Raw genomic sequence first — 288,358 nt, 5'->3', positions numbered from 1 at the left:
AAGTGTTGACTGTGCAGACGGCACTTCCGAGCGCCAACTGGCGGTGTTGGAGCTCAGGGATAATACTGAAAACAGAGGAGCCAGAGGTGTAATTGGAGCAACTTTAAAATCTGTAGTAGTGAGAATGTGGACAGAGCAGGAGAAATTGCCGTCCGCACAGCAGGGGAACAGCTGACGTTACTGAACCCCAATAACATGGTAGCAAGTGTTGACTGTGCAGACGGCACTTCCGAGCGCCAACTGGCGGTGTTGGAGCTCAGGGATAATACTGAAAACAGAGGAGCCAGAGGTGTAATTGGAGCAACTTTAAAATCTGTAGTAGTGAGAATGTGGACAGAGCAGGAGAAATTGCCGTCCGCACAGCAGGGGAACAGCTGACGTTACTGAACCCCAATAACATGGTAGCAAGTGTTGACTGTGCAGACGGCACTTCCGAGCGCCAACTGGCGGTGTTGGAGCTCAGGGATAATACTGAAAACAGAGGAGCCAGAGGTGTAATTGGAGCAACTTTAAAATCTGTAGTAGTGAGAATGTGGACAGAGCAGGAGAAATTGCCGTCCGCACAGCAGGGGAACAGCTGACGTTACTGAACCCCAATAACACGGTAGCAAGTGTTGACTGTGCAGACGGCACTTCCGAGCGCCAACTGGCGGTGTTGGAGCTCAGGGATAATACTGAAAACAGAGGAGCCAGAAGTGTAATTGGAGCAACTTTAAAATCTGTAGTAGTGAGAATGTGGACAGAGCAGGAGAAATTGCCGTCCGCACAGCAGGGGAACAGCTGACGTTACTGAACCCCAATAACATGGTAGCAAGTGTTGACTGTGCAGACGGCACTTCCGAGCGCCAACTGGCGGTGTTGGAGCTCAGGGATTACAGTTCAGGTGGTAGAAACATGAACAGAACAGGAGACCTGGATACTGTTGCCAACCAATTATTTATTCTGGAAGAGGACTGGCAAATTCATGAGAGATCCAGGCCTTGTTCATTTTGAGAAAAGTAAGCCGGTCAACGTTATCGGAGGATAGTCGCATGCGACGGTCTGTTAGTACACCACCTGCGGCACTAAAGACGCGTTCCGATAATACACTAGCAGCAGGGCAAGCTAGCACCTCCAGTGCATACTGACTAAGCTCTGGCCATGTATCCAGCTTACAGACCCAAAACTTGAAGGGAGAAGAGCCGTCTGGGAGTACACTAAGAGGGCAAGACATGTAGTCTGTCACCATCTGACGGAAACGTTGCCTCCTGCTGACTGGAGCCGTCTGTGATGGTGTAGACATTTGTGGCGGCGGGGACACAAAACTTTGCCACATTTCGGCCATACTGGTCTTGCCTTGTGCTGAGGCGCTGCTTCTGCTCCCTCTTTGTGCAGAGCTTCCTCCACTGCCTCGACGCACTGAGCTGCTTTGTAAAGCACTAGCAGCACTGCTCTCGGTTGGAATGGAGAACATGATGGAATGCACCAGTGCATCTTGGTACTCCCGCATTTTACGCTCCCGGTTCAACGGTGTTATGAGGCTTTGTAAGTTGTCCCGGTAGCGAGGATCTAGGAGGGTGGACACCCAATAATCAGCCGTGTTGAGAATGTGGGCGATGCGGCGGTCGTTTCTCAGGCACTGCAGCATGAAATCAACCATGTGCTGCAGACTGCCAACTGGCCAAGAAACGCTGTCCCCTGCTTGAGGCGTGATCTCTGCCTGCTCTGCATCACCCCACCCTCGCTCTAGATACTGACTACTAGAGCATTGTGTACCTCCCTCCTCTGGACAGATGTCTTCCTCATCCATTGACTCCTCCTCATCCTCCTCACAAAGTGTCCCCTGCCTAGGCCTTTGTGAGGAACCACGTTGCGCAGACTGTAGAGAAGCAGATGGCATTTGTGACTCCTCATCCTCCACCTCTTCCAAAACCTCGTCCCTTAGTGCTTGCAGTGTTTTTTCAAGCAGGCAGATAAGGGGGATAGTCATGCTGACTAGTGCATCATCTGCACTCGCCATCCGCGTGGAATAATCGAAGGCACGCAAAACGTGGCAAATGTCCTTCATAGAGGCCCACTCAGTGGTGGTGAAGTGTGAACGGCGCGCACTGCGACTTGTTTGCGCCTGCTGCAGCTGGTACTCCATTACTGCTGCCTGCTGCTCACACAACCTCTCCAACATATGTAACGTTGAATTCCACCTGGTGGGTAGGTCACATATGATGCGATGTTCCGGAAGACATAATCGGCGCTGCAGAGCTGCAATGCGTGATCTTGCATTGCTGGAACGCCGCAAGTGAGCGCACTCTATGCGGACCTTGTGAAGCAGTGCATCAAGATCCGGATAGTCCCTCAAAAAACTCTGCACGACCAAGTTGAGCACATGTGCCAGACATGGGATGTGAGTGAGGTTGCCTAGGCCCAGAGCTGCCACCAGATTTCGGCCATTGTCACACACTACCATGCCTGGCTGGAGATTCGCTAGCACAAACCACACGTCACTCTGCTGCTTGATGGCATTCCAGAGCTCCTGCGCTGTGTGGCTTCGATTCCCCAAAGAAATTAATTTTAATACGGCCTGTTGACGTTTGGCCACGGCTGTGCTCATATCGGTCATCATAACAGGTAACCGTTCACGGGTCGATGTGGAGGTAGACCGTGACGGCTCCTGCAGCGCTGATTCAGAGGAACTGGAGTATGAGGAGGAGTCAATGTGTACAGACTGGATTCCTGCAATCCTTGGAGTTGGCAGAACACGTACAGCGCCACTCTCAAGATCTGTACCCGGCTCCACAACATTTACCCAATGGGCAGTGAGGGAAAGGTATCGTCCCTGTCCATGCTTACTGGTCCACGCATCAGTGGTCAGGTGGACCTTGCTACTGACGGCGTTTTGTAGCGCATGTTTAATTTTTCCCTCCACATGATGTTGCAGGGCAGGGACGGCTTGCCTGCTGAAATAAAAGCGGCTGGGCACGTTGTATTGTGGGACTGCCAATGCCATAAAGTTACGGAATGTGTCAGTCTCCACCAGCCTGAATGATAGCATTTCAAGGGCCAGTAGTTTAGCAATGCCAGCATTCAGAGCCTGTGCTCGGGGGTGGTTTGCCGAGTATGGGCGCCTTTTCTCCCATGCCTGTGCTAACGATGGCTGTAGACTGGCCTGGGAGTGTGAGGATGACTGGGAAAGTGGTGCTGTGGGTGGAATTACACTGTGTCTCTGTACAACAGTGCCAGAGATTCTTCCATGGCGATCCTGTGAGGAAGCCGAACCAGCTGTGTGTGAGCTGGAGGAAGAGGCTACAACACGAGCTGAAGAGGTGGTAGGTGGCGCTGTAGGTTGGCCTAGGTCTTCAGTGTGTTTGTGTAACTCCACCACGTGCTTGGTCCGCACATGTTTCCACATATTTGTGGTATTGAGGTTGCTGACACTTTTCCCTCTTTTCACCTTCTGATTACACAGCTTGCATTTGACAAAGCAAATATCATCTGCAACTGTGTCAAAAAAGGACCAGGCACTGCAAGTCTTGGGAGCGCCCGCTTTGGATTTTGGAAGAGCCATGCTCCTAATGGGTGCCGAAGTGGAGGCTACAGGCAACCAAGTCTGCCCCCTCCCTCTCCCTCCTTTTTGGGCCGTTCGGGGAATCTCTTCCTCAGAGCTGCTCCCACCACCTTCCTGTCCCTCACGCCATGATGGGTCAAGGACCTCATCATCTACACCACCCTCTTCAAACAACTGCTTCTCCTGGGTAGTCTCGACAGCACAGTACGCACCAGAAAGTGGCACCTGAGTCTCATCATCAGATGCGTACTGAGGTGTGCTGCTGACCATAGGCACTGGCCCACCCGCCTCTTCAGATTCAGAGAGACAAAACGGTTGCGCATCACTGCATACTACCTCTTCTTCAAATTCTCGAATTCTGCTTGGCTGGCCCCCTCTTTCCAAGCCAAGAGATTCAGAGAACAGAAGTAGAGATGGCTCCTGTCCAGGGCTCTCTGACTGCCTGGGCAATTTGGCAGGTGGTGAAGAGACAGATGGGTGCTCTTCAGTGCTCAGGACCTGAGAGGATCTGGAACTAATTGAAGTCGATGCGTTAGCTGCCATCCATCCGACAACGGCTTCAATTTGGTCCTCGCGCAGCAGTGGGGTACGGCTAGCTCCTACAAAGCTGCGCATAAAGGACTGTTCCCTGGTAAAACTGGGGGATGCTGAGTCACTGGTGCCCGCAGCAGGCACAGAATCCCCACGTCCTCTCCCTGCAGGCACAGAATCCTCACATCCTCTCCCTGCAGAAACTCCACGCCCACGCCCACGACCACATGCCTTACTCCCTGCCTTCTTCATCTTGGTAGACTGATAAAGATAGGCAGAAAAGTACTAAGGGCTTAGTGTGCTTATTCCTGAGCAGCTGCTAACAGGTATAAGAAACACTAATTTTATAAAGTGTGGACTAGACTTTAATATGAGCTAATGTGGCCTACACAACTGTAAAGTGGAGTGTTTGGTGAACTTTATTTAGGTTTTTTTTTGTCACAAAAAGACACTGGATGTGCCTAAAGATGTAATAACGATAGTATCACAAACTTTTTGTAGCTATTACAATGTAGGAAGGTAACCTACAATGCAATAGATGAGGCTGCAAAAAATAGGCTAATACTAATCTGGCTGGGGCTGCAGGACCCAATGCTGCAGAAAGGCTCCTCTATCTACTCCTATATAGTGTGTTTGGAATCAATTTAGCTGAATACGGATGGAACCACCACACTAATAGGAGATATCAGGAAAAATTATGAATTGGCAATAAAGGACAATGTATGAGGCAGTGACACACACTGAGTGCACTACAACCAGACGGGGTTGAAGCACACACTACAAGGTGAGCTGCACTCACACACCAGACCTTGCAGACAGCGGTGAACAGTACAGATGCAGAGCACTGTGCACTAGCGCTGCAAGACCAAAAAAATTTCTCTATCTACTCCTATATAGTGTGTTTGGAACCAATTTAGCTGAATACGGATGGAACCACCACACTAATAGGAGATATCAGGAAAAATTATGAATTGGCAAAAAAGGACAATGTATGAGGCAGTGACACACACTGAGTGCACTACAACCAGACTTGGCTGAAGCACACACTACAGGGTGAGCTGCACTCACACACACAGACCTTGCAGACAGCGGTGAACAGCACAGGGAACTGTGCACTAGCACTGCAAGGCACAGTGATTTAGAAAGTAGCTTGGGTAAAGCAGTATAGAGCAAATAGGTAGCTAAAACTGTCCCTCAGAACAACAGCGTCCTATCCCTAACTGAATTCACAGCAGAGTGAGCTCAAAATGGCGGCGGTGGCTTTTATAGTGCATCATGACATCATTTCAGCAGCCAATCACAGCCATGCCATTAGTTAAGATGCCTACATGCCTAACAGGATGTGCCCACACTTCTTAGGATCCTCATTGGCTGAATAAAATGAAAATGTCTCATTGCATTATGGGAACTTCCGATTCCGGTATACGATATTGCAAAAGTATCGGAATTAAGTATCGGAATTCCGATACCGCGAATATCGGCCGATACCCGATATTTGAGTATCGGAATGCTCAACACTATTGATGGTGAGGAAACGCGTTGGGAAACTTCTGTAGGGTCTATGTAGGGCTGATCAGATCTTTAGGGTCAGCTGTGGACTGCCCTTGTTAGGGCGGGAGCTTTGGGGTCCTAGGGACAGCATATGAGAACAGGGCATTATAGGGTCAGAGGTGGATGACCACTGGATTAACCCTGTGCTACTCTGTGGAGAAATCCGTGCTGCAGGACCGGTGAGATTGTTCCTTTTCTTTCTATTTATGAATTTCCACTGTTTGCATATGATAGTCTCTCTCTACTATTAAGGAGTAAACATTATTGTAGTAAATTAAGGAACATATATCTCCTGTTGTATTTTCTGAACTAGTCCACCCCACTGGGTGAATAACATCCCTATTTATGTTTGTTTGTGTGTATCTAGATACTATTTTAGATTTTAATTATCCCTTTAAAAGTTATATTTTAATTCTGCCATTTTTTGCTGTATATGCAAGTTCAGGCCTACAGCACGAGTTGAAGCCTAGTGAGGGCCCTGAGTGTGGCCGACGGCAAGGAGGAAAGGAGAGAGGAGTTGAGGGGGCAGAGGAGCGTACCAGGCTCACCCCGAAATATACACCGGACACCGGGTCCTCGCCTACAGGGTCCTTTACACCCAGTAGGGACCACCGGATACCTGGAGGACTACAAGTCCCAGGCCGACCAACACTGACTACTGTATCAGGGCTAGGAGTCACGGAGGCCCCAGCGTCCAGGGAGAGTGATCTCCAAGAGAAGGCCCTACCACCAGGTCAGCAGGTGCAAGAAAAAGAGACAGTAATAAAGCCAGGCCTAGCTCCAGGCAGGTCAGAAGCTTAGCAAGTGAAAGCAACGGATCAGGAGGCCCCACAACTGCTCACTGGGGAGAGTCCAGAAGTGCATCCTGCCTACTGAGTACCCTGGATCATACCTGCATCTACATCAGTAAAGGTACCGAAGCGAACCCCCGTGTGTGTCCGTCATTTCCTCCTCAACCATCCTGGCCCTCTCTCCCCTGTACCACCATCCATTACCCCACACTGCCCTGAGGCCCGCTCCACCTGTGGGGAGCCGTTCCATCACAAGCTGCCCTACCACCTGCCTCAGAGGACTGCTCCGCAGCGGCGGCTCCCTTTAGCCGCATTCCACAGGTGGTGTCACGAACACTTTACAAATCCCCTATAAATATTCCCCCTTTTGGGTGACCACCCTGGGCCACGGACCGAGTCAGCCACCGTGATATCCCCCACCGGCATCCAGAGGCCCGGCTGCCGAGTACCCCACGGCCCTGGGGGCGCGTCATCTTCTGGTGTCACGAACAGGATTTCGTTCCCGTTGCCACTGGGTACCTGCACTTTAAAAGACTGTAACACTCACTGTGGTGAAGTTTTCCGGCCAATTGCCGCTGTTTCCCGCCATTGTCCGCCATTTTCCTGTCGCCGCACGGGAAGAAGAGGGGCATAACTGCGGGAACCCGAGAGGTGCGACTGTGAAAAGCGCGCGAAGCCCAGGACACGCCCCGCCCCTGACGTCAAACCAGAAAGCATCATGTCCTGGAAGGAGTCCAGAGCATGCTCTGATGTCAGACGCGAGCGACGCAAGGTCCTGGAAGAAGACCGTCGCCCGCGGAGCTGCGGCCTACCTGATAAGAAGTGAAGAAGGTAGGCTACGGTTTACTAGGGGGGCGCATCCATGGCCGACGACCAGCAAGCCGCTGGAGCACCGGTTAACGCTCCTGATGCCCAACTTGCGCCCGGCGCTGCACAGGCCAAAGCGGCCGCCCCACCACCAGGGGTCATGACTCGGTTGATATTCATGGCCCTGCCATATATCCCTGGAGCGAAATGGCTTCCCCAGTATGATGGCAAACCAGACACCCTGTCTGGATTCAAGAGAAAAATATGCAGTGTACTGGACATGTATTCTATGACTGGTAAGCAGAGAGCTGGGATGTTGTGTTGGGATAATTGACTGGTGCCGCAGAGCGGGAAGTTGAAACCTGGCCAGCCGCAGACCAGGAATTAGCATCCATCATCCATCATCTTTAAGAGACTGCAAACTGTCTTTGAAAACCGCACTGAGACAGATCTCCGGATGAGGTTCTACCACTGTGTCCAGAAACCTGAGGACAGTATCCGGGACTATGCCTGGCGCTTACAGGAAGCCCTGCAGGCCCTAAAACAGGTCAGTCCAGCCAGCATACAGGATGAGAATAAAATGGTGACGAAACAGTTCATCCGGAGATTGAGGTCCCAGGAGGAGAGCCTTAGATCATCCAAATGCCACCTTTGACACCCTGAAGGACATGGCTGTTAAGGGTCTACAGCCCCTGGAAACATCAGGGACTGCTATCCAGCACTACCAGGGAGGACAACGCCACCCCGGAGGAGGACAACGCCACCCCGTTCGAGGACCAACGACCAACGTCGCCCTCCAGGATACTTCATCTGCTACTGTTGCCACAAGGCAGGCCACACAGCGCGGAACTGTCCTTTAAACGAGCAAACCCTGGGGCCGAGGGCCGACACCCAGGAGTAAATCAACCAGGCCCATCAAGCTGGTACCACCGGTTCGTAGGAGGGAGGCCTTTCCTGTCCATCGTGCTGGACAGCATTGCTACACCTGCATTACTGGACACCGGCTCACAGGTAACCATCATACCTGATGTCCTCTACAAAAGGTACTGGTCCATAGATGAACTCCGCCTGCCAGCCCTGAACCTCTCTGTGTATACCTCTAATGGCCTTCCTCTTAACCTAGTCAGGGTTAAGGACGTGACAGTGAAGGTGGGGAGAGTGGAATTAAAGGACCAGGGACTAATTGTCATAGAATCTAACCCTGGTGATACAGACTTGTATATGATACTTGGTACAAATATTGTTGGTAACTGTTTGGGAGAAGTGTTGTTTTTACTCCAACAGATTGCTGACACTGCTAAACCAGGGCAGAGGAAAGTGCTCCAGAGAGAGATTTGAGCCCTCCTGTACCAGCAACAGGTAAAGCTAACAGGTGGTGAGATCGGTAATGTACGGGTGACAGACCCGATACCCATTGTGATTCCCCCAATGAGTGAGATGCTGATTTGGTGTAGGGCAGCAATAGGTCTCAAGGGACAGAACTACCAGGCGGTAGTGGAGCCCATTAGCTCAGAGCACAGACCTACACTCTTGACTGCTAGAGGGGCAGTTGATGTACGCAATGGGAGGGTACCCATACGTCTCCTAAATTGTGGGGAGGAGGAAGTTAAATTACCAAGATACGCCACTGTTGCCAGATTGTATACTGTGAATTATGATGCTATACACCCAGTGGAATCCTTGACCCTACCAGATACAGTGGAGGACAATGACGCCGAAGCTCAGCTGGAGGATTGGTGTCAACAGCTCCATGTTGGGACTGACGCCACTCCTGTCCATCAAAAACAAGGTGTACACAGGGTGGTCCAGGAATACGAACAGGTTTTCAGCAAACACCCACTTGATTTTGGGAGGATTAAAGGGATACAACACCATATACCCACAGGTGACCATCTACCCATCAAAGAACGTTACAGGCCGATACCACCAGCACACTACCAGAAAGCGAAGGAAATGTTGCATGACACGAAGAAAGCAGGGGTAATAAGAGATAGCTGTAGCCCCTGGGCAGCTCCCCTGGTCCTGGTCAGGAAAAAGGATGGAAGCATGAGGATGTGTGTAGATTACAGACAGGTAAACTGCATAACACATAAAGATGCATACCCTTTGCCCCGTATAGGGGAATCCCTGGCTGCACTAAAGTCTGTAAATTACTTCTCTACCCTTGACCTCACTAGTGGGTACTGGCAAGTAGCAGTTGCTGAGGAGGACCGGGATAAGACGGCCTTCACTACCCCGACGGGACTCTGCGAGTTCAACAGTATACCGTTCGGACTCTGCAACGCCCCTGGAACGTTCCAGAGATTGATGGAGCTTCTTGGGACACCGGAACTTCGAGACCGTGCTACTATACCTGGATGACGTGATAGTGTACTCCAAGACGTATGAGGACCATTTGAAGCACCTGGTGGAGGTATTTGAAGCATTGTCCCAGTATGGGATGAAATTGAAGCCTTCCAAGTGCCACCTGCTCATACAGAAGGTTCAGTACCTGGGGTACATCGTCAGTCCAGAAGGAGTAGCACCAGACCCGGAGAAGGTCACTGCCATCCAGAAATGGCCGGAACCGAAGAATCTCAAGGAGGTACGTCAGTTCCTGGGAGTGGTCGGGTATTACCGGAGATTTGTAAAGGACTACACCCAGAAGGCAGCGCCTTTGCAAGATCTCCTGGTAGGACAGTCCCACAGAGGCAAACCCCCCCACTTCCAGTGGGGTAAAGAGCAGGCTGAGTCCTTTGCCGTGATGAAAGAGATCCTGACTGGTGAAGAAATCCTGGCCTACCCAGACTACAGCCAACCATTCCTGCTGTACACTGATGCCAGCAACGAGGGACTAGGAGCTGTGTTAAGCCAGAAGCAGTATGGAAAGGAGAAGGTGATTGCCTATGCCAGCAGGAAGCTCCGTCCTACCGAGCGGAATCCAGAAAACTATTGCTCCTTCAAGTTGGAGCTCCTGGCCTTGGTCTGGGCCATCACTGAACGATTCAAGCACTACCTGGCCTCCACTAAGTTCACGGCCTATACTGACAACAACCCCTTGACACATCTAGAGACAGCCAAGTTGGGAGCCATGGAACAGCGTTGGAGGCCCGACTGTTAAACTATCAGTTCACCATCAAGTACCGGGCAGGCCACAAGAACGCCAATGCCGATGCCCTATCCAGAATGCCTCACCAGTCGGACACTGAAGAAGAAGTGGATGACCTGGTGGAGATTGAGCTACCTGCCTTCCATAGAAATGGGATGGTCCACGAGCAGCGCACCTCCAGGAGGTATCGTGGTAAGACAATAAACCCTTTACCTCATCACAGTTGGAAGGAGACCCAGGACTGCGACCCGGTTGTCAACCGTATCAAAGAACTGATAACCCAGGAAGGTTCCTCCCTGGAGAAAGATGCTTCTCCACAAGCCAAGCAACTTGTAATACTATTGTAGGAACTCGAGGATTCTGATAGCGTGGGGCAATGAACAAGCAGAGACGGGTTTCTTTAATGCAAATAATGTATTTGTGCAACAGCAATAACACCCAAAAACAATATACAGATAACCCGTAGTGACATACAATGAAATAAGTCCAGCGATATTAAGTCTTTGGAACCTATATAGCAAAGTCTGCAATGTTCTTACGACGGAGTCCTCACACAAATGTGATCAAAAGGAAAGTCTGACACACTGGTGACGTGGCCACAGGGAAGTCCAAGAACAAGTTCACAAGTTAATCCTAGATGAGGCGTAGATTCAGGGAAGTCCAGAAACAAGTTCACATTTAAGTAATATTCCAGTAAATAGTTCCCAGAGGGAGTGAACGAAGGGTTAAACAACAACACAGTTCAGAAACAGTTCTTACTGGGTAGAGTGAGCCAAGGGTTAAATTCCAAAGTCAACAGGTTAATGATAACACAGTGAGTGTAGCTTACATATGCAGAGAATGTCCAGAGCCACAGGTAGAAGCTCGCTGCTGCTGCTGCTGCTGCTGCTGAGAAACACCTGAAGGTTAACCTGGTAAATACACAAGAGATCTGGGAGATAATAGTAAGGCAGCTGGACTGAAGGGAAACTGAAGCAGAATACTCCAGCAAGGAAGCCAGCACCCAAGCAGGGTTTTAAACAAACGAACAGGAAGTAGGGCATACAAAAACAGCAAACTCCATCTTAACAAAAGGGCAAAATCATTCACAAGGTTACCTAGAAAATTCGGAATACTGACATTACTCCCCCCCTAAAGACGGCCTCCGGACGGTCCAGGACCAGGCTTGTCCGGGTATCTCTGATGAAACTGAGCGACCTTCAGGGGAGCATTGATGTTACTTACTGGTTCCCAAGAATCGTTTTCGGGAGAGTAACCTTGCCATCTGACTAGATACTGAAGCCGGTTCCTATGAAGTCTCGAATCAACAATATCCTGTACCACAAATTGCTCTTCACCATCAACCAACACTGGTGGAGGGGGAGATACGATACGTCCCTGAAACGTGTTAGGAGAGACCGGTTTTAATAAAGAAACATGAAATACTGGGTGTACCTTTAAAGTCCGTGGTAGCTTCAGCCGACAGGCAACAGAGCTCACAATCCCAGTGATCTTGAATGGACCGATGAATTTCTGTCCCAGTTTCTGCGAAGGAACACCCAATCTTAGATTCTTGGTAGACAACCAAACCGCGTCTCCTACCTTATACATAGGTGCCGGTTTCCGGCACCTATCGGCCGACTTCTTGTAACGCTCCTGTGCTACGGTCAGGGTGTCCTTCAAAACTTCCAGATTACGTTGCAACACCGCCACTCTATCTTCGACCGCCGGTACCGAAATAGCAACCGGAGACCTAGGCAAAATATTTGGATGATATCCCAGATTGGCAAAAAAAGGCGTTACCTTCGTAGAACTGCTCTGAGAGTTGTTGTATGAAAATTCCGCTAAAGGAAGTAGCTTCAGCCAATCGTCCTGCAAATGACTGACGTAACAGCGTAGATATTGCTCCAAGGTTTGATTTGTCCGTTCAGTCTGCCCGTTGGTCTGAGGATGGTATGCAGAAGACAAGCAAACATTAATGTGGAGCGCAGAACAAAATCCTTTCCAGAATCTAGAGGTAAATTGTATTCCCCGATCAGAAATGATCTCATCTGGTACCCCATGCAGCCAGAAAACGTTCTGGATAACCAGATCCACTGTCTCTGTAGCTGAGGGAAGACCGGTACACGGAATAAAATGAGCAGCCTTCGTTAAACGATCTACTACCACCAAAATAGAATTTTTACCGCCAGAGGTGGGTAACTCCACAATAAAGTCCATCGAAATAGACCCCCAAGGGCGAGACGGTACAGGTAGCTGTTTAAGAAGACCAGTAGGTGACACGCGAGGAACTTTGTACCGGGCACAAACCTCACAAGAGCGGACATAGTCATTCACATCTTTCAAACAGGTAGGCCACCAAAAAAAACGACTTAAAAATTCCTGCGTCTTCTGTACCCCCCTATGACCAGCCAATACAGAGTCATGGACCAATTTGAGAATTCGAAGTCTCACAGCCTCCGGGACATAAATACATCGATCTCTAAGCCACACACCATTCCGAAGGACAAGATTCACGTTGTCAGGTGGAGCAGCAAGAAATACGTCACCGTCATAGGCCAGCTTGATCTCCTGCCACAAGTCCCGGTCCTGGAACACTCCTACGAAATTGGCATCAGACAAGATGGTCTTAGACGGGGTCCCAGGCACGGAGTCCACCGTATGGATTCGGGATAATGCGTCAGCTTTCCCATTACGTGAACCTGGGCGGTACGAAATAATAAAATTAAACTGGTTCAAGAACAAACTCCACCTAGCTTGTCGAGGAGAAAGACACCTGGCAGACTTAAGGAATTCCAAATTACGATGATCCGTGAGTACTACTACCTGTTGAGATGCTCCCTGCAAATGATGTCTCCATTCCTTAAAGGCGGAAATAATTGCCAAAAGTTCCTTATCTGCAATATCATAGTTCAGTTCAGCAGAAGATAACCTACGAGAAAAGAAGGCACACGGGTGCAGCAAACCTTTGTCTCCGGTACGTTGTGAGAGGATAGCTCCCAATGCACAGTCAGAAGCGTCCACCTCCACGATGAAAGGCAGTGCAGGATCCGGATGCATCAATATCGGAGCCGTGGTAAAACAAACCTTGAGGCGATCAAAGGCTCCCTGAGCTTGCGAAGACCATACAAACTTCTTCCCCTTCTTGGTGAGGAGAGTGATGGGACGGACAACTTCTGAAAAATTTCGGATGAAACGTCTATAAAAGTTAGCGAAACCAATGAATCGTTGTACCTCTTTAATGTTTCCTGGTACCGGCCAGTCTAAGATTGCCTGGATCTTGCTAGACTCCATATTCAATCCCTGAGGAGAAATAATATAGCCTAAAAATTGGATTTCGGAGCAATGAAATTCACACTTTTCGAGTTTGATGTGCAAATGGTTATCTCTCAAACGTCTAAGCACGGTCTTAACATGTTCCCGATGTTCCTGTAAGGAATCAGAGAAGATCAAAATGTCATCCAGGTAAATTACCACATATTGGTCCAATAAATCCCTGAAAATATCGTTGGCTAAATATTGAAAAGCAGCAGGAGCGTTACAGAGTCCGAATGGCATCACCAAATATTCATAATGTCCATACCGGCATCTAAAAGCTGTCTTCCATTCGTCTCCGGGACGTATACGAAGTAGATTATATGCCCCGCGAAGATCTAATTTGGTAAATACTTTGGCCTGGCGAACTCTTTCCAACAATTCCGGAATTAGCGGCAACGGGTGCCTGTTACGAATGGTTACCTTATTTAACTCCCGGTAGTCTATGCAGGGTCTTAGAGTCCCATCCTTCTTTTTTACAAAGAATATAGGGGCTCCCGCTGGTGAAGAAGATGGTCGGATAAACCCCTTGGCTAAATTCTCATCTATATATTCTCGTAATGATTTTAATTCCGGAGCCGCCAGCGGGTAAACATGGCCGAAAGGAATCGCTGCCCCAGGAAGCAATTCTATGGGGGAATCATACGGTCTATGTGGGGGAAGTTGATCTGCCTTCCTCTTGTCACAAACGTCCGAGAATTCCTGGTAAACCAGAGGGAGAGTGGGTACCTGTATTGCCTCTTCCAAGTTCTGGGTGACTGGAACCGCTACCGTTGGACTGATGGTAGGACTACACTTCGGGAGGAAGGATATCTCCTTGGTTTCCCAATTGATGTTTGGATTTTGTGACCGTAACCAGGGAATTCCTAAAATTACAGGAAAATGAGGAGAAGATATTAACATGAATGAAAGTGTTTCTTGATGGTCTGGTTCCATCTTACACTCCAGAAGCACTGTCTCCCGATCTACTGGTCCAGAAATTAATGGGGAACCATCCACCGTTTCCATAGTGACTGGTGAAGCTCTTAGTTGCGTCTTTATACCATGTTCCCTGGCAAAAGAAGAATCCATGAAATTCCCACCTGCTCCAGAGTCTATCATGGCAGAACTTGATATCCACTGTCCCTCCCACTGAATCTGAATAGGAAGAGAACAATGTGAATATTTCTCCCCTTGGTCTTTAGAGGAAGTCGGCATCAATATAGGGGGAAAAACAGCATCTAGATGTAGACTGGTCTCCGAAACTTCAGACTCAGCGTCAGTGTTATCATAATCCCCTACTACCGCCAACACCTTGTTGGGTCGCCTGGGACATTTAGGACAATTGATAAGGAAATGGTCTGATTGGCCACAATAAAAACATAAGCGCTCACGGAGACGGTATTCGCGGCGTTCATTACTCACACGTTTTTGTAGCGAGTCCACCTGCATAGGCACCTCCTCGGCCTCCCGCAAGTTTTTGCCTGTGGTTTCCCTAGACGGAAGAGAGAAATTAGTGATACGATTTACAGCTGCCCATTTTTCTTGTCTGCGTTCAGTTAGACGGATATCAATACGTACACAGTGTTGTAAAAACAACTCAAACTCCTGTGGAGACTCTGAACGAGCTAGCTCATCCTTGATTGCACTAGACAAACCCTTTCTAAAGATTGGCAATAAAGCATTGTTATCCCAGTTGGTGTCCACCACTAACCTTTTAAATTCAGTAACATATTCTATGACTGAACGTTTCCCCTGGCGTAAGGAAAGCAAGGCAGATTCAGCGGTAGCACGGTGGTTGGGATCGTCGAACATTTGAGCCATGGCTGTCAGAAAATCATCCAAATTATTTAGACGGGTATCATGACTTTCAACCATAGGATTTGCCCAAGCCAGTGCCCGTGATGTCAACAACATGATAATACATAGAACCTTAGATCTATCAGACCGGTAATAGGAGGCATGTACATCAAAGAATAATATACATTGGTTAACAAACCCACGGAATTGACTTCGGTCACCATTAAACCGGAATGGAGGCATTTTGGGCATACTAGTGGATGATGTAGGCTCAGTAGGTAAGGCCTCCCGGACTTCTAACTTAGTACGTAGATCTTGGAGAGCCTGACCAAACACCTGTGCGTTGTGGTCAACCTGGGATGCCATGTCTCTAATCTTATTGTGTATAACCTCTATCTCCTGCTGCAAGGAGTTAATTATGGTGAACAGCTTGTCTGCCCGTGTCTCCGTCATTGCCCCAGCAGAATCCTCCTTTTGGGCTGGAGTATCCTGTAATACTATTGTAGGAACTCGAGGATTCTGATAGCGTGGGGCAATGAACAAGCAGAGACGGGTTTCTTTAATGCAAATAATGTATTTGTGCAACAGCAATAACACCCAAAAACAATATACAGATAACCCGTAATGACATATGTAGCACCCTGAGGATTCGGCTGCTACAGGAGTATTGCACCTCAACCCAGAGGTGTGATATTCCACTCCCGGGTAAGGATGGAGTGTGGAACTGAGCTCGGTAGGCTGCATGCACTACACACATCCCATTTCCGAGGAACAGGCCGACGGTACTCCCACTTAGAAATGTGCAGGTACGACCGAGTCTGTTCCTGGCTGGAGTGGGAGGGGGGTGGAACATCCCAAGTAGTGTAGGGGCAGATAGGGGGAGCAGCCTGGGTAAAGATAGGAGCTCATTGGGTGCTGGTCACCTGAGCTCACACATAGAGGGTGTATATAAGGTGGGCACCAACTAAGATCAGGGTCAGATGCAGAGAACAAGACAGCTGCAGAGGAGCAGACAGCAAGACAGCTGCAGAGGAGCAGACAGCAAGCAGAGAGGAAGTCAGCCTGCAGCAAGAGAGAGACCCTGAGTGAGAGAGGAGCAGAGAAGGAGTACCCAGAGGGGAAAACAGAGAGGACCCAAGAACCCAAATTAAAGCACTGGGTGAGGAGTCGGCACAGGGTACCGGATCCCAAGCTGGTGGGGGCAGAAAGCACACCTTAGCCAGGAACCGGAGGTCGTGGGCAGGATTGATCTGCCACGATCACCCACCACATCTACCCTGAAGGCATACCACGTGGAGGGTCAGGGAACCCAAGGCCAAGGGTCTCCCAACAGAAGGCCCGAGGGAGCTGGACCTAGGTAGATCCCTGGTGGGGACGGCCAGAAGACAGGACAGAAGGAGAGCTCAGGGTCACGCTCCGGACTTGCTTGGGGGTTGGCTGAATCCAGGACCTGGTGGACGCAGCACGGCTCGGGTGGTCACTTGAAGCTGGAGTGACCGGAACATCAGCAGTGAGTAAATACCCTAAACTGCACAACCCGACTCTGTCTTCATTTAACATCTATGCTGCACCACCACAACCCCCATCCTCTGCACCTGACCCCCTGAGGCTATACCCCACCCGTTGGGGGTTATACTACCAAAAGCTGCACCAACACCATCAGCCTCAGCGGACCCTGCTGCAGCGGCGGCCATAGTGACCGCAATACAACGGGTGGCGTAGTCGACATTAAGAACTTTATAACATCTGTAGGACTGCCACATACTCTGAGCTTGACACCCTGGGCACGGACCGGGTCACAGCCACTCGGAAGACTACAACCCCCATCTGATCCGGCTCCGGGTATTCCCCTAAAGAATATGGCCCAGGGGGCGCGTCAACTTTGGCGTAGTCGGCAGGATTACGTGCCCGCAACACCCGGGTACTGCGTGCCTGAAGAAAAGTGCAAGTTTACCTCAGAAAGAAGTCTCCCGCCGGTTCCGGAGGGTCCACGCCATCGGACTCCATCACCAGTCGTTTCCCGCCGATTGTCCGCCATTTCCAACTTGTTCCCGCCATCTGCAAAGTTTCCCGCCACTGGGCGACGCTTCCCGCCAAAACCGCAGATTTCCCGCCTTGGAAGAGCAGCGGACGCCATTATGGGCGTGCCAAAGGAGGGCAAGAGGCCACCTCCCATCGTGGGCCAGGACAGAAAATGGCGCCAAAAGTGGAAACCGCCCCCACCAACAGAGACTGTGATGCTGGAGGTGTCTGTCAGCGTGAAAGAACTACCCCTGGAGCTGACAGTCACCGAGTTGCCCCGGGACCGCCCTCGAAGTGGGAGGAGACGAAAGAAAAGAGCAAAGATGGGTGCCGCCTGGAGCAGTCTGGAGCGAGCGCACCCGGAGGCAAGAAGTCTAACGAGGAGTAGCGGAGAAGCTTACCCGGATATGGAGAGAAAGCAGAACAGCACCGGCCCGCTGGCCAGGAGTCTGCTAAAGACCGAGGAAGGAGAGCAGAGCAGCACCGGCCCGCTGGCCAGGAGCCTGCTGGAAGAAGAGCAGAGCAGCACCGACCCGTTGGTCAGGAGCCTGCTGGACACCACGACCCCACTAGGCCTAGTGGAGGTCCTTGCACAGCTCCCCCGAGACCGGGAGTGTGCGCAGACTGCCCTGGAGGGCCTCGCACGGAGGATGGCCCGGGTACAGCGCGAGATATTGGCGGAATGGAGCCGGGAGATGGCCCAGCAAGCTGAAACCAAGACCCGGAGCACGCCAGCTGAGATGAGGAAGGAGACCGCCTCTGAGGATGGCGCGGGAGGACCCAAGGCCGGAGACGGCGCCGAGGAGGGAGCCGAACGCATGGAGGCAGGTAAAGGGGACGCCTATACCCCAAGCCGTGACACCGCTTACCTGCCCCAGCTCCCCGTCGCAGAGCCCGAAAGTCCCCCTGCTGTGCCCGAAAACGCCATGTCACCGACGCAGACTAGGCCCCAACCGGAAGCCGCCGCCGCGACCCCTGTGACGTCACACGCCTCGACCCCGAGCGTGACCAAGCAGGAAGTACCACCAGCCTGGTCGCAGGGCCTAGAATTCCCGGGCGCCGCAACACCAACAGCGCCCCCTACCTCCGCGGAGCCTCCGGCCTGGCCGCAAGGCCAGGTAGCCCAGGGCGCCGCCGTCCTAACGGTGCCCTTCACCTTCCAGGTGCCCCAGGCCTGGCCGCAAGGCCTGGGCAACCCGGGCGCCACCACCACCGCGCCCGCACCCGTAAAACCAAGGGTGCCGCGTCTGGGAGAGGACTTGTTTGCCCAGCACACGTGGCCGGACGGGCAGCCTTTCATCTGGCCCCAGAAGTATCACGAACTGGAGCACCAGAGGAGGGTTGGGGCCATGTGTGCACCCCTGATTCCGGCTCCGAAGCCCGTAATAAGGATCTCGCCCCCGCTAGCGGAAGCACAGTTTGAGTGGGACCCCACCGGAGAAGATCTAATGGGGTTCACTCAGGAAACTAGGGCAGCTGCAGCAGAGCGTGCGGAGTGCTGCCGCCAACAGCTCGAGGAGTTTGCGAGGGAGCGGAGAGAGAGGCGGGTCCGGGAACAACAGGCCCAAATAAGGAGCGCCGAGCAAAAGAGCCGGACCAGGAGGGACCCCCGTGCAGCGCACAGTCCCCGTACCACCGGGACTGTAATCAAGTTTAACCAGCAGCACGGGTGGGGCTTTATCAGAGACAACAACACCCTCGGCGACGTCTTTGTCACGCGCAGAGACGTGGAGTCCCATCTGCCGGAGGGGCACAGAGGTCGTGACCTCTACATCGGAGATGAGGTCACCTTCACCCGGCACAAGTGTGCCAAAGGACCTTACGCCCTCCACGTACACCGCCTGACGGAGGAGGAGTTGCGGTGCGAGGAGGAGGAGCAAGAGGACCCGGACGGGTCTGAAGTAACAACCAGCTGTAAGCAAAGAGCAGGAGGAAGACGCCGTTGAGTGCGGCAGAGCAAGTGATGTAAAAAGTTACCCGACCGGGTACCAAAGAAACTGTTGATATATATATATATAGTCCCCGTTGGGACCAGCAAGTGTGAACTGTTTACCCGTTTACCCCTTAATCCCACAGGCTGAGGACTGTGAGCAGCCATTCCCTTCCCTCTACCTGGCCGAGGACTGAGAGCGGCCAACTTCCCCTGTATATAGTTGCGCTTCCTAAAGCGCCCCCTACCGGTTTTATAGGAAAACCAGTTTTTCTAAGAGACTGTCGCACTTTTCCCGGACACACGTTGCACAGTGTCCGGAGGAGGAACCTGAAACAAGAAACGACTACGAGAATGTTTATATGAAAAGTTTTATATATATAATGTTTTATATGTTTTATTATGTTTATATGAAAAAAAAAATTTTTGTATGTTTTGGTGTTTTTGTCTTTACAGCCCGAGGACGTGCTGTGATTTACCAGGGGGGAATGTAGCACCCTGAGGATTCAGCTGCTACAGGAGTATTGCACCTCAACCCAGAGGTGTGATATTCCACTCCCGGGTAAGGATGGAGTGTGGAACTGAGCTCGGTAGGCTGCATGCACTACACACATCCCATTTCCGAGGAACAGGCCGACGGTACTCCCACTTAGAAATGTGCAGGTACGACCGAGTCTGTTCCTGGCTGGAGTGGGAGGGGGGTGGAACATCCCAAGTAGTGTAGGGGCAGATAGGGGGAGCAGCCTGGGTAAAGATAGGAGCTCATTGGGTGCTGGTCACCTGAGCTCACACATAGAGGGTGTATATAAGGTGGGCACCAACTAAGATCAGGGTCAGATGCAGAGAACAAGACAGCTGCAGAGGAGCAGACAGCAAGACAGCTGCAGAGGAGCAGACAGCAAGCAGAGAGGAAGTCAGCCTGCAGCAAGAGAGAGACCCTGAGTGAGAGAGGAGCAGAGAAGGAGTACCCAGAGGGGAAAACAGAGAGGACCCAAGAACCCAAATTAAAGCACTGGGTGAGGAGTCGGCACAGGGTACCGGATCCCAAGCTGGTGGGGGCAGAAAGCACACCTTAGCCAGGAACCGGAGGTCGTGGGCAGGATTGATCTGCCACGATCACCCACCACATCTACCCTGAAGGCATACCACGTGGAGGGTCAGGGAACCCAAGGCCAAGGGTCTCCCAACAGAAGGCCCGAGGGAGCTGGACCTAGGTAGATCCCTGGTGGGGACGGCCAGAAGACAGGACAGAAGGAGAGCTCAGGGTCACGCTCCGGACTTGCTTGGGGGTTGGCTGAATCCAGGACCTGGTGGACGCAGCACGGCTCGGGTGGTCACTTGAAGCTGGAGTGACCGGAACATCAGCAGTGAGTAAATACCCTAAACTGCACAACCCGACTCTGTCTTCATTTAACATCTATGCTGCACCACCACAACCCCCATCCTCTGCACCTGACCCCCTGAGGCTATACCCCACCCGTTGGGGGTTATACTACCAAAAGCTGCACCAACACCATCAGCCTCAGCGGACCCTGCTGCAGCGGCGGCCATAGTGACCGCAATACAACGGGTGGCGTAGTCGACATTAAGAACTTTATAACATCTGTAGGACTGCCACATACTCTGAGCTTGACACCCTGGGCACGGACCGGGTCACAGCCACTCGGAAGACTACAACCCCCATCTGATCCGGCTCCGGGTATTCCCCTAAAGAATATGGCCCAGGGGGCGCGTCACATACAATGAAATAAGTCCAGCGATATTAAGTCTTTGGAACCTATATAGCAAAGTCTGCAATGTTCTTACGACGGAGTCCTCACACAAATGTGATCAAAAGGAAAGTCTGACACACTGGTGACGTGGCCACAGGGAAGTCCAAGAACAAGTTCACAAGTTAATCCTAGATGAGGCGTAGATTCAGGGAAGTCCAGAAACAAGTTCACATTTAAGTAATATTCCAGTAAATAGTTCCCGCAGCCCTCCCCGGAGGGAGTGAACGAAGGGTTAAACAACAACACAGTTCAGAAACAGTTCTTACTGGGTAGAGTGAGCCAAGGGTTAAATTCCAAAGTCAACAGGTTAATGATAACACAGTGAGTGTAGCTTACATATGCAGAGAATGTCCAGAGCCACAGGTAGAAGCTCGCTGCTGCTGCTGCTGCTGCTGCTGAGAAACACCTGAAGATTAACCTGGTAAATACACAAGAGATCTGGGAGATAATAGTAAGGCAGCTGGACTGAAGGGAAACTGAAGCAGAATACTCCAGCAAGGAAGCCAGCACCTGAGCCAGGTTTTAAACAAACGAACAGGAAGTAGGGCATACAAAAACAGCAAACTCCATCTTAACAAAGGGCAAAATCATTCACAAGGTTACCTAGAAAACCCGGAATACTGACACAACTGTAGAATGAGAGAAGCCAGCTGTTCATCTATAGAGAGAAGCTGTGCCGGAGGTATGTTAACCCCAGGACCCATGAGATGGTATGGCAGATCGTAGTGCCCAGGACAGACATCCAGATGGTGTTGGAGGCCTACCACGATCAAGCGGGGCACTTTGGCTGGAAGAAACTGGAAACTCTCCTGAAGAGTCGGTTTTATTGGGTTGGAATGCGGAGTTCCATAGAGAGGTGGTGCCGGGATTGTGGATCCTGTAGCCTCAGAAGAAAAGACTACAGAAGTCAGAAAGCACCCTTGCAGTCCATCAAGACAACCCAGCCCCTGGAGATCGTCGCCCTGGATCACGTCAAGCTGTCACCCAGCAGGTCAGGCTACTCCTATGCCCTGACCATGGTGGATCATTACTCCCGGTTCCTGGTGGTAGCCCCCGTCAAGGATCTGACGGCAGAAATTGCAGCAAGGACATTTCAAGCATACTTCTGAAGGCCCCATGGATACCCGGATAAGGTGCTGACAGATCAAGGCCCTGCCTTTGAAGCGGGGATGTTCAAAGAGTTTTTCCATCTGTACGGGTGTAAGAAGATTCGGACTATGCTGTACCACCCTCAAACCAATGGTCTATGTGAAAAGATGAACAATATCGTCATAGACCTGCTGAAGACCTTACCTCTAGAAGAAAGGAATCAGTGGCCAGACAAACTACCTGACCTGGTAGATCTCTACAATCACATACCTGTGAGTTCCACCAATTGTTCTCCAGCGTACGTCATGAGAGCAAGACCCGGAGAGTTGCCCATGGACCTGGAGCTTGGAGTGGTAGAGCCAGAAGCAGACATGTCCACTGAAGACTGGGATGCGACTCGACAGGAGCAGTACAAGAGTGTACAGGCCTGTGTAAAAGACAGTCTAAATGCAGTAGCAAAACTGGCTTAATTAAATGTAAATATCAATACTAATTAATTAAAATACTAATTGTAATGAAATATCCGCAATAAAACACTTGAACGTTAAGATTTTGTGGTTTCGTTGAATTTGTAAAGATTTTTTTTGCCGGCACTGTAGTAACATACATAGTAACATAGTAACATAGTTTTTAAGGTTGAAGGAAGACTAAGTCCATCTAGTTCAACCCATAGCCTAACATGTTGATCCAGAGGAAGGCAAAAAAAAAACATGTGGCAAACACTAAGCTCCACATTGGGGAAAAAAATTCCTTCCCGACTCCATACGACAATCAGACTAGTTCCCTGGATCAACGCCCTATCAAGGAATCTAGTATATATAACCTGTAATATTATACTTTTCAAGAAAGGCATCCATGCCCTTCTTAAATTTTAATAGTGAATCACTCATTACAACATCATGCGGCAGAGAGTTCCATAGTCTCACTGCTCTTACAGTAAAGAATCCCTGTCTGTGATTATGATTAAACCTTCTTTCCTCCAGACGTAGAAGATGCCCCCTTGTCCCCGTCTCTGGCCTCAGAGTAAAAAGATCAGTAGAAAAGTCTTTGTACTGTCCCCTCATATACTTGTACATAGTAATAAGAGCACCCCTAAGCCTTCTTTTTTCCACAGTAAATAACCCCAAGTGTAATAACCTGTCTTGGTATTGCAGACCCCCCAGTCCTCTAATAACCTTGGTCGCTCTTCTCTGCACCCTCTCTAGTTCAGCTATGTCTTTCTTATACACCGGAGACCAAAACTGTACACAGTATTCTAAGTGTGGTCGCACTAATGACTTGTATAGAGGTAAAATTATGCTCTCCTCATGAGTATCTATGCCTCTTTTAATGCATCCCATTATTTTATTTGCCTTTGCAGCAGCTGCCTGACACTGGCCACTAAACGTGAGCATGTTGTCCACCAATACACCCAGGTCTTTTTCAGTTACAGTTTTGCCCAGTGTTTTACCATTAAGCATATAATTATACATTTTATTTCCTCTGCCCAAGTGCATTAACTTACATTTATCCACATTAAAACTCATTTGCCTTTTATCAGCCCAAGCTTCTAGTTCACATCATCCTCCTGTAATATAAAATTGTCCTCCTCTGTATTGATTACCCTGCAGAGTTTAGTGTCATCTGCAGATATTGAAATATTAATCTGTATGCCCCCTACAAGGTCATTAATAAATATGTTAAAAAGAAGGGGGCCCAATACTGACCCCTGTGGTACCCCACTGTTAACTGAGACCCAGTCTGAGTGTTTTCCATTAATAACCACCCTTTGTTTCCTATCACTGAGCCAATTCTTAACCCACATACATATATTTTCCCCTATCCCCATTGTTCTCATTTTATGTATCAACCTTTTGTGTGGAACCGTATCAAAAGCTTTTGAAAAGTCCATGTACACAACATCCACTGCATTACCTTGGTCCAGTCCAGAACTTGCCTCCTCATAAAAACTGATCAGATTAGTTTGACAGGAACGGTCCCTCGTAAACCCATGTTGATATTGGGTCATGAGGTTATTCTTCTTCAGAAACTCTAGTATAGCATCTCTTAGGAAACCCTCCAGGATTTTACCCACAGTAGAGGTTAAGCTTACTGGCCTATAATTTCCAAGTTCGGTTTTTGTCCCCTTTATGAATATTGGCACCACATTTGCTATACACTAGTCCTGTGGTACAGACCCTGTTATTATGGAATCTTTAAAGATTAAAAGTAATGGTCTATCTATGACGTTACTTAATTCCTGCAGTACTCGCGGGTGTATCCCATCCGGGCCCGGGGATTTGTCAACTTTAGTGGTTTTTAGACGCCGCCGTACTTCCTGCTGGGTTAAGCAAGTGACATTTAATGGAGAATTTTTGTTATCACTAATCATGTTTTCTGTCATGCGATTTTCTTGTGTAAATACGGTTGAAAAAAAATCATTTAGCATATTGGCTTTTTCCTCATCCTCATCCACCATTTCACCCAGACTATTTTTAAGGGGGCCAACACTATCATTTTTTAGTTTTTTACTATTTATGTAGTTAAAGAATATTTTGGGATTATTTTTACTTTCTCTGGCAATGATTCTCTCTGCCTCAATCTTTGCTGCCTTGATTTGGTTTTTACAGAATTTATTTAATTTTCTATATTTATTTAATGCCTCATCACTACCTACTTGCTTTAGTTCTCTAAATGCTTTCTTTTTGTCACTTATTGCTCCCCTTACAGCTGCATTTAGCCATAGTGGTTTCCTCCTATTTCTAGCATGTTTATTCCCAAAGGGTATATATTGTGCACAGGTCCTATTCAGGATGTTAATAAATGTCTCCCATTTGCTTTGAGTAGCTTTATGTCTCAGGATATCGTTCCAGTTTATTGCACTAAGATCATCTCTCAACCGTTGGAAATTTGCCTTCCTGAAGTTTAGTGTCCTTGTAACCCCTCTACTACACATCTTATTAAAGGTTACATGAAAACGTATTATTTTGTGATCACTGTTACCCAAGTGACCCCCAACTTGTATATTTGATATGCGGTCTGGCCTATTGGTTAATATTAGGTCTAGCAGTGCACCCCTTCTTGTTGGGTCCTGAACCCGTTGTGAAAGGTAACTATGTGTCTCATACTTGTCAAAAACCTATTACCTTTGCTTGAACTACATGTTTCTGTCCCCCAATGTATTTCAGGGTAGTTGAAGTCTCCCATAATAATGACTTCTCCTAAAGTCGCTGCTTCATCTATTTGCTTTACGAAGATATTCTCCGCTACTTCCATTATTTTTGGAGACTTATAACAAACCCCTATCAGTAATTTATTATTTTTTCCCCCTCCCCTTATCTCCACCCATAGGGACTCTACATTTTCATTAGATTCACCTATATCCTCCCGCAAGACGGGTTTTAAGGATGATTTTACATATAAACACACACCCCCCCTCACTTGTTTGTACGGTCATTTCTGAACAGACTACTGCCCAGTCATGGCTCTTGTCCAGCCACGTCTGAGATATCCCTACCATGTCATAATTATTTTCCAGCAAAATGAATTCTAATTCCTCCATTTTGTTGGTGAGGCTTCTGGCATTAGTGTACATGCATTTTATGTATCTCTCTGTACCTCTATTCCTTTTTACTTTATTGACTGTTCTAACCCCACCCCCCAATTTCTTTATTTGTGCCCAGGTCACTATCTGCACTATCTTCCCCACCTATAAAATGAATACCCTCCCCCCCAATCCCTAGTTTAAACACTCCTCCAACCTGCTATCCATTTTCTCCCCCAGCACAGCTTCACCCTCCCCATTGAGGTGCAGCTGGTCCCTAGCGTAGAGTCTGTAGCCAACTGAGAAGTCGGCCCAGTTCTCCAGGAACCCAAATCCCTCCTTCCTACACCAGTACTTCAGCCACTTATTTATCTCCCTAATCTCCCGTTGCCTCTCTGGCGTGGCACGTGGTACCGGTAGTATTTCACAGAATACCACCTTGGAGGTCCTTGCTTTCAGTTTGCAGCCTAATTCCCTGAAATCATCTTTAAGGACCTTCCACATACCTCTAACTTTGTCATTTGTGCCAATGTGCACCATGACCGCTGGGTCCTCACCAGCCCCTCCCAGTAATCTGTCAACCCAATCAGGGATGTGCCGGACTCGAGCGCCATGTAGGCAGCACACTGTTCGACGATCCCTGTCTTTGTGACAGATTGCCCTATCTATTTCCCTAATAATTGAGTCCCCCACTACCAGCACATGCCTGGCCTGCCCTGCTCTCCTATTTCCCTCTTTACTGGAGCTGACACTCCTCCGGCTTTCAGGGGACATGCCTTGCTGCAGCAGTGCTACCCCTGTACCGTCACTCCCCTCATCTGCCAACTTTGCAAACTTATTGGGGTGTGCCAGATCAAGACTAGCCTCCCTGGCACTCTTCCCTCTACGCCCCCTTCTAACTGTCACCCAACTAACGGCCTCACTGTCCTGCAGCTCCCGACTACCACCCTCCCCCACATCTACCCCAGTGAGCTGCTGCTCAGTGAGCAGCGGACTCCTTTCCATATTGTCAATGGATCTCAGTGTTGCCAGCTGCTCATTTAGATCCAGTACCTGGGCTTCCAAACGCACAACGTGCACACATCTCGCACAGCAGTAAGCAACCTCGACCGGCTGTTCAAGGAATGCATACATGTGGCAAGATGTACACTGGATAGCATTGTCAATAATGGAGCTCATTTCCTAATGGGGATTGCAATAGACAGAATGTTAAGTAAAAAGAAAAGTAAAGAGTTAATAAAATACAGACAGCAATTCAGTCCAAAGTCCTCCCTTCCAAACTCCCTGAATCCAAAGTCACTGAAAAACAAGTCACACACTTACTTTCGTTCGCACTTAGGCTCCTGTCACACTCAGCTCGTTCACACTCGCAAACTAAGAGATTTAAAGAGTTTTTTTTTTCCCTTTTCCAGCAATGCACCCTACAGCTCAATGCACTTCCAAAGGTGAGAGATAAGCAGGAAGCACAGTACAACAAGAGTGCACCCGCAGAACCCTTAACACCTGGAGAAGTTGTGCTGAAGCGAAGAGAAGAAACCACAAGCTTGACGACCAGTGGGAAAGAGAGCCTTAAGGTACCGTCTCACAAAACGACGCACCAGCGATCCCGACAACGATGTGACCTGGCCGATATCGCTGGTGCGTCGCTAAGTGATCGCTGGTGAGCTGTCAAACAGGCAGGCTCACCAGCAATCAGGGGAGCAGCGACATTCTGGAAAGAATCTTTCCACGATGTCCTGCTCCTGGTTAACAGCCTGCTGCTGAAGCAGGATCAGGCTGGTAACCATGATAAACAGCGGGTTACTAGGGGCACACGCGCACTTAGTAACCCGCTGTTTATCATGGTTACCACTCTGCTACGGTGAGCGGGAGGTTACCGCTCACCGTAGCACAGTGGTAACCATGATAAACAGCGGATTACTAAGTACGCGTGTGCCCCTATTAACCCGCTGTTTATCATGGTTACCAGCCTGATCGCTGGTCCCGCTGGTCACACACAGCGATGTGTGATGGCCAGCGGGAGGGCAAGGACCAAAAAATGGTCCAGGACACTTTGCAGCGATCAGCGACCTCACAGCAGGGGCCTGATCGCTGCAAAGTGTCACACATAACGACATCGCTGGTGAGGTCGCTGTTGCGTCACAAAAACCGTGATTCAGCAGCGACGGGGGCTTTTCACTTTGTTGGATTCCAGGTTCGACAATAGAAAAACCTGTCTAATCAGTAAAGATGGAGGTAAGACAGTTGCAACAGTCTCAAGAGACCACTTGAAGTTGTGCCCAGGTCTATTGAAGCCACGGGAAGAAGTACCTCCTATCGTGACTGAAGAACCCAAAGAAGATGTACTCCATACTGTCTTAGGAGATTTCCCGGCAGATTGGCCTCAACTGGATGGAGCCGTAATAATACCTGTGATGCACTTCTACCAACAGCCAGAAGACCCTCCAATGCAAGTAAGACCTGTAAGTGCCCCAGAAGAGCCTGCTCAGGAAGAATCCCCGGAAGAAGGATCACCAGTAGAAGCAGAGCCAGTAGGCCCAGTAACCAGTGTACTTGCCAGTCCCATCGAGAGGTTAAGACAGTTCTACAATTTGCCCACACGTAGATCTGATAGGGTAGCGGACAGTGCAAACACAGACATCAACAACACCCCAGTACTACGTAGGTCAACATGCAGTACAAAAGGCCAGGTCCCTGCCAGGTATAGGGAATAAGAATGAAGTGCCTACCATGTAAATAGTTACCCAGTAGGGTATTGCTACTGTTATTGTTTATTGTATAAACTGAAATATATTTGTTAACCTGTTTTGCAAAAATGCTTCAGTCCAGGAGTACTGAAATGTACTAGGGGGGAATGTGGCGCCCTGCAGTACACAGGTGCCACAGAACCCAGTAGGGTGCATGGATGGACTTCTCCACAAGAGGCCCTCATTACATTCACACACCTTCACCCTACCACCTAAAACCAGCAGAGGGAGCCTGTTAGGGATATATATAGGGAGGGTGGAGCCAGGCAGCTCGGTCACGAAGTTAGTGTGCTCAGAGAGAGAGCAGCACGCAGGCTGCTGTGTGAGGCAAGTTCAGGCCTACAGCACGAGTTGAAGCCTAGTGAGGGCCCTGAGTGTGGCCGACGGCAAGGAGGAAAGGAGAGAGGAGTTGAGGGGGCAGAGGAGCGTACCAGGCTCACCCCGAAATATACACCGGACACCGGGTCCGCGCCTACAGGGTCCTTTACACCCAGTAGGGACCACCGGATACCTGGAGGACTACAAGTCCCAGGCCGACCAACACTGACTACTGTATCAGGGCTAGGAGTCACGGAGGCCCCAGCGTCCAGGGAGAGTGATCTCCAAGAGAAGGCCCTACCACCAGGTCAGCAGGTGCAAGAAAAAGAGACAGTAATAAAGCCAGGTCTAGCTCCAGGCAGGTCAGAAGCTTAGCAAGTGAAAGCAACGGATCAGGAGGCCCTACAACCGCTCACTGGGGAAAGTCCAGAAGTGCACCCTGCCTACTGAGTACCCTGGACCATACCTGCATCTACATCAGTAAAGGTACCGAAGCGAACCCCCGTGTGAGTGTCCGTCATTTCCTCTTGAACCGTCCTGGCCCTCTCTCCCCTGTACCACCATCCATTACCCCACGCCGCCATGAGGCCCGCTCCACCTGTGCGGAGCCGTTCCATCACAAGCTGCCCTACCACCTGCCTCAGAAGACTGCTACGCAGCAGCGGCTCCCTTTAGCTGCATTCCACAGGTGGCGTCACGAATAGAGATGAGCATTGTTCTACTCGAACTGTTCGCCAATCTCAAATTCGAGCTGTTTTGAGCGGTGTTCGAGCCGGTCGGCGAACACGAACAATTTGAGAAAAATTCGGCTGTTCGAGGTTATGTTCGATAACTGTTCGTGCACCAAAATCATAACTGGATTTTTTCTCAGTAATGATGAAAATTAATGTTAATACGCAGTTTGAGTGTACAGCGGGGTGGGGGGAGGGGCAGGGGATGGATCTCTGCAGGAACAATGAAGATCTCCATTTTTTTTTCTCTTTCCCGCATTTGCAGTGGGGAGGTGCAATCTGTCAGCCTATCAGCAGCGCACACACGGAGCGAAGTGCTTTTTTTCACACAAGCAAGGGCATGTGTGATTGGCAGTGTATGTCACATGTCCTTGCCCTATAAGACCAAGCCATTTTCCCCGTCGCCACCATTTTCTCACTGCTGCAGCTGCGTGTTAGACGGCACCGCTGTTGCTGTGTGCGCTATACCTTGTTAATTTCAAGCCAATTTTCGCACAAATATACAGATAGCTTGGGAGTAGGGAATAGTTGTGATTGCAGTCCTTTTAAGGACTAGGTTACAGCATTTCCTACGACTTTTATCAGGCAGGTCTGTGCTCTTAAATAGATAGATTGTGGGAGTAAAGACTAATTGTAATTGGAGTCCTTTTCAGGACTAGGTTACATCAGTTCCTATCAGTTTTTGCCAGGCAGGTCTGTGCCAGTGCTGTGCAAGTTTTTTTCACAGCATTTGGCTGAATCTAGCAAAGCTAATCCTTTTTGGCCTATTGCAGAGTGTGTTAGTCAGTGGAGTAGCCTATCTGTGTTGCAAGATATACCACCTGTGTATAGAATACCAATTTTTTTACTGCACCTAGTGAAGTAAAATCTTTTGGGCATAGCATCATTCTATTAGTCCATCTATACTGACCTCCATCAGGTTGCAAACTGAATCTAATTTTTTTCTGCATCTAGCTCTGAAAAAATATTTGGGCTTCTAGCAGTGTGTGGGACTTGGTCTATTAGTCCATCTATACTGACCTCAATCAGGTTGCAAATTAAAAATAATTTTTTTCTTCATTTAGCTCTGAAAAAATATTTGGGCTTCTAGCAGTGTGTGGGACTTGTTCTATTAGTCCTTCTATACTGACCTCCAGCAGGTTGCAAATTGAATATAATTTTTTTCTGCATCTAGCTCTGAAAAAATATTTGGGCTTCTAGCGGTGTGTGGGACTTGGTCTATTAGTCCATCTATACTGACCTCCATCAGGTTGCAAATTAAAAATAATTTTTTTCTGCATCTAGCTCTGAAAAAATATTTGGGCTTCTAGCGGTGTGTGGGACTTGGTCTATTAGTCCATCTATACTGACCTCCATCAGGTTGCAAATTAAAAATAATTTTTTTCTGCATCTAGCTCTGAAAAAATATTTGGGCTTCTAGCAGTGTGTGGGACTTGTTCTATTAGTCCATCTATACTGACCTCCATCAGGTTGCAAATTAAAAATAATTTTTTTCTGCATCTAACCCAGCCAATAGTTTTGGCCTAATACCACAGTTTGGCCACTCAGCTCTGCTCGGTTACCATCCATTGTTTTTTTGTGCAAACAACTCCAGAGTTGTGAATTAGTTAACCACCAAAATGAGTGGAAAAAGGCCTGCTGCTGGTGGAAAGGGGAATAGGCGTGTTGGGAAGGGGAAAAAAGGTTGTGTCCGTGGGGTAGGTGCAGAAGAAAGACCATCTTCCAGCCAAACTAAAATGTCTACTTCTTTTAGCGGACAATGTGATAAGATCCCTTTCTTACGGCCACGCCAATCGCTACAAATTCCAGATGAGGCACAAAAACAGCAGGTGCTTCAACGGATATCAAGTGCTCCTTTAAGTGGGCTCTCCTCCACATCAACTTCAACATCACAAATACTCCAGTCCTCAAAGGTGTCACCCAAATCGCACTTGCTTCCTCACAGCTCCCAAATCTCCAGCTGCCCGTCTGAGTATGAGGTAGAACAGATGGTTGAGTCTGCAGAGCTGTTTACTCATACTATAGCCTGGGAATCAGAGGTCGACTCCAGCGCTTCTGTGAATCCAGACGAGGAAATGATCTGCACTGATGCCCAGAATCTTTATGAGTCGGATCCAGGACCAGACGCAGAAGGTTCCGACCATAATGTAGACCCTCATTCCCAAACTGTAACTCCTGTTGGTGGAGACAATGAGGAAGACGATGATAAGACTCAAATACCTGATTGGAGCGACAACTTTAGTTTTTTGTCAGGGCAGGAACAGGTTGGCTCTGAGGACGACGGGTGTGATAACGCACAGGGTGATGATGATGAGGTCGGAGATCCCACTTACTGTCAACCCACAGTCAGCCAAGAGATGAGGTCAGCAGAGGAGGTGGAGGAAGATGCTAGTGACGACGAGGTCAGGTTGCGCCTTCCTGGACAGAGACGTAGTACTGGAAGCACGTCAACAACTGCATCCTCAAACACAACTCTGCCTCTCACCACAAGTCGTGGTGGCTCTTCAGGTCGCATGGGTGCTAAGCCTTGCATAGCCTGGGCATTTTTTCAGATCGATAAAGATGACCCAACTCGTGTTATCTGTAACATTTGTCAGCAAAAGCTAAGTAGAGGCCAAAAAATACATAGTTTGAGTACTTCATGCATGAACCGGCACATGGACATGAAGCATAAGTTGCAGTGGGAAGCTCAGTGTGCTACAATGCGGTCTAGCCGGCCGGGCCAACCACCGTCTGCCATATCTTGTGCATCCGCGGCCTCTTCATCCTCTGTGACTGGGGGGACAGCAGTCACACCTGTTTTGGGGCGCAGACCTGCCACCTCTTTACCCGCAACAGCCAGCGTGATTGGCAGGTCATCATTTTCTTTGGAGGTGGTAACACCAGCTGGTCTTGAGCGCTGTCCGACATCGATAGCACCACCTTTGGATCAAGGCAACCTAACATGTCCGCCTGCATCTTCCTCACAGACCGGCAGTTTGCCGGGGACACCCTTATCAACCCCGTCTAAGCACAATAGCCAGCCCTCGGTCCCTCAGATGTGGACAAGTAAAAGACCATTTCCTCCTAGCCATGAGAAAGCTAAGAGGTTGAATTTCACCATCTGCAAGCTCTTGGCTACAGAAATGCTGCCTTTCCGCCTGGTGGACACAGAGGATTTTCGAGACCTTATGTCCGTCGCAGTGCCCCAGTACCAGATGCCCAGTCGGCACTACTTCTCAAAGAAAGGTGTGCCTGCGCTCCACCAGCATGTCGCACACAACATCACCGCTTCTTTGAGAAACTCTGTGTGTGACAGGGTGCATTTCACCACAGACACTTGGACGAGTAGGCATGGACAGGGGCGTTACATGTCGCTGACTGGGCACTGGGTAACTATGGTGACAGCAGGACAAGGGGCTGCTGTCCAAGTCTTGCCGTCCCCACGAGTTGTGCGTCAATCCTCTTTATGTCATTTTTCCTCCACTGCTTCTGCCTCCTCAACCTCCTCTCGGTCTTCCACCTGCACCCAAAGGCTGTCTGGTCATGCCACAAGCTTTCTAACTGCGCAGAAGGGATCCTGCACACCTCCTTACTATGCTGGCAGTAGGGCTCAACGTCATCAGGCGGTTTTTACATTGAAATGTCTGGGAAATGTGAGTCACACAGCTGAGGAGTTGTGGTCAGCTCTGGAGAACCAATTTCATGAATGGTTGTCTCCACTGGACCTGAAACCAGGGAAGGCCGTGTGCGACAATGCTGCAAACCTGGGTGCGGCCCTTCGCCGGGGCAATGTCACACATGTGCCTTGTATGGCTCACGTGTTGAACCTGGTTGTCCAGCAATTTTTAGCCCACTATCCCAGACTAGATGGCCTTCTGCAGAGGGCACGGTCGCTGTGTGCTCACTTCCGCCGTTCGCATCCCGCAGCTCAGCGACTTACATCTCTACAGAAGTCGTTGGGCCTGCCACTTCACCGGCTAAAATGCGATGTGCCTACCCGGTGGAATTCAACTCTGCACATGTTGCAGCGACTGTGGCAGCACCGACAAGCCCTGGTGCAATACGTTCTGACGTATAGCCTGGGCCAACGAGATTCAGAGGTGGGGCAAATCACGCTGGAGGAGTGGTCTCAGATCAGGGACCTATGCACCCTTCTGCACAGTTTTGAATTGGCGACGAAGATGTTTAGTGCTGACGATGCCATTATCAGCATGACTATTCCGGTGATTTACATGCTGGAGCACATGTTAAACAGAATTCGGAGTCAGGTGGTGGCACAAGAGGAGGTGGAGGAAGTAGAGGAGGAGGAGTTGTATGCGGAAGGGCTAACATCTGCAAGGTCCAGACGGTCGGCAGCACCAAGGCGGCAGGCATGTGAGGGTGGGGGAGATGATTTTACCAGGGCGCATGGTAGCAGCCAAACTAGTGAGGAAGGTGCAGGAGCCCAGGAAGAAGTGGAGGACGAACTGATGGAAGACTCATCAGATGAGGGAGACCTTGATCACATTTCTGTTGTGCGAGGTTGGGGGGAGAGGACAGAGGAAGGAAGCATGATTGCTACCTCGCCACCAACACAACAGGGACTTGGTGCTCCTGGATGCGCAACACACATGAGTGCCTTCTTGCTGCACTACCTGCAACATGACCCTCGAATTGTGAGAATTAGAAATAATCCTGACTACTGGGTTGCCACACTGTTAGATCCCCGGTACAAAAGTAAATTTGCAGAAATTATTCCTGCCATAGAAAGGGATGCACGCATGCAGGAGTATCAGCAGAGACTGTTGCAGAATCTTACATGTGCTTTTCCACAAAATACCAGTGGTGCACGTAGTGAATCTCACAGTTCCAACTTGCCAACCGTGGGACCGTCAAGTGTTCAGCACTCAAACCGTAACAGAACCACAGTATCTGCTGGTAACATCAATTTTGCGGAATCATTTCACCACTTTTTTAGCCCATCCTTTGCAAGGCCACAGGAGACAAGAAGTCTGACACATAGTCAACGCCTAGAGACGATGGTACAGGAGTATCTCCAAGTAAACATTGAAGCCACGACTGTGTCACTGGACCCTTGCTCTTTTTGGGCTTCCAATCTGGATAAATGGCCGGAGCTAGCCACTTACGCCTTGGAGATCTTGTCATGCCCCGCAGCCAGCGTTCTGTCTGAACGTGTGTTCAGCGCTGCTGGTGGTGTGCTGACAGATAAGCGCACGCGGCTCTCCACTGATAATGTAGACAGACTCACGTTCATAAAGATGAACAAATCATGGATCCGAAACGACTTTTCTACCCCTGTGTCATCCTGGGGAGAGTAAAAGCTTGATGATTGGTTAAAATCACCCTACCAACCGTTTTAAGCTTTCAAATTACTAATCATGTTTATCTGTATCTTGACTGGAAAATAATTTGGGCTTTGTAGCAGTGTGCAGCACTGATCCTATTAGGCCATCTATAATAAGCTTCACCAGATTTAAAATTAAAAATAATTTTTAGCTGCATCTAGCCCGGAAAATAATTTTGGGGCTCCGAGATGCGCAAGACACATAAGTGCCTTCTTGCTGCACTACCTGCAGCATGACCCTCATATTGTCAGAATTCGAAGTAATCATGACTACTGGGTTGCCACACTCTTAGATCCCCCAAACTTTTCGATCAACCTTTTCATTTTAATAAAGACCAAAAAAATGGTCATTTTTGAAATTATAAGCATTAGCAGGTTGTTAGAAACTGAAATCAAACAGTTTTCAACTCAAAACTTTATTCTAGGTGATGTTACATTTTCACATAGGACCCCTTGTTCGAAAGGAGCTTCTGAACTCTCTCGTCCATTGAATTTGTCAGGTTTTGGATGGTTTCTGCTTCAATTGTTTTGCATGAGGACAGAATACCCTCCCAGAGCTGTTGCTTAGATGTGAACTGCCTCCCGCCATCATAGACACTCCTTTTAATGATGCTCCAAAGGTTCTGAATGGGGTAGAGGTCAGGGGAGCATGGGGGTCACACCATAAGTTTGTCCCCTTTTATGCCCATATCAGCCAGAGATGCAGATGTTTTATGTGCAGCATGAGATGGTGCATTATCATGCAGAAAAATGATCTTGCTGTGAAATACACGGTTCTTCTTCTTGAACCATGGCAGGAAGTGCTGTTTGAGAAAATCCACATACATTATGGAGTTCATCTTTAGCGCCTTCAGGGATCCTAAAGGGGCCGACAATCTCTCTCCCCATGATTCCAGCCCAAAACATTACTCCACCTCCTCCTTGTTGGCGCTGTAGCCGTGTTTGCGTGGGGTGTCCATCAACCAGCCATCCTCCACTCCATTCATCTGGACCATCGAGCGCTGCACGGCACTCATCCGTGAACAAAACAGTTTTGAAATCAGTCTTCATGTAATGTTTGGCCCACTGGAGCCGTTTCTGCTTGTGTGAAGTGGATAGAGGAGGTCGACAGGATGGCGTATGCACAGCTGCAAACCTCTGAAGGACCCTGCATCTTGTTGTTCGGGGGACGTTGGAGGCACAAGCAGCTTCAAAAACTTGTCTGCTGCTATGACAAGGCTTTTTTGCCGCTGCTGTTTCAACCTGACGTAATTGCCTGTAGGAAAGAGTCCTCAATTTGCCCTTATCAGCACGCACATGTGTGTACTGTGAATCAGCTACATACTTCTTGATTGCCAAGACACTTCATCCTGATCATCGCACAATGTTGATTGTAGTCATGCCTTGACCTAAACACTCCACAATTTGTTGCTTCTCAGCAGCCGACACATCCTTTTTCTTTCCCATTTTGGCAGAAAATGTAGGCTGCTTAATAATGTGAGAGAGCCTTCTTAAGTAGTCTTGCCTTTCATTGGACACACCTGCCAAACTAATTAGCACAGGTGTCTGCAATTGCTTACAGTGATATAAAGAGCCCTGACACACATCACCATCAATGAGTTTAACTGACAAACAAACAAATTCTTCCCTTATCACTCCTAAACACTTTTTGCATAATAATTTGGAACGCGGTGTACATGTGCTTTTCCACAAAACACCAGTGGTTCACGTAGTGAATCTTACAGTTCTAACTTGCCAACCGTGGTCTGTATGGAATTGTTCAATAAAGGGCCCAAAATTAAGATAACATAGATGGGAGAGGTCTCTATGAATAGGAATTCCTAAGTATTTGATACCCTGTGAGGGCCAGGCAAAGGGAAAGTTGGACTGGATGGAATCCTATATGGATTTAGGGAGGGAGACATCGAGGGCCTCAGACTTCGCTGCATTGATTTTAAAATTTTACCATGTAACAAAGTGATCTATTTCAGCCATAACAGCAGGGATGGATATATGTGATTGAGTGATATATACTAGGACATCATCAGCAAATAGAGAGCACTTGTACTCGGTGCCTCCCACCTCAATCCACCTAATATTGGGGTTATGGCGAATTGATGAGAGCAGGTGCTCCGTCACTAGGATGTATAAGAGAGGGGACAGAGGACATCCCTGCCTTGTCCCATTGGTGATTGTGAAAGGTGATGAAAATGTTCTGACGCACCCCCTGGGCCTTGGGACACCCGGAGCCGGACCCTTTTTGGTGGATGCTGGTGGTTGTAGTCTTCGTGGCGGCGATCCGGTTCCGTGGCTCAGGGCGGTCATACCAGTGGCGGAACTATTTATGTGGTTTTGATGTTTAAATGTCCGACTACGCCACCCGTGGATTGCGGTCAGAGTGAACCGCCGCTACAGGGCAGACCGCTAAGGCTGGTGTTGTGGGTGCAGCAGAGCGTAGCATAACTCCCCACGGGAGGAGTATAGCCTCAGGGCAGTGTATGCGGAGGATGGGGGTGATGGTGCAGGGCAGCAGCAGTAACGACACGGAGTCAGTGATGCAGTTCAGGGCCTTTACTCACAGTTCTTATTATCCAGACCACGTCTGCAGGTAACGGCTGCCCACGTCGTACTGCGCTCACCAGGTGAGGGGCTCAGACAACTCCCAGATAACTTTGGAGCGCTTCACAGGACCCCCTTTGTGTGTCCTTTGTCTGGCCTTTCTTACCAACACTTCTGTCCGGCTGCCTCGGGCCTCCTCTTGGTAAACTTGGCGCCAGTTTCCCTGACCCTATGTGGTGCCTTCCTAGCGGGTGGAGCAAGGGGCTGCGCCACATAAAATGTCAGAGCCTCCGGTTTCTAGCTGAGGGTCGTTTCCTGCCTCCACTAGTTCGGGGACCGGTCTCCCCCTTTGGCCTGACCCCTCCACGCAGGTGGATTCGGGCGTGCGGTGGCGACTCGCCCGTCCGCACCCCTGGGATCCCTTCATTCCTCGTTCCTGGAGCCTTCTCCGCTCCTCTTCCTTCCTTCTCCCTCTTGCAGGCCTGGGCCTCTGTTACTAGGCCCGCCTCCGGAGCAGAGCTCATGCAGAGCCCCTGCTCCCTGCCACTTCTGCTCAGACTTCTCTGCACTGAACTAAGATGGTGCCCACCTTTTATACTCCCTTCTCAATGCACCCAGGAACTGCTTCCTCCCTGCTCCTGCACTGCAGGGTTCCCCTTCCTCAGTGTTCCCTCCCCCCACTCCAGCCAGGGACAGGGACTGTCGTGCCCATCTCAGGGGCATATTGGTCGCCCTGCCCCACGGCAATGTGGTGTAATGCATGCAGGTGTCGGGTCCTGATCCACACTCCATCCTTATCTGAGAGTGAGATATCACACCTCTGGGTGAGGTGCAATACGTCTGTAGCAACCGAGCCCTCGGTGCTACAGTTCCATTTATCTTCAGCCTAGGTGACGTATTGTGATACAGGGCCGTGATTTTGGCTATAAAAGGGTCCCCTAGACCCCTACCCCAAGCTTTTTAAGAGAATCATATATGGCGTGCCAGGAGACTCTATGGAATGCTTTCTCAGCATCCAATGAGAGTATCTACTTACAAATTTTTAACTGCATCTAGCCCAGGAAATACTTTGTGCCTAGTAGCAGTGTCTGCTAGTCAGCGGATTATCCCGGCTGTTAAGCAAGCTACACCACCTGTAGTTTGGACACTTAATTTTTTCAAAGGAAATGCTTCGGGACCACGGGATACTTAGTGAAGAGCATCAGGAGGCACCCCAAGGCATAGGGGCTGGGACTGGCACTAGGATGCCTTGCGGTGGACAGCCGAGCTCGATCCTTATAAAAGCTTTTTAACTGCAGCAGCTTTAGTGGACGCTACTGGAGCTGGAATTACGCGGCTGCTGGCATGAGACTTGCCCTCCAATAGATCCTTGTAAATGGATTTAAAGTGTATTCATTCAAATTAGAGGGACAATTTAAATTAAAAAGCTTAGAGCTGCCTCCACCACAGGGGGGCTCTCTCGACCCACCAGCGGACAGGCACCAGTATTGGGAGAGGGGGGCTGGCCGTCAGGGTTCACCGCGGCTCTGGCACAAACCCGGCGACACGGAGGTGGCACGGGCAGGAGCGGACTGGCCGTCTCGGCTTCTCACTTTTTGGATTTTAGAAGGGCATGACATGCCTATATCTGTGTCTCCCCCTCCTTTTACTCCTCCACCTCTTTTCTTTTCGCATGACTATATGTACTTGTCACTTTTCCATGTGTTAGTTGTGTCTTCTGAGCAGTTTGTCAGCTTTTGGACACCTTTGAAGGTGTTTTCTATGTGTTTCTATGTGTTTTTGTTTGCCTGCCATTGGTTTTAACGGTGTTCGAAGGTGTTCGACGAACAGTTCAACGAACAGTTCGGCGAACACACGGGTGTTCGACGAACCGAACCGAACTCGAACACTACGGGGGTGGCTCAACACTAGTCACGAACACTTTACAAATCCCCTATAAATATTCCCCCTTTTGGGTGACCGCCCTGGGCCACGGACCTGGTCAGCCACCATGATATCCCCCACCGGCATCCAGAGGCTCGGCTGCCGAGTACCCCATTGCCTCAGGGGGCACGTCATAGCAAGTGAATCAGCCTGTGTTATAATGCAAATAATTAAAGATTAAATATCGATGATAACGATTATAGCACAATTACAGCATAACATGATAAGTATTAGAAGTTTAAATTAGAAAAACAAATTATTTATTGATAAGTTTATTCACTAATTTCGAGCTCACGCACACGGGCATATAGGTCAAACGTGTGCTGTCTGATTTTTAATCGAATAGCACCCGGACAGCACACTGACCCATGTTATTCAATAGTGCTGCCAGAGATAAACCATTTATTTTCTTGGTCTTGAAAGAAATCGCAGCATGCACTACTTTTTTTCGAGTCTCGTATGAGACTTACCCATTCAAACCTCCGGGTGCGGAAAAAAAAAACGGATCCCACATGGAATATCGCAGTGGCATCAGATTTTTACGGATACATTTCTATTATACAGTAAAGCTATAAAACTGTATGTGATCATTTTTTAATGTAGATGTTTGAAAACAGATCCCATACGGATGACACACGGATGAAAATCAGATGTAAATTTGAAAAAAATTGTCCAAATTTTCTGGATAAAACACAGAGAATTTCTCATACGCTTGTCTGTAGCTGCCCTAATTCTGATATATCACAAAACAAAGGCTAATGATTTGTATGGTCTGTATCGTGGTAATAGATTTAACACTTCAATTTATTATTATTATTATTATTATTATGTTTTATCTTTAACCCCATAGTGCTCAATGACGGACACTGCACGGCATGAGCGGGTGTAAGTTACCGCTCCTTGCTGTGCAGTGTCCGTCATATGTTTGAACAGTTCAGTGCCGACAGCTGTCTGTGACTGCTGAGCGTCACGAGAAGGGGTGCAGGAACCCATGCCATCGGTCCCTGCACCCAGATCGCTGCGATCGGTCAGTCAATCTGACTGACCGATCACAGTATGATGGAGCAGGAGACGCTGAAATTTCAGCGCCTGCTGCTCTATCATTGCCAGAGCTCAGCGCTGCCAGTGGCTGAGCTCCGGCACTAAACAACCAGGAGCGGTGTCAGCGTCGCCCCTGGCTGTTAACCCCCTGAATGCTGCGATCAAGTGCGATCGCAGTGTTCAGGAGGCAGGCAGAGGGTTAGGAGCTTCCTCTGCCTTCAGGTCGGCGCCCCCGTGACGTCATCGCGGGGGCCCTACGTTGCCATGGTGACCAGTGGTCGTCATGATGACCCCCAGGTCACCAAGCTACGGAAAGCTCCTGAGACCAATGCACAGCATAGTCTCAGGAGCTTTCAATATATGTATAACGTATTGTAATGCAAGTGCATTGCAATACATTATACCTATGAAAAAAGTGAAAAACGTGAAAGTCCCATAGTGAGACTAAGTAAAAAAAGTTTAAAAAAAATAAAAAATAAAATTGCAAAAATGTAAAAAAAAATGTAAAAAAAAAATTAAAAAAGACACTAATAAATACAGATTTTTAGGTAAAAAAAATAAAAATAAAGAAAAAAGTACACATATTTGGTATCGCCGCATCCGGAGCGACCCGATCTATAAACATGTCACACTAGTTAACCCTTTCAGTGAACAGCGTAAAAAAAAACAAAAAACACATGAGAAACTATGACTTTTCATCATACCGCTGGAAAAAAGTGGAATAAAACTCGATAATAAAGACAGAATGGTTCTCGCTGGTATCTTTATTACAGGATGGATGTCCTCCCAGATGCTTATGAATATAACTGATACTAAAGAATTAACTTGTATTAAACCTACTTACACAATGTAAATAAGTAGGGCTTCTTGTTTATAATTCTTGAATATAATTTTTCTATATAATCTGTATATATGTAAATATGTGGGTGTTTGTAAACTCGTTTCTTATTGAATGTCTCTTTTTCTTCACAGAGACAGTATGAATAAGACCCTTGGCAGGGTCGAAACATTAGCACATTTATTTTTTGTCACAATTTTCCTGCACCTTTTTATGTGCAGTGATCATGTCTTTCTCACTATTTGTGAAATAAACTTTTTGCAAAATTGAAGAAAAGAATGTGTGGTGAGTCACTATCTACTAGTTCCCACTTCACCAGCACCTCGCACTAACCAACTAGAGTGCATGCCAATCTTATTCTTCTCTCGATGTGATATTGATTGACAGCCAGTTCTCTGCTGCCTAAATGCGGGAGTCAGGGGTGGATTAAGAGTAGCAAGGGCCCCGGGCAGTTTAGAAGGCGCGGGCCCCCCCCCACACCTGATTTATCACGTGACATGTCACATGGTCCCCTGTGATAGATCATGTGATAGTTCACGGGAAATTAATTTGGCACAATATTAATTGTGCTGCCTCATCTGAGAGCAGCACAATATTGGGGCAGATACCCTGATTCCAGCGATGTGTCACTTTTTCAGCTGCTTGTTGTCATTTTGAGAAAATCACCGTTTTATCTGCTGCAGATCTAGCAGCTCTCTGAATGCTGCGCTCTGTATAGCCCCACCCACACCACTGATTGGCAGCTTTCTGCCCATGCTCAGTGTACACAGAAATCTACTGATCAGTGATGGGGTGGGGTCCTACAGAACTTACTAGTCATCTAGTGATAATTACCTTCTGACAAATCAATGATTTTATCAAAACAACACTAAGCAGCCCAGTAAGTGACACATTACTGGAATCAGTGCCTCTAACCCTACATTATGCTGCTCTCAGATTAGGTGGCAAAAACCTGATGACAGATTCCCTTTAAAGGAGCTGTAAACACAAAAAAGTTTGTATTAAAAAAATACAAGCCATTTGTGAAATTAACTTTTTTTCATTGTTAATTCACATTAGACTGTATCTTCAACACTTTTGTCAGCAGGTCTTATTACAGACTCTGAATAGGGCAGCTCTCTCCCTCTCCCTCAGCAGAAAGTCACAGCATGGTTAAAAAAAGGGATCTTTTATGATTTTCTCATAATAAATAAAAAAGGACATGCAAGTCCTCCAAACTATTTTCCGTTTCTCTATAGGGGAGGTCCAAAATCTTTCTTGTTCTTTAGTTGATCACATGTCAAAAAGGCAAAGCATTTACTATGAACTCGCCTAAAAAAATATACACTTGGAGAGTAATATCATCATCTGCATGTAAATATTCCTTGACTCTAAGGGCTCGCTCACACTGTCATATAACACGGCCGAATGCTATGTGATGTCTTATCGGACTGGACTCGGTCCTATGTTATACTATGGGACAGTGCAGATCTGCGATTATTGGCATGAGAAAATAATCTCATTCGATATTCGGACCATGTGCACCCATACAAGTCTATGGGTGCACATAAAACATTAGACTGCACTCAGATGTCATCGGATGAACACTCACAGAGACTATGGAGAAGATGGAGAAAGTAAGTTCTCCATCTTCTCCATATCTGTGCTGCGAGAGAATCGGATCACACTCAGTTGAAGCTCTGACAGAGTTTGAGCCGAGTGTCATTAGCATAATTGGCCCTATTCTCTTTCATGAGAGAATATATGGCTTAGTGAGTGCCCCTAAAACTGAATAGTAGTGACGGACAGGCACCTCACAAGCGGGATCCATGTAGCTCTCAGATGTCATGTAGGTAGGGCTTCATTCCATGTGGTAGGGCTTAATTTCAAGGTATATAAAAAAAATGGACTTCACATAAAAATTAAATGAACACGAAAAGCACTAATTGAATTATTTTTTTCGTATTTATGTTTGCAGCCCCTTTAAAAACCCTTTGAGGACCAAGGCACATATATGTCCCATAGTTTTAAACTGGAAAAAAAATTGATTGAATAAAATTTAAGGTCCTCGAAGGTTTAAGTAGGTCATAAATTCAAATGAATACTTGCTCATACAATTGCACATGCCAAAAGATGAAGAAGAACAGAATCAAAAATATGACATTAAGTGGAGCACTTACAGGTATTCAAGGTGAAAGAGATCAGCAAAGGCATCGTCTCGAATAACAGTAAATGAGATAGAATTCAGAAAGCTGAAAATGAAGACAGCAGGTTAGAAGCGAACCAAACTTTATGGTGCTCAGAATTAATCAAGCAGAATTTATTGACTGCTCTTGCAAAGCACTGAGACTCCCGCTGTGTATAGATGGCGCCGTGCGGCCTCCCACTGTGTATAGATGGCGCCGTGCGGCCTCCCGCTGTGTATAGATGGCACCGTATAGATGGCACGTGCGGCCTCCTGCTGAGTATACGTGTATAGATGGCTACGTGCGGCCTCCTGCTGAGTATAGATGCCGCACAGCGCCCCCCCCAGAGACAGCAGGAGGCCGCACAGCGCCATCTATACTCAGCGGGAGGCCGCACGTAGCCATCTATACACAGCGGGAGGCCGCACGGCGCCCCCCCAGAGACAGCAGGAGGCCGCACAGCGCCATCTATACTCAGCGGGAGGCCGCACGTAGCCATCTATACACAGCGGGAGGCCGCACGGCGCCCCCCCCCCCCCAGAGACAGCAGGAGGCCACACAGCACCATCTATACTCAGCGTGAGGCTGCACGACGCCATCTATACATAGCGGGAGTCCGCACGGCGCCCCCCCAGAGACAGCAGGAGGCCGCACAGCGCCATCTATACTCAGCGGGAGGCCGCACGTAGCCATCTATACACAGCGGGAGGCCGCACGGCGCTCCCCCAGAGACAGCAGGAGGCCGCACAGCGCCATCTATACTCAGCGGGAGGCCGCACGTAGCCATCTATACACAGCGGGAGGCCGCACGGCGCCCCCCCAGAGACAGCAGGAGGCCGCACAGCGCCATCTATACTCAGCGGGAGGCCGCACGTAGCCATCTATACACAGCGGGAGGCCGCACGGCGCCCCCCCCCCCCCAGAGACAGCAGGAGGCCACACAGCACCATCTATACTCAGCGTGAGGCTGCACGACGCCATCTATACATAGCGGGAGTCCGCACGGCGCCCCCCCAGAGACAGCAGGAGGCCGCACAGCGCCATCTATACTCAGCGGGAGGCCGCACGTAGCCATCTATACACAGCGGGAGGCCGCACGGCGCTCCCCCAGAGACAGCAGGAGGCCGCACAGCGCCATCTATACTCAGCGGGAGGCCGCACGTAGCCATCTATACACAGCGGGAGGCCGCACGGCGCCCCCCAGAGATAGCAGGAGGCCGCACAGCACCATCTATACTCAGCGGGAGGCCGCACGTAGCCATCTATACACAGCGGGGAGCCGCACGGCGCCATCTCTACACAGCATGGGGCTGCACGGCACCATCAATACACGGCGGGGGGCCGCACGTAGCCATCTATACACAGTGGGGGGGCGCACGGCGCCCCCCCCCAGATACAGCAGGAGGCCGCACGGCACCAACTATACTCAGCAGGAGGCCGCACGCAGTCACGCACACACACAAACATATACATACACGCATAAACACATTTGAAACACAAAAATACATATAAACAGACATGACACAATGATATCTGCCCACACACACACAAACAGACATCACACAATGACATCTGCCTACACACACACACACACACATACACACACAAACAGACATCACACAATGACATCTGCCTACACACATACACACACAAACAGACATCACACAATGACATCTGCCCACACACACACACACACACATACAAACAGACATCACACAATGACATCTGCCCACACACACACACACATAGAAACAGACATCACACAATGACATCTGCCCCCCCCACACACACACAAACAGACATCACACAATGACATCTGCCCCCACACACACACACACACAAACAGACATCACACAATGACATCTGCCCACACACACACATACAAACAGACATCACACAATGACATCTGCCCACACACACACACACACACACACACACACACACATACACATACACACTCACCATCCCTCGGCTCGGCTCCAGTCCTCAGGCTCTTCGGTGCAGCACTGCAGGCCGCGTGCGCACTGCGTGACGTCACAGCTAGGAGACACGGCCGAGCACAGGGCCGTGTCTCCTAGCAGTGATGCGGCCGGGCCAGCACAGGGAAGTTAACTGCTGCAGTGCTGGCCCGGCCGATGAAGAAGTAGCGGCGACCGCTGCTGGGGGAGCGGTACGGGGCCCCCCCTCCCGCCACTGCTACCGGTATGTGCCGCAGCAGCCCGCACATATAATGAGGGCAATCCGGCATTAGACACCCCGCCGGGAGCCGCGGGCCCTCTGCAGGCTCGGGGCCCCGGGCGGTCGCCCGGATTGCCCTCATTATAATCCGCCTATGGTGGGAGCCAACTGTTAATCAGCATGATGTCGGCAGTTATACCCCATCAACAGAGCAGCCCGGAAGAGGTACAGCTGCTCTGTTGACATGAGGTCAAATGATGCAGCAGAATTGCAGGCAGTAGCAATCTGTGACCAGTCTGCCGATGCCCTGCAGAACAGATAGGTAGTTAGCAACTATCTGCCTGTCAGTTCTTAACCCTATAAGAAAAAAAATAAAATTGTCCCAGATAACCCTTTTAAAAGGCATATTTTCAATTTTCACTCTGCAAAATTCACTGCACATAAATTTCTGCAAAACACCGGTGGGGTCAAATAAGTCACTACACACTAACATGATTTCCGTGAGTGTAATTTGCAAAATTGGATCACTTTATGGAGATTTCTGTTTTGGCACCATATGGGCTCTGCAAATGGTACCCATAAACTACTCCAGGAAACTCAGTGCCCCAACACCAAATGGTACTCCTTCTTTTGTGAACCCTTCCATGTGACCAAGAAGTAGTGAATGACCATATATAAAGTGTGCTAAGCATAAATGAGTACACCCCAACAGATTTGTCATAAAACTTTCCGTGTCCTTTCAGAATCAACATTTCTTTGGGATACTATACTACAAAATACTCCCACAAATGTGGGACATTAATTGCAAACAAGATTTGTTATTTTGCACACCCATAAAAGTAATTTTCCTAACAAATTCATTCCTGTTGCAAAAATGGGTACACCCCAATGAAATTTTAGGAGGAATTGTGTCATCAACAAAGGAAGTCTGTCATTAGGCCCACGCACATAAAAACCCGCCTACAATTTGCCAGAGCCCATGCAGAAAAATATGAAGACTACTAGGACTCTATACTCTGGAGTGATGAGACTAAGATAAATGTTTTAAATGTTTTTGAAACTAATGGCTTCAAAACTGTATGGCATCGCAAAGGCGAGGAGAACAAATAAAAATACATGGTGCCTAAAGTGGTAGAAGTGTCCTTATGTGGGGCTGCATGAGGGCTGTGGGTGTTTGGGAGCTATATTTCATTGATGGTATCATGTATTCACAGATGTACTGCTCTATATTGAAAGACAAGATGCTACCATCACTCTTTGGCCTTGGTAGACATGCACTTTTACAACATGACAATGACCCAAAACACACATCTTAGGCCACTGTTGCATTTCTGAAGAAGAACAGGGTGAAAGTGATTCAGTGACCAAGTACTGCATGTCTCCTGGTCTGAACCCAACCGAACACCTATGGGGAATTCTGAAGAAACAAGTTGAGCATCACTCTCCATCCAGCATCCAGGCTCTAAAAGAGGTCGTTTTTGAGATGGAAAAAGATAGATGTTACAATATGTCGCCAACTTGTTCTTTCCGTGCCTAGAAGACTTGGTGCTGTCCTTAAAAATGATGGAAGTCAAACAAAATACTAGCTGTAGTAGATTTTGATATGGGATGTATTTATTTTTGCATCAACAAATTTGAGTAAAACTGAAAATTGTGTAATGAAACTTTTATTATTAACCTTACTTTCATTTTATGGGATAAAAAATGTTCTATGAAACTCACTCTTGGGAAATTTTTGGAAATTGTTCTTGTGTTCAGTGAGATACTGATTAAAATGTTACTTTTAAAAGGGGGTGTACTCATTTATGCTGAGCATTGTAGGTTATTGCTGCAGTCGGGAACAATGGCGTAATAAATTATGGTGTCCTTTTTTCTTATTAGCCATGATAAAAATGAAACATTTTGATCTAAATCTACTTATTATTGTAACAAATGTAATTTTTCCTTATCACACAGTTCAACATTTACGAAATTGGGTGGGGTACCACCAGTGGGGTAAAAATGCTCATTACTCCCATATATAAATTCCCAGAGGGGTGTATATTTTCCAAAATGGGGTCACTTTGTGGGTTTTCTGCTGTTTTAGATTTGGAAGTTTCATCTATTGATGAAAATTTTCCCCATCAAAAGCCAACTAGCAATTCTTTCCTTTTGAGCCCCGCCATGTGAACAAACAGTAGTTTCCACATATTGAACATTTCCACATTCTGGAGAAATTGTTTTATAAATTGCAAGGTCTATTTTCTCCTAGTACACCTTGTGAAAAAAAATTGGGGGATGAAACAGCATTTTAGTGGAAAAACATAATTCTTAGTTTCCATGACCCAGCATTATAACATTTGGTAAATCACAAAATGTTCAACTCACCTCTTGATAAATTCCTTGCGAAGTGTAGCTTCCCGAAATGTGTTCAATTTGTGGGGGTTTCTGATGTTCTGGCACCTTGAGGTCTCTGAATGTGGCACCCGCAAATTATCCCACACAAATTTGCTCTCCAAAAGCTAAATAGCGTTTCTTACCTTCGAAGTCATGTCATGTGTCCAAACAGTAGTTTGCGATCACATATAAGTTGTTTTACATTCGGGAGAAATTACTTTACAAATAGAGGGTACCAATTTTCCTGTTACTCATTGTGAAAATGAAACATTTGGAGCTAAAGCATCACTTTGGTAAAAAAAAAGTATAATGTTTAATTCTTGCATCACACTGTTATAAACTTTTGTATAGCACTGGTGGGTCCAAAAAGGTCTCTACACCCTAGATAAATTTTTGATGGGCGCAGCTTCCAAAATGGGATTGGATTGTTGGAGCTGTTTTGGTGCCTTGGAGGCCCTTCAAATGCGACATGGTGCCCACAATATACTCAAGCCAAAATTGCACCGTAAAAGTCAAATAACGCATAATTCCTTTCTGCGACAATAGTTTCTGACCACATATGGGGTATCAGCGTATTTAGTAGAAATTGTTGAACAATTTATACAGTATATTTTCTCCTGATACCCTTGTGAAAAGAAAAAACTATTGTGAAAAAAAATAACTTTTCATTTTTACATCTCATTATTATAAACTTATGTGAAGTACCCGTGGTTCAAATAGGGTCACTACACCGCTAGATAAATTCCTTGTGGGTTGTAGTCTCCAAAATGGAGTCATTTGTGCGTGATTTCTGGCATTTCGGCTCTTTGAGGGGCGCTGCAAATGAGACATGGCATCCACAATCAAATTAAGCCAAAATAGTGCTCCAAAACTCAAATAATGCTCCTTTCCTTTCATGCCATGCCATGTGCTTAATAAGTAGACTCTGATCACATACAGTGAGGAAAATAAGTATTTGATACACCACCGATTTTGCAAGTTTTACGACCTACAAAGAAAGGAGAGGTCTGTAATTTTTATCGTAGGGACACTTCAACTGTGAGAGACAGGATCTAAAAAAAATCCAGAAAATCACATTACATGATTTTTACATAATTATTTTGCGTTTTATTGCATGAAATAAGTATTTGATACAATAGAAAAACAGAACTTAATACTTGGTACAGAAACCTTTGTTTGCAATTACAGAGGTCAGGCGTTTCCTGTACTTCTTAACCAAGTTTGCACACACTGCAGCAGGGATTTTGGCGCACTCCTCCATAAAGATCTTCTCCAGATCTTTCAGGTTCGGGGCTGTCGCTGGGCTACATTGAGTTTCAGCTCGCTCCAAAGATTTTCTATTGGGTTTAGGTCTGGAGACTGGCTAGGCCACTCCAGGACCTTGAAATGCTTCTTACAGAGCCACTCCTTAGTTGCCCTGTCTGTGTGTTTCAGGTTATTGTCATGTTGGAAGACCCAGCCACAAACCATCTTCAATGCCCTTACTGAGGGAAGGAGGTTGTTGGCCAAAATCTCGCGATACATGACCCCATCCATCCTCCCTTCTATACGATGCAGTCGTCCTGTCCTCTTTGCAGAAAAGCACCCCCAAAGTATGATGTTTCCCCAACCAAGCTTCACTGTTGGGACGGTGTTCTTGGGGTGGCACTCATCCTTCTTCTTCCTCCAAACATGGCGAGTGGCATTGATACCAAAAAGTTCTATTTTGGTCTCATCTGACCACATGATCTTCTCCCATGCCTCCTTTGGATCATCCAGATGGTCATTGGCGAACTTCAAATGGGCCTGTACATGTGTTGGCGTGAGCAGGGGCACCTTTCATGCCCTGCAGGATTTTAATCCATGGCGGCATAGTGTGTTACTAATGGTAATGTTTGAGACTATGGTCAAAGCTCTCTTCAGGTCATTGACCAGGTCCTCCAGTGTAGTTTTGGGCTGATTCCTGACCTTTCTCAGAATCATCCTTACCCCACGTGGCGAGATCTTGCATGAAGCCCAGACAGAGGAAGATTGACAGTCATCTTGTGTTTCTTACATTTTCTAATAATTATGCCAACAGTTGTTACCTCCTCACCAAGCTGCTTGCCTATTGTCCTGTAGCCCATCCCAGCCTTGTGCAGGTCTACAATTTTATCCTTGGTGTCCTTAGACAGCTCTTTAGTCTTGGCCGTGGTAGAGAGGTTGGAGTGTGATTGATTCCGTGTGTGGACAGGTGTATTTTATGCAGGTAACAAGTTCAAACAGGTGCAATTAATACAGGTAATGAGTGCAGAGTAGGAGGGCTTCTTAAAGAAAAACTAACAGGTCTGTGAGAGCCAGAATTCTTGCTGGTTGGTAGGTGATCAAATACTTATTTCATGCAATAAAATGCAATTTAATTATTTAAAAATCATACAAGGTGATTTTCTGTTTTTTATTTTTAGATTCTGTCTCTCACAATAGAAGTGTGCCTACGATAAAAAAATAAAAATTACAGATCTCTCCATAGATGGGAAAACTTCCAAAATCGTCAGTGTATCAAGTACTTATTTTCCCCACTGTATGGAGTAACGCTGCATTCAATAGAAATTGCATAACAAATCTGTGGGTGCGTTTTCTCTTATTAGGCTACGTGCCCACGATGCGTTTTTCATGCGTTTCCGCTGCGAAATTTCCGCAGCGGAAACGCATCAAAAACGCTTGGTAATCCGCACCACATGGTCCCCAATGGCATTCCGCAATGTCAATGCACATGCTGCGGATTTTTCCGCAGCGCTCATAAATCCGCAGCATGTTCATTAATTTTGCGGAAGCGCAGCAGAAGCGCCGCCATTGACTTGCATTGAGACGCATATAATCTGTGTCTGTACATTTGTACACGTGGATAATATGCGTTTCAATGTGCGTATGGTACCCAGTTCTGGAGGAGAGAAGACTCTCATCCAGACCTGGGTACCATTGTACCTGTAAAAAAAAGAATAAAATAACAAATAAAGTTTATATTCACCATTTCGACGGCTCTCTCTGCATGCTGGCAGCGCTGAAGGACCTTCGGTGACGTCACAGTCATGTGACCGCAGGCCATTCACCGCTGTGTCTCGCGATATGCCGGCAGCCAGGAACCAGACAGGAACGAGCGCTGCAGCCACGCCGGGGCATCGGGGGTGAGTATAGCTTTATTTTAAGCATCGTTTTCGGTCACACTATATAAATCCATGCTGTTTGCATGGATTTATATAGTGTGACCTAGTTGTCAAGTGACGCGCCCCTGGGCCTGTGTCGCGCTGCGTTGCGCACGCGGGAGCTTACCTGGAGCCGGATCTCTTTAGGGTTGTAGTCTCGTGGCGGTGATCCGGTCCGTGCCCAGGGAGTCAGACTAAGTGGCGGTCTATGGCAGTAGATGTTAACTTGATCGACTACGCCACCCGTTGAGTGCGGCTTTGAAGCCGCCGCTGCAGAACAGTCCACTGAGGCCAGGTGTATGAGAATGTGCAGCGTGGTGGTATAACCCCCAACGGGAGGGGTATGGCCTCACGGCAGCAGGGATAGATGATGGGGGTGATGGTGGTACACGAGCGCAACAAAGACAACTCGGGAGTCTTGGTGGTGCAGTTCAGGGTCTTTACTCACGGTTACTCGGTTACTGCTCCAGGCCACCGCTGCAGAGGTGGCCGCCTGTGTCGCGCTGTGCTCACCAGGTGAGGGGCTCGGTTAACTCCCAGGTCTTTCTGGAGTGCTTTGCAGGACCCCCTTTATGTCCCCTGTCTCTGGTCTTCAACCCCACTAGTGACCACGCTTATGTCCAGCTGCCTCGGACCTTCTTGGTGGGCAAACGTTGGCCTGCGTTTCCCAGGTCCTACGTGGTGCCTTCCTAGCGGGTGTGGTGAGGGGCTGCTCCACATGTAATGTCGCAGCCTCCGGTTCTTAGTTGAGGGTAGTTTCTCTCCTCCACTAATTTGGGATCCGGTTCCCATCTTCTTGACCTGACCCCCCTACTCAGGTAGCGGCGGGCGTGTGGTGGCTACCAGCCAGTCCACACCCCTGGGGTCCCCTCTGTCCTTCCTGGAGCCCAGTCTGCTCCTCTTCCTCCTTCTTCCCTCCTCCAGGCTCAGGCCTCCTGACAGGGCCTGCCTGTGGAGCAGAGCCCATAAAGCAGCTCTGCTCCCTGTCTTCTCCTCTCTCAACACACTCCCTTTCCAAGATGGTGCCTCCCTTTATACTCCTGTACAGAGTGCACCCAGGATCTACTTCCCCCACGCACACACTACCGGGTTCCCTTCTCTAGGTGTTCCCTCCCCCCACTCCAGCCAGGGACATGCTCACTCGTGCCTGCATAACTAATGGGAGCACCGTCGAGCTGTCCCCCGGAAATGTGGTGTAGTGCATGTGGGTGTTAGGGTCCTGAGCCACACTCCATCCTTACCTGGAAGTGAGATATCGCACATCTGGGTGAGATGCAATACCTCTGTAGCAACCGAACCCTCGGGGTGCTACACAAGCACTTTCCAAGTGATGCTAATCGCCTGGAAAGCGCTTGTCAATCTGCATGTGGAAACGCACGTGAATCCGCATGTGAATCCGCATGTATTCAGCAGGAAAAACGCATGCACAATCTGCATGCGTTTTTTCTGCCAGGGAGATGCAGAAATGCTGCAGAAATTTTCTGCTTCATTTCTGCATCGTGGGCACATAGCCTTACAACTTGTGAAGATGAAAAATTTGAGACTAAAGCAACATTTCAGTTGAAAGAGTATAATTTTTCATATTTTTCCATTTCACTTTGCATTAATTTCTGTGAAGCAACTGAATGGCTAATCAACTGCATGATTATGGTTCTGAATAAGTGTAGTTTTTAAAATTATATCACTTTTCACTGACCCTTAAACTTGTATTGGCACTTTTCATCCATGATACTGGAAAAAAGTGGACATGTCTCCGTGAGTTTTGCAGACACAGTGTGGGTAAAAACATGGACATGTGAACAACCCCATAGACTATAATGGGTATGTGTTGTATCTGTGAAAAACATTGATAGAACACGCATGTGCAATACAGATGTCTGAATGAGGGCTGCTTAGAAGGGCATAAAAATTCAAAGTTTGAAAATTGCTAATTTTTCTAAATTTTTGTCAAATTTCCAATTGTTAATAAATAAATGAATATGGTATTTACCTAAACTTTCCACTATCATGAAGTACAAAGTATCTCAGAAAAACGTTCTCAGAATTGCTGGGATTGGAAAAAGAAGTACAATATAAAGCTATACATGTCAGATTTGAAAAATGGGGCCCTGTCAGCAAGATCAAAAATGATTATGGTGACAAGGGGTTAATATATATTTGTAACTGTCCTCAATAAATTCCAATAATAAAAAAAAAATGAAAATAACCAATACATATTTGGACACTATGTGTTTGTGCACACGTTCAGTATTTGCAGCAGAAATATCTGGGTAGGTGCATACTAAAGATTTTGCCAACAAATTAAATAAATGAATCCCTGCCTTCATGCCCACTTTACTTTATAACACATGCCTCCTACTTGTGAGTTGCCATTTACAAAGCAATAGATGGGACAGACATACTAAACTCATCGGAGTAATCTGTTAAATTTGTACATTTCAGAAGAAAAAATAATTTTCATGAATTTCAAACTAATGGAAGAACAAATATAAAAAAATAAAATAATTCATGGCATGTTAATTTACTTGTGAATACTATAATTTCATAAAGGTTCGCTTTTTGTGATACGCACATGTTAATCTGGCTAATAAAGGACGTGATGTAATTAGACACAACAGAAATATAGCATAACGTTCCTGGACCCTAATGCAAAATTTGTAACACCCCCATTCCCCCCATCTGGCATGTGCCATTTATTGTGCTGTTGCCCTTTGCCCATTGAGGCACTGGATCCTGGTTGCTCACACCTGTGAATCTGACACTGAAATGAATAAATCTATAACTTAAAGGCTTCTACATGATGAGCACATTTCCACAACAATAGATCTGTGCCCTGGTCGGAAGCTATAGGTTAATTAGAAAATTGGAATTTCAATTTGCATGGGCAGGATAGTGCACACCACACATATTATAAGTTCTATATAAAAAATGGAGAAATGTCTGTACACCCCCACCCCTAAAAAAAAACAATATATGACCCGAAATCTAATCATCTGAATGAGGCTTCATGTGACTATGGCGGTCTAAACAATTTCATAACAAAATTTTTATTGCTAAACAACATATATATAAAATGTATCATGTAGAAAACTATCGTATCAAAGTAGCATCATAAGATTAATATTTATTCAACAATTTGGAATATTCATCTAATACCTATTAGCAAGAAAAGTTGGCTAAAATAAGTTTTTCCCTTGTGAGGATTAACCCCAGATATACTGGATCACTGGTCACTTGAATGTCAGGAAGTTTAGTCTTGTCCTTCCTCCCTGTTTTCTCCTGGTGTTGGTAATATCAGTACCCCCTGTTGTGGTCTGGTAGTTATGTGTCAGAATCAATCAGAGGGCAATGAAAAGGAGGGGTTTTAACTCACTGTGTTAGGTCGCTATGTGCCATTCACTATTAGACAAAGGGTCTCCTCAACAGATGTAAAGTTAAGTGAAATCTGTCATCCTGCATAGAATAAAATGACCAAGAGGAGGAGGGAGAAAGAAACAGGAGGTTAGAGCCAGGGAATTTATCGGATTGCAAAGGATAGGGGGGAGTGGGGGTGAATTGGTGCCAATTAATCCTGTGGGATTGAGAGGAAGGTGGAACCATCTCTAAACACGGCAAGGGGCATGTCCAGGAGCTTATTGGAGCTGGGGCGCAACATAAAAACCCCCTGCCTGGCACTGACCTCTTATATCCTTCAGATCAGCCTGGTAGTCAGAAAAGAGAAAGTTAACTTATCCCATATTCATACAGTCATGACTGGGCGAGATGACATCTCAGAGGGCAAATCAAAAGTGAAGATCCTGGCCCCAAGTGCGGGAAATGAGAAATCGGGACGTTTTCATGGACCTGCAATGAGATCCAAAGGCTTTGCTATCACTGACCTGCTTGGTCTAGAAGCGGAGCTACAGCCACCATCAGTCTCTCTTCCCAGCTGTGAAGGTCCAGGAGGAGGTCTTGGTGGGATCTCCATGGCTAATGGCTCGCTGCCCCTTGGGTTGGGCTTTCTGTGTGGTTTTGCCTCTCAACAACCCACTGGGACTACTTGTCTTCTCCCAACTCACATACCATTTCTACAGCCTAGACCTGATCATCAGTACATCCACAGCTCAGACAAGCACAAGGAAAATATCTCTGGTAACTAAACATTTATTGCATATAATATATCTATGTATGTCATACTAAAAAGGGGTAAAAATTATGTTACATGTAAACTGTGAATAATATATATTAACATTTCTAATTTTGGTAATATAAATTGGAATATGCTTTTCAATGGATAAAGAATGTTATTATTCTATCCGCCAAAACAAGGAGAAGTTCCTACAAGACGAATGTTTATGGTCTTATGCTGTAGCCGTTCTGTATGGTCACTTTTAGTGTAGAAACATGTAGTTGCTGGTGTGCACTGCTTCCATGTGTGACAGCCGCTTGAGAAAGTGATGGTTGGAGATAACGAGCCCTGGATCAGAGAGCTGTCCAGCTTGTATGACCTTTCTGTGGTGCTGAATGGCAGGTAGTAAATACATCATACAACTTTCCCCTTTAGCCTGAACTGAGCTTATGTTACCAGCTAATGAATTGCTGTGTCCATATGTTGAACACTAGAAATATACAGTTGAACATGAAAGAAAATGTACATTTTTCTGTAAATTTTTATAATCTATTATTGTTTATTATGTTCTACTTGTACTGTTGTATAATGCATGGAGAGCAATAGTGAAGTCTATCTTTGCATTTCTAGATGATGACAGCCTCCTAGGAGATAAAAGTGATTCGAAGGCATCTGGATCACAAGCAAAAAGAAAGAAGAGAAGACACAGGTAATTTACATATCTTTACTTTATGACCCACAATGGCTACTAATATATAATTAGTAGTATGTTGTCTTGTAAATCCAGAGAATGACACTGACTGTAAAGATAATATGCTGTATATCGACACTCAAGAAGAACATTTATGACCATCGGTACAGGCCCGTATGGAGTATTATCATCCTTAACCTGTAATAATAAGATGATTGACAATCATTTTACACTTCAGAAAATGTATAAATTTGGACCCACCTTGAACACTAACATAAGCCAGGCAACTATATATATCATGGCCAAAAGACTTTAGGATCCAAGCCCCAGAACCTGAGACTATTATTTGAAGTTATGGCTTTCTGGTTTATGTTGTCACCAGAGTGATACTGGTGGACTAGGGGGTTATCTATTTTGGTCAATGATGGCAATGGTCCATAATCATATATCTATATCTGCAGGACTGTATTTACTGCTCATCAGCTGGAGGAATTAGAGAAAGCCTTCAATGAAGCTCATTATCCTGATGTGTATGCCAGAGAAATGTTGGCTCTCAAGACAGAACTGCCTGAGGACAGAATACAGGTAACATATAAGAAACGTTATATACTACTCCAACTCCAACTTCTGACATATGGGGTTCAGATGTTATTGCAAAAACGAATAAGAAAGAGAAGGTGGCAATATATTTTTGTGGATCATTTTTTATTTAAAGAACCTAAATATCATTACTTTTTTAAAGTGTCTGTCTGCTTTAACCATCACTTTTTGTAATGCTGATCACATTTTGCTATTGTGTATTAAAGGTCTGGTTCCAGAACAGAAGGGCTAAGTGGAGAAAGCGTGAGAAGTGTTGGGGTAGGAGCAGTGTCATGGCAGAATATGGGCTGTATGGTGCCATGGTGAGGCACTCCATCCCACTACCTGAGTCCATCATCAACTCGGCAAAGAATGGGCTTGTTGGCTCCTGTGCTCCATGGCTATTGGGTGAGGAAGCTTTTCGCAGTTCATACCTTAAAACCTACGTATATTTATAAGGAAAAGGTTAGAGCAAATTGTCTGTGAACATTTTCTAAAATTAGTCCAAGATTTTTAACACTTATTTTTAATGCTGAGGCTTTCAATAAAGTTTTCACAAATGGAAATACATCCAATTATTCAATGAAATACAACAATCTATTTCACCACTTGTTAGCAGGTGTAATGTTTTGCAATTAATGATCTAAAATATTTATTTTTTTACTTTTTAGGCATGCACAAAAAATCTGTAGACATCACCAGGAAGGCAGATGTGGATGAACAAGCACCAGATATTTACAGGGGGGAACATCATATCGATAATTTATTATCCAGGCCATCAGAGTCCCATAGGAACATACAGGACAGAGGCAATAGTATGGACATATCTGAAGAAAGAGCCATTGACCTCTCAAGCACAGCAAAACAAGAGGCACCATGCAATATAATAAGGCATGGATCCAGCAGAGACAGTCAAAATGACACCACAGACAGTGAGCACTGAGCCGACTGGTTTTAGTTCAGAGGAGAGAGGCTGGTAATGGGGTTCGGAGGGGGTGGAAAGGGAAATAATGGCAGGGCCAAATACAATCACGGACAATTATTGCACATGTATTTCAATCAACAATTTCTGAAAACTTTATTGCAGTTTTTTTCTTTTAATTCTTCATCAGAGCATAAGCTAATAGTGTAATTGTGTAAATTATTGACTATTTTCTTAGCTTTTTTTATGTAAACCAGAATAGGTAATATGTCATTTGGATTCTCTTGTACAAATCAAATTTTTTTAAATATTTTTTTTCTATAAATAGGCAATATGGTGACTACAACAGATGCTATTGCAGTGTCACTGGGTCAGTACAATAAAATATATCACCAAAACTCACTGTCATTTTGGTAAAAAAAAGTTAGACTGTGATAAATTCAGCTTCATAAATGTTCTAATTTTTTTTTATTATGAAAGAATTAATGTTCACAGACATAACTCACCTCCTTTTGTTCATCAAAAATAACATTTTTACCTTCTGGAAATAATTGTTAGACAGTATTTAAAATATTCTTCTATTCTATGTTCCACCTGAAAGAGGTTCAAGAAATACTGTATATTCCTATACAAATTTTACAGCTTTTTTTTTTTTTAAAGCTTTTATATAGTATTGGAAACTTTCATTATTAAATTAACGATATAAAAAAGATATTCCCATGAATTAAAATTAAATGAAAATCATATGCATATTAGTATGTTTAAAATAGTTTATACTATCCATATCTCAAAAAAATGAGACATTAATAACTTTCTATATATTATCGTATGGACATTAAAAAACGCAAAGTTCCAATAAGTTCACTATATTACAAATATTTGTATGCATTAAACGAATCCAAATGATTTATGGATTTTATGGTAAAAGCAAACAAAATAAGTAACAAAAATTGAATGCAGATTTTAGAATCTAAACCTACATTTATAAAAAAAAATGTTAACATTCCTTTAAAAATTAGCATTTAAATGATTTTTTATTTCCCCAATAGCTCAAATATAGCATTAATAAATATTTTTTTCACCGTTTTGAACAACAGAATCCCTCTAGTGTAGGTTAATATGAAACATTAAAAACTATTACCGGTAATTGGGTACAGAATTGTTCATTTTTTTCAGGAAAAATGCGTTGTTTTTTTTCAGCCATTTCTAATCCACGTCTATTAACCCAAAAAATCTGTAATATTTCTGGTCACTCGGACCAAGGGTTTAAATAAGTGTTTATCCTTGGATGTATCTGCTTATGTTAAACATTTAGATGAAGGGTCAACTTTTCATTTAACATTTCAATTTATGAAAATTGATAAAAAATCAACAGCCTTATACATATTCATTGTATATTTTGTATATAAATATAAACTTTTATAAGCTCGGATAGACAGAACGAGCGTGTTCCTCACTTATCTATGCATAGAACATGAAAAATATATTTTGTGAAAAGAAAATAGTAAATGTTTGTAATTATTTGAAATGTCTGTAAATCTGTGTTCTTATGTTCGGCTTGTGTCGCGGACATTTTATATTTATGTATTAAAGCACTTTGGTAGCCAGGGGTTTTTAAATTTGTTTGTTATATTTTATCATATATTTATTATATACAAACCAATAAAGATTTCTGTATCTTTTAAATCAGTTGTGTCTGTTATTGGCATGTGATCAAAAAGGCAAAAACTGTGACTGCAAGACGATATAAAAAAAAATCAAAATGTCTAAGAGCTAGGACAGCCATGTCAATACATTGTACAGTAGAAGGGCTTATTTGTATGGAGGCCATTCATTTTCACGTATCTCTTCTATATATTTTGATTTAAAAAACAATTTAAATCAATTCAAAAAAAGTGTTCAGATTTCCAGGGTTAAAGGGGCTATTTGGTAAGGTAAGAAATCATTTAGTTTTTAAAATTGAAATTACCGTAATTGATATATTTCAATTATGAAAGTTTCTCCGTTGGCCTGACTTCAGTCACTGACCCGCCTGTGTTAACTTAAACAGACTTAGAGAGTTTCTTCCCCTCTCTGTGTATTGGCACATGATGTTGCGGGCTGTCTGTCATCCTTAACTCATTAAGCCAGCCTCCTTCTCCACATGACTGATGCAGAGACAGAGAAGGGGGCTGACTTAGCTTTAGAACTGAGTCAATTAGCCCTGTACATCATGTGCAAATAAGCAAAGAGGAGCATGAAAAACCCTCTAAAGCCAAATTCACACACTCAGTATTTGTAAGCCAAAACCAGGAGTGGGACAATCAGTGGAGAAGTATAATAGAAACACGTCACCACTTCTGTATTTATCACCCACTCCTGGCTTACAAATACTCAGGTAAAATACTGATCAAATACTGAACGTGTGAACATGACCTAAGACATAAATGAATCTCCTTGCATGGCAAATGGACACTGAAAATGAGGCAGCATTAGAACTAGTAGAGGAACTAGTAGAGACAGTTGTTGAACTTGTCTGAAGAGTCACTCAAGCATAATGGTAAGCATTCATTGAGCCACATAAAAGTGGTTCAACTTCAATGAAGCAGACAGGGGGTAGCAGTTTAACAATGAGGCACATACAATTAGCAATACACACAGAAAGGCACAGCACTTAAAGTCATTAGTTGAACTTTTTGCAGTGTAGATAAGCTCTGTAGTTGTGACTTCCCCTTTAAGACAATTACAGTTGTCAGGTGGTTACACTGCATTTCCCTTGGATAAACATGGGGAGCATGCCACAGGAAGCATGCCTAGTGCAGGGAGCATGCCACATTAAGCATGTCTAGTGCAGGGAGCATGCCACAGGGAGCATGCCACAGGAAGCATGCCTAGTGCAGGGAGCATGCCACAGGGAACATGTCTAGTGCAGGGAGCATGCCACAGGGAGCATGTCTAGTGCAGGGAGCATGCCACAGGGAGCATGTCTAGTGCAGGAAGCGTGCCACAGGGAGCATGTCTAGTGCAGGGAGCATGCCACAGGGAGCATGTCTAGCGCAGGGAGCATGCCACAGGGAGCATGTCTAGTGCAGGGAGCATGCCACAGGGAGCATGTCTAGCGCAGGGAGCATGCCACAGGGAGCATGTTTAGTGCAGGGAGCATGCCACAGGGAGCATGTCTAGGACAGGGAGAATGCCACATTAAGCATGTCTAGTGCAGGGAGCATGCCACAGGGAGCATGTCTAGCGTAGGGAGCATGCCACTGGGAGCATGCCTAGTGCAGGGAGCATGCCACAGGGAGCATGTTTAGCGCAGGGAGCATGCCACAGGGAGCATGTCTAGCACAGGGAGCATGCCACAGGGAGCATGTCTAGCGCAGGAGCATGCCTAGCACAGGGAGCATGCTTAGTGCAGGGAGCATGCCACAGGGAGCATGTCTAGTGCAGGTAGCATGCCACAGGGAGCATTCCTAGCACAGGTAGCATGCCACAGGAAGCATGTCTAGTGCAGGTAGCATGCCATAGGGAGCATGTCTAGCGCAAGGAGCATGCCTAGCACAGGGAGCATGCCACAGGAAGCATGCCTAGTGCGGGGAGCATGCCACAGGAAGCATGTCTAGCGCAGAGAGCATGCCACAGGGAGCATTCCTAGCCCAGGCAGCTTACCACAGGAAGCATTCCTAGTGCAGGGAGCATGCCACAGACAGCATGTCTAGCGCAGAAAGCATGCCACAGGGAGCATTCCTAGCACAGGGAGCATGCCTAGCACAGGGACCATGCCACAGGAAGCATGCCTAGTGCAGGGTGCATGCCACAGGGAGCATGTCTAGCACAGGGAGCATGCCACAGGGAGCTTTCCTAGCACAGGGAGCATGCCACAGGAAGCATGCCTAGTGCAGGTAGCATGCAACAGGCAGCTTGTCTAGCGCAGGAAGCATGCCTAGCACAGGGAGCATGCCACAGGAAGCATGCCTAGTGCAGGGAGCATGCCACAGGAAGCATGTCTAGCGCAGGGAGCATGCCACAGGGAGCATGTCTAGTGCAGAGAGCATGCCACAGGGAACATGTCTAGCGCAGGGAGCATGCCACAGAGAGTATGTCTAGTGCAGTATTTTTCCTGCCTCTCTCCCTCTTTCCCCACCCACGCCGGCCCAAGATCTTGCACAAGCGTTATCATTTCTGGGAGCAGCGCATATGTAGGACTTTACAATGCATGTGCTGTCCTGGGAATGATGGCGCTTGCATGAAATCTTGGGCATTAGAGCAGGTCACTGGGAGAATAGTGACCTGTCAATACCAAATTTATAGAGTATTTTTTCTATTACTACATTTTCACAATAAAATCATTTTTTTTTAAAAAAAAATATTCATTTTGTGGCAGTATATTGTGAGAGCCATACCTTTAATTTTTCTGTCGATGTAACTATGATAGGTTGTTTTTTTTGTTATTCAAGCTAAAGTGTTCATTGGTACTATTGCAGGATATCACATTTTTATCACCTTTTATATTAGGAAAGTGATATCAGCAAACAGAAAAAAACACTTATCAGTTGTCTGCTTTTGTTTTGACATATTTTGAGTAATGTTTTACTTTATTTGTAAGCTAACTGAGCTAGCTGTGTAAGGCTTGTTTTTGCAGGATAAACAGTACTTAAAAATTGGCATCATTTGAGGTACGTTACTTTTTTAAATCACTTTTCAATCTATTTTTGGGGGCTGGTAGAACAAAAGGCAGAAATTCTTTATTTTTTTGTTAAATGGGGTTTGGTATAATTGGCAAACTAACTTTAGTCTGCAGGTTGAAAAATTTCAGTACATATTAAATATATATTTTTTTGGTTTTCACATATTCTGAGAGCCATTGATCATTTTGATCAAATTCTATTCAGTTTTTGGGAGGTGGGCATTCCAATTTATCACCATTTAAACCCTATGCAGGGATCTGGCCTCTGCTGGTGGGGCTCCTGGGTTGTGTCTGCGGAGCAGCTGCTGGCCAGTAAAGCGAGCTAAGGGATTAAATACAACATGCTGGATCAGTACAAGAGAGACAGGGGCAAGGATAAAAGTAAATCCAAATGCATAGTCAAGGAATTCAAGAGGTCAATCAGAAACAATAGACCACAAGGTATCAGGTTGTTTAAAGGTGAAACCTGTAAGAGAAGCTGGGTTAATTAGGAGAATGGTCAAGAATACAACTAGATCTGAACAGAGAACAGGTATAACAAGTATCCTATGACTGACATAGCTCATGAGAAATTTACTTAGAGCACCCAGAGTATTTATTGGCCACTTAACCTGCCACTTGATTGGCCTGCTGACTAGCTCCAGTGATTGGTCGGTCTGCCAGACCACTTGATTTTCATAAAGAAAGATCAATCAAGCAGGTTGGTCTCCTTTGGCACTTGACAGAGACAATTGCTGCTTGATCGGAGGCAGGTGAATTGAGAACTAATGCTTGAAATTGTTGTTACATACTTGTTATGGTGCCCCCCTTAAGGTTCTTGATTTGTTTTCTAAATCGGGCAACCCAGACAGTTGTGTGTAATAAATGTGCTTCCTGGTCTGTTACGTCGTATCTCGCATGCAGAATTATCAATGGTAGGTTTAACGATTGGATGTATGTCAAGAAGTAACAGTATATACACTATATAGTGACATATCTTCTATTACGCATCTATCTACCAGAACAGCCCATAGTCAGAGGCACAATCAGGACAGGGTATATATTAGAAAGATTCATCCCATCCTATATCCTGCCCCTGTAACAGCATTGCATATTACGATAAAGAAGACCCCTTAGGTTTATTTGTGAGATGATTAGAAAAACGAGTTCCATAAAAAACAGCCACAAAGTGCCTTGTTATCCAGGGGAAAGCAATGTGTAATTAGACTGACAGTACAATACAGGAGCCCTGAAACATTTCCAACAGAATCTGCTGGCCAACTTGTACATGAATAAAGGACAAAAGCTTTATTAATTGAAATCTGGGTAATTCCCATTTGGAATGAATCCCAAAACAATTCCACACATGACCTGCATGTTAATAAGCTGACCCATCTGCCTTTAGCTTTCTTCACTTACACAAACAGGCATAATTTATGGCTGCTAATTGTGTTTATATTGTGCCACAGGAGCTACAGTTTTGCTCCAGAAATTACCTATTAGAAGGTTGATTAAAGAAGAACTCCTCCTCCTCCCATCAAAATTGTTATCCTCTTAATATATTACAAACATCATATTATATAGCACTGTGTAGTTACAATTGCTCATTTTACCTTTCTACCCAGTTAATTCTTCTCTTTTCCATTAGGTCTATGACATCACGTGATTAAAAACTGACTAGCTGAATCCTTCTAAGCTCTATGGAGAAACAGGAGGTTAATTCTGTCTGCACAAGTCAGGAGTCACTGCAAAAGTGTATGGCGGGGGGAGGAAGAGCTGCTAGGTCAGAATTTGAAGAGAGGGATGATAAATGCAGGGACAAGAGACTTCCTGTTTCTACATAGAGCAGAGAAAAGAGAAGAATTAGCTGGGTAGAAAGACAAAATGAGCAATTGTCAGTACACAGTGCTATATGATGACTGCAATATATTAAGAGGATAAAAACTTTGATGGGAGGAGGAGTGCTTCTTTAATTAGACATTGGTCACGCTACTCAAGAACAAGCTGGAGAATATATACCTGGGCAAATTGCAATCCGCTGACCACATCCGGCACTTTGGCTGCCACTGTCCAGGGCAGATCCACATGTCACATGCATGAGGCCCAAATAGCTTTTATTACAGTATAAGTTGCACATCATAATATGGAAACCCACCCTTAAAGTTGTTACTGGACAACCTTTTCTAAAAGTCCCTAGACTGCTGAATTTAAAAAAAAGTGTACTTACCTCCTGCCCATGTGTCGTTTGGCCTCTCCGAGGCCTGTCTCCTCCGCCATTCTTATGACATATACAAGAATATTACGAAACGATTCCAGTTGTCACGTGACATTGCTTATATCACAGGACGGGCCGGGAACATGACGTAGAGTGGCTGCAGGAAGTAAGTACACTTTTTTTTAATTGAAATATGTTTTCCAGTTATAGGTTTCTGGTCTCCACGAGTCCAGCGCTGCCTTTCCTCCCGTCTCCGTTTACTGTCTGCAGTACTGACATCACCTCTGCAGCCAATCACTAAGCTCACTCAGCAGCTGTGTCAAAGTAAACAGCATGAGCCATTGAGCATAGTGATTGGCTGCAGAGTTGATGCGCTCTGTAGTTGTGCTGTCATGGCTGCAGCCAGTAAACACAGACTGGAGATGCGCTTTACTCAGAGAGGGTGAGAAACATCCAATTTCATTATTGTAGCCCAGCGGTGGCTATTAGTGGCCAGACACCTACACCCAGAAAACACTCATGCGGCAATACTTTTCTATATGAAGTACATGATATATATTTACTGATTCATAGCATATCATTACGCGCCTACCTCTCCACTAGACACAATGATGTACCCACATCCCATTAATACAACCACATACCACATACAACAGTTCACTAATCTGCAGTCTACACCGTAGAGGGTCACTTGGTATGACTAGCGCCATCAGTACTACACTACTAGTGCTATCACCAAAAGTACGTAAGACTTCTTAGGGCCATTGGTTGCTAAGGACCAGCACTTCCTCACAGGCCGCTGCCACAGTGTGATGATTCAATGTATTCTCCTGTAGTTTTTTCACAGATATTGAATGTAAGTCCACAACACAACTTACCTTTGCAGCTTGAAAAAGCGAACACACCATGCACTGTGGTCTATATTCAGTTCAGATTGGTCCTTCATACAGCAGTAAACCAGTTATAATTAGCAATAATTACCCAATGGGCAACACCATCAAGGGTTCTCCCCACATGAAATCAACCAAACCCAAAAGAACATACGGGAATAAGAGCCATAAATAAAAATCACAAAGAATCTTTATTACATACACTGCTCAAAAAATAAAGGGAACACTTAAACAACAGAATATAACTCCAAGTGAATCAAACTTCTGTGAAATGAAACTTAGGAAGCAACACTGATTGACAATCAATTTCACATGCTGTTGTGCAAATGGAATAGACAATAGATGGAAATTATTGTCAATTATCAAGACACCCTCAATAAAGGAGTGGTTCTGCAGGTGGGGACCACAGACCACATCTCAGTACCAATGCTTTCTGGCTGATGTTTTGGTCCCTTTTGAATGTTGGTTGTGCTTTCACACTCGATGTAGCATGAGACGGACTCTACAACCCACAGAAGTTGCTCAGGTAGTGCAGCTCATCCAGGATGGCACATCAATGCGAGCTGTGGCAAGAAGGTTTGCTGTGTCTGTCAGCGTAGTGTCAAGAGGCTGGAGGCGCTACCAGGAGACAGGCCAGTACACCAGGAGACGTGGAGGGGGCCGTAGGAGGGCAACAACCCAGCAGCAGGACCGCTACCTCCACCTTTGTGCAAGGAGGAACAGGAGGAGCACTGCCAGAGCCCTGCAAAATGACCTCCAGCAGGCCACAAATGTGCATGTGTCTGCACAAACGGTTAGAAACTGACTCCATGAGGGTGGTATGAGGGCTCAACGTCCACAGATGGGGGTTGTGCTCACAGCCCAACACCGTGCAGGATGCTTGGCATTTGCCACAGAACACCAGGATTGGCAAAGTCGCCACTGGCGCCTTGTGCTCTTCACAGATGAAAGCAGGTTCACACTGAGCACATGTGACAGACGTGACAGAGTCTGGAAACGCAGTGGAGAGCGGTCTGCTGCCTGCAACATCCTTAAGCATGACCAATTTGGCAGTGGGTCAGTAATGGTGTGGGGTGGCACTTCTTTGAAGGGCCGCACAGCCCTCCATGTGCTCGCCAGAGGTAGCTTGACTGCCATTAGGTACCGAGATGAGATTCTCAGACCCCTTGTGAGACCATATGCTGGTGCGGTTGGCCCTGGGTTCCTCCTAATCCAGGACAATGCCAGACCTCATGTGGCTGGAGTGTGTCAGCAGTTCCTGCAAGATGAAGGCATTCAAGCTATGGACTGGCCCGCCCGTAACCCAGACCTGAATCCGATTGCGCACATCTGGGGCATCATGTCTCGCTCCATCCACCAACGTCACGTTGCACCACAGACTGTCCAGGAGTTGGCGGATGCTTTAGTCCAGGTCTGGGAGGGGTTCCCACAGGAGACCATCCGCAACCTCATCAGGAGCATGCTCAGGCGTTGTAGGGAGGTCATACAGGCACGCAGAGGCTGCACACACTACTGAGCCTCATTTTGACTTGTTTTAAGGACATTACATCAAAGTTGGATCAGCCTGTAGTGTGTTTTTCCACTTTAACTTTGGGGGTGACTCCAAATCCAGGCCTCCATTGGTTAAAAAATTTGATTTCTATTGATGATTTTTGTGTGATTTTGTTGTCAGCACATTCAACTTTGTACAGAACAAGGTATTCAATGAGAATATTTCATTCATTCAGATCTAGGATGTGTTATTTGAGTGTTCCCTTTATTTTTTTGAGCAGTGTATATCAAGAGTTCACATAAAAAACTTTTAGAAAAGGAGAGTGTCAGACATAGGCAAAACCATACCAGTAGGTCATATAAAATAGAAGTACTAGTCACTAAATGTCTCAGTGTGTATAAAAAGACAAGTTCCACACCGGACAATTATTACAATTATGAATATATGGTGGAATAAAATCCTACCTAAAAAGAAAATGGAGACTAGCAGGGAAAGAAAACAATATCCCTAAGGAACATCTCTGCCAAATAGCACATGTGTGGGCCAAGTAAGGTGAAAAATCACCATGAAATATATATGACCTGTATGACAGCCAAAGGAGCACCCCTGATGCGCGTTTCGCATATTGCTTCCTCCAAGGGGTCTCCATTGTTTTCTTTTTAGGTAGGATTTTATTCCACCATATATTCATAATTGTAATAATTGTCTGGTGTGGAACTTGTCTTTTTATGCACACTGAGACATTTAGTGACCAGTACTGCAGTTTTATATGACCTACTGAAATGGTTTTGCCTATGCCTGACACTCTCCTTTTTTAAATGTTTTTTTATGTGTTCTTTTGATATACATTATGTAATAAAGATTCTTTGTGATTTTTATTTATGGCTCTTATTCCCGTATGTTCTTTTGGGTTCAGCTATAGTTAGCGCTGATGAGATCCTGCTACTTTTGGTCCCACCAGGCTTCCGTAGTCCATTCAGTGTCAGTGGTGTCAACCATTCTCATTATTAGCTACATACCATGTTACCACCTAAACCATTTCTCACCACATGTGCCATTACAAGACATACCAAGCTTTCCATAGCCACTCAAATGTCAGGCAGATAGTCCTTGCTTTCCCACGCAGATTTGCCAACATGACAGTTCGTTTTTATTGATTTATCGAATAAACGCTTGCCTCTATATTTTCCAGAACTTTTTAACGTTGAAAATATATTCTTTTTGTTTTATGAATCTTTTATTCTATTTACCCTTTATTGAAATTTACAGCCGTCCTTGAGATATTAACACTTTTCTTTTGCTTACAGCTCATTACCTAGGAGACCGACCACTCCTACTGTCTAGCTTGAAAGCACTGAGCTGAAACTGACCAGGATCAGAAGGTAATGTGCACTCCAGCAATCCTGGCCAGCTTCATAGCAGTGCTTACAAGCTTAATGGAAAATAGCTTGTAAGTACTGTGCATGTTTTGCTGTCTAGCAGCAGTGGACGATTTCCAAAGCAACGAGCAGTATATATACACTGCTGAAAAAAATAAAGAGAACACAGAAATAACACATCCTAGATCTGAATGAATGAAATATTCTCATTGAATACTTTGTTCTGTACGAAGTTGAATGTGCTGACAACAAAATCACACAAAAATCATCAATGGAAATCAAATTAATTAACCAATGGAGGCCTGGATTTGGAGTCACCCCCAAAATTAAAGTGGAAAAACACAATACAAGCTGATCCAACTTTGATGTAATGTCCTTAAAACACGTCAAAATGAGGCTCAATATTGTGTGTGGCCTCCACGTGCCTGTATGACCTCCCTACAACACCTCGGCATGCTCCTGATGAGGTTGCGGATGGTCTCCTGTGGGATCTCCTCCCAGACCTGGACTAAAGCATCCGCCAACTCCTGGACAGTCTGTGGTGCAAAGTGACGTTGGTGGATGGAGCGAGACATGATGTCCCAGATGGAGGGGACCGTAGGAGGGCAACAACCCAGCAGCAGGACCGCTACCTCCACCTTTGTGCAAGGAGGAACAGGAGGAGCACTGCCTGAGCTCTGCAAAATGACCTCCAGTCGGCCACAAATATGCACGTGTATGCACAAACGGTTAGAAACTGACTCCATGAGGGTGGTATGAGGGCCCGACGTCCACAGATGGGGGTTGTGCTCACAGCCCAACACTGTGCAGGACGCTTGGCATTTGCTACAGATCACCAGGATTGGCAAAGTCGCCACTGGCGCCCTGTGCTCTTCACAGATGAAAGCAGGTTCACACTGAGCACATGTGACAGACGTGACAGAGTCTGGAGACGCCGTGGAGAGCAATCTGCTGCCTGCAACATCCTTCAGCATGACTGGTTTGGCAGTGGGTCAGTAATGGTTGTGGGGTGGCATTTCTTTGGAGGGCCGCACAGCCCTCCATGTGCTCGACAGAGGTAGCCTGACTGCCATTAGGTACCGAGATGAGATCCTCAGACCCCTTGTGAGACCATATGCTGGTGCGGTCGGCCCTGGGTTCCTCCTAATGCAGGACAATGCCAGACCTCATGTTCCTGGAGTGTGTCAGCAGTTCCTGCAAGATGAAGGCATTGAAGCTATGGACTGGCCCGCCCGTTCCCTAGACCTGAGTCGGATTGAGCACATCTGGGACATCATGTCTCGCTCCATCCACCAACGTCACGTTGCACCACAGACTGTCCAGGAGTTGGCGGATGCTTTAGTCCAGGTCTGGGAGGAGATCCCACAGGAGACCATCCGCAACCTCATCAGGAGCATGCCCAGGTGTTGTAGGGAGGTCATACAGGCATGTGGAGGCCACACACAGCACTGAGCCTCATTTTGACTTGTTTTAAGGACATTACATCAAAGTTGGATCAGCCTGTAGTGTGTTTTTCCACTTTAATTTTGGGGGTGACTCCAAATCCAGGCCTCCATTGGTTAATAAATTTGATTTCCATTGATGATTTTTGTGTAATTTTGTTGTCAGCACATTCAACTTTGTACAGAACAAAGTATTCAATGAGAATATTTCATTCATTCAGATCTAGGATGTGTTATTTGAGTGTTCCCTTTATTTTTTTCAGCAGTGTATAAAAAAGTGTTTTTATCTCAATAAATAAATTATTAAAAAACAGATAACATTTTTAATAAACAATAAATAGCAAAATTGCTTGTTTTTACAAACATTATCCAACAATACCCATCTATGAAGTTGAGAATAATCATTTAAATCTATAATGCCAACATCTATACATGATGTCTTATCCTGATGAAGGGGGTCTGACCGTCCCTTAAACATGTTGACGTATACATTTTCAATAAAGACCCTTCTTCGTGTCTTCTGTGACAGAGGATCATTTGTCTGTTGCAGGACAACTGTCATATATGTCCTGTTCTTGCATCCATCCACAAGTTCTGCGCATTCTGCACTTGGAAGGAAATGTCGCTTTAAGAGTTATTTGCATTCTTCTTTATTGAATAGCTCTGTACTATTTTGTACAACCATTTTATCTCATCTTGATAAGCTGCTTTAGATGGTAAGATTACTATAACATACTGTAATAGATTTACAATAGGTGGTGCAGTGCGCCCTCTAAGGGTAAATCAGCATATTTCAGTAGCAGCAATGGAAATGAGAGTTCAAAATTTAAGAATTCAATTGACAGCAAAAATTGACAAATTGAATATTGAAAATCCGCAATGTAGGTCAATTAATACTGCAGATTTTTTTTACTTAATTTACTGATATTTTTTTCCCACAATGCTAAAACTACCCCTTCAATCTGCAGCAGGCAATCAACTGTGTATTCATTATGTGTGAACATACCCTTGTACTTTTGTGGTGGGACTTTACACATGGCAGGACATCTAGAAATCTGGGACTGAATTCTAGTGCTAGTTTACCACTCCAGTAAAGGGGTATTCTCAAGTTTATTATGCTTATATAACTATCGTATCCCACAGCGCTTTACACACATTGTCATCACTGTCCATATAGGGGTTCAAAATCTATATTCCCTATATAGTGTGGGAGGAAACCAGAGAACCCGAAGGAAACCCACCCAAACACGGGGAGGACACACAAACTCCTTGTAGATGTTGTCCTTGCTGGGAATTGAACCTGGGACCCCATCGCTGCAAAGCTACAGTGCTCACCACTGAGCCAGCAGTTATCCCCCATCCCTTGGGCATAGTCCAGGACATAGCTGAACTTCAAACATTTCAAGAATCTAGAAAGAAATCTGTTAGAAATGTAATTAAAGAAGAAGCTTCAAGTTTGGAAGTCCAAACTCTACAGATAGGGGATAACTTCCCGATCACTGGGGGTCCTTCCACTGGTGCCCCCATTGATCCCGAAAACCGAGGCTATGAAGAACCCTGTGTGCATGGAGCTGTCGTGGATTATGCTTACATCTACACCATTCATTCATTTTAATGGGAGTGCCGAAGACCAGCCAAGCGCAGCTCCCTATCTATCCCTTTCAAAATAGCAATGGATGTTTAGCAATCCAACGACAGGTATGCCATGTGTAAAATATCGTATGCTGAAGTAGGAATATCTGCAATCCTATGTAAACTACACATAATATATTGCAATATCAATTGTGTTAATTGGCAAATTCAATATTATAAATAATGTTTTTAGGGGTCAAGAATGTGGTAAAGCCATACTGACATATTCTACCATAGGAGCAATTTGAGTGTTGTATAATTTGATTCACTAGGGGGCGTTGAAGCACCTGTAAAGCGCCCGGCTCTAAACGCATGTATTCTTTTAACTGATATTCACTAATTGTCTATTTTTTTCTTTCCGTACACCATGACCAATTTACTAAGCTTATGGGATCTGATACAAGATATAGGAAAAGGTGATTTTCATTCAAAATTGGCCAAATACTAGTAAATCAGAACATAGAACAATAATCAATATTTGGTGACAGTGTCTTATTTACTTACAGAGATACTGGCCATCATCAGCCATTATTATTTTGGAAAGGTAGCAGTGCAATCAAATAGATTTTGATCTTTAAAAGGATTATCCTGCACTGCTCACTTCTGCATCGGAAGGTGAGCGGTGACAATAATCAAATGTCTACAGATATCTGCTAGGTCGTGTGTGAGTGTCAGGTGTCTGTAGATGACACCAACCCCACTCACCTTCTGATGTGGAGCTGAATTACCCCTTTAATTTATTTTCTCAGGAAAAGATACCCTGTAAAAAATAATACTAATAAAAGATAATAGTGACCAGACTGATACCCAGAAGCAAGATTCACATGGCATGATATGTAGTTTGAGCAAAGTTCTGGTATGTCAGGTATCAGGTGGCTGTCGTGCAGCCATATTGTAGTTGCAATACCTGGATTTTCTGTGTTTCTTCGGAGTTGAACTTAGATCACCAATAGATCCCTATGTTGATGTTTGGTTCTATAATTCCACAGAAAGTCAAGGTATTGTAAGTAACATGGGTGCTAAAATATAATATGATAGGCAGCATCAGAAATGTATCTTGAACGTCTTAAAAGGGTGTTCGAACATACAAGGTAATTTTCTTCCTAAATTACGATCTATTTAATGCCATCATTTAAACTAATTTCTAATATACTTGAATTAAAAATTCCCTACTATACCTTAACTACACTAACTGCTTTTCTTTTTTTTTTTTTACTACTTCCTTTTTTGATGACACTTCGTTTGAGAATCCCAGTGCATGCTGGGATACGTAAACAAAGCGTCATCAGTGACGCTTGTTTCAGAGGTTGGGCTAGTCCCGGCAATGTGCACAGTGACAACGCACTCTCTGTTGCTGGCTCAGATCAGCAGTAACAAGCCGCCACCAGAATAGAGTGCACTGTTAGTGTGTATTCTGAGACTACTCGGTGTGCAGAGACGAGCAAGTGACACCACTTTTGGGGGCAGCACTGGTCTCTGTATGCCGGGTATTCTGACAACGTGTTCTGTTGCCAGCTCGTTACTGCTGATGTGAGCCAGCAACAAAGAGTGCGCTGTCACTGTGCACATCGAGCAGGGATTAGCCCAGTCCCTGAAACGAGCGTCACTGATCAGGGTGCAAGAACTACAGACCTGCCCCCTGATAACGCTTAGTTTGATTTTCCCAGCATGGGATTCTCAAACGAAGCGTCATCAAAAAAAGAAATAGTAAAAAGAAAAAAAAATGCAGTTAGATAGTGTAGTAAGGGAAGGACAGGGAATTTTAAATTCAAGCATATTAAAAATTAGTTTATAGCATGGCATTAAATAGATAGGGATTTAGGGTGAAAATTTCATGTTCAGGATGCAGATACCGATGAATATAATGATGGAATAGGGAGCAGTCAGCTCTCTCTTCTTCCATTGGGCCTGTGCGTCTGAGAGCGCAGCAGGCACTATGACATCACTATATTATGACCAGAACAGCGGGAGAACAGGGTTAGGTGAGTAGTTACATTTTTTTAAATGTCAGTACTTGTGGAAACATCATACTGTGTGGAGACATAATACTTTGTGATGGGCTGTGGGATGACATCATACAGCGTGGGGGACTGTGTAGGGACATCATACTGTGAGGGGTGTTTTGTGGAGACACCATACTGTGTGGTAGGCTCTGTAGGGACATAATACTGTGTTGGTAGCTTTGTTGGGATATCATACTGTTTGAGGGGCTGTATGGACATCATACTCTGTTGGGGGCATCATAATGTATGTAATGTATGGGGGACCTGTTGATCAAGGATGAATAACAGGAGGAGTATGATTTACAGTTTTGTTATAAACTTTATTAATAGCAGTGAATTATATGATTTTGATTAGCTGCTACTTATAACAATACATGTTACAATAAGCCCTCTAGTGAGTCAACAGACTAAATTCTGCTCAATATTAAGTGATAAAAATGAATATAAAACAATAATAATAATGATCAGAATTAAGTTGAGTCTGTTGGTTCAACTCTCCATAACAGTCACAGTCTCTCATGTGGCCCCCTCTACTGAATAGTATCTGGCACCTGTGAGAGTGTGTGCCATCACTGCGATGGACCATGACCACAAAAGCTATGCTCATGTGGTCAAGAAGAATGTGGCTGCCAGTCATAGCTGCACTTCCACTCCAGCAATAGAGCTCTGATAATTGTTATTACAAGTATTTTTCCCATTTTATAAAGTTACAAGAATAATGTATGTATGTGAATCGCAAAGTGCTGACCTGGTGCACACCTTGTCCTGAAAATGCATGACCTCACAGCTATGATGGAGAAAAAAATGTGGTTATAACGGTCTGAATGTGGGAAAGCAAAAAAGCAAAAAAACTGAAAATTTTTCAGGTCCTGAAAGGGTCAATAATTTGATAACTAATGAGAAAAAATTTACATTTTATTTTATATTAAATTAATTTGTCTTAGTAGTTTGTAGTGACTTCCAGTGTCTTCACTTTAGTAAAGTAAGACTGTTGTGTGTGGGCACAAGATGGAAGATGATATGACAGTATGAGGACCTTGATACATTCGTCAGAGAAGGGGTGTAGGTGAATTTTACTAATTTTATAAATGAGTATACATTTTACATTTATAAGAAATCTGCAACTCTGTATTATGCTCACATGAAAATTATACCAATGAACCAAACGAGGCAATATGACAAGTACAGGATTTAAGTTTTCAGCGAGTTATCTAAAGGCCAAAATATCCTAATGGAACCCACAAGCACTCCGTAAGAGAAGGATAAGCAAAAGTAAGTTTTTTTAATCACTGGAGTGAGAAAATAAACAAATGCCAGTAGCTAATCCTGTGATCATCGAGGCTTTTAGTGGTCTAAAGTCTTTAACCCAGATAGACTTGAAGAAGGGTTCACTTTAATGGACGTGATCTCTCCGTACATCCGTTGATCTTAATAATGCCTTGAACTATTTTCAGTTCTTTTCAGCTGTTCCTGACCAGTATCCTATAGAGACACTCAGTGACGGCTTGGGGGGATTTCAATTAAGCCTTCATGTGTTGATTCAATCAGGAAAACTTAAGCTGTCCGATTGCAGCCAACAACTTTGACAAATCTCCTTTAAATGCACCAACACGTAGATAAAATGGAAAAAAATTCAATTAAAGTTTGTATACTTCCAAATTATATATACTTGAATGATAACCAAGCTGTAACATTAAGGAGGCACCTAATGAATAATTATTTTTACAATTAAAAATGTTGTTTTGGTTCAAAGTGTTAATCAGCTGAACGCTGCGGATATCTCGGAGAAAAACACTATATTAGCCACATCTAAGCATACATATGTCAAGGTGGTCAAGCAGGAGTAATGTAGCATTATATGGCGGCCATTCATCCACATAGACTTAATTATGTATACAGTTTGTATTGTGAAATCTGCTGACATCTGTTTTAAAGTAAACCTGCTCTCTGATTCAAGCTGCCCAAACCTTGAGCATAAATCGAAGTCTGGCTGCATAATTGCATCCAGGAACATCTCTCTGTGAAACAATCCAAAAGTTTAGAGAAAATATACTTTGAAGGGGTTGTCCGGTCAAAAGTGATAAGTCTGCAGTTGCTCTGGGTGACTGCAGACTTATGAATCCCTCCAGTGCAGGTACTGTGCTCTGCTGGGATTCGCAGATATGAGACCCGGTAACGGAGAGTATGTATGTGTTATACATATCCCTGGCCATTCAGCGCCGCCATACTCCCTACACTAGTAAGTGATGTGAATCCAGAATCTGTACCTCAAGTCCATGTAGATATTGGCCACTCGACCCTCTGCACATGTGTCACCCTGGCCTGGATGCCACAAGTGTAATTAAAGCTGTGTCTGAGAGCAAGGGGGAGGTTCTCTGGTCAGGGGAACATTAGCATGCAATGCCTCCTGTCTCAGGCCAGTAGGGGGAGCAGGCTGCCCCTATAAAAGCTGGTGCTGGGGGCAGGGTTGGAGAGAACTGGATGGCCTGTCTCAGCACTGAGACGTGTCCCAGAGTGGAGCAGGGACAGAAAGTTGATTGCACCTAAGAGGAAGTGTGGCAGTAGGAGAGCCACCAGCCAGAGACGAGAGGCGAAGAGAGCCTGTCTTGGCAAATCAGAGACTGACCTTACCAGACTTTGGTGTCTGAGGCTGGAAGGATTCCACATCCCCCAGCAGAGAACCAGTCCGCAAGGGACTGTATATTCCTTGGCCTAAGAAGCCTGGAGGCCCTGCCACAACAGAAGGGACCAGTAAAGCCGTACAAGGCTGGGAGCAGAAAGGAACCCACGTCGCAGGCCATACAGGCGAGAATTACACGGAAAGCTTGGAAACGTGGGCTGTTACCCTATAACGAGGAGATAGCCAGAAGGAGCGCAGAAAGCACGGTAGGCCTACACCCTCACCTTGACCAGGGCCAATTTCCCCGTTGCTCTCAGACATCCAGGTCCCCTCCTAGCCGGGACTGTTTATGGGTCAGTTTACCTGTTTCAGTAAAGACCCTGGACTGCAACTTGTTGTCTGTGTGCTCCTTGCTCCTCCAGCACTATCAGCACCGGGACTCTCACTACCATCACTCCTAACATCCACTACACTGCCCTGGGGCCGCACTCTTCCCGTGGGGAGTCACACCATCCCAGCTGCACACCTCATCATCCCCAGCGGTCTGCCTTGCAGCGGCGGTACCTAATGACCGCAAATCCACGGGTGGCGTAGTCGGACATTATCAGCAGAACATAGCAGACTACCATTGGCCTGACCACCCTGAGCCACGGAACCGGGTCGCCACTACTACCCCCATCGTCTCCCTATTGCCCGGATCCGAGTGCCCCACGGCCCAGGGGGCGAGTCACACACTTGCAGGCTTCGGTCAGAGCATACAGTTCGGCCTCTTGAGCTGACACCGTTGGTGAGGACACCACCGCATATCCAGTATGGTAAGTTCCATATTCATCTGCTTATCTGGACTTGTCAGTATCGAATCAGGGTATTCATGGTCTTCTGAGGACCCCCCTAAGTCTACAGAGCAGTCCCCCCTTGACAGAGGAACAGAGTGGAGGGGTTCAAGACAGTACATCGCCGAATAGCTATATTTTCTGGTAAAAGGAGCTCACATTGGATTCTGACACAACGTTGCATAGATAGATGGTTGTGCTGGTTTTGTGCAAGAATAGCTTTCAAATCATGAGGGGCCAGTATAGTTGTAGGATGGCCAAGTACAACATCTGCTGTTCTGTGGAGGAGTTCTGTAGCTGCCAGCACTGCTTTGAGGCATGTTGGAGCTGTTTGCGCCACTGGATCCAATTTCCTGGAATAATATCCGACGGGTCTCATGTGGCCTCCATGTTTTTGTGCCAGAACTCCTGAGGCATGGCCACACGCTTCAGAGACAAATAGAAAGAATGGAAATTCATAGTTGGGAATCCCCAGTGCAGGGGCTGAAATGATGAGTTCTTTCAACTGGTCCATTGCATCTTCAGCTTCTTGGTCAAAATGCAGGTCAAGCTCAGAAGAGTGGACCCGATCATATAGAGGTTGCATGAGAACTGACGCGTTAGGGATCCCCTGCCTGTAGTATGTGATCATTCCCAGGAAAGCTTGGAGTTGTTTGACAGTTCTTGGGTACGGGATGTCACAGATGGCAGTTTTCCGCTCTTCAGTGAGATGCTTGGTACCTTGGGATATGCAATGACCCAAAAGCACAACTTTGGTACAACACCATTGTAGCTTTCGCAGAGTAACTTTGCATCTGATGGTGGCCAGAAATTGGAGCAAAGAATAGCTGAACCTGTGGCAAGTTTGGTCGTCGGGACAACAGAGGAGTAGATCATCGACATATTGTATCAATGTGACTTCAGGGTTCTCACTCTTCCAGGGTTGGAGACAGGTAGGTAAGGCCAGTGTGAAGTGATGAGGGGAGTTCTGAGCTCCTTGAGGCATAACGGTCCAGGTGTACTGTACTCCTCTGTGTGTAAAAGCAAAAAGATACTGACAGTCTGGATGCAGAGGCACACTGAAGAAGGCGCTTGCCAAGTCGATTACTGTAAAATGCGTTGCCTCAGGGGAATTTCACTGAGTAATGTATGTGGATTTGGCACCACTCTGGTCTCCAGGATTGTAACTGCATTCACATCTCTCAGATCTTGCACCATCCTGAATTTAATTCTCCTCCTGCAGTTTTCTTCTTCACTGGAAACAATGGAGTATTAGCAGGAGAAACACAGGGAATTAATGCTCCTTTCTTGAGTAATTCTTGGATCTGGGCATCTAATGACACTTCTTGGGCTGCTTTCAGTGGGTACTGTGGGAGTCTGGGAATCCGTGGACCTTCTTTCAGGAAAACTTGGACTGGCGGGACATGCAGCCGGCCTATATCATCAGGACCTTGAGACCAGAGTTCAGGTGGTATGCCGTCAAGATAATGCTGTGGTATGGCGGTTGTTGCAAATTGGATGACACACAATGGGAGGGCATGTACCTTTGTTTGTTGCTCTAATGATAACGGAGTAGAGACACCTAGATGCATTCCATTCTCATCATATGATATTTGAGCATTTAACTTCTGGAGAAGATCTGCTCCCAACAAATTAAGCAGGCAGGTGGCTGAAACTAGCAATCTGGCCAGCAGCTTCTGTTCTTTCCCAATAGGCAATGGAAATCTTAGTTGGGATGAGTGTGGTTTTCCATCCACTCCCACACATGAAAGGAAATCATCAGATATAAGCGATTCATAGGGTAAATCTCTTGAGCAGGTGCTGGAACATGCCTTGGTACAGCATTCAATTGTTTCTCTATAGCTTTAGCAATAAGGAGTACCTTCTGCGAGGCCATATTGTGGCCTATATTCCGGGTGCGCCAAGATTGCCGCCACCGGAAGGAAGCACACTACAGGAAGGGTGCGCCAAGATGGCCGTCACCGAAAGGGACATCTGGTCAGAGGCCGGAGGTGATGCAATGGGTGTAGCAACATGGCTGCTGCAGGAAGGGTTGGAACTTTGGGCGGACATAGGTATAACAGATGAGGATGGGGCACTAGGAGTGGCTTGCGTAGTAGCAAGGGGTGGGCCTCCTGGATGGGGAGCGTGACATGCAACACAATAATCTGCTGACAATGGATTCTGCTGGCCACAATTAGAACACACCCAACAATTCATTGCGCCGCCATTATAGGGCGGTGGCGGAGGCATGATGGGGAGGGGAGGAACAGTGTGAGGTCTGGGACGTGGTGCCCCGCATGCAAGACAAGTATCTCTATTATCAGGATTCTGCTGACTGCAATTTGTACAGGTCCATCCCCCCCCGTCCTCCATTATCGGGCGGTGGCTGGAAAGCAGTATCTTTGTAATACACATAACATGGCGTCTTTCCCTTATTGTCTGTATTTTCTTCCTCCACCCACCCTTCTTTTGACAAATTCTCTGCTGTTCTATACCAAGCCAAAGCTGTTTGTAACAATCCTTTATCTTCTAGCTTGCCCTTTTTCTTCTTCATAATTTCTTTCCATTCTAGCAGCTGCAACCGGCCCTTATCTGGTAGCTCGCATATTTTAGCTAACTGCTTAAGTTTCTGCACATACTTTTTCCCTACTTTAGACAAACTCAGCGCAACTTTTTTCCACATGTATGCACTTTGCAACAACCCATTATCTTCCAGTTTTCCCCTGTTTCACAAATTGCTGCATTCAACATCTCATACTGTAATCTACCCCCCGTGAACAACCCACACAATGACATTACTTTTTCGGTTTTCTCTACATATTTCCTTCCTTCTCTTCTAGTAACTATATCTTTGGGGTCCTGTCGCTCCTGATCAAGCAACCCCTGTGACACAAAAAATGTCTTTAGTTTTTCCATGATTTTGGCTCCAGGCGTTCCGTCCCCTTAGACTTATGATCAGACCAGGCAGCTGATACACAAGTAGAATTGTAAGAGGTCCCTACGCTCCCTACCAAGCACTGAATTGATTCTTTTACGACTTAATAAAGCACTGAACACCCCGCGCACCCGCGTCCTAGTGATGTCTTAATATACGGCTTAACGATGCAGTCGGCTCCCCGCGTATTCCATGTCTTAATAGAGGATTAGTTAACCCCGCGTGCCCTCGCCCTAACAACGTCTTAATACACGATTTATCAGTAACAACGTCACTCCCAGCGTGCCCGCGTTATAAACAAAGAAATTTTCCTAAATTCTCAAGTGTATACTTGTACGCCCCTGTGTACAAAGATCGTTCTAATGGGACGGGACACCTAAGATACCACAGAGCAGCAGTTAGCCAGGAGCGACTACACACCAGAGTTATTGGAATCACACATCGGGGACCCGCCCAGTCGCACGGGCTGTCCCTAAGGGCCAATCTAGACACCACAAACTCACGAGAGACCGCTCAAAATACGAATAAGCACTACGGATTCAAGACTTACCATATTCAGTGATGAGAGTTGATCATGCTCTCGCTTTGAGCAGTCCCGCCTCATCCGTAGGTGGTCCGGTGATGGGCACCCCGAGACTTAGAGGCCCCTTGAGTGTGATCCGAGTCATGGCACCATTTGTGGAGGTTTCACCAATTTAAGATACACTAGGTAACTGCTCTCCTCCAAATTAAAGATGTCCAAGTGCATGCAGAGAAGCTAATTAACCAAATCTGCTAATCTGGTTGAAAAACTTCACTCAGAGACTGAACCACGCAAAATGGCATACTTTATTGCGTAGACATGGGGTTAAATAGTATTCTCCTTCTAGGTGGGATTAGTAAAATTCCTTGCTCTTTCTGATAACTCGGCACACTGCAATTTGCTCATCCATGTATCTCTTGGTCTGAGTAACGCCTTAGGGATTCCGATGGGAGGGGGTGAGTTTGCCTCTCAGCGCAATCTTTGCCAACTCCACAAGAATCTCTCTGATATCAGCCATGCACATGCATACGTCATTCTCAGGAAATCATTTAGTTGGTCGTGTCTACAATAAGAATAGAAACTGTTAGTTATATATTCATTAACTATTAACATAATCCATGTGTATATACACTTTTGCATACATACATACACATAGATTATTCCATCATCACTATATTGATTCACACTGATTAGGTAATCTATTAAAAGAAACTAATTGATTTTCTATAATATATATATTTTACCTTGACACTACTACTCCCCTCATCCGACCGCCACTGATAACAGCGAGAGCGGCGCAGCTGAGGGGAGCAGTAGTCTCCTCAGCCGAGCCGGGACTTCGTGCGGGAAAAAAAACAAAAAAACCCTTATTCTTACCTGTCCGATGGCCCCCGGTGCTCGCGATGTACCCCAGCGATGCCTTCAGCCTGGCGGCCGGCGGTACACTGTGGGGCTGCCAAGACCTGCGGTCACGTGAGCTCTCAGCTGAAGATCAGCTGAGAGCTCACATGACCTCACTTTATGGCACCGGTGTTGCGTGGGAACATTCTGAAGAATGTTCCCACCAGTACTGGTGCTGAGGTCACTGGGGCTGATCAGCTGATCTACAGCTCATGAACTCCAGTGACCTCACTCTTGCAGCAGCATGTACACTGACAGGAGTGATTTTACACTCCTGTAAGTATACAGTGCTGTCTTCTACAGCAGTGACATCAGTGATTGCTGATATCACTGCTGTAGAAGTGACCCGGATAGCTGAGGGACAATCGTGATGGCGGTAATCGTGGACTACGTTGTGACGGCAGACAGGTGAGGGATATGGTTGTTTTTTATTTTACTTTTCTTTCAGAAGATCAAGGGATTCGGGGACTGAGAGTATAATAAAAAATTTTTTTAAAACTGTGCGTTTTTTATTTCATTAAAATACTTTATTCTGGCCATGTATTTATTGAAAAAGCGGCAAAAACTTTACTACGCGGTTAGTAATGGGGGTGTCTTATAGACACCCTCCATTACTAACCTGGGCTTCACGTTAGCCGCTAATACAAGGCTGACATGAACCCCAACCCCACTCGCTACCGCTACAGGGCAGTGAGAAGAGCGGAGCCTAAGCGCCAGATCCATAAAATGCGCCATTTCTGGGACTGCTGAGGGGTGATATTATTAGCCACGGAGGGGGCTAGTATTCATGGCCCCTTCCCCGGCTATTAATATGAGTCCGCAGCTGTCTGTTTAGCCTTTTCTGGTTAGATTTTATAGAAGGACCCTACGTAAATTTTTTTCTTGGGTCCCCCTGTAATCTAGCCAGTAGAGGCTAAACAAACAGCTGTGGGCTGATATTAATAGCCAGGGAACATTGTTGGCTAATGGCCCCTTCCCCGGCTACTAATATCAGCCCCCAGCAGTCGGCTTTCCCTCTGCTGGTTATAATAATGATTCGGGAACCCACGCCATTTTTTTTTAAGGGGCATTCCCATCTCCACGATCATATCCCAATATATAGTAGGTATAGTAATAATATTAGGAAATACCTCCAATTAGAAATGTAGTATAGTTTTTTTGATTAGCTAGGTTTCTTTCCTCATGTGCAGGCATTTCAGTACCTTGGGTATCCATGGTTATGACCACTAGCTAACTGTCACTATATCAGTGGTCATAACCATGGATACCTAAGAGCCTGCACATGAGGAAAGAGCCATAGTGAATCAGGAAAACTATACTACATTTCTAATTGGAGGTATTTGCTAATATTTTTATTATTACACCTACTACATATTGGGATAGGATCTTGGAGATGGGAATACCACTTTAAATTTTAGGTTCTGTGCCCATGATTTGGACATAGCAGCACTTTTCACTGAACCATGCGGAGTTATCGCATTCAATACTTTCTAATGGTCAAATTTCTGCTGCGAAGACTAGCGACTCCGCAAGAGAATTTGACATGCTGCGGTCCTGAAAGACGCGCTGCATGTCAGTGTCCATGGGTGATTCGCAGCCTCTGATGCATGCATAGTGGACATGGGATTTCTAGAAATCCCATCCACTATGCTGTAACATCTGGACACTGCGGGTTTGACGCTGTATATACATGCAGCGTCAAACCTGCAGCAGCTCCTGATCATGGCCACGTACCCAAACTCACTCGCAGCATGTCAATTTCTGTAGTGGACACGCCAGTCTCTGCTGCAGATTTTGACCGATTGAAGTGTCATTTTATGAGGTGGATTCACATGTACCGACAACAAAAGGGCAGCATTAGAAAATTGCGTTTTGGATGCAGCAAAAATACGCTGCGTTCAAAACACTGCTTGTTGCTGTTCGTGGGGACGTAGCGGCTAGCGAAACAGCTGTGAGCTGTTAATAATAGCCAGGTACCATGTTCGCCTAATGGCACCTTCCTAGGCTAAAAATAGCAGCTCATAGCTGCCCCAGAAATAACATGAATGGAAATGCTAATGAAAATTGGGTGAATGGAATTAGTTGACACCTAGCTCTTTTGTTTGGCGATGACAAGGTGTCAATCAGACCCTTTCTTCACCAAACATAATTAAAGTAAAGTAAAGTAAAGAGTTAAATAAACACACAGACACAGAGTAAACACTTTATTTGAAATACAACAGACACATTCTTTAATCATTTAAATTAACCAATATACTCACCCTAATTCTGACGGTAATCCAAGGGTTAAAGCAATGTCCCACCAAAATAACTTTATTTAGCTCCAAAAAGCATTCATTGATGTAGAAAAACGCTTAAAAAAACGCATAAAAAAATGTGTCAAAAACGATGCAAACGTTTTTTCCGCAGCATATTTCCAGCCGAGGAGATGCAGAAACGTTGCAGAAATTTCTGCTTCAAATCCTGAACGACGTGCGCACATAGCCTTTCTTTGAAAATACATGTCAGAATGGCTGTATTATCAGGATATTTGGATGAGCTGAAGAATAAAATAGAGTATGAGATCAAGTGTATTAATACCCCGCCCACACAGTCTGACTGACAGGTGCAGCTTGAACTGAGCAGTGTGAGATCTGAGCAGGGAGGAAGGACAGAAAAGATTTTCAGTCAAGCAAGGCAGGCAGAGATTGAATTAAAGGGAACCTGTCATGTCTGATAACGCTATTAACCTCCAAGCCTGGGCATTTTGACTCCATAACGCTATTAACCTGCAGATTAATCCCATATCTGAAGGTCTGCTGATTAATAGCGTTATCGGACCTGACAGGTTCCCTTTAAACTTTCATAATAGATTATAGAGACATTCTGATGGGATTTCAAATTAATCAGATCTAATAAATCCATTTAGCAATGTATACAGTTTTTATTGTGAAATCTGAGGAATTATCTGTTTTACACATTTAGATTTTGATATAGGATCTCATTTGTACTTTGGATGAAGCACTTGTGTTAGCTTTCTCACCCATGTGATGTTTACTCAATGTATCCTCATTGCATCAATTTGCTCAGTGCTGCTTTTCTTACATTTATGCTATATAAAATTCATCTGCAATCCAGCATGCAGAGTGCAGTAACCTTTCAAAATAAGTGTCCTACGTATAGACTATCAATTTATAGTCACAAAAAAACATTTAAATGGATTCCGTGTCTATGTTTGTAAAATGTGCCAGCAAACAAGAAGAGAAATACAAAGATCTGAAACTACAGTTGTCCTATCTTGAAACCGAGTCTATAAAGTCAGTACGCTCAGCAATTTATGCGATAAGTCCAGATAATAGCAGAATGGCATTTAAATTACAGCATTAGTTTTATTATGTCTTACTACTATTTGAGATTAACAAAAAGCTCTGTATTATACAGTATATTCTGAAATACACCTTTCTGCAGAACTTTTTTTTGTTCATTTGCTTCCTAAGTAGTAATTATTAAAAAATGTTCTACCAATTTGCTATCTAGAGCAAAAACAAAACAAAACACCCTGGCAGGGAACTATATGCCAACTGTAAACTGGAACCAAAGCTCAGGCAAGGTGTGGAGGGAGGAGCTGCCTAATATATCGCCTGTTGGCAGGGGATAGGTCAGGGAAGCTAATCTCTGTAGGACACAACAGGGTTAAATTCCTGCAGAAACAGGCCATGCCTCCCCATAGCTAGGTGGAGACAGCAGGAAGATGCAGCAGTGATGGAGAGTGCTGATAGAGGCAAAGTCAGCAAGACTGCGTGACACGAGGAGAAGCAGAGCGGTGACCGTAGTGAGTAGGAGGATGCTGAGAAGACATGCGAGTTACTGGCATGACAGTATACCCCCCTCTTATGCCCCCTCCTTTTTTGTCCAGACCGACAGAAAAACCTCAAGAATGGTAGGGGCGCAGATGTTTTCAGCAGGCTCCCAAGACCTTTGCTCAGGACCAAAGCCTTTCGAAACAATCAAGTAGAAGGTCCACCCCCGAACCCTCTTATAATACAGAATGCTCTTTACTTCAAACACATCCGAGGGACCCTCAGGACCAGAAGTAGAGGCAGGAGCATGGAGTCTAGAGAAGAGATTCAAGATCAATTGGCTTCAGGAACAAGACGTGGAATGAGTTCGGAAGCCATAGATTCACCGGGAGCTAAAGCCTGTAGGTCACCGGATTGATTAGTTTGAGAATCTTGAATGGTCCAAGGTACTGAGGGGCAAATTTGTAGGAGGGTACCTTTAGGAGAATGTTTCGGGAAGATAACCAGACCTTATCTCTGGGTCAGTAGATAGGTGGAGGACTTTTCTTCTTGTATGCATGAGACTTTATCCAAGAAACGACCTTAAGGAGGGAGGCCCAAATTTACTGCCAAATCTGGAGGAATTTGCCATAACTGGAGTCAGCTGCCTGTGCCCAAGAGAAAGCAGATATAGGTGAGGGCACTTAAGGATGCTGGGAGTATACAACGAAAAATGGAGATGCTTCGGAAGACTCCCCAACGTGGATGTTGCAGGAAAACTCCACCTGACAGGCAGAGATAAAGTAAAGTAGGTAGTTCTCAAGTACCTGATTGACCCACTCCACTATCCCATTAGTCTGAAGATGGTGCGCAGAGGAGAAATCCAGCTGGACATTTTGCAGCTTGCTAAGAACTTTCCAAATTTTTTATGTGAACTGAACCCCATGATCAGAGACAATGTGGAGTGGAAGACCATGGAGACAAAACACATGCTGAAAGAACTGTGTTTCGAGCTTGGGAGCAGAGGGAAGACCAACCAGGAGAATGAATTGAGCCATCTTGGAGTACCGGTGCACCACAACCCAGAGGTCTGTGATGAAATTCATGGCAATATGTTGCCAAGGGAAGGAAGGAACTTGCAGAGGCTGAAGGAGACCAGCAGGCTTTATCCTGGAGACCTTGACTCTGGTGCACTGTGGACAGGCAGTTACGAAGTGCCAAACATCCTTGGTCAGCGAAGGCCACCAGAAGCGTCAAAAATCTGCTCAGTGGAATTAAGTATGCCCACAAGGCCGGCTAGCTTGGATTTGTGTCCCCAGGACAGAATTATCCGCCTGCTATCAGCAGGAACAAAGGTTTTATCAGGGAGAATGTATTTTACAAGAACAGGAGCTGCTTCAACAATCCTTGCCGGGTTAATGATGTGCTGCAACTCGTCCTCAGAATCAGACATGTCAAAGGATAGAGACAAGGCATTGCTTTAACATTCTCTCTGCAGGACGGAAGTGCAACTCAAAGTCGAAACGGGTGAAGAAGAGTGCCAACCTGGCCTGACGAGGATTTAACCGTTGGGTGGTCTGCAGAAAGGTGAAATTCTTATATTCCATGTATATTATTACCGGGGTGCTTGCACCTTCCAGTAGATGTCGGCATTTTTCAAGCGCCAACTTAAAGGCCAGTAGTTCACGATCCCCAATTCTATATTTTCGCTCAGCTGGCAAAAACAGTTTAGAGAAGAGACCTCAAGAGACAGACTTCCCCAAAGAAGTTCTTTGCAGAAGAACTGCCGCAGCACTGATAGAGGAAGCATCCACTTCCAGGAGAAACTGTTTGTTAGGATCGGGATAGTGCAGCACTGGAGCTCTCACAAAGACCTCTTTCAAGTGCTAGAAGGCCAACAGGTCCGACTCAGGCCAGATTCTTGCATTAGCCCTCTTCTTCTCCTGGATGAAGCATTTCAATCGCTGGGTGTGGTGGGCCCCTGGTCTTTGATCTCTCCTTGACTGATTTTGCCATACATATACGGGTACTTGGAGTAGTTTGTTAACTGCTCCGGCCATACATTCTACTTTTGAGATTTACCTCAGCACATATATATGAATTGTGCATGTACAACTATATAGTGTTTTATTAAATTATTACCCAGGCTTTATTTATTTATTAATCAGTCTGTATACCAAATTTGGCCTTTTTTTTATGTATTTATATATATTGATACCAGGTGACCCCTTTTCTTACCTGTGTTGTTTAAATATTATTGTATGTCATTTTTGTTCTATTTTTGATATTCTAAATAAACATGATGTTTTTAATATATTTTGGCTTGCATTTTTTAAAAATTTGGGTTATTAGCCCCCTTCGAGAAGTGTAGAATAAATTGTCTGTAGAAGATGACGAAACCCATGAACCGCTAAATGGCATACAAGCCTTGGGTACGAGGCCAGGAGAGAATGGCAGAAACCTTCTTTGGAAACAATGTGGCTGGAAACATATATAGCCGAGGAAATGCAAGGAGGGTTTTTCAAAGAAACAATTGGACAACTTGGTAAACAAATTGCTCTACAGTAGACGCTGCAGAACCTGACGGACATGTCTTCTATGGGTAGGTAGATCAGGAGAGAAAATCAGGATGTCGTCCAAATACACAACCATGGAAACATAGAGAAGGTACCGGAAGATGTTATCGAATTCCTGAAACACGGCAGGCACATTTCAGAGACCAAGAGACATTACGAGATACTCATAGTGACCGTCATGGGTATTAAAGGCCATCATCCATTTGTCGCCCTTATGGGTTCAAATCAAGTTATAAGCCCCTCGTACATCCCATTTGGTGAAAATATTTGCCCCACAAATTCTGTCAAATAGTTCAGAAAGCAAAGGCAGGAGATACTTGTTATTAATGGTGATCTTGTTAAGGTCCGATAGTCAATACAGGGATGTAGGGATCCATCCTTCTTGGTCACAAAGAACAAGCAGACACCGGCAGGAGAGGAGCTCTTACAGATGAATCTTTTGGGTAAGTTCTCTTGGATGTACTCCGAAATGGCATAAGTCTCTGGTAGAGATAAAGGATATACTCGGCCCCGGGGTTGAGAGGTGCCAGACTGAAGATTGATGGGATAATCCTAAGGTTTTTGGACGGGCAAACCTTTACCTTCTTTTCACAAAAGACGTTTGCAAAGGCACAATAATTGGTGGGCAGAGAAGAAAGGTTAGAAGGCATGACAGGTGGAGACGTAGGCAAAATCTTGGCAAGACAGTTGGTAGCATAACATGATCCCCACTGAAGCACCTGGCCGGTGGACCAGTCAACAACCGGTGCGTGTAAACGCAACCATGAAAGGCCCAGGAGAACAGAGTTTACGGATTTAGGTAGAATGTAGAAAGAGATTCTTTCAGAATGCAGGGCTCCAATCTGAAACGTGACGGGCTGCATGATATATCGGACAGGCTTTGCCAGGGGTTGTCCATCAATGGAGGCTATAACCAAGGGTTGATCTAATTGTTGTGTTGGAAGCTGAAGTTGGAGAATCAGATCCTGATGGATGAATTTGGCAGCAGATCTGGAGTCTAAATGGGCTGCCGCAGAGAGAGACCTCTCCGCAAGTCAGGGTGACCTCAGTTAATAGTTTTGGAGAGCAATCTTTCTCACCTACGGTCATCTCTCCTACCAACCCTAGGTGCTGGAGTTTACCTGCTTTACTGGGCACAGACGAACATAATGTCCTTTGCATCCTCAGTATATGCACTCGTTCTCTCTATACATTCACTGTCACTCTTGTACAGAAAGTTAAGCTCACTCTACTTGCTTCAGCTTTGAAGCCGGAGGTGTGGCTTGCAGCAGCAAGGGGTACTGGAAGGTTGGAGCTTGCCTGGGTGGTCTTCTGATGAGTCTAAATGGGCTGCCGCAGAGAGAGACCTCTCCGCAAGTCAGGGTGACCTCAGTTAATAGTTTTGGAGAGCAATCTTTCTCACCTACGGTCATCTCTCCTACCAACCCTAGGTGCTGGAGTTTACCTGCTTTACTGGGCACAGACGAACATAATGTCCTTTGCATCCTCAGTATATGCACTCGTTCTCTCTATACATTCACTGTCACTCTTGTACAGAAAGTTAAGCTCACTCTACTTGCTTCAGCTTTGAAGCCGGAGGTGTGGCTTGCAGCAGCAAGGGGTACTGGAAGGTTGGAGCTTGCCTGGGTGGTCTTCTGATGCGTCAAAATGTTTGACTTTGTTCTAGAGCTTGCTCATGGAAACGGAGATCGATCCTAGTAGCCAGGTGTATAAGGGCATCCAGGGAAGATAGAAGATCTCTGCCATGCCAATTCATCCTTAATACGGCCGGATAGGCCTTGCCAGAAAGTGGCCAACAGAACTTCTTCATTAAAATCCAGCTCCGCAGCCAGGGTATAGAAGCTTAACGCATACTGAACCACGGTGTCGGCGCCTTGTCTTAATGTCAAAAGGGATAAGATGGCTGAGGAGGTGCGGCCTGGTTCCTCGAACACTGTACGGAACATCACCAGAAACTTCCTTAAATCGCGAATCTCCAGCATGCTCCCAAATGGCATTTGCCCAAGCTTGGGCCTGTCCGGATAGTAGAGAGACCATAACAGCAATCTTGGTTTGGTTTGATGGAAAGAGATAAGCGTGGCATGAAATGGATTTTGCATTGGTTTATGAAGTTGTGGCTCTCCTTCGGATCTCCATCTTAGCGGGATAGGAGTGGAAGCTGGAGCTTAGCTGCTCCATCTGAAACTGGAGCCTTAGGTGGTTCCCCTGGAGAGGATGCCAGTCCATAAGAAGGATGGTCTGACATGGAAGAGGTGCAGGACAGGGTGGAGACTGAGGTGGACAAATCTTACAGTTGAGTTGCCACCACACTGATCGCCTGTATCAGCTGGTATTGACGCTCATGTTGAGCATGGACTTCCTCGTACAAGCCTTGTACATTAAATTTGGGGTCTCTGGGTCCCGATTTGTCAGCAGGGTCCATGGGCTGAGCTTACTGTGACGGCAATGGGTGTGGACCCACTGTGCGACTGGCCGGGCTTCTACCTAGTCTTCACTAGAGCCTCTGTTGGTGAGGTTAAATTTGGACCTTTACTGAAGCCACAAGCTGACACTCTAGGGCAGTACCTGGACCTGAATCACCTGACCAAAGGGTCAAGGCAGAAATATGAGGTACAGACACGTAGTCAGACAGTCCGAGGTCGGGGCAGGCACCACAGGTTCAAATACGTAGCTAGGGTCAGGCGCGGAGAGCTCAAAACGGGTATACAAGCCAGGTCGGTAACGGGAGAGAAACAAAACTGGAAGCAAATTTCAAACTGGAACCAAAGCTCAGGCAAGGAGTGGAGGGAGGAGCTTCCTAATTGTCATGGCTCAGTTTGGGGATTTGATCCGGTGACCTGTTGCGGCATGGTCAGTTCCCCTGTCTGCTGAGCTATTGCCTTTTCTTCCCTGTTCAAATGCTGATGATTTCTATTGTCATTGTTTTCCCTTCTTGATCCTCTCCAGGTGTTTCTTAATTTCACATTTTGGTTTGCCCTATCACATTCTGGGTGGTGTTTTATATGTTCACTCTTCACTGCACTGGCTTGCTGGATATACTTCTACGTGGATTTGTCCTAAGGCGTTCCAGCCCTTCAGTTATGTGTTTTTCCCTGCTAGGCAAACACTGTGTGTATTCCTGCTGAGTGTCCGTTTGTCTACCTTCCCAGCACCTTTTCCTTTGACCACAGTTAGAGTTCTGGGAGGTTGTTCTTGTTTCATTTATTTTTGGTTCTCCTTAGTTTTCCTTCTCTCCCCTTTATGAACTGTGACAAAGTCACTGGCAGAGTGTCAGAGGGGAGATATGTTTCACTAAGGTTAATAGCCTCAGTGATATGAAAAATGAAAGTGGCTCCTGCATATTAGGTGCAGAGAGGGTTAATGAGCCAGGTTTACAAGGGTATGTTTTTAAGTGGATGGCTAAGTGCAGGGCGGGAAGCCATCCACCATATCTCCACTCCAGGGAGTGGCCTGGGCTTTAAATAGCCAGCATTTACACTTAGGTATGTTCAGTGTCTGGAAAAACATGCTCCAGAGAGAAGCCTGCACGTGTTGTGCTGAACCGTGTGTGCCTAACCCTGAGTGACTGGACCCCGGCAGATATACGGACTGTGCTGCATCTTTGTATTTTGTTTTTCCGTTAGGCCAAATGGGCCATGTCTACTTTATGGACTCCAGGTTTATTTATGATGTTTAATAAATCAACGTGAAATTTAAAGAGACAGTGTACCTTGTCTACCTCTGCATACAGCCAAGCAAGCCGTTCTACCACAGAACGTATCTTTAAATTTTCTCACCCTAGGTCTTATTGTCCACCTCCAAATTTTTCTCTCCCCTTGTTAGCAGTATGTAGCGGCCCTTCCCTCTGGTTCCTCAGGAGGTACAAGAAATCTCTCAACAGCCTATTAGGGAGTCAGGTCTGAGGTGGTGTTAGTTGGGCAGATAGGGAGTGTCTAGTCTGTACAGGGACCAGTAGGATGTGGGTGCATCTTCTCTCTGTAATAGGTCTTCCTTATTCCTGTTATCCATGTGTGTATGTGTCACGTTCATAACACTAATATATCCCCTGCTGGCAGGGATAGGCCTGGGAAGCTAATCTCTGCAGGACACAGCAAGGTTAAATTCCTGCAGAGACTGATCGCTTCTCCTTATAGCCAGGTGTAGAAAGCAGGAAGAAGCATCAATGCTGGGGAGTGCTGCAAGAGGCAAACCTAGCAAGCCGGCCTGACATGAGGAGAATCAGAGCGATGACGTGCTGAGAAGGCGTACAAGTTACCGGCGTGACACTCACCTCTTTGTCCTTTTGTGTTCTTCCAGGTTTTTAACCTCAATCCCTTTTAATATTTAGTAATAGATTTTGATATATTTTTACATTACCTTAAAGCTTTTAAAGAGAACTTGTCGCCATAATTATGCAGTCCAATTTGCTTGCATCATGTTAAAGAGCAAGGGCAGCTTGATATACAGCTTTGTGAGAAAAGTTCATCATCTGCTCTTTCTGGGTTTTCGGTCCAGTGGTTGTGTGGCACCCTGCTACTACAGGTACCACAGGACCCAAAAGGGTGCATGGACAGACTTCTCCACAAGAGGCCCTCACTACAAACAGATACCTCCACCCTTCCACCTCATACCACCAGAGGGAGCCCTGTTAGGGATATATATACTGGAGGGTGGAGTTAGGCAGTCAGTCTCAGTCTGAGAGAGAGTGTGCTGGCACTTAGACCAGTGAAAAAGCAGCACGTGAGCAGCTGTGTGTGTTGAGGGCCCCGAGTGTGGCCGAGGCAAGAAGAGAGGAGAGAGGAGTTGAGGGGGCAGAGGAGCATCACAGGCTCACCCCAAGACACAAGCCGGACACCGGGTCCGCGCCTACAAGGTTCTCTACACCCAGTAGGGACAACCGGCATACTAGGAGGCTACCAGACCCCTGGTCATCTTGAAGCTACCAGCAATAACAGGACTAGGAACCAGGAAGGCCCCGGCGTCCAGGGATAGTGATTGCCAAGGAAAAGTCCTACTACCAAGCGGTCAGGTGAGATAGCAACACAGCATAGAAGCTAGGCCAAGTTCCAGGCTGGCTAGAAGCTTAGAGAGAGGAAGACACGGATCAGGAGGCCTTATACCCGCTCACTGGGGAGAGTCCTGAAGTGCACCCTTCCTAGCAAGTACCCTGGACCATACCTGCCGTTACACCAGTAAAGGTACTGAAGCGAATCCCCCTGTGTGCATGTCCGTCATTCCCCCTGACCCGACCGGGCCATCTCTCACCTGCATCCCTTCTATCAACCCTGCCCCGGGGGCCCGCTCCGCCTGTGGGGATCAGAAACATCCCAGCTGCCATCCCATCACCCCCCGGAGGTCTGCAGCAGCGCTGGTAACCATTACCAGAAACCACAGGTGGCGTCACGAGACAAACTGTTAACAAAACCCCTTTTAAAGAGTGACCCAGAGGACGGGCCCGGGAGCCGACTGCCGTGAAATCCTACAAAGAAGGTAAAGGCCCAGGTACCGAGTCTCCCCCATATATCCCCCTGGGCGAGTCACACTCTTTCCTGGCGTCACAAACAGGATTTCGTGCCCGTTGCTACCGGGTACTGTGTGCCGTAATTGAACTATGTTTAGACTGTGGTGAGCATCGCCGCCATTACAGCGTCGCCGCACGGGAAGAAGAGGGGCGTAACCGCGGGAACCAGAGAGGCGTGACCGTTGGTAGCGCGCGAAGCTAAAGCCCCGCCTCGCGCTCTGACACAGCACCAGGAAGTGTCAGGTCCTGGAAGGAGACCGTCGTCTGCGGAGCTGCGGCCTACCCGAAAAAGGAAAAGAAGGCAGGCTACGGTTTACTAGGGGGACGCAACCATGGCCGACGACCAGCAAGACGCCGGAGCACCAGTTAACGCTCCCGATGTTCAACTCGCACCCAGCACTGCTCAGGCTGGAGCGGCTGCCCCACCAGCAGGGGTTGTGACTCCAATGATACCCATGGCCCTGCCGTATATCCCCGGAGAGAAATGGCTTCCCCAGTATGACGGCAAACCAGACACCTTGTCTGGGTTCAAAACGAAAATATGCGGTGTACTGGACATGTACTCAATGACTGGTAGACAGAGAGCCGCTGTTGTGCTGGGACAATTGACTGGTGCCGCAGAGCGGGAAGTTGAAGCCTGGCCAGCCACAGACCAGGAATCAGTATCCATTATATTTAAGAGACTGCAAACTGTCTTTGAAAACCGCACTGAGACTGATCTTCGGATGAGGTTCTATCAGTGTACCCAGAAACCTGAGGACAGTATCCGGGACTATGCCTGGCGCCTACAAGAGGCACTGCGGGCCCTGAAACAGGTTAGTCCAGCCAGCATACATGATGAGAACAAAATGCTGACAGAACAATTAATCCGGGGGTTAAGGTCCCAGGAGGAGAGCAGAACTGTACGGTGGTGGGCCTTAGATCATCCAAATGCCACCTTTGACACCCTGAAGGACATGGCTATTAAGGGCATTCAGCCCCTGAAAACATCAGATACTGCTATCCAGCGTTACCAGGGTGGGGCCACCCCAATGGCCACAGCACTCACTGCCCCTTCATTAGCGGCTGAGACAAAAGTGCAAACAGCGCCCTCTAGCGAGCTTGACAGCCTGCGCTCTGAAGTGCGTCAGCTAAGTAAAACCCTGACCACTGTCCTGAGCGCCCTGCAACTACAGACGGAGCCCGATCCGGATGGAAGGATCCTACTCGCCAACAGTCCTGAGGATGTCCCCTTGATGAGGAGAAGAAGGAGGACAATGCCACCCCGTGGGAGGACCAACGACCAACCTCGCCCTCCAGGAGAACTCATCTGCTACCATTGCCACAAGGCAGGCCACACCACACGGATCTGTCCTTTAAACGGGCAAACCCTGGGGCCAAGGGCCGACACCCAGGAGTAGATCAATCAGGCCCATCAAGCTGGTACGACCGGTTTGTAGGAGGAAGGCCTTTCCCGTCCATCGTGCTGGACGGCTTAGAAACACCTGTACTACTGGACACCGGCTCACAGGTAACCATCATACCTGATGTCCTCTACAAAAGGTACTGGTCCATAGATGAACTCCACCCGCCAGCCCCAAATCTCTCTGTGTATGCCTCTAATGGCCTTCCTCTTAACCTAGTCGGGGAAAAGGACGTGACAGTGAAGGTGGGGAGAGTGGAACTAAAGGACCAAGGACTGATTGTCATAGAATCTAACCCTGGTGATACAAATCCATATATGATACTTGGTACAAATGTTGTTGGTAACTGTTTGGGAGAAGTGTTGTTCTTACTCCAACAAATTGCTGACACTGCAAAACCAGGGCAGAGGAAGGTGCTCCAGAAGGAAATTCACGCCCTCCTGTACCAGCAACAGGTAAAGCTAACAGGTGGTGAGATTGGTAATGTACGGGTGACAGACCTGATACCCATTGTGATTCCCCCAATGAGTGAAATGCTGATTTGGTGTAGGGCAGCAATAGGTCTCAAAGGACAGAACTACCAAGCGGTAGTAGAGCCCATCAACTCAGAGCACAGACCTACACTCCTAACTGCTAGAGGGGTAGTTGATGTACGCAATGGGAGGGTACCCGTGCATCTCCTAAATTGTGGGGAGGAGGAAGTTAAATTGCCACGATACGCCACTGTTGCCCGACTGTATACTGTGAATAATGAAGCCATACACACAGTGGACTCCTTGACCCCACCAGATACAGTGGAGGACAATGACTCCGAAGCTCAGCTGGAGGAATGGTGTCACCAGCTCCATGTTGGGACTGACGCCACTCCTGTCCATCAAAAACACGGTGTTTACAGAGTGGTTCAGGAATATGAACAGGTGTTTAGTAAGCACCCACTTGATTTTGGAAGGGTTAAAGGGGTACAACACCACATACCCACCGGTAACCATCCGCCCATTAAGGAGCGTTACAGACCCATACCACCAGCATATTACCAAAAAGCCAAGGAAATGTTGCATGACATGAAAAAGGCAGGGGTAGTAAGGGATAGCTGTAGCCCCTGGGCAGCTCCCCTGGTCCTGGTCAGAAAGAAGTAACAAAGAAAATGACGGCACTTCCACTACAAAAACTAGGTGTGAACAGGTGCTTACTAAGAGCAGCTACCTCCATATATAATGAACAAATAAAGTAGCACACTGTAACACTGAGTATATAGATGTGAAATATGAATAGCATAACTGCTGTAAAAAATAGAAATAAATGAAAAATTTTTTGAAAATTTTTTTTTAGCGCATGAAATATGAAGTATGGAAAATGAATAGCATTACTGCTGTAAATAAATGAGAAATCTTAGCGCATAAATTGGCCAATTCATGTGTACCTGACAGCCGCGGTAAGGCGTTTCTCGATGTCAGGACCTACCAATGTGAATACCTCTCTAAGAGACCTCCGTCTGCTTATGTGTGGGAAAGACAGATCCTGATGCATTTAAAACCACCTGCGGCATGGGGGTGGGGGTGGAGTGCTCAGTCAACGCTAAATCTAGTAACAAAGAAAATGACGGCACTTCCACTACAAAAACTAGGTGTGAACAGGTGCTTACTAAGAGCAGCTACCTCCATATATAATGAACAAATAAAGTAGTGTGGCACCCCAGGGGTCTGGTTTCCCACAGTAATGTAATGTTATGTCTGAGAGCAGGTGGGAGGTCCTTTGGTCAGGGATCCTGTGCATGCCACACCTCCTGCCCAGTCTTGGGAGGGGAAGAACTTCCCCTATATAAACCCGGGGCTGAGGCAGGGTAAGGAGTAGAGAAGAAGTAGAGACGAGAAACAGTCATAGGAAGAAACAGCAGAAGCTCAGTGGGAGCAATACTACTACGAGTCAGGGGCTGGCAGCTGCAGAGCTCGCCCTGACTGAGAAGCTTTCTTACCGGACCGGGCGTCCGAGGCTGTGGGGACTAACTCTTACCCAGCAGCAGAAGCCGACCGGCAGGGGATTTCAGGTCCTCAGGCCCAGAAACCCGAAGGCACGGTCACATGCGTAGGACCAGCACCGCCATCGTGGAGCGGAAGCCATTAGAAGGCCCCGAGTCACCGGCCATACGGGTGAGCACCACACGGTACACTCAGGGACGTGGGCTACTTATATCCGCTTCTAGCAAGGTAGCCAGAAGAGTACAGTCAGTTTGGGAGGCCTACAACTCTGCCTGGCCAGGGGAGATCCCATCTGCTCAAGGACTGACCAGGCCCCGTTCGCTAGCAAGTACTCCGGGAGGGTCTATCGTTGTTACCAGTAAAGACCCTGAATTACACCGCACCGTCTCTGAGTGGTTCCTGCTACCCCCATCTTCCACGTCGGCTGCCCTGAGGCCATACCCCTCCCGTTGGGGGTTATACTATCACGCTGCACAATTCTACACCGGCCTCAGCGGTCTGCCCTGCAGCGGCAGCTCCATAGCTGCTAATCAACGGGTGGCGTAGTCGACACTCAAATAACATCTATCAAGACTGCCGCACACTGAGCTTGACTCCCTGGGCACGGACCGGGTCCCCGCCACTCGGAGACTACAACCCTCATCTGATCCGGTTCCGGGTAAGCCCCCGTGCGCGAGACGCTGCGCGACACAGCAGGCCCAGGGGCGCGTCAGTAGCACACTGTAACACTGAGTATATAGATGTGAAATATGAAATATGAATAGCATAACTGCTGTAAAAAATAGAAATAAATGAAAAATTTTTTGAAACATTTTTTTTAGCGCATGAAATATGAAGTATGGAAAATGAATAGCATTACTGCTGTAAATAAATGAGAAATCTTAGCGCATAAATTGGCCAATTCATGTGTACCTGACAGCCGCGGTAAGGCGTTTCTCGATGTCAGGACCTACCAATGTGAATACCTCTCTAAGAGACCTCCGTCTGCTTATGTGTGGGAAAGACAGATCCTGATGCATTTAAAACCACCTGCGGCATGGGGGTGGGGGTGGAGTGCTCAGTCAACGCTAAATCTAGTAACAAAGAAAATGACGGCACTTCCACTACAAAAACTAGGTGTGAACAGGTGCTTACTAAGAGCAGCTACCTCCATATATAATGAACAAATAAAGTAGCACACTTTAACACTGAGTATATAAATGTGAAATATGAAATATGAATAGCATAACTGCTGTAAAAAATAAAAATAAATGAAAAATTTTTTGAAAAATTTTTTTTAGCGCATGAAATATGAAGTATGGAAAATGAATAGCATTACTGCTGTAAATAAATGAGAAATCTTAGCGCATAAATTGGCCAATTCATGTGTACCTGACAGCCGCGGTAAGGCGTTTCTCGATGTCAGGACCTACCAATGTGAATACCTCTCTAAGAGACCTCCGTCTGCTTATGTGTGGGAAAGACAGATCCTGATGCATTTAAAACCACCTGCGGCATGGGGGTGGGGGTGGAGTGCTCAGTCAACGCTAAATCTAGTAACAAAGAAAATGACGGCACTTCCACTACAAAAACTAGGTGTGAACAGGTGCTTACTAAGAGCAGCTACCTCCATATATAATGAACAAATAAAGTAGCACACTGTAACACTGAGTATATAGATGTGAAATATGAAATATGAATAGCATAACTGCTGTAAAAAATAGAAATAAATGAAAAATTTTTTGAAAATTTTTTTTTTAGCGCATGAAATATGAAGTATGGAAAATGAATAGCATTACTGCTGTAAATAAATGAGAAATCTTAGCGCATAAATTGGCCAATTCATGTGTACCTGACAGCCGCGGTAAGGCGTTTCTCGATGTCAGGACCTACCAATGTGAATACCTCTCTAAGAGACCTCCGTCTGCTTATGTGTGGGAAAGACAGATCCTGATGCATTTAAAACCACCTGCGGCATGGGGGTGGGGGTGGAGTGCTCAGTCAACGCTAAATCTAGTAACAAAGAAAATGACGGCACTTCCACTACAAAAACTAGGTGTGAACAGGTGCTTACTAAGAGCAGCTACCTCCATATATAATGAACAAATAAAGTAGCACACTGTAACACTGAGTATATAGATGTGAAATATGAAATATGAATAGCATAACTGCTGTAAAAAATAGAAATAAATGAAAAATTTTTTGAAAAAATTTTTTTAGCGCATGAAATATGAAGTATGGAAAATGAATAGCATTACTGCTGTAAATAAATGAGAAATCTTAGCGCATAAATTGGCCAATTCATGTGTACCTGACAGCCGCGGTAAGGCATTTCTCGATGTCAGGACCTACCAATGTGAATACCTCTCTAAGAGACCTCCGTCTGCTTATGTGTGGGAAAGACAGATCCTGATGCATTTAAAACCACCTGCGGCATGGGGGTGGGGGTGGAGTGCTCAGTCAACGCTAAATCTAGTAACAAAGAAAATGACGGCACTTCCACTACAAAAACTAGGTGTGAACAGGTGCTTACTAAGAGCAGCTACCTCCATATATAATGAACAAATAAAGTAGCACACTGTAACACTGAGTATATAGATGTGAAATATGAAATATGAATAGCATAACTGCTGTAAAAAATAGAAATAAATGAAAAATTTTTTGAAAAATTTTTTTTAGCGCATGAAATATGAAGTATGGAAAATGAATAGCATTACTGCTGTAAATAAATGAGAAATCTTAGCGCATAAATTGGCCAATTCATGTGTACCTGACAGCCGCGGTAAGGCGTTTCTCGATGTCAGGACCTACCAATGTGAATACCTCTCTAAGAGACCTCCGTCTGCTTATGTGTGGGAAAGACAGATCCTGATGCATTTAAAACCACCTGTGGCATGGGGGTGGGGGTGGAGTGCTCAGTCAACGCTAAATCTAGTAACAAAGAAAATGACGGCACTTCCACTACAAAAACTAGGTGTGAACAGGTGCTTACTAAGAGCAGCTACCTCCATATATAATGAACAAATAAAGTAGCACACTGTAACACTGAGTATATAGATGTAAAATATGAAATATGAATAGCATAACTGCTGTAAAAAATAGAAATAAATGAAAAATTTTTTGAAACATTTTTTTTAGCGCATGAAATATGAAGTATGGAAAATGAATAGCATTACTGCTGTAAATAAATGAGAAATCTTAGCGCATAAATTGGCCAATTCATGTGTACCTGACAGCCGCGGTAAGGCGTTTCTCGATGTCAGGACCTACCAATGTGAATACCTCTCTAAGAGACCTCCGTCTGCTTATGTGTGGGAAAGACAGATCCTGATGCATTTAAAACCACCTGCGGCATGGGGGTGGGGGTGGAGTGCTCAGTCAACGCTAAATCTAGCAACAAAGAAAATGACGGCACTTCCACTACAAAAACTAGGTGTGAACAGGTGCTTACTAAGAGCAGCTACCTCCATATATAATGAACAAATAAAGTAGCACACTGTAACACTGAGTATATAAATGTGAAATATGAAATATGAATAGCATAACTGCTGTAAAAAATAGAAATAAATGAAACATTTTTTGAAAATTTTTTTTAGCGCATGAAATATGAAGTATGGAAAATGAATAGCATTACTGCTGTAAATAAATGAGAAATCTTAGCGCATAAATTGGCCAATTCATGTGTACCTGACAGCCGCGGTAAGGCGTTTCTCGATGTCAGGACCTACCAATGTGAATACCTCTCTAAGAGACCTCCGTCTGCTTATGTGTGGGAAAGACAGATCCTGATGCATTTAAAACCACCTGCGGCATGGGGGTGGGGGTGGAGTGCTCAGTCAACGCTAAATCTAGTAACAAAGAAAATGACGGCACTTCCACTACAAAAACTAGGTGTGAACAGGTGCTTACTAAGAGCAGCTACCTCCATATATAATGAACAAATAAAGTAGCACACTGTAACACTGAGTATATAGATGTGAAATATGAAATATGAATAGCATAACTGCTGTAAAAAATAGAAATAAATGAAAAATTTTTTGAAACATTTTTTTTAGCGCATGAAATATAAAGTATGGAAAATGAATAGCATTACTGCTGTAAATAAATGAGAAATCTTAGCGCATAAATTGGCCAATTCATGTGTACCTGACAGCCGCGGTAAGGCGTTTCTCGATGTCAGGACCTACCAATGTGAATACCTCTCTAAGAGACCTCCGTCTGCTTATGTGTGGGAAAGACAGATCCTGATGCATTTAAAACCACCTGCGGCATGGGGGTGGGGGTGGAGTGCTCAGTCAACGCTAAATCTAGCAACAAAGAAAATGACGGCACTTCCACTACAAAAACTAGGTGTGAACAGGTGCTTACTAAGAGCAGCTACCTCCATATATAATGAACAAATAAAGTAGCACACTGTAACACTGAGTATATAAATGTGAAATATGAAATATGAATAGCATAACTGCTGTAAAAAATAGAAATAAATGAAAAATTTTTTGAAAATTTTTTTCAGCGCATGAAATATGAAGTATGGAAAATGAATAGCATTACTGCTGTAAATAAATGAGAAATCTTAGCGCATAAATTGGCCAATTCATGTGTACCTGACAGCCGCGGTAAGGCGTTTCTCGATGTCAGGACCTACCAATGTGAATACCTCTCTAAGAGACCTCCGTCTGCTTATGTGTGGGAAAGACAGATCCTGATGCATTTAAAACCACCTGCGGCATGGGGGTGGGGGTGGAGTGCTCAGTCAACACTAAATCTAGTAACAAAGAAAATGACGGCACTTCCACTACAAAAACTAGGTGTGAACAGGTGCTTACTAAGAGCAGCTACCTCCATATATAATGAACAAATAAAGTAGCACACTGTAACACTGAGTATATAGATGTGAAATATGAAATATGAATAGCATAACTGCTGTAAAAAATAGAAATAAATGAAAAATTTTTTGAAAAATTTTTTTTTAGCACATGAAATATGAAGTATGGAAAATGAATAGCATTACTGCTGTAAATAAATGAGAAATCTTAGCGCATAAATTGGCCAATTCATGTGTACCTGACAGCCGCGGTAAGGCGTTTCTCGATGTCAGGACCTACCAATGTGAATACCTCTCTAAGAGACCTCCGTCTGCTTATGTGTGGGAAAGACAGATCCTGATGCATTTAAAACCACCTGCGGCATGGGGGTGGGGGTGGAGTGCTCAGTCAACGCTAAATCTAGTAACAAAGAAAATGACGGCACTTCCACTACAAAAACTAGGTGTGAACAGGTGCTTACTAAGAGCAGCTACCTCCATATATAATGAACAAATAAAGTAGCACACTGTAACACTGAGTATATAGATGTGAAATATGAAATATGAATAGCATAACTGCTGTAAAAAATAGAAATAAATGAAAAATTTTTTGAAAAATTTTTTTTAGCGCATGAAATATGAAGTATGGAAAATGAATAGCATTACTGCTGTAAATAAATGAGAAATCTTAGCGCATAAATTGGCCAATTCATGTGTACCTGACAGCCGCGGTACGGCGTTTCTCGATGTCAGGACCTACCAATGTGAATACCTCTCTAAGAGACCTCCGTCTGCTTATGTGTGGGAAAGACAGATCCTGATGCATTTAAAACCACCTGCGGAATGGGGGTGGGGGTGGAGTGCTCAGTCAACGCTAAATCTAGTAACAAAGAAAATGACGGCACTTCCACTACAAAAACTAGGTGTGAACAGGTGCTTACTAAGAGCAGCTACCTCCATATATAATGAACAAATAAAGTAGCACACTGTAACACTGAGTATATAGATGTGAAATATGAAATATGAATAGCATAACTGCTGTAAAAAATAGAAATAATTGAAACATTTTTTGAAAAAATTTTTTTAGCGCATGAAATATGAAGTATGGAAAATGAATAGCATTACTGCTGTAAATAAATGAGAAATCTTAGCGCATAAATTGGCCAATTCATGTGTACCTGACAGCCGCGGTAAGGCGTTTCTCGATGTCAGGACCTACCAATGTGAATACCTCTCTAAGAGACCTCCGTCTGCTTATGTGTGGGAAAGACAGATCCTGATGCATTTAAAACCACCTGCGGCATGGGGGTGGGGGTGGAGTGCTCAGTCAACGCTAAATCTAGTAACAAAGAAAATGACGGCACTTCCACTACAAAAACTAGGTGTGAACAGGTGCTTACTAAGAGCAGCTACCTCCATATATAATGAACAAATAAAGTAGCACACTGTAACACTGAGTATATAGATGTGAAATATGAAATATGAATAGCATAACTGCTGTAAAAAATAGAAATAAATGAAAATTTTTTTTTAGCGCATGAAATATGAAGTATGGAAAATGAATAGCATTACTGCTGTAAATAAATGAGAAATCTTAGCGCATAAATTGGCCAATTCATGTGTACCTGACAGCCGCGGTAAGGCGTTTCTCGATGTCAGGACCTACCAATGTGAATACCTCTCTAAGAGACCTCCGTCTGCTTATGTGTGGGAAAGACAGATCCTGATGCATTTAAAACCACCTGCGGCATGGGGGTGGGGGTGGAGTGCTCAGTCAACGCTAAATCTAGCAACAAAGAAAATGACGGCACTTCCACTACAAAAACTAGGTGTGAACAGGTGCTTACTAAGAGCAGCTACCTCCATATATAATGAACAAATAAAGTAGCACACTGTAACACTGAGTATATAAATGTGAAATATGAAATATGAATAGCATAACTGCTGTAAAAAATAGAAATAAATGAAAAATTTTTTGAAAATTTTTTTTAGCGCATGAAATATGAAGTATGGAAAATGAATAGCATTACTGCTGTAAATAAATGAGAAATCTTAGCGCATAAATTGGCCAATTCATGTGTACCTGACAGCCGCGGTAAGGCGTTTCTCGATGTCAGGACCTACCAATGTGAATACCTCTCTAAGAGACCTCCGTCTGCTTATGTGTGGGAAAGACAGATCCTGATGCATTTAAAACCACCTGCGGCATGGGGGTGGGGGTGGAGTGCTCAGTCAACACTAAATCTAGTAACAAAGAAAATGACGGCACTTCCACTACAAAAACTAGGTGTGAATAGGTGCTTACTAAGAGCAGCTACCTCCATATATAATGAACAAATAAAGTAGCACACTGTAACACTGAGTATATAGATGTGAAATATGAAATATGAATAGCATAACTGCTGTAAAAAATAGAAATAAATGAAAAATTTTTTGAAAAATTTTTTTTTAGCACATGAAATATGAAGTATGGAAAATGAATAGCATTACTGCTGTAAATAAATGAGAAATCTTAGCGCATAAATTGGCCAATTCATGTGTACCTGACAGCCGCGGTAAGGCGTTTCTCGATGTCAGGACCTACCAATGTGAATACCTCTCTAAGAGACCTCCGTCTGCTTATGTGTGGGAAAGACAGATCCTGATGCATTTAAAACCACCTGCGGCATGGGGGTGGGGGTGGAGTGCTCAGTCAACGCTAAATCTAGTAACAAAGAAAATGACGGCACTTCCACTACAAAAACTAGGTGTGAACAGGTGCTTACTAAGAGCAGCTACCTCCATATATAATGAACAAATAAAGTAGCACACTGTAACACTGAGTATATAGATGTGAAATATGAAATATGAATAGCATAACTGCTGTAAAAAATAGAAATAAATGAAAAATTTTTTGAAAAATTTTTTTTAGCGCATGAAATATGAAGTATGGAAAATGAATAGCATTACTGCTGTAAATAAATGAGAAATCTTAGCGCATAAATTGGCCAATTCATGTGTACCTGACAGCCGCGGTACGGCGTTTCTCGATGTCAGGACCTACCAATGTGAATACCTCTCTAAGAGACCTCCGTCTGCTTATGTGTGGGAAAGACAGATCCTGATGCATTTAAAACCACCTGCGGAATGGGGGTGGGGGTGGAGTGCTCAGTCAACGCTAAATCTAGTAACAAAGAAAATGACGGCACTTCCACTACAAAAACTAGGTGTGAACAGGTGCTTACTAAGAGCAGCTACCTCCATATATAATGAACAAATAAAGTAGCACACTGTAACACTGAGTATATAGATGTGAAATATGAAATATGAATAGCATAACTGCTGTAAAAAATAGAAATAAATGAAAAATTTTTTGAAAAATTTTTTTTAGCGCATGAAATATGAAGTATGGAAAATGAATAGCATTACTGCTGTAAATAAATGAGAAATCTTAGCGCATAAATTGGCCAATTCATGTGTACCTGACAGCCGCGGTAAGGCGTTTCTCGATGTCAGGACCTACCAATGTGAATACCTCTCTAAGAGACCTCCGTCTGCTTATGTGTGGGAAAGACAGATCCTGATGCATTTAAAACCACCTGCGGCATGGGGGTGGGGGTGGAGTGCTCAGTCAACGCTAAATCTAGTAACAAAGAAAATGACGGCACTTCCACTACAAAAACTAGGTGTGAACAGGTGCTTACTAAGAGCAGCTACCTCCATATATAATGAACAAATAAAGTAGCACACTGTAACACTGAGTATATAGATGTGAAATATGAAATATGAATAGCATAACTGCTGTAAAAAATAGAAATAAATGAAAAATTTTTTTTAGCGCATGAAATATGAAGTATGGAAAATGAATAGCATTACTGCTGTAAATAAATGAGAAATCTTAGCGCATAAATTGGCCAATTCATGTGTACCTGACAGCCGCGGTAAGGCGTTTCTCGATGTCAGGACCTACCAATGTGAATACCTCTCTAAGAGACCTCCGTCTGCTTATGTGTGGGAAAGACAGATCCTGATGCATTTAAAACCACCTGCGGCATGGGGGTGGGGGTGGAGTGCTCAGTCAACGCTAAATCTAGTAACAAAGAAAATGACGGCACTTCCACTACAAAAACTAGGTGTGAACAGGTGCTTACTAAGAGCAGCTACCGCCATATATAATGAACAAATAAAGTAGCACACTGTAACACTGAGTATATAGATGTGAAATATGAAATATGAATAGCATAACTGCTGTAAAAAATAGAAATAAATGAAAAATTTTTTGAAATTTTTTTTATTTATTTCTATTTTTTACAGCAGTTATGCTATTCATATTTCATATTTCACATCTATATACTCAGTGTTACAGTGTGCTACTTTATTTGTTCATTATATATGGAGGTAGCTGCTCTTAGTAAGCACCTGTTCACACCTAGTTTTTGTAGTGGAAGTGCCGTCATTTTCTTTGTTACTAGATTTAGCGTTGACTGAGCACTCCACCCCCACCCCCATGCCGCAGGTGGTTTTAAATGCATCAGGATCTGTCTTTCCCACACATAAGCAGACGGAGGTCTCTTAGAGAGGTATTCACATTGGTAGGTCCTGACATCGAGAAACGCCTTACCGCGGCTGTCAGGTACACATGAATTGGCCAATTTATGCGCTAAGATTTCTCATTTATTTACAGCAGTAATGCTATTCATTTTCCATACTTCATATTTCATGCGCTAAAAAAAATTTTTCAAAAAATTTTTCATTTATTTCTATTTTTTACAGCAGTTATGCTATTCATATTTCATATTTCACATCTATATACTCAGTGTTACAGTGTGCTACTTTATTTGTTCATTATATATGGAGGTAGCTGCTCTTAGTAAGCACCTGTTCACACCTAGTTTTTGTAGTGGAAGTGCCGTCATTTTCTTTGTTACTAGATTTAGCGTTGACTGAGCACTCCACCCCCACCCCCATGCCGCAGGTGGTTTTAAATGCATCAGGATCTGTCTTTCCCACACATAAGCAGACGGAGGTCTCTTAGAGAGGTATTCACATTGGTAGGTCCTGACATCGAGAAACGCCTTACCGCGGCTGTCAGGTACACATGAATTGGCCAATTTATGCGCTAAGATTTCTCATTTATTTACAGCAGTAATGCTATTCATTTTCCATACTTCATATTTCATGCGCTAAAAAAAATTTTTCAAAACATTTTTCATTTATTTCTATTTTTTACAGCAGTTATGCTATTCATATTTCATATTTCACATCTATATACTCAGTGTTACAGTGTGCTACTTTATTTGTTCATTATATATGGAGGTAGCTGCTCTTAGTAAGCACCTGTTCACACCTAGTTTTTGTAGTGGAAGTGCCGTCATTTTCTTTGTTACTAGATTTAGCGTTGACTGAGCACTCCACCCCCACCCCCATGCCGCAGGTGGTTTTAAATGCATCAGGATCTGTCTTTCCCACACATAAGCAGACGGAGGTCTCTTAGAGAGGTATTCACATTGGTAGGTCCTGACATCGAGAAACGCCTTACCGCGGCTGTCAGGTACACATGAATTGGCCAATTTATGCGCTAAGATTTCTCATTTATTTACAGCAGTAATGCTATTCATTTTCCATACTTCATATTTCATGCGCTAAAAAAAATTTTTCAAAAAATTTTTCATTTATTTCTATTTTTTACAGCAGTTATGCTATTCATATTTCATATTTCACATCTATATACTCAGTGTTACAGTGTGCTACTTTATTTGTTCATTATATATGGAGGTAGCTGCTCTTAGTAAGCACCTGTTCACACCTAGTTTTTGTAGTGGAAGTGCCGTCATTTTCTTTGTTACTAGATTTAGCGTTGACTGAGCACTCCACCCCCACCCCCATGCCGCAGGTGGTTTTAAATGCATCAGGATCTGTCTTTCCCACACATAAGCAGACGGAGGTCTCTTAGAGAGGTATTCACATTGGTAGGTCCTGACATCGAGAAATGCCTTACCACGGCTGTCAGGTACACATGAATTGGCCAATTTATGCGCTAAGATTTCTCATTTATTTACAGCAGTAATGCTATTCATTTTCCATACTTCATATTTCATGCGCTAAAAAAAAATTTTTCAAAAAATTTTTCATTTATTTCTATTTTTTACAGCAGTTATGCTATTCATATTTCATATTTCACATTTATATACTCAGTGTTACAGTGTGCTACTTTATTTGTTCATTCTGGTCAGAAAGAAGGACGGTAGCATGAGGATGTGTGTAGATTACAGACAAATTAATCGAATAACACATAAAGATGCATACCCTTTGCCCCGTATAGAGGAATCCCTGGCTGCACTAAAATCTGCCAATTATTTCTCTACATTGGATCTCACTAGCAGGTACTGGCAAGTCTCTGTTGCTGAGGAAGACCGGGAGAAGACAGCCTTCACCACCCCGGTGGGATTGTGCGAATTCAACAGCATGCCATTTGGACTCTGCAACGCACCCGGAACGTTCCAGTGGTTGATGGAGTGTTGCTTGGGACACCGGAGCTTGAGACAGTGCTGCTATACCTGGATGACGTTATCGTGTACAGTCATGGCCAAAAGTATTGAGAATGAGACAAATAGTAATTTTTCCAAAGTTTACTGCTTCATTTTTTGTAATGGCAATTTGCATATACTCCTGAATGTCAAAGAGTGATCAGCTTAACAGCAATTACTGTACTTGCAAAGTCAATATTTGCCAGAAAATGAACTCAAACCCCCAAAACACATTTCAACATCATTGCAGTCCTGCCTTAAAAGGAGCAGCTAACATCGTTTTAGTGATTGATCCATTAACACAGGTGTGGGTGTTGATGAGGACAGGGCTGGCGATCAATCAGTCATGATTAAGTAAGAATGACATCACTGGACACTTTAAAAGGAGGCTGGTTCTTGGTATCATTGTTTCTCTTCAGTTAACCATGGTTATCTCTAAAGAAACACGTGCAGCCATCATTGCACTGCATAAAAGTGGCCTAACAGGGAAGAGTATCGCAGCTACAAAGATTGCACCTCAGTCAACAATCTATCACATCATCAAGAACTTCAAGGAGAGAGCTTCCATTGTTGTCAAAAAGGCTCCAGGGCGCCCAAGAAAGACCAGCAAGCGCCAGGACCGTATCTTAAAACTGTTTCAGCTGCGGGATCGGACTACCAGCAGTGCCGAGCTTGCTCAGGAATGGCAGCAGGCTGGTGTGAGTGCTTCTGCACGCACTGTGAGGCGGAGACTCTTTGAGCAAGGGCTGGTTTCAAGGAGGGCAGCAAAGAAGCCACTTCTCTCCAGAAAAAACATCAGGGACCAACTGATATTCTGCAAAAGGTACAGGGAGTGGACTGCTGAGGACTGGGGCAAAGTCATTTTCTCTGATGAATCCCTTTTTCGATTGTTTGGGACATCTGGAAAACAGCTTATTCGGAGAAGAAGAGGTGAGCGCTACCACCAGTCTTGTCTCATGCCAACTGTAAAGCATCCTGAAACCATTCATGTGTGGGGTTGCTTCTCAGCCAAGGGAATCGGCTCACTCACAGTCTTGCCTAAAAACACAGCCATGAATAAAGAATGGTACCAGAATGTCCTCCAAGAGCAACTTCTCCCAACCGTCCAAGAGCAGTTTGGCGCCCAACAATGCCTTTTCCAGCATGATGGAGCACCTTGCCATAAAGCAAAGGTGATAACTAAATGGCTCATGGAACAAAACATAGAGATTTTGGGTCCATGGCCTGGAAACTCCCCAGATCTTAATCCCATTGAGAACTTGTGGTCAATCATCAAGAGACGGGTGGACAAACAAAAACCAACAAATTCTGGCAAAATGCAAGCCTTGATTATGCAAGAATGGACTGCTATCAGTCAGGATTTGGTCCAAAAGTTGATTGAGAGCATGCCAGGGAGAATTACAGAGGTCTTGAAGAAGAAGGGGCAACACTGCAAATATTAACTTGCTGCATTAACTCATTCTAACTGTCAATATAACCTATTGGTACTCATAATATGATTGCAATTATATTTCTGTATGTGATATAAGCATCAGACAAACACTAATAAAAACCAGAGGCCAGCAGATCATGTGAAAATATAATTTTGGTGTCATTCTCAAAACTTTTGGCCATGACTGTACTCGAGGACGTATGAAGACCATCTAAAGCACCTGGCGGAGGTATTTGAGGCATTGTTCCGGTATGGGATGAAACTAAAACCTTCTAAGTGCCACCTGATCAAACAGAAGGTTCAGTACCTGGGACACGTAGTCAGCTCAGAGGGAGTATCACCAGGCCTGGAAAAGGTCACTGCCATTCAGAAGTGGCCTGAATCAAGGAACATCAAAGAAGTACGTCAATTTCTGGGACTGGTCGGGTACTACAGGAGGTTCACTAAGGACTATACCAAAAAGGTAGCACCTCTACAAGATCTCCTGGTAGGACAGCCCAAAAGAGATAAAAGTCCCCCATTCCAGTGGGGCAAAGAGCAGACTGAGTCCTTTGCATCAATGAAGGAAGTCCTAACCGGTGAGGAAATCCTGGCTTACCCCGACTACAGCCAACCTTTCCTGTTGTACACCGACACAAGCAACGAGGGACCGGGAGCTGTGTTGTCCCAGAAGCAAAACGGCAGAGAGAAGGTAATTGCCTATGCCAGTAGGAAGCTTCGCCCTACTGAGAGGAACCCGGAGAATTACAGTTCCTTCAAGCTGGAGTTCCTGGCCTTGGTATGGGCTATCACTGAGAGATTCAAGCATTACCTAGCCTCAACTCAATTCACAGCCTTTATCGACAATAATCCCTTGACACACCTGGAGACAGCCAGGTTGGGAGCCATGGAACAGCGTTGGGTGGCCAGACTGTCGAATTATCAGTTCACAATTAAGTACCGGGCAGGTCGCAAGAACACCAATGCTGATGCTCTGTCAAGAATGCCCCACCAGTCAGACACTGAGGATGAAGTGGATGACCTAGAAGAAGTTGAATTACCTGCTTTCCACAGAAGCGGAGTGGTCCACAAACACACGCCTCCAGAAGACGTCATGGTAGGACGCTGAATCCTTTACCTCATCATAGTTGGAAGGAGACCCAGGACAGTGACCCGGTTGTCAGCCTCATTAAAGGACTGATAACCCAAGAAGGTTCTTACCTGGAGAAGGATGCTCCTCCACAAGCCAAACACCTGTGGAATGAGAGAAGCCTGCTGTTCATCTACAGAGAAAAGCTGTGCAGAAGGTATGTCAACCCCAGAACCCATGAAATGGTGTGGCAGATTGTTGTACCCAGGACGGATATCCAGATGGTGTTAGAGGCCTACCATGACCAAGCAGGTCACTTTGGCTGGAAGAAGCTGGAAACCCTGCTGAAGGACCGGTTCTATTGGGTTGGAATGCGGAGCTCCATAGAAAGGTGGTGCCGGAATTGTGGGCCCTGCAGCCTCAGAAGGAAAGACTACGGCAGCCAGAAAGCACCCTTGCAGTCCATCAAAACAACCCAACCCCTGGAGATTGTCGCTCTGGATCACGTCAAACTGTCACCCAGCAGATCAGGCTATTCCTATGCCCTGACCATGGTGGATCACTATTCCCGGTTCCTGGTGGTAGCGCCTGTCAAAGATCTGACAGCAGAAACTGCAGCAAGAACGTATCAAGCCTACTTCTTCAGACCCCATGGATATCCGGACAAGGTGCTAACAGATCAAGGCCCTGCTTTTGAAGCTGAGCTATTCAAGGAATTCTGTCACCTGTATGGATGCAAGAAGATCCGGACTACGTCATATCATCCGCAAACCAACGGTATGTGCGAGAAAATGAATAACATTGTTATAGATCTGTTAAAAATCCTGCCTTTGGAAGAGAGGAAGCAGTGGCCAGACAGGCTACCTGACCTAGTGGACCTGTATAACCACATACCCATGAGTTCTACTAATTGTACCCCAGCATACCTCATGAGAGCAAGACCAGGAAAACTGCCCATGGACCTGGAGCTCGGAGTGATAGAACCTGCAGCAGATACATCCACTGAGGATTGGGACACAAGTCGGCAAGAGCAGTACAGGAAAGTACAGGCCTGTGTCGAAGACAGTCTAAACAAGGTGAGGGAAAGACAAGAAGAGCAGTATAACAAACATGCACCAGCAGAACCCTTGGCACCCGGAGAGATAGTGCTAAAGCGGAAAAGAAGAGGTCACAAGCTCGATGACCAGTGGGAAAGAGAGCCCTACACAGTGTTGAATTCTAAATTTGACAACACCAAAACCTGCCTGATCAGCAAAGATGGAGGTAAGACAACCACAACAGTCTCAAGTGACCACTTGAAATTGTGCCCAGGTCTACTGAAGACACCGGAGGAAGAAGCACCTCTTGTAATACCGGAGAAACCCAAGGAAGATGTACTTCATACAGTTCTAGGAGACTTCCCTGCGGACTGGCCTCAACTTGATGGAGCAGTTATTATACCAGTAATACACTTCTGTCAACCACAAGAAGAACCTGTGAGCGCCCTAGAAGAACCTGCTCAGGAACAGGAAGAGTCCCCAGTAAGAGGAGGATCACCCGTTGAAGCAGAGCATGAAGGCCCAGTAAACAGAGTACTTGCCAGTCCCATAGAGAGATTGAGGCAGTTTTATAATTTACTCGCACGTACACCTGATAGGTTAGCAGAGAGTGCATGCACAGACACCAGTATCACCCCAGTGCTACGAAGGTCCACACGCAGCACACAAGGCCAAATTCCTGCCAGGTATAGGGAATAAGTACAAAGAGCCTACATTGTAAATAGTTACCCAGTTGGGTATTGCCTACTGTTATTTATTGTGTAAACTGAAAATAATGTGTTCATTTAGTTACCCGTAAAGGGTATAAAGACTTGTAGGCTGAGGACTGTGAGCAGCCAAAAACTTTCTCTTGTACATAGTTGCACTTATCAAAGTGCCTCCTTAATTTCATAAAGAGACCACTGAACAAAAATCCGTTTGGCGTGGCCGAAGACGTGGTCCAACAACTGGATCACTTATGCCCTGTAGCCACGCCCAGGGCCTACGTTGAGGGTTTTCAGGTGGGTCCCTCATGCTGCTCTTGTTACTCCTTCACCGGTGAAATGGACACCTGGTGACGGGACTAACTGTAACATTGTTATTGTTACTTTTTGTTACCTGTTTAAAATGCTTCAGTCCAGGAGTTCTGAGTTGTACTAGGGGGGAATGTGGCACCCGGCAACTACAGGTACCACAGGATCCAAAATGGTGCATGGACGGACTTCTCCACAAGAGGCCCTCACTACAAACAGATACCTCCACCTTTCCACCTCATACCACCAGAGGGAACCCTGTTAGGGATATATATACTGGAGGGTGGAGTTAGGCAGCCAGTCTCAGTCTGAGAGAGAGTGTGCTGGCACTTAGACCAGTGAAGAAGCAGCACGTGAGCTGCTGTGTGTGTTGAGGGCCCCGAGTGTGGCCGAGGCAAGAAGAGAGGAGAGAGGAGTTGAGGGGGCAGAGGAGCATCACAGGCTCACCCCAAGACACAAGCCGGACACCGGGTCCGCGCCTACAGGGTTCTCTACACCCAGTAGGGACAACCGGCATACCAGGAGGCTTCCAGACCCCTGGTCATCCTGAAGCTACCAGCAATAACAGGACTAGGAACCGCGAAGGCCCCGGAGTCCAGGGATAGTGGTTGCCAAGGAAAAGTCCTACTACCAAGCGGTCAGGTGAGAAAGCAACATAACATAGAAGCTAGGCCAAGTTCCAGGCTGGCTAGAAGCTTAGAGAGAGGAAGACACAGATCAGGAGGCCTTATACCCGCTCACTGGGGAGAGTCCTGAAGTGCACCCTCCCTAGCAAGTACCCTGGACCATACCTGCCGTTACACCAGTAAAGGTACTGAAGCGAATCCCCGTGTGCGTGTCCGTCATTCCCCCTGACCCAACCGGGCCATCTCTCACCTGCATCCCTTCTATCAACCCTGCCCCGGGGGGCCGCTCCGCCTGTGGGGAGCAGAAACATCCCAGCTGCCATCCCATCACCCCCCGGAGGTCTGCAGCAGCGCTGGTAACCATTACCAGAAACCACAGGTGGCGTCACGAGACAAACTGTTAACAAAACCCCTTTTAAAGAGTGACCCAGAGGACGGGCCCAGGAGCCGACTGCCGTGATATCCTACAAAGAAGGTAAAGGCCCGGGTACCGAGTCTCCCCCATATATCCCCCTCGGCGAGTCAGTTGGTCTTATCAGTGATTGACAGCTTTCTTTGTATAAATGTACATACAGAGATACAGTTGAAACCAGAAGTTTACATACACTATATAAAAAGACACATACGCATGTTTTTCTCAATATCTGACTTGAAATCAGAAAAAACCTTTCCCGTTTTAGGTCAATTAAGATTACCATAATTTTTTATATTTGCCAAATGCCAGAATAATGAGACAGAGAGAATGTTTTAAAGCATTTTTATTACTTACAAGTATATTCTTGACTTCCTGTGACCCATTAGAGAAGGTGGTGATAAACCTGATGAGGTCTTCCCTGTATTCTCCTTTTTCTTAGGAACCAATAATTCTGATCTATTCAGAGATTTAGTATGGTTATATGCCTTTTTCAGCACCCTTTCTGGATACCCTCTGCTCTTAAACCTCATACGCATATCATCAGCCTGTGTGCGGAATACCTCATCATTAGAGCAATTACGCCTGATTCTAAGATATTGACTTTTAGGAATGCCTCTTTTTAGTGGATTTGGGTGACTGCTTTCCCATCTCAGAATGGTATTTGCCAAGGCCGGTTTTCTGTATGTGCAAGTTTCTGGAGACCCTTCACTGGTCTTCTGAATCAGCACATCCAGAAATGCCAATTTTTCCGCACTATATTCATTAGTGAATCGTAACCCTATGGGATTTTTGTTTAAATCCTCCATAAAGGATGAAAGCTCTTCTGTGGTGCCACGCCATATAACAAATACGTCATCTATGTAGCGGGCCCACAATTCAATGTTACCAATAGAAGACGCATAATCATTTGCCTCACCGAATATCAGCCTCTCCTCCCACCAGCCCAGGAGCAGATTAGCATAAAATGGGGCGCAGGGGCTCCCCTGAGCTGTGCACCTGATCAGGTGGTAGAAGGTATGGTCGAAGACAAAGAAGTTTCTTGTCAGACAGAACTCCAAAGCCTTAATTACAAATTCATTATGTAGTGAGAACTGCTGTCCTCTTGTAGACAGGAAATAACTCACTGCCTCGAGTCCTTTAGTATGGGGGATAGATGAGTAGAGTACTTCGATATGTATACTCACCAGGAGGCTCTCTCTCCCCACCGAGACACTATCAACAAAAGGTCTGTAGTATCCCTAACATATGAGGGCAGGGTTAAAACAAAGGGTCTCAGTATTCGATCTATGTACTGACCCAAATTCTGGCAAAGACCATCAATTCCCGATACGATAGGTCTCCCCTTTAGAGGAGTTAGACCCGTATGAACCTTGGGGAGACCATAAAAGGTGGCTGTTACAGGCATTACAGGAAATAGATACTCGTATTCCACCTTACTTATCACCCTATTTTCTAGCCCCTGATCAAGAATGGTTTTCAGTTCCGCTTGAAACTCCTTCGAGGGATTACTACTCAACTTGGCATAACTTGCTTTATCCATCAAAATGTCCATACACATCTCTCTGTACTGATCAATCCCCAGAACCACCACATTGCCCTCCTTATCTAAGGGTTTGATAACGACGTGGTGGTTCTGTTCGAGATCCTTTATTGCAAGAATCTCTTCCTTCGTACAGTTAAACTTAGAATGGACATTAGATGCATTTAAATTCTCAAGATCCCTTGACACCAAATTAACGAAAATGTCTATGCTTCTTGTGCTTTTTTTCTTTAGATCAGTAAAGGTTCCTTTGCCTGTCAAATTTGGTCCTTCTGATGCTAAACCTTCTAGTAGTCTTAATCCAGGTATTAAGTCTATAGTAACCCCCAGCTCCTTACCAAGTGCGCTATCCAGTTTCAAAAAATGCTTGCGCCACTTTAGTTTAGTGCAAATAGGTTAATATCTTTAATGGTGTCAAAAAGATTAAAGTCAGATGAGGGGACGAATGATAAACCCCTTGATAGTACTTGAAGTTCAGTGTCTGTCAGACTGTAGGTTGACAGATTAATAACTTGTCCTCCTATTTCTGGGTTCTTAGTGAGTCCATCCGACTTTGCAGCAGATAGCCCGTCTCTAAAAAACGACTATTTTGATTCATTTGAAACCTATCCCGTCCTCTAAATTGATCTCTCCCTCTTCCTCTATTTCTATACCTTCCTCTGTAATTTTTCGTTCTCCCTCCACTGAGGTTTCGGTGTCAGTAGATGAGGGGTCAATTAGGGGTTCAGTCTGGAGAGTCTTATTCGTTAGAAAAAGGTATGCTTTATTATCCCTAAAGTCCTGTACGTCCCGAATAAATTGTTTCCTATCCTTGATATTATATTGGAAACGTTCAATCACGTTTTGCAATTTGGTCTCCTTGTTTGCAAAATCAGGTTCAGTTGAAAACTTCTTTGCCACCTCTATCTGTTCTCTCTATGCTTCTATTCCCTCCCTCACAATTATATATCTACTATATAATCGGCTTATCCCGTCTGTCTGTCTGTCCAGGAAATCCTGCGTCGCTGATTGGTCCGGCCGCGGCCAATCAGCGACGCGGGATTTCAGGACAAGATGGCGGTCGTTAGCGGCTCATCTGCCGCACGGTCATCTCCCGGCTGCTCGCAGCAGAAGTATCCCGACCGGCGGCGCCACTCACCGGTCCTCCCTTCACACTTGCCGTCGGGAGATCAGCGGCCCTAGCCGCATGGAGGTAAGCGGCGATGCAGCCGGGAGATGGATTTATATAGTGTGACCAAGATGACAAGCACTTTCCAAGTGATGCTAAAATCGCTTGGAAAACGCTTGTCAACCCGCATGCGGAAATGCATGTGAAGAACGCTTCACTTCCGCTTGTCCCTGGCAGGAAAAACGCATGTACAATCCGCATGCGTTTTTTTCTGCCAGGGAGATGCAGAAACGCCCAGGAAAAAATCCTGAGCATTTCTGCATCGTGGGCACACAGCCTTATTATTACTTGTTTATTTTTTTTAAAAAAGATTGAGCCCCCTCTTGTCTAAGTTCCCTCCTGCCCCCTGCCTCCGTTTTGTGAGAAAATGGAAGGTAGGTGACACGCAGAGGAGTGAGTATGCGTTCCACTGAGCGAACTGGATATGACTTAAGCACGCCCCGTGCTGAAAGTGACGCGTGTGGTTCACCGGCTGCCCACTTGACACGCAGAGACTCTCCAGTAACGACTCAGCGCACGCGCCTTCCGGGTACAGCCGGATGTGACGTGTGTCACGGAACGCTACAGTGGAACGCAACCTGTGAGGGCGCGTGTTAGCTGAGGTAACAGGTGTTCACCCACCATAGAGACATGGCATTATACTGCATATTAACCTACTTTCAAAAACCTATTATTTACCACACTCAATAAACATGACATATGCAGGTTTGGTTGGAAAAATTTATGGCCACGGCCTTTATTAAAAATTCTTATACTTAAAAAAACCATAACTTTAATAAAACTCTTATAACACAGCAGCTTAGCCATAAGCTCAAGCCCGTTTACCTTACCAACCTGGTGTCCATTCAGTCTCCTGGACGACTAACCCCAAGGCCGTGACGAATATAAACATATATGTAGGGAGGGTGGCGGGGCAGCAGCACTAGATGAGCAGCGTCTGAGGACTGACACTCTCCTCAGGCGCTGCCATCTTTAATACCCTGCACCACCAATGTTTAATAAATATTAGGACCCTATCAGCAGCTGTCGCATAGGGAAGAAGTAATCTTCCCCCTGCGACACCTCACTGACAGGCTGGCTACCTGAACCAATCCCCAGCATGGTGGGAAACCATTCCAGCCACATTAACCCTTTCAGGAGAGGAAAATAATGCATAATAATGCCATGCATTCCCCTCCTGAAGGTCCGGGTCTTAACATTCTTTGGATCGTATGGGTGAATGGAGGCGTAACAGGAGCATGACCATTCAGCACATTGGCTAAGGTAAAAGGGATTATGGGTATATAAGAGGGACAGCACAAACAATATGCTGTACCAGAAAGACGGCAGGTCTATTACTGATATGCTGTAACCTGCAGGGTAGAGAGATCCACTATCAGGAAGCTATTCCTAAAATGTGTACAAGACTCCACTCAAGAGCCTGGAAAGGCGAAACGCGTCGGAAGACATACCTCAAAAGATTAGTCGCTATCCACGTATAGGGACAGCTGTGGACTGCCCTTGTCAGGGAGCATCGGGGTACTAGGGCTAATCTAGCAGTGCTAGGGTTAATTAGGCCTTCTATGGTGACCTTTTCCCGCTTGGCGTTATTCTGGTTTATTGGTATGTATGTTGGAGATCGTTTCCCTCTAATTTTGAATACTATGGATTGGGTGAGATCTACCTTTTACTTACGTTCCTTTTTTGTGTATAGTTTGAAAGAGAAGTAGAACCACTGTTGATAATCATCTAAAATTTTGCATTGAGATGACACCTGGAAATACCAATGGTGTCTATGGAATTTTATGATTGCATTGTTTGTATTTTATGTCATTTTTTGTACCTAGGTAATAGTGAAATAATCTATTTTAATCTACACAGTAAAAGTTATGTTTTAATATATTTTCTAAACTCACCTACTGCTTACCATATAATGTGCTAAAAATGGGAAAAAAAATTCCAAGTGTAGTGAATTTGTGAAAAAATTAAATTCTGCCATTGTTTTTTGGGTTTTGTTTTTATGCCATTCATTGTGCAATAAAAATGACCCTGTAACATGACTCTACAGGTCAGTAAGATGTCTCTCCATTCACCATTTTCATCCGGGCGCCACCAGAGCTGAAAACAGCTGATCTGTGTGGGTGCCAGGTGTTAGAATACCACCAATCTGTAGATGACCCTTTTGTAAAGATAGTTCATTGATATCGTAAGCCTGAAAAGCTCCTTTATGATAATATAATGAGCATTTACTTACCGTATACATAGAGCCTGATACTCCTGGGGTCATTGTATCTGACATTAATGGGGCTCCAGCCCTGTTGCATAGACATGTAGCTAGACTTTCCTTAACCCAGGGCAAGGGTTCAGTTCACAGCTCTAAGGTTCTATCTAAATACCTTGCCACCCTGTACTCATGATGGCACTGGCGATTGGGAATCATACCTATTCCACAATAGGCCATTGTGCACATCGCATTATTTTATGGATACTTTGTCATGAGACCCCCTATGGCATAGCACTGCTTTGTGCCCCCTCTTACAAGCACTGTAAGTGCAGCACTATGCATAACAATACTTGGGAGCACTTTGACTAGCACTCTTATGTGGGCACATGTAGACTTTTTCAGGAGTGTGTTACAATGTGATGAAGACACTTTAGATTAGCACAAAACAGAGCCCTTTTTGGAGAATTTTCAAATGATCCCACCAAAGCTACAAACTTGCAATATATTGCTGCTCACCTGAGAACCTTTCACTTTTCACTACACTTTCAATATGTCATTTTAGTTGCACTAATATCTCTTTGAATAAATAATGACCTGCCATAATGATTTATGCTAGTGCTCATTAATTACATGGTTATGGTACTCTTACCTAGTCATTCCCATTTTTACTTAGTCATTGTCAACATCTTAACCATTTCATTTAGAAGTGTTTTTTCCTTATACTGCATTATATGGTGCTACATTAAAAGGTAATAAAGCCTACAAACGTGACACACAATTTTAGAATAAATAAGTAGGTAACTAAGTAAAGTGCATAGTGCTATATCATAATATATGGTACATAAGGTGTTAAATACTATAGCATAATGTGCAAAGCATATTATTGTTACTAAAGATAAATGTAAATCATGCCAGAAAAAATGTTGTTCCTATCCTAATACTCTCAGAAGGTAAGTATAATACCAAAAGTGGGTAAGTATGATACCAAAAGTGGATGCTTAGGTGTGTCTATGACAAAGAGTACATACATGAACCAAGAATGAATAGAAAATTGTGACCCCAACCAGCGTTATCCAACGTGCGTTTCACAGTGTGCTTCGTCAAGCTTATTTATTCATCTAATGTATATTGCTCAAAAAAATGAAGGTAACACTCAAATAACACATCTTAGATCTGAATGAATTCAATATTTTCATTGAATACTTTGTTCTGTACAAAGTTGAATGTGCTGACAACAAAACCATACAAAAATCATCAATGGAAATCAAATTTATTAACCAATGGAGGCCTGGATTTGGAGTCACCCCCAAAATTAAAGTGGAAAAACACACTACAGGCTGATCCAACTTTGATGTAATGTCCTTAAAACAAGTCAAAATGAGGCTCAGTGCTGTGTGTGGCCTCCACATGCCTGTATGACCTCCCTACAATGCCTGGGCATGCTCCTGATGAGGTAGTGGATGGTCTCCTGTGGGATCTCCTCCCAGACCTGGACTAAAGCATCCGCCAACTTCTGGACAGTCTGTGGTGCAATGTGACGTTGGTGGATGGAGCGAGACATGATGTCCCAGATGTGCTCAATAGAATTCAGGGCTGGGGAACGGGCGGGCCAGTCCATAGCTTCAATACCTTCATCTTGCAGGAAATGCTGACACACTCCAGCCACATGAGGTCTGGCATGGTCCTGCATTAGGAGGAACCCAGGGCCAACCGCACCAGCATATGGTCTCACAAAGGGTCTGATGATCTCATCTCGGTACCTAATGGCAGTCAGGCTACCTCTGGCGAGCACAGGGAGGGCTGTGCGGCCCTCCAAAGAAATGCCACCCCACACCATTACTGACCCACTGCCAAACCAGTCAAGCAGAAGGATGTTGCAGGCAGCAGATCGCTCTCCACAGCGTCTCCAGACTCTGTCACATCTGTCACATGTGCTCAGTGTGAACCTGCTGTCATCTGTGAAGAGCACAGGGCGCCAGTGGCGACTTTGCCAATTCTGGTGTTCTGGGGCAAACGCCAAGCGTCCTGCACGGTGTTGGGATGTGAGCACAAGCCCCATCTGTGGACGTCGGGCCCTCATACCACCCTCATGGAGTCGGTTTCTAACCGTTTGTGCAGGCACATGCACATTTGTGGCCTACTGGGGGTCATTTTGCAGGGCTCTGGCAGTACTCCCCCTGTTCCTCCTTGCACAAAGGCGGAGGTAGCAGTCCTGCTGCTGGGTTGTTGCCCTCCTACGGCCCCCTCCACGTCTCCTGGTGTACTGGCCTGTCTCCTGGTAGCGTCTCCAGCCTCTGGACACTACGCTGACAGACACAGCAAATCTTCTTGTCACAGCTCACATTGATGTGCCATCCTTGATGAACTGCACTACCTGAGCAACTTCTGTGGGTTGTGGAGTCCATCTCATGCTACCACGAGTGTGAAAGCACAACCAACATTCAAAAGTGACCAAAACATCAGCCAGAAAACATTGGTACTGAGATGTGGTCTGTGGTCCCCACCTGCAGAACCACTCCTTTATTGAGTGTGTCTTGGTAATTGCCAATAATTTCCATCTGTTGTCTATTCCATTTGCACAACAGCATGTGAAATTGATTGTCAGTCAGTGTTGCTTCCTAAATGGACAGTTTGATTTCACAGAAGTTTGATTTACTTGGAGTTATATTCTGTTGTTTAAGCGTTCCCTTTATTTTTTTGAGCAGTGTATTATTTTCTCTGTGGTATTGTCACGGTTGTGTCAGAAGTGACAGACAGTCGCCCTGCAGTTGCTTGCAGGAGATCTCTACGTTTGGCATTGCAGACATCTTCTTAGAGGCTGTCTCTAGGACCCAGCAGCTACCTTCCTCTGGCTAATTAACACCCTGCCTGGGTGTATAAATACCTGCTCTGTTTCAGAAGGAGGTGCCGGCGATATTCATTACTACTTGTGCAGGCTTTAGCAAGAGCAGTACTTCGTCCTCTGTGGAGCTTGAGGACATGTGCGCATTTGTCTGGAGTTCGTCTAAAGCTAAGCTCCCTGTTGTCCGCACCTGTTGTCTATAGTGTTTAGTGGAGATCGACTATTGCTCATCTCCTCCCTTCCCTAGCCTTAGCCATACGCCAGGGAAAGACAGGCGAGGCATGCGTGCGGCGATTGGTGAAGAGCCAATACAGTGACGTTAAGGGAGACAGGGTGATGCTAGATCAACCTAGGAGGTCTCCACTCCCCCCCCCTTTCCCTAGAGTCTGGGCTCCCTTTCTCTCTTCCCTTTGTGTTGCACTAAGTCTTTCCCACACTTTGGGTGCCATTATCACTGGCCGAGCACATTTTGAAAAGGAAAAAAAAAAGACTGACACTTTGTTTTGTTTTTCCTCTGTGTGTTTTTGGGCGTGGACTTTTTTTTTCCTTTCTCCCTTGGTATGGGTACTGTCCCTGGAGGTGAATGACCTCCGCTGTGAGGTTCAGCAGCAACATCAGCAGCGGCTACTGGTCGCTAATGTGGGGGTCTCTGTAGGTAGGCCTGAACCCAAGGTTGCCCTCCCGGATGGGTTTTCAGGGGGTAGGGACAAGTATTTTGTATTCAAGGAGGCCTGCAAACTGTATTTTAAACTTTGTCCTTACTCCTCCGGAAATGAGGAGCAACAGGTTGGTATTGTGATCTCTCTACTGCAGGGATATCCTCAGTCGTAGGCGTTTTCTTTATCGCAGGACTCCGTTTGTCTCCAGTCTGTGGAAGGGTTTTTCGAGGCTCTGGCCCTCATCTATGATGACCCTGACCGAGTCGCCTTGCCTGAGTCTAGGTTACGTCGCCTTTAGCAGGGGAATCGGTCAGTGGAGACGTACAGTTCGGAATTCCGTAGATGGGCAACGGATTCCAAATGGAATGACTCAGCCCTTAGAAGTCAATTTTGTGAGGGGCTTACTGAAAGGTTAAAAGATGCCTTGGCGGTATATGAAACCCCTCAGTCCTTGGAGGCAGCCATGTCGTTGGCCATACGTCTTGATAGACTCCTTCGGGATAGACGGATGAAACCACTTTCTCTGGGGCCTTCTTGTCAGGGTTGTGGACCTCTGCTGGGGGAGCGGTCCGGGGTTGAGCCAGTACTGGGGGGGGGGGTGTGGAGGAACCCATGCAGTTAAGGGGCGTATGTTTTTTTTGTGGGAAAAAGGGACATTTTGTTGGGACCTGTCCTGCAATTCCTAAACAAAAGGAGACTCGCTTAACTCTTGGTAGTCTGGACTTGGATAAACAAACCTGCAGTTCCCGCTTTCTCCTGTCAGCAGAGGTGGTGCTAGAGAGCAAAACCGAGAAAATTTCTGTGTTTGTTGACAGTAGAGCCGGAGTCAGCATGGTTGATGCTGAGTTTGTGAAAACTCATGGTCTTGCTTGCTGTGCTTTAGCTGAACCTATTTCCATCTTTGCTATTGACTTGGCACCACTTGCACAGAAAGCATTTACTCAGATTGTACATTATGTAAAACTGAGGGTGGGGTCAGTTAATTGTGAAATAATCCCTTGCTATGTCCTGGACAATCTTCCCACACCGATTGTTTTGGGTATTCCTTGGCTTGTTAAACATAATCCGTTGGTGGATTGTCAAGCCAGGGAGATTACTGAATGGGGAGATTACTGCCATGAGAACTGTTTAGATATTTCCCTTGCTACTGTCTCTACGGAAATATTACCTACTTTTCTGTCTGGTTTTAAGGATGCTTTTTCTGAGTGGTGGTGTCAGGATTTCCCTCCTCATCATGCTTATGACTGTCCTATTAACCTGACCCCCGAAGCTAAACTACCGAAATCCAAATATGTATAATCTTTCTGGCCCTGAGAGACAAGCCATTAAGGATTTCATTGCGGAAAGTCTGGAGAAGGGACATATCAGAACCTCATCTTCTCCAGTGGTGGCAGGGTTCTTCTTTGTGAAGAAAAAAGATGGCGGTCTATGTCCCTGTTTAGATTTCTGGGAATTAAATCAAATTACCATCTGTGATCCATATCCTCTTACCCTGATTCCTGATTTGTTCAGCCAGGTTGTAGGAGCTAAGGTATTCTCCAAATTAGATTTAAGGGGAGCCTACAACCTGGTTAGAATCAGAGAAGGGGACGAATGGAAAACAGAGTTCAATACCCCGGAAGGACATTTCGAGAGTCTGGTTATGCCTTTTGGCTTGACCAATGCACCTGCAGTATTCCAGCATTTCATAAATGATATTTTCCATCATTTGGTGGGGAGGTTTGTGGTGGTCTATCTGGACGATATTTGGTTTACTCACCTGATTTTAAGACATGTTAAGCAGGTGCTCCAGATATTAAGGGATAACAAACTTTATGCCAAACTGAAAAAATGTGTTTTCACTGTTCAGGAGGCGCAGTTTTTGGGGTACTTGTTGTCATCTTCGGGTTTTCGAATAAATCCGGAGAAGATCCGTGCAGTCCTTGATTGGGAACGTCCCGAGAACCTGAAGTCTCTACAACGTTTTCTGGGCTTTACTAATTTTTACTGGAAATTCATCCAAAATTACCTCTTTAATAGCGGGCACACAGACTGCAGAGCGGCAGCAGGAGCCGCACTGCGGGTACAGTGTGTGCGCTATTAAAGTGAGTGAATGGTCACTGCTCCCCACGCACACAGTCCCGGCATGGGGAGCAGTGACTATTCTGACACACTGCACAGCATCTCACAGTGTGAGGGCGCATGGCAGTTCCGCCATGTGCGGCTCACACAGTGAGATCCGTGTCTGCAGCAGAGCAGGATGCAGCGCTGGAGGAGAGAGGAGGTGAGCATAATTGTTTATTTTTTGTGTGCAGTGTGATGGGGATCAGGGGGTGCCAAGCATACCAGGATGAGGGGTGCCAAGCATACCGGGAAGAGGGATTAGGGATGCCATACATACCAGGAAGAGGGATGAGGGATGCCATACATACCAGGATGAGGGATGAAGGGTACCATACATACCAGGAGCCGCGCTGCAGGTGCAGTGTTTAAGGAAAATGAATATTCACTGCTCCCCAATGGGCGTGGGGAGCAGTGCATATTTATTTTCTTTAGTAGCGGGCACAGTGTAGGCTGCCTCCTGTGTCCCGCTCCTCCACTGCTGCCGCTCCCCCCACACCCACCACCAGCCACAGCCACAGTATGTATATATATGTCAGACTATAAGACGCACAGACGCACCCCCCAGACAGTGTTGGGCGTCTAGCTGTAGTGGCCGCCGTGGCATACTACTCATCCACCTCCTATTCAATTCAATGTGAGGCGGATGTGCTGCACCACCGTCACCGATAACGGCTGATCAGTGAAGGTGCCGGGTGCGGGACCCCGGCCAATCAAACATTGATGCCCTATCCTATGGATAGGCTATCAATGTAAAAGTAGTGGACAACTTCTTTAACTGACAATGCAGGGCTGGCATTACCAACGCAGTTTTTGGTTTGTTAAGGCAGGCAGCTCACAGACTGACTGGCCCACAAAATCTGCAGTTGTGTAGGGGACTCGCAAAGGGACCTTTTGGGGTTGAGAGCCCCAGGTGTTTGCCCAGTTTGTCCCCCCTTCCTTGACAGCACAGTTCTAATGGCTTCGATGTGAATTTAATGTTGACATGCATCAAATACATAAACATCGTTGCAGATCAAGTCCCTTAGTAACATGGCATTCCCTAATGGAAGTGTTTCAGCAGGGCAGTGCCCCCTACCCTACTGCAAAAATTCTTCAGGAATGGTTTGTGGAACATGATAAACAGTTCACCATTTTGATTTAACCGCCAATCCCCCAAATTTCAGTCCCATAGTAATATGTAGAATCAGCTGATCATCCATGAAGGCCCCAGCGCAGAACACCATCAGAGGTCTTGTAGATTTCATGCCTCAGTGGGTCAGATCAGTTTTGGCTACAACTTATTAGGTTAGAAGTTTTAATGTTGTGGCTGATTGGTGTATATACTATGCATTATTTTACAAGTTATTAATCGACTTGCATTTTGGGCAGTTTATTTGCCTGTGCAAAATGACCCACGGTGCCAAGTTCTAGTTATGTCATGATATCCTGTATGCAGTGGTGTACCGCTAATAGCAGCAGACCACTTGGCCGCTATGAGGCCTGTGAAACAGGAGGGCCCGGAACCAGCGCCAGCACTGGGCCTCATGCCAGGTATTACACTTTCAACTGTATCCTGGATGCAGATAGCGGTTAAAGCAATGATGGAACAGGGAGCCGTCAGCTCCCTCCTCCATCATTCTCCCTGCGCCTCGGAGATCTGAAGCCTAAGAGCAGCAAGTGCGGTGACATCACTACATCTCGCCCACTGTGCAAAGTTTCAGACCACGAAGAGACCAAAGCAGCGTGGGAATGGGGAGCCATTAAAGTGTTTGTAGGGCTATATGGGGGCCATTATAGTGTTTGTAGGGCTATGGTGATGCAATTATAGTGTTTGTAGGGCTATGTTGGACCCATTATAGTGTTTGTAGGGCTATGTTGTGGCCAGTACAGTGTTTGGAAGTGTTTGAAGGGCTGTATGGGGGCCATTTTACTGTTTAGAGAGCTATGTAGGTGGCCATTATACCTTTTGTATGGATAGTGGGGCCATTAATCTGTGTGTAGGCGATTATACTGTGTAAAGGGTGGACCATCATACTGTATGGTGGGTCATAATTCTCTATAGAGGGTTGTGTGTGTGGCCTCATTTTGTTTGAGAGAACTATGTTGGGGTCATCCTACTGTGTGTGTGGGACTGAGGGAGCCATCATACTGTGTTGTGCTTGTGGCACCCCAGGGGTCGAGATTTCCACAGTGGCATTGCCTCCCTCACAAGAGGTGATGCCATGCCTGGTAGCAAGCAAGGGTCCCCTATTCAGGTATACTAGCATGCAACACTTTCCTGGCTCCAGACCAGCAAGGGGAGCTGAATACAGGACAGCGAAGAGGAAAGACCTGGGGAGTGGAGCTGCACGGCAGCTCACCCCAGAGAGGAGCATAGAAGAACCGGACACCGGAGTCCGAGGTTGTGGGGCACTGAGGGCCCAGAAGCAGAAACCGGAGGGCAGGAGACTGCTGGTCTCCTGGCCCCACCAGACGCCCGGAGGCTCCGCAGCACATAGGGCCTAGCAACACCACATGGGAGCGACACTCCAGGAAGGCCCGAGCTGCCTGCCATACGGGTGAGCACAAAGACGTTTAACTCAGGGACGAGGGCCACAGCACAGCTATAAGCAGCAGGGCCAAAGAGATTAGCGCAACAGGGAAGGCCTCCAACTTCACCTGGCGATGTGGATTCCCAACTTGCTTCCAGGCCGCCCGGACCTCTACTACCAGCTAGTGCCCGTGCCCCGGTCTGCCTAACCACTGCAAGTAACGATAAGAGGAAACCGCCATTAAGTTGTGGACTTGTTATTATCTGCGCCATCCCCTGCACTACACTGCACAGCAACATCTATAACATTGTCATTTCGTGCCATGGTGCTAAGCTCAGCCAGTGGAGAGCTGAACCAACTTTGCTGCGTCATCATTAGCTCCAGAGGATCTGCACCGCAGCGGCGGGTCCATATAGCCGCATACCACAGGTGGCATCACGAACATTTATATAAAACTTTAATTCCCCTTTTCTCAACAACCCCTTTTATTGACCACCCTGGGTCACGGACCAGGTCACCACCACTGTGACACCCCCAGCACCAACCGGCCCGGCTACCGAGTACCCCACGGCCCAGGGGCGCGTTAACTTGGCGTCACGAACAGGATTAGAAGCCCGGTATAACCGGGTCCTGTGTGCCGCAAGGGGAGAGTACCGATACACATCCTGAATTGTGGGGAGAAAGAGGTCCATTTACCCCGGTATGCAACCCTTGCTAAGCTGTTCACTGTCAGTAACAACGCAATAAAGGCAGTGGAACCCTTGCCTCCATCCAAACTGGGGGAGGATAATGGCTCCAAGGGGCAGATGGAGGATTGGTGTCAGAAGCTACAAGTAGGCACCGACTCCACCCCTTTGCACCAAAAAGCATGGGGTGTACCGAGTGGTCCAAGAATATGAGCGAGTCTTCAGCAAACACCCACTAGACTTTGGGCAGGTAAAAGGGGTCCAACATCATATCCCCACAGGAGATCATCCGCCCATTAAAGAGAGGTACAGGCCTGTACCCCCAGCTCACTATCAATGTGCCAAAGGAATGTTACGGGAGATGAAGGAGGCTGGGGTGATCACAGATAGTTGTAGCCCCTGGGCAGCTCCATTAGTTCTTGTTAGAAAGAAAGATGGTACAATGAGGATGTGTGTTGATTACAGGCAGATTAACCGCATTACATATAAGGACGCCTACCCATTACCCAGAATTGAGGAATCATTAGCAGCATTGAGATCAGCTAACTATTTCTCCAGTTTGGATCTCACCAGTGGGTACTGGCAGGTTCCTGTGGCAGAGGCAGACAGAGAAAAGACCGCGTTTACAACACCAATGGGCCTCAGCGAGTTCAACTGCATGCCATTCGAGCTCTGCAACGCCCCAGGAATCTTCCAGCGGTTAATGGAGTGTTCCCTAGGACACAAAAACTTTGAAACCGTCCTGCTGTACCTAGAAGACGTAATCGTCTACTCAAAGACATATGAAGACCACCTGGAGCACCTGGCCGAGGTGTTCGAAGCCCTATCTGGTTACGGCCTGAAAGTAAAGACGTCCAAGTGCCACCTGTTAAAGCCCACGGTGCAGTACCTAGGTCATGTGGTAAGCGCTGAAGGTGTAGCACCAGACCCTGAAAAAGTCACTGTGATCAAGGATTGCCCAAGACCCTCCACTATCAAGGAATTGCGTCAGTTCCTCGGGCTGGTAGGCTACTACAGGAGATTCATCAAGGGTTTCACCAAGATTGCGACGCCAAGGAAGGACTTCTTAGTGGGCCAGTCCAAGAAGGCCAAGAACCCGAAACCTTCGTTCAAATGGGGTAAACCAGAAGACGAATCTTTCACTTGACTGAAAATGGCTCTTACTGGAGACCAAGTCCTAGCCTACCCCGACTATGGCCAACCCTTTGTACTCCATACGGTTGCCAGCAACGTGGGATTGGGAGCGGTGCTGTCCCAGGTACAGCAGGGCAGAGAGGGAGTGATTGCCTCTGTCAGCAGGAAGCTCCGTCCTATGGAAAGGAACCCCGACAACTATAGTTCCTTCAAGTTGGAGTTTTTAGCCATAGTCTGGGCTGTAACAGAGGGCTTCAAACACTATCTCGCCTCCTCCAGATTTACAGTCTTCACGGACAACCCGCTGAAGCACCTGGAGACTGCGAAGCTTGGTGCCCTAGAGCAACGATGGATGGCCCGACTGTCTAACTACGAGTTTACCATCAAGTATCGGGCGGGGCATAAAAACACAAATGCTGATGAGCTCTCCAGGATGCCCAACTTGCCAGATGGGGGGAGAAGACCCAGAAGAGCTGGAGGAGATAGAGCTACACGCTTTCCATCGTCACGGGGTGACCCAGTGCTCCCACTGTGTGAGGGACAAGCGCTCCGCCAACAGAGAGGCCACATTCAACCCATTGCCCCACCATGGATGGGCAGAGACGCAGGATAGTGAAACGGCTGTCCGCCTAGTAAAGGAGTTGCTGACACAAGCTGACTCGCACCCTGATCCAGATGCTCCACAGGAGACCCAACAGTTGTGCAAGGAGAAGGTAAAACTGTTCATCTATGAGGGAAAGCTGTGTCGAAGAAGTATCAACTCCCAAACACACGAACTGGTCTGGCAGGTGGTGGTTCCGAGGCGGGATGCGCCAATGGTTTTAGAAGCGTACCACGAAGGAGCAGGAGACTTCGGGTGGAAGAAGTTGGAAGTCCTGCTACGTGAGCGATTCTACTGGGTTGGCATGCGGAAAGCAATCGAGACATGGTGTGGAGAATGTGGTCCATGCAACCTGAGACGGAAAGACCGTGATAGACAGAGGGCTCCCCTGCAGCCCATAATCCCCAAATAACCACTTGAACTGGTAGCCTTGGACCACGTGAAGCTAGCCGCAAGCCAGTCAGGCTATGTCTACGCTCTCACCATAGTAAACCACTACTCCCGATTCCTGGTAGTAGTGCCAGTGAAAGAGCAAACGGCTCAAACGGCAGCCAAAGCGTTTCAACAACACTTTTGTCGCCCACAGGGTTACCCTGAACGAGTGCTCACTGACCAAGGTCCAGCCTTTGAAGCAGAAGTGTTTCAAGAATTCTGTAACTTGTACGGCTGCAAGAAAATAAGGACGACGCCGTATCATCCCCAGACCAAAGGGTTGTGCAAGAAGATGAACCAGGTGGTGATAGACCTGTTGAAGACGTTGCCCCTTGAAGAACATAGCCTGTGGCCAGAGAAGTTACCAGATTTGGTGGACCAATATAACCACATCCCGGTGAACTCCACCAACTGTACACCCACTTACCTGATGAGAGCAAGACCTGGTAAGCTACCCATTGACTTAGACATGGGAGTATTAACACCTGATACAACATTACCAGATGCAGACTGGGATACGGAGCGGCAGCAACAATACCGCAAGGTGCAAGAATGTGTGGAGAGAAGTTTGTCCCAGGCGAGACAGAGGCAGGAGAAAACTTACAATTTGCATGCACCTGCAGTTCCGTGGTCACCGGGAGAACAAGTACTCAAGAGGAAGAGGCAAGTCCATAAATTAGATGACCAGTGGGAGGTTGAGCCATACATCGTCTTACCTTTGAATTTCGATAACACCAAGGTGTGCCTCATCAGTAAAAATGGAGGGGAAACTTCAGCGGCAGTCTCAAGAGACCACCTGAAGATATGCCCTGAACAGTTGAAGCACAAAGAAGAAGACCAAGACAGCCCTCAGCCCACAGAAAAAGTGGAGGAAACGGTCCAGACAGTCCTTGGAGCATTTCCCTGGTCTTGGACGCAGGTGAACAGAGCAATTGTGGTACCGGTCCTGACCATTCTCCAAGAAGCCTCACCGGAAGCTGCAGAGGCTCCAGAACATCTGGAAGACCAGTCGGCCCCAGAGACAGATGCTTCATCAGCAGCAGATCAGGAGAATCTACCCTCTGCTAGCAGTGAATCTGTCATACCCATGGTGAGTCAAAGAATTCGTAGGAGATTACTCAGCCTACCGGTGTTACCTCAGACTACCCGTAGTGTAGTTCACACTGAACCCACCACACCAGGGGTAGACACTAGGGACCAGGGTAGGTCAGTGACAACAAATGTACTACGTAGATCGACCCGGAGTACTAAAGGTCAGCTCCCTGCCCGCTGAAGGAACTAAAGTGTATGTTATATATAGTTGTAACCGTTAAATAATCTTGGATATATATAGTTGTTAAATTTATGGAAAATTGGAACACAGGACTAGGTGTGGTCAGGACAATGTTGAATATAGTTAACAATTGGCCTTGAAAATGAACCGCAGACGTGGCCGAAGACCAGGCCCAACGACAGAGTGCCCTGAAGCCACGCCCAGGGACAATACACAAAGTGGGTTGATGCGGTTCCCACCAACCAAATTTCAATTATCTGGATTGTGGAAAGACTAAGCGCTGCAGTGACTGCTATAAACTTTTGGTTGGGTTTTTTGTAATTTTCGATTTTGTAAACTATTTGTAATGTGAATTGTTATTGTTAATTGTTAATTGAAAAAGGTATCCTCAGTCCGGGAGTACTGAATTTAACTAGGGGGGAATGTGGCACTCCAGGGGTCCGGTTGCCACAGTGGCATTGCCTCCCTCACAAGAGGTGATGCCATGCCTGGAAGCAAGCAGGGGTCCCCTAGTCAGGTATACTAGCATGCAACACTTTCCTGGCTTCAGACCAGCAAGGGGAGCTCCTCCCCTTAGCAATGAAAGCAGTTGAAAACAGGACAGCGAAGAGGAAAGACCTGGGGAGTGGAGCTGCACGGCAGCTCACCCCAGAGAGGAGTGTAGAAGAACCGGACACCGGAGTCCGAGGTTGTGGGGCACTGAAGGCCCAGAAGCAGAAACCGGAGGGCAGGAGACTGCAGGTCTCCTGGCCCCACCAGACACCCAGAGGCTCCGCAACACATAGGGCCCAGCACCGCCACGTGGGAGCGACACTCCAGGAAGGCCCGAGCTGCCTGCCATATGGGTGAGCACAAAGACGTTTTACTCAGGGACGAGGGCCACAGCACAGCTATAAGCAGCAGGGCCAAAGAGATTAGCGGAAAAGGGAAGGCCTCCAACTTCACCTGGCGATGTGGATTCCCAACTTGCTTCCAGGCCGCCCGGACCTCTACTACCAGCTAGTACCCGTGCCCCGGTCTTCCTAACCACTGCAAGTAAAAATAAGAGGAAACCGCCATTAAATTGTGTACTGGTTATTATCTGCGCCATCCCCTGCACTACACTGCACAGCAACATCTATAACATCGCCTTTTCCTTCCCTGGAGCTAAGCTGTGCCTGTGGATAGCTGAACCAACACTGCTGCGTCATCATTAGCTCCAGAGGATCTGCACCGCAGCGGCGGCTCCATATAGCCGCATACCACAGGTGGCATCACGAACATTTATATAAAACTTTAATTCCCCTTTTCTCAACATCCCCTTTTATTGACCGCCCTGGGTCACGGACCGGGTCACCACCACTGTGACATCCCCCAGCATCGACCGGCCCGGCTACTGAGTACCCCACGGCCCAGGGGGCTCGTCATGCTCACTTTTGGGGGTATCATAGTTTGTGGAGGGGTACTGTGGGGTCATCATACTGTTCGTGTGGAGGATACTGTGGAAGAATTCACTGTGGGGGTATTATACTGTGTTTGGAGGGCATTTTTGTTTGCTTTAGGGGGCCATGAAAGGGGTAGGAGTAAAATTACTTTATAAGGGCAGCAAAATTGCTTTTTTGTTACCCTGCTGAATATTATTATTACTTTGTGTGTAGGGGGCATTTAGGACTTCTGTTATGGGGCCCCATGATTTCTATGCCAGTATGCCACTAGTGTACATCCGCTTCTGACACTGTCTAGAGCTGAGGAGCCACATGTGGCTCACAAGCTATCAGTTGGGAAACACTGCTCTAAAAGCTGAAGGAAGCAGATGTATTTTATAGGAGGGTAAAATACACACATACCCAAGAGCCATTTTATTTCAATATATATCGTGTAGAGCAACTGAGCCATTTACACACAGATGACACAACTGTTTATTTGTTGTCCAAATGTATGAAACCAGGAGGAAATGCTTCTGGACTAAATCAGATACATAAAAATGCGCTTGATCCAAAGAAGCAATAAAATAAAAAGTAGTTGTAAAACCACAGATTCCAAAATCTACACAGTGAGTTTTCAGCTATATTTTCTGCCGTACTGACAATAGGCAAATCTTTACTCCAGGTCATGAAAACTACTATTGAGGCTTCTGTGTTCAGATAAGAAAACCCCCTACCATGGCAGGAATCAGGAGACAAGCCCGCCAGAAAGAAACTCTGAAGACTATTAATTACATCTGTCATCTGCACATGGATTATACAAGGGGCAATGAACTGCAGCAGAGGTGCAGAAGAAGTTTCATTTACATTTCCTGGATATGAAATAAGGAGGAGCTCTGGGCTCATGTAATTCTAGCAGCTACAGCAGATGGCTTTGCAGTTGCAGTTATCATCGGCACAGAAACTCTTCCATCTGGGAACCTGATGCAACTTTTTTAATCTCTCCTCTTCCAAAGTTATGGTGTTATTATAATCCTTCTTTAGAACTCGTATGCAATCATCATGGCAGCAAATCTAACAAGCAGACTACTTTTCCACCAGCTACTCATCAAACAACAGGGACCTGCAAGAATCTGCCCCTGGAGAAGACTTGGGGTGAGATACTGTGCCTCATCCCACAAGCAGAAGGTGCAGCCATCCTACCACAGTCCAGGACCCCAATGGGACGTCCATTCCTACATGCCAGAATCCACTGCCCTGACCAGTGTGCAGACCTTCCAGGATCTGGTGCAGTTCTCACATCAAGACCCGGAGACATTTTGGGGTGTTCTTGCCAGGGAAAGGCTGACTTGGGTAAAACCCCACCAGACAGTTAAAGACTGTGACTTTAATGAAGGCCGGGTAAAATGGTTCCTTGGTGGACAGCTGAATGTATCTGGTGAGTGTCAATCTCCAAATTCTGGGACAGGGGGTGATAATAGATAAGGTCAAGGATGGACAGTAGAGGGTCTGAGAAGAGTCACGTGATATCATGAGATCTGAATGTTTTTTGTTATGTAACAGCGTTATCTCTAAGTTATGAGCCCTGGAGCTGAACGAGTTAAAAATATCATTATGATGGGATGGAGGCAGAATATGATTTCCCTTCTAGCTGTAATGATCAGATCAGGTCACAGGCACTTATACAGGTAGGATAGGATATTGTCAATGCCCTTTAAACCTAGAGATGCCCAGCCTGGGTCTCCATATGGAATACATGAATGGATCCAGATGAAACAAGCCAAGCTGTGCGCACAGATCGGCCACTAGGAGCAGTCTGCCTGCTGCTGCATAAAACTTCAAGGGGTTTGTAAACTTGTAAAAAGTTGTAATTTTTTTTTGCATACTATTTGTGGGGGCCGAAAGGGTTAAAAACGTCTTGGGTTTGTCTTGGCCTCCACAACAGTGACACCGCTTGTGCTGCACTCACCAGGAGGGATGGGCTCGGATCCTGCAGCTGATTGGTTAAGATCACGCAAGAGTGGGCGTGTCAGCCCTCATTCCTGAGACGCTTCTGCCCGTGTCACATGCTGCTGGTGTAATGTGTGTGTGAGGGGACGGCGCAGCCTGGGACTGGGTCACTATTACTCCCCATCAGGAAATGAGCCCTAATGTGCACTGCCTCCTATGTACTCACGCGTTATACGGAGCAGACACGGACACAACGTCTATGTGTTAGTGGCAGGTTACAGCGGCTGGCAGGCTGGGCGCAGTGACTGTCTAGTGTGCACCACTGTTCTGGTTATGTACTTTATGCAAATTTGTTCCAGGGAATGGGCATGGCAGGGTGTGGCAAACACGTGCCCATTACAGGGGGTGTGTGCCCAGCTTTAGGGCATGATGTACAAAGTCACAGACGTTAAGGCCACGTTCAGTATTTGGTCAGTATTCTACATCAGTATTTGTAAGCCAAAACCAGGCGTGGGTGATAAATACAGAAGTGTGGTGACATGTTTCTATTAGGCTATGTTCACACGGTGTGTTTTTGCTGCATTTTTTTTTTTTTGCAGGGAAAACCTTCTCTCTTGGCAGTAAAGAAGCTGCTTAAAAACAGTTTATGCTGTGTTTTTCATGCTGATACAGTTTAGTGCCTAATGTTCTGGAGTTTTCTGCACCAAAACCTGCTGCCTCCGTTTTTGCTGCCTTTTTGCACTTACTTATTGCCTTCTGTGGGTGAAAAAATACTGCAAAAAAGAAGTGACATGCTGCAGTTTTTAAATGGCTAATGTTTTTTCCTTGCGGAGAGTGACATGTTAAGGTGAGGAGACTTTTAAGCCGCAATGCTCCTCTGGGAAATATGCAAATTGCCTCTTCAAAAAGGGAGAGGACTAAAACTCTAGTGCCAGCCAAACCAGATCTCCTCACCCTAACATGCTTAACATGTCACTTTCCACAGGGAGAAACATTACCCCTTGGTTCTCGGTCAGACACCTCTCACTCGGCCAAACCAGATCTCACACTTTGCACTGATGAGAAGCAGTACCCTAAAACACAGTGTCTGTAAATTGAGATTCTCGTTTTGGCAATTATCCTAAATGATGTGGCAAGGCTGGTTAGAGAGTCGATATTGACTTTTAGGATTGTTACTCCCTATAGGTGGCACTAGAGTTCTAGTCCTCTTCCTCTCTGAAGAGACTCTTTTCAGTTTTTAAAAACGCAGTCAGGAAAAAAACCCAATGTTTGCAAGAGATTTCTGATATCTCATAGCTGTTATGGGACTGTAAAAACAGCTTTTAATTTGCATAAAAAAGCAGCAAAAACTCAACTTGTGAACATAGCCTTAGGCTGTGTGCCCACAATGTGTTTTTTAAGCGTTTCTGCAACGGCAATTCTGCTGCAGAAACGCTTAAAAAACGCTTGGTAGAAGGCCTGCCATGTCCCCCAATGGAACACATGGAATCCGCATCACTGCATCTGTACATGCGGAGTCCAGGCGTTTCAATGTGTGGATGGTACCCGGGTCTGGAGAAGAGGAGACTCTCCTCCGGACCCGGGTACCATAGTACCTGTAAAAAAAATGAATAAAATAAAAAATATACATTATACTTACCTTCTGATGGCCCCCGGTCTCCTTGTCTTCACTTGCCAGCAGATTGCGGTGGACTGAAGGACCTGCGCTGACGTCATAGTCATGTGACAGCAGGTCCTTCAGTGTAGTGTACCGCGAGCTGCCGGCAGCCAGGACTTAGCGAAGCAAGACACCGGGGGCCATCAGAAAGTAAGTATAGATTTATTTTTTATTTTTTACCATTCTTTCGGTCACACTATAAATCCATGCCGGTTGCATGGATTTATATAGTGTGACCAAGTTGACAAGCACTTTCCAAGTGATGCTAAAATCGCCTGGAAAAGCGCTTGATAACCCGCATGCGGAAATGCATGTGAAGAACGCTTCACATCCGCTTGTCCCTGGCAGGAAAAACACATGTACAATCCGCATGTACAATCCGCATGTACAATCCGCATGCGTTTTTTCTGCCAGGGAAATGCAGAAACGCTCAGGAAAAAATCCGGAGCATTTCTGCATCGTGGGCACATAACCTTAGGCTGCGTGTCTACTATGCATTTTTCAAGCGTTTCTGCCGCGGAATTTCTGCAGCGAAAACGCTTAAAAGACGCTTGGTAATACGTGCCCCATGGTCCCCAATGATAATCCGCATGTGCTGTGCACATGCTGCGGAAATTTCCGCTCCGGATTATTATTGCGGAACAATCCGCAGCATGTCCATTAATTTTGCTGACACGCAGCGTAATCGCCGCCATTGACTTGCATTGGACCGCGTGACATCCACATCACTGCATCACCACAAGCGGATATCACATGGTTCAATGTGCGGATGGTACCCAGGTCTGGAGGAGAGGAGACTCTCATCCAGACCTGGGTACCATAGAAACTGTAAAATAAAGAGTTTAAAATAAAAAATAAAGATTATACTCACCTTCCGATGTCCCCCGGCCTCCTCAGCGATGCGTGCGATGTGTTGGGCAGCTCGCAGTGGTGTGAGGACCTGACATGACGTCATTGAGTCATGTGACAGGTCACGCGACCGCTGACGTCGGCGGTCGCGTGACCTGTCACATGACTCAATGACGTCATCGCAGTTCCTTCACACCACCGCGAGACAACGGGGAGACCGAACGGAGCGGAGAAGGAGACCACGGGCCATCGTAAGATAAGTATAATCTTTATTTTTTATTTTTTACCATTCTTATTCTTTTTTTTAAACTATTACTTGGTCACACTATATAAATCCATGCCGGTTGCATGGATTTATATAGTGTGACCAAGTTGTCAAGCACTTTCCAAGTGATGCTAAAATCGCTTGGAAAAGCGCTTAATAACCCGCATGCGGAAATGCATGCAAAAACGCTTGACAAACGCTTCTACCTGGCGGGAAAACCGCATTTAAAATCCGCATGCGTTTTTCCTGCCAGGGAGAAGCGGAAAAAATATGCAGCATTTCTGCATCGTGGGCACATGGCCTTATAGTTTTCTTCTGATTGTTCCACTCCTGGTTTTGATTTACAAATACTGAGGTAAAATACTGACCAAATACTGAACGTGGCCTAAGCCTTTTTCTACTCTCTGCAGATTTTCTCAGTATTTTAAATAAAAAATAAAGTAGAAATCATATTGCTCCTGGTTTTGGCATGCAAATGCTGTGCAAAAATCCTGATCAACTCTACATAATCTGAATAAGGCCTTAAAGGGGTATTACAAACCTGTACACTGCATTGGTTATAATAGTTGGATTGATATGTGGGTCTGAATTCAGTGACCCCACTGATTGTCAAGACAGTGCCCCCTATTCCCACATGATTTGAAATGAGTGGCAGTAATCACCTACCAGCTGCTGCAAAACTACAATTCCCAGTATTTCCTGACAGCTACAGGCTATTGGGCGGCTGTCAGGGCATGCTGGGATTGGTAGTTTCATCAGTGCTGGGGACGGGGGCAGGAGGTTGCTGATGGCAGAGATGAGTGCTGTTATTGCCAGTGCCCTCAAGAACTTTTATATGAACCTTCATTCCTGATCATTGCCCAAACAAGAAAAAAATGTCATTTGTCTTTGATCGCATCTTTTATGTTGCATATTGGTTGGCAGAATATCTATTCATGTAAAAGGGATGTGCTGCCGATAATAATGAAAGCGAAGAAGGCCGAATGATTACACAATTGTTTGTTTTAATCTCCTCGTGATCCCATCTGACATGCAGATGGAAGTAAATGAGAGATGTTCTACTTAAAGGGGTTGTCCGGCCTTAGGCTACACTCTGTGTGACTGCAGATTTGTGAATCCTCACAGCACACACTGCGGCGGTGAGCGTGTGACCGCAAGAATGCGAATTGCATACATGCAGTCATGTGCCGACTAGATGTGCGCAGCCCCACTCAGTGCTAGGGTATTGAGCAAGGTGGGTCACGTATAGTCGGAATATGGCCAGAATTATGCAAATCACATACTTGCGGTCCCATGATCATCCGGCTGGTGCTGATTCTTTCTGTGAGGTAAAACATGTTTTTAAGCAGGCAGGAAAATGTTTTACCTCACAGAAAGAATCAGCGGTGATCTCCTGCTGTAATATCTGTATACTCTCTTGCTTCCTCCCCTGCCCAGGAGATGTGGTATGATCAGACCATGTTCCTGTACGGTCAGGCACAGCCATTACACAGTACACAGCAGGGACACATTTATAAGATTATCTCAGCATGGGGACAATTTTTTTTTTTAACACTCCACATCCAATTCTGAACTTAGTAGTATTCCCAGATCTATTGATTAAAATGTACTTTGTTCATTGGACAACCCCTTTAATGGGATCCATATTTGTATGCTAGGACTCTTTCCTATACTCACTTCACCATCTGCAGAGGTTATCAGCTGTATATTACTTTGGTTCCAGCTGTTAATATCCTCAGATGCTTCAGGTAATGAGAATCACAGCATTTAAGCAGTTAGACAGAGGCAGGAGCTCACTCTAAGGCCACGGCCCCACTATCAGTATTTTTTCTCAGGAGTGGGAGCCAAAACCAGGAGTGGGTGATAAATGCAGAATTGGTGACTTGTTTCTATTATGCATTTTCTCTGATTATTCCTCACCTGGTTTTGGCTCCCACTCCTGAGAAAAAATACTGACCAAATACTGATAGTGGGGCCGTGGCCTAACACTCCCTAGACCAGTGATCCTCAACTCCATCCCTCAAGGAGCACCAACAGATCACGTTTTCATCACCTGTGCAATACTAAGGAAATCCTGAAAACATGAACTATTGGTGCACCTTGAGGACTGGAGCTGAGGAACACTGCCAATAGAGATCCCGTACACAGTGCAATGACAAGGTGTGTGGAGGTGTCCATCAGCACGGGGCCTAATGAAGTCGCTGAAGAGTACTATGTTTGCACTATGATGTAATTGTATGTTGTCAGCATGACGGTGACAGGCATAATACTTTGCAATACAGAAGTATTGCAGTGAATTACACTGCTCAAAAAAATAAAGGGAACACTGAAATAACAAATCCTAGATCTGAATGAATGAAATATTCTCATGGAATACTTTGTTCTGTACAAAGTTGAATGTGCTGACAACAAAATCACACAAAAATCATCAATGGAAATCTAATTTATTAACCAATGGAGGCCTGGATTTGGAGTCACCCCCAAAATTAAAGTGGAAAAACACACTACAGGCTGATCCAACTTTGATGTGATGTCCTTAAAACAAGTCAAAATGAGGCTCAGTATTGTGTGTGGCCTCCACGTGCCTGTATGACCTCCCTACAACGCCTGGGCATGCTCCTGATGAGGGTGCGGATGGTCTCCTGTGGGATCTCCTCCCAGACCTGGACTAAAGCATCCTCCAACTCCTGGACAGTCTGTGGTGCAACGTGACGTTGGTGGATGAAGCGAGACATGATGTCCCAGATGTGCTCAATCAGATTCAGGTCTGAGGAACGGACGGGCCAGTCCATAGCTTCAATGCCTTCATCTTACAGGAACTGCTGACACACTCCAGCCACATGAGGTCTGGCATTGTCCTGCATTAGGAGGAACCCAGGGCCAACCGCATCAGCATATGGTCTCACAAGGGGTCTGAGGATCTCATCTTAGTACCTAATGGCAGTCAGGCTACCTTTGGCGAGCACATGGAGAGTTCTGCAGCCCTCCAAAGAACTGGCCTGTCTCCTGGTAGCGCCTCCAGCCTCTGGACACTACGCTGACAGACACAGCAAACCTTCTTGCCACAGCTCGCATTGTTGTGCCATCCTGGATGAGCTGCACTACCTGAGCAACTTCTGTGGGTTGTAGAGTCCTTCTCATGCTACCACTAGTGTGAAAGCACAACCAGCATTCAAAAGTGACCAAAACATCAGCCAGAAAACATTGGTACTGAGATGTGGTCTGTGGTCCCCACCTGCAGAACCACTCCTTTATTCAGGGTGTCTTGATAATTGCCAATAATTTCCATCTGTTGTCTATTCTATTTGCACAACAGCATGTGAAATTGATTGTCAATCAGTGTTGCTTCCTAAGTGGACAGTTTGATTTCACAGAAGTTTGATTTACTTGGAGTTATATTCTGTTATTTATATGTTCCCTTTATTTTTTTGAGCAGTGTATATCAATGATCAAGCAATCACATGGTCAAATATTCTAGTGGGACAACTGTAATGAGCCATACTTTAAAGCTAAAATTTTATTTATGCTGCAGAATGAACCACCTCAACAAGAAAACAAGATCAATGTATTCCCCCAAATAATACCAATGAAAACGACAGCATTTTCCACAAAAACAAGCTTTCATACAGGTTTGTTGATGTTAAAGGGGTTGTCCAGTACTCGGACAACCTCTTCTGAATCCCTATATTTCCCACCAGTAAGATAATAACAATTATATTCACCTCTGGTGCCGGCCTCGTTCCAGCGGTGTTGGCACTGGCACTTCTGGGGCTTGCATAACATTATGTCACAATATCCCTGCAGCCAACCAGTGCTCACTTCCCTCTCCCTTCCTTCAGTCCTAATTGACATTTGGAGGTAGTAAAAGGGTAGAAGCAGCTCTTAGTTTCTCCGGATGTCTTGATTTGTCCGAAGGAGACGTGGGCCCCAGGAGAGCAAGTGCTGACACTGCCGGTGCCCAGAGGTAAGAATAAGGGCAGGTGCAGACAGTCATAGACTCTCTCATCTGAGAGAATTAGGCTGATTATGCAAATGACACTCTGATCAAGCTCTTACCAGAGGTTGATCAGAGTGTAATCACAGTATGATCCGATTCTCTAGGATGAGGAGAAGATGGAAAAAAAATGTCTCCATCTTCTCCATTCTGTGAGGCCGTGAAAATCTGACCGCACTCAGATGTCATCCGAGTGCAGTCTGATGTTTCCCATATACTCATTGACTTTTATCTGCAGGTGCGATCCGCATGTCGGATCAAACTCTGGCACGCAGTGATTTTTGCCTTAGTCTGACGCGTTCCGAGGAAGAAATTGGACATGTGCACAGCCCCATAGACTAAGATTGATCCGAGTGCAATCCGATGTTTTGTTGCAAATACGTCCTGCCCTGCCCTAAGTGTTATTATTTTACTAAGGGGAAAAATAGGTAATCAGAAGGGGTTGTCCCAAGTAGTGCACAACCTGTGATATGGATAATTGTAAAATATATAAGCCATTTCATAGTTGATAGTGAATATTGAAGCAATGCTATGACCTCCAGATGACCCCGGTGCAAGGGGATCCCCTGATGTGAACAGGTAATTAAAGATTTCCTGATGGATGCAGACCGGGCATGGATGACAGAGGAATTCTGGGATACGACAGGGTTATGGCCAGTAGAGATAATCTATAACCTCAGCTGCTGAAGAATGGGGGACGTGACAGATTTGTGGCCTTAGCCTCAGGGTGAGCAGAACTGGCAGGCAAACTAAATGAAGCTGCTTTGTTTCTATTCCAGTTATGAATATTGCAGGTTTTTAAGAACAGCAAGGGTCCCACAGTTATGAAAGACATTTTCAGATTTGTGATGAAGTGGTGAACGTAACGCTCTATCTTACCAAACTGGGCGGTTGCAACAGCAGTTTTCAAATCAATGTCGGGCAGATGGATGACGTTATGTATGCCATGTTTCCTCTCTATGGATAGATACAATTGTGATAGGAAACATGACAGTAATATCTCCTGCCTGGGATCCCCAGGGGCGAAGATAACGTAGAAGTTTTTCCTCTTGCTTTATAAACCGCACCCCTGAAGCAAATACGCTATCTGCAACGGGTGTCCTATCGGCCGGTATAAATGATTGGTGGTGGCAGCTAGTTCCTTTTGTTATTATGGAGTTTGACAATGACTATACTGGGGTATACAGTGAAGAAAATAATTATTTGATCCCTTGCTGTTTTTGTAAGTTTGCCCACTGACAAAGACATGAACAGTCTATAATTTTAAGGGTAGGTCAATTTTAACAGTGATAGATAGAATATCCCAAAAAAAATCAAGAAAATCACATTGTATAAATTAGATATTTTTTTTGCATTTTGCAGTGAGAAATATGTATTTGATCCCCTACAAACCATTATGAGTTCTGGCTCCTACAGACCAGTTAGACGCTCCTAATCAACTCGTTACCTGCATTAAAGACAGCTGACTTACATAGTCACCTGTATAAAAGACTCCTGTCCACAGACTCTATTAATCAGCCAGACTCTAACCTCTACAACATGGGCAAGACCAAAGAGCTTTCTAAGGCTGTCAGGGAGAAGATCATAGACCTGCACAAAGCTGGAATGGGCTACAAATCCATAAGTAAGATGCTGGGTGAAAAGGAGACAACAAAATGACTGTCAATCGACATTAATCTGGTACACCATGCAAAATCTCACCTCGTGGGGTATCCTTGATCATGAGTAAGGTGAGAGATCAGCCTAAAACTACCCCGGGGGGAACTTGTTAATGATCTCAAGGCAACTGGGACCACAGTCACCAAGAAAACCATTGGTAACACATTACGCCTTAAAGGTTTAAAATCCTGCAGTGCCCGCAAGGTCAGGTCCCTCTGCTCAAGAAGGCACATGTGCAGGCCCATCTGAAGTTTGCCATCTGGATGATTCTGTGAGTTATTGGAAGAAGGTGCTGTGGTCAGATGAGACAATAATTGAGCTCTTTGACATTAACTCAACTCGCTGTGTTTGGAGGAAGAATCATGAATACAACCCTTAGAACATCGTCCCAAATGTGAAGCATGGTGGGAGAAACATTATACTTTGGGGGTGCTTTTCTGCAAAGGGGACATGACGACTGCATTGTACTGAAGGGAAGATGGATGGGGTCATGTATCGCGCGATTTTGGCTAACAACCTCCTTCTCTCAGTAAGAGCATTGAAGATGGGTCGTGGCTGAGTCTTCCAGCAACGACCCAAAACATGCTGCCAAGGCAACAAAGGAGTGGCTCAAAAAGAAGCACAGTAAGGTCATGGAGTGGCCTAGCCAGTCTTCAGACTTTAATCCCATAGAAAACTTATGGAGGGAGATGAAGCTCCGTGTTGCCAAGCGACAGCCTCAAAATCTTAATGATTTAGAGTTGATCTGCAAAGAGGAGTGGACCAAAATTCCTTCTAACATGTGCGCAACTCTCATCATCAACTGCAGAAGAGAAAGGTGAGTAGGAGTGTTTATTTTTTTATGTGCAGCATGATGGGGATTAGGGGGACCATGCATACCAACATAAGGATGAGGGGGCATACATAACAGGATAAAGGTGAGGGGGCCATACATACCAGGATAAGGCTGAGGGGGGCATACATAACAGGATAAAGATGAGGAGGCCATACATACCAGGATAAGGATGAGGGGCCATACATACCAGGATAAGGATGAGGGGTGCCATGCATGCCAGGATAGGGATGAGGGGTGCCATGCATACCAGGATAGAGATGAGGGGTGCCATGCATACCAGGCCAGGGATGAGGGGTGTCATGCATACCAGGACAGGGATGAGGGGTGCCATACATACCAGGACAGGGATGAGGGGTGCCATGCATACCAGGACAGGGATGAGGGGTGCCATGCATACCAGGATGGGGATTTCTGTGCCATGCATACCAGGATAGGGATTAGGGGTGCCATGCATACCAGGATAGGGATGAGGGGTGCCATTCATATCAGGATAGGGATTAGGGGTGCCATGCATACCAGGACAGGGATGAGGGGTGCCATGCATACCAGGATAGGGATGAGGGGTGCCATGCATACCAGGATAAGGATGAGGGGTACCATGCATACCAGGGTAAGGATGAGGGATGCCATGCATACCAAGATGGAGGGGTTCCATGTATATCAGGATGAAGGGATGCCAGGCATACCAGGATGGGGATTGGGTCCACGTATAAAAGGAAGGGGGGGGCATATATACTAGGATGGGGGATATTGTCAGAATTGGGGGACATTACCCCTATACCAGTGTCAGCAGAAGACCCCCTCCCCCTAAAAAGTGCATCGTGAACATATTTTTTGCTTAAATTTTTTTTTCTATTTTCCTCCTCTAAAACCTAGGTGCGTCTTATGGTCCAGTGCGTCTTATAGTCCGAAAAATACGGTCTTTATGGTAATTTATAAGCCCTCCCTGTCTCCAAGACTATCAGAGCGGTAGCACATCCCTCTGGCCCGCCCTTGTATCCTATTACTGGTACCTCCTTCTCTGCCTCTCTCATCTTGCTCCTGAGGACTGCAGTAAAGCGACGCAGGCGCGCATGTGTGAGATCTGAGAGGCAGAGAAGGAGGTAATACAAGGGCAGGCCAGACAAGTGAAAGAGGCGTGTTTTTCTGGGCATTGCACCGCTCTTTCTTTTTTCCATACCCCGGGCTTCCCAGACGCCTGCAGCTTGCTTCACTTACACCTTCCTGGTGAGGCGCCCCCTCACCTCGTCACTGCAGTCCTCAGGAACGAGATCAGAGAGGCAGAGGAGGTACTGGTAATAGGATACAAGGGCGGGCCAGAGGGATGTGCTACCGCTCTGATAGTCTTGGAGACAAGGAGAGCTGGTTGGCAGGGAGAGCTGACCAATCCAAGCAGGATTTGTATAAAACAACCGGCCAATCGCCAGTAAGGTTCATCAATTTAAAATTACCATATTGAAATCAAATCTGATTTTTTTTACAATTTTTACCATATATGTGTTAGAAGAGGGGTAGTCTTATATGGCGAGTATATCCCAAACTCTATATTTTAACTGGAAAACTCAGGGGTCGTCTTATACACTCAGTCATCTTATACTCCGGAAAATACGGCACTTATTTCTCACTGCAAAATGCAAACAAATGTATCTAATTCATACAATGTGATTTTCTTGATTTTTTTGGGAGATATTCGATCTCTCAATGTTAAAATTAAGCAACCCTTAAAATTATAGACTGTTCATGTCTTTGTCAGTGGGCAAACTTACAGAAACAGCAAGAGATCAAATAATTATTTCCTTCACTATATACAGTACAGACCAAAAGTTTGGACACACCTTCTCCTTTAAAGATTTTTCTGTATTTTCATGACTTTGAAAATTGTACATTCTCACTGAAGGCATCAAAACTATGAATTAACACATGTGGAATTATATACTTAACAAAAAAGTGTGAAACAACTGAAAATATGTCTTATATTCTAGGTTCTTCAAAGTAGCCACCTTTTGCTTTGATGACTGCTTTGCACACTCTTGGCATTCTCTTGATGAGCTTCAAGAGGTAGTCACCGGAAATGGGGTTGGGACCATCAGTTGTGTTGTGCAGAAGTCTGGTGGATACACAGCTGATAGTCCTACTGAATAGACTGTTAGAATTTGTATTATGGCAAGAAAAAAACAGCTAAGTAAAGAAAAACGAGTGGCCATCATTACTTTAAGAAATGAAGGTCAGTCAGTGCGAAAAATTGGGAAAACTTTGAAAGTGTCCCCAAGTGCAGTTGCAAAAACCATCAAGCGCTAAAAAGAAACTGACTCACATGAGGACCGCCCCAGGAAAGGAAGACCAAGAGTCACCTCTGCATCTGAGGATAAGTTTATCCGAGTCACCAGCCTCAGAAATCGCAGGTTAGAGACCAGGTCAATGCCACACAGAGTTCTAGCAGCAGACACATCTCTACAACAACTGTTAAGAGGAGACTTTGTGCAGCAGGCCTTCATGGTAAAATAGCTGCTAGGAAACCACTGCTAAGAACAGGCAACAAGCAGAAGAGACTTGTTTGGGCTAAAGAACACAAGGAATGGACATTAGACCAGTGGAAATCTGTGCTTTGGTCTGATGAGTCCAAATTTGAGATCTTTGGTTCCAACCACCGTGTCTTTGTGCGACGCAGAAAAGGTGAACGGATGGACTCCACATGCCTGGTTCCCACCGTGAAGCATGAAGGAGGAGGTGTGATTGAGTGGGGGTGCATTTCTGGTGACACTGTTGGGGATTTATTCAAAATTGAAGGCATACTGAACCAGCATGGCTACCACAGCATCTTGCAGCGGCATGCTATTTTATCCGGTTTGCGTTTAGTTGGACCATCATTTATTTTTCTACAGGACAATGACCCCAAACACACCTCCAGGCTGTGTAAGGGCTATTTGACCAAGAAAGAGAGTGATGGGGTGCTATGCCAGATGACCTGGCCTCCACAGTCACCTGACCTGAACCCAATCGAGATGGTTTGGGGTGAGCTGGACCGCAGAGTGAAGGCCAAAGGGCCAACAAGTGCTAAGCATCTCTGGGAACTCCTTCAAGATTGTTGGAAGACCATTTCCGGTGACTACCTCTTGAAGCTCATCAAGAGAATGCCAAGAGTGTGCAAAGCAGTCATCAAAGCAAAAGGTGGCTACTTTGAAGAACCTAGAATATAAGACATATTTTCAGTTGTTTCACACTTTTTTTATTAAGTATATAATTCCACATGTGTTAATTCATAGTTTTGATGTCTTCAGTGTGAATGTACAATTTTCATAGTCATGAAAATACAGAAAAATCTTTAAAGGAGAAGGTGCGTCCAAACGTTTGGTCTGTACTGTATATTCCATGCGTTGGAATTAGAGGTGTATAAACTATGCTCACTGTGAGTTCCCCAATGACTGGCCTAGTAGTGAAAACAGCCGCAGCCTCTTCTATCACTCTGTCACGTAGTGACTAGGGACTGTGGGCACCTACCCGATCCCTTGAACTAGGGGGTGCCCTAGGCAATCCCTGTCCCCTGGATTACCCGGAAAGTGGAGATCCCGGGGTCACATACCTTTGCTATGCTCCTATCTTAACCCTTATCTATTCCCTCCCCCACCCAAGGAGGTGTGAGGCCAAAAGTGTATAGGATTACACTAACCAGACTGACAGGGGTAGACAGACAGAGATAAAAGAAAACTACAATTGTACAAACACCAAACCAGGAAGTGTGAACTGTTACTGGCAATTTCTCAAGTGTTAGTGGCAAGCATGCATCTAGTACATGGCAAGCATGTACTAGAGGCTAGTGGGCAACTTTGAACAGCTGAGACAATTCAGGATGGAGAGCTTCAGGAGATCAACTGAACTGATTAACCCTTGCCATGACAAAGCGAGGCAAAACCTGCACTGTTTAATAGGATGGTGAAGCAGTTCTATTCAGTGCAGGAGTTCGTGTAAGTAGACGCCGCAATCTTCTGGCCCCTCTCTGTCGAGTGTGTCCCCAAAACAAACAAGTCAGTCAATAGCATAATTGTCCTGACAATTGGAGGCAGTGGAGTGATATTCCCTGACAAATCGGTGCCAGCTGGGAGATCTGCGTGATTCCCCTTTTGTTCCCCTTGACAGATTCATACCACCTGGGAGATCTGTGTCATTCCCTCGGCTCTTATCCTTAACAAATTGGTGGCAATGGTGGGATCTGCGTGATCTCTCAGCTGTTATGTCTAAAAGCCACACAACCCCTTTAAGATGAAATATGGGTCCTCAAACAGCATAAAGTCTTATCGCACAAATCAAGGGCGTTAATGATTGCTTCCTTAAAATTATTGCAGCGTAAATTGCTTAGAATGGTTGAAAAAAGTAAGAGAAGCAATAATCACCTCATTAATCCCCTGCTAAACAATCACACTGATGGGTTAATACGCCATACTAGGGTTCACTGTTACAAAATGGTGCATGGCATAACTCCACATCGTTAATCATGCATCACAGACAGTGTTCTCTTCGAAATAAGTAATTCAGTCCAGCCTAGGCTGCAGCGCTATTCCAAGCATTCTGTCTCTTCAGGTATGTTTGGCTATACTCTATAGATATCAAGTTGGCCCATTTTGGCATATGAGCTGATACTAAAGCCTGAGCTACACAGAGACTTTTTGTCGCGCAACTGATTTATTGCAGCTTTTCAGATTTAATTGATTTAATTGAAGTCCAAAGGCATACATTAAGTTGTATGAAATCTTGCCCCTTTAAAGGGAAGTTATTATCAGAAAATGATGCATTGTTTAAATCAGGTTTTTGTGTTATATGTATTTTTACAATTTTTTTTTGCAATTTTCACACTGGCCTTTGGAGATTTATTCGACTGTAACTTCCTGTTTCAGGAAACAACACATGTAAATAGCCTCAATGAACAAACCCTGACCCTATCTTTTATGTTTAAGCATATTATGAGTGTGTTGAAGAATAGGGTCAGCTATGACATCACCTATAGTGATTGCTGGATCCAGTGTTATCAGCTGTGTATAGAGGTGCTACCTGTCATTGTAATCCTGCCTCTGATGATTAGGAGCCTGTTGAAAACTCTTCCTGAAAGGATAGGAATTATGAGTCTAAAAAAAAGTCACAGTGGCCAGTGTGATAATTGTAAGATTACTAGTTTGTTTTTAATAATCACTGTGATGTGAATAAAAAACAGCCCAAATTTTCTGAATACATGTGACAGAAAAACCTGATGTGAAAAGGTTATTTTATGATGACATCTTCCTTTTAATTCTCATTGCTATTATTGCTATACTTTGTAAATTGAATGTAGTCACTATAATTCCTGATGACTTTTGTGCTGAGCTGTCTTGACAAATTGAGCTGCGGCACAGTAATGGTTATGGTAAGTGCTCCACTGTGCAGCGCAGAGTTAAATGACTACACATGGTTTCGATTATGTGCATTCTTACATTTCAGTCCTGGCTGCCTTCTGAGGCCAGAATTGTACTCCAAGATGAAATTTTGCAGCAGTAGTTTGATTCTAAAGACAAACTTGTATTTCAGTATAAAGTTCATCTAAGGATAGTCTTATTATTGTGTACTTGTATTGTTGTCCTTAGAGGCACTATTATGATGTGGCTAAATCACTGCTTTATTAAGTATTGCATCACCATCCTCACTGGAATTCTCCTCTGGGCAAAACTTTGCTGCATTATTTAAAGGGGACTTGTAACTATGAAAATGTAGTATAATCTACAGATATCATGTTATAGAGGAGGGAATACTGTGCAGATTGATGTATAGTTTTCTGAGAAAAGATTCAATATAACCTGTGTTTTCATCATTTAAACTGGGATTTTCGATCCTGTGGGCTGTCCTATCAGTGATTGACAGGTCTCTTATCTTGTATGTTTTTATCTGAATTGCCAGAGCAAACACAGCATCCTGCAGCGAGACTTGGATTCATGCTGCCCATGGTTTGAAAAGCATGAATCAAGTGACAGGTTCCTTTATAAGCGTCTAGTCCCAACGTCTCTTACATAGCTAGAATAAATAAGGTGGCGCCTGGTGACGGAAGAAGACGACACAGAAGCAGGTCCTTTAGGATATGTTTTTTGCTTTGATATAATATTTTTAATATACCTGAAACCTTTTAAGCTTTACTAGTTGATGAAGTTTTACATCCAAAAGGCTGGATAACTTTGTTCCTCTGCGTGTAAAAGATGTGACAGTACCCAGAGGAGACTCACAAACTCCTTGTAGATGTTGTCCTTGGTGAGATTTGAACCCTGGACCCCAGTGCTACAAAGCCACAGTGCTAACCACTGAGCCACCATGCTTTTTCATGTACAAGGCACCAAGATGCTTCTTCATTATACTAAGCATCAATGTCCAATGCATATTAAAGTTGTATCAAAAGGGGGATGTGGAAGGGTTCTGCCTGTAAAAGGGCTATAAACCGTCGAGAAGAGTAAAAAAATTGCAAATATTTGTACAAAAATAGTATTTTTTTTTTTTGTCCAATTCAAGATTTATTGAATTTAGCTTCACAACATTAACAAAAACAAAAAGAAATGTGACAACTCAAATCTACAAAGTAATAAATGCGTTAAGTCCATCAGGAGAAGAACAAAGATACATCAACTCTATATCATCTTATCTCGGAGTAGACAACTTGTGGATTAATAACTATAAAATGAAACAAGCAAGAAAGAGAGAAAGGAGAGGGAAGAAAATAATTAGGGATCACGAGGACAAGTCTGCGGGACAGACAAAATGTAAGAGTTATGACAGACAGATCTCATCTCCAACAGAATAGAAGAAAACTAAGGGATGTAGAAAGTATATTGGCGAATCACAATATAATCAAAGGACCAGTTAAAGGCTCAACATACTTAGATACATAGGGGAGGCTAAAAAGGATTCCCAATGGTACCACTTAGCAGCTGTTTTTGTAATTTCTTCCTGTGTTTGGGCTATTAAGGATTCCATCCGATGAACTCTAGCTATTTCCACAAACCATTCTTCAAGTGACGGAGGGTCTATTGACTTCCAATGACGAGGAATAACCACCTTAGCTGACTGAAGAAGGTGCCTCAGTAACGACTTCTTTAAGGCATTTTTAGACACAGGGAACATAAAAAGTAAAATTGCTTCTGTCATCTTGGGGATCGATACACCCGTCATCTCCCGAACCGCTTTAAGAACACCCTCCCAGGATGCCCCCAAAGTCGGGCACGACCACCAAATGTGCAACATTGTGCCCGAGTGGGCTCCACATCGCCAACATAGGCTGGATACCCCCGGAAACCATTTATGTAAGATCATAGGAACACGATACCATCTTGAAACTATTTTGTAACACATTTCTTGAGCTTTAGTAGCTATAGTGGATCTTTGAGAGAGATGAAAACACTTACTCCATTGCTCTTTTGTGAATGTCTGATGAAGCTCTTTCTCCCATCCTTCCAGAAGGGAGGAAGAGTATCTAAATCAGTGTTTAGCAGGATCTTGTAAATAATTGAGATGGCATACTGTGGATTAGTGGGAGCTATACACAGTGTTTCAAAAGAGGAAAGAGAGCATACCCTGTTGGGTTGATTGGTAAGAGTAGAAACGTAGTGTCTAAGTTGAGCTTATTCAAAATTGAATCATGTTTTTGGAGTACGGTCACCTAATATGTCCGAGAGGCGAAGTAGAATTCCTCCCATTGCCACCCGACTGAGGCGCAAGGATTTTTTCTTGGAGCTATCTAAAAAAAGGTTTGTGGAGGACCCTGGTGGAAAACTCGGATTATCTGTTATTGGAATCATAGGCCTTTTTGAGTCAATTAGAATGCTCTTTATGCTGGGAATATGAATAGTTTTGAGCATTTGATTAAGACTATATGGAGTTAAAATGTTATTCTTAGCCAGACCATTCCATGTCCAGGGTAAAGTAGATACCGACACAGGACAAATCTCATGGACCCTGCGTACCCTTAGTTTAGATTCTCTGCAGTATAGAAGATCTGGGATCCTAGCATGAGTGGACGCAAAATAGCATTTGTGATAATCAGGTAAACCTATACCCCCATTATATTTTGAACCAGAACACTGTTACAAATCCTCGGTCTGCCTTTAGACCAGATAAATTGGCTAAATTTGTGTTGGATGTTGAACCAGAAGGAGGAGGGAATGTAAATCGGAATGGTTTGTAAGAGATAAAGAAGTCTGGTTAATACTGTCATATTAAGGATATTAACCCGTCCAAACCAGGAAAACACTCCCTGGTCCCAGGATTTAAGGTTCTCCTCCAGTTTCGACAAAAATCGACCAAAATTCAGGCCAAACACCTCCAATTTTTTTTCACCCCAGAAAAGGAGGATACAGTTTTACCCCACTACCCATATTTTTTTTCGGCACTGAAGATATTTTACTGAAGTTAGTGCAGGCTTTTACATCAAGCAAAAAATCAGAAAAGCGTAACAAGGAATGGAGATAACAAGAGAAAATTCCAGACGGAAAATCTTCTTTTATTGACGTATAATTAAAATAGTGATAACAACCACAATAGGCTGCAATTTGGACCACAGGCGCGTTTCTGGTCTGTGAAGCATCTTTAATCATGGTGTTAAGCAATGAAGGAATGAAGCGCCGTTCTACAAGAAGCTCTATTAGTAGCTATACTTTTGTATATCTTTTTTCTGCTGCATAGAATACCACAATCTATTACACTATTTCATATAGGGGCATACAGCAAACAACATATCTACTATATAATCGGCTTATCCCGTCTGTCTGTCCGTCCAGGAAATCCCGCGTCGCTGATTGGTCTGGCCGCAGCCAATCAGTGACGCGGGATTTCAGAACAAGGTGGTGGCCGTTAGCGGCTCATCTGCCGCACGGAGGTTAGCAGCGATGCAGCCGGGAAATGTCCGGCGCTAGCCGGGCCGGTCATCTCCCAGCTGCTCGCAGCAGAAGTACCCGCACAGGCAGCGCCGCTCCCTGGTCCTCACTAACACGGTTCGCTGGCCGCGACCAATCAGCGATATTGCCGCGAAATTTAAAACACCGCTGTCCTGATTGGTCGCGGCCGCCACCAATCAGCAACGAGCGCAGTCCGGCTGCGAATTGGCGCCGGATTTGAAACACGCTTCGCTGATTGGTCGCACCCGCCCGGCCGCGACCAATAAGCGATATTGGCGCGAAATTTAAAGCACCGCTTCTCTGATTGGTCGCGGCCAGAATTGGCGCCGGATTTGAAACGCGCAGGCTACCGTCGGGAGATCAGCGGCGACTCAGCCGGGAGATGACCGGTGCTAGCCGGTCATCTCCCGGCTGCTCGCAGCAGAAGTACCCCGACTGGCGGCCTCGCTCCCCGGTCCTCCCTTCACACTTGCCTCGTGGTCAGCGATGTTGTCACAAGCAGTATTGACAACATGACGTAATTACAAAATTCATTAGGGACCCCGGGGGGATACATTGGGGGGTTAATTTAAAGTAGTGCACAGCCCATTTAAACACTGCTTCGCTGATTAGTCGCGCCCGGTCGGCCACATGCATATTCTAGAATACCCGATGCGTTAGAATCGGGCCACCATCTAGTACTGTATAAACAGCCAATATATCCATGCTGGCCTATGGATGAGATATACCACTGAATGCCAGAGCGTTGGCCTATCTTGGAGGTATGTGTGGGAGGCACATGCCATGAAATCCTTCCAGGGTATCCCACCAGAATAACTGACAGTACGGTGTAAAAGCACCTGAAATTCATAAATTATTTGCAAAATCACTTTCAAACACTTCTGATGTTTTTTAATAACAGCAAAATAATGACTTTTTTTGTCTTCTTGATAATTGTTATTGAAGCTACTTGGAAAATAAACTCTTTCTAAATCATTAGTCCTTCCTGTTGTCAAAGGAAATTCCATAGAAAATTCTTTGGACTGAACAGTATGAAGTTTTCCTTTTTTCCAAAGTCAGTTTCTGAAAATGTATGGTGCGAGAGATCGTCTGGGTTCTGCAGTTGCTGAAAATGGCTGTGTCTGCTTTCCTGGGTCTTGCATGATTGGCAGATGGTTGGGTTGCCATGGCTCAACAGGCCGCTTGCCAGAACGACAACATGACCTGTTGGAGACCCCAGCGGGCATTGTGGAATGTTATGGACCAACAACAAGCGGCTTATAGAAGCAACCAGGAGTGAGCTGGAGGGAACCAGCCAATCATATTAAACTCCAGAATGGACTTTTGGAAATATGCCTAACTTTTTTCTGCACTTCTAATCCACAAACATGTTTCTCATAAGGCACCCCCTATTTATGCCTTACTTACTGCATTACCTTAGTTTGTAAAGATGTTAAGCAATTACTAATGAAACCTTTGCAATAAAATACATGCTTAGTGTGAAATCATGTCAAAGGACTGGAAGAAACTATTTTCTTGTGTATCTGTAGGCACATTATGAACATTGTGGACATATTTCTAACTGATGAGTTAAAGCTGAGCCATGATGCTGCCATAGATCCAGTTTCCAATGGATCCAAATAGGCATTGACAAAGACGTCATTGCTTTTAATGGAGCTCATTAGATTTGAAGTACCTTTAAAGGCAAGAATATTTATGGAAGAAGAAAACTTTACCAATACTTAAAGGTTTAAAGAGGTTATCCAGGACTTGTATTATTTTTGTATATAGGGCTAAAAACTAACAGGCAGGTAGTTGATAACTACCTCCCTGTTCTGACTAGGGCCTATCTGTTGCGGCTCAGGTGGCGATTCTCTTGATTCATTTCACCTCTCGTTAGCAGGGCAGCACCTTCTCTTCTGATCTCCTCTGTCGACAGGGCTTCACTGCAGATGTCATATAGATTGACAGCCGGCTCCCTGCAGTTAGTAGGCGGAGAGTCAGCTGTCAATCAGCATGATGTCTGCAGTGAAGCCCTGTCAACAGAGGAGATCGGAAAAGAAGATGCTGCTTTGTCAACATGACGTCAACGGAAACCTGGGAATCTCCAGCAGGACCTTTCCGTGACCACTGTGAGCCGGCAGAGATCAGTGCCGAGCAGAACAAGCAGGTAGTGAGTAGTGTTGAGTCACCCCCGTAGTGTTCGAGTTCGGTTCGGTTCGTCGAACACCCGTGTGTTCGCCGAACTGTTCGTCGAACTGTTCGTCGAACACCTTCGAACACCGTTAAAACCAATGGCAGGCAAACAAAAACACATAGAAACACATAGAAAACACCTTCAAAGGTGTCCAAAAGCTGACAAACTGCTCAGAAGACATAACTAACACATGGAAAAGTGACAAGTACATATAGTCATGCGAAAATAAAAGAGGTGGAGGAGTAAAAGGAGGGGGAGACACAGATATAGGCATGTCATGCCCTTCTAAAATCCAAAAAGTGAGAAGCCGACACGGCCAGTCCGCTCCTGCCCGTGCCACCTCCGTGTCGCCGGGTTTGTGCCAGAGCCGCGGTGAACCCTGACGGCCAGCCCCCCTCTCCCAATACTGGTGCCTGTCCGCTGGTGGGTCGAGCGAGCCCCCCTGTGGTGGAGGCAGCTCTAAGCTTTTTAATTTAAATTGTCTCTCTAATTTGAATGAATACACTTTAAATCCATTTACAAGGATCTATTGGAGGGCAAGTCTCATGCCAGCAGCCGCGGTAATTCCAGCTCCAGTAGCGTCCACTAAAGCTGCTGCAGTTAAAAAGCTTTTATAAGGATCGAGCTCGGCTGTCCACCGCAAGGCATCCTACTGCCAGTCCCAGCCCCTATGCCTTGGGGTGCCTCTTGATGCTCTTCACTAAGTATCCCATGGTCCCGAAGCATTTCCTTTGAAAAAATTAAGTGTCTAAACTACAGGTGGTGTAGCTTGCTTAACAGCCGGGATAATCCGCTGACTAGCAGACACTGCTACTAGGCACAAAGTATTTCCTGGGCTAGATGCAGTTAAAAATTTGTAATTAGATACTCTCGTTGGATGCTGAGAAAGCATTCCATAGAGTCTCCTGGCACGCCATATATGATTCTCTTAAAAAGCTTGGGGTAGGGGTCTAGGGGACCCTTTTATAGCCAAAATCACGGCCCTGTATCGCAATACGTCACCTAGGCTGAAGATAAATGGAACTGTAGCACCCTGAGGGCTCGGTTGCTACAGACGTATTGCACCTCACCCAGAGGTGTGATATCTCACTCTCAGGTAAGGATGGAGTGTGGATCAGGACCCGACACCTGCATGCATTACACCACATTGCCGTGGGGCAGGGCGACCAATATGCCCCTGAGATGGGCACGACAGTCCCTGTCCCTGGCTGGAGTGGGGGGAGGGAACACTGAGGAAGGGGAACCCTGTAGTGCAGGAGCAGGGAGGAAGCAGTTCCTGGGTGCATTGAGAAGGGAGTATAAAAGGTGGGCACCATCTTAGTTCAGTGCAGAGAAGTCTGAGCAGAAGTGGCAGGGAGCAGGGGCTCTGCATGAGCTCTGCTCCGGAGGCGGGCCTAGTAACAGAGGCCCAGGCCTGGAAGAGGGAGAAGGAAGGAAGATGAGCGGAGAAGGCTCCAGGAACGAGGAATGAAGGGATCCCAGGGGTGCGGACGGGCGAGTCGCCACCGCACGCCCGAATCCACCTGCGTGGAGGGGTCAGGCCAAAGGGGGAGACCGGTCCCCGAACTAGTGGAGGCAGGAAACGACCCTCAGCTAGAAACCGGAGGCTCTGACATTTTATGTGGCGCAGCCCCTCGCTACACCCGCTAGGAAGGCACCACATAGGGTCAGGGAAACTGGCGCCAAGTTTACCAAGAGGAGGCCCGAGGCAGCCGGACAGAAGTGTTGGCAAGAAAGGCCAGACAAAGGACACACAAAGGGGGTCCTGTGAAGTGCTCCAAAGTTATCTGGGAGTTGTCTGAGCCCCTCACCTGGTGAGCACAGTACGACGTGGGCAGCCGTTACCTGCAGACGTGGTCTGGATAATAAGAACTGTGAGTAAAGGCCCTGGACTGCATCACTGACTCCGTGTCGTTACTGCTGCTGCCCTGCACCATCACCCCCATCCTCCGCATACACTGCCCTGAGGCTATACTCCTCCCGTGGGGAGTTATGCTACGCTCTGCTGCACCCACAACACCAGCCTCAGCGGTCTGCCCTGTAGCGGCGGTTCACTCTGACCGCAATCCACGGGTGGCGTAGTCGGACATTTAAACATCAAAACCACATAAATAGTTCCGCCACTGGTTTGACCGCCCTGAGCCACGGAACCGGGTCGCCGCCACGAAGACTACAACCACCAGCATCCACCAAAAAGGGTCCGGCTCCGGGTGTCCCAAGGCCCAGGGGGTGCGTCAGAACATTTTCATCACCTTTCACAATCACCAATGGGACAAGGCAGGGATGTCCTCTGTCCCCTCTCTTATACATCCTAGTGACGGAGCACCTGCTCTCATCAATTCGCCATAACCCCAATATTAGGTGGATTGAGGTGGGAGGCACCGAGTACAAGTGCTCTCTATTTGCTGATGATGTCCTAGTATATATCACTCAATCACATATATCCATCCCTGCTGTTATGGCTGAAATAGATCACTTTGTTACATGGTAAAATTTTAAAATCAATGCAGCGAAGTCTGAGGCCCTCGATGTCTCCCTCCCCAAATCCATATAGGATTCCATCCAGTCCAACTTTCCCTTTGCCTGGCCCTCACAGGGTATCAAATACTTAGGAATTCCTATTCATAGAGACCTCTCCCATCTATGTTATCTTAATTTTGGGCCCTTTATTGAACAATTCCATACAGACCATGGTTGGCAAGTTAGAACTGTAAGATTCACTACGTAAACCACTGGTGTTTTGTGGAAAAGCACATGTACACTGCGTTCCAAATTATTATGCAAAAAGTGTTTAGGAGTGATAAGGGAAGAATTTGTTTGTTTGTCAGTTAAACTCATTGATGGTGATGTGTGTCAGGGCTCTTTATATCACTGTAAGCAATTGCAGACACCTGTGCTAATTAGTTTGGCAGGTGTGTCCAATGAAAGGCAAGACTACTTAAGAAGGCTCTCTCACATTATTAAGCAGCCTACATTTTCTGCCAAAATGGGAAAGAAAAAGGATGTGTCGGCTGCTGAGAAGCAACAAATTGTGGAGTGTTTAGGTCAAGGCATGACTACAATCAACATTGTGCGATGATCAGGATGAAGTGTCTTGGCAATCAAGAAGTATGTAGCTGATTCACAGTACACACGTGTGCGTGCTGATAAGGGCAAATTGAGGACTCTTTCCTACAGGCAATTACGTCAGGTTGAAAGAGCAGCGGCAAAAAAGCCTTGTCATAGCAGCAGACAAGTTTTTGAAGCTGCTTGTGCCTCCAACGTCCCCCGAACAACAAGATGCAGGGTCCTTCAGAGGTTTGCAGCTGTGCATACGCCATCCTGTCGACCTCCTCTATCCACTTCACACAAGCAGAAACGGCTCCAGTGGGCCAAACATTACATGAAGACTGATTTCAAAACTGTTTTGTTCACGGATGAGTGCCGTGCAGCGCTCGATGGTCCAGATGGATGGAGTGGAGGATGGCTGGTTGATGGACACCCCACGCAAACACGGCTACAGCGCCAACAAGGAGGAGGTGGAGTAATGTTTTGGGCTGGAATCATGGGGAGAGAGATTGTCGGCCCCTTTAGGATCCCTGAAGGCGCTAAAGATGAACTCCATAATGTATGTGGATTTTCTCAAACAGCACTTCCTGCCATGGTTCAAGAAGAAGAACCGTGTATTTCACAGCAAGATCATTTTTCTGCATGATAATGCACCATCTCATGCTGCACATAAAACATCTGCATCTCTGGCTGATATGGGCATAAAAGGGGACAAACTTATGGTGTGACCCCCATGCTCCCCTGACCTCTACCCCATTCAGAACCTTTGGAGCATCATTAAAAGGAGTGTCTATGATGGCGGGAGGCAGTTCACATCTAAGCAACAGCTCTGGGAGGGTATTCTGTCCTCATGCAAAACAATTGAAGCAGAAACCATCCAAAACCTGACAAATTCAATGGACGAGAGAGTTCAGAAGCTCCTTTCGAACAAGGGGTCCTATGTGAAAATGTAACATCACCTAGAATAAAGTTTTGAGTTGAAAACTGTTTGATTTCAGTTTCTAACAACCTGCTAATGCTTATAATTTCAAAAATGACCATTTTTTTGGTCTTTATTAAAATGAAAAGGTTGATCGAAAAGTTTGGGGGATCTAAGAGTGTGGCAACACAGTAGTCATGATTACTTCGAATTCTGACAATATGAGGGTCATGCTGCAGGTAGTGCAGCAAGAAGGCACTTATGTGTCTTGCGCATCTCGGAGCCCCAAAATTATTTTCCGGGCTAGATGCAGCTAAAAATTATTTTTAATTTTAAATCTGGTGGAGCTTATTATAGATGGCCTAATAGGATCAGTGCTGCACACTGCTACAAAGCCCAAATTATTTTCCAGTCAAGATACAGATAAACATGATTAGTAATTTGAAAGCTTAAAACGGTTGGTAGGGTGATTTTAACCAATCATCAAGCTTTTACTCTCCCCAGGATGACACAGGGGTAGAAAAGTCGTTTCGGATCCATGATTTGTTCATCTTTATGAACGTGAGTCTGTCTACATTATCAGTGGAGAGCCGCGTGCGCTTATCTGTCAGCACACCACCAGCAGCGCTAAACACACGTTCAGACAGAACGCTGGCTGCGGGGCATGACAAGATCTCCAAGGCGTAAGTGGCTAGCTCCGGCCATTTATCCAGATTGGAAGCCCAAAAAGAGCAAGGGTCCAGTGACACAGTCGTGGCTTCAATGTTTACTTGGAGATACTCCTGTACCATCGTCTCTAGGCGTTGACTATGTGTCAGACTTCTTGTCTCCTGTGGCCTTGCAAAGGATGGGCTAAAAAATTGGTGAAATGATTCCGCAAAATTGATGTTACCAGCAGATACTGTGGTTCTGTTACGGTTTGAGTGCTGAACACTTGACGGTCCCACGGTTGGCAAGTTGGAACTGTGAGATTCACTACGTGCAAACTGTAAGATTCTGCAACAGTCTCTGCTGATACTCCTGCATGCGTGCATCCCTTTCTATGGCAGGAATAATTTCGGCAAATTTACTTTTGTACCGGGGATCTAACAGTGTGGCAACCCAGTAGTCAGGATTATTTCTAATTCTCACAATTCGAGGGTCATGTTGCAGGTAGTGCAGCAAGAAGGCACTCATGTGTGTTGCGCATCCAGGAGCACCAAGTCCCTGTTGTGTTGGTGGCGAGGTAACAATCATGCTTCCTTCCTCTGTCCTCTCCCCCCAACCTCGCACAACAGAAATGTGATCAAGGTCTCCCTCATCTGATGAGTCTTCCATCAGTTCGTCCTCCACTTCTTCCTGGGCTCCTGCACCTTCCTCACTAGTTTGGCTGCTACCATGCGCCCTGGTAAAACCATCTCCCCCACCCTCACATGCCTGCCGCCTTGGTGCTGCCAACCGTCTGGACCTTGCAGATGTTAGCCCTTCCGCATACAACTCCTCCTCCTCTACTTCCTCCACCTCCTCTTGTGCCACCACCTGACTCCGAATTCTGTTTAACATGTGCTCCAGCATGTAAATCAGCGGAATAGTCATGCTGATAATGGCATCATCAGCACTAAACATCTTCGTCGCCATTTCAAAACTGTGCAGAAGGGTGCATAGGTCCCTGATCTGAGACCACTCCTCCAGCGTGATTTGCCCCACCTCTGGATCTCGTTGGCCCAGGCTATACGTCAGAACGTATTGCACCAGGACTTGTCGGTGCTGCCACAGTCGCTGCAACATGTGCAGAGTTGAATTCCACCGGGTAGGCACATCGCATTTTAGCCGGTGAAGTGGCAGGCCCAACGACTTCTGTAGAGATGTAAGTCGCTGAGCTCCGGGATGCGAAAGGCGGAAGTGAGCACACAGCGACCGTGCCCTCTGCAGAAGGCCATCTAGTCTGGGATAGTGGGCTAAAAATTGCTGGACAACCAGGTTCAACACGTGAGCCATACAAGGCACGTGTGTGACATTGCCCCGGCGAAGGGCCGCACCCAGGTTTGCAGCATTGTCGCACACGGCCTTCCCTGGTTTCAGGTCCAGTGGAGACAGCCATTCATGAAATTGGTTCTCCAGAGCTGACCACAACTCCTCAGCTGTGTGACTCACATTTCCCAGACATTTCAAAGTAAAAACCGCCTGATGACGTTGAGCCCTACTGCCAGCATAGTAAGGAGGTGTGCAGGATCCCTTCTGCGCAGTTAGAAAGCTTGTGGCATGACCAGACAGGCTTTGGGTGCAGGTGGAAGACCGAGAGGAGGTTGAGGAGGCAGAAGCAGTGGAGGAACTTTGACATAAAGAGGATTGACGCACAACTCGTGGGGACGGCAAGACTTGGACAGCAGCCCCTTGTCCTGCTGTCACCATAGTTACCCAGTGCCCAGTCAGCGACATGTAACGCCCCTGTCCATGCCTACTCGTCCAAGTGTCTGTGGTGAAATGCACCCTGTCACACACAGAGTTTCTCAAAGAAGCGGTGATGTTGTGTGCAACATGCTGGTGGAGCGCAGGCACACCTTTCTTTGAGAAGTAGTGCCGACTGGGCATCTGGTACTGGGGCACTGCGACGGACATAAGGTCTCGAAAATCCTCTGTGTCCACCAGGCGGAAAGGCAGCATTTCTGTAGCCAAGAGCTTGCAGATGGTGAAATTCAACCTCTTAGCTTTCTCATGGCTAGGAGGAAATGGTCTTTTACTTGTCCACATCTGAGGGACCGAGGGCTGGCTATTGTGCTTAGACGGGGTTGATAAGGGTGTCCCCGGCAAACTGCCGGTCTGTGAGGAAGATGCAGGCGGACATGTTAGGTTGCCTTGATCCAAAGGTGGTGCTATCGATGTCGGACAGCGCTCAACACCAGCTGGTGTTACCACCTCCAAAGAAAATGATGACCTGCCAATCACGCTGGCTGTTGCGGGTAAAGAGGTGGCAGGTCTGCGCCCCAAAACAGGTGTGACTGCTGTCCCCCCAGTCACAGAGGATGAAGAGGCCGCGGATGCACAAGATATGGCAGACGGTGGTTGGCCCGGCCGGCTAGGCCGCATTGTAGCACACTGAGCTTCCCACTGCAACTTATGCTTCATGTCCATGTGCCGGTTCATGCATGAAATACTCAAACTATGTATTTTTTGGCCTCTACTTAGCTTTTGCTGACAAATGTTACAGATAACACGAGTTGGGTCATCTTTATCGATCTGAAAAAATGCCCAGGCTATGCAAGGCTTAGCACCCATGCGACCTGAAGAGCCACCACGACTTGTGGTGAGAGGCAGAGTTGTGTTTGAGGATGCAGTTGTTGACGTGCTTCCAGTACTACGTCTCTGTCCAGGAAGGCGCAACCTGACCTCGTCGTCACTAGCATCTTCCTCCACCTCCTCTGCTGACCTCATCTCTTGGCTGACTGTGGGTTGACAGTAAGTGGGATCTCCAACCTCATCATCATCACCCTGTGTGTTATCACACCCGTCGTCCTCAGAGCCAACCTGTTCCTGCCCTGACAAAAAACTAAAGTTGTCGCTCCAATCAGGTATTTGAGTCTTATCATCGTCTTCCTCATTGTCTCCACCAACAGGAGTTACAGTTTGGGAATGAGGGTCTACATTATGGTCAGAACCTTCTGAATCTGGTCCTGGATCCGACTCATAAAGATTCTGGGCATCAGTGCAGATCATTTCCTCGTCTGGATTCACAGAAGCGCTGGAGTCGACCTCTGATTCCCAGGCTATAGTATGAGTAAACAGCTCTGCAGACTCAACCATCTGTTCTACCTCATACTCAGACGGGCAGCTGGAGATTTGGTAGCTGTGAGGAAGCAAGTGCGATTTGGGTGACACCTTTGAGGACTGGAGTATTTGTGATGTTGAAGTTGATGTGGAGGAGAGCCCACTTAAAGGAGCACTTGATATCCGTTGAAGCACCTGCTGTTTTTGTGCCTCATCTGGAATTTGTAGCGATTGGCGTGGCCGTAAGAAAGGGATCTTATCACATTGTCCGCTAAAAGAAGTAGACATTTTAGTTTGGCTGGAAGATGGTCTTTCTTCTGCAGATGTTACTGTTGCTTTAACACCTACCCCACGGACACAACCTTTTTTCCCCTTCCCAACACGCCTATTCCCCTTTCCACCAGCAGCAGGCCTTTTTCCACTCATTTTGGTGGTTAACTAATTCACAACTCTGGAGTTGTTTGCACAAAAAAACAATGGATGGTAACCGAGCAGAGCTGAGTGGCCAAACTGTGGTATTAGGCCAAAACTATTGGCTGGGTTAGATGCAGAAAAAAATTATATTCAATTTGCAACCTGATGGAGGTCAGTATAGATGGACTAATACAACAAGTCCCACACACAGCTAGAAGCCCAATATTTTTTCAGAGGTAGATGCAGAAAAAAATATATTCAGTTTGCAACCTGATGGAGGTCAGTATAGATGGACTAACAGAGAAAGTCCCACACACTGCTAGAAGGCCAAATATTTTTTCAGAGCTAGATGCAGATATAAATTATTTTTAATTTGCAACCTGATGGAGGTCAGTATAGATGGACTAACAGAGAAACTCCCACACACTACTAGAAGGCCAAATATTTTTTCAGAGCTAGATGCAGAAAAAAATTATATTCAGTTTGCAACCTGATGGAGGTCTGTATAGATGGATTAATAGAACAAGACCCACACACAGCTAGAAGCCCAATATTTTTTCAGAGGTAGATGCAGAAAAACATATATTCAGTTTGCAACCTGATGGAGGTCAGTATAGATGGACTAATACAACAAGTCCCACACACAGCTAGAAGCCCAATATTTTTTCAGAGGTAGATGCAGAAAAAAATATATTCAGTTTGCAACCTGATGGAGGTCAGTATAGATGGACTAATACAACAAGTCCCACACACAGCTAGAAGCCCAAATATTTTTTCAGAGGTACTGTAGATGCAGATAAAAATTATTTTTAATTTGCAACCTGATGGAGGTCAGTATAGATGGACTAATAGAGAAAGTCCGACACACTACTAGAAGGCCAAATATTTTTTCAGAGCTAGATGCAGAAAAAAATTATATTCAGTTTGCAACCTGATGGAGGTCAGTATAGATGGATTAATAGAACAAGACCCACACACAGCTAGAAGCCCAATATTTTTTCAGAGGTAGATGCAGAAAAAAATATATTCAGTTTGCAACCTGATGGAGGTCAGTATAGATGGACTAACAGAGAAAGTCCCACACACTACTAGAAGGCCAAATATTTTTTCAGAGCTAGATGCAGAAAAAAATTATATTCAGTTTGCAACCTGATGGAGGTCAGTATAGATGGATTAATAGAACAAGACCCACACACAGCTAGAAGCCCAATATTTTTTCAGAGGTAGATGCAGAAAAAAATATATTCAGTTTGCAACCTGATGGAGGTCAGTATAGATGGACTAACAGAGAAAGTCCCACACACTACTAGAAGGCCAAATATTTTTTCAGAGCTAGATGCAGAAAAAAATTATATTCAGTTTGCAACCTGATGGAGGTCTGTATAGATGGATTAATAGAACAAGACCCACACACAGCTAGAAGCCCAATATTTTTTCAGAGGTAGATGCAGAAAAAAATATATTCAGTTTGCAACCTGATGGAGGTCAGTATAGATGGACTAATACAACAAGTCCCACACACAGCTAGAAGCCCAATATTTTTTCAGAGGTAGATGCAGAAAAAAATATATTCAGTTTGCAACCTGATGGAGGTCAGTATAGATGGACTAATACAACAAGTCCCACACACAGCTAGAAGCCCAAATATTTTTTCAGAGGTACTGTAGATGCAGATAAAAATTATTTTTAATTTGCAACCTGATGGAGGTCAGTATAGATGGACTAATAGAGAAAGTCCGACACACTACTAGAAGGCCAAATATTTTTTCAGAGCTAGATGCAGAAAAAAATTATATTCAGTTTGCAACCTGATGGAGGTCAGTATAGATGGATTAATAGAACAAGACCCACACACAGCTAGAAGCCCAATATTTTTTCAGAGGTAGATGCAGAAAAAAATATATTCAGTTTGCAACCTGATGGAGGTCAGTATAGATGGACTAACAGAGAAAGTCCCACACACTACTAGAAGGCCAAATATTTTTTCAGAGCTAGATGCAGAAAAAAATTATATTCAGTTTGCAACCTGATGGAGGTCTGTATAGATGGATTAATAGAACAAGACCCACACACAGCTAGAAGCCCAATATTTTTTCAGAGGTAGATGCAGAAAAAAATATATTCAGTTTGCAACCTGATGGAGGTCAGTATAGATGGACTAATACAACAAGTCCCACACACAGCTAGAAGCCTATTATTTTTTCAGAGGTAGATGCAGAAAAAAATATATTCAGTTTGCAACCTGATGGAGGTCAGTATAGGTGGACTAATAGAACAAGTCCCACACACTGCTAGAAGGCCAAATATTTTTTCAGAGCTAGATGCAGAAAAAAATTATATTCAGTTTGCAACCTGATGGAGGTCAGTATAGATGGATTAATAGAACAAGACCCACACACAGCTAGAAGCCCAATATTTTTTCAGAGGTAGATGCAGAAAAAAATTATATTCAGTTTGCAACCTGATGGAGGTCAGTATAGATGGATTAATAGAACAAGACCCACACACCGCTAGAAGCCCAATATTTTTTCAGAGCTAGATGCAGAAAAAAATTATATTCAGTTTGCAACCTGATGGAGGTCAGTATAGATGGATTAATAGAACAAGACCCACACACAGCTAGAAGCCCAATATTTTTTCAGAGCTAGATGCAGAAAAAAATTAGATTCAGTTTGCAACCTAATGGAGGTCAGTATAGATGGACTAATAGAATGATGCTATGCCCAAAAGATTTTACTTCACTAGGTGCAGTAAAAAAATTGGTATTCTATACACAGGTGGTATATCTTGCAACACAGATAGGCTACTCCACTGACTAACACACTCTGCAATAGGCCAAAAAGGATTAGCTTTGCTAGATTCAGCCAAATGCTGTGAAAAAAACTTGCACAGCACTGGCACAGACCTGCCTGGCAAAAACTGATAGGAACTGATGTAACCTAGTCCTGAAAAGGACTCCAATTACAATGTCTTTACTCCCACAACCTATCTATTTAAGAGCACAGACCCGCCTGATAAAAGTCGTAGGAAATGCTGTAACCTAGTCCTTAAAAGGACTGCAATCACAACTATTCCCTACTCCCAAGCTATCTGTATATTTGTGCGAAAATTGGCTTTAAATTAACAAGGTATAGCGCACACAGCAACAGCGGTGCCGTCTAACACGCAGCTGCAGCAGTGAGAAAATGGTGGCGACGGGGAAAATGGCTTGGTCTTATAGGGCAAGGACATGTGACATACACTGCCAATGACACATGCCCTTGCTTGTGTGAAAAAAAGCACTTCGCTCCGTGTGTGCGCTGCTGATAGGCTGACAGATTGCACCTCCCCACTGTAAATGCGGGAAAGAGAAAAAAAAATGGAGATCTTCATTGTTCCTGCAGAGATCCATACCCTGCCCCTCCCCCCACCCCGCTGTACACTCAAACTGCGTATTAACATTAATTTTCATCATTACTGAGAAAAAATCCAGCTATGATTTTGGTGCACGAACAGTTATCGAACAGCCGAATTTTTCTCAAATTGTTCGTGTTCGCCGAACGGCTCGAACACCGCCCAAAACAGCTCGAATTTGAGATTGGCGAACAGTTCGAGTAGAACAACGCTCATCTCTAGTAGTGAGCAACTACCGTACACAAAAAAATGAATTCTCGGATAACCCCTTTAAACTCTCAGCAGAATTATTACTACCCTAATCTCAGGCAATAAGATTCCGCATTACAATATGGCATTTCAGAAGTGACATAGGGTTCGATTCATTATTACAATTGGGGCTTTTGTTTAGTCTCGTTCTTGGTATTTTTTGCCTGTTTTTCATTTGCGTCTAATTTTTCCTTTAATTTCCACCTCTTTTAAAGTCTATATTATGTGTTCGCCTTTCTTTTATGTTTGCCACTGTGGGTGAAGTTTAGGGCTTCTGGATGTTTTCACCTGATTCATTATTTGTGCCATTTTCAAAAGTCTTACACTGAATTGGTTTTATCTATGCCTACATTTTTGGTGCAATATCTGTGCAACTTTTTGCATTAAGAACTTGGATTCAAGGATTAAAGACAAAAATAATGACCATTTTTTTGACTTTGCGCAAAATTCTTGAACTTTGTGCGCCATTTTGCAGAATTTGGAGAAAAAAATAGCAACAAATACCACAAGACAAAAAAAAGAAAAGAAAAGTCACTTAAAAAAACCCCCTGTATATCATGAATAGAAGTCATAGCTTCAAAAATAGCCGGGTATGGGTAAAAATGTCTGCTGGGACTCTTGTCTTTGTCTGACTCTGCTTGATCAATGGGTCGCTTCTTGTTTGGTATAAATCTGTCAGCATGCCAGTCGCGTCATTATTTCATACTCCCATGGCAAGATGAGTCCAATTTCAGGTTCCCTATTAAGGGAAGATACAAATAGAGTCCTGCTCGTGATGTTTTTTTATGAATATTTTCATGAGCGTGTTTGTTCTAAATAGTATAGGACTTCTATGCAGTATTTATTGGGCATAAACCATAGGAAATGTGACAATATAAAAGCATTATGTTATAAATCACTGTGAATGACTCCTTTTCCATGTAATACCCATTATGGAGACCACACAATGCTAGCCGGCTTATGTCTACTGCTCATTGCGCCATTCATATAACTTACTTTTATGTTCCTACCATATAACATGTAGTGGAAACTTTATATCATGTTAGGATAAAACTATGTAACAAAGACCAGACACATTGTACTGCATATATCTGTGTTAAAATTAACTTTCATTGGTGATTCTTTGGCGATGTGTTAATTGATACGGACATATTTACTTTATATTTGTACATTATTTCAGAATTTCTAATTCTAAACCCTTTCTCCATTACTAGTGAACTGTCTAGACAAGCATGTCCATCAGTGCCCAGAAAGAGTGGCGTTGATCTGGGAAAGGGATGAGCCGGGGACGCATGTAAAGATCACATACAGGTAGGAAATGTGCAGATTTTGTGTTTCATTTTTACTAAACCTCCTTCATGTTTCTTCTCATGTTCTTCTCTTTTACTGAGAATAAGAATGATAGAATTTGAGCCATGTATACAAAACATGTGACTGTCTATATCCTAAACAATGATGTTATCATTATACATGTGTCACACAATTAACGCATGCTGTGAGGATTCTCCGGTGGCGGCGCTGGGAGCGAGCAGTCATGTGACAGCAAGTATCGCAATATGCATAACCCCAGCAACATTTTGAGCGAGATTGCACACAGCTAGTCGGCATGTGGCCGTAAGTATACAGTGCTGGCCAAAAGTATTGGCACCCCTGCAATTCTGTCAGATAATACTCAGTTTCTTCCTGAAAATGATTGCAATCACAAATTCTTTGGTCTTATCTTCATTTAATTTGCTTGCAAGGAAAACACACAAAAGAGAATGAAGCAAAAATCAAATCATTGATCATTTCACACAAAACTCCAAAAATGGGCCAGACAAAAGTATTGGCACCCTTAGCCTAATACTTGGTTGCACAACCTTTAGCCAAAATAACTGCGAACAACCGCTTCCGGTAACCATCAATGAGTTTCTTACAATGCTCTGCTGGAATTGTAAACCATTCTTCTTTGGCAAACTGCTCCAGGTCTCTGATATTTGAAGGGTGCCTTCTCCAAACTGCCATTTTGAGATCTCTCCACAGGTGTTCTATGGGATTCAGGTCTGGACTCATTGCTGGCCACCTTAGAAGTCTCCAGTGCTTTCTCTCAAACCATTTTATAGTGCTTTTGGAAGTGTGTTTTGGGTCATTGTCCTGCTGGAAGACCCATGACCTCTGAGGGAGACCCAGCTTTCTCACACTGGGCCCTACATTATGCTGCAAAATTTGTTGTTAGTCTTCAGACTCCCATAATGCCATGCACACGGTCAAGCAGTCCAGTGCCAGAGGCAGCAAAGCAACCCCAAAACATCAGGGAACCTCCGCCATGTTTGACTGTAGGGACCTTGTTCTTTTGTTTGAATGCCTCTTTTTTTTCCTGTACACTCTATGTTGATGCTTTTTCCCAAAAAGTTCTACTTTTGTATCATCTGACCAGAGAACATTCTTCCAAAACATTTTAGGCTTTCTCAGGTAAGTTTTGGCAAACTCCAGCCTGGCTTTTTTATGTCTCGGGGTAAGAAGTGGGGTCTTCCTGGGTATCCTACCATACAGTCCCTTTTCATTCAGACGTCAACAGATAGTACGGGTTGACACTGTTGTACCCTCGGACTGCAGGGCAGCTTGAACTTGTTTGGATGTTAGTCGAGGTTCTTTATCCACCGTCCGCACAATCTTCCGTTGAAATCTCTCGTCAATTTTTCTTTTCCATCCACATCTAGGGAGGTTAGCCACAGTGCCATGGGCTTTAAACTTCTTGATGACACTGCGCACGGAAGACACAGGAACATTCAGGTCTTTGGAGATGGACTTGTAGCCTTGAGATTGCTCATGCTTCCTCACAATTTGGTTTCTCAAGTCCTCAGACATTTCTTTGGTCTTCTTTCTTTTCTCCATGCTCAATGTGGTACACACAAGGACACAGTACAGAGGTTGAGTCAACTTTAATCCATGTTAACTGGCTGCAAGTGTGATTTAGTTATTGCCAACACCTGTTAGGTGCCACAGGTAAGTTACAGGTGCTGTTAATTACACCAATTAGAGAAGCATCACATGATTTTTCAAAGGGTGCCAATACTTTTGTCCACCACCTTTTTTAGGTTTGGTGTGGAATTATATCCAATTTGGCTTTAGGACAATTCTTTTTGTGTTTTTTTCATTGAAGACAAATTAAATGAAGATAATAATACCAAAGAATTTGTGATTGCAATCATTTTCAGGAAGAAACTGAGTATTATCTGACAGAATTGCAGGGGTGCCAATACTTTTGGCCAGCACTGTACATATTGCATACTTGCAGTCACTTGACTGCCTGGTCTCGCTGCTGGCACCAGACACTTCCCACAGTGTGCACTGTGCACGATGTGAGGATTAACAAGTCTGCAGTCACATAGAGTGACTGCAGACTTTTGAATCTAGACAATCCCTTTAAGGGTTTCTTCTACTGAACCTGTAGGGGTTCATTATTGTGTCAGAACCTCTGGTTTTTGGGTAGGCTATTTCAGCCTTGACTATTGTTCAGTTTTACGTGAACTACTTCAGCCTTGGCTATTGTCCAGTTTTGGTACAGTGTTTCTGCTAACGTTCCACACTTCTGTTTGACATATATTTGCCATAAGCATTCATGATGGAAAATATCTGGTAAAATGTCCACAATTATATGGACCTGATCTTCAGTGCAGTAATCACATATGAAGCCCATATATAAAGGTTTGTTTATACATTGAGATCTTATTGCAGATAGATATGTAACCATGAAGGTGCTATGACTTGGATTCATCTCTTCTATATACACAGACTGCATAGAAATGGACCAGTCCATGGATATTTGTCCAGTTTGTTGCTTCTGCAGTTTGATGATACATAGTAATATAATATAAAATACACTTTTCTATCGGCTAGCACTTTCTTACTGGAGAAATTGTCTTTGGACTGAAATGACCAGCATGACTGTTATCACTGGTGAGCAGGACTGTATTATTGAGTATTGAGCAGACGCAGCACTGGGTGGAGGTTTTGCCACAGCATGAAGCCTGGTCAGCAAAGAGACAGAATGGAGTTAGTCCAGGGCAACCAGTAACCTTCAACATCTAAGATACAGACCACGGGTATGGTGAAGAACCTGCAGCTTTCTACAACTTGTATACAATATTTTATTTTAAATAGCCAAGATCAACCATTAATGTATGTGCAAACGTTTAGTATTTATATTACACTTTTTCTGTGTGTTGGCAGGAAGAACACTGCATAAAATACTCACGTTTTTGCACTCATTTTTTATGCATTTTTACTTCCTTTTTTTTACCATTCATTTGAATGGGTGAAAAACTGTAAAAACGCAGGAAGAATTGACATGCTGCAAAAAAAACACTGACAAATCTGCAAGGAAAAATAAGCAGCGTGTGCAGGAGATTTCAGAAATCTCATTCACTTTGCTGGTACTGTAAAACATAGCATTTTTTCCGCTGCAAAAATGCACCAAAAAACATGGCAAAAACTCACAAAAGTGCAAACAAGCCTTTAGTGTCAGAGAAAGAAAACCCTTTCATTCATGGATCATTTTGGCTGTCCATTTCTTGTATGTTCGGAAGAACTTGCCTCACCTGATGTCTACATAAAGCAACGTACAAACATTTTTTGACATCTATATATTTCTATGGTCCTTTTACACAAGCAAATGATCAGGCAGGAAAATGTCCCTAGGAAAGATTTTCCCTATCATTAATCCATATAAATATTTCTGCTGAGCAAAGGATTTGCAAGCAAATGTTCCTTTGACTTTTGATTCCATGTTTTATGCAAAAAATTAATATCAGTGTAAACAGATTATCACCCATTCTTAGAAGGGATATGTTGTCAACAATAATGAAGTAGTATGAGAATGAATGATCACATGAAAGAAGTCCCCCCATGAAGCTTGTTTTTATCAAAATATGTGTATATGTGCATGTAGTGCAGTATTTGTGTGTTAATATACTCAACTTCTCTGGAATCCATTGCCGCTCCTGTCATCTTCTCAGTGATGTCACAACTCTGCACACTCTTTTGGGTCACATTGTGCTCTGCGTGACCGGAAAGTGGCTTTTACAATGTAAGTCTGTGGAGCTTCAGAACAACAAAAGAAGCTTGCGGCTCACGCATACAATATATTATGAGCCGAAAAGGCTGAAGAGTGGCGACGTTACTCAGAAGAGGAGCAGAAGGGTGCTGGATTCCGGTAGGTGAGTATATTAAGACAAGCACAACATTACATGCACATGTGCACAGATTAATTTAAAAAAATCTTCATGGTAATGGTTCTTTAAAGGGGTTTTCTGGGCTAATTTATTTTTTTTTTACCATGGGCCTAAGATATTAAAGGCATGTAGTTGTTAACTACCTGCCGGTTCTACCTAGCGTCGCCTCAGAGCGGTCACAGACTAATCCTGCCTGCGATTCTGCTGTTTGACGTCTACAGAGCTACAGAGCAGATCTTCCTCTTCAGGGCTGCTGTGTTGATGGGGCGTGACTGTCGGCATCATGCTGACCCCAACCACCTCAGTTAGGCTGCAGGGAGCTGGCTGTCAATCAGCATGACATCGGCAGTCATGCCCCATCAATGTAGCAGAATGGAAGAAAAGCTGCTGCTCTGTCGATGAGCCATCAGTGAAAGCCGCAGAATCACCAGCATGAGTGGTCTGTGACTACTCTGAGCCAGTAGAGATCAGCTTTAATGCTAGTTCGGTCAATACAGTGCTAATGATTGCTGCATGTGAATGGAGCAAAACAAGCACTTTGCCATAGCGTTGAAACGACCCTTATTAAACACGGGCACCTGACATCCAGCAGAATTCTTGAACTTTCTCTTACAAGGCTATATCCTGGTCACAGTGTTTGAGAAAGTAACAATTGTTATTAGTAAGTAAGAAATCGTCCTCATTGAGTTCAGGGCATGTTGTGCCACAACTTTCTGGGCATAACACCTCCTTTTTATAAACCAGTTTGGCAAGTACCAATTGTTAAAACTGTCAACGAATAAACAATGCAGTTAAAATAAAGAGATTTTGTAGATAGTTACAATTTTTTTCATTACATTTTGTCATATTTAGCTTTTTATTATGTCTTTCTGAACAGTCTTTTGAACTCTTATGATTCTGCATGCTCTTCATTAGGATTCTTCTTGCCAAGGTTATATAATTCTTGCATAATGGAATCTTTTATGGCTAATTTTCACATGTAAACTTGTAGGACAAATCAGGCATTATCTGACCTGTTGCTAAAGACAGATTTCTTTACTTTTTTTATATATACAGTACAGGCCAAAAGTTTGGACACACCTTCTCATTTAAAGATTTTTCTGTATTTTCATGACTATGAAAATTGTACATTCACACTGAAGGCATCAAAACTATGAATTAACACATGTGGAATTATATACTTAACAAAAAAGTGTGAAACAACTGAAATTATGTCTTATATTCTAGGTGCTTCAAAGTAGCCACCTTTTGCTTTGATGACTGCTTTGCACACTCTTGGCATTCTCTTGATGAGCTTCTAGAGGTAGTCACCGGAAATGGTCTTCCAACAATCTTGAAGGAGTTCCTAGAGATGCTTAGCACTTGTTGGCCCTTTTGCCTTCACTCTGCGGTCCAGCTCACCCAAACCATCTCGATTGGGTTGAGGTCTGGTGACTGTGGAGGCCAGGTCATCTGGCGTAGCACCCCATCACTCTCCGTCTTGGTCAAATAGCCCTTACACAGCCTGGAGGTGTGTTTGGGGTCATTGTCCTGTTGAAAAATAAATGATGGTCCAACTAAACGCAAACTGGATGGAATAGCATGCCGCTGCAAGATGCTGTGGTAGCCATGCTGGTTCAGTATGCCTTCAATTTTGAATAAATCCCCAACAGTGTCACCAGCAAAGTACCATCACACCTCCTCCTCCATGCTTCACGGTGGGAACCAGGCATGTAGAGTCCATCCGTTCACCTTTTTTGCGTCGCACAAAGACACGGTGGTTGGAACCAAAGATCTCAAATTTGGACTCATCAGACCAAAGCACAGATTTCCACTGGTCTAATGTCCATTCCTTGTGTTCTTTAGCCCAAACAAGTCTCTTCTGCTTGTTGCCTGTCCTTAGCAGTGGTTTCCTAGCAGCTATTTTACCATGAAGGCCTGCTGCACAAAGTCTCCTCTTAACAGTTGTTGAAGAGATGTGTCTGCTGCTAGAACTCTGTGTGGCATTGACCTGGTCTCTAATCTGAGCTGCTGTTAACCTGCGATTTCTGAGGCTGGGGACTCGGCTAAACTTATCCTCAGAAGCAGAGGTGACTCTTGGTCTTCCTTTCCTGGGGCGGTCCTCATGTGAGCCAGTTTCTTTGTAGCGCTTGATGGTTTTTGCAACTGCACTTGGGGACACTTTCAAAGTTTTCCCAATTTTTCGCACTGACTGACCTTCATTTCTTAAAGTAATGATGGCCACTTGTTTTTCTTTACTTAACTGCTTTTTTCTTGCCATAATACAAATTCTAACAGTCTATTCAGTAGGACTATCAGCTGTGTATCCACCAGACTTCTGCACAACACAACTGATGGTCCCAACCCCATTTATAAGGCAAGAAATCCCACTTATTAAACCTGACAGGGCACACCTGTGTAGGGAAGACCATTTCCAGTGACTACCTCTTGAAGCTCATCAAGAGAATGCCAAGAGTGTGCAAAGCAGTCATCAAAGCAAAAGGTGGCTACTTTGAAGAACCTAGAATATAAGACATATTTTCAGTTGTTTCACACTTTTTTGTTAAGTATATAATTCCACATGTGTTAATTCATAGTTTTGATGCCTTCTGTGTGAATGTACAATTTTCATAGTCATGAAAATACAGAAAAATCTTTAAACGAGAAGGTGTGTCCAAACTTTTGGTCTGTACTGTATAGTGCATAAATATACACTGCTCAAAAAAATAAAGGGAACACTTAAACAACAGAATATAACTCCAAGTGAATCAAACTTCAGTGAAATCAAACTGTCCACTTAGGAAGCAACACTGATTTTCACATGCTGTTGTGCAAATGGAATAGACAATACATGGAAATTATTGGCAATTATCAAGACACACTCAATAAAGGAGTGGTTCTGCTGGTGGGGACCACAGACCACATCTCAGTTCCAATGCTTTCTGGCGGTTGTTTTGGTCACTTTTGAATGTTGGTTGAGCTTTCACACTCGTGGTAGCATGAGACGGACTCTATCACCCACAGAAGTTGCTCAGATAGTGTAGCTCATCCAGGATGGCACATCAATACGAGCTGTGGCAAGAAGGTTTGCTGTGTCTGTCAGCGTAGTGTCCAGAGGCTGGAGGCGCTACCAGGAGATAGGCCAGTACACCAAGAGACGTGTAGGGGGCCGTAGGAGAGCAACAACCCATCAGCAGGACCGCTACCTCTGCCTTTGTGCAAGGAGGAACAGGAGGAGCACTGCCAGAGCCCTGCAAAATGACCTCCAGCAGGCCACAAATGTGCATGTGTCTGCACAAACGGTTAGAAACCGACTCCATGAGGGTGGTTTGAGGGCCCGACGTCCACAGATGCGGGTTGTGCTCACAGCCCAACACCGTGCAGGACGCTTGGCATTTGCCACAGAACACCAGGATTGGCAAAGTCGCCACTGGCACCCTGTGCTCTTCACAGGTTCAAACTGAGCACATGTGACAGACGTGACAGAGTCTGAAGACGCCGTGGAGAGCGATCTGCTACCTGCAACATCCTTCAGCATGACCGGTTTGGCAGTGGGTCAGTAATGGTGTGGGGTGGCATTTCTTTGGAGGGCCGCACAGTCCTCCATGTGCTCGCCAGAGGTAGCCTGACTGCCATTAGGTACCGAGATGAGATCCTCAGACCCCTTGTGAGACCATATGCTGGTGCGTTTGTCCCTGGGTTCCTCCTAATGCAGGACAATGCCAGACCTCATGTGGCTGGAGTGTGTCAGCAGTTCCTGCAAGATGAAGGCATTGAAGCTGTGGACTGGCCCTCCCGTTCCCCAGACCTGAATCCGATTGAGCACATCTGGGACATCATGTCTTGCTCCATCCACCAATGTCACGTTGCACCACAGACTATCCAGGAGTTGGCGAAGTTGGCGGATGCTTTAGTCCAGGTCTGGGAGGAGATCCCACAAGAGACCATCCGCAATCTCATCAGGAGCATGCCCAGGTGTTGTAGGGAGGTCATACAGGCACGTGGAGGCCACACACAATACTGAGCCTCATTTTGACTTGTTTTAAGGACATTTCATCAAAGTTGGATCAGCCTGTAGTGTGTTTTTTCCACTTTAATTTTAGTATAATCTCTTTTTATTGAAATAGAAATTAACAAATAAAACATATATTAATAAATGCCGGTGCTTGGTCACGATGACCAAATTAACATATACTCAAATTTTCTTTATCACTTCTTTGGTAAGACTCCTACACCTTTAATCTAATGATGTAAACATTAGTTTTATCATATCCAGCAGTGTAAATCATTTACATAAATTGACACAGAACAATACAAAAACGAGAAGAAAAAAAAAAAAGGGGGGGAAGAAAAATGTGAGGGGAAAAGGAGGGGAGAAGAGGAAAAAGAAAGGAAAGATAAGAAAGGAGGGTTAGGGTATGGAAGAGGAGAAGGGGAACATAAGGCTCATTTTTAGACCCTCTAATCATTTCCCAGCACCAATCCGGATCCAATTCCCCTATTCAACAATCTTTTACCCAAACAGCCTATGGAACTCTGATGAGTCCTGAAAGAGCATCCAAACACTCCAGATCTTCCAGAATTTATCAGCACAACCATTAAAGTCAGCAGAGAGTTCCTCCATTCTGCAGATATTGGCCATTTCATTGTACCATTCCGAGATTTGGGGAACTTGAAGTGATTTCCAATAACGTGGAATCACCGTACGAGCTGCTGTTAAACAGAATCTTAGGATATCTTTTTTTTGAGATCTTATTGATGAAGGCAGGATGGAAAGCAGAGCTATCTCAGGGCGATTTTCAACCCTACTTCCGGTAATTAAGTTATAATTGGAAAATATTTTTTCCCACAAAGGTTTGATCTTACTACACTCCCACCATATGTAAAGCATAGATCCTTTGTCCATTTTACATCGCCAACACAGGTCTGAGGCTGCCGGAAATATGAAGTGTTTCCACTTTAATTTTGGGGGTGACTCCAAATCCAGGCCTCCATTGGTTAATAAATTTGATTTCCATTGATGATTTTTGTGTGATTTTGTTGTCAGCACATTCAACTTTGTACAGAGCAAAGTATTCAATGAGAATATTTCATTCATTCAGATCTAGGATGTGTTATTTGAGTGTTCCCTTTATTTTTTTGAGCAGTGTATAAGTATATAGCAAGTACCAAATATAATTTTAAGCAGGTGTGAAAGAAATACTACTTAGAAAGAAATGCTTTCCAAATAGTTTATTTTTTATCAATTAACAAAATGTGAAGTGAAAGACCAAAAGAGAAATCTAAATCAAATCAATATTTGGTGTGCCCACCCTTTGCCTTCAAAAAAGCATCAAAGCATCAATTCTTCTAGGTACACTAACACAGTTATTGAAGGAACTCGGCAGGTAGGTTGTTCCATACAACTTAAAGGGGTTGTCCGGCCCACACTGTGTGTGACTGCAGACTTATGAATCACCCCAGAGCACGCACTGTGCGCTGTGAAGATTCGGTTTCTGAGCCCGAACCAGAAGGTATATATACGTTATACACACTCCTGGCCAGAGCCTGTACAGTGGGCGCGTCCTCGCTTCATACACTTGCATGAAGCGAGGCCGCGCCCACTGTACGGGCTCTGGCCAGGAGTGTGTATAACGCATACATACCCTCCGGTCCCGGACAAGAAACCGACAAATCCTCGCAGCGCACAGTGGGTGCCCTGGGGGGGAATTCATTAGTCTGCAGTCACACAGAGTGATTGCAGACTTATCGATTTGGACCGGACAACCTCTTTAAAGAACTAAACACAGATCTTCTGTGGATGTAGGTTTGCACAACTCCTTTTGTCTTTTCATGTAATTACCGACAGACTCGATGATGTTGAGATCAGGGCTGTGTGTGAGGCTGGATCATCACTTCCAGAGCTCCTTATTCTTCCTGGCACTGAAGCTAGTTCATAACAACACTGACTCTATGTTTGGGGTCATGGTCCTGCTGCAAAATAAATTTGGTGCCAATCAAATGCTTCCTTGATGGTACTACATGATGGATAAGTATCTGCCTGTATTTCTCAGCATTGAGGACACCATTAATCTTGACCAAATTCCCAACCTCATTTACTAAAAAGAAACTCCCAAACTTGCTAGGAAGTGCAGACACTGTTCCTGTAGATATTCATTATTTTACTGCTCTCTAGCCCTTCCGCGAACAAACTACCTGCTGTTACAACCAAATATTTCACATTTTGACTCTTTAGTCCAAAGCCATTTTTCTGCGCTCCAGTTCCTATGTTTTTGTGAATATTATAGTCGCATGACCTTGTTTCCTTGTCAAAGGTGTGGCTTTTTGACTGCAATTCTTCCATGAAGACCACTTCCGGTCAGACTGTCTAAAAAGTAGATGAATGCAGCTGGGTCCCACTGGTTGCTGCTAATTCTGAGCTGATGGCACTGCTGGACATCATCCAATTTCAAAGGGAAATAAGCATGATGTATCTTTCATCAACTGCACTAAGTTTCTTTGACTGACCACTGCATAAACAGTTCTCAACGTTGCTAATTTCTTAGTGCTTCTTCAAAGAGCTTAAACAGCACATCTTTAAACTCTTGTGGGGGTATCATACTGTATATCGCCGATCATGCGTTTTGTATGTGGGGCCATCTGTGTGGGGACTTTTGGGGTATCACATTGTGTTGGTATTAAATCTGGGGTCTCATAATGTCGGTTGGGGCATCATACTATAGAGCAGAGGTCACTGTGGGGGCCTCATAATGTGTGAGGGAGTTTTGTGTACATCATACTGTGTGGGAGACACTACAGGGGCATCATTCTGTGTCGGGGGCTCCGTCGGGACATCATAATGTTCTGAGAGCACTGAGGCAATATTATACTGTGTTGATGACACTATGAGGGCATCATACTTTGAAATGTGTACTGGGGTAATCATAATGTGCATGTGGGAGGTACGGTGGAGGACTTCACTATCTGGGTATTATACTGTGTGTGGATGGTATTTTTGAGGCATCATGCTCTATGGACATAAAAGGGCCATGAAAGGAGTATTGTAGTGAGAAAGTATTCTGCCTTGACCCTGATGACTTTTTTTTTTTTAGGGTGGCCCAATTTGGACTTTTGCTATGGAACCCCATGAGGACTTTTGCTATGGAACCCCATGATTTTCTTGTACACAGGTGCCTAGGGCTCTATATAACTTTCAGACTACCTCTGATAGGCCCCACTTAATGTTAACAGTAATGATCAAGCCTATATAGAAAATATTTAAATTACAATGAGGCATAAGATTAAGATTTGCGATGTGACACTGAGGGCGGCCACTGTTTGACTGTATGGAGCCTATTTTTTATGGTGGCCTTGAATCTACATAACTATTGCAGATGATGGAAATAATGTGCCAATATTGGCATCAGTGTGCCGCCTACATGATTTGTAGATTGCCAATTGTTTGGAATAGACACATTATATAGAACATAAATAGTTGTAAAGTCCAATTGTTTGACTTCTTACTTTTTAAATGATCAATGGTTGTGTAGACAATATAGTTTCATGTCCTTATGTCATAATCTGTTATCCTATCCCTTTAAGAGCTCATTGAAGATCAAAACTAGGAACAAGCTCAAACAGTTTGGCAAGAATGAACTTGATGAGATCACACACTGAGATGTTTGCTTTACAGATGACTTGACACGTTTTCTGATTTTTCAGGAGATTCTAACTATTCAAAGGAACTAGTTTATATAAATGTTGCAATTCTCTGTGAGATTTTTCTATGACACCTTGCCCTCGAGCACTTCTGTCATTTATAATTCTACTCTTTATTATATATCAAGTTACATGAGGTGATGCCAACAAGGTTAACATTTTTTACAGTGATTAGTAAAGAAGACTGTTGCATATTTTGGTAAATCACAGAGGTGGATAAGTCACTTTGTGGGTGACACAGAAACCGGCAAGAGCCATTACTTGCAGTTTATCTATTAGTGAGACATAAAGATGAACAATACTTGATTGAGACTTGTGCCCCTTATACAAGTGGTTTCCTCTGTATGAATGAGTGGCATTTTTACATTTGTTTACCTAGTTTATGCACTAAGCACTTTTTCCCTACATATCTATCTCTGTTACTGGTGGCGTTACATTATTGTAAAATAGAATCCATATATTAAGGGGTGGTAATAGAAGCAGTGTGAGTGACACCAGTACTGGGGTGATAGATGTTGTAGGGCGGCGCTAGTGTCACTCACCCTGCTTCTATCTCTGCTCCCTGATGAAGTCGTGTTTCACAGTTAGAGTGTAATTCAGGTTAGGCTCTGTTCATACTTGCGTAAGCTCTTTTCTGTCACACTCAAGTTGTGTTTTGATGATCATAATAGCGTAGTATGCTGAAGTATTGCTTCCATAAAAAGAAACAACACATAATACCTGTCAAATTTCTGACTGAGTCACTATAAGTAAGGTTGTGCATGTTAGGCTCCAATTGGAACTCCTGTTGCAGACTCCCTTATTTTTGGCAGGAACAAAAGCTCTGCAAGCAATATCATTTTTCCCACCAAAACAATGGATCACACAGGGACAAAAGATAAGATACATATCTGTCCCCTGATGAAGTGACAGCGAAACCTGTGTCGGACGTAAACACATGAGGTGATGTTGTTTGCTTGATCCAGTGTTACCATGTTTACTGTTTCTTATCTTTTGTCCCTGTGTGTCTCTCGTTTGGATGCTTCAGGTCAGGCTCAGTCATTATATGCTTATGATGGCCTGAAAGTCATAGTACGCAGCATATTATATGAACTCAGTTTGCACTTTGGCATTTACTTTTTGCATACTTGTTTTCTATAACCTTTTGCACTATATTGGATATCTTTATATAGTATTATACTTTTATTATTAGTTCAATGAATTTTCTAGAATTGCTAGTTTATGCACTAAGCACTTTTTTCCCTTCATATCTATCTCTGTTACTGATGGCATTACATTATTGTAAAATAGAATCCATATATTAAGGGGTGGTAATAGAAGCAATGTGAGTGACACCAGTACTGTGGTGATAGATGTTGTAGGGTGGCGCTAGTGTCACTCACTCTGCTTCTATCTCTGCTCCCTGATGAAGTCTTGTTTCACTGTTAGAAGCTGCATCGGTGGGGACAGAAGCGGAGTGCTGGCGCTGTGCTCACCTCTCCCACAGCTTTTATCAGTGCTATGGAACAAGGACATCTTCAGCAGGCAGTGATGGAAGAAACTGTAGTAAGTTACTGTACTGTACGCCTGCAGGAGGTGGACACCCAGACATAGTCTACTATGTCTGGGAATGCGCCTCCTGTAGGCGTACACTCCCGAAAAAAGTGTATGATAGAGCTCGTGTTCGCTCTGCCATCACCATTACAGTCTATTGGCCCTAATGGCGCATGCGTCCAGACCCCGTTTTGCGGGGGATTTTGGACGTATGCCCCGACGGGGACACAGAACGCAATGTTAAAGCACCCTTACTCTGAATAGGGATTGATTTCATATTCATTATCCCTTGTCACTCGCCCTTTGTCAGTGATCTTTCATTACTTGCATTTTGGTGGCTGTATTTTGGCTCTACGCCTGTGAGCATATTTTTGTGCTAGTATGGTATTTTTTATAGAATTTATGTTTATATAATCTAATAAAAGTATATTACATTATGGTTTTGTTTGTCATTACTACACACTTATCTTCTTTTGGGACATCATGGTCTGGTCTGACGGGTATCTGCCTTGAAAACAGTGCTGACCTGTGTAGAATTTCTACTCTAGGAGGGATACCTTGGGGTTTCTGCAATCTTTTGAAACTTTCATACTGGGTCATGTACAAGATTATAAGTAACAAAAGCTCAGTAAAGTGCTCCGCCCGTACTCAATGCCTGATCCAGAGATGCCTGCTGGGAATGAGGACGAAGCCGTGGAGCTATTTTGAAAAGCAGAACTCGGTGCCAAGTTTCCAGTGTCAGGGGGTTATGTATTCTTCGTATGCAACAAGAGGTTGTGTAGGAAAGAATGTATGCCACTAGAATGCTAATGAATGTAATGTTTAAGGCACAAGGGTGTTTGGAAAGTCTGTACGACTAAAGAAGGTGGCACTTATAAAGTATTATATGTAATAGTATTATTTCTTTTCATATATCATAAGAAATTAGCTTTCCATGCTCATTTTCTCTAAATTAATGTAATAAAATGGGGCCTCTTTCAGCAGATGAATTTTTCATCTTAGAACCAAAGGACTAGTTGTCTTCAACCGGCTCTCTGCTGAACAGAAAAGTAGCATAAACCATTGGATTTCTCTTCCTTCCCTTGTTCGCTAATATTGGTTTGATTGTGTATATTCCAGTGCTGACCTCGTCCATTGTAGAAAAGTGAATAGTGTCAGACCCCAATATATCTGCATAGACTGCCCCCGCGATATGTACCGGTACATACTTTTCTTTCAACTAGCTCTTTAGGGGAAAAAAAACAGCGGTCAACTCAAAGAAGTTTCCTCCTTGAGATGACCACTCATTTGGGAGAATACATAATTTCTAATGGAACCTAAGCTCCGTCATGGGAAATCTGACCTGGATAAATGAGGTTTTTCATGGAGGTGGGCTTTTATGACGGTTTCATTGTATACATATATGTCGTCTGCTTATTTGCAGAAATCTGTTGGAAACAATAGTGATCTGTTGTATGCTGTAGGCTGAAACTAATGGTTTCTGTCTATACAGCTCGAGGCCGGATTAGACTAGTCCTGCCATATCTATCTTCCATTTCCCTGAAGAAAATTTCTAAACATAGGTAGCTTTGCACGATACATATACAATGTCAGTACAAGGTGACATATGCTAAATTGCAACTGATATTCAGTCCTCTGTATATAAAGTACGGCTCTGGCTTACTAAAAAGTTGTCTTCTATAGTTGTAGTCCATTGGCGTTATAGACTTCCCTTCAAAATATTAAAAAGTATGTAGGAGACTCAAAAACATGGCTGCTTTCTTCCAAAAACAGCAGTATATGAACTGTATCTGGTTCAGAAAAAAAATTAATAAGGTTATGTGCACACAATGTGTTTTAAACTCAGGAGAACCCGCTAAGTTTTTTAAGCAAAAGATGCTTCAGGAAACTCTCGTTCTTTTTTTCCTACAGCATCATTTGTGTAATTTTTTCGGTTGTTTCCTGAGTGGTTTTTTTAACTTTTTTATGGTTGCCAGCACATTTTTCAAGGGTTTCCCCATGGTTTTTGTGACATCTTTTTTTACTGTCGTTTTCCGGTTGCTTTTTTCACTCCATTCCATTGACTAATGGAGAAACTGCTAGCTTTTTTTTAAAAGCAAAAACTATGGAAAAACACTCCAAAAATTCTCATTGACTTAGTTGGGCGCATGACACCCAAAATTGAATTGCAATACCAGATGCAGCCCATGGACAAGAGAGGAATTTCTTGAAGAAAGCAGCCGTATTTTTCTAATTTCATAAACCCCTTCAGGGTAGTTGGGCCATGTGATGATCCTTACTGACCTAGGGTTTAGTCAAAATGACGTAGCTAAATTGCCAAGAATTACATGCCATCACCAAACTCTACAGAACAATATATTGTCTTTAAACTTTAATTTTAGTTTTACCCACAAGAACATAAAGGAGCTTTCTATCACCTGTGTGACCTTATATGACGGCCTCCTTCACTACACCTTGCTCAGCCCATCATGTAATCTTTCATACTTATATAGCAGGAGGAAAGTTACTGTGTGTTTAAATGCACCAAGGTCATGTTTTATGAGCAACACATGATGTACAGTATAAACAATAAGTAACATACCCAATAACATTTACATAGTACGTCCAAATCAATCATCTGTTTGCCAAGTACATATCATCATTTCACAATTATGAACTAGAATCCGTGGTCATTTTATTGTTTCATCTGACACATTTTTCTAATGCTTTAAAGGAGTTAAAGGGGTTTTTCCACAAGCAAAGTTCATTTTAAAGTTGATTTTAATTAATACATCTTGGAATAATTTCCACAATTGGATGTGTTTAAAAAAAATGTTCCTGTGTTGAGATAATCTTATAAATGTGCCCCTGCTGTGTACTGTGTAATGGCTGTGTCTGACTGTGCAGGAACATAGTCTGATCATACCACAGCTCCTGGGCAGGGGAGGAAGCAAGATTATACAGATATTACCGCAGGGGATCATAGCTGATTCTTTCTGTGAGGTAAAACATTTCCCTGCATGTTTGTAAAAAATGTTTTACCTCAAATAAAGCATTATTTGTGATCCCAATGCTGTAATATCTGTATAATCTTTTGCTTCCTCACCTGCCCAGAAGCTGTGGTATGATCAGACCATGTTCTGTGCATGGCCATTACACAGGGGAATATTTTTTAAGATTATCTCAGCACAGGAGCATTTTTTTCAAATACATCCAATTATGTAAATTATTATTATTCCAAGATCTTAATAATTAACTTTGTTCGTGGGACAACCCCTTTAAATTAAATGTATAGAATCATATATTGTCATTACCATTCATTAATTTAAAAAATCATCATTATGTCACGACCAGCTGGAAATATGCATACAGGTTTGGTTCATTTTTTAAGTCAGAAATAGATCTCAGGCCTCATTCACACATCAGTATTTTGTATCAGTTTTTGCTCACCAAAATCAGGAGTGGAACTGACAGAGATAAACTATAATTGAAAGATTGACACCTGGTCTGTGTTTTGGAGACACTCCTGGTTTTGGCATACAAATACTGATCAAAAATACTGATGTGTGAATAAAGCCTAACTGGAAGAAGAATTTATATTTCCTTTTCCTATTGGATCATACCTGAAGCCAGAAAATCCAATCTAAAAGGAACCTGTCATAATGACACCATTCATGAATGGAGCAATGTTCAATTTTTGAGGCAGTTTTTGGAGCTAAAGCTAAAAGTGTATTTATAAAGAATGTGAAATATAGAGGATGGACCAATCTTTCTCTTTTCTGCTGGATCGACTTCTGGTTTGGGCTCAAAAAATGCCCCAGGAACTGTACTTTTAAAGGGGTTGTCCACTACTTTAGATTACCCCTCCAATGTATCACCCCGGGGCCCCTAAGACTTATTGTAAATACCTTCCGTTGCAGATACTGCCTGTGAGTGGCGCTATCACTGGCCGCTCACAGGCATCATGTGACCCCCGGCTGTAACCGGCGCTGACATCCGCTGATGTCACGAGAAATGCTGGCAGCAGCCGGGGTCTTTTTCTTCCCGGTTCCAGGCTGTGGGTGTTAGAACCTTGCTCTTAGTTTTTTTTTCCTTTGCTGGTCACATGACCTTGTTGGCCTATTTAAGCCTGCTCCGCCCTTCTGGCTTTGCTGGACTTCATTGTATAACTACTTTCTAGCTAGCCTGTGCTCTGTATCTAACTCTGTTAGTTTGCTTGGTCTACTGACCTCTATGTTCTATATATTTTGTTTGTTCGTCTGTCTGCTACTATTTCTGTTAGGAGGTGTCCCATATTCCTCCCAGTCCTTAGTACTTGTAGGGATTCCCTCCCCACATCTATAGGTCTCCGTACAGACTAGCTTAGGACTTTAGCAGGTCTGATCGCAGGATCAGGTCCCCTGTTACATCGTAGGGATTAAGCTGAGTTCTATCGTAGGGACAGATCTCCTCTCTTTCCTTAGCTCTGGTAGCAGAACATAACAGTAAGTCCAGCCTGCAAATTCTCTAAGGAAAGATTTTTCTGTTCCATCATGGTGTCGGTTCAGGATTTGGTTCATCGCCTGCAGGGACTCTCTCTGGAGGTGGCCGAGCTCCGTCAGCACGTGAGTAACTGTCCTGGAGCACATTTCTTGGAACCTAAGGTATGTTTGCCGGATTTATTTTTTGGTGAACACCGAGAATTTTTTTCATTTAAAAATGCTTGCTTATTGTATTTTCGTTTGAGACCTAAGTCCTCTGGGGATGAATCCCAGCGCGTAGGGTTCATAATGTCACTTTTGCGCAAAGAGCCTCAGGAGTGGGCCTTTTCTTTGCAACCTAGTGATACATGCTTCAGATCAGTGGATAGTTTTTTTTCTGCTTTGGGACTATTATATGATGATCCTGACCGTGTCGCATCAGCTGAGACTGAGTTGAGACGTTTAAAACAAGGATCAGGTAATGTGGAAAAATATTGTACTCATTTCCGTCGTTGGTCTACTCAAACAGGGTGGAACGATTCTGCTCTGAAAAGTCTATTTCTTGCTGGGCTCAGTGAAAGGGTTAAAGACCTGCTAATTGCTTATCCTACACCTGAAGATTTGCAACAGGCTATGCAATTAGCTATACGGGTGGATAGAAGACTGCGTGCAAGGGTTAATGAGAGCAAATCCTCTGCTATGTCAGTTTCTGGTTATGAGAATGTGTGTACTAACAGTGGTGAACCGATGGAGATTGGATCGGTGACACCTCGCTCTCAAGAAAAAGACCGTCGATTTTCTGAAGGCTTGTGTTTCTATTGCGGAAAATCTGGTCATTTGATTAAAGGCTGTGAGCTTCGTATGAAGAAAGAAAAAAAAATGGTCAGTCACGCCCGTATTGCCTGTTTAAATTCCAAGGGTATATTTTTAGCTGCTTCCACGATTGCTCAGAAAAAATTAATGGAATTTCGGGTATTTGTTGATTGCGGGTCTACTCTGAATGTAATTGATGGGGGATTCGTGGAAAGACTCAATTTAAAACCTGAACCTTTATCATCCCCCATTGCTGTGGTTTCTGTGGATGGTTCCTCTTTGAAGAATATTACTCTCAAGGTCTGTGAATTTCCTCTCACTATTAATGGTGTTCACCATGAGAAATTGGATTTGGTAGTTTTGAATAACTTGCCTTCTCCAGTAATATTGGGATTGCCCTGGTTAAAATTTCACAATCCTGTACTGGATTGGTCTACCAGTGAAATTAAATCCTGGAGCCATAAATGTTATGACAAGTGTTGTAACGGGCGTATTGCAGCTTTGGATAGGGGAGAATTGCCTGTTCCTATTCAGGATTTTTGGAGAGTTTTTTCTGAGAAGGAATCGCAGGTTTTGCCTCCCCATAGAGACTATGATTGTTCTATTGAATTTGTCCCTGGAGCGACTCTTCCTAAAAGTCGTTTATTTAACCTTACTATTCCTGAGAGAAAGGCTTTGGAGGAATACATACAGACAAGTTTGGCCGCCGGTCACATTAGGCCCTCTAAGTCTCCTGTGGCGGTTGGATTTTTTTTTGTAAAAAAAAAGGACGGCGGTTTACGTCCTTGTCTGGATTTTCGTGAGATTAACAAAATTACTGTACGCAATCCTTACCCACTGCCATTGATTCCTGATCTGTTTAACCAGTTAATGGGGGCCAAGTGGTTCTCTAAAATTGACCTTAAGGGGGCATACAATCTGTTGCGCATGAAGGAGGGTGACGAATGGAAGACTGCTTTTAACACTCCTGTGGGTCATTTTGAGAATCTGGTTATGCCTTTTGGTCTTACTAATGCTCCTGCATTTTTTCAGAATCTGATTAATGACATCCTTAGACCTTTGATCGGCAAAAATGTGGTTGTGTATTTGGATGACATTTTGATTTATTCGCCGGATCTGGAGTCTCATTGGCGGAGTGTGCGTGAGGTATTACAGTTATTAATGGACAATTCGCTTTTTGCTAAGCTGGAGAAATGTGAGTTCGCTGTACAGAGAATTAGTTTTTTGGGCTACATTATCTCCAGCAAAGGTTTTGAGATGGATCCGGTTAAGGTTCAGGCTGTGCAGGAATGGCCTAGGCCTATTGGTTTGAAATCGATACAGAGGTTTTTGGGTTTCGCCAATTACTACAGAAAATTCATAAAAAATTTTTCTAGTATTGTCAAACCTCTGACTGATCTCACCAGGAAAGGTGCTGATGCTGTTCAGTGGTCTTCTGAGGCCATTGAAGCTTTTGTGTATCTCAAGGAGAGGTTCACCTCTGCTCCCATCCTTATGCAGCCTGATGTTACTAGGCCGTTTTTGGTTGAGGTTGATGCTTCCTCTGTGGGGGTTGGCGCAGTATTGTCTCAGGATAACGGGGATGGATTACATCCCTGTGCCTTTTTTTCAAAAAAATTTTCGGAGACTGAATTGAATTACGATATTGGTAATCGGGAATTATTGGCTATTAAACTCGCATTTGAACACTGGCGCCACTTCTTGGAAGGTGCGGAATTTCCCATTCAGGTTCTTACGGATCATAAAAATCTGATATATCTTGATGCTGCCAAGCGCCTGAATGCCCGTCAGGCTAGGTGGGCACTGTTTTTCTCGCGGTTTAATTTCTCCGTTACTTACATCCCTGGTACTAAGAATGTTAAGGCGGATGCTTTGTCTCGCAGTTTTTCTCCCATAGTCGGTGCTGAGAAAGAGGAGAACATTTTACAAGAAGGTGTTGTGATAGCTGCTTTGGACTCCGTTTTGGAAAATGAGATTCTTAAAGCACAGGAGAATGCCCCTTCTAACACTCCTCATGGGAGGTTGTTTGTGCCTGGGACCTTTAGGAGAGATTTGTTTGTTGAGTGTCACGAATCTCGGTTGGCAGGTCATCCCGGAATCTCTGATACCAAGAGACTGGTGGGTCGCAGTTTTTGGTGGCCTGGATGGCAGAAGGAAGTCATTAAGTGGGTGCGTCAATGTACTATATGTGCTAGATCTAAGTCCTCACATACTCCTGCTGCGGGGTTGCTTTGTCCTTTGGAGGTTCCCAGTGCTCCTTGGACACATTTGGCTATGGACTTTATAACTGACCTTCCCCCCTCTGAGGGTTTTACTGTCATCTGGGTGGTCGTGGACCGTTTTAGCAAGATGTGTCACTTGGTTCCCTTTGTCAAACTGCCCTGCGCTAAAACTCTCGCTAAGGCCTTTGTCAAGGAAATTGTCAGACTTCATGGCGTTCCTACTGACATTGTTTCTGATAGGGGTCCTCAGTTCGTGGCTCGTTTTTGGCGTGCCTTTTGTGACAGGTTGGGAGTTCATTTATCGTTCTCGTCCGGATATCATCCTGAATCTAATGGCCAGACAGAAAGGAAAAACCAGGATGTTGAGCAGTTCTTGCGTTGTTTTGTGACAGACAATCAAGAGGGGTGGTCTGAGTTTCTGCCACTTGCTGAATTTGCTCTGAACAATCATACATCTTCTTCTGCTGGTTGTTCGCCTTTTTTTTGTTGTTCTGGGAGACATCCGTCGTTTGGGTCGTTCTCCAAGTTGGGATCTGCCGTGCCTGAGGAGGAGAATTTTTCCGGTGATTTGGAGAGAGTTTGGACGGATGTGCGTGGTAATCTTCAGGAGGCCAACAGAAAATCTAAGGACTACTTTGATAGGAAACGACAGGAGGTTTTGTTCGCTGTTGGTGACATGGTTTGGTTGTACTCTAGGAATCTGCGGTTGAGGATTCCTTCTAAGAAATTGGGTCCCAAGTTTGTAGGGCCCTTTAAGGTGCTTCAGGTTGTCAACCAATCTGCTGTTAGGTTGGAGGTTCCTACCTCCTGGAGAATGAATCCGGTATTTCATGTCTCTCTGTTGAAAAAAGCTGTTGTATCGGATTGTGACGCCTCTGCCTCTGTTCCTCCGGTGGTGGAGGACGGGGAATATGAAATTTCTCGCATCCTTAACTCTAGACTGTATAGAGGTAGTTTGCAGTATCTTGTGGCCTGGAAAGGTTTCGGACCCGAGGATAACTCTTGGGTGAGGTCGGATGATGTTTCCGCGTCCAGACTTATCAGAGCGTTTCACAGGAGATTTCCTGATAAGCCTGGTCCTAGGGGATCCGGAGGATCCTCTTAGAAGGGGGGGTACTGTTAGAACCTTGCTCTTAGTTTTTTTTTCCTTTGCTGGTCACATGACCTTGTTGGCCTATTTAAGCCTGCTCCGCCCTTCTGGCTTTGCTGGACTTCATTGTATATCTACTTTCTAGCTAGCCTGTGCTCTGTGTCTTGCTCTGTTAGTTTGCTTGGTCTACTGACCTCTATGTTCTATATATTTTGTTTTTTCGTCTGTCTGCTACTATTTCTGTTAGGAGGTGTCCCATATTCCTCCCAGTCCTTAGTACTTGTAGGGATTCCCTCCCCACATCTATAGGTCTCCGTACAGACTAGCTTAGGACTTTAGCAGGTCTGATCGCAGGATCAGGTCCCCTGTTACATCGTAGGGATTAAGCTGAGTTCTATCGTAGGGACAGATCTCCTCTCTTTCCTTAGCTCTGGTAGCAGAACATAACAGTGGGCAGGGTTACCCCACGCGTCATACCCAGCATCCACCGCGCGCTGTGCCTCTCCCCATTCATTGGGAAAGCGCGTGGCGGATGCTCCCGCCTACAACCCAGCAGCCACCGCGGGGACCCCAGCCCTGTGTCACGCCTTACTTGTCATGACGTCAGCGCGGGGTCACGTGATGCCTGTGAGCGGCCAGTGATAGCGCCGCTCACAGGCATTATCTGCAACGGAAGGTATTTACAAAAAGTCTTAGGGGCACCGGGGGGATAGATTGGAGGGGTAATCTAAAGTAGTGTTCAACTTCTTTAACTACATCAGAAGCTAGCCTTAGTCTTAAAAGTTTCTAGCTTTAAAGAGGACCCATCAACGGGGCAGGTTTTTGCTCCCCTGAGTATTATTTACGGTATTTTTCCTTTTTTTTAAGTTTTCCATACAGTTCCAGACATATGGTCCTTTGTATTTAGTGTGTCCATTATACTAATTTTTATGATTTTTATGACGGGGACTCACATTGTAATTATACAGATCAGCCTATACACATACCTCTCACTAAACCAAGCAATACCCTCTTATTTAAAAACGTAAAAGATTTATTTGTTTAATCACTTATAGAACCATTAATTCCGCAACACATTACCAACATCATCACTGTCCCCACAATCTACTGTATATTCCTTGTTAGTATGTCATTGCAGTGTGGAAGAAAACCCACACAAACACGGGGAGAACATACAAACTCCTTGCAGATGTTGTCCTTGGTGGGATTTGAACCAAGGAACTCAATGCTACAAAGCAACACTGCTAGCCACTGACCCACCATGCTGCATGATGGGTGCACTGGATAAAAAGACCCAATTCTCTGAAACCATATAGAGGAATTAAAAAAAACAACAAACAAATGAAAAAAAAAACCTCAGTTGAGCTTTGGAATAAAATAAGACCAAAAACTGACCACTTTTGACAGGTCCTCTATAAAAGGTCTTTGGTTATTTATTTGAAGAATTCCAACACTGCCAATGTCGAGGAAACCCCAATCAAGAAATGTCCAGGAGAGTGTTCCTGGGCAAGGACTCAGGTCGTCTCTCTATAGGATCATGCCGCGAAGACATAGGCAATGTGTACTGCTATAGGGCACTGTATTCTTACCTAGAAGACGTGCATCTGGGGTACAATACATGCATTATGCAATAATGGGAAATATCAACTCATGTACTTTATCTTTAATCTTTTATCCATAAAATCCCCTCTTTGTGCCTCATTATAAAATCAGGGAGCAGTGAAGTCCAGTATGAGCTCAGGAGGCTATGGGTGCATTATTGGGGATCCGTGCAACATAGATCCACAATACTGCAGTGTGCATGGGGCATAAAGGAAATAGGAAGCTCGGGGAAGGAAGGAGGTAAATGTTATCAGAATTTTACAATGCCCACTATCAACTTTGTATGCATGAAAAGCCTCACAGCACTATGAAGAATGTTGGTAGCCTATGAAGGGGTAACAGAGCTAATGTTTGATTATAGGACTTTGGTCAAATATTACCTGATAACATAGAAATGAATGGACAATTATCAATGAACTGGAAATGTGATCGCTGGTTGTTACTGTGAAACAAATATAAATAGAATTCAGGATTCATTTCTTTTTGTTTTCCTGTGGACAAAAAAAAGTCAAGATAATGTTATGAGTCATACGTACAATCAACATTCACAATACACTGTGATAATAAGTGACATTCAGTTACCGGGAGATATAGACAGAGCTATAATAGCCGGACTGTACTTGTGTGTGCGGTATGTACAGCACTTCTGTAATCTTCTGTATGCAGGTCGTCATTAGCCGAGAATAGAAGGTCTGTTCCTAGAAACATTTGCAAGGAGCAGTAGAGGTCCAGTACAGTACAAGGGGTTCATGAGTACAGTAGTAGACAGACCGTCCTTCAGATGACAGGTATGTGTCCCAATAGTTATGTGACATGCAAGAATTGTCTTATGAGGCTTGTCATCGGAGCCACCACAGTATTCATTACTGGCCTGTGTCCTCTCATTATGGCGTCCATTAATAAGAACAATGCTGAATTTATAAATGACCGCAAAGGAAAACTGCTGGCCAGTTACTTATTTGAGAAAAATGGCACACAAGGAAAATCCAAGCAATTGGCGCAAAGAAGGAATCATTCACCGGAATTCACAAAAATAAAAAATTATTAAAAACACAACTTGTTTCGACTGTACCCAGCCTTCCTCAGGTGCACAGGGACCCAGGGTAAAGTCCTTGGAGTAGCCACTGGCTGGTGGTGCCAGCTGGCAAGAAGAATGTTCAATAAATGAGGCGGCAAAGGAATCAGAAAACACAGGAACTCACAAGAGCTAGTATAACTATAAATGGGCAGTGATCTGATTAGCTACTATTAGTATGCTTATGCATTATTCTAATTAAGGGGTTTTCCAACATTTGGACATTGACAGCTAATCCTAAGAACAGGTTATCAATATTAGATTGATGGAAGTCCTACTCCCACAAACCACCTGTCTGTTAATTGAAGGGGCCATTACTCCCCAGTGAGCGCGGAGTCCCCGATATCATTCACCAGGCACAGCGCCATACATAATCTAGTGGTTGTGCCCGGTATTGCAGTACAGAGCTGCAGTATAATGTGGCAAACAAGATCGGGGTGCCAGGTCCCAGGAATTGGGCACTTATTTATTTGATATGACATATTAGAGGTCATCAATATAGAAATCTTGGAAACCCCATTTTCTTAATTTCAGCCTACTATATTGATATTGCATTAATTATACCAATATTACGGCAATATCTGTTTAAGTGTCATTTTTTGCTCTGATCAAGATCCATCTCTACCAACAGCTACACTGACTGCTTGGCAAAGTCTGGCCAGACTTTATAGTACATTAATGGGATAGTCTACTAAAAATGGAGCCGCAGCTCTTTAAGAACTTTTGTTCTAACTTAGTGGGGACTCCCTATTTCTGAGGTCCACATGCTTCAATAGGGTTTATGAACAGAGGTTGTTTTTTTGAGACATCCCCTTTAATAGCCTAATTTCTATATCTCACAAAAAGCTATCCATCAGGCTAGGGTCACTCGAGCGTATATTCTCCCATCCTAGAAAATCAGTCCACTTATGCTAATCACACTCTAATGAAACTCTGATCATAGTGTGCTCTGATTTTCTCGGATGGGAGAAGATAGAAAAAAATGACTCCATCTTCTACATTATATCAGTCCGTAAAAATCGTACTTCACTCAGATGTCATCCGAGTGCAGTCTAATGGTTTCCACAGACTCATTGACTTGCACGGTCGAGTACGATCCGAATATCAGATCAAACTCAGGCATGCAGTGTTTTTTTTTCTCCGGGCCACCTCTGTTCGAGGAAAAAATCTGAGATGTTCACAACTCCATAGAATAACATTGGATGTTTTGTCGTATCGCACTCTGGCCAATAATACAGTTGTCTGCACAAACCCTAAGGCAAATAAATGCAGAAACTTGACAATCGTTATAGGCAGTGGAAAATCTCTTGAAAATTAAAAAAAAAACAACTAAAAAAATCAAAGCCATTACTTTAAAAAGCGTCCTGATTAGTGCAGAAAATGGAGGCAGGCATTGTAGACAAGTACATTGTCATAGCGTTCCTTGTTACTGGTACGTCAGATATACAGCGTGACACATGACAGTTTGGCTCTGCACCGTCTGATTTTCTATACTCAGAGCCTCCGTAGCCATTTCCACCTAGTTGTGGCCATCCTGATATACATATGAAGGTCTAGAGGGGAATGAAAGATCTAACAGCTATGATATTAGGGGGTATTAGAAGAGCAGAGGGGTCGACCTTGTGCACAGTTCTGCTAGATAAGGTCTGGAATTTGATATTCTAAGTTTCAAGGTAAACACAATTTTTGTTGCATTATTTAGAGCTGAATTATATTGTGCTTGTTAATTGCTCATTACTGACTCTGTGCCACAGGTAGAGCTATTATATGGAGCCTTCTTGTCATTAATCTGACTTGTCACTGTAATGTTTGGACAATGTATAAGTTACTTGTAGTCATAGACTTGAAAATACCAGAAGTTCCTATAGCAATAATATGTTATGATAATGAGAAAGGTGCAATTAGTTGCAGGTTTCACACAGTAGTAGTAATATTTTGCCACGAGCTTACCCACCCTGTAATAGGGGCACTTTTACATTCCCAGGTTTTCTGCCTGAAACGAACGTTTATCAATGATATAACAAATCGATTGGCGTTTGGTTATCTCCATTTACATCGGAACTGTGCAAACTGTATGGGGACAAATAATCATTACTACCATTGTTCATCCCTATACATTTCGGTATTGTTGGAATTATTTGCTGCTGACAACTGATAATTTGTGTGTCAGCCTAAAGGCCCTGTCACACTAAGCGATATCGCTAGCGAGATCGCTGCTGTGTCACGGTTTTGGTGACTCACCAGCGACCTCACCAGCGATGTCGCTATGTGTGACACTTTGCAACGATCAGGCCCCTGCTGTGAGGTCGCTGATCGCTGCAAAGTGTCCTGGACCATTTTTTGGCTCGCTGCTACATCGCAGCACAATACAAGTGAAGGAGGTCGGATTGCGACCCCCGAGGGTACGGCAACAGCCACAAGCAAGTCGCAAGAAGTCCAACTTCATCCGATTTTTTACGACTTTGTTGTCGCAGGCCCCTCAGGGTTGCAATGTGACCCCAATCATTTGCATTGCTCTGCGATGTAGCAGTGGCACAGAGCAAACATTGGCCTTAACAGCCGTTGCATGACCAGAGTCGTTGTGTAGCCCTAGCCTAAAAGATGTGGTCAGTCCATCGGTTTGTCAATCAATGGCTACTTTTGTTTACAAGGTCAATAACCATGAATGAGTGTTACTATGAAAGGGTCCTAACTCAGTATAGACCAAGAGAGAAAATATACAATTCCAGATATAAGACAGAACTCAGGTTGATTATATCATATTACTTTAAGGCTGGATGCACACAAGCATATTTCCCGGTCTGTATATAGGCTGCAATGCCCGATCTGGAGGGGGGGTCTCCCGACCTGAATTCACAGCTTTCTATGTGTCTATGAGGCTGTAATTTCGGGTCAAGAGACAGGGGCGGATATATCATTGATGCAACCTGTGCAGCCGCACAGGGGCCCAAATGGCAAGGGGGCCCACTACCACATCCAATGCAGGTATAACTGTGCATTATGATGGTCTATTCGATTGCAAAGGACTCATATACTGTTCTTACTCAGGGGCCCTCTTCTGTCTTTGGCCGCCAGAGTAAAGAGACTTGTGGTCAGTCTGGGTATTGCAGGCCATATGAAGACTGAAATATGCTTGTGTGAACCCAGCCTAAGGCTGGTTTCACACGTCCGTATGTCTTCGGTACCGGAAAAACCGGTACCGCAGATATCCGTGTCCCGTGTGTCCGAGTGTGTCACACATGTGGCAACCGTGTGCCTCATCAGGATCACATGGACTGGCGCCTGGGAATCAGCAGTACAGTTAGCGCTGTTCCCAAGCACCGGGTGCTGAACACTGCCCTCATCATGGTTCCCTGCCAGCGCTGCGATCAGCACCAGCAGGGACAATGATGAGGTTAGTAGTGGCTGCTCCCAGTGTCCAACTGTGTAAAAATAAGAATAAAATGAAAAATACTTATACTCACCTATCCTAAGTGTCCCGCGCTGTAATCCATGCGAAGAGCCGGGGAGAATGAAGCGCTGCAGCGAGAAGCTCCAGACCTCTGCTGAGCTCAGGAGCTGTGTCCTGTCACTCACTGACCGCAGCTCCGGAGCCTCTCACTGCAGCACTACAGTCGTACTTGATCCCTGATGCTCCGTTGATTGCCAGAGACTACAATAGATAATAACAGCATGGTAGTGTGTAGTGCATGGCTATCCTTGTGAGTGTCGGACACTTCATTCAATGCCTTCTGGTAAACAGTGGGGGTCTCAATCTCAATCTGCCTATACAGTACATGGTATAGGTGATAATTGTTGCTTACTCACATACCTGTTTAAAGGGTCATACTCATCTGATAATGTTATGGCGCATCTTGAGCATACATCATCATACATCATTGGTGGGGTTCAACTTCTGGGACCTCGACAATCACAAGATCAAAGGGTTCTTTAGCATTTCTCCTGCACAGCAAAACTTCTGGCCTCCTATTGTCCAGAGAACTGAGTAAAGGGAGTTGTGTTTCGGTGCCAGAAAAATTTGTTGAGGATCACCTAAAGTTCTGTGGTGGTTTCCACAGTCAGACACCCACCGATGAGTAAATCATGGCTTATCTTAACCAAATGGTTTCATTGTATAGAGTAGGAAAACCCTTTTAAATTATTTCATAGTGGCTCCATGGCTAGTGTTGTTACCTAGCAGGCATTCAAGATGTGTGAATACATGTTACTCTGTGAGCCCTACTGGGGAGCTAGACCAGTATTACGGCATAGTCTGCCCACTGATGTAAAATATGTTCTGAACATAGTAAAACGGGTATATAAATGATAGATAGGGTACCGTGATATGTGATGATAGTACGTAGCTACATGAGCTGTAATACCACTTACCACCTGCAGACAAGCATGGCACTGTTTTTGCATCAGAGCTATTCTATTCTTCTAATCCTCAATAACCCCTTAACCTTTACAATTTGTCAGGAGAGTGTGAATATTCTCAATATTTATTCATATGATTCTTGGTTCATTTTGCAGCTTTTCTTATGTGGTTTATGTTACTTGTACTTGTATCCAGTTCAATCTACTAACACTGACCTACAAAGCCATCCATAACCTCTCTCCTCCGTACATCTCTGAACTAATCTCCCGATATATTCCCTCACGTAACCTCTGGTCCTCCCAAGACCTCCTTCTCTCCTCCACACTTATTTGTTCCTCACGCAATCGCCTCCAAGTTTTCTCCCGAATATCCCCCGTCCTATGGAATTCTGTGCCTCAACACATCCGATTATCCACCACACCTGGATCCTTCAGACGGAACCTGAAAACCCATCTCTTCAAACAAGCTTACATCCTGCCATGAACTTGCTTGCTGCCACCCCCAAACAACACCGGAGCTACTGCAACCCCCCCCAACCTACTTTCTCCTTCCCCATTCCTGCAGAATGTAAGCCCACAAAGGGCAGGGTCCTCTTCCCTCTGTACCAGTCTATCATTGTTAGCTTGTTTACTGTAAGTGATATCTGTATTTGGTATGTGACCCCTTCTTATGTACAGCACCATGGAATCAATGGTGCTATATAAATTAATAATAATAGTGATAATAATAATGAGCTTTTTGTACATCTTTGATCAATAGAGGGGCTCAAAGTGGGAGACCCCTTTAATTTTATTCATAGGCCCTAATGTGTTATATGTAACATGGCTGCATAAATTAGGCAATTCCTATACGAGTGCTCAGTATTCTGCACTATTACTGTAAAATGCTATTTCCATTTCAGGGATTCTTAGGACTAAATTAATGTGTCTCTGTTCCTCTACAGGGAGCTTCTTGACACCACATGTCGAATTGCCAACACATTAAAAAAGTATGGGATTAAAAAAGGTGACAAAGTGGCCATCTACATGCCGGTTTCACCTCTGGCTGTGGCTTCCATGTTGGCTTGTGCAAGGATCGGAGCTGTTCATAATGTTGTGTTTGCTGGTTTCAGTGCTGAGTCCTTGGCTGGGCGAATCAATGATGGTAAGTACTACTAGTAAGTATTTTACTACCAAATTATCCCTAAATGCTTTATAAACTACGTAACCCATAGACATTAGGACTTCTTGGTGGGATTTCCTAAAATGTAATGTCTAGTTGATTAACTAGAGCTCATTGGGATTCCAAGGTTTCCCTGTGTCAGTAGCGGGCAAATCCTACCACCAAGTGGGGACCGGAAATAAGAATTGTTGGTATATAATGGTCAATATCTTTCACATTTGATAAATACACCATCTATTAGGGACCTCAAATGAATAATTTATGTATATAATGGTCAATATCATGAATTTTGCCCTATAATGCTCCTAAAACTAAAAGCCACATGTCCAAAAGTAAAGCTGTTCATGTTTATAGTGAATTGCCATATTGCCTTTATTTCCCGATTAGAAAACACTTTGCTGTGCCAAGATAAGCAGAACCAAACAGTGCCATAAGGAATAGTGGCATACAGTGCCTACAGGAACCCTGGTCTACAGTCGCGATTGTAACCACTAGATTAGTGGAACTGGTGAAAACCCACGTGTTCCACCATCCAGTTCTTCTGTCTCTCTGATAACCAGCACCCGATGTGTCTAGCTGCTGCATATCCCCAGGGCTTCATAGAATTCACTTGATTTAAAAAGGGATTGTCTGGCAATTTAAAATACCCCTCAGTTTCCACTCCAACACTACGCGATATTCTGATAGTCTCTACTTCTACTGCCAACACAGAAAAATTTGACCAAGTTGTGCTCGGAAGCAAATGTGAATGAATATGATTTATAGATTTTGTCCTGTGAATACTTCAGAGGAACACTCTCCTGTGTTATCGTCCACGGCTTCTCAACTTCCTGGGCGATTAGTCATGATTCTATTTAGGTCCATGAATGTGTTCCATCATCATATCAGGCGATGCAGAGTAATTCAAGTCAACGGGTCAGTCACAGCTACTGTGCACCTCTTATGCTGACCGGGCTCCATGTATAAATACTCGTGCACAATCACTCCATGCTGTAGCGCTAAACTTTGTAAGGCATACTGTCAGAATGAAAGCATTAACCTGCTCTATCTGTCTATTATCTCTATCTATCTATCTATCTATCTATCTATCTATCTATCTATCTATCTATCTCTCTCTAGCTATATATTATCTATATATTTATATATCTATTATCTATCTCTCTATCTATCTATCTATCTATTATCTATCTATCTATCTACAGGTGCATCTCACAAAATTAGAAAATCATCAAAAAGTTAATTAATTTCAGTTCTTCAATGCAAAAAGTGAAACTCATATATTACGGTATATAGTGTCATTACAAAGAGAGTGATCTATTTCAAGTGTTTATTTCTGTTAATGTTGATGATTATGGCTTACAGCCAATGAAAACACAAAAGTCATTATCTCAATAAATTAGTATACTTTATAACAACAGCTTGAAAAATGTTTTTAAAATGTTGGCCTACTGAAATGTATGCTCAGTAAATGCACTCAATACTTGGTCGAGGCTCCTTTTGCATCAATTTGGCGTGGCATGGAGGCGATCAGCCTGGGGCACTGCTGAGGTGTTATGGAAGCCCAGGTTGCTTTGATAGCAGCCTTCAGCTCTTCTGCATTGTTGGGTCTGGTGTCTCTCATCTTCCTCTTGACAATACCCCATAGATTCTCTATGGGGTTAAGGTCAGGCAAGTTTGCTGGCCAATCAAGCACAGTGATACTGTTGTTTTTAAACCATGTATTGGTACTTTAGAGAGTGTGGACAGGTGCCAAGTCCTGCTGGAGAATGAAATTTCCCTCTCCAAAAACCATTTCGGCAGAGGGAAGCATGAAGTGCTCTAAAATTTCCTGGTAGACTGCTGCACTGACTTTGGTCTTAATAAGACACAGTGGATCTACACTAGCAGATGGCATGGCTCCCCAAACCATCATTGATTGTGGAAACTTCACACTGGACCTCAAGTAGCTTGGATTGTGCCTCTCCACTCTTCCTCCAGACTCTGGGACCTTGATTTCCAAATGAAAATTGGAACTCTGGGACCTTGTGGAGTGTGTCAGTGACTGCCTTCTGGACATCTGTCAAGTCAGCAGTCTTCCCCATGATTGTGGAGCCCACTGATACAGACTGAGGGACCTTTGTAAACACTTAGGAAGCTTTTGCAGGTGATTTTGTTAATTATTCTCATTTATTTAGATAATGACTTTTGTGTTTTCATTGGCTGTAAGCCATAATCATCAACATTAACAGAAATAAACACTTGAAATAGATCACTTTGTTTGTAATGACTCTATATACACTGTGTTCCAAATTATTATGCAAATAATATTTTCTCAGATTTTCCCAAATTACCTATATGAATTGCAGTCATTGTAATTTTCCAGTCAAATAACTATTAGAGTACAATTGAAAGGTTTTTGTACAAACTGCCTATGATAACAGTATATTTTTAAAAAAATAAAAAACTCAAACTGCACTCAAAATGCATGTTCCAAATTATTATGCACAGCAGAGTTTTCAACCTTTTCATTTTAATAATGCTCCCCTGACCTCAACCCCATTGAGAACCTCTGGAGCATCATCAAAAGGAGTGTCTATGGCGGGAGGCAGTTCACATCTAAGCAACAGCTCTGGGAGGGTATTCTGTCCTCATGCAAAACAATTGAAGCAGAAACCATCCAAAACCTGACAAATTCAATGGACGAGAGAGTTCAGAAGCTCCTTTCGAACAAGGGGTCCTATGTGCAAATGTAACATCACCTAGAATAAAGTTTTGAGTTGAAAACTGTTTGATTTCAGTTTGTAATAACCTGCTAATGCTTATAATTTCAAAAATGACCATTTTTTTGTTCTTTATTAAAATGAAAAGGTTGAAAACTCTGCTGTGCATAATAATTGGGAAAATCTGAGAAAATATTATTTGCATAATAATTTGGAACACAGTGTAATATATGAGTTTCACTTTTTGTATTAAAGAACTGAAAAAAATTAAGTTTTTGATGATATTCTAATTTTGTGAGATGCACATGTCACATACCTATTCCATCGAGCTTTATAATTATAATTCTTGAGCTGGCTTAAAGGGAATCTATCAGTAAAATGAACCCTCTTAAGCCGTCTGCATGGGCATGTAAGTTATAGGAAGCCAAATAAATTGATACCTTGTGTAGCGGCAGGAGGCAGAGACGCCGTTCCCCTCACTGTCACGGTCCCAGTCTGGTCCCAGCCCTCCTGCAGCTGCTGTTGCGCGCACCGCACGCAGCTTCCCGGGCACTGTGCTTAGGGCGCGCACGCTCCCTCCCTCTTGAAGGGGCCGCCGCGCCGTCCTAAAGAGCCCCCGGCCAATGGCCGGAGGACCACTCCTATATAAAGTACCTCCTCCAAAATGGAGGTGTCTGTGCAAGGTTGTGGTTTGTGTGCTAACACTCTCCTCAGCCCTCAGGTTCCAGTACCTGACAGCCTGTCTGTTAGCCGTGCCCGCCAGCCTGACTATCAGTCGTGTCCGCCAGCCTATCAGCTGTGCTCGCCTGCCTGTTTATCAGCCGTGCCCACCAGCCTGTCTGTCAGCCGAGCCCGCCTGCCTGTCTGTCAACCGTGCCCGCCTGCCTGTCTACCCGGATCACCTGTCAGGCCACCTGCCGTGTCCGCCTGCCTGTCTACCTGGATCACCTGTCAGGCCACCTGCCGTATCTACCTGCTTGCCTTCCTGGATCACCTGTCTGGATACCTGCCGAGCCCGCCTGCCTGCCTACCCAGACTACCCCTCAAGCTACCTGCCGTGCTCATTCGCTGTACCGGTCAGCTTCAGCCATCTGACCTGTGGGAGGCGCCTGCTCTCTCACTAGGTCGGTCCCAGAGTGGCATCTGGTCCACCTGCCCGGTCCCTCCCTGGTTCACCGAGTCGATTAAGACGCCGTGTGGCCAGGGTCAGTCCGAGTTGGCACTTAGTTACGCCCCTCTGGTCCCTCCTTGCATCGCAGCACAGAGGTTCCACCACCCGGATCCGTAACAGCTTGATATCTGATCTGATGATTGGTTCCTGAGATATCCACATTTTTCAATTATATAAATGACCTGAAACGACCTCTGTTCCACAGTAGGATCTTCTGCTTCTAGACATCTTTTCAGCTAATTTACATATAAGAAAAACGTGGATTTCTCCGGAACCATTCATTGGATTGCAGATATCAAAGTATAATGTTATTCATCTTTATTCATCTTTCTTTGATATACATGCCCATATAGATGACATAGGAGGGTTGATCCTACTGACAGGTGCCCTTTAAGTATCTCCAGTCGTAGTATATGTGAGTGCAATTGGTTATATTGTCCAGAGGACTATCCTGTTGTGTTGGTATGGAAAACATAACAAAAAGTCACCCAGCTAGTATCTAAGGCTTAGATTCTAAGCCAACAGATATATAAGTGCAAAGTAAGGACAAAATGTGTGAAGAAAGGGGAAAGTTTTAAGGCTATGTGCCAACAAAGGTTTTCTAAGGATTTTTTATGAGCAGCTCTTCTTAAAAAAACACACTGAAGAATCGCTTCAAAAACACTTGAAAGACTCTTCCTATTTATTCCTATTGTAAAACGAAATTGTTCATATGTTCAATCTTTTGAAGTTTTGAAAAATGTCTGATAAAAAAAAAAGTGCTCGTCATATCTCTGAAGCGGCTCCTGATGGAATCTGCTCCAAACTATGCACTGTCCAATCAGAAGGCTAAAATCAATTCAAAACCACTTTAGGAAACAGAAAAACTCTTCCTAAAAAAACCCAAGAAGGATTGTTTCCTGAAATGGTTTCCTGTAAAACTCATTTTTTTGAACGCCTCAAAAAATCTCCATAGTTCCTAATCATTAAAAACCACCTTGTACATGCTATTCTTAAAGGGGTTTTGCCGCGAACAAAAGTACATTTTAATTAACAATTCTTGGAATAACAATAAACTCCACAATTGGATGTGTTTAAAAAAAATATTCCTGGGCTAAGATCAAAATCAATCCAAAACTCTGGCCTGATGTCCAGGGAAGTGGTGTTATAGACAGAGGCATAGGGTTTAGGTGGAGAAGAAGATGGAAGAAATACATCAATTTCGGAAAGATTAAATAGCTGCAATTTTCCTCGGAAAATATTATTTTCCCCAAATTTATCCTTAATATTTTATAAATAATTTATAATACACATTCTATATAAACTGCACAGTCAGATTGGGTAAACATGCCTAAGAGACTGATTTTTTTTCCAGCCAATAAATGGAAACATGACTTGTCTTCACATTATTTCTATAGCTAACTGCAAAGCTGTCATCACCTTCAACCAAGGACTGAGAGGTGGACGAGTGACAGAGCTCAAGAAGACTGTGGATGAAGCTGTCAAGAGCTGTCCTTCAATTAAACATGTCTTTGTTGCTCAGAGGACAGACGACAAAGTCCACATGGGTAATCTTGACATATCTCTGGAAGAAGTACGTCTTACACATGTGCCTGTACTACATTATTATTATTATTATTTATTATTATAGCGCCATTTATTCCATGGCGCTTTACATGTGATAGGGATATACATAACAAAAGCATTTACATAATCTTAACAAAACGAGTCAACGACTGGTACAGGAGGAGCGAGGACCCTGCCCGCGAGGGCTCACAGTCTAGAAGGGATGGGTGAGGATACATAAGGTGAGGATAGAGCTGGTCATGCTGCGGTGGTTACTGCAGGTTGTAGGCTTGTCGGAAGAGGTGGGTCTTCAGGTTTCTTTTGAAGGTTTCCACAGTCGGCGAGAGTCTGATGTGTTGGGGTAGAGAGTTCCAGAGTAGGGGGGATGCATAGGACAAATCTTGTATGCGATTGTGAGAGGAGGAGATAAGAGGGGAGTAGAGAAGGAGATCTTGTGAGGATCGGAGGTTGCGTGCAGGTAGGTAACGGGAGACTAGGTCACAGATATATGGGGGAGACAGGTTGTGGATGGCTTTGTATGCCATGGTTAGAGTTTTGAACTGAATTCTCTGGGCAATGGGGAGCCAGTGAAGAGATTGACAGAGAGGAGAGGCCGGGGAATAGCGGGGGGACAGGTGGATTAGTCGAGAAGCAGAGTTTAGGATAGATTGAAGGGGTGCGAGAGTGTTGGAAGGGAGGCCACCGAGCAGGAGGTTGCAGTAGTCGAGGCAGGATATGATGAGGGCATGCACTAGTGTTTTTGCATTGTCTTTGCTGAGGAATGCACGGATCCGGGAGATGTTTTTGAGTTGGAGTCGGCAGGAAGTGGAAAGGGCTACATAATGTGGCGCACGTGCCAAATATTCTGTGTCGAAGAACTCTTATCATATGTATTATAGGTAGATGGATGGTTATACATAGGATAAGATGAGAATCTGCCTTTGCAGGTCCATAGGCCGTTATACACATTAGATGAAAGTTGTCATGTGATATGCATAGGACCTCTTGACTTTCTCCCGACAGATGATATTGGGGAAGAGAAGGAATGGGTAAATTGGATTTTTTTTCATGGGAATTAAGCTGCTGCCAAAGGAGTCTGACTGTTCTGGCTTTCTCATCTCTTCCCGTCAAAGACATTAATGGTCAGTTTAGCCAAGTGTTTATGTGTGTGGGGGAAACTGGTGAGCTAGTGATCAGCTGAAAGCCCATTTGGCAGGTTTCAATCTCATTATATGGTCAGCTTTAGTCTACAGTATGTGATCTTCAACCAGTTTAATCCACAGCAGGTGTATTATAAAGAATAATTTACTGATATTTAGAAGTCAACTTGGAGTGGGACCTGCAGCCTTGTGCTTGAATATGGTGATGACCTCTTAATACTAAGGTGGCCCCATACACATTAGATGACTTTCAGCCAAACAATGTTTTGGCTGACAGCAATCTCTCCTGACTACACAGTAGCGCTTGTCTATGATAGAACCAATGCCAGACTCCTCTAATGGCGGTTTATCTCTCGAAGAACATGAGAATCCTAAAAAAAGCTGTCTGAAATTGGACATGCGTGTTCCTTCTCAAAAGGTCACAATATAGAGTAGACTTCTTTTGAGCCCACTGATATCGGCGAGTTCAGCTGACCGTATTATAATTTGTATATGAGCTCAAGACGAAAGTAGGCACATTAACATGCGGTAGATATTGGTTAGCTTTGAAGGGGTTGTCAAACTCCAGTCTTTGTCAGTTTTTGCTTAGAAAGCCTCCACAGTCAGTCAGTGGCCATCAGCTATCTCTTCCAACTTTACCATACACATGAACGTTCGACTCAGCAGAGCATTCATTTATTATCAGCAGGAAGAGAGGAGAAAGTCACTCGCAGATGGCTTGCAGTTTCTTATTCCTCAGGAAAACAAAAGGGTTGGGTGTTAAAATTCAACCTGTCTGATCCTTTTCTCACCCGAAAAGTTGGGATACCCCCACTATAGTCTGATGTGTATCTGGGCCTTTGGCTGTCACCTGCCATAATTATTGGCATCACTGAGGGGCATGTGACTGCTGAGGCCAAGGATTGGCTGCAGCTGTCATGTGCTGGAGGCTTGCAAAAAAAGAAAACAGTAGGAACTGCTGTAGCCTCTAAGTTGAATCAGCAAGGGATTAAAGTATTTGCTGCTCTTTTTTTTTTTTTAAAAGTCGGACAACTTTTTTAATGTTCATAATTTTTTATTTTATCAGCGAACTGTTTTATTACAATATTTGGAGACAATCTTTATAGAGGCTTTATATAAGGGCTGCTCCCCTCGTATGATTCTTTATATGCTCCAAAAAATGTGTTGGTTAGTTCTTCTGTTCCCCCTGAAAATGACCGCTGAGTGTTATCATTCCACTACAGTAAAAAGTACTCAGCACTCAATTATCACTTGCCAATTTGATGAGTTTGATGAGTTTTATCCAAAGATATAATATGTGATATTTAGCAGTGATGAGCGAGCGTGCTCGGATAACTCGATATCTGAGCATGCTCGCTCATCACTAATATTTAGGTCTTCAAATGTGATCTTCATCAAACATTGGACTGCAGATGGATTGGTGGTATTTATGTCGGTATTAGCGCATGTGGGATTGTGAGATGCTCCTATACCTTATGATATCTTATCCTACACTCTACTCAATGTTTGAATTGCACATGTTTTTAATATTTGATTACTCTAGCAAAGAAACAGTGCAATGTTCTATGTCTGCCATGCTGTGCAACTCACATGTACACTGTGTGTACACAGCATACTAGAGTACAAAGTTCTTTCTAAACTATGTTGACTTACATTCTTTACAGCATGTATATAAATGGCTGGATACAATAGTGTTACTATCCCGCGCGCGCTAAGACTGACACACCGTTAATCCATCTGGAATCTTATGTTTGATGCAGGTCACGTGAGATGACCAAACTATCACATATTATATCTTTGGATTGTGCAACAGTAAACTCCTCTAATTTGCAAGATGTTGGGTTCTTTCTATTGTATTGGAAGGAGTTGGGAATGATCCTACGCAAGCACCAGAGCCAATATTCCTTCCAGAATATTGTGTTCTAATCCAACGTTTTATCATTCCACTGATCAGTCAGCACTGATTACAAAGCGTCAGAGCGTCAGAGAGTATAGAGGCAAATTCTATTGACAAGAGAAATAGTAATAGTCAGTTGCCAATTTATTCATAAATTTCCCGGAAGAGTGAGGAATGACATAATGAAAAGCTCTAAGAGAAGATGCTCCATAATTGTAATAACAATACCCTTGAAATTGTTCCAGAAAGTTAAGTATTTCTCCCAGAAAATTATTGCAATCACACGTGTTTTGTTGTACACATGTTTATTTCCTTTGTGTGTATTGGAACAACACAAAAAAAACAGAGAAAAAAAGGCAAATTGGACATAATTTCACACAAATTCCCAAAAATGGGCCTGACAAAATTGTTGGCACTTAAAATTTGGTTGTACACCCTTTGAAATAAATACCTGCAATCAATCGCTTCCTATAACCATCAACAAAGTTCTTACTTCTCAAATGGAATTTTGGACCACTCTTCTTTTGTAAACTGCTCCAGGTCTCTCATATTTGAAGGGTGCCTTCTCCCAGCATCAATTTTAAGATCTCTCCACAGGTGTTCAATAATATTTAGATCTGGACTCATTGCTGCCCACTTTAGAACTCTCCAGATCTTTGTTTACGTTCATTTTCTGGGTGCTTCTTGAAGTTTGTTTGGGGTCATTGTTCTGCTAGAAGACCCATGACCTAGGACGCAAAACCAGCTTTCTGACACTAGACACTACATTGCAACCCAAAATCCTTTGGTAATCTTTATATTTCATGATGCCTTGCACACAGCCAAGGCAACTGTTGCCAGAGGCATAACAACCCCCAAAAATCTTTGCACCTCCACCATATTTGAATGTAGGTACTATGTTCTTTTCTTTGTAGGCTTTATTCCATTTTCAGTAAACAGTAGAATCATGTGCTTTATCATGAAGCTCTATTTTGGTCTCATCTGTCCACAAGGTGCTTTCCCAGAAAGATTTTACCTTACTCATGTACATTTTGGCAAATTGCAGTCTAGCAGTGTGTCAGCAGTGGGGTCCTCCTGGGTCTACTGCCATACTTTTTCACTTCATTCAAATGTCGATGGATAGTTTGCACTGACACTGATGTACCCTGAGTCTGCGAGACAGCTTGAATTCCTTCAGACTATCTACTATCCGGACTATCCTGCGTTGCAACCTTTCATCATTTTTCTCTGCCGTCCTTATCCAGGAAGATTAGCTACAGTGCCATGGGTTGTAAACTTCTTGATTATGTTGTGCACTGTGGACAAAGGAACATCAAAATCTCTGGAGATGGACTTAACCTTGAGATTGTTGACATTGTTCAACAATTTTGGTTCTTAAGTCCTCAGACAGTTCTCTTCTAGTGATGAGCGAGTATGTTTTGTTAACCCTTTCGCCGAGTATGTTCGGACTAGCACAGAGTATTTACATCTGCTCGGTGTTATGTTTGAATCACTCCCGTGATTGCTCTCAATGCTTAGTGTGGCACACACAGACACAAAATGCAAATATTGAGTCAACATCTCCCCTTTTTATCTGGTTTCAGGTGTGATTTTCATATTGCCCACACCTGTTACTTGGCACAGATGAGTTTGAACGAGCATCACATGCTAGAAACAATGTTGTATACCTACAATTTCGGAAAGGTGCCAACAATTTTGTTTGGCTCATTTTTGGAGTTTTGTGTGAAATGATGTTCAATTTGCCTTTTTTTCCTCTGTTTATTTTGTGTTGTTCCAATTCACACAAAGGAAATAAACATGTGTATAACAAAACATGTATAACAAAACTGTGTTTATATATATATGTATATATATATATATATATATATATATATATATATACATATATAAATATATATATACAGTTGAAACCAGAAGTTTACATACATTATATAAAAAGACACATATGCATGTTTTTCTCAATATCTGACATGCAATCAGAATAAACCTTTCCCGTTTTAGATCAATTAGTATTACCATAATTTTTAATATTTGCCAAATGCCAGAATAATGAGAGAGAGAGAATGTTTTAGGGCATTTTTATTACTTACCTCAAAGTCAAAAGCTAACATACACTAAGATTACTATGCCTGTAAACATTTCCGGACTGCCCATATGATGATGTCATGTGTTTGGAAGCTTCTGAGTTAATTAGAGACACACCTGTGGATGTATTTTAATGCACACGTGAAACACACTGCTTCTTTGTGTAGCATCATGGGAAAGTCTAAAGAAATCAGCCAAGATATCAGGAAGAGAATTATGAACTTGCACAAGTCAAGCTCATCCTTGGGTACAATTTCAAGATACCTGAAGGTGCCTCGTTTATCTGTACAAACAATTATACGCAAGTACAAACAAGATAGGAATGTCCAGCCATCATACCGCTCAGGAAGGAGATGGGTTCTGTGTCCCAGAGATGAATGTACTTTGCTCCAACATGTGCATATCCGCCCATGGTCAAAAGCAAAAGACCTTGTGAAGATGATGGCGGAAGATGGTAAGATTGTGTCAATATCCACAGTGAAACGAGTACTGTATCAATATGGACTTAAAGGGCACTCTGCCAGGAAGAAGCCATTACTCCAAAAGAAACATAAAAATGCCAGATTAATGTTTGCAAATGTACACAGGAACAAAGACCTCCATTTTTGGAGACATGTCCTGTAGTCTGATGAAACTAAAATTGAACTTTTTGGGCATAATGACCATCGTTACATTTGGAGGAAAAAGGGAGAAGCTTAGTAGCCTAAGAACACCATCCCAACTGTAAAACATGGGGGTGGCAGCATCATGTTGTGGGGTTGTTTTGCTGTAGGAGGGACTGGTGCACTTCACAAAATAGATGGCAACATGAGAAAAGAAGATTATGGCAATACTGAAGCAACATCTCAAGACATCAGCCAGGAAGTTTAGCTTGGGCGGTAATGGGTCTTCCAAATGGACAATGACCTGAGGCATATTGCCAAAATGGTAACAAAGTGGCTTAAGGATAACAAAGTCAATGTTTTGGAGTGGTCATCACAAAAGCCCTGATCTTAATCCTATTGAAAATTTATGGGCAAAACTGAAAAGGCTGGTGCGAGCACGGCGACCTACAAACCTGGATCAGTTACACCAGTTTTGTCAGGAGGAATTGGCTCAAATTCTGACCAACTATTGTGAGAAGCTTGTGGAAGGTTATCCCAAACGTTTGACCCAAGACATTCAGTTTAAGGGCAATGGTACCAAATACTAATGAAATGTATGTAAACTTTTGACTTTGCAGCAAGTAATAAAAATGCCTTAAAACATTTCTGTCTCTCTCATTATTTTGGCATTTGGCAAATATTAAAAATTATGGTAATCCTAATTGACCTAAAACGGGAAAGGTTTATTCTGATTTCATGTCAGATATTGAGAAAAACATGCATATGTGTCTTTTTATATAGTGTGTGTAAGCTTCTGGTTTCAACTGTGTGTCTATATATATATATATATATATATATATATATATTATATACCGAATGGCCAGTTTGTTTAGAGACACCATCTGTAGATTCTGCAGGAATATTGGCCCATGCTAGCAGAATGGCTTATCACAGTTGCCATAAATCAGATGGAGGTACTGACATACTTAGGCCATGCCATGTTCACACGTTCAGTATTTGGTCAATATGTCACATCAGTATTTGTAAGCCAAAACCAGGAGTGGGTGAGAGATGCCGAAGCAATGATGTGTTTCTATTATACTTTTCCTCTGACTTCCACTCCTGGTTTTATACAAATACTGATGTAAAATACTGACCAAATTCTAAACCGTGACCATGGCCTTATCAACAGCCTTGTTCTACCTTGTTCAGAGATACTATATATGATTGAGCTCTGGGGACTGTGAAGGCCAGGGAAGCAAGAAAAACTTTGTCTTGTCTCTACAACCAATTCATAAGTATACCTTGTGCCATGGTGTATAATCCATTTGAAAGTGTCCTTCTGACATTGTGCAAATAGCTTTCATGAAGGGATGAACTTGGTTGGCCCTAATACTTAGGTAAGCCCTATTGTTTATACGTCCATCCACAAAGACCTAAGATGACCATGATACCATTGCTTCACTTCATCTTGCCTGAACTGTTGACACAATATAGAAAGCGTTCTTTGATTCATTCTGCTTGTGCTAAATTCTGACCCAATAAATAGCAACTTTCACTGTTTGAACTAGACAGATTCATTTCCTCCACCATAGCTTGTTTTTCCTCTTGTTCTTATTAAGGTTGAAAGGGTGAAAATTTCATCTCCTATAGATTGTTTAATTTTTATTGAGATCATTAAGTTTTATTAAGTACCCTCTAAGCTATTTACACCTAAATTCTGACCCTCCTAGTAGCAAGGTGCCAGCATATTTGGATTCATCTGATGAGAAATGTTTAGCCACTGCTCAGTGACCCATTTTTTTTGGCTTTTTGGCTACCTGGAGCCTTGTTTTTCTGCTTCCCTTAGACAGCAGTCACAATTACACTGATCATCTCCTATTACATCCTATCCGTTTTAAAGTAAAATGAGTTGTGCATCCTGGCAAAATACCTGGAGCACCAATGTTTTCGGCTACAATTTCTAGGACTGTACACCGCCTGTTTGTCAGAATGTTTCTTTACATTTTCCATTGGACCCCTTTCGTTTTTGAGTTCTTTATAGTCACAGGATCTCGTTCCTTGGATGTTTCTCTTTGATCACATCATTCTTGATATACTCTTAACACAGTTGCACCAGAAAGTTGGCCAAGATTGGCAATTTTTCAAATACTGGCTCTGGCTATTCTAGCACCAATGACTATGGCTCTTTAAATGTCACTTAGATCGCTTTATTTTCCCATTATGATATGGATTTTCACTGAAACAGATTTATGAAAACTTGCTCAATGCTTATATTCTGCACTCGGGGGTCACGTGTCTAATTTCGAAACAGGAAACTTCCAATCGTGATAGGACAAGTGCCTCTAATAATGTGGCCATTCGGTGTATGAACCAAATCACAGTTACTTTGGTTCTTTATATAAAAAAAAGGTTTTCCACTTTCAGTAACTCAGACGCCAAAAACTCTGAAATACTTAAACCAACAAATGGGAGGTACACACCCACCCCAGGTCCAGTTTTGGCTCCCTGCCGCTGGTAAGGTTTTGGTGTTTTGTCTGTATCATTGGTGGCACATTGACAGCTCACATCACCGTTGTAGCCAATCACTGCGCTTTGCGATTCGTGCCGTCTACCTAAGCATAACAGCTGAGCTCAATGATTGGCTACAACGGTGATGCACTATATCGCTGTGAAGACACCGCTACAGCCAAAACACCTAGACCAGAGTAGGGGCAGGGGACCAGTGCTTGACCTGGGGCGGTAGTGAGCACCTGCTGTGTTTGTTATTTCAGGTATTTTGAAGCTTTTAAGGTCCACTTTCTGGAAAGTGGAAGACCCCTTTAATGCACCAAAGTTGCACATTTTCTGTGATCACAGATCTCAGTTTGTACATGTTTTGACAGGAAATGGCCAAAACAGAACCAGTGTGTCCTCCAGAAGCTATGGACAGTGAAGATATGTTATTTATGCTGTATACGTCAGGCAGCACCGGGAAGCCAAAGGGAATTGTGCACACACAGGCTGGCTATTTGCTGTATGCTTCCCTAACACACAAGGTAAGTGTATGTTGGCAATGTGGCTTTCATCTGTTTAGTTTTTTGTTTCAGTTTTTTGTGCTCTATGCAAATAAGTGTGTGACTTATCTTTTCCTTGAGCTGGATATTACATTCTTATAGTTCCCCATTCCTGGGTGTCCATTAGCTAGGTCTCAGTCCTTCTCAGCCCTTATTCACATTACGTCACTTGCCATATGGTAAGGTTTTAATACTAGACTTTAGGACCGTCCCGAATTGGGTCACCTTGACGTGGTGGGATGGCTTTTACATTTATTTAATCAAAATTATGTTAACTAAGTACCCTATATTATTTTCATGCACTATTGCTATTTATTAATTTACTGCAGGGTATTTGCTTATTTGTTTTTTATCTTAGGTTTTGGCTGTTTAGTGACCAGTGTGAACATGCACCTATATGTTGCGTGCATACCAACTTATATTCCAGTTCATCTCTTTAGGTTTTTGTTTCATTCTGTAATATCACACACAGTTTATTAATACTAATAGCTATTTTCCTGTTAGTACGTCTTTGACTACAAACAAGGGGATGTGTTTGCATGTGTTGCTGACATTGGCTGGATTACTGGGCATAGCTACGTCGTCTATGGACCACTCTGCAATGGAGCCACCACCGTCCTGTTTGAGAGCACTCCAATATATCCAGATCCAGGTCAGGAGATGAGGTTTATGAGCGTATTTCCTTCTGTTATTGAAATGACTTTTTATTAGTTTAGGTAAACGTGTTATCTGAAGAGATTAGTGCCTCCAATAGCAACATAAGATAATGTGGCCATATGTAATCTGCGAGATAAGCGGTATATTCATTTATACAAGTGGCAAAGAGGAAGGATCATTTCCAGATGTCCTACAGACATTTAGTTTGGGCTGCAAACATTTTTCTATGAATTGACGTTATCTTTTTATAGCGATAGTTACTAGGTACATAATAAACGCAGCACGTGTGGCCATCTAAAAAGGCTGATTTATCCAGTATTGGAATAAGGGGATAATGTTTCTCCTTGATAACAAAGCTGGAATAGGAAATATTATAGGCCATGAATGTTCCATTGGAAAGAGTATTCAAAATAGTTCTCTTTCAGAGGGATGAACGCTGTTTTATAAGGGCCATCTATTGGAGGTACAGTAGCTACCCTGTAAGCCGCTGTCCGACCCTGTAGTGAGCCTTGCAATATGATTAAGAATATAAGCTAAACTAGAGTCTCCTCCAAAATAAATATACATCAATCTTAAGATGGTTCTTGCTCCTCATCAACTACTTTCTGGGAAAAGAAAGGTATGCAAATGAGCTCTCCTAAACAGGAAAGAAAGCTGCTCTCTAGTGCCACCTTTGGGTAGCTACCCTATAAATTAGTGGTATTTGTCTGCAGATGGGTCTCTTTTAGAGGACACTCTGGTTTGATTTCTATTCTTAGTCATGTAGCAATGTTTATTAAAGAGAACCTGATCTGTCCCCCATGCCCTCCCACTCACCAGCATTTGTAGATTTTTTTATGTATACCCTTCTTTACGAGCGCTTTATTTTGGATGACACATTAGCAGATGTTTTAAAAAAAAGTATTTTTAAAGTCTGTTTTTAATATGCAAATAATCTTTTGACTAGTCAATGGGGCATTTGTTTCCCAGACCAGTCGTCCCACTCAGCATGTAATCACGCCCCTGTGAGTGTGATAACATGATTTGCAAGAGCAAATTTCTTTCCTACACGTCATTGCACCTCTAAAGCTGGGGGTACCTCCTCGGCTTCAGAGGTCCACTGCGCATATCCGGAAGCAAAGAAGAAGCCTGACGTCAGAAGAACAGAGCTTGTAACGAATCAGCGACAGATCTTCAGCTCCTCCGTGGATGTCAGCTGTCTTCTTCTCTTCCGGACATGCACAGTGCGCCTCTAAAGTCACGAAGCGTACACTTTGCTTCACGCAACGCCCTCTCAACTAGTCAAAAGATTATTTTTCATCTTTAAAAATACTTTTTGTAAACATCTGTTTATGTGTCATCCAGGGTAAAAGGCTTGTTAGGCAGGGTATATATAAAGGAATTTGCAAATGCTGGTTGGTTGGCCTTCATGGGGGGCTGGTCAGTTCCTCTTTAATGAGTCTGATATTGACTTGTAGGATAGTTATCTCCAATAGGTGGCACTAGAGAGTAAGCTTTTTTTCTTTTTTTTCTTTTAGGAGGGCTATTTTGCATCCACTCTTGGAAGTCATGACATAATGACCTAACTGCCTAATTGGTGGGAATCCTGATAAGAACCCCCCCTAATTTTCAAAATAAAATGTCCACAGCGCTAATTAACATCTCCTTCAATGATTTTCCTACAAAGCCACTCTCTGCCATAACACAGCTTCAGTTACATCACTTCAATAGAGTTGTGTTGCAATATCCTGTACAGTGGGTGGTTGGGAGCATCACTGTGCAAGAGAACTACCAAAATGGCATGTTTCTTGAAAACTCCCCACACAACACACAGATTAGAATGTTATGGCGTATTCTAGTTAAATGCCACAATAATATTAAATGGGAAGACCCCCTTTAGGTTATTTGCAAAGTTACTATTTTAAAGAAATGTAAGTATGCAAATATAAGTTAGGAGTATACGTAGGTTTAAATGGTGGTTGGAATAAAATGAAGACTTATTTTATTTAAAGAGGACCTGACAGCTGATACACGCTGCCTAACCCATGGGCAGTATGTATCAGACACTGGCTGTACGATCACAGCCAGGCATCTTTGACTCTGAAAAGCTGCAGGGTTTCAGAGAAAAACATACTTTTAGTAGCCACAGCTTCTCCCCACCGCTGCCCTGGATTGACAGGTGTCTGCCTACATGTGTATATAGGTCACTGGCAGCAGGCGGGGAGAAGCCGCCGGAGACCTTCCTGTCCGACTAGTCAATAGTGCGCCTCGCTCCCTAGAGAGTATTAAGAGTATAGTTTTCTCTGAAACAGCGCAGAATTTTTTAAACCAAACATACCTGACTGCGATCGTACAGCCTATGTCTGATATATGCTGCTTATGGATTGGGCAGCATGTATCAGGTTCTTTTTAAGTCATACAATCTTGTTACAGGGGATGTCCAACAGTAAAATATTTTTTTATTTTAACCATGGATTGTTTGAAAATAACAAATGGAAGCATATTCACCTTCCCGGACCTTGGCTGCTCTGGAGTGCTGCACCGACTCCGGTAGAGGTGTCTGATCCATTCAGAATTCACTACACTGGTGTAGCCTATGATCAGCTGCAGGGGTCTTTATCAGCACATGGATGGATTGCTTTTTCCGTGCACCCAGTGAAAACAAGTGTATATACAGTGCTGGCCAAAAGTATTGGCGCCCCTGCAATTCTGTCAGATAATACTCAGTTTCTTCCTGAAAATGATTGCAATCACAAATTCTTTGGTATTATTATCTTCATTTAATTTGCTTGCAAGGAAAAAACACAAAAGAGAATGAAGCAAAAATCAAATCATTGATCATTTCACACAAAACTCCAAAAATGGGCCAGACAAAAGTATTGGCACCCTCAGCCTAATACTTGGTTGCACAACCTTTAGCCAAAATAACTGCGAACAACCGCTTCCGGTAACCATCAATGAGTTTCTTACAATGCTCTGCTGGAAATGTAGACCATTCTTCTTTGGCAAACTGCTCCAGGTCCCTGATATTTGAAGGGTGCCTTCTCCAAACTGCCATTTTGAGATCTCTCCACAGGTGTTCCATGGGATTCAGATCTGGACTCATTGCTGGCCACCTTAGAAGTCTCCAGTGCTTTTTCTCAAACCATTTTATAGTGCTTTTGGAAGTGCGTTTTAGGTCATTGTCCTGCTGGAAGACCCATGACCTCTGAGGGAGACCCAGCTTTCTCACACTGGGCCCTACATTATGCTGCAAAATTTGTTGGTAGTCTTCAGACTTCATAATGCCATGCACACGGTCAAGCAGTCCAGTGCCAGAGGCAGCAAAGCAACCCCAAAACATCAGGGAACCTCCACCATGTTTGACTGTAGGGACCATGTTCTTTTCTTTGAATGGCTCTTTTTTTTTCCTGTACACTCCATGTTGATGCTTTTTCCCAAAAAGCTCTACTTTTGTCTCATCTGACCAGAGAACATTCTTCCAAAATGTTTTAGGCTTTCTCAGGTAAGTTTTGGCAAACTCCAGCCTGGCTTTTTTATGTCTCGGGGTAAGAAGTGGGGTCTTCCTGGGTATCCTACCATACAGTCCCTTTTCATTCAGACGCCGACGGATAGTATGGGTTGACACTGTTGTACCCTTGGAATGCAGGGCAGCTTGAACTTGTTTGGATGTTAGTCGAGGTTCTTTATCCACCATCCGCACAATCTTCCGTTGAAATCTCTCGTCAATTTTTCTTTTCCGTCCACATCTAGAGAGGTTAGCCACAGTGCCATGGGCTTTAAACTTCTTGATGACACTGTTTACGGAAGACACAGGAACATTCAGGTCTTTGGAGATGGACTTGTAGCCTTGAGATTGCTCATGCTTCCTCACAATTTGGTTTCTCAAGTCCTCAGACAGTTCTTTGGTCTTCTTTCTTTTCTCCATGCTCAATGTGGTACACACAAGGACACAGGACAGAGGTTGAGTCAACTTTAATCCATGTTAACTGGCTGCAAGTGTGATTTAGTTATTGCCAACACCTGTTAGGTGCCACAGGTAAGTTACAGGTGCTGTTAATTACACGAATTAGAGAAGCATCACATGATTTTTCAAACAGTGCCAATACTTTTGTCCACCCCTTTTTTAGGTTTGGTGTGGAATTGTATCCAATTTGGCTTTAGGACAATTCTTTTTGTGTTTTTTCATTGAAGACAAATTAAATGAAGATAATAATACCAAAGAATTTGTGATTGCAATCATTTTCAGGAAGAAACTGAGTATTATCTGACAGAATTGCACGGGTGCCAATACTTTTGGCCAGCACTGTACAGGGATCTGGTATAATTCTGCGTATATGACTAGGATATCCTATATTATTTTGATCAATGATGGTTTTTGAAGAGACTGAGGCCCCACTGACAGCCATAAACTAGTGTGCTGTGTTGTTTCACATAAAACATTAAACCCCCTTATTATTTCCACCTGCTCTTTAGTTTAAGGCCCCTGTTCTCCATGGATTGGATGGAAAAACAATGCATGGTGGTAATTTACCCATGTTACCGCTTCCTTGCTGCGGCCACTTCTGTGCAGATGCTACACGGTTAGCTGATCGCTCCGAGTACATGCGTGGGTGCACGCAGCAGAACTTCCCGCATCTAATCATTAAGCTATGGTTCAACACTATTTCTAATTCATCACAAAGGTGTAGAAAGGGGTGGAGGAACCCTCTGGAAATACAAACCTCATGAAACAATTTTTTTCTAAACATATTGACTTTGCAGAATTTATGAGATTTGATAGCTGTCGTTTTAGTGATATTGTTCAGTGGTAAAAGTTTTAAAAGAAAATTCTCGTGATTTCGATTGGGTGTCCGTCACAGAATTTATTTTATGTTTGGCAGGTACGTAGGTGACATTCTGACAAAAGCTCTTGTGACTTTTATTACTGTATATTGTGCTGTAATATGGAAGCATCACATTTACAAGTGAGCTGAAATGTTCTACCATGAATTGTAACACTTGGATGATTGTGATTACATTTCCTATAAAGAATGTTGATAATGTTACTTAGGCCGCTATTGGGAGATGGTGGAAAGATTGAGGATTAATCAGTTTTATGGCGCACCAACTGCAATACGCCTCCTGCTCAAGTATGGAGATGAATGGGTGAAGAAATACGATAGGTCATCTTTGAAAATGCTGGGCTCAGGTAGGAGATGAGGACCAGTCCAATGCCTACATTTGTATATTTTGTAAGATTCTTTATAAATGGGTTGTACCAAAAAAACACAAAAATCAGTTTTCTTCAAGATAGCTCATAAATGTATATGTGAAGGTTCAAACTGAGGAAACCCGACTTTTCACGAGAAATGGGATCTTGAGAAAAAAGCATTGATGAGCATGTTCGATCACTACTCCATTAACTGTATGTTTAGTGGTCGCACACGCTCACTACCACTCAATTCACATGGGGGACTCCAGTTCTCTTGATAGTTGGCGGCCCCCTGCAATCACAAACCCCTTAACGGTTTAATAACCTTGACAGCACTTGTTTCTAGGTAAGACGATAGGAGATCCCAATGCAAAATGCCTCTGCTTGGAAAAACAAAAACAGTAGCATATTTTTAACAGATGCAACATTTTTCATACCAGAATAGAGGTGAAATTTAAAGAATATCTATCACCAATCTGTGGCTTCCCTTTACATTTAAAAAACAATGGGCAGCTGCAGATTGCTGATTTTACTAATTAACATCTATTAAAAAATGCTGCCAAGTGTCTCTAATGGGCCCCAAAAAGAGCCAACTTTCAAGCAAAAGTTGGATTTGAACTTACAGATTGTGGAATTGCCGCATGCAGATCAGAACCCAGGAATACAAAGTCACAAATTTTATCACAAATATGACATGACCAACTTAAAAAAAAACTGTTATACCACAAAAGTGGTGCAAAGCTGTTTAAAATTACCCACATTATTTTTAGACCTTTTAGTTGGGTACTTGGCTGGTCTATTGGTACACTGTGTCTGTGCACACCTGAAGACAGACTTAAAGGGGTTGTCCCGCTAACAGACTACATGTTAATCAATAGATCTTGGAATAAAGATAATTTCCACAATTGGATGTGCTAAACAAAAATGTTCCTGTGCTGAGATAATCTTATAAATGTGCCCCGGCTGTGTACTGTGTAATGGCTGTGTCTGACCGTGCAGGAAAATAGTCTGATCATACCACAGCTCCTGGGCAGGGGAGTAAGCATTAGTTATTTATACAGATGGCATAGCAGTGGCTCGCAGCAGCCGCTTTCTGTGAAGTAAAACATTACCCTTCCTATTTTATCATAGGAGTGAGTCTTTTTGCTGAGCCTCCAGTCCCCATATATCATCATAAATAAAGCTAGTGAGGTAGGAGCTCTGGCTGCCGCTGAGCTCACATGTCATTGACCTGACTTGTGATGAGCTGAGAGTGCTGGAGACACAGCAGAAACACTCGCTCCTGTGATAAAACAGACAAGGAAATATGTTACCTCACAGAAAGAATCAGCTACGATCCCCTGTCTACTCTTTTGTTTTCTCACCTGCTCATGTGCTGACCATGTTCCTGCACGAATGTGTTTAAAAAATTCCCCTGTGCTGAGATAATCTTATAAATGTTCCCCTGCTGTGTACTGTGTAGTGGCTGTGTCTCACCGTACAGGAACATGGTCTGATCATACCACAGCTCCTGGGCAGGGGAGGAAGCAAAAGAGTATCCAGACAGGACAGCACGAGAACACAAATGATTCTTTCTTTGAGGTAAAACAAGTTTTTAAACAGGCAGGGAAATATTTTCCCTTACAGAAACTATCAGCTGTGATATCTGTATACTGTTTTCCTTCCTGTTTTCCCCTGCCCAGGAGCTGTGGTATGATCAGACTATGTTCCTGCACGGTCAGACACAGCCATTACACAGCACACAGCAGGGGCACATTTATAAGATTATCTCAGCACAGGGACATTTTTTAACACATCCGGTTGTGGAACTTATTTTTATTCCAAGATCTATTGAGTATAATGTACTTTGTTCGTGGGAAAACCCCTTTAAACTACCTGTGTATGTGACCCTCTGTTAGAAGACTCTGTCACAGGTTACACAGTTTTCTTCCGAAAAAAAACATAGCATGGTGTGCTTTTTTTTTCTAGTGAAATGACAGACACTTTACCAGAAACCCAAAGGAACCCATTAAAGTCAATGAGGTCAGTTTAGTGATCCTTCTCCTGTATGTATTCCATTTTTCTGTTTCTATATTGGAACAGAAAAACAGGAATTTATATCACAGGTAGGAACCCAGCCTACCGTAGTTCATTCTTGACCTTGTACTTTTTTTTACCTTTGTATGTTTGACACTACATGCAAAGAAATGTATCACTTACATGATAAACTTATAATATATACTGTAGATTATACAGGATGTGTTTTTTATGAAGGTCACGAAGAACGACATAAGTTTCCTTCATTATTTCTATCTGTAACATTGATGGAACGATGTAGTACAACAGTCAATAAAAAAGTATTATTTTTATGAGTCACAGTATGCCATATATGTGTCTCGCTTTCAAATTTTCAGGTTGTAAAAAGCAAAAAGAAACAGAATAAAGCTTTTGGTTAAATATTGCACATTCACGAGACAGCAGAACATCAGGAATTTACATGCAGGTTAATCGAGTTTAGTAGTTGGTAGTATTATACATCACACTTAACAAGGGACAGAAATTCCTGCTGTCATTATCAAAACACTACAAGACACATTACTGGGACCTGGTTGCGTCGTGTGATATTGTCACATGCTTTGGAAAAATTTGCCCTGTCTGAACTTGTTTCTCCTTGTGCTGCTCCGCTAGGTCACTGCCATTAATCCAAACAATGCAAAAAGTGTTAGCGGCTCCGGCTTCATTAACCTTCTTCTATCTTTTCAGTGGGTGAGCCAATAAATCACGAAGCTTGGGAATGGTTTTACAATGTGGTCGGGGATGGAAGGTGCGATCTTGTGGACACATGGTGGCAAACAGGTAAATCATTCTGATAAGTGAGACTATCTATAGCATATACATAAAGACTGTGGAAAGAGATATGAAATATATATAAAATGAAACTTGCCAATTTTGGCCCATAAATGCACCGTAGCGAGGACTGATCGAATATGTCCAAGGCCATCGGATCGCATATCAACAATGATTTTTATGCGAAAAAAAGACCTGATCCCATGATGAAGGAGCATTTTACTCGTTCGTTAGGTGACCACTGTCATGTTTCCGCAGGCCTGTAGTAGGGGACAAGCGTTTTTACAAATGCTTATTAACCAGTCTAATTGCAGAGTAATACTGATCATAATGGAGTCCTGTTAAAGAGTTCATCCCATTTTTTTTCGCTGGCCCAAACTGCGTACTCTCTGATGCTGATATACTGTATGATGCAGCTCTGCCTCTTGAACATCGGATATTCAAAACTGTATCTTTTAATATTACTTACTACCTAGGTTACCGGCCACCTCAGCAGTCTAGCATCGATGGCCAAACATGCTTACGAGTTCTTTTTTTTAACTTGTAAGCACTGCACTGATGCTTCAATGCAGTGTTTATAAGCTACAAAAAAAAGAGCTTGTAAGCACTTTGCATGTTTGACGACCGCTGCTTGTCTACAGAGGTGACCGGTAACCTAGGTCATGAGTAGCAATAGAAGATACAATTTTAATTATCGGGATATGGATTTTATTAATCAGTGAATTGGAAAGTTGCTTGTTTTTACAAGAACTTTACAATTATACCAATCTTTGAAGATGGGAATAACCCTTTACTGTAACTTTGGCTCTTGCACTTGACTCCAAAATTTCTACAATTTCTCAATTTCTGGTGTCCAATTTCACTTTTCATAGTGTAACACATACAGTCGATGATGTATAAGTCTTTTCCTCCAACAATAAAAGTCTTTTCCTCCCATCCAATTATGTTATATATACAGGTCATATTCTCCGATACATGGACACTAGGTTAGATATAAATCGTACATTTACAGACTGTAGAAAACATTTTCTAGTAATCAGACTCCACACTATTGCATTGCCGACCACAACTGCCACTTTCCTAAAAATAAGGTATACAGCTCCATAGTCCATAGTTTGTACCGGAATTATTTTTCCCTACATCATTTGAGAGAATTGAAATAAACTGAATTGTGAATCATTTTACCATTGCACTATACACCTTCTGCTCTTCAGCTGAAGCTGCCATCTTTGACCATGCACCTTCTGCTCCTCAGATGAAGCTGCCATTTTTGACCCGGCACCTTCTGCTCCTCAGCTGAAGCTGCCATCTTTGACCATTCAACTTCTGCTCCTCAGCTGAAGCTGCCATCTTTGACCATGTACCTTCTGCTCCTCAGCTGAAGTTGCCATCTTTGACCATCCACCTTCTGCTCCTCAGCTGAAGCTGCCATCTTTGACCATGCACCTTCTGCTCCTCAGCTGAAGCTGCCATTTTTGACCATGTACCTTCTGCTCCTCAGCTGAAGCTGCCATCTTTGACCCTGCACCTTCTCCTCCTCAGCTGAAGCTGTCATCTTTGACCATGCACCTTCTGCTCCTCAGCTGAAGCTGCCATTTTTGACCATGTACCTTCTGCTCCTCAGCTGAAGCTGCCATCTTTGACCATACACCTTCTGCTCCTCAGCTGAAGCTGCCATCTTTGACCATGCACCTTCTGCTCCTCAGCTGAAGCTGACATCTTTGACCATGCACCTTCTGCTCCTCAGCTGAAGCTGCCATCTTTGACCATGCACCTTCTGCTCCTCAGTTGAAGCTGCCATCTTTGACCATGCACCTTCTGCTCCTCAGCTGAAGCTGCCATTTTTGACCATGCACCTTCTGCTCCTCAGCTGAAGCTGCCATCTTTGACCATACACCTGCTCCTCAGCTGAAGCTGCCATCTTTGACCATACACCTGCTCCTCTGCTGAAGCTGCCATCTTTGACCATGCACCTTCTACTACTCAGCTGAGGCTGCCATCTTTGACCATGCACCTTCTGCTCCTCAGCTGAAGCTGCCATCTTTCACCATCTTCCAACTTGACTACCTTAAGGTGAACTAGTTTTTTCATTCTCTAGCTCTAAATGCAGGGAGATCCATACCTGTGGTCACCATTGCGGTCCACTTATTTCCAGACTCACAAATCTGCAGCACTGTGGCTCAGTGGTTAGCACTGTAGCCTTGCAGCGCCGGTGTCCTGGGTTCCAAATCCTACCAAGGACAACATCTGCAATGAGTTTGTATGTTCTCCTTGTGTTTGCGAGGGTCTCATTCAGTTTCCTCTCACACTCCAAAGATATACTGATGGGGAATTTAGATTGTGAGCCCCAATGGGAACATTGATGACAATATCTGTGATGTGCTGTGGAATATGATGGCACAATATAAGTAAGCAAAAAAAAATGTCTTCTTTTGTCTTCTAGACTGCATGTAAATAATAAATTCAGGATTATTGGGGGGGGGACACAAAGGACATTGACATAATGATGAATGATTTGCTAGGGAAAAGTTTTATGACGATCCCTTCATTGTTAAAAAATGAGTGTTGGACAACACGAGGCCCTTAGAGTCTTGTTAGGGTGATTTTGCTTTGTCTTTTACAGCATCAATTACCATTATGCTCCGAGAAAGCTACTGGCAGCCAATGGAGGCCAAAAGAGTGTTGTCTGGTATATGTCCATATATCTCATCATTTTCTGTGTGAAATAGCACAGTTGGCTGAGCTACTTCTAACAGAGGTATCCAACAAAAAAGTGTATCACATTATTATTTTTTTTTACAGTGGGAGTCTATGCGTTAAAGATCACGTTATAATCTTATACTCTGACTTCTGCAGGAGATATACATAGGCGAAACTGCAAAAGGCAGTGTGAAAGCAGCGTTAACGGGCCTGCATCTGTACTTACTCTAATGCTATAGCACCACCCTGTAGATAATTAACATGCCCAAGCCCTACCATATAGAATAATCTTGTTACTTTATCACTGGTCTGTAAAGTTCACATGCCTACACAAATATCTTCTCTAGTACAGGAATTTTCCACAGCGGAGTATTCCTTCCATATGGCTAAAATTGTAATGTAGCGTCTATTATCATATGTAATATTAGACCTTCTATTGAGATTTTACATAAAGTGCACATCACTGTTATTGCAGCGACCATTGTTTTTAATATCTTTAGTTTTTCAAATAATTCTGCTGGGTATTTTCTATGCTTGTTGCAATATCTCTTAATCCCTTCATGCCATGGCCATTTTCCGTATTTTATTTTCTTCTTCATTTTTTCTTTCCCTTTTTCCAAGAGCAATAACTTTTTTTTTTTCAGTCAATATAGCCGTATGAGGGCTTTTTTTTTGGAACGAGTTTTACTTTTGAATGGCACCATTGATTTTACCATATAGTGTACTGGAAAATAGGAAAAAAAAATCCAAGTGCGGTGAAATTGCAAAAAAAAGTGCAGGTGCGGAGATTGACAGTGGGATTTAACTGGTTAACAGCCGCGGGTGGAGCTGTTAAAGACACATGACCGTTGATCAAATCAGTTGTGATGTGCTGGGAAAGATGCGGGCTCAGGGTAACGTGTGAGCCCGCATCAAAGTCAGGGACACAACATATGACGTAAATATATGTCATATGTCGTGAAGGGGTTAAAGAGTAACCATTATTTTTAATTTCAGAAACCAAAAGTGCACATGAAAATCAGCAACTTTGTAATATATCATATCAGAGAAATCTGGTTCTTTCTCCGTCATGACTGATCATTTATTATTACAATTCTCAGGTAAAATTTGTATTCAGCGAAGACAGATTTTTACATTACTGAGATCGGAGATGGCACTTACTACTGATATGATTTTAAGTAGAGGGGGAGGAGAAGGACGGAACTAGAGACAGTCTTTCCAAAGGGAGCCTTTGACTCATATGGGAATAAGAGATGGTCATACACATTGGATAGCTATCGGCTGATGGTTATCTCTTTTGATCCTTCCCCCTATACATATAAACTATGTATGATGCTTGGAAGGGGGGATTAAAGAGCCCCCTACACAACAGATGGGTTTCAGCCAAACAATAGTTCGGCAGATTGTTTGGCCAGAAGCTATCTCCTCCAACTTTTTCGACAGAGTGAGTGCTTTCTAATGCTCTTGCGTTTTCCAGGAAAGAGCCTCTGCTAGACTTAGGCGGCTTCTTATCTCAGCATGAACAAAAGCATCATCAGTTTGAAATTGAACATGGTGGATCCTTAATTCCCTTGACATCATTTGTCGATGGAGAGTCAGAAGGCTTCCATACATACTGTATTTGACTGTCAGCTGAGCCCGCCGATATCAGCAACTTTCGCCAACATTAGTCAAAAGTGTATGGGAGCCTTAACCCCTTTCCAACATGTTATGTACTATTACGACACATGTCGGGTCCCTCCCTTTGTTGCGGGCTCCTGCGCTGAGGCTGTACCTTTCTGGGCACATGACAGCTGATCTGTACAGCTGTCATGTACCCCTAACAGCCGCGGATGGGATCGCGATCCAACCGCAGCTGATAACTAGTTAAATGCCCCTGTCAATGTCTGACAGCAGCATTTAACACACGCTTACCGGAAGAACGTCACTAACCCGTCACATAATCAGGGGTCGCCGATGGGTTGGCATGACAACCCGGGGTCTGCCCAGTGGTCGGCGCTCATAGCAACTAAGCAGTTCTGCTACACACAGGCGGTCTGATAATCTGAGCCAGTGCCGGCAGGTACGTATCCATTATGCATACTCCTGGCCAGAGCCTGTCGAGTAAGTGTGGCCGAATAATGGGCATGGCCGCACCACTCATGGCACTTTAACCCCCTAAATGCTGCAATAGCAGCATTTAGCGAGTGAGCAGAGGGGACAAAATCTCCTCTGCTCTTGGACAGGAGACCCTGCACTGTCAGCATGAGGTCCAGAACGTTGCCATGGTGACCCGATGTCGTCATGACGAGATCCGGGTCACCAGGCACCAGCAAGTTAGTTTGATCATGCATGGTCAAATTAACTTGTGTCTGCAGGGCTGACAGGTCATAAGGTATATCAGTGATCCTCACTGCTATACCTTATAACTGCAATCAGCCTGCAGAAACTGAAAGTCCCATAGTGGGACTAAGTAAAACAGTGAAAAAAAAGTAAAAAAAAAGTTGTAAACATATTTTTTAAATATTTGAAAAATCATAATAATAATACAAAAATAAATAAATATATAAATATATATATATATATATATATATATATATAGTATCCATAAATAAATATTATTATGAAAAAATAAAATAAATAAACAATAAAAGTACCGTATATACTTGTGTATAAGCTGACTTTTTCAGGACATTTTTTATGCTGAAAAAGCCCCCCTTGGCTTATAATCGAGTGAGGGTCCCACTTACCTGTTTTACAGTAGAATGTGGGTGTTATCCGGTCTCTCCCACTCATCTGCAGGCGCATGTAGCCTTTGTGGGTGGTCTGATGACTGTTGACATGCTCCCCTGCAGCTGTGCAGGGCCCCTGCTTCTTCATTGGTCAGGCCATCACAGCACCTTCAAACTTCCTTGTGTGCTGGCGGTGCCACGTCACAGATAGCAGACACGGCCCTGTGCACGGCAGTGTCTGTTGAAGTTACCTCACACAGTGCGCCCTGCTGCAGTCGGGTGATGGTGGGTGACTGCTTCACCTATTTGGTATCACCGCGTCTGGAACGACCTGACCTATAAAACTGTCCCACTAGTTAACCCCTTTAGTGAAAATGGTAAAAAAAATAAATAAAAAGCAAAGCAAAAAACTGTGCTTTATCATCATACCGCTGAACAAAAAGTGGAATAAAACGCGATCAAAAAGATGAATGTAAATAAGAATAGTACTGCTGAAAATGTCATCTTGTCCCGCAAAAAAACAAGCTGCCATACAGCTCCATCAGTCAAAAAATAAAAAAGTTATAGCTCTCAGAATAAAACGATGCAAAAAATAATTTTTTCTATAAAATTGTTTTTATTGTGTAAAAGCGCCAAAACATAAAAAAAGATATAAATGTAGTTTCGCTGTAAATGTACTGACCCGAAGAATAAAGCTACCTTATCAATTTTAGCACACGTGAAACGGCATAAAAAAACAAACAAAAAACAATTTCTGAATTGTTGTTTTTCTTTTATTCTGCCTCCCAAAAATTGGAATAGAAAGCGATCAAAAAATGTCACGTGCCCGAAAATGGTACTAATAAAAATGTCAAATTGTCCCTCAAAAAACAAACCCTTACATGACTCTGTCGGCCGAAATATGGAAAAATTAAAGCTCTCAAAATATGGCGATACAAAAACTTGTCTTTGCAAAAAAAAAGCGTTTTTTAGTGTGTGACTGCTGTCAATCATAAAAACCCGATATCAATCTGGTATCACTGTAATCGCACCGACATGAAGAATAAAGTCATCTAACTTATACCACATGAGGAACGGCGTAAAAGATAAATAAAACCAGTTTTTCACCTGCTGCTGATTTGTTCATTCTGCCTCCCAAAGATCGCTGTGAGGCTCGGCGCACATTTATCCTGCGCTGAGTGCTAATGCCGGGGTTTCCGTGCAAATCTCTGAAATACGTGATTCAGACGGAACAGCAGAAGACTCTCTGTAATGAGGGAGATGGAGGCACAAGTGATCCCACGGTGTCCGTATTTTTATTAGGCGTGCATAAAAGTGCCGTCGGCAACAGTTTTGTGAACCTCTGAAAAAAAGGACACCGCTAAACAGAGGCCAGACGGAGTCCAGAGTAACTTTGCTGCCTCATTATAGTGAATGGATCCCTCGGGATAGGGTTGGGTTATGTGCACACGGTGCGTTTTTTATGCATTTTTACTGCGGCAAATCCACTCGGATTTGTCCCCAAAAATGCATTGCAAACATTTTCTATGGGATTTTGGAAGATCTGTGCACATGATGAGGAATTTTCCTGACAGAATTTCATGTGCGGAAAAAGAAGCAGCATGTTCAGATTTGCCTGCATTTTTGCTATACAGTGCATTGGAAAAAACGCATGGCAAATCTGATGGCAAAAACACACAAAAAACGCATGTAAATGCAAAAAAACTCAACAAAAACGTGCAGAATTTCTGCAGCGTTTTGATGCCAAGAGGTGCTGAACCTTGCAGAAATTTCTGCAAGCAATTCCTGATTGTGCTCACATAACCTTAGGGTTGTGTTAGGGTTAGGATTAGGGTTGTTTTAGGGTTAGGATTAGGGTTGTAGTTGTGTTAGGGTTGTGTTAGGGTTAGGATTAGGGTTGAGTTAGGGTTAGGATTAGGCTTAGGGTTGTGTTGGGGTTAGGGTTGTGTTAGGGTTAGGATTGTGTTAGGGTTATTATTAGAGTTACGATTAGGGTTAGGGTTGTATTAGGGTTGGGGTTAGGGTTGTGTTAGGGTTAGGGTTGTTTTAGGGTTGTGTTGGGGTTGGGATTTTTTTCAAGAGTAAAGAAAAAAAAATATGACGATATGGCTACTAGTGTTGAGCACAAGTGCTCGCTACTTGAGTTTGCATCAGGTGCTCAGGTATGTACCGAGTATTGCGGTTGCTCAAGTGACATGCTTGAGTCCCTGCTTTGCATGTTATACAGGCAAAAAAGATGCAGGGATTGCCTGCCATACACGAGCAATCCCCGCATGTTTTTTTTTTGGGTGTCTAAGAACCGTGAAACATGCGGGCTGGAGACTTGAGCATTGCACTTGAGCACCCGCGATACTTGGTGCATACCCGAGTACCCAATGCAAACTCAAGTAGCGAGCACTTGCGCACAAGACTAATGACAACATATTCAATGTGATGACCTAACGTTATCAAATTCTGTGTCCTACCTCTGGGTTCAATATGTTCACTATACCCCTTGATAAAATCCTTGAGGGGTGTAGTTTCCAAAATGGGGTCACTTGTGAAGGGTTTCCACTTTTAAGGCACATCAGGGGCTCTCCAAATGCGACATGGCGTCTGCTCTCAATTCCAGCCAATTTTGCGTTCAAAAAGTCACACGGTGCTCCTTCCCTTCTGAACCCTGCCGTGCGCCCAAACAGGGTTTTTCCCCAAATATAGGGTATCGACGTACTCAGGGGAAATTGCACAACAATTTTTGGGGTCCATTTTCTACTCTTATCCTTGTGAAAATAAAAAATTTGTCCCTAAAAGATCATTTTTGTGGAAAAATTATAAACTTCTGTGAAGCACCTGTGGGTTCAAGGTGCTCACCACACATCTAGATAAGTTCTTTGAGGTGTCTAGTTTCTAAAATGGGGTCACTTATGGGGGTTTTCCATTATTTAGGCACATCAGGGGCTCCCCAAACTCGACATGGTGTCAACTAAATATTCAAGCAAATTTTACATTGAAAAAGTCTAATAGCGCTCCTTTCCTTCCGAGCCCTGCCGTGCACCCTAACAGTGGTTTTCCCCCACACTGTTAGGCTATGTGCCCACGATGCAGAAATGAAGCAGAAAATTTCTGCATCTCCCTGGCAGAAAAAACGCATGAAGATTGTGCATGCGTTTTTCCTGCAGAATACATGCGGATCCACATGCGGATTCACATGCGTTTCCGCATGCAGATTGACAAGCGCTTTCCAGGCGATAGCATCACTTGGAAAGTGCTTGACAACTAGGTCACACTATATAAATCCATTTAATGGATTTATACAGTGTGAACCGTAAAAATTAAAACAAATAAAGCTATACTCACCCCCGATGTCCCGGCGTGGCTGCAGCGCTGCTTCCTGGCTGGTTCCCGGCTGCCGGCATATCACGAGACAGAGCGGTGAAGGGCCTGCGGTCACATGACTGTGACGTCACCGCAGGTCCTTCAGCGATGCCGGCATTCAGAGAGAAGCCTTCGGAAAGGTGAGTATAAACTTTATTTGTTATTTTATTCTTTTTTTTACAGGTACAATGGTACCCAGGTCTGGATGAGAGTATTCTCTCCTCCAGAACTGGGTACCATCCGCACATAGAGACGCATAGAATCCGCTTGTACAAATGTACAGTCGCGGTTTCTATGCGTCTCAATGCAAGTCAATGGCGGGAGTTCCGCTGCGCTTCCGCAAAATTAAATGACATGCTGCGGATTTTTGTACGCAGCATAAACGCTACGGAAAAATCCGCAGCATGTGCATAGAACATGCGGAATCCCCTTGGGGACCATGGGGTGCGGATTACCTAGCGTTTCACAAGCGTTTACGCTGCGGAAATTCCGCAGCATAAACGCTTGAAAAACGCTACGTGGGCACCCAGCCTTATGATCTGCAATATAAACTAAGGAAAGATAGGGGAAAGCTGTCCCTACAGTAAGACTAAGCTGAATCCCTATGATGTAGCGGGCTGACTGTTCCTTGTGAACAGACCCGCCTTAGTCCTCAGCTAGTCTGAACAAAGACCTATAGAGTTAAGGGAGGGGTCCCTAATAGAACTAAGGACTGGGACAAAAAATGGGACACCTCCTAAACAGACGTAGATGCAGAGCACAAAAGACAAACAGACAAAACGTACTAGAGTGAGGACCAAGCAAACTAGACAGAGATAGGCACCGAAGCACCTGGCTAGAGAGACAGTCAAACAACACTGAAGTCCAGCAAAGCCAGAAGGGCGGAGGTGGAATATATAGGCAGATGGTCACGTGACCGCAAAACACAAGATAGCAAAAACTAACAGGAGGGTTCTAACACACATATGGGCTAGAGGCTTACTCAGGAGAAATTGCACAACAAATGGTATTGTGCAATTTCTCCTGTTACCCTTATGAAAATGCAAAATTGGGGACTGAAAAACATTTTTGTGGGAAAAATGTGAAAATTTTATTTTTACAGCTCAATGTTATAAACTTCTGTGAAGCCCTTGGGAGTTCAAGGTTCTCACCACACTTCTAGATATGTTCCCCGAACAGTCTAGTTTCCAAAATGGGGTCACTTGTGTTTTTTTTTCACTGTTTAGGCACATGAGGGGGTTCCCAAACGCCACATGGCATCCACTAATTATTCAAGCAAATTTTACATTCAAAAAGTCAAATGGCGCTCCTTCCCTTCCGAGCCCTGCCATGCGCCAAAACAATGGTTTTCACCCACATATGGGGTATCGGCGTGCTCAGGAGAAATTGCACAACAAATTGTGGGGTCCATTTTTTCCTGTTACCCTTGCAAAAAAAGCTAAATGTTCATTGTTTTCTTCACACTTCAAAAATTCCTGTGAAGCACCTGAAGGGTTAATAAACTTCTTGAATGTTGTTTGAGTACCTTGAGGGGTGCAATTTTTAGAATGGTGTCACTTTTGGGTATTTTCTGTCATAAATGTCCCTCAAAGTCACTTCAAATGTGATGTGGTCCCTAAAAAAAATGGTTTTGTAAATTTTGAGGAAAAATTAGAAATCGCTGGTTAACCCTTATATCTAATTAAAAAAAATCTTGGTTCCAAAATTGTGCTGATGTAAAGGAGACATGTGGGAAATGTTATTTATTAACTATTTTGTGGGACATATCTCTGTGATTTAAGGATATGAACATTCAAAGTTTGAAAATTGCGTAATTTTCAAAATTTTCGTCAAATTTCCGATTTTTTCACAAATAAAAGCAAGTCCTATCAAATACATTTAACCACTATCATGAATTACAATATGTCACAAAAAACCAGTCTCAGAATCAGTGGGATCCGTTGAAGCGTTCCAGAGTAATTACCTCATAAAGTGACAGTGGTCAGAATTGTAAAAATTGGCCTGGTCATTAATGTGCAAACCACCTTCGGGGATAAAGGGGTTAATCTGTGGAAACTTCAATGACAAATAATACTTCTAAAGTACAGAAACATGTATTCTTTACTGATCTATCAGTTGGATAATGTATATCTGCTTTACAATTCAGGAACCATAAAGAAAGTGCTTATTTTACATTAATTTGAAGGTCACACATCAGCAATGTAACAAACAAATTAGTTCAGGAACCTCTGTAAACTAACCCCATGACTAGAAACTACTTGGACCTGTTATACGTCATTATATTACCATTAGTTCCTAATGGTAATATAATAAAGTCATATAATATAGAGAAAAGAAAAATTGTTCATTTTGATTGACAAATGTTTGTAAAATCATTCACAACAGCAGTCGGGCATCTTGAATTTTTTCAACCAATGATCAGCACTGACTTCATCACTGGCCAAAAAAAATCCAATATTGGCCGGTGTAGTCTCTGATGTGTTTGGGATCATAGACCAACAAGAGATCAATCGTCAGCGTGTTTTCATCTAATCTATGTTGGGGCCTTTACATTGTACAGGATATGTCATCACAATAAACCATTTATTTATCAGATTTATGGTCTGATGATATTGACTTAGAGAAGTCAGGTGATGAGAAAGTGTGTACCCTGTAGATCTAGGGAGAGTGAAAAGTTCATTATTCTGACAATAAAAGATAAGAATAATGGATACACTGCTTCCATCAGTGTGTAGGAAAATCATTGTAGCATGTCAAGCAAGGTAGAGTTTCCTACATTCTTCAAGTACAAATAGAAGCTTTAAAAACGATTATCTTAGCAAATAAAATATGTTTCAGTGTAACAGAAGCAGCCATGGATACAATGTATGCTCTGAACCGGAAAGTAAAGTTTGGAGAGAGACTCAATAAGATATAATGTGATATGGTGTATGGCTTAGAATTGCATGCAGTGTATGTAAGGAGAAATGTAAGGACATATTAAAGGGAACCTGTCAGCAGGATCAGCTCTCCCGAGCCATCTATATGGGCACGTAGGTCATAGAGTCGATTAAAGTTGATTAAAATGATACCTTGATATCTGTGATCCAATGTCTTATTCCAGAGAAATCCATGTTTTTCTTATATGTAAATTAGCTGTTGAGGACTATGGGCCGGACACTGATCTGTATGAGAATCTGCCTCCAGAGGTTATTATAAATGGAAGGGGGCATTACCAGTTTGATACTTGTAGATCAGGAGGGCAGACTGTCAGTCATTACATGTCTCACACTGGTAATGCCCCCTTTCATTTAAAATAATCCCTTAAGGCAGAGTCTCATGGAGATCTATGTCTGGCCCAAAGATCTTAACAGCTCCTTTATATATTAAGAAAAATGTGTATTTCTCTGGAATAATTGCCGAAATTACAGTACCATTTTATTCAACTTTCTATGACCTACATGTCTATATAGAAGGATTAGGAGGGTTGATCCTACTGACAGATTCCCTTGAACTTCATATCATAATGGCTCAACATAAAAGTGAAAGTGATTATAGAAGGGCACGGGGCCATTAGAAGCAGAAATTTCATTCATACTGCACAGATTATGGTAAGCATTAATGGGAGACTGTCAGCATAAAATAACTGTTTAAACCAAGCACAGACGCTTGGTGCACCCTTGGTGTGGCCAAACACTTTAGTGCACCTTCCCACTTATTGGTTTTACATCTATCCCTGTCACCTTCATCCTTTATTAAGAGCTTTGACATTACAGGGACTCTAGAAAGGCTGAGATAGATGGAAAACAATAGGTGAGAAGGTGCACTGAACTTTTTGGCCACAATAAAATGTGTGTCGAGCACCTGTACTTGTTGGTTTGACCAGCCATTTTGAGCTGACAGACTCCTTTTAATAATACCAAGGTAATGACGATAAAGAGGTAGACAAACTTATTTCTCTCTGAGGGCCTATATACATTTATCACCAAAATATAAGAAGTCATTATAGTTTTAGGGCTTATTGTACGTGATTCAGTGATTCCCACCCCAAACATCTAGGGTTTTTAGGAACCTTCCTTTAAGCTCCTTCATTCATTTTTCTGTGCCTTGTATCTTCAATATTTCTTCATAGTCTCCCGCAATCTTAAAGCAGATCAGTCACCAGATTTCACAATACATACATTATTAAATATATATTTTGTAAAAATCTGATGACAGATACCATTAATTAATACGATTTACCTTTGCATTATCTCTAGTGATTTTGAGCTACGAAATTCCCATGTATCTATTGAGTCAGTTTGTGCTTTGATGCAACTTTTACTTTAACTTGAACCCTTTGGTAAACAGGGGTAACCCCAGCAAACACAGTTAGTTTCAACAATGGTAATTGGGCCATTACGGGGAAACTGTTGGCAGATGGGGGGCACACAAGAACTAATTGTAAGACTAAGTTTCACCTTAACAAGACCAACAGGCTGGCTTCGGGAGACATGAAGATCATGAAATGCTTCCTGAAAAATAATATATGCAAATAGCCTCTTCGCAGAGGAAGAGAACAGGAACTCTAGTGCCACCTATTGGAAGAAGCAATCCTATAAGGCAGGGGTGGGCAATTAATTTTCCTGAGGGGCCACATGAGAGACCTTGACCACGGAGGGCTGAACCAATAGGCTGAAATTAATTGCGCTAAATATTAATATGTTAACTATAATTATTATTTTAGATTAATTGTATCACTTAATATTGAGCAGAATTAAGTATGCTGATACCCCCTATATATTGTATGAGTCCGCATACCGCCCCCTACATACAGTATGAACCCCCACACAGTTCCCTATATACAGTATGAGTCCCCACACAGCCCTCTACATACAGTTTGAGCCCCCACATAGCCACTTTATATACAGTAAGAAACCCCACATAGCCCTCTATACACAGTATGAGCCCTCACATAGACTCCCTATGTATAGTATAAGCCCCCACATAGCACCCCCTATATTCAGTATGAGCCCACATAGTTCCCCTATATACAGTATGAGACCCCACATAGGCCTCTATGTACAGTGTGAACCCCCACATAGCCCCTATATACAGTATGAGCCATCACATAGCCTCCTTACAGTAGGAGGAGCCCTCGCATAGCCCCTTATATACAGGTACACTTCCCATATATATATATATATATATATATATATATATATATATATATAAAAATAATACATACTCGCCTTACTTCCGCTCTGGTCGGCGGAACACTACTCTCCACACAGCAGACTTGATGTAGTTGCGTCATCTTGCCTGCTGTCTCAATCACACACACTGATTGGTGGAAGAAGGAGCTAGCGGCTCCGTCCTCCACCAATGTATTCAGCACTATCTGTATCCTAAAGATGCAGATAGCAGTGATATCGGGACGAGAGCAGGGGAGGGCTTGGCGCAGCCCATGAACCACTGTTTTTAGCCTTTGGGCTGTCTCGGTCAGTGGGCTGTACTGGAATAGCCAAGAGGGCTGGATGTGGCCCGCAGGCTGCACTTTGCCCAGGTCTGCTATAAGACAGTATTGAACCTTTAAAGAGAGTTGCTACATGACTTAGAAAATAAAGCCAAACCATAATCTCCATCTTCAGCTTCTACAGGAAATAGATGTGACACTCTTCCGTATGGCACTTGCCGTTTCCCCATAAATCTCTTTCTGAGAACCAAGCAAGCCCTGGCCTTAACCTATCACTGATGTGCACTTCCCACTCTCAATAGTGATTTTCCCCTCTTAAGTTACCCCACTTGCTAGCCTCACTCTTGGCTCCAGCTCTCTATCACCCAGTTCCGCTAACAAATTGGTCAGCCCACTGTTCCCAGCACAATGTCTCCATTATTACACCATGCTGTAACTGGGTGGCTCTAACCAGTGCACTACTTACTGTTCTGCATCAAAAAAATTAATGGTGAAAAAACCTCCTTATATATGCACTCCTTTCTACTGGTACGTGCTTTTTCCAGAAATGGCTAGTAGTCATAATGATTATGCAGCAAAGCAAATTATAAAAGATCAATAACAGTGTCCAAAGATAATGTAAAATGTCATTCTAAAATGGGTGAATTTAATAGGTTCCTTAAAAAAAATACACAAAACAATAAAAAAAACAAGGAATAAAATAAACACAATTTTAGAATGATAATTATCTCACCAATATTATGCTGCTCGTGGAATGAATATTGGAGACAGATTTTGTGACTGATATTATCTTTTAGTTCCCATAATGCAATGTCACCCACATTTGTCCAGAAGGGGTTAATCGTCAATGCAGAGGGATAAGCATCATGCGTATTAAGCATCGCTGCCTTCCAAGGGACCTACTGTACCAATTACAGTTGAGCTTCATTTAAGGAGATTTGAAGCGATTAAGTTACGGTAATTAGAGGGGTCTCATTTGCATGTACTTAGTCAAATTAATTTGCAGAGATTTGTGTAATATCTTTTTAATTTGTTAAGTGGTCCTCGTGGATCCCGATGAATTTTAGCTGTAAACATTACATTCCTATCTGTAACCTCTGTTATTTTCTATTCCTCATAGTCATATTGGCTATTTGGCCAAAGCAAATATTTAAGGGTCCAATTAAGTTAGATCCTGGAGCAGGAAATCTCCGAACACATCTAATTCGGATCTATCCAGAATGAGAATGATTAAGATTTGTGGTGGTACAACGGTATAATCTCAGGATGCAGATAATGGGCAGCATAGACTAATGCTGAGTAATAAAAGTAATTTGGTGCCCTAAAGCTCTTTATATATTCACTTTGCTTCTTTACTGATAAGGCAGAGGATAATTCTTCCTCTGGATAAATGAGTTCACTTTGCCGAGGCTTAGTTAATTGTTAAAAATGGCTGCTTACAGTCTAACAGTGCATTTTTTTTTCCCTTAATGAAAGGGCTGAGAGATTTGTGATTTCATTTGTGACTAAGACAAAGCCTTGAACATGTCACGTAATTCTAGAAATACTGTAACCGGAAATCAATCATTTTCTAATGACATATATATGTATATATGTGTATATATATATACAGACATACTTTCCGGTACATATATATATGCATATATACTGCTCAAAAAAATAAAGGGAACACTTAAACAACAGAATATAACTCCAAGTAAATCAAACTTCTGTGATCCACTTAGGAAGCAACACTGATTGACAATCAATTTCACATGCTGTTGTGCAAATGGAATTGACAATAGATGGAAATTATTGGCAATTATCAAGACACCCTCAATAAAGGAGTGGTCCTGCAGGTGGGGACCACAGACCACATCTCAGTACCAATGCTTTCTGGCTGATGTTTTGGTCACTTTTGAATGTTGGTTCTGCTTTCACACTCGTGGTAGCATGAGACGGACTCTACAACCCACAGAGGTTGCTCAGGTAGTGCAGCTCATCCAGGATGGCACATCAATGCGAGCTGTGGCAAGAAGGTTTGGTGTGTCTGTCAGCGTAGTGTCCAGAGGCTGAAGGTGCTACCAGGAGACAGGCCAGTACACCAGGAGACATGGAGGGGGCTGTAGGAGGGCAACAACCCAGCAGCAGGACCGCTACCTCCGCCTTTGTGCATGGAGAAACAGGAGGAGCACTGGCAGAGCCCTGCAAAATGACCTCCAGCAGGCCACAAATATGCATGTGTCTGCACAAACGGTTAGAAACCGACTCCATGAGGGTGATATGAGGGTCCGATGTCCACAGATGGGGATTGTGCTTACAGCCCAACATTGTGCAGGATGCTTGGCATTTGACACAGAACACCAGGATTGGCAAAGCCGCCACTGGTGCCCTGTGCTCTTCACAGATGAAAGCAGGTTCACATTGAGCACATGTGATAGACGTGACAGAGTCTGGAGACGCCGTGAAGAGCAATCTGCTGCCTTCAACATCCTTCAGCATGACCAGTTTGGCAATGGGTCAGTAATGGTGTGGGCTGGCACTTCTTTGGAAGGCTGCACAGCCCTCCATGTGCTCACCAGAGGTAGCCTGACTACCATTAGGTACGAGATGAGATCCTCAGACGCCTTGTGAGACCATATGCTGGAGCGGGTTCCTCCTAATGCAGGACAATGCCAGACCTTATGTGGCTGGAGTGTGTCAGCAGTTCCTGCAAGATGAAGGCATTGAAGCTATGGACTGGCCCGCCTGTTCCCCAGACCTGAATCCGATTGAGCACATCTGGGATATCATGTCTCGCTCCATCCACCAATGTCACGTTGCACCACAGACTGTCCAGGAGTTGGCGGATGCTTTAGTCCAGGTCTGGGAGGAGATTCCACAAGAGACCATCCGCAACCTCATCAGGAGCATGCCGAGGTGTTGTAGGGAGGTCATACAGGCACTTGGAGGCCACACACAATACTGAGCCTCATTTTGACTTGTTTTAAGGACATTACATCAAAGTTGGATCAGCCTGTAGTGTGTTTTTCCACTTTAATTTTGGGGGTGACTCCAAATCCAGGCCTCCATTGGTTAATAAATTTGATTTCCATTGATGATTTTTGTGTGAATTTGTTGTCAGCACATTCAACTTTGTACAGAACAAAGTATTCAATGAGAATATTTCATTCATTCAGATCTAGGATGTGTTATTTGAGTGTTCCCTTTATTTTTTTGAGCAGTGTATGTATATATATATATATATATATATATATATATATATATATATATATATAATATAAATAAGAATTATTAGTATAACGCTTAGTAGCAACCCTTAAATTGCATGGAATTAGAGATGATCAAAAAGATTTGCGGGACCCTGATCCAGTCGCCATATCGATAGACCATGGCTGCAAGAACAAAACTCTGTGAACCTGCTCCCACCTACCGGCATCCCCGACGCCTCTTTTATTAACTAGGCAAGCAAAATGTCATGCCTTTATCAGGCCACAACAATGACATTCCACTGGACCTACTGATCAGAAAAGGTGTCGATGCAGTTGGCAGGTAGGAGAAGCATGGGTCTAGTTCGGCAGCCACAGACTACTGACATGGTTGCTGGATCAGGCTCCTAAGAATCTTTTTTTATCGTCTCTGCATGGAACAGTAACACTGCACCCATAGTTGGTATAAAATGGACCGACTCCAACTCCTAAAATATATAGTAAATTGGGTACAGTAGTTTAATGCAGTTTGTGTCAAATATTTTTTCACAAGAATTTGGGAAAGTTATGAAATGTCCTATAAATGTCTGTCCTATTCCTGATCTAAGTGTCTAGACATTTAGCTGAGATGAATCTGTGCTACAGTAAATTTATCACTTAAACATGAGCCATGTATGAGGGAGTCGGAGTCATGGAAATTGAGGAGTCGGAGGTTTGCCTTACTGAGTCCACAGCCCTGGCACCAAGTTTGCATTTATCACCCACTCCCGGTTTTGGCTCCCACTTCTGAGAAAAAATACTGACCAAATACTGATAGTGGGGCCGTGGCCTGATTGCTCAAACCCATCACCGTGAAAAAAAACGGTCTGATGTTGTTCCTGAAAAGTCAAACTAGTGTCATGCAAATGACATGCGATTTTCATGCGAGTACAATGCGATTTTTCACACCTAGCATGCGAATGACAATCCGGATACAATGCGATTTTAACATTAGCTTTTGCATAGAGCAGGGGTGTCCAAACTTTTTTCTAAGAGTGCCAAATTTGATGAAGTGAACATGTGCGAGGGCCGATCATTTTGCTTGACATTCTTTGGACCATTAAAATGAATGCAAATAAACTTTTTTTGCAAAGTTTATTGAAAACGGCATACTTTTTATTTTGTGACTTGGATGACAAATCTAAACAGGTGTTTAATCAATCTGCCTTAAAGGGGTTAACCCAGACATACCCCCATTCTCACCCAGGAAGCCCCTCCCCGACTTGAGCATCGAAGCAGTTTATGCTCCAATGTCCTACTTTTGCCCTGCACTAAATTGCGCAGAGGAAAGGCATTTTCTGGAGTTCTAGTGACATACCCGGCTCTCCACGGGGCTGGCAGAAAGCCCAGTGACGTCACCGGCACTGATGGGCGGGCTTTATCACCAGTAAACCAGCTAGAGCAGCGCTAAAGCCTGCACATTAGAGCCGGTGAAGCCTCCTACCGGCAGTGTGTCATTGTAAATAGCACAGGGCAAGGGAGCACATCGGAGCATGAGATGCTTTGATGCCCATGGCAGGGGGGCTGCCTGGGTGAAAAAGGGGGTATGTCTGGGTTCTGAACTTGGACAACCCCTTTAATATAATAAAAACAGGAAACTGAGATATCTCAGGAACATTTTAAAGTACATTACACAAAGTAATGTAAGGTTGTCTGTCAACTTATAAGTTCAAAAAATGTGAACAGGAACATAACAGCAAGTATACATGTGTTCAAATATATAACTGTCTATCCAACTGACATTAATTGAGATTTTACAACATATTAATCTCAATTAAAAAAAAGAAACTAGCCTGCACTAATGTGAAGGGTGAAACTGGGATCTGGACTGCAGCACATAGACTAGGTCTGGTTCAATGGCCGTGGTTTTGATGCGCAAAATGTCACGCAGGTGAGAGTCACTTAGTCTTGTCCTCACGCGGTTCTTGTTAAAGTTCATAACAGAGAATGTCTTCTCACACAAATATGTTGAGCCAAACAAGCTCAGGGTTTTCTTAGCCAATGTTCGAATCTCTTGAAACCGGCTCTTATCCAGTTGGCGGTAAAAGTTAACAAGAGAGAGCTGTTGATGACGACTGCGTAACTCGCTGTCACAATGTAGCTCAATGAGCTCGAGCTGCAACTGATCAGGAGCATTGTCGGGGTCAACAGAGAATGGAGAGGAGAAAATGCTGATCTCCTTTTCAATAGCTGCAAAATCTTGAAAGCGCCGTTGAAACTCCCCAGCCAGAGATGTGATGTCTGCTGCATACCTGCTTATTTGCGCATGGATATCATCCTGTGGAAAACTGTTAATTATTTCCTGTAGCGCTGAAAAATGGATGGTATTGGGCGGTGTTTGTGACAACTGCCTTAGGAAAAGTTGCAGCTTTGTTCCAAAGGCTTTGAGGTGTGAATAAAGTTGGTTCACCGCTGCATCTTTGCCCTGAAGATTCATGTTCAGTACATTCAGATGCTTTGTTAGGTCGACTAGAAACCCCAAATCAGCCAGCCAAATTGGATCAGATAGTTCTCGCATCGTTTGTCCCTTTGTTTCCAAGAATTCTCCTATTTCCTTTCTGAGAGAGTAGAAACGTTGCAGTGCAGACCCCCGACTGAGCCATCTTACATCGTTATGATATGAAACATCTTCATATTCAGCCTGGATATCCAGTAGAAACTGTTTAAACTGGCGGTGGCACAGGGCTTTAGAGCGGATAAAATTAATGGTCTTTAGTACCGGTTTCATAACATGATCATATTGGAGATGTTTAGCACAGAGAACTTGTTGATGAATGATGCAATGAAGTTTAATAACTTTGCCTCCTTCTTCGCTCACCTTGTTACAGATTAGGGTTGATAATCCACTTCGTTCACCAGTCATGGCAGGTGCCCCATCAGTAATAATCCCAGTAACTTTGTTCCAAGGCAGTTTCATGTCATCTATGGCAGAACTAACAGAATCAAATAAATCTTTCCCTCTTGTTTGATCCTTGAGGCTCTGGAGGTCAAGTAGCTCTTCAGTCACATTCATTTCATCGTCCACCCCTCTTAAAAAAATCAGCAACTGAGCCGTGTCAGATAGGTCCGTGCTTTCATCACAGGCTATTGAAAAGAAGTCAAAATCAGCTCCTTTTGACATTAACTGTCTCTTAATATCCGATGAAATTTCTTCAATTCTCCGTGCTACAGTGTTACGAGCCAGGCAAATGTTGGAAAACTCTTGCTTCTTCTCGGGACAGACATTCTCTACCATTTTCATAACACATTCTTTGATAAAGTCACCCTCTGCAAAAGATTTGCAATTTTTAGCAATTAACGCTGCCACCTCATAGCTCGCCTTTGTGGCATTTTCATTTGACTCACGGGCTCTTGTAAAAAATCGCTGTTGTGACAATAAAACAGCTTCAAGTTGCTTATACTTTTCACTTCGGTCGTGCCCTGTTAGCTTGTCGTATGTGCTATGTCTCGTCTGATAGTGTCGCTTGACATTAAATTCTTTATAAACAGCAACGGTCTCTTGGCATATCAGACAAACACAGTGATTCTTTATTTCAGTGAAAAAATATTCTACTTTCCACTTGTCCTGGAAGCGGCGGCCCTCACTGTCAACTTTTCGTTTCTTATTTGTAGTTGCCATTATAAAAATTGGCCAGAAGGGGAGAGATTAAAAGGCGCAGAGGGTGGAACAGCAAAAATAAGATACTGCTATATGCTTTATAACACAGGCAGAGAATAGCAAGCTGTGCAACAGTCGCACATCAGATAATGGAATTATAGCACAGTGACAGGCAGTCAGGGGTTAATGAAGGGTATGACAGCTTGCTACCACAAGCTTGTGTGAGAGCCCTGCTGGCCTAACCTTTCTGGAGGTGTAAGGTGGCGCAGGGACTTATATATAACTTAATATATATATTATTTATATAATTTTACACAACTAAGCTGAGGTCTTCAGCCTATCTGACCTCTGAACGTCTTACAACCCCTGGGGGCTGGAGATCTCGCACGTCGCGAGATCTTGGCTGGCCGGTTGCCGCCGCTCAGTACTCCGGCGCAGGGAGAAGGAAAGCCGAAATCTCGCGATGTCCGAGATTTCGGCTCTTCTCCCTGCGCCGGAGTACTGAGCGGCGGTGGCGACGAGAGCGGCGGTGGCGACGAAAGCGGCAGCGGCCGCAAGGTACATGCTGCTGGATACCTGGGGGCCTTATTAGTCCGGACCGCGGGCCGCAAATGGCCCGCGGGCCGGACTTTGGACATGCCTGGCATAGAGTAATTCTCTGTCATTTAAAGATACTGTTCAAAGGAAATATTCTTAAATAGATAGAAAGGAATATGTGAGTGGGAAATATAGTCAGTGGTTTGCGTGTATAGCTTACTGTACATGCATTTTAGTATTAAATACATTTCTGAAAAAATAGTGTGAAATCCCCGATATTTTATTAACCAGCAGAGGGAAAGTGGACAGCTGTGAGCTGATGTTTATAGCTTGGAAAGGTGGTAATACTCATGGAGCTTCCAAGGCTATTAATATCATCTCAAAGCTGTAGACTTAGCTTTTACTGGTTATTAAAATGGGGGACCGCCCCAAAAAATGACATGGGGTCCCCCCTATAATTAATAACCAGCAAAGGCTAGGCAAACAGCTGCGGGCTGATATTAATAGCCTAGGAAGTGGCCATGGATATTGGCCCCCTCCAGACGTAAAACATCAGCTCTCAGCCGCCCCAGAAAAGTCGCATCCATCAGATGTGCCAATTCTGGCGCTTAGCCTCCTCTCTTCCTACTTGCCCTGATGTGGTGGCAAGTGGGGTAATAGGGCTGGGGTTGATGTTAACTTAGTATTGGCAGCTGACATCAAGCCCAGGGGTTAGTAATGGATAGGCGTCTATAAGACACCCCCATTACTAAACCCCATATCATATTGTAAATAAAAAACACCCAGAATAAAGTACTTTATTTGACATAAAGACACAGACTCCTTTAGTGAAATAAACACTCCTCCCCTCTTTTTCCACTTTATTTAGAAAAAAGGAAAAATAAAAATCAACCTTATAGTCACCTGAAGACTTTACATGAGTTTAAAACCTATCAGAAATAAAAGCAAAACAGTTGAATAGAAAGTAAATGATGTCCAGAGATAGAACTGCAGCACAGGAACATGGGGAAGGATTAACTGGTATCCATCATGGCATTGTAGGCGTCCAGCTGTGCATCCAGTTCTTCTGCCAATAACTGTTGCTTTGTGTTTCTGCCAGCTCCCAGCCCATGGCCCCACGTAATTTTTTTGGGGGTGTCTCTTATTTTATTAGTCAGTAAAGGCTAAGTATACAGCTTTGAGCTGATATTAATAGCCTGTCAAGCTCCATGGGTATTACCCCCCCTCCCAGGTTATAAACATCAGCCCCCAGCTGTCCGCTTTCCCTCTGCTGGTTAATAAATTTCAGGGGATCCCACTTCATTTTTTTCAGAAATATGTTCATTTATTAATTAAATACATGTACAGTAAGGTACACATGCACTGTACTAATTATATGTCACTGACATCTTTATATCTATCTATTTTATGTATATATCTATTCTATCTATTCTATTCTGACTTGTCACGCTGTGATTTTACTGTACACCGCAAATGAAATGTCGGGTTTTCAAGGAGATGGGTGTGAAAAATCGGACGGCACTCGCATGGTCCAAGTGCCATGCAATTTTTTTTCTCGCACCCATTGACTTGCATTGGCGGGTCTCGTCCTATATACGAGGACAATCGTAGCCTGCTGAGATTTTTTTTCTCAGTCCGATCTGAGCTGAGAAAAAAATCGCAGATGAGCAGGCAATCATAGAATAACATTAGTCAGAGTGCAATCCGATTTTTAATCGGATTGCAATCTTCTGTTTTTCTCACCATTGTGAAAGTAGTCCTCCGGCAGTGCAAGGATTCAGCTGTGTCGGCAGCAGGACGAAGCAATAGAGGTGAGTATCCAGCAACAGGTCCAGGAGAGCGTGATTAAAAACACAATTTTTTTATTATGAATTCATTAAAAGGCAAAAAAGAAAAAAAAATTGTGGGACTGTCCCCTTGGACTGTACCCAGTTACTCCAGTAGATCTGACGCATTTTGAACTAGGTAGTTCTTATTCATAGTCTGGCATGGTTCCATGTTACAAGAAAATGCCCTAAGTCACAGGCGTGCCGATGGGCGGAGAAAATGATGCGCATGTATGTCGGCATGTGTTAAATGCCGCTGTCAGAGATTGATAGTGGTATTTAACAGGTTAACAAATGCGGGCAGAGCACTTCTCCACCCGTGATTGTTAGCGGCAGGTCCTGTCGGTAAAACACAGCCATCACCTGCTGGGTATGGGGCAGGATTGGGAGGGGGCTCGCGCCATACACCAGCTTCCAACATGTGCCATGCTAGTACCAGGAAAGTGAATGAGATGGCTGAAGTCTCATGCACATGCTGCTTATTTTTTCCTTTCACATTTGCAGCAGATTTAAATCTGTCACATGTCAATTCTTCCAGCATTTTTGCTGTAGATTTCACCCAAACTAATAAATGGGAAAAACGCATCAAAAACGCATCAAAGACACATGTATTTTATGCTGTGTTTTCCTGCCAACACATCAGATTTTTAAAAAACGTGTGCACATACCCTTACTCTTGGGTTGGTATATTTTGCTACAATATTGCTAGTTGGGTCTCAGCTGGCCTGCATGTACCATATCTCCAGATTATAATGTTAATGGGTTCATCGTCAACAATAAATAATCATCATCATCATCATCATGTTTTACAGAAACTGGAGGGATCTGTATTGCACCTCGTCCTTCAGAGCATGATGCTGAGATCACCCCAGCAATGGCTATGAGACCTTTTTTTGGGATAAGACCTACACTTCTAAGTGAAAATGTAAGTGATACGTCTCAAGACTATCAGTGACAATTATAACTTTTTTGAGATGTTCTATTTTGTTTCCTTTTTATTCCTGCTCCTCTAGTCCTAATCCCTAATGCCACAGACTGGCCTTCAAGCAGATGTCTCTGGGGTTTTCCCGGAAACCAAGATCATTTTAATTAATAGATCTTATAATAATAATATCATCCACAATTAGATGTGTTAAAAAATGTTCCTGTGCTGAGATAATCTTATAAATGTGCCCCTGCTGTGTACTGTGTAATGGCTGTGTCTGACTGTACAGAAACATGGTCTGATCATACCACAGCTCCTGGGCAGGGAAGGAAGCAAAAGAGTATACAGACAGAACAGCCGGGGATCACAGCTGATGCTTTCTGTGAGGTAAAACAAGTTTTTAAACAGGCAGTGAAATATTTTTCCTTACAGAAACCAGCAGCTATAATCCCCTGCTGTCCTGTCTGTATACTCTTTTGCTTCCTCCCCTGCCCAGGAGATGTGGTATTATCAGACCATGTTCCTGTACGGTCAGACACCGCCATTACACAGTACACAGCAGGAACACATTTATAAGATTATCTCAGCTCAGGAACATTTTTTTGAACATCTAACTATGGAACTTATTTTTATTCCAAGATTTATTGATTAAAGTGTATTTTGTTCATGGGAAAACCCTTTTAACCATGCCGTCCTGGGCATGAATCATGATGTAATGTAGTTTGGAATGGACCACATGACAATTGTTATATTTCTGTTGGTATCTAAATGCATTTATATAATATTTATGATTAAACCATTTTAATATTTTACCATCATAATCATTTTTAGTCATAGCTGCACATTTTCAAGGAGATAAGATGCAGTCATAGAGTTTGATCAGTTATAACACATTTCATTTCTGTTATCAGGGCAAGGTCATTGAAGGCGGTGATGTATCTGGTGCACTCTGTATTGCACAACCTTGGCCTGGTATGGCCCGAACCATATACGGAGACCACCAAAGATTTATTGATGCTTATTTCAAGACATATCCAGGTAATAGGGGCAGTGTTGTATTTTAAATATATTTTTAGTGTCTCTCAAATATATTTTGTAAATGTTAAAGGGGTTGTCCACTACTTCGGCAACCCCTTCTGAATCCCAATGTATTCCCTCAGTAACTAAGAACACCTATACTCACCTCCGATGCCGGCACCATTCCAGCGGTGTCGGCACTTGCTCTCCCGGGGATCATTGCGTGACATTGTTATGTCATGTGATAACTGTGGCCAATCAGCGCTGGCTTCATTCTTTCCTCTTTCGGACAAATTAAAACATCTGTAGGAGAGGAGAGTGAAGCCAACGTTGATTGGCCAAAGGGATCACGTGACATGACAATATCACGTGAGCATCGGGAGATCCAGTACCGACACCGCTGGAAAGGAACCCCCAGCACCGGTGAACAGTGTAGGTATTATTAATTTGCTAGGGGGAAACCTATGGATTCAGAAGGCGTTGTCCAAGTAGTGGACAACCCCTTTAAAGTCTAAAAGTGCTGGTTTCATCTGATATGAAAAGCTAGTTTTTCTAAAATAAAGCATTAATTTAGCATATACAATACCAGAGAAGAATTTGAAAATAACACTTTCTATATAGAATGGGAGTATCCTTTCCATTCCATCCCTCTTTCTGGTCAAGGTTCTGTACACACCCCAATAAAGAAGAAAACATTTTTTGTTACACAGCACATCCTAAATTTCACTTTTGTCACAAAAGGCTTCATTTTTGTAGCTGTATAAAGACCAGAGGTCTCGTAACTTATATGTAGGCAGGTGTTTCATTTACTGTCACCAACACCTTAAATCATTCATTGGAAGTAGGTGGTTCTTATGTAATAATACCAGATTACTCTACTGGATAAAGGTTAATCTGCTGAGTTTGTCTCATATTTGACATTATTCGTGAGAACAGCACAGTCATGTTTGATAAGAATGTAAGTCAGAAATCACTGATAAAGCCGGAGACGGCCATTCATAAAATAGTCTCCGCTCTTGAAAATAAAATCTGTGTTTAGGAAACATTACTGTGGTAATTGCTTCCACAAATAATAATTATGTATGTTAAGTTGTTCATTTTGTGCCTGTTGCATCTTTATGATGTGTAGATGTAGCAGGTGTCCTGCGGATGGCGTTATGGTGGTAATGTAGCACCCTACACTGAATTTATATCACAGCGGCCACATTACTCAGGATGAACATTTGGAACAACACTTTATTGCAATGAACATTAGTTTGGCGAATGCTACAAACACTACTATTAAATTATGCCAGGTTATAATCTTCCACCTAAATGCTAAGGACCCAACCATCTGCACCATTGTTTTAGTTTGTGAGATGATTATTAGTATATTTTCATTTTTTGCACAGCAATATAGTAAATGTAGATAAAAACATCTAAAAGGTGACAGAAGAAAATATAAAATGGGGAATTTTTCCCACAGTGTGGCCACAACTAAGGTAACCATAGTGCCCTGTATCAGCCTTCGGCCACGTTCACACGTTCAGTATTCGGTCAGTATTTTACATGGGTATTTGTAAGCCAAAACCAGGAGTGGAACAATCAGAGGAAAAGGTATAATAGAAGCACGTCACCACTTCTGTATTTATCACCCACTCCTGGTTTTGGCTTACAAATACTTATAGCATGTGCATATGACGTCTTTTTCAGGTGGATTTTGCCTGGAACCCGCCTGAAAAAGCATTGCGAAACCACCGCAAAAAATGACTACATTGCACAGCACTTCTTTCAAACGCTTCAGGGTTTGAAAATGGTGAAGTATTTAAAAGGAGTAGAATGCCCGCTACTATAATGGAAAGGACAGAGAAAAGACGTCGGTGCCACAAAAAATGACAGTAGAGCTGCTTGTGGAGAAAGACTGCTGTCTTTTTCCTGAAGCTGCTATGTCTAGGAAAAGCTCAGCGGGTCTGCCATCGGAAAAAAAACGTCCGGTGCACATGCCCTTAGGGTATAGAAAAATGGATGTTTTTCCAAGTAGTCAAAAAAAGAGTTATCTAGTGGAAATTGCTTCAGGAAACCCTTCCTCTTTGGGCAGTTTTTTGTTTCCTGAAAAAGTGGTTTTGAAAGTTTTTTTTCCTAAAGCATGTTTTACTCCCTATTGAATCATACAATCTCTTTTCTCCCACCACACATTTTATAAAACATGAAGTGGAAGATAAAGTGATTTCATAATAGAAATGAATAGGAAGAGTCTTTCATGCATTTTTTGAGCGATTTTTCAGGCGTCTTTAGGAGCGGACCCACTCTAAAAGAATCATCAAAAAGCTCTTTGTGCATGAACACCTGGTACTCTAACAAGCCCCTTGTTCCCAGAGTCATAATGTAGGCATTCATAAGCACTTTTATACTCCATGGCTAATGCATCTCCTTCCTGATTTTATATTTCATATTTAATTTATATATTTATTTATTCTACTTATATAGTGCAATTAATTCCATAGTGCTTTCAAGACATCATCATCTCATTTCATATTAATAAAGTTCATCAAAATTAGCAATTCTGCAGTTATTTGGTACCCAAGAACTGAACTTGTGGACTACGGCTATACTGATACTACTACTTGCATCTAGTGTTTCCATGTAAAGAGTGCACAAAGTTGCAGCTCTATGTATTCATTCTCAGGATCTGAAAAACACAAGTTAAACAGTAACTTGTTATATTTAAAGGGAACCTGTCATGTCACCTAATAATGCTATTAACCTGCAGATATAGAGCAGGTTAATATTGTTACAATGTCAGTTATGGCACAGTCCATGTCTGAAATATAATTTATAAAATTACTGTAAAAACAGATAAGTCATTAGATTTCATCATATTAATTGTATACATTGCAAAATAGGTCTATAAGACCTGATGTGGCGGGTGTCCTTAGTCAGAAAAATCCACCCTCTATAAACTTCTTTTTGGAAGTTTATCTTGGTCTCTGTCAGCACAGCCTTTTTGACAGCCCCTCAGTGTCCCTCCTGCTCAATCGATCTCACGCTGCTCAGTACAAGCTGCAGCTGCTAGTCTAGTTGAGCGATCGGAGACTGAATACTCCTGGACTTATGAACTCTCTCACTCTTTAGCTGAGCTCATTTTAATATTTAGGATTACACAGGCATTTTGAGTTGTATTTTCAAGTAAGTACATCAGTCTCTTTCGGTCTAAGAGATCTGTTTAATAATGTATGCAGTTTGTATCATGTATTATGTAATTACCCCGGATACTAGAGCCTAAAACCAGAAATTATGGCACACACTCACTTTGTGGTAATATGTTATACTTCTTGCTGGTTTATGTTGTTTCTAAAAAAAATGTGTGTGGGGCCCAAAACAGCCCATTAGATTTACTACAATTTTATGCATACAAAAAAGGCATAAATTGTAGTGTATAGCTACTCCACTTTATGTCAGGTATAGATTTAATTTTATAGCTCTAAGATAGCCTGAGATATCCAAATTAATTAAAAGCCTTCTCCATAAACATGGTGCACTGTACTTAAGGGGGCTTTTGCTGAAGACTGGCCTATAAAGCCACAATCTTAATAATTTCCCCCTTAGCAGGTTTTCAGCGTATTCTTTTCCTCTTCTCTATTCTAAATAACTTGGATATTTCATGCACTTTATGTGACATTTTACCTACCTGTTTCAGGCTATTATTTTACTGGTGATGGAGCTTATAGGTCAAATGAAGGCCACTATCAGATAACAGGTCGAATGGATGACGTCATAAACATCAGTGGGCACAGACTTGGCACTGCAGAGATTGAGGATGCATTGGTATGTATGGTTTTTTTTATGGCAAAAAATATTTATTAAAAAATATAGTTATTGTATCTAAAATGGTACATGACAATGAGCTATTCTGCCAACATTCAATTTGGAAGATTTGCTTGAATTAGGCTGGGAAATTCGATTTGTATCAAATTTATTCAATGTGAGTAGAATGTGCAATATTATTCCCTGAGGTCTCTCCTGACCACACAGCATAATAAACATAGGTGACGCAAAATAAAACCACACAACCTGCAACCCTGCTCCGGACCAGTTGTCTTCTTTTATCTGGTCACTGATGCAGGCTCTTCTAAGGCATCTTCGCCACCTCCAGCTGACTAGGCCTCACACAACGTCATAAGGGGCATCAACCCGTAGGGCTGTGCGGTGGGATAGATGATGGCTTGGTGAATATTATTTTAAACCCATTCTCTGCCCTCTGTAATCCAGCAAAATGATGGCTGAAGAGAATTACAAAAAATCAGATTGTGGGGAATTCAAATTTTTGTAATATTTGAGGCTAATTTGTCTCGCCCTGAACTGATTAGCTCATTGTTATAAATGAGTAAGAGGAAAGATCAGTTTTTAGGCCACGGCTCCACTATCAGTATTCGGTCAGTATTTTTTCTCAGGAGTAGGAGCCAAAACCAGGTGAGGAACAATCAGAGAAAAGGTATAATAGAAACAAATCACCAATTCTGTATTTATCACCCACTCCTGGTTTTGGCTCCCACTCCTGAGAAAAAATACTGACCGAATACTGACCAACAGGGGTGGATTAAGAGTAGCCAGGGCCCCGGGCAGTTTAGAAGGCATGGGCCCCCCCCCCATCCCGCTGACAGAAATAGCAGTAAGTGTATCGCGGCGCGCACATTTTTCCCTTATGTACAGAACTATATATAACATAGCGCCATACATAATAGGGCAGGGGTGGGAGATTAATTTTTAGAAGGGGCTACATGAGAGACCGTGACTGTTGTGGAGGCCGAACAATAGGCTGAAATTAATTCTGCTCAATATGAACATATTAATTATAATTAATTTTAATATTATTTGTATCACTTAATATTGAGCAGAATTAATATGCTGACAAAACCTATATACAGTACTAGCCCCCACATAGCCCCCTCAATCAACAACCAAAGCAATCAACCTATGGGACCTTCATACATGTAAGCAATAAAAAAAAAAAAAAAAAAAATTCTCTTTATTTTAAAAACTCAATACATAAAGACATTAGTGATGAGCGAACGTGCTCAGATAACTTGTTATCCCTGCACACTTGGGAGTTATACGAGTATCTTGTAGTGCCCGGATAATATATTCGAGTCCCTGCGGCTGCATGTTTTGTTTTTGTCTGTTAGACAACCACAGCATTTAACAAACAGGCAATCCTCGTATGTGTTGCATGTGTCTAACAGCAGATGCAGCACTATATACAGTACAGACCAAAAGTTTGGACACACCTTCTCATTTAAACATTTTTCTGTATTTTCATGACTATGAAAATTGTACATTCACACTGAAGGCATCAAAACTATGAATTAACACATGTGGAATTATATACTTAACAAAAAAGTGTGAAACGACTGAAAATATGTCTTATATTCTAGGTTCTTCAAAGTAGCCACCTTTTGCTTTGATGACTGCTTTGCACACTCTTGGCATTCTCTTGATGACCTTCAAGAGGTAATCACCAGAAATGGTCTTCCAACAATCTTGAAGGAGTTCCCAGAGATGCTTAGCACTTGTTGGCCCTTTTGCCTTCACTCTGCGGTCCAGCTCACCCCAAACCATCTCGATTGGGTTCAGGTCTGGTGACTGTGGAGGCCAGGTCATTTGGCGTAGCACCCCATCACTCTCCTTCTTGGTCAAATAGCCCTTACACAGCCTGGAGGTGTGTTTGGGCTCATTGTCCTGTTGAAAAATAAATGATGGTCCAACTAAACGCAAACCGGATGGAATAGCATGCTGCTGCAAGATGCTGTGGTAGCCATGCTGGTTCAGTATGCCTTCAATTTTGAATAAATCACCAACAGTGTCACCAGCAAAGCACCTCCACACCATTACACCTCCTCCTCCATGCTTCACGGTGGGAACCAGGCATGTAGAGTCCATCCGTTCACCTTTTCTGCGTCGCACAAAGGCACGGTGGTTGGAACCAAAGATCTCAAATTTGGACTCATCAGACCAAAGCACAGATTTCCACTGGTCTAATGTCCATTCATTGTGTTCTTTAGCCCAGACAAGTCTCTTCTGCTTGTTGCCTGTAATTAGCAGTGGTTTCCTAGCAGCTATTTTACCATGAAGGCCTGCTGCACAAAGTCTCCTCTTAACAGTTGTTGAAGAGATCTGTCAGCTGCTAGAACTCTGTGTGGCGTTGACCTGGTCTCTAATCTGAGCTGCTGTTAACCTGCGATTTATGAGGCTGGTGACTCGGATAAACTTATCCTCAGAAGCAGAGTTGACTCTTGGTCTTCCTTTCCTGGAGCTGTCCTCATGTGAGCCAGTTTCTTTGTAGCGCTTGATGGTTTTTGCAACTGCACTTGGGGACACTTTCAAAGTTTGCCCAATTTTTCGCACTGACTGACCTTCATTTCTTAAAGAAATGATGGCCACTTGTTTTTCTTTACTTAGCTGCTTTTTTCTTGCCATAATACAAATTCTAACAGTCTATTCAGTAGGACTATCACCTGTGTATCCACCTGACTTCTGCACAACACAACTGATGGTCCCAACCCCATTTATAAGGCAAGAAATCCCACTTATTAAACCTGACAGGGCACACCTGTGAAGTGAAAACCATTTCTGGTAACTACCTCTTGAAGCTCATCAAGAGAATGCCAAGAGTGTGCAAAGCAGTCATCAAAGCAAAAGGTGGCTACTTTGAAGAACCTAGAATATAAGACATATTTTCAGTTGTTTCACACTTCTTTGTTAAGTATAAATTCCACATGTGTTAATTCATAGTTTTGATGCCTTCAGTGTGAATGCACAATTTTCGTAGTCATGAAAATACAGAAAAATCTTTAAATGAGGTGTGTCCAAACTTTTGGTCTGTACTGTATATAAACCCTATATGGCCTGAACAGTTGTGCACTTAAGCTTAACTTGAACCTGCAATCTCTTGATCCCCTACACAATACACTACAATACTGCATTATTGTATTCAGGTGTATAATTATTGGTCTCATGGGTACAAGCCTGGCTTCATAGCAGATTTACCATGGCAGACATGGAAGCGTTCAGAAGGCCTCCAGCTGCAATGGCAGCCTATCAGCACCCTGTGACTTTGTCGTGTGGGCTCCAGAGTGATGGCCGCCATGTTGGAGGCTTTTTAAATGCATTTAATGGGTTAAACTGTTTGCGATTGAAGCTACCTGTGATACCATCAGTTACACTCAGGCGCTGGCTGTGTAATACATCTGACAACGTCGTTATATGGAGTGGGCTCAGATCAGTGACCAGGATCTGGTACTGCAATGTGGTGTCTGTTATACATGATCACCATGAAGCAGATGTAAGCAGAGCCTTACCATGGCCCAGGATGATGGCTCTGGTCGGTCTGATATATCCAAATTACAGCTTGGTCATTAATACCAGAACAGGTATCCACCCTGCGTGCATGGACTCCGTCAAGTAAGTGAGTACATTTTTCAAAGCATCAAGGTCACCGGATTATTGTGAGAGGAAGATATAAGTCTTATTGATAAGAGTAACTTTCCCTTATCATTCCTCACGGGAAATGGCATGTGTTACCTGAACTGTGGTGCCATGAATATATTACATAATGATCGATGCAATATTACTGTATATCTACAAGGCTAACCCCAGTATAATTTACTAGGTTGACCTTTACTTTACACTGTGAGTGTGTAGACCGTGTACCAGGGTGGTCTCTCCCAGAATACAGCATGCCAAGGACAAAGAACATGAGCAGGCAATTTGTTAAGGCACTAGTTTTTACTAACAACGAAAACGGAGTTGCCCCGGAAATGCAAGAAAGAAACACAGATAACTTTCACACACACCTAGCCAAGGTCAGCTAGCACCCCTGCGCTGCACAACCGATAGGCCTAGTATGTTCTATCGGATACATACTCTTTAGCCTGATCTGTGGTTCCGCCTGTAATTAGATGAGTGCAAGAGGCGGCCCCTGCAGTGCTGCAGCGCAGAGATTCACAAACGTAACAATTCTCTGCGATTACAATACTGTTATTCTATCTGTACACAAGCTCACCCACTGAGGGGGAGTATCTAGCTAAGGTTCACACAGCCCTATTAGCAAACAATGTCTCTAAGTGAGAATCTATGTTTGGCACCAAACTCTCTCTATAGTCTGTCTGTGTCCATGTCCAGGATCCCTGCAGTGGGGCCTGAGCTCAGGACTTACTGGCCGTAACCTGATCACTGAAGAGGCATCGTCCGTTCAGCCGGGGGGGCCGAGGAGTGGATCCTGGACTTGTCACCTGGAGAGTAGTTTTAGCCTAACAGGCTAGCAGAAGGCCATTCACATCACAGCAGATGCATCCAACCGTAGCCCCCCCCCCAAAGTAATTCATCCTCTCTGACAGGAGTCACAGAAACAGTTGCACCTTTCCTCAGTAATCTGACCTGCTACTAGCACACTACACACACTGAGCTGTCAGGATCTCACAGTAATGTTCTCCTCAGTCAGCTTCCTGTTCCAACAGACTAAAACACCTTCCAGTCAGCCATAGAGATCAGGTCAGCCCTAGAGTCTCTTCCAGAGGCAACAGTGACCTCTTATGGCCGGCGTCCGATACTGCAACAAAGTCCAAACATTCCCATCTCACAAGCGGACTCAGATGCACATTGCTGGTGCCTATATCTTTACTATAAAGTGTGAGTGGGGACAGATGCACATTGATCGGGCCTATATTTTTGCTATAAAGTGTGAGTGGGGACAGATACACATTGTTGGTGCCTATATCTTTACTATAAATTGTGAGTGGGGACAGATGCACATTGCTGGTGCCTATATCTTTACTACAAAGTGTGAGTGAAGACAGATGCACATTGCTGGTGCCTATATCTTTACTATAAAGTGTGAGTGGGGACAGATGCACATTGCTGGTGCCTATATCTTTACTATAAAGTGTGAGTGTGGACAGATGCACATTGCTGGTGCCTATATCTTTACTATAAAGTGTTAGTGGGGACAGATGCACATTGCTGGTGCCTATATCTTTACTATAAAGTGTGAGTGGGGACAGATGCACATTGCTGGTGCCTATATCTTTACTATAAAGTGTGAGTGGGGACAGATGCACATTGCTGGTGCATATATCTGTACTATGAAGTGTGATTGGGGACAGATGCACATTGCTCGTGTCTATATCTTTACTATAAAGTGTGAGTGGGGACAGATGCACATTCCTGGTGTCCATATCTTTACTATAAAGTGTGAGTGGGGACAGATGCACATTGCTGGTGCCTATATCTTTACTATAAAGTGTGAGTGGGGACAGATGCACATTGCTGGTGCCTATATCTTTACTATAAAGTGTGAGTGGGGACAGATGCACATTGCTGGTGCATATATCTGTACTATGAAGTGTGATTGGGGACAGATGCACATTGCTCGTGTCTATATCTTTACTATAAAGTGTGAGTGGGGACAGATGCACATTCCTGGTGTCCATATCTTTACTATAAAGTGTGAGTGGGGACAGATGCACATTGCTGGTGTCTATATGTCACACAAGATGTGGGAAAGACTAAGTGAAACACGAAGGGATAATGGGAAGGGAGCCCAGACACTAGGGAAAGGGGGAGTGGAGACCTCCAAGGCTGATCTGATATCACCCTGTCTCCCCTATCGTCCCTATATTGGTTCCTCACCGATTGCCGCACAGGAACCTAAAACCCTGTATTTTCCTAGAGCTAGGCCCTGGCTAGGGAAGGGGGGTGTATGAACGCTAGTCAGTCACCTCTAACCACTAAAGACAATAAGGTAGACAGACACGGGGGAAAGTAATTTAGCTTGAGCTGACTTCAGAGAGATAGCCTCACGTCCTCTTAGCACTAGAGAGGAAGTATGAACTGCACTTGCTCCAAGCTTTTACAAGAAAACATGTGAATATCACTGGCGCCGCCCTAAAGCAGACTGAAAGTATTTAAACACCCAGGCCGGCGTGTTAATTAGAGCAGGAGGGAGGTGGCCGCTGGGTCCTAGAGTGAGACAGCTTCTAAGAAGGTGTCTGTAATGCCAAATGAAGAGATCTCCTGCAACCAACTGCAGTGCGACTGTCTGTCACGTCTGACACACCCGTGACACTATATCTGTACTATAAAGTGTGAGTGGGGACAGATGCACATTGCTGGTGTCTATATCTTTACTATAAAGTGTAAGTGGGGACAGCTGCACATTGCTGGTGCCTATGGACACACCACATTTTTTTGCACAAAGCCACTCCTAGCCCTTAATAACACCTTCCTATATAAGATACTTTATAGCAATAAAGTAGATTATAGTTTTGTAAAGTCCATATTGATAAAGCAGTAAATAAAAGTCCAGTAGTTGACTCTTTGTGCTTTCTGCATTATGGGGCTCCTTTTCAATACTTGGAAATAGGGTCCACTGCACCATAACCATCATCAGCAGCAAGTGTGTTTAGGATGTCCAGGAAATATTTCCGAATTTCTTTTTGCCTCCATTTTGTCTTCTGTAAATTGTTGTCTTTTCCATTGTCTTCTAATCTCTAGTTCCAACACTTAATGTGCTCACAAACTTCTTCACATCTGAGTGGAGACCTTAGTCATAGCAGCTGCAAAGCCGGCAACCCTGGTAGTTATGTCTATGGCTTGCTGTATGTCTTCAATATGGCATTGATATTTCTATAAAGGGATGGTGAGAAATCTGGTAACCTGCTTTATTAAAATAATCCCAATGCTAAACGCATGGCATAAACCATACAGGACATAGCCGTATGCTTACCTAAAAAAAGCTTTATTAATGTGTGCCACTAATAGAATTTTATTCTTCAATTTCATTTTTTAGGATGAACATCCAGATGTTCCAGAAACTGCTGTCATTGGTTTTCCTCATGACATCAAAGGAGAAGGTACAATGTCCTGATCATCCTAATTTTTGTAGGTTAATAAAAATGTAATGTACTATCATTTGCTACTAACCTGGACATAGAACATTGAGGGGTCTATCCAATAAGAATGTTTTATTGCTGTTTTACAGTTTTTATTTCAGCGTACATTTTGGAGCTTACAGGTTCATTAAATGCTATTAATGCTGAGACTATTTTGCAATTCTTGTGCTAATTCATTAGTCAGAATGTCATCATTAACCGGTCACCAGGCTTATGCTGCTTTATCTGAGCGCAATATGAAGTAGTGACAGAGACCCTAATTGGTTGTATCTTCTACTTGCAGCTGTTCTCATAAAATTCCTATTTATATTCGACAGCGCTGGAGTCTTGGCATGCATCAGCTGCGGCTCCCACCATTGCCACTGATTGACAGTTTTCTCCCATCACTGCATATAGGGAGACAAATGTAAATCAAAGGTGAGCGGGTAGAGCTTCAGCTCATGAATATTGAGGTATCAGCACCATGCGCACATAGTGGACAGAACTTCAAATAATAAAGTACTTTAGTGATAGAATCAGTGTCTCGGACACTATGTTATACTCAGATAGGACAGCATAAACCCGGTGACCAATTCCCAAACAGATTTGGTAACTCACTTGAAGACGTGTATCAGAATCTGAATGTATGAGTAAGTGTAGTCGACAGCCAGGATTTGGTTGTATTTTTGGAAGTTCCTCGCATAGATAATTATCAATCTTAGATGTGGTTTAATAGGTAATTTAATAGGGTTCACACAAGAATACACATGACGGCAGTGGGAGCACGAGACTAAGCACAGGTCTAAGAGCCAAATCACTTTTCACTGGATTTCTCTGTGTTTGATATCATTATAGGTTGAATATTAAGGATCAGTCAGATTTCTTGTATTTCTTCTAAAGCAGTCACCCTGAACCATGTTTTCCCAGAACTCTGCATTACCCTGTTCTTCTGTTATTTTTCCTGGAAATGTATGTTTAATTTAATAACAGGGTGTTATTTATACACCCTCCACGCATGTTCGTCAGATGTATGGGCTCTTATAGCGTTCTAAATCCTATATCCTTCCTTTTTGGAAGTGCATTGAGCTGTAGGGTGCATTGCTGCAAAAGGGGAAAAAAAAAACTATTTAAATCTTTTTCCTTAGCGAGTGTGAACGAGCTGAGTGTGACTGGAGTGTAAGTGCAAACGGAAGTAAGTGTGTGACGTGTGATTCAGTGACTTTGGATTCAGGGAGTTTGGAAGGGAGGAATTTGGACTGAATTGCTGTCTGTATTTTATTAATTCTTTACATTTCTTTTTACCTAACATTTCTGTCTAGTGCAATCCCCATTAGAAAATGAGATCCATTATTGGCAATGCTATCCAGTGTACATCTTGCCACATGTATGCAATCCTTGAACGGTCGTGGGTGCATACTGCTGCGCGAGAGGTGAGCACGTTGTGCATTTGGAAGCCCAGGTACTGGATCTAAATGAGCAGCTGACAATATGGAAAGAAGTCTGCTGCTCACTGAGCAGCTGCTCACTGGGGTAGATGTGGGGGAGGGTGGTAGTAGGGAGCTGCAGGACAGTGAGGCAGCTAGCTGGGTGACAGTTAGAAGGGGGTAGAGGGAAGAGTGCCAGGGAGGCTAGTCCTGATCTGGCACACCCCAATAAGTTTGCAAAGTTGGCAGATGAGGGGGGTGACGGTACAGGGGTAGCACTGCCGCAGCAAGGCATGTCCCCTGAAAGCCGGAGGAGTGTCAGCTTCAGTAAGGAGGGAAATAGGAGAGCAGAGCTGGTCAGGCAGGTGCTGGTAGTGGGGGACTCAATTATTAGGGGAACAGATAGGGCAATCTGTCACAAACACAGGGATCGTCGAACAGTGTGCTGCCTACCTGGCGCTCGAGTCCGGCACATCTCTGATCGGGTTGACAGATTACTGGGAGGGGCTGGTGAGGACCCAGCGGTCATGGTGCACATTGGCACAAATGACAAAGTTAGAGGTAGGTGGAAGGTCCTTAAAGATGATTTCAGGGAATTAGGCTGCAAGCTTAAAGCAAGGACCTCCAAGCTGGTATTCTCTGAAATACTACCTGTACCACGTGGCACGCCAGAGAGGCAACGGGAGATTAGGGAGATAAATAAGTGGCTCAAGAACTGGTGTAGGAAGGAGGGATTTGGGTTCCTGGAGAACTGTGCCGACTTCTCAGTTGGCTACAGACTCTACGCTAGGGACCGGCTGCACCTCAATGGAGAGGGTGCAGCTGTCCTGGGGGGAGAAAATGGCTAGAAGGTTGGAGAAGTGTTTAACCCCTTTCCAACCCATGACGTCTTAGTACGCACATTTGCGTATCCCCAGTTCAGTGAGGGTTGCTGCGCTGAGCCCTCACTGAACGGAGCACATGTCAGCTGATTCTTACAGCTGACATGTGCCCGCAACAGCCGCGGGTGGAATCGCGATCCACCCGCGGCTGTTAACATGTTAAATGCCTCTGTCAATCTCCGACAGCGGCATTTAACGGCCGCTTCCGGGTTGCGCGTCATAAGCCCCGCCCATCGGCGACCCCGTCACGTGATCGCGGGTCACCAATGGGTGGGCATGACAACCCAGGGTCTGCAGCAGACGCCTGTGGTTGTCATGATCTCGTCGCTATGAGCGCCACCTAGTGGTCCGCGCTCATAGCACAGGACCATTTCTGCTATATGCAGGGGATCTGCTGATCCCCTGTATGTAGCAGAGCCGATTAGACAACTGCTGCTTCTAGTCTCCTATGGAGACTATTGAAGCAAGCAGTAAGTGAAAAAAAATGTTTTTAAAAATATAAAAAAAATAAAAAAAATATAAAAGTTTAAATCACCCCCCTTTCGCCCCATTCAAAATAAAATATAAAAAAAAAAACCCCACAAACACATATTTGGTATCGCCGCGTTCAGAATCGCCCCATCTATCAATATAAAAAAAGAATTAATCCGATCGGTAAATGGTGTAATGTGAAAAAAATTCTAAACGCCAGAATTAAGTTTTTTGGTCGCCGCAAAATTGCAATAAAATGCAATAACGGGCAATCAAAACATCGGATCTACCCCAAAATGGTATCAATAAAAACGTCAGCCCGGCACGCAAAAAATAAGCCCTCACCCAGCCCCGGATCACGAAAAATGGAGACGCTACAGGTCTCGGAAAATGGCGCTATTTTTTTTAGTTTTTTTTACCAAATTTTGGAAATTTTTTTCACCACTTAAATATAAAATAACCTATACATGTTTGGTGTCTACGAACTCGTAATGACCTGGAGAATAAGAATGGCAGGTCAGTTTTAGCATTCAGTGAACGTGGTAAAAAAAATAAATAAAAAACAACTGTGGTATTGCACTTTTTTTGCAATTTTACCGCACTTGGAATTTTTTTCCCGTTTTCCCGTACACGATATGTTAAAACTAGTAATGGCGTTGAAAAGTACAACTTGTCCCGCAAAAAATAAGCCCTCACACGGCCATATTGCCCAAAAAATAAAGACGCTATGGCTCTGGGAACAAGGGGAGCAAAAAACGAAAAAGCAAAAACGACAAAACCCAAATTTGCGAAGGGGTTAAATTAGGGATTGGGGGGGAGAGTATTCATTTTATAGGTGAGGAAGATAGTGCAGATAGTGACCTGTGCACAAATAAAGAAATTGGGTATGGGGTTAGAACAGTCAATAAAGTAAGAAGGAATAGAGGTACAGAGAGATACATAAAATGCATGTATCAGAAATGACCGGGGGTGTTTATATGTAAAATCATCCTTAAAACCCATCTTGCGGGAGGATATATGTGAATCTAATGAAAGTGTAGAGTCCCTGTGGGTGGAGATAAGGGGAGGGGGAAAAATAATAAATTACTGATAGGGGTTTGTTATAAGTCTCCAAAAATAATGGAAGCAGCGGACAATATCCTCGTAAAGCAAATAGATGAAGCAGCGACTCAAGGAGAAGTTATTATTATGGGGGACTTCAACTACCCTGAAATACATTGGGGTACAGAAACCTGTAGTTCAAGCAAAGGTAATAGGTTTTTGACAACTATGAGAGACAATTACCTTTCACAACTGGTTCCGGACCCAACAAGAAGGGGGGCACTGCTAGACCTAATATTAACCAATAGGCCAGACCGCATATCAAATATACGAGTTGGGGGTCACTTGGGTAATAGTAATCACAAAATAATAAGTTTTCATGCATCCTTTAATAAGATGTGTAGTAGAGGGGTTACAAGGACACTAAACTTCAGGAAGGCAAATTTCCAACGGTTGAGAGATGATCTTAGTGCAATAAACTGGAACGATATCCTGAGACATAAAGCTACAGAAAGCTAATGGGAGACATTTATTAGCATCCTGAATAGGACCTGTGCACAATATATACCCTATGGGAATAAACATGCTAGAAATAGGAGGAAACCATTATGGCTAAATAGAGCTGTAAGGGGCGCAATAAGTGACAAAAAGAAAGCATTTAGAGAACTAAAGCAAGTAGGTAGTGATGAGGCATTAAATAAATATAGAAAATTAAATAAATTCTGTAAAAACCAAATCAAGGCAGAGAGAATCATTGCCAGAGAAAGTAAAAATAATCCCAAAATATTCTTTAACTACATAAATAGTAAAAAACTAAAAAATGATAGTGTTGGCCCCCTTAAAAATAGTCTGGGTGAAATGGTGGATGAGGATGAGGAAAAAGCCAATATGCTAAATGATTTTTTTTCAACCGTATTTACACAACAAAATCGCATGACAGAAAACATGATCAGTGATAACAAAAATTCTCCATTAAATGTCACTTGCTTAACCCAGCAGCAAGTACGGCGGCGTCTAAAAATCACTAAAGTTGACAAATCCCCGTGCCCGGATGGGATACACCAGCGAGTACTGCAGGAATTAAGTAACGTCATAGATAGACCATTATTTTTAATCTTTAAAGATTCCATAATAACAGGGTCTGTACCACAGGACTGGTGTATAGCAAATGTGGTGCCAATATTCAAAAAGAGGACAAAAACTGAACTTGGAAATTATAGGCCAGTAAGCTTAACCTCTACTGTGGGTAAAATCCTGGAGGGTTTCCTAAGAGATACTATACTAGAGTATCTGAAGAAGAATAACCTCATCACCCAATATCAACATGGGTTTACGAGGGACCTGTCAAACTAATCTGATCAGTTTTTATGAGGAGGCAAGTTCCGGACTGGACCAAGGAAATGCAGTGGATGTTGTGTATATGGATTTTTCAAAAGGTTGATACATAAAATGAGAACAATGGGGATAGGGGAAAATATATGTATGTGGGTTAAGAATTGGCTCAGTGATAGGAAGCAAAGGGTGGTTATTAATGGTAAACACTCAGACTGGGTCTCAGTTAACAGTGGAGTACCACAGGGGTCAGTATTGGGCCCCCTTCTTTTTAACATACGTATTAATGACCTTGTAGGGGGCATACAGAGTAATATTTCATTATTTGCAGATGACACTAAACTCTGCAGGGTAATCAATACAGAGGATTACAATTTTATATTACAGGAGGATCTATGTAAACTAGAAGCTTGGGCTGATGAATGGCAAATGAGCTTCAATGGGGTTAAATGTAAGGTAATGCACTTGGGCAGGGGAAATAAAATGTATAATTATATGCTTAATTGTAAAACACTGGGCAAAACTGTAACTGAAAAAGACCTGGGCGTATTGGTGGACGACAAGCTCACATTTAGTGGCCAGTGTCAGGCAGCTGCTGCAAAGGCAAACAAAATAATGGGATGCATTAAAAGAGGCATAGATGCTCATGAGGAGAACATAATTTTACCTCTATACAAGTCACTAGTGCGACAATACATAGAATACTGTGTACAGTTCTGGTCTCCGGTGTATAAGAACTAGAGAGGGTGCAGAGAAGAGCGACCAAGGTTATTAGAGGACTGGGGGGTCTGCAATACCAAGACAGGTTATTACGTTTGGCGTTATTTACTATGGAAAAACGAAGGCTTAGGGGTGATCTTATTACAATGTATAAGTATATGAGGGGACAGTACAAAGACCTGTCTACTGATCTTTTTACTCTGAGGCCAGAGATGGGGACAAGGGGGCATCTTCTACGTCTGGAGGAAAGAAGGTTTAATCATAATCACAGACAGGGATTCTTTACTGTAAGAGCAGTGAGACTATGGAACTCTCTGCCGCATGATGTTGTAATGAGTGATTCACTACTAACATTTAAGAAGGGCATGGATGCCTTTCTTGAAAAGTATAATATTGCAGGTTATATATACTAGATTCCTTGATAGGGCGTTGATCCAGGGAACTAGTCTGATTGTCGTATGGAGTCGGGAAGGAATTTTTTTCCCCAATGTGGAGCTTAGTGTTTGCCACATGTTTTTTTTTTGCCTTCCTCTGGGTTAACATGTTAGGCTATTGGTTGAACTAGATGGACTTAGTTTTTAAGGTTGAAGGAAGACTATGTTACTATAAGGACATACGAGTTGCCCCACCTCCCCATTATGTTGTAATGTACCCCATCCTGGCTCCCTCCTGGTATATATGCCCCCCATCCTGGTATATATGTCCCTTATCCTGGGCCCATCCTGGTATATATGTTCCCCATCCTGAGATAGATGTTTTCCATCCTGGGCTCATCCTGGTATATATGTTCCCCATCCTGGTATAGATGTTCTCCATCCTGCGCCCATCCTGGTATATATGTTCCTCATCCTGATATATATTCCCCATTGTGATATATATGTTTCCCATTTTGGTATATATGTCCCTTATCCTGGGCCCCATACTGGTATATATGTTCCCCATCCTGGGCCCATCCTGGTATGTATGTTTCCCATCCTGGGCACATTCTGGTATATATATCCCCCATCCTGGTGTATATGTCCCCCATCCTGGTATATATGTCCCCCATCCTGGTATATATGTTCCCCATCCTGGTATATATGTTCCCCATCCTAGTATGTATGTTCCCCATCCTGGGACCTTGCAGCGCTGGAGTCCTGGGTTCAAATCCCACCAAGAACAACATCTGCAAGGAGTTTGTATGTTCTCCCCGAGTTTGCGTGGGTTTCCCTCAGGTTCTCCGGTTTCCTCCTACACTCCAAAAACATACTGATAGGGAATATAGATTAGGAGCCCCAATGGGGACAGTGCCTAATGTAATGTCTGTAAATTGTCTGAGTTGTAAAGCGCTGCGGAATATGTTGTCGGTATATAAATAAAAAGATTATTATCCTTGTATGTATGTTTCCCATCCTGGGCACATTCTGATATAGATATCCCCCATCCTGGTATATATGTTCCCCATCCTGGTATATACTCACGTGGCCAAAATTGTTGGTACCCCTCGTTTAATGAAAGAAAAACCCACAATGGTCACAGAAATAACTTGAATCTGACAAAAGTAATAATAAATAAAAAATCTATGAAAATGAACAAATGAAAGTCAGACTGGAAGTTGCCAAACTACATGTTGACAAGCCACAAAGCTTCTGGGAGAATGTCCTATGGACAGATGAGACAAAAATGGAAATTTTTGGCAAGGCACATCAGCTCTATGTTCACAGACGGAAAAATGAACCATATCAAGAACAGAACACTGTCCCTACTGTGAAACATGGAGGAGGCTCTGTTATGTTCTGGGGCTGCTTTGCTGCATCTGGCACAGGGTGTCTTGAATCTGTTCAGGGTACAATGAAATCTCAAGACTATCAAGGGATTCAAGAGAGAAATGTGCTGCCCAGTGTTAGAAAGCTTGGTCTAAGTCGCTGGTCATGGGTCTTGCAGCAGGATAATGACCCAAAACACACAGCTAAAACACCCAAGAATGGCTAAGAGGTAAACATTGGGCAATTCTGAAGTGGCCTTCTATGAGCCCTGACCTTATTCCTATTGAGCATCTTTGGAAAGAGCTGAAACATGTCGTCTGGAAAAGGCAACCTTTAAACACGAGTCAACTGGAGCAGTTTGCTCATGAGGACTGGGCCAAAATACCTGTCGAGAGGTGCAGAAGTCTCATTGACAGTTACAGGAATCGTTTGATTGCAGTGATTGCCTCAAAAGGTTATTCAACAAAATATTAAGTTAAGGGTACCATCATTTCTGTCCAGCCCTATTTCATGAGTTTAATATTTTTAAAAATTCTGTGGAAGCAGGGTTGAAAAGCAATGTCTGACTTTCATTTGTTCATTTTCATAGATTTTTAATTTATTATTACTTTTGTCAGATTCAAGTTATTTCTGTGACCATTGTGGGTTTTTCTTTCATTAAACGAGGGGTACCAACAATTTTGGCCACGTGTGTATGTCCCCCGTTTTGCAGCTGTTCTTTGATGCATAGAAAAAAAAATGATTATACTCACCTTCCCTCTGCTGTGCGGCGTCCTCTTCTGAAGCCAGCAGCTGACTTCAGTGTGCCAGCAATGGGAGCGCATGACGTCACTGTCATGCGCCCCCAGTCACGTGTGTGCCAACGTCGGCTGCTGGCCTCTGTTTGGCGGGCAGCGTATATTGCAGCGCACAGACCCAAGGGGCAAGGACACGTGCCCAGCCAGCCAACACTAGCTACATACCTTAATGCTTCCTTAAAGTGGTTGTCCGGTTTTCTGATATTAATGATCTACCTTAAGGATAATTCTTCAATATTATATCAGTGGGCATCTTACACCACACATCCCACATGATCAGCTGTTTTTAGCTCTGTCGTTGTCCAGATGTAAACAGTGTATGGAGCTGATCAACACAACTCCATTTACTGTGTAATGGCCGTTGTTGAGAAAACTTTTCAACTCTCCAATCAATACTTGTAGTATTTTAACTCCTCATGGTTTTTGGAGAGATTTTGCTCAAAAAACTTAGCAGAAAAACTCAGCCTGAACATGCATTTAAACTGCCCCCCTCCCAAGACTTTTTTCAGATATTTTATGTTGTTTTTTTTTTTTTTATGCAACTTCACATATTTTAGGAAAAAACATTTATATTCAGCACCTCTCTGTTTTATGTTGAATAAGGACTAGTCCAGTGAGGCGCTTACTGACACCAGTCTGGGTTCAGTAGCTGCAGTCAGGCTCTGTGGATGTGATTATCAGTCCCTGTACTGCATGGGTTTCCACATTTGTGTTCATCCTGGCTCTTCTAATAGCTTGCCGGTACAAAAGCAGACAACTCTGCAATCCCACTGCAGAGCAGATCTGTGATAGGGTAGATGCTGGAGTAACAGGCCAAAGTAACCCCTGTCCAGATTAAACCCTGGTATAGTTTCGCCCAGGCCATAGTATACCCCGGGGGATAAACTGTTCTAGGCCAAACTATACACGGGGGTGTTAAATAGCATAGGCCAAACTATAGCCCTCCAGGCTACAATATACCCCTCTATTTTATGAGCCCTTGTAAATGAGATAGATTTTAGATGCCATTTTTTAATAACATAAAACTGACTTACATGTAGTGGGAAGGTATTTGTGTTGTTAATCACATGATGAAGATTGATCACTGGTAACGGACAACAGTCATTACATCTGAGATTACACTGTTGTCCACTAAGATAAGTGTTTTTACCTTAGAATGCAATTGTAACTCGATCTTATCATTTTTCTGACTTTCTCATCCTGTCTCTGGTCGAAAAGTGTGCAGATCCCTTTCTATCATACTCAGACACACAGCAGCTTTTAATGTGTAACTACTGAGAAGTGCAGTAGGATTCTTTATTACTCAACGTTGCTGATATCAAGGGGGGTATAATCTGGCATGAGGCGGTATGAAATAGCCTTGGCTTAGGCCATAATATACCCAGGGTATAATCAAGCCTAGGCCTTTTTAACCCCAGGTATAGTCTGGACTTGGGGTATACTATGGCCTGTTATACCGGGAGGAGCGCAAACTGTGAAGAGACTGACAGTGTGAGGACTGTAAATCATGTCTTGGGTCATGACTGCAGCCTATGAACCCTAACTAATCTGAGTGAATAAATACTTTACTAGACTGGTCCTGGTTCATTAGCATTCAGCAAGCTTCTGTATATAAGTTGATTTTCCTCAATTTTATGCAGTTCCATAAAACAATAAATATATTGCTGGAATCCCCAAATAAAAGTCTACATGGTCATGGGGCCGTTTAAGGATATGTACACATGGAGTTTTTTTTAAGGGTTTTAGGAGCAGGCCCACTCCAAAAGGTACCTGAAAAATTGCCCAATAATGCTTGAAAGCCTCTTCCTATCCATTCCTATTGTAAAAAGACTTTGCTGTTTGTATATTCAGTCTTTTGAGCTTTTTTCTTCTGAAAAAGCCTGGTGGGAGAAAAGAAAGTATCTGTCACTTCTTAGAAGGGTATAGAAATTGCGCTAAACTAGGCACATTCCAATCAAAAAGGCTGCAAAATACTGTATGCGTCAAGAACAAATTCTTCAAAAATGCTTGAATATCTCTTCAAAACCGTAAACAAAGACTTCTCCAAAAACTGAATTAAGAAGGAGTGGTTTCCACTAAAAAACTTGTCGTTTTTACCGTCTCAAAAAAGCTAAAATAGGCACAGGAACTCGACCAGTGTCCTATATTTTAGTATTATCCATCCTCAACCTGCATGTAATTGTTAAAGAAAGCAATAAGTAAAAAGAAACACAAGGCCAAAGCGTTGGCACCAATAGTCTATTATTTCTTACACAAATCACAGCTCTGCAGCAGACGACAGACATGAACTCCTCAATGTCCTACCTCACTTAACACTCCACTTATCAACTTATCATAACCATGTCAGTCAAAACATGTATGAAATGTTAGACACGGCCCTCTGAAATAATCTCAAGGACAGCTCAAAGAGTTCTTAGCATGACTCATATAAGGGGTTATGTAGGGTGCTGATTTATGGAAACGCCTTACCGAAGACTAAGCTAATGAGTAACCCTCATAAAACTACAGCACCTATGGTGTATAATCCTGGTCTCTGCTGCAGAATTACTGCCATAAATGATTATCACATCTACGTCACTGGAAGCTGTTCTGACCACTTGGCAAATGAAATAGTGAGTAATACTGCAGCATTGATAGCAAGAATTCATATATATATCATATAATATGATCCTACTTTCCAAACAATCTCACCAATGGCTCCCTTAAAGAAAAACCCTGTTTTTTGCTATTTTCATTGTCGCATTTCAAGAGCCCTGCGGCTTGTTTTTTGTGTGGGGCAAGCTGTATTTTTCAGTGCCATTATTTTGGCATACATATCATTTATCCTTTAACTTAGCATTTTTTTCAGCAGTTTACTATGAGGTTGAAAAAGCAAGCTAACATTATTCTAGACTAAATAAGTATAGTTTTGTTTTTTTAGTATTTTGCACATTAAAAATGCTGAATTTCGGAGATCCACAGCTCCATAGCTGCTTCAAAAGAAGTCGTCTCGACGGCCAGTAAAAAGGTTTCAGTGGTAGTTATTAAAGGGGTTAAGATATTACAGCCTTATGAGGATTGTCCAGGATTAGGAAAAATATTTTTTTTTCTTCCATGAACAGCACCAACTTTTTTTTTGTTTTGTACTGAGTTTAGCCTCATACACCTTACTGGAGGTGAGCTGCAATACCAGACACAGACATTGGTTACCTGTGGCGCTATTTTTCGAAAACAAGTAAACCCTTTTTTTTCTAATCTAGAACAACCCCTATAATATATAAAATGCACAAAAATATATTTTTAAAACAGGAATTAAGTGTGTGTGCCTAGGAAAGCAGCGTGTGTTGAGGTGAGAAGGCTGTTAATCTTTTATCTAAATCATCCATGTGTTGAACAATTTACCCACATTTACTGCTCAGTCCATTTACTTTACACAGTGGATAGTTTTCTGCCATTAACACAGAGTTTATTGCACTAAGGACTCGTGAACGCAGCTGAGAATGGCATGCCAGAATGCCACACAGTATTGGAGAATGCTGGTGCCCTTACAAGCCTGGAATGTGTCCTTCAGTAGAAAAGAAGAATGAAGGGGTGCTAATTTTGTCTACCCCACCTTATATTTGCCAGTGAACTTGACGTAACAATTTTCAAGTTTCCAAAACATACTTCAAGCATTTCCTCTGGCATTTATCTTTAGTCTTATGAGAGTTATGTGGAATTTGTTGCTATGAAATTCCAAGAGTACCCCGAAAGTGGTATCTAAAATGAGATAGCAGAGAAGAGGTTTCTCGGAAGAACAGAAGTGGAATATAGATCAGGAACAGTGTGAGAGATTAAGCCAGGAGTCAAAAGCAGAACCCAATGACCCATAAAAAGATTTTGTGCGAATCAGTTTGCAGGACCCGATCCATCGACCATGTCGGTAATGTGTGGGCGCTAGGGTGGCATCCTGATAACTGCCTCCTACATCCTGGCATCTGTAGCTCTTTTTTTGATTAGCTGACCTGGCACAACATCAAATGTTCATCATGACGACATGATGATGGGCGCCAGAGAATCTAATCAAAAGAAGAGCTGCGGATGCTGGGAGTATAAAGAGGTTCTTCAAGCTCCTGTCCAGTGACCACAGATTACTGACTTAGCTGCTGGACTAAGTCCTGGGAATCGATTCACATTAATTTTACCCAGAAAGCAACTAGAAGGACAGACAAGAAGCTAGCCAAAGAAGACACACAGGACAGAAAGAAGGAATACCACAAGAACAGGACCATCATTGGGGTCAAGAGGTAGTGAAGTGTCTCAAAAAACTCACAGATTGAATGGTACATAATATAAGACATTGCGATTGTAGGGACTGTATTTGCTCATTAGAAGTGAATACCAAAGTCACCTCTGTTAATAGAGCAGTACAATACTTCTATGAGTCTATGGGAGTGGTAATGAACATGTGTTGACCAGTTCTCCCATAGAGATGAATAGCAGGACTTTGGGACCACAATCTCATCAATGGTGCGGGTTCCAGCAGTTGGACCCCAAGAAATTAAATATTTATTATATATACTGGGGATAGGTGATAAATGTGCTTTATGGAACAGCCCCTTTAGGCAACGGAAACCACTGTCAATAGAGAGAACTACCTACTGTGTATACTTACCTCTCTCAGATGGCAAAAAAAATAGTAGGAGACTCATAGCATTACTTTTACCAATAACAGCCATAATCTATGCAGCAATAAGAGTTTCAGGTTTGACTTAGGTTATGTTTACAATATTTAGACATACTGTTGATTTTAGCACGTTAAATCCAACTACAATTTACATTACATGCCCATCACCGTGCAATATAATGACTAATGGGTTGCCATTTCAGCCAGGGGTCTGCTGAAAGCCTTCATCACTGCCGGCTTTACACTCCTTTGAAGTCTAACCATAGGCTTGACATCATAGAAGATCATGACTTAAATATTGCAGTATTTAGTAAAAGCACTCAAATCCCATATGTGGACTAAAAGTTCAAGTTCCCTCCCTGTGAAGACTAAAAAATACACTGGAAAGTAAAAATAAAAGTTTTCATGTATATTAAAAAAAATTCGAATGACACCCTTTTCCCCAGTTAAAAATGAAGAAATTACATTCTTTTTAAAAATAAGTATATTTGGTATTGCTGCGTTGATAAAAGTCAGATTTCTTAAAATATAAAATGATTTAACCCATTAGACCGCCAAAATTTGCTCTTTCTGTTTGTGCCGCCTCTGTCAAAAATGGAATATAGAGCAATCAAAATGTACTATACACCCCAAGATGATACTATTCAAAACTACAGTTCGAAATGCAAAAAAAATAAGCCATTACACAGGTTCATCAATGGAAGAATAAGGCTATGTGCCTACGATGCAGAAATGCTCCGGATTTTTCCTGAGCGTTTCTGCATCTCCCTGGCAGAAAAAATGCATGCAGATTGTACATACGTTTTTCCTGCCAGGGACATGCGGATGTGAAGCGTTCTTCACATGCATTTCCGCACGTGGGTTGACAAGCGCTTTCCAAGCGATTTTAGCATCACTTGGAAAGTGCTTGTCAACTTGATCACACTATATAAATCCATGCAAATGGCATGGATTTATATAGTGTGACCGAAAGAATGTATAAAAATAAAAAATAAATCTATACTTACCTTCCGATGGCCCCCGGTGTCTTGCTTCGCTCTGTGCTGACTGCCGGCAGATCGCGGTACACTGCACTGAAGGACCTGCCGACGTCAGCGTCATGTGACCCGTCACATGACTATGACGTCAGTGCCGGTCCTTCAGTCCATTGCGATTTGCCGGCATGAGAGGAGGAGCGCACCGGGGGCCGCCAGAAGGTAAGGATCATATTTATTTTTTATTTTATTCTTTTTTCCACAGTTTCTATGGTACCCGGGTCCGGAGGAGAGTCTCCTCTCCTCTAGACCTGGGTACCATCCGCACATTGAAATGTTTGCATTCCGCATGTACAGATCCAGTGATGCATAATCCATGCGGTCTATTGCAAGTCAATGGCGGCGAAAACGCAGCGCTTCCGCAAAATAATTGGTACTGCTGCGTTTTTTTCCGCAATGATAATCCGCAGCGGAAATTTCCGCAGCATGTGCACAGCACATGCGGATTATCATTGGGGAACATGGCAGGCCTTCTACCATGCATTTTTTAAGCGTTTCTGCAGCGTTTTTGCCGCTGCGGAAACACTTAAAAAACGCATCGTGGGCACACAGCCTAACAGATTTAATGACATGAACCAAAGTTCAGAATTTTTTGAAGCTCAGAGAAAAAAGGTTACTTTACTGTAATTGTCCTGATCTGGAGAATCATGTTGCCAGGTCATTTTTACGGTATAATAAATGCCATAAAATCAACTCCCCCTCCCCCCCAAAAAAAAACAAAGCATGGCAATGTTTCTTCAACATTTCATCTCACTTGTATTTTGTATTCACTTTTCAATACATTACATGGTAAAATGAATGATGTCATTCAAATTTGCACCTCGTCCTTCAAAAAACAAGCCCTCATATGGCTATCTATATCTTGGAAAATATATATGGCTCTTAGAATAAGGGGGGAAAAAAACTAAGGCACAAAAAGGAAAAATGGCCGCAGCGGGAAGGGGTTCAATTACAATGCAGTTAAAGGCCCACACAGTGAGAAGTAGTAGAGTCACATGAAGTTACATATAAGAACAGGCAGAGAGATTCGAGCCTTTGTAGTTTTAAACAGACTGTGAATTGGAATACATATTTATTTCCCGTAGTAACCCTTTACATATTCTCAGCCATTACTGTATATAAGATCGATACCATCCATGTTTTTGACTGTACCAAGTAGAACATTATATACATGACAGTCAATTTAACACGTCTTTGCTGAGCTGAACCGTGTCAATTTTTTAGGGTGTTCATATACATCAGATAGCTGCTGGACGAGCACTCGTTAAGGCAACGACTATCTCTCCCCTCTCCCATACACATGCACACTCGGCTCGAGAGTGTAGCAAACCCCTACCAGACCCCTCAGGTAGGGGCTTTATCTTTAGGAGGACACAAATAAACTGCCCAAACTTTCTCCTCCCTAACATCACCTATTGGGGGAAGGTCATGAGGCCCACCAGTCATATTAGATAGTCAACTGGTTCTTTCAAAATTGGCGAAGTTGGCTGACTTTTACTCTAATGCATATGGTGGCCATAAGCAGATCAGTTATATTCTTTTTACCTTTCCTTCTTCTTAGGTAGTTTCAGGAAGGACTAGCCATCTTGAAGCCCTATTTTATCCAAAGACTCACCCAAGCTTCACATAAATGCATACTCCCTGCCCTTTCCTCTTTCTATCATTTGCTCACTAGGTTCTCATTTTACACTTCCATGATGCTCCTGTCACCTGAAGAAATAAAAAGCAGCAAGCATTTATTAACTTTTTTCCACTGTAAACTATTGTGAGTGACGCCCGTTTTATAGCAGTAGCTCGAGATCCCCTCTTATGATGTTAATATTGGGGTATTCTATCATGCAAATAGAGTGGCCGGAGCCATGCAGTGTACATCTTGCGCAATGTATGCATTCCCTGAGCTACTGCTCAGGGATCCATACTGCTGCGAGAGATGTGAGCATATCGTGCACTTGGAAGCCCAAATCCTGGATCTAAGTGCTCAGATAGCGGTACTGAGGAGCATCGACAACATGGAACGGAGTTTGCTGCTCACCGAGCAGACACTCAATGGGTCAACACTGGGGGTGGAGCTTAGTGGGGAAGCGCAGGTTGAACAGGCAGGGAGCTGGGTAACAGTTAGAAGGGATAGAGGGAAGAAGTATAGGAAGGCTGGTTCAGAACCGGCATTATTGGAGCACGACAGATCCTCTGACCGCCGGGGGAGTGTATGCTCCAGTAATGAGGGGGAGGGGGGAAGTGTAGGGCAGGCTAGACAGGTCCTGGTAGTGGGTGACTCTATTATTAGGGGGACAGACAGGGCAATCTGTCACAAAGACCGGGATCGCCGAACGGTGTGCTGCCTCCCTGGCGCTCGAGTCCGGTACATCGCGGATCGGGTTGACAGGTTACTGGGTGGGGCTGGCGAAGACCCAGCGGTCATGGTCCACATTGGCACCAATGACAAAGTGAGTGGTAGATGGAGGGTCCTTAAAAATGATTTCAGGGATCTAGGTAGGAAGCTTAGGGCAAGGACCTCCAAGGTAGTTTTCTCAGAAATACTACCAATCCCGCGAGCCACACAGGAGCGCCAACGGGAGGTTAGGGAGGTGAATAAGTGGCTAAAGAGTTGGTGCAAGGCAGAAGGGTTTGGGTTCATGGAGAACTGGGCCGACTTCGCTGTCGGCTACAGGCTCTACCGTAGGGACGGGCTGCACCTCAATGGGGAGGGTGCAGCGGTGCTGGAGAAGAAGATGGCTAATAGGTTGGAGGAGTTTTTAAACTAGAGACGGGGGGGGGGAACCAAGGAAATAGGTGGGATGTGAGGCAAGCAAGGGGGAAGGGGAGAAGTGAATATAATGAGGGTGGAGAGGGGGGTGGGGATAGTACAGTTAGATCGTTAGAGAAGAATAGGATGCTAAATAACCCCAAAGTTTTATCTTGCATGCTGACCAACGCAAGAAGCCTGACCAATAAGGCGGATGAGCTGCAGGCGCTTATATCGGAGGAGAGGTATGACATCGTAGGTATAACAGAGACTTGGCTAGACGATAGCTACGACTGGGCGGTAAATTTAACAGATTATAGTTTATTTAGAAGGGACCGGAAACAGGGGAAGGGCGGAGGAGTCTGCTTATATGTAAAGTCACGTCTAAAGCCCAGACTAAGGGAAGAAATAGGAGAGGGAGAAGAGGGGGTAGAGTCCATGTGGGTAGAGATAGAGGGGGCAAAAAATAATAATAAAATATTACTGGGGGTCTGCTATAAGCCACCCAATATAACAGAGGAGAATGAGAAACTGCTATTAGGACAAATAGACAAAGTAGCAAAACATAATGAAGTGATTGTAATGGGGGACTTCAACTACCCGGATATTGACTGGGAAACAGAAACCTGTAGATCGCAGAAAGGAAAAAGGTTCTTGACAAATATCAAGGATAATTATCTCTCCCAACTAGTGCAGGAACCAACGAGAGGGAAGGCCGTGTTGGACTTAATATTGACTAATAGGCCTGATAGAATAACTGAGGTACAGATAGGGGGGCACCTAGGTAATAGTGATCATAATATTATCAATTTCAAAATGCCCTGCAGTAGGGTTATCAATAAGGGAACAACTAAAACATTAAACTTTAGGAGGGCGAAGTTTGATCAGCTGAAAGAAAACCTTCAACTTATAGACTGGGACAAAGTTCTTAATCAAGGAAATACGAATAGTAAATGGGAAACCTTCAAAAGAATTCTGAATACTCAGTGCGAGAGGTATATACCGTATGGGAATAAAAGGGCCAGAAATAAGAGGAAACCAATATGGTTGAACAAGAACGTAAAAGGGGCGTTAAATAGCAAAAAAGAGGCATTCAAGAGATTAAAACAGGAAAACAGCAAGGAGGCACTAATGTGTTACAAGGAAAAAACGAGAACCTGCAAAAAACAAATAAAAATAGCAAAGGAGGAAACAGAGAGACGTATTGCTAGGGAAAGTAGATCAAATCCCAAACTGTTCTTTACGTATATAAATAGTAAAAGGATTAAATCGAATAATATTGGACCGATAAAAAGTGATGAAGGCAAAATCATAGAGAAAGATGAGGATAAAGCTAATCTATTAAATAAATTTTTTTCATCAACTTTCACAAAGGAAAAAGAACTAACAGGCGAAATGAGAAGTGACAAACTTAATCCTCCACTAAGTATGACAAATCTAACCCAAGCTGGGGTACAGAAACGCCTCAGTAACATTAAAATAAACAAATCACCAGGACCTGATGGCATACACCCACGGGTACTAAGGGAACTAAGTAATGTGATAGACAGACCCTTATATCTTATATTTAAGGACTCTGTTGAGACTGGGTCTGTGCCACTTGATTGGCGACAGGCGAATGTAGTGCCAATATTCAAAAAGGGAGCAAAAAGTAACACCGGAAACTATCGGCCGGTGAGTCTGACGTCCGTTGTGGGCAAAATTTTTGAAAGCTTCATTAAAGAGGCAATTACGGAGCATCTTGACGCTAATAATCTTTTAATCCCGAACCAACATGGATTCATGAGGAATCGCTCCTGCCAAACAAACCTGATTGACTTCTACGAGGAGGTTAGCTCTCGAGTAGATCAGGGGGAACCAGTGGATGTCGTGTATCTCGACTTCTCAAAAGCGTTCGATAGCGTGCCACATAATAGGTTGGTATACAAAATGAGAATGATGGGGCTGGGGGAAAATGTCTGCAAGTGGGTAGCTAACTGGCTAAAGGATAGAAGGCAGAGGGTGGTTATAAATGGAATATACTCAGATTGGGTAAGCGTCACTAGTGGGGTACCACAGGGGTCTGTACTAGGCCCAATGTTATTTAATATCTTTATTAACGACATAGTCAACAGGATAAATAGTAAAATATCAATATTTGCAGATGACACAAAGTTATGTAAAACAATTAATACAAAAGAGGACAGTGCAGACCTACAGAGGGATTTGGATAAGCTGGGTAGGTGGAGCATTAAATGGCAAATGAGGTTTAACGAGGAGAAATGTAAGGTCATACATATGGGAAGGAAAAATGGAAGTCACCAGTACTCACTGAATGGGAAATCATTGGGGAATTCAGAGATGGAGAAGGACTTGGGCATCTTGATTGATAGCAAACTAAATTGGAGTGCCCAAAGTCAGGCGGCTGCTGTAAGGGCAAACAGGGTAATGGGATGTATCAGAAGAGGTATAGCTGCAAAGGATGAGAACATTGTTCTTCCACTGTACAAAGCATTGGTCAGACCACACTTGGAATACTGTGCTCAGTTATGGGCCCCACTATATAGAAAGGATATAAATGAGCTTGAAAAGGTACAAAGGAGGGCAACAAAATTAATAAAGGGAATGGAGGGACTGCAATACCCAGAGAGGTTGGCAAAACTAGGACTATTCAGCCTGGAAAAGAGAAGGTTGAGGGGGGACATAATAAATGTGTACAAATATGTTAGGGGACAGTATAGAGACCTTGGCCGGGATTTGTTCAAAAGGAGGGATATTACGGTAACAAGAGGGCATTCACTAAGACTGGAAGAGAAAAGGTTTCAGCACCAGCATAGGAAGGGGTTCTTTACGGTAAGAGCAGTGAGAATATGGAATTCACTGAGTGAGGAGACGGTAATGTCGGATTCACTAAACCAGTTCAAGCGGGGACTGGATGCATTTCTAGATACCAGGCAGATTTCTGCATATACTTAAAAATAAAATAAAATAGTAGGTTGATACAGGGATTTATTCTGACTGCTGGTTTCAGAGTCGGGAGGGAATTTTTCCTCAGGTGAAGATTGGCTAAATCATTTGGGGTTTTTGCCCTCCTCTGGATCAACTTTAGCAATCACAGAACTAACAGGTCGAACTTTATGGACGCAAGTCTTTATTCGGCTTTACTAACTATGTACTAAATGGAAAGTTTTTAAAAGATTGAGTGATACAATGAAAGCGTGGTTCTAGATGATTGGCAGCATTCCAACTTGTCCATGACCATGATGAAGTCTTTCATTTAATAAATGTTTCCAGTTCTTCTGAATGTTGAGTTTACAATTTCCTGAGTAAATATATCGTATCATGCAGCTAGAGCCGAGGATAAGCATAATTTCTGACCAAAGTCTTTCATAGATTATTCATTTATCAATAAGCGGGTTATCAGTTTTGATCACCTTCCAACTTCAGTTTATTGCGTTTTCTCAGTCCGTCTTAATCTATCTCTTGGAGTCTAGCCACAAATTCATCAGAATTCCAGAGCCTCCCTTGTACTTGGCAATCAACGCCTAACAATCACATTTTAATTATGTGATTCCGATATACAGCAAAAACTCGTGCAATAGCATGTTAGCTAGAAAAATCAATGTAATGTTAAATACATTTGTGTCAAAAAGACAAACTTATTATATGAGTCGTACCCGAAAAATTACTTTTACAACCTTCAAAGCTTCACTTTTATTGCTTTGATTTACGTTAATGAGGTACAAACTTGGTGTAATATTTTTTTGAATGTTTTGCTTACTTCTCAGCCATTTATTTATAAATTTGCTTGATAAGGGGCTTCTCTGCTCCATACTTAACAACTATATATTTTCTGGTTTGCTAATAACTGTATCACTCCTATAATAGTTCTATCTATTTTGACACACTAGTATTAGACAACTAATGGCTGAATAATTTGCCTGACATTTATCTTTACTGACCCCGCTATATACAGTACATTAGTGCTCAGCTCAGCCGAGTATGTGTTTTCAATGAGGTGCTGGGAGTAATGGCCCTTTAAGAGCCAATAATTGATGACTAAGTATACATAGAAGTGTTGGTTGATGATTATTGACCCATCTAAACAGGACAACAACCACCCGACAAATCAAGAAAATGCTCATTCATTTGGTGGTATGACTTTTATCTATGTACAGTGGTGGCCAAAAGTATTGGCACCCCTGCAATTCTGTCAGATAATACTCAGTTTCTTCCTGAAAATGATTGCAATCACAAATTCATTGGTATTATTCTCTTCATTTAATTTGTCTTCAATGAAAAAACACAAAAATAATTGTCCTAAAGCCAAATTGGATATAATTCCACACCAAACCTAAAAAAGGGGGTGGACAAAAGTATTGGCACTGTTTGAAAAATCATGTGATGCTTCTCTAATTCGTGTAATTAACAGCACCTGTAACTTACCTGAGGCACCTAACAGGTGTTGGCAATAACTAAATAACACTTGCAGCCAGTTAACATGGATTAAAGTTGACTCAACCTCTGTCCTGTGTCCTTGTGTGTACCACATTGAGCATGGAGAAAAGAAAGAAGACCAAAGAACTGTCTGAGGACTTGAGAAACCAAATTGTGAGGAAGCATGAGCAATCTCAAGGCTACAAGTCCATCTCCAAAGACCTGAATGTTCCTGTGTCTTCCTTGCGCAGTGTCATCAAGAAGTTTAAAGCCCATGGCACCGTGGCTAACCTCTCTAGATGTGGACGGAAAAGAAAAATTGACGAGAGATTTCAACGCAAGATTGTGCGGATGGTGGATAAAGAACCTCGACTAACATCCAAACAAGTTAAAGCTGCCCTGCAGTCCGAGGGTACAACAGTGTCAACCCGTACTATCCGTCGACGTCTGAATGAAAAGGGACTGTATGGTAGGATACCCAGGAAGACCCCACTTCTTACCCCGAGACATAAAAAAGCCAGGCTGGAGTTTGCCAAAACTTACCTGAGAAAGCCTAAAACGTTTTGGAAGAATGTTCTCTGGTCAGATGAGACAAAAGCAGAGCTTTTTGGGAGAAAGCATCAACATAGAGTGTACAGGAAAAAAAAGAGGCATTCAAAGAAAAGAACACGGTCCCTACAGTCAAACATGGCGGAGGTTCCCTGATGTTTTGGGGTTGCTTTGCTGCCTCTGGCACTGGACTGCTTGACCGTGTGCATGGTCTGAAGACTACCAACAAATTTTGCAGCATAATGTAGGGCCCAGTGTGAGGAAGCTGGGTCTCCATCAGAGGTCATGGGTCTTCCAGCAGGACAATGACCCAAAACACACTTCCAAAAGCACTATAAAATGGTTTGAGTGAAAGCACTGGAGACTTCTAAGGTGGCCAGCAATGAGACCTGAATCCCATAGAACACCTGTGGAGAGATCTCAAAATGGCAGTTTGGAGAAGGCACCCTTCAAATATCAGGGACCTGGAGCAGTTTGCCAAAGAAGAATGGTCTACAATTCCAGCAGAGCATTGTAAGAAACTCATTGATGGTTACCGGAAGCGGTTGTTCGCAGTTATTTTGGCTAAAGGTTGTGCAACCAAGTATTAGGCTGAGGGTGCCAATACTTTTGTCTGGCCCATTTTTGGAGATTTGTGTGAAATGATCAATGATTTGATTTTTGCTTCATTCTCTTTTGTGTTTTTTCTTTGCAAGCAAATTAAATGAAGATAATAATACCAAAGAATTTGTGATTGCAATCATTTTCAGGAAGAAACTGAGTATTATCTGACAGAATTGCAGGGGTGTCAATACTTTTGGCCACCACTGTATAAAAATCATTATCAGGAGCCATCGCCCCGTTTTATCAGGACATGTGCTGTTGAAAACATGTCATACATCGTATTAGTGATTGTTCTGTCCCCATCGCTGTTTCGTCAGCTTCTGTAATCAGGCCAGTAGACCATCGTCTTGTATATAGATGATCTGTAGTACATTAACAGTCTATATCGTTAGTAACCATCAGACACTTCTAGTCAGCGCCTTATCTCTGAGGAAAACAAAATAAACAGGCAATGAAAGTCAATATGCCCAATCCTACTTTTCCCTGACATCCATCATCTATGGTAGAAGAGATGGAAGCCCCCCAGACAGATGTAATGGTTGGTCAGTTCCTCTTAAATTAACCGATTTAGCCAACTTTTCTCTTCAATAGGTATGGGGGTCTTTAAGATGGGACTGATAGAGTGAACCTAGCACCTGATACATGCTGGCCAATCTTTGGGCAGCATGTATCAGACACTGGCTGTATGATCTTAGCCAGGTATGTTTGACTCTGAAACATTGCGGCATTTCAGAGAAAAACATAGTTTTATAGCTGCCAGGGACTAAGACCGCGCTGTAGACTAGTCGGACAGGCGGGTCCCCTGCATCTTTTTCCCAGCCGCTACCCTGGAGTGAGAAGTCTCTCCATATATGTGCACGTATGCATGGATGTATGGATTGATGTATGGATTGACGTACCTGTCAGTCCTGGGCAGAAAAGCGCCTGTCCGACTAGTCTCTACCTCGGTCTTGGACCCCGGTGGCTATTAAAGTTTGGTCAACATACCTGGCTGTGATCGTTCAGCCAGTGCCTGATATATGGTGCCCTAAGATTGAACAGCATGTATCAGGTGTTAGGTTCACTTTAAAAGTGACCAGTGTGCTAAAAAGCGAAAATGCCAAATGTGAAGAAAGAGGATAAAAGCATTTTACTGTTTTATGTATTTAAAGATGTATTTCTTAAAACAGATTCCTTTATTAGCTAAAAAATGATGACTTTGTATGAGGAAACTTCTAGAATGAAATGGAAACAGTCCTTGCATTACCAACAATTTTTAGAGAGTTCTAATTGTGAGGTGCTATAATGTATGTTAAATTGGGGTGTCATTTGAAGCTCTTGAGGCCCCCACCTACCATGCTCTATTTATAACAATGGTTTCTTCTCCTGTCACCTTTAAAGAGGTTGTCCACTACTATAGCATTGATGACCTATCTCTAGGATAGGTCATCAATGTCTGATCAGTCGAGGACCAACACCCAACACCCCCGATGATCAGCTGTTATCGGTGTCGGCAGCCGCCGGCCAGAGATACTCACTTGCAGTATCTCTATGTTGCCCCTATAGATACTCCCCTATGCCAATTAACTATTAATGTGTCTTTTGTCTCTTTCTCAGCTGCATTTGCTTTTGTTGTATTAAAAGAAGGTATTACAGTCAGTGAAAAAGCTATAACAGAGGATCTGAAAACCATAGTGGCCACAAAAATAGCAAAGTATGCCATACCTGATCATATCCTGGTAAGTTACATTTGCATATGAAGTTCTGGTTTAGATGGTCAAAATTCTGAATTCTAAGGAATGTTGACTTATATCAGATTGTTAGGTTGTGGGTTTTATGTTTTTTTGGGAACAGCATAATTGAAGGGGAAAACTTAGAATGATGCGGTAGTGTACATTTTTGTGAAGAGACCAAGAGAAAAAGACTTTAGAGGGATCCGATGAAAAGAACTGTTGGTGATTCTAGAGAGCTGAGAGCCCCGTAGATAACTTTTATGGAATGGTCTCCATTTCAGGCAGACCTCTGATGATTTCAGGCAGACCTCTGATACAGACTATTGGTGTGTGGGTCAGGGAAAAGGCTGGTATACACAGCTCAAACAACCTAATTATCTGACCTGCTAATGCTATGGGCTCCTGGTAGGGTCTAATATTTCTTCTAGGGTTGAGGGCTACAAAAGCTACATGCAGTTTATATGTTGTCTCCCAACACTGGAGAGTCTTTAAAAAAATGCCCCCCAGGCACTACCATCACAGGGGCAGGCCTATGCTGCCTACAAGTTTCTTCAAGGTATGGTATAGGATGAGGGGTCACCAACTGCTGGGTTGGTATATGAGGGTATATGGCTAAACCCCACAGCAGCCTTTCAAAACAGCTGCTTGTTCGGTTGCCTACTAGCTTAGGCATGATTATTTCCACTGGCTGTGGCTACAGATCCATGGAGGAGAACCAGCTGGGGCAAGCAGAGCCTACCCCGGCAAAGACAATGCAGTCATCCATTGGGGTAGAAAGCTCTTGAAGATGTTCTGTTGCAGACTTTAGTGAGAGGCCGTTCATCTTGTAGGTGATCAGATGGAGTAATATAAGTGCTGGAACCTGTAGTAAACATGTTCTCATTCTCTATGCCAGGCAGAACATTCCCCAATTATTAATGAAGTGGTAATGGGGGTCTGGTAATGCCTGTTCCCCTTACTTTAGACTATAAGTTGCAAAGACAGTTAAGCAAGATTTTTTTCTTCCTAAAATGTGGGTTTTATAGTCCAAAAAGTACAGAAAGTACCAAACAATATTTTCTATGACAAATTACAACACTTTAGTTCCTCTTGTCTTGCTCAACATTTTTTCCTTTTATTCCTGGTTTTCTTTTCCATTTCCTCATCTGTAATGCGGAAGACGAGTATTTTTCTTTTGCCTTTGTATGATGAAATAGACTAGTAATCATATGTAACATGCATGCTCTCTCTCCGGCAGATGGTGAAGCGACTTCCAAAAACACGTTCAGGAAAAATAATGCGGCGTGTGCTGAGAAAAATTGCTACTGGCCACACAGAAGATCTTGGAGACATAACCACACTGGAGGATTCAAGCATCATCGATGAAATTCTGGAGGCATATGAGAAGCACAAGACAGAAGAGACCGCCAAATAACAAGCTGATAACTGTTAGCATTGGAAATAAACATTAGAGATATACATTAAATCGCCTTCCAAACAATGAACAGATCAATTTTATTATCGTCGTCACAAAGTTTTTGCAGAATTTTAGTTGTACAGTACAGAAAATCTATAAAAAGATCATTAGCTACCTATAGCAGAATTCTGTAAAAAGTGCCAAACTAATGTCTCTATTCCTAGAAGCAGAAAAATAAGGATAAAGTTATCATGTGCCTTATCAGCAATAACAAATGCCCCATCTAATGTCGTATACAGTTCTCACCAGCTACACTTATAACTAACTGAGTGAGGACAGGCAATGGGGACAGTGATGGTTTTTAACCGCTGGAACCTGTAGGCATAAAACATCATCTGGTAAAACTTCGCCAAAGCGGGGCTGTTAGCAAGACATGTAGTTGCTATGGGGTCTAAGGAAGAAGAAGACCAACATCATGGTACCCATACTTCTTATCGATGAGAAGTGTGAACCTGTAGAAAGCCTTATGTTTTACCTGAGTGGCCTTTTATATGGATGGCATGGTGACCTGAACCAGCACCAGAAAGTGGTCTCATATCATTGCTGCAAATCCTACTTCTCTCTTTGTCTTTCCCTGGCTAGTAACATGGAAAACCACATTTTTACCAGGGTGCAGTACAATTAAGAATTGAAACCATCACATGGAAATTTATGCACCAGCAGTCACTGTATGAATCATAATCATGCCCTGACAATGAGGACCAGGTATCTTATACTGCAGGACTGCGCTTAGGCATGTACATCTGAAGAAAAGCTGTCACGCTGCATTTCCACTGGCCGATAATCCGTCACATTCTAACGTTACCGACCCATCTTTCATGATAATCGTGTAATGTGAGTGGGTTGAGCGACTGAACGATGAGTCAAAAAGCATTTAAGTTTACCAGAGCAAAAAAATCTCATTCAACTTTTGAAATTCTGTAATGTAAATGGAGATAATTTGCTCTTTCGACAATTTGACCAGCAAAAAGGAGGAATGGAAATTTAAGTCTTAAATAAGTAAGGCTGTCAGTGATTGGTTGATCGTGTTCCAAGACAGTAGTTCAGTATCAGTTGGAGCATTGGAACGAGTGTTCGCTTCTCTAATTCTAATTTTCTTTGTACAGTATCAATGGAAATGTTTGTATAATTTTTTATGAATTCATGTATTTGACAGAACTAGTATCACTTATGGGATTTGAACGATGAACACCCTTACACTTCAGATCATCTATCTTTGTGAACATAGTGCATGATGTCCAATGTTATAATCGCTATGCAACCACTGCATTCACGATCCTCATCCCATATAAACACTTTCCTGACATCGTTTGCTTGTCTTGAGTTACGATCTCATTGTTCATCATTAAAACAATTATCTGCTCATCTAAACGAACCTTTAATGGGGTTGTCCAGAATTTGTAAAAAAAATGGCCACGATGTACAGTAGGGTACAACTAAAAACTATTTCTTACCTTGTAAATCCCCCATTTTTCAACCATTCCAGTGCGGCAGCTCCGGTAGTCCCACAAGACTTTGTTGATCGGTTTTCAAAGATGATATGCCTTTGTGATAGCTGCAGCTAATCGATGGCTTAAGCAGTCCTGTTCCATACATGCTACCATCACCACTGAAGCCAATGATTGGATGAAGCTGGCTCCGAAGCATGGTCGGCACAAGATTACTGCATAACAATTTACAAAGAACAGTTGGTCCATTGAAGCAATAGCTCAGGAACAAAGAGGGTGTTTCAGCTAAATTTTAGATAAATTATTAATCACATTTCTGGCTTCATGGCCCTTTTTTAAACTTGTACAAGCTCTTAAACTGTCTTTACTAAACTTGGGAAAAGGGTGTAGAAATCACAGATCCATGGATACATTGTGCAATGTTTCAAGAACATGTCACCCTTGCTTAAAATGTGAGAACACCTAAAATCGCAATGTTTCCAGTCCAAATATGTCATGTCACATGAGGTACAGAGCCCTAAAGGGGTCGTTCAGTGACATAAAACAGTTATTTTGTTGGTTTCTAAATGTATACAGTATAATAAAACTTACAGTTTAGTTTAAGAATGAATACTGTTCTTTTACCACAATTTCAGAACCATTCATGATCAAGGAAGCTGGACTTCTCTTTTCTCTCTGTTAGCACGTGATGAAGGAGGCTGGCTGTTCTGTGTCACTTCAAAGGATAATACATTCACTTACATTGTTTTTATTTAGAGTTGTATAGAGGAGGCTGGCTTAGCTATTGAACTGAAACAGACTATCAACCAACTTTATGCATGTCACCGACCTAAAGAGAGATGAGAGACTGAACAAATGTGGAAATGGAAATTCCTAGACTCTGAGACTGGCGTTGAAATTGTGAAAGTAGCAGTGTTAATATTGATTCTATATTAGTACTTTTTATTAAATTATATCCACAACCCTTCAACCATGCACATTGTATTTCATATTGGTCAATAAATTATAATTTAAAACGGAAGAGGACGTATGTATATCCAAAAGATAAAATGTCCATAAGTTGGAAAACTGGAATTGAAAGTGATAGGTAAAGTTACTAACGAAGTTACTGATTTTGTTTCTGTTTTGTTACTGCAGTCAGGTGACAACTGGAAGTTTGTATTAGTCCTTCGCACAATTTTTCTATCATTTTTTAGCAGTTCATTTACAACTAAGAACCAGTATGACTGCATTCCCAGAAAATTTTGCAAAAATCTCTGCTGCAACAAATCAAAAAGTGACAATACCTTTTTACGTAAACCCAAAATAATGAAATAATTACTGAATGATGTCTACAGCGGTCATTTATTATTTATTTATTTTAATTTATAAAAATGTTGGAAATATTCAAGATAATTCATAATAGCAAGAGTGTATGCCGTCAGAAAAGATACACATTTAGAAGAATTTCTAATAGAATCACTTGTAGTGAATACATAAAACTTGCTCTGCCTAGGGCAATACAAAGAATAGGATTTAATCCAACCAACCCCTTCTAACTATTTAGGATGCCAGGGGTTGGATAGAAACGAATATCCTAATATTCTGTTAGAGAAATACTTCTCAATTCACATTATTTCTGAAAAGAGAAACAATCATTTTGTTTTCTCTTTTTATTTGTATAACAGGCTAATAAGATGTTTATTTCTGTTTTATTGCAACAAATGGGGTATTCTATTGGATGGACAGGTCAAAGAGTTCAGTTAAAATGAATTTTAATTAAAGTATATTTACTGTCATTATTTCTATGCGTTATACTTCTAGCTACATTAGTGCCTTTTCTGTGATGAAATGTAGGTAAAAACAACACAAAGGAGATGAGTTTTGCTGTTTTTTCTCTTCCTATTTTATAAATTAAAGGGAATCTGTAATCAGGTTTTTGGTATGGAAACTGAAAGCAGCATGATATAGGGGCAGAGACCTGATTCCACCGACGTATCACTTACTGGACGGCTTGCTGTAGTTTTGATAAAAACACTTCTGTGCTGCAGATTTAGCAGTACTATGAATGCTGAGCTCTGCATAACCCCGCCCACACCCCTGATTGGCAGATTTCTGTGCAGACAGTACATTGAGAGCAAGCTGCCAATCAGTGGTGGAGGTGGGGTTATACAGATGGACTGCCTGGCAAAAGACACTTAGTCCTGCAGGGATCATCTTCTTCTGATAAAACACTGATTGTACAGAAACTACAGCAAGTTGCTGAGCAAGTGACGCATTCCTGGAATCTGTCCCTACATTTTGCTGCTTTCAAATTAAAAAAATAATAACCTACTGCCAGATTCTCTGTAATGAACTGGTCACTACTAACTAGAGTCATAGCTGAAATTGTTGCCACCCTTTACATTGTTCCAAAAAATGGAGTATTTCCCCACGAAAATTATTGCAATTACACGGGATTTGTTATACACATGTTTATTTCATTTTTGTGTATTGGAACAACATAAAAAAACAGAGAAAAAAAGGCAAATTGGACATAATTTCACACAAAACCCCAAAAATGGGCCGGACAAAATTGTTGGCACCTTCAACTTAATATTTGGTTCACGTCCAAGGAGATAAGCTACAGTACCATGGGTTGTAAACTTCTTGATTATGTTGCGCACCGAGGACAAAGGAACATCAAGATCTCTGAAGATGCACTTGTAACCTTGAGATTGTTGATATTTTTCAACAGTTTTGGTTCTCAAGTACTCAGACAGTTCTCTTCTCCTCTTTCTGTTCTCCATGCTTAGCGTGGCACACACAGACACACATAGCAAAGATTGAGTCAACTTCTCTCCTTTTTATATGGTTTCAGGTGTGATTTTCATATTGCCCACACCTGTTACTTTCCACAGGTGAGTTTGAAAACGCATCACATGGTTGAAACAAAGGTGTTTTCCGCAACTTTGGAAAGTTACAAACAATTTTGTCTTGTTCAATTTTGAGGTGTAGGCCTCAGCCCCACTATCAGTATTTGGTCTGTATTTTTTCTCATGGGTGGGAGCCAAAACCAGGTGAGGAACAATCAGAGAAACAATAGAAACAAGTCACCAATTCTTTATTTATCTCCCACTCCTGAGAAAAAATACTGACCAAATACTGTTAGTGGGGCCGTGGCCTTAGTGTGAAACTATGTCCAATTTGCCTTTTTTTCTCTTTTTTGTGTTGTTCCAATACATACGAAGGAAATAAACGTGTATAACAAAACATGTGTAATTGCAATAATTTTCTGTGAGAAATACTTAATTTTCTGGAACATTTTCAAGGATGGCAACAATTTTGGCCATGACTACATATATGGACTGTACCTCTGCATAAAAATCAAACCAAGGCTAAGTTCACGTGACCGTATAAAAATATTGTCGATTTTATCTCAAAATAATTGGAAGATTTTTCATCTGCATTGTCATCTGTATGCCATCCGTATGGGATATGTACGGCATTCTTTTTAACATATCAGTAGTTAATAAAATATACAAAACCAAAAAACAGGTTCCTATGTCAAGAATTGCAATGTATCCGTAAAATTTGGATGCTATACGGTTGTTCTGTCTGGGATCCGATTGTTTTTTGTACACTAATAGAGTTACCTAAAATACGGAAGAGAATAGAGTATGTCGTGATTTTTTTCCCACAGATATTCATTCCGTATGAAAAATGGTCACTTTAACATCATAACTTGAGTTCTGTCCTCGTTAGGTCAGTTTTTTTTATGGACAGCACAAAAAATACATAAGGGTGAACGTACACTAAGGTTGCATTCACACATCCCTCTGACATGACTGTCCGCTGTCCAGTTTTTTTTGGGGCTGCACACTGAACCATTGAGTTTCATTGCGCCATACACACATCAGTTTTAAAAATGGATCCATGTCTCTGATGTGTGAGACTCTGAGCATGTCATTTTCTCATCCATTTTGTGGATCAGACTTGACTATTAAGGTCACAGCCCCACTATTAGGTCAGTATTCGGTCAGTATTTTTTCTCAGGAGTGGAAGCTAAAACCAGGTGAGGAATAATCAGAGAAAAGGTATAATAGAAACAAGTCACCAATTCTGCATTTAATCACCCACTCCTGGTTTTGGCTTCCACTCCTGAGAAAAAATACTGACCAAATACTGATTGTGGGGCCATGGCCTTAAAAGGGTTATCTGGGACTTTGCTTATTTTTTCCTATTTGGCTCAAAGGACCACCCCTGCCAGCGAATAGGAGTAAAACTGCAGTACCTGTTGACTTCTGCTCCACATTTAACGGCACTGCATTGCCGATGTGCTAGAAGCTTAACGGTGATGGTACCGACTATCAGACCCTAACAATGTCATAATGATGATGTATGTCATTTTTATTTGTGCTGAGAACCCCTATAATTTTATAGAAGCATTTAATAAAGAGTCTGCAGTGGACATTATTTTTTCATTGTCAGGCAGCAGGAGTATTTATTCCTAGATGGGGAACTCTAGGTAGCACCATGGATGCCCAATTAACCTACAATACCCTGCATTTTATTCGCAAGCTTTGAGCATTCTGCACCTCCTTTGGCTTCAAGCTTTACTGAAGCAAGACTTAAAATAGTTTTCATTTTCCCTCCAAGTTTGTGGAATGATTCTTTACAAAGCTCTGTGCTCCTATTAATAGACTACACGACATGGAGATGAAGCTTGTGGGAAGATAGATGGAAAGTTTGACTTTTATCCAGGGATTGTTTTACATATTAGATGTAACATACCTGGCGGCGTCCTTGCATGGTGGTCCATCTCCCACTGTGCAAGAGCGCGCACTTGATCTCCTGTCCAGAATGTCTCTCTGGCTTCCCTCCTTGCTGTCTGTTTGTCTGTTTTGGCTGCATAGGGCGACGCCCGCTGAACTTCCTGTTTCTTGTACCTGCTGCGGACACGCCCCTGTTGCACCTTCAGCCTATTGCTGTCCATCTTTGGGTATTTATACCACCTTCTTCCTCAAGATGGCGCCTGAGCATTGTTTCTTTTCAGTTGGCTTTTTGTCTCTGACGTGCCAGGTCCTATCCTGTTTTCCTGCCTGTTCTCCAGTTCTGTGTCTGAACTGTGGTCTGTTCTTGTGAACACTCTTCTTGCCTGTTCTTTCGCCTTCTAGGGGCTGTATTCCTAGATCTGCCTGTCTGTGCCTTGCGGTATCTGTTCCCGTCTGAACAGAGTCCTGTTTGTGTCCCAGCCTTGCTGTATTTGTTCCCGTTCCTCGGTTCCTAGTTGTCTGTGCCTCGTTTCTACTTTTGCCTTTTCTCCCTTTTCCCTCTTTGTCTGTTTTCTGCGTCTTTCTGCAGAGTCTGAACTTGCTCCTAAATTCCTTCTCGTCGTCTCTGTACCTCTGTTGTGAATTTAGTGTACGCTCGCTACTTCTTTGTAAGTACTGTGTGTGCTTCTGGTTCTGCCTTTCCTTCTCCGTCTGTTCTTTGTGAACAGAGTCCTATCCCCCTGCCTTGTTTACCGCTCTGCGGTTTCCGCTCTGCTCCTGCCTTGTTTACCGCTC

General features: G+C 43.8%; 2 protein-coding genes across 2 annotated transcripts; both read left to right on the top strand.

The window, feature by feature from the left end:
* The first annotated feature begins 54,809 nt into the window (after positions 1-54,809).
* Positions 54,810-57,381, top strand: VSX1 (visual system homeobox 1). The gene is made up of 5 exons (XM_073673373.1): positions 54,810-55,191; positions 55,799-55,877; positions 56,321-56,444; positions 56,666-56,846; positions 57,110-57,381. Exons 1-5 carry the CDS (start codon positions 54,810-54,812, stop codon positions 57,379-57,381), a joined length of 1,038 nt encoding a protein of 345 aa, XP_073529474.1.
* A 74,992-nt stretch (positions 57,382-132,373) lies between these two features.
* ACSS1 (acyl-CoA synthetase short chain family member 1) lies at positions 132,374-284,000 on the top strand. The gene is made up of 14 exons (XM_073672513.1): positions 132,374-132,934; positions 166,760-166,856; positions 196,510-196,709; positions 201,995-202,170; positions 210,754-210,906; positions 211,429-211,576; positions 216,614-216,751; positions 219,497-219,589; positions 243,780-243,892; positions 244,804-244,930; positions 248,586-248,713; positions 255,732-255,795; positions 279,811-279,932; positions 281,164-284,000. Exons 1-14 carry the CDS (start codon positions 132,559-132,561, stop codon positions 281,338-281,340), a joined length of 2,112 nt encoding a protein of 703 aa, XP_073528614.1. The 5' UTR covers positions 132,374-132,558; the 3' UTR covers positions 281,341-284,000.
* Positions 284,001-288,358: the final 4,358 nt, after the last annotated feature.

Source organism: Phyllobates terribilis, unplaced genomic scaffold (genome assembly GCF_046119375.1).
Source record: "Phyllobates terribilis strain yellow unplaced genomic scaffold, ASM4611937v1 Scaffold_3__8_contigs__length_932513732, whole genome shotgun sequence".
Taxonomy (NCBI): Eukaryota; Metazoa; Chordata; class Amphibia; order Anura; family Dendrobatidae; genus Phyllobates; species Phyllobates terribilis.
This window is presented reverse-complemented; position numbering and strand designations above follow the sequence as displayed.

Excerpts from the sequence above, each read along its gene's own strand:
- VSX1 (XM_073673373.1), top strand. The coding sequence starts at position 54,810 with ATGACTGGGCGAGATGACATCTCAGAGGGCAAATCAAAAGTGAAGATC. Across the intron at positions 56,445-56,665 it reads TGCCTGAGGACAGAATACAG|GTCTGGTTCCAGAACAGAAG; the intron begins GTAACATATAAG and ends TGTGTATTAAAG. Across the intron at positions 56,847-57,109 it reads CTGTGCTCCATGGCTATTGG|GCATGCACAAAAAATCTGTA; the intron begins GTGAGGAAGCTT and ends TTTACTTTTTAG.
- ACSS1 (XM_073672513.1), top strand. The coding sequence starts at position 132,559 with ATGGCAGCAAATCTAACAAGCAGACTACTTTTCCACCAGCTACTCATC. Across the intron at positions 210,907-211,428 it reads ATGCTTCCCTAACACACAAG|TACGTCTTTGACTACAAACA; the intron begins GTAAGTGTATGT and ends TTTTCCTGTTAG. Across the intron at positions 219,590-243,779 it reads GGACACATGGTGGCAAACAG|AAACTGGAGGGATCTGTATT; the intron begins GTAAATCATTCT and ends CATGTTTTACAG.